The sequence below is a fragment of the Larus michahellis genome, chromosome 7, assembly GCF_964199755.1.
Source record: "Larus michahellis chromosome 7, bLarMic1.1, whole genome shotgun sequence".
Taxonomy (NCBI): Eukaryota; Metazoa; Chordata; class Aves; order Charadriiformes; family Laridae; genus Larus; species Larus michahellis.
Window position 1 is genome coordinate 6327905 of NC_133902.1, and position 269323 is coordinate 6597227.

General features: G+C 40.5%; 8 protein-coding genes across 21 annotated transcripts; 5 read left to right on the forward strand and 3 right to left on the reverse strand.

The window, feature by feature from the left end:
- Nucleotides 1-5266: 5266 nt before the first annotated feature.
- Nucleotides 5267-22785, forward strand: DHX40 (DEAH-box helicase 40). 4 transcript variants are annotated; one of them, XM_074595038.1, is made up of 17 exons: nucleotides 5267-5497; nucleotides 6898-7043; nucleotides 7424-7543; nucleotides 8700-8930; nucleotides 9135-9201; nucleotides 9798-9929; nucleotides 11364-11463; nucleotides 11907-11993; nucleotides 12495-12677; nucleotides 13261-13341; nucleotides 14033-14190; nucleotides 16340-16454; nucleotides 16744-16852; nucleotides 17177-17271; nucleotides 17789-17858; nucleotides 18240-18468; nucleotides 20320-22785. In XM_074595038.1, exons 2-17 carry the CDS (start codon nucleotides 6981-6983, stop codon nucleotides 20457-20459), a joined length of 1980 nt encoding a protein of 659 aa, XP_074451139.1. In that variant the 5' UTR covers nucleotides 5267-5497; nucleotides 6898-6980; the 3' UTR covers nucleotides 20460-22785. The 4 variants fall into 4 exon arrangements, with proteins under 4 accessions (XP_074451139.1, XP_074451136.1, XP_074451137.1 ...); XM_074595035.1 differs by lacking the exon at nucleotides 5267-5497 and adding an exon at nucleotides 6073-6640 and having other exon boundaries at nucleotides 20323-22785; XM_074595036.1 differs by lacking the exon at nucleotides 5267-5497 and adding an exon at nucleotides 6074-6640 and having other exon boundaries at nucleotides 6898-7016.
- A 645-nt stretch (nucleotides 22786-23430) lies between these two features.
- On the forward strand, nucleotides 23431-57500 carry CLTC (clathrin heavy chain). 2 transcript variants are annotated; one of them, XM_074594263.1, is made up of 33 exons: nucleotides 23431-23720; nucleotides 32356-32563; nucleotides 34720-34988; nucleotides 35318-35479; nucleotides 36283-36396; nucleotides 36792-36965; nucleotides 37826-38023; nucleotides 38693-38893; nucleotides 39490-39642; nucleotides 39955-40077; nucleotides 40350-40487; nucleotides 40614-40778; nucleotides 40899-41079; nucleotides 42143-42306; nucleotides 43988-44113; nucleotides 44685-44827; nucleotides 45225-45459; nucleotides 45809-45931; nucleotides 46028-46173; nucleotides 46334-46517; nucleotides 46848-47040; nucleotides 47504-47661; nucleotides 47879-48043; nucleotides 48137-48244; nucleotides 48371-48538; nucleotides 48710-48859; nucleotides 49138-49269; nucleotides 49437-49547; nucleotides 50001-50171; nucleotides 50456-50677; nucleotides 51783-51803; nucleotides 54749-54824; nucleotides 56090-57500. In XM_074594263.1, the coding sequence occupies exons 1-33, from the start codon at nucleotides 23679-23681 to the stop codon at nucleotides 56212-56214; spliced, it is 5049 nt and encodes a 1682-aa protein (XP_074450364.1). In that variant the 5' UTR covers nucleotides 23431-23678; the 3' UTR covers nucleotides 56215-57500. The 2 variants fall into 2 exon arrangements, with proteins under 2 accessions (XP_074450364.1, XP_074450365.1); XM_074594264.1 differs by lacking the exon at nucleotides 51783-51803.
- Nucleotides 57501-58762: 1262 nt separating this feature from the next.
- PTRH2 (peptidyl-tRNA hydrolase 2) lies at nucleotides 58763-60102 on the reverse strand. Its single transcript, XM_074594265.1, has 2 exons — nucleotides 59992-60102; nucleotides 58763-59427 (listed from the first exon to the last, which is right to left on the reverse strand). Exon 2 carries the CDS (start codon nucleotides 59406-59408, stop codon nucleotides 58890-58892), a length of 519 nt encoding a protein of 172 aa, XP_074450366.1. The 5' UTR covers nucleotides 59409-59427; nucleotides 59992-60102; the 3' UTR covers nucleotides 58763-58889.
- A 7-nt stretch (nucleotides 60103-60109) lies between these two features.
- On the forward strand, nucleotides 60110-129301 carry VMP1 (vacuole membrane protein 1). Of its 6 annotated transcripts, none has more exons than XM_074594271.1 (13): nucleotides 60110-60218; nucleotides 64517-64648; nucleotides 68949-69050; nucleotides 71369-71504; nucleotides 73863-73953; nucleotides 76200-76310; nucleotides 89429-89596; nucleotides 94327-94458; nucleotides 109137-109217; nucleotides 113036-113152; nucleotides 115592-115653; nucleotides 127032-127134; nucleotides 128484-129301. In XM_074594271.1, the coding sequence occupies exons 3-13, from the start codon at nucleotides 68975-68977 to the stop codon at nucleotides 128625-128627; spliced, it is 1221 nt and encodes a 406-aa protein (XP_074450372.1). In that variant the 5' UTR covers nucleotides 60110-60218; nucleotides 64517-64648; nucleotides 68949-68974; the 3' UTR covers nucleotides 128628-129301. The 6 variants fall into 6 exon arrangements, with proteins under 6 accessions (XP_074450372.1, XP_074450376.1, XP_074450377.1 ...); XM_074594275.1 differs by having other exon boundaries at nucleotides 60139-60218; nucleotides 64526-64648; XM_074594276.1 differs by having other exon boundaries at nucleotides 60187-60885; nucleotides 64526-64648.
- A 2178-nt stretch (nucleotides 129302-131479) lies between these two features.
- Nucleotides 131480-149601, reverse strand: TUBD1 (tubulin delta 1). 4 transcript variants are annotated; one of them, XM_074594270.1, is made up of 12 exons: nucleotides 149504-149601; nucleotides 148039-148233; nucleotides 147284-147431; nucleotides 146635-146851; nucleotides 145857-146088; nucleotides 144887-145051; nucleotides 144051-144191; nucleotides 143328-143511; nucleotides 142143-142321; nucleotides 140396-140537; nucleotides 134673-134818; nucleotides 131480-132073 (listed from the first exon to the last, which is right to left on the reverse strand). In XM_074594270.1, exons 2-9 carry the CDS (start codon nucleotides 148208-148210, stop codon nucleotides 142219-142221), a joined length of 1362 nt encoding a protein of 453 aa, XP_074450371.1. In that variant the 5' UTR covers nucleotides 148211-148233; nucleotides 149504-149601; the 3' UTR covers nucleotides 131480-132073; nucleotides 134673-134818; nucleotides 140396-140537; nucleotides 142143-142218. The 4 variants fall into 4 exon arrangements, with proteins under 4 accessions (XP_074450371.1, XP_074450369.1, XP_074450367.1 ...); XM_074594268.1 differs by having other exon boundaries at nucleotides 131480-134818; XM_074594266.1 differs by having other exon boundaries at nucleotides 131480-134818; nucleotides 141582-142321.
- Nucleotides 149602-149864: 263 nt separating this feature from the next.
- RPS6KB1 (ribosomal protein S6 kinase B1) lies at nucleotides 149865-164184 on the forward strand. Its single transcript, XM_074593919.1, has 15 exons — nucleotides 149865-150085; nucleotides 153384-153433; nucleotides 154492-154612; nucleotides 154961-155029; nucleotides 155455-155602; nucleotides 156241-156298; nucleotides 157252-157352; nucleotides 158316-158406; nucleotides 158603-158693; nucleotides 158994-159101; nucleotides 159398-159460; nucleotides 160304-160381; nucleotides 161995-162102; nucleotides 162705-162817; nucleotides 163387-164184. The coding sequence occupies exons 1-15, from the start codon at nucleotides 150014-150016 to the stop codon at nucleotides 163622-163624; spliced, it is 1509 nt and encodes a 502-aa protein (XP_074450020.1). The 5' UTR covers nucleotides 149865-150013; the 3' UTR covers nucleotides 163625-164184.
- A 6223-nt stretch (nucleotides 164185-170407) lies between these two features.
- RNFT1 (ring finger protein, transmembrane 1) lies at nucleotides 170408-179091 on the reverse strand. Its single transcript, XM_074593920.1, has 9 exons — nucleotides 178970-179091; nucleotides 176618-177036; nucleotides 176212-176288; nucleotides 175527-175627; nucleotides 174721-174874; nucleotides 173502-173660; nucleotides 172600-172665; nucleotides 171640-171741; nucleotides 170408-171447 (listed from the first exon to the last, which is right to left on the reverse strand). Exons 1-9 carry the CDS (start codon nucleotides 178972-178974, stop codon nucleotides 171313-171315), a joined length of 1218 nt encoding a protein of 405 aa, XP_074450021.1. The 5' UTR covers nucleotides 178975-179091; the 3' UTR covers nucleotides 170408-171312.
- Nucleotides 179092-213068: 33977 nt separating this feature from the next.
- Nucleotides 213069-267472, forward strand: MED13 (mediator complex subunit 13). 2 transcript variants are annotated; one of them, XM_074593921.1, is made up of 31 exons: nucleotides 213069-213280; nucleotides 215242-215476; nucleotides 225337-225505; nucleotides 239904-240049; nucleotides 240494-240541; nucleotides 241127-241324; nucleotides 242240-242434; nucleotides 243398-243560; nucleotides 243864-243974; nucleotides 246011-246694; nucleotides 249155-249371; nucleotides 250274-250358; nucleotides 250723-250844; nucleotides 252044-252134; nucleotides 252306-252520; nucleotides 252974-253170; nucleotides 254386-255302; nucleotides 256726-256893; nucleotides 257975-258198; nucleotides 258770-258959; nucleotides 259470-259935; nucleotides 260604-260823; nucleotides 261512-261703; nucleotides 261853-262076; nucleotides 262516-262658; nucleotides 262889-263047; nucleotides 263143-263328; nucleotides 263518-263666; nucleotides 263912-264085; nucleotides 265252-265352; nucleotides 266064-267472. In XM_074593921.1, the coding sequence occupies exons 1-31, from the start codon at nucleotides 213215-213217 to the stop codon at nucleotides 266194-266196; spliced, it is 6588 nt and encodes a 2195-aa protein (XP_074450022.1). In that variant the 5' UTR covers nucleotides 213069-213214; the 3' UTR covers nucleotides 266197-267472. The 2 variants fall into 2 exon arrangements, with proteins under 2 accessions (XP_074450022.1, XP_074450023.1); XM_074593922.1 differs by lacking the exon at nucleotides 240494-240541.
- Nucleotides 267473-269323: the final 1851 nt, after the last annotated feature.

The following is a 269323-nucleotide window of genomic DNA, read 5'->3' on the forward strand; positions in this document are numbered from 1 at the left end:
CCCACCTGGAAGGTGTGAGAGCATCAGTGGTAAGGAATGGGAGGAGTCCTCAGCACAAGAAGGACATGGACCTGTTAGAACAGGTCCAGCAGAGGGCCACAAAGATGATCCAAGGGCTGGAGCCCCTCTGCTGTGAGGACAGGCTGAGAGAGCTGGGGGGGTTCAGCCTGGAGAGGAGAAGGCTCCGGGGAGACCTTAGAGCCCCTTCCAGTGCCTGAAGGGGGCCTACAGGAAGGATGGGGAGGGACTCTGGATCAGGGAGTGTAAAAGGTGGGTAACAGTTTCAAACTGAAAGAGGGGAGATTTAGATTGGATATCAGGAAGAAATTCTTTGCTGTGAGGGTGGTGAGCTCCTGGCCCAGGTTGCCCAGAGAAGCCGTGGCTGCCCCATCCCTGGAGGTGTTCAAGGCCAGGCTGGTCTGGTGGGAGGTGTCCCTGCCCAGGGCAGGGGGTTGGAACGAGATGATCTTTAAGGTCCTTTCCAACCTGAACCATTCTATGATTCTACCTTCAAGGTCCTTTCTAACCGGAACCATTCTATGATTCTATGATTCATACCTGCTTTTTTCTTCTTAATTAAGCTATGTGAATCTCAAGTCCTTCAAAACAAGGCCATGGAAGGAAACCACCCTGTACTCACAGGCGAGCCTTTAACTGCAGTGCGGGGGGAGGGCTACGGGGAGGGGAGGAAGGTGACAGGTGTCTCCAGTTCACCACCATCTAATTCTGGGAGAGCAGCGAGATCTGGCTTTTCCTGACTTATCCTGAGAAAAGCTCATGCCAGGGGTTAATTCTTCACCCCACATTCCCCTCCGTGAGGACAGAGGCTGGGAAAGCAATCAGCTGCTTTTATTCGATGGTCTTAATATAGAACAAAACAGTAGTATTTCGTCCGAGATTTAACAGTTGGGGAAATAAAACTACTTTGGGTGGTAGGAGGTGCTGTCACATACAAGAGGACAATTCCAGGGCATTTTAGGTTATCTGCTTATTTTACAGTCATAGGAATATGTTTAAATCATAGCCATGGTGTGCTTTAATGGGAATGTAGAGCCTAAGTGAATTATTGATTATTTTGCACATTTGAGAAGGAAGTCAGAAATGATGTCTGATGTACAGAAATAGATTAGAAGCCTCCCATGGGTTGTCACAGAAGTGCAAGCGTGAGAAGGCCTTAAAATAGCCATCGGCTTTCATTACTGCTGGTATAAAAAGCCTTGAATTAGTGAAATACTTCAGGTGGAGACCCAGGGAGATGGGCCTGGTCCGTGCCTGGTGGAGTTTTTGGCCCCATTGCTCTCAGCAGCGTATGTGCTCACTGCCCATAAGTAACTGCCTCCCTTCGTCTTCTTAGGTGAGCGTGGGAAGAAAACGTTCCAATTTAACATGAAAATCTCGGGCAACATTTAAAGATCTAGGTATTCTCCTATCTAGCCTACCCCAGTCTCCGGGGAGACTGTTCCCATGCCATTCAGCATTTATATTTCTGTACGGATAATCACGGATGCAAGGGCTGCTCGGAGGATTGCTGTAAAAGCTTTTTTTAAACCACAGAGAGCGCACATCTTTGGTAGTGGCTTTGTACGAGCGTCACTGAATTGTTTCCCATATTCAGCTCCTCACCTGCCTGGTTGGTGTGTGTGTGTGTGTGCGGGCGGGCGGACGGACGACGGACCGTGCTCTGTGTGAGAATGTGAACAGCTGAGCCAAAGCCCAAACCTCCCCCCAGCCCGTGACCTTTTTATTCATATTTGCACCTGGCAGGAGCAGCAATCATTCGTGTATGTGGCCTCGGAAACAGCTGCAGATCTGACACTGTAGTTATATTTAAAAAGGGTGAGGCAGGCGGATGTGCGAGGGTGGTAAATTAACAAAATCAATTGCTGGCCCGTCACAGACCGACTTTAAAGACAAAAGAAAATAGACTTTTAAGAGCTCAGGCTTGCAGTGAGTAAGCCAGGTCTGCTCTGCTGAATACAATAAGGTTTGTGCAGAAAGGTTGGCAGAACTGGGGCACAGAGCGCCGGGTCTGTCTCTGTGACTCACCGCGGGTCAGACCTGTGGCCGTGGCCACGTGCAGACAGAACTACGGCGCTGTCGGACCAGCTGGCACGGGAAGGGGGGAGGGCACAGGCTCCAGGGCAAGCTGCGCGGGGTTGTCCGTCCGACAGCAAGCAGGCGAGGAATTGCTGTAGCTGTTATCTCAACTTCCACGGCAGCATCGGCTCAGCGAGGTCTGGCTGAGGAGCTTCTCCGGGGGCTGGATGGTGCAGATGGTTACAGCTGAGATGTGCTCTCAGGGTAGATTGACACTGCAAATCCTTTCTCAGTGCAGAAATACCTGTATTTTATTCTGGCAGAGCAATTCCTAGCCTGGATCCGGCCATACGCTGTCCCTTGCCACCTGCTGAAGCGCAGATTGCCGCCAGCGCTGTGTTTCCTGCAGCCTTTTTTAGCAGAAACCTGTGAACGCAGCTATGAGTGACCTGGCTTATCCTGGCAGAAGGCTGCACTGGAGAAACTGTTGTTTTCCATGGAGCTAAACACAAGGAAAATCTAATCATTATGCAGGAGAAAGGCTAAGGCATCTGATTCTGCCTTCAAAAAGAAGCAATTCTTAACAAGCAGAGCAAAATTTGAAATAAAACTTGTCAATTTGTAAATGTTTTGTAGCAAGGCACTGCAAGATAGCAGATGGAGGGGTAAAAGGGGTTTTGGTTTTTTCGCTGTGTCTAACACCTTCTTTCTACAGCGCTCATCCTCTGTTTTAAGAATAACGCCTTTTCAATAATGACTCACAGACAGTGCCACAAAAATCCTGGCTGTCAGAAAAACTGCTGGTCGTCTGACAGGAGCACAGCTCGCAGGGAACATTGGTTTATTCTGTTTGTCTGTAGTGAAATTACAGCTCACGGATCTTCCTTCTAGAAAGTGGCCCTACTTGGAGATTCCAGGCACAAGGCAATTATCTGTCTTCACTCGCTCAATGTAATTAATAAATGTGGTTTTCTTCACACTTACCAAGGGATGCCGTGTCTGCCATGGAACGGGCCACTTTGTCCAGAGCAAGGACAAGAAAATCCCTTGGGAAGTCAGGCCTCTCCTCTGGGAAGACGGATAAACCCGTGGTGTACAGGTAGGGACTGGAATATTCCCCATATCCCACTGTCTCTCTGCTCATTGGAAGAGAAAATATATCCTCTGCTCAGAAAGGAAAAAAAGACACCCTCAGGAATAATTCAGTACGGGAAGCTGGCAGAGCTACAGCCCTCTATCACCTCGCAGAATTTGCATTTACGTGTAAAGCTAAACCTTAGGAAAGGAGCAATTTCAGTCTTCCTGGAAGTAACCACCCTGCCCTGTGCAACGCCGTTACCGACAGAGCAGCTGCACGGGTAGAAACGCCTTTTTACAGAGTTATTGGAGCAGGGAATTGTGGCAGGATTACTGGGTCCTTCCCCCAGCTCTGCCTTTGATTTGTGGTGTGTGCAGACCCCTTAATTTGTCTCTGTTTTCCCCATCTGTGAAACTGAGATAAGATCACAAGGGAACTGTAGTGTGATTCATTAATGTTTATTAGACAGAGGGAAATCCTTAAATGAATGGCACTGTATTCCAGGAGGACAAAGTTCAAGACTGCAAAGAGGTTGATTAAAACCAAATCTGCTATTCCCGGGCTTGGAGGACAAAAAAAGAAAATTGAAAACCCTTACCTACCCCTATGTCTGCCAAAAGCAGTATGCGATTTAAATAAAATCAAGCAGAATGTGCAAGCGTGCATGCATTCATGCATACATTTGTATCTACAAAGACCACTAAATAATTATTAGCAAACGTATACCAAAAAGTGTAACGAGGATGTGTTTGAAGTTTCCACTAAGAAATAACAAAGCAGCGTATATGATCAGCATTAACTGGGTGAGTTACTAGGGGCAACACGGCGTTAGGACATCGTGAGGCAATAAATATGACACACATTCATAAAGGGATGTAACAACATACAGCGTATTGGCAGGTTCCGTTACGTGCCTAAGTGAACAGAGCTACAGATTGGTTATAGCAATCTTACTGCTAGACTGACACGCTTTTCATGCTTGTAGAGGAGCATTTAAATTATTTTAGGCAATTACTGCCAGAGAGCCTCAGAAATGGAAGATTTATACACCTTAGTGTTATTCAAAGTAGGAATCTGCATGTTGTGGAAAAGACCAACATGCAAAAGATTTGTCAGTAGTTGATGGAGAGTTTGTGTATCTTTGGAGGAGGGATTTGTCTTTCTTTTTTTCTTTTTATCAGATTGCTGCAAAAATCTCTCCACATTAAACCCACCTCTCATAGTTGTGGTACTGTAGTGAAACAGTTACTACAATGTTGTCTTCTCTCTGGCTGCATTCGTAAGGAAGGACAGAAAAGCAGCTTATCTGCCATGATTTTACAGTGCCAGTTTGTAGACAGACTAAACAAATATTTAGCGGTTAGTCAGAGCTGAAGTTGGCAACGTTGGGGACTGATGTGACATTTTCCAGGCTCCAGACTGCGGTACAGGCGCTCATGGATCAGCCCTCGCCACAGTGCCCGAGCCGGTGGGTGAATATTCCCCATGTTGTGTCAGAGGCAGAAGTCGAGGCAATCGGTGGTAATGGGAGTCTGCAGCTGGCCTCAATTCGGCCCCGGGGTGACAGCAAATTTACCAGGCTGTTCTTGTCACTGATGGAGGGTGAAACAAACAGGTGGAGGGAGGTCATCCTCCCCCTCTACTCTGCCCTGGTGGGGCCACACCTGGAGTACCTGTTCTGGGCTGCCCAGTTCAAGAAGGACAGGGAACTGCTGGAGAGGGTAGAGCAAAGGGCTACCCAGATGCTGAGGGGACTGGAACACCTCTCTTACGAAGAAAGGATGAGGGATTTGGGTCTTTTTAGTCTGGAAAAAAGACGACTGAGGGGGGATCTCATCAACGCTTATAAATACTTCAAGGGTGGGTGTCAGGAGGATGGGGCCAGGCTCTTTTCAGTGGTGCCCGGGGACAGGACAAGGGGTAACGGGCACAAACTTGAACACAGGAAGTTCCATCTCAACGTGAGGAGGAACTTCTTTCCTGTGAGGGCGGCAGAGCCCTGGCACAGGCTGCCCAGAGAGGTGGTGGAGTCTCCGTCTCTGGAGACATTCCAAACCCGCCTGGACGCGTTCCTGTGCAGCCCGCTCTGGGTGACCCTGCTCCGGCAGGGGGCTGGACGGGGTGATCTCCAGAGGTCCATCCCGCGATTCTGTGAACAGGAACACGCACGGGGAGCAGACGCCACGGCGTGCGGGCACGGCACAGCCCTTGCTTCAGCAGGAGGGGATGCGGCTGCAGCGTGAGGCCCAGGCCGGGCCCGCAGCCGGGCTCCGCGCCGAGCGTGCATCGCTCGCCACCTGCGGGTCGCTCCCGAGCTCACGGCCGCTGCCGAGGGGACTGCGGCCTTCGGCCAGGCCCGGCGGCAGCTCCCAGCGCCCTCCGGTAAATCACAACGGGTTTTACGGAGCTTGTTTCCCCACATGCTGTCCCTCCGGCGGCGAGGGGCTGTTTTACGTGCTCAGGGAGAACCGCTGGTCCCGTCACCCGCGGGCGGCGGGATCGTAGGCCGCGATTTAACCGGGCCAGGCCCGGGGCCGCTGAGGGGCCGGGCCGGCCGGAGGGAGCCCCGAGGGTGGCACAGGGAGGGGCGCCGCGGGCTTTCCCTGTGCTGGCAGCGTCCCTCGGGAAGGAGCAAGCGGCGCTGTGAAGGACCGCAGCGGATTTGGGGAAAAAAATAACGGGTTTGGGCAACCGGGGGGGGGGGAGTGTGCTGAGGGGCGGAAGCTGAGAGGGGGGCGGGGCTATGGGAGGGGCGGGGCCATAGGGGCGTGGCTTAAGGACAACGCCGGGCGGGGAGGGCGTGGCTAAATGAGGAGGCGTGGTTTGGGACGTCACTTAAGAGCGGGGTGTGCTAATTAGGAGGCATGGCTTAAGGATGGTGTGTGCTAATTAGGAGGCGTAGTTTAAGGATGAGGCGTGGCTTAAGGACGTGTCTTAATGAGGAGGCGTGGCTTTATGATGAGGCGTGGCTTAAGGCCGATGTGTCTTAATTAAGAGACGTGGTTTCGGGAGGAGCCGTGGCTTAAGAAAGACGTGTGTTAATTAAGAGGCGTGACCTAAGGAGGAGGCGTGGCTTAAGGGCGGTATGTGTTAATTAGGAGGCGTGGCTTAAGAACATGTGTGTTCATTAGGAGGCGTGACCTAAGGAGGAGCCATGGCTTAAGACACGTGTGTTAAGAGGCGTGGCTTAAGGATGAGGCGTGGCTTAAGGACCACGTGTATGCTAATGAGGAGGCGTGGCTTGCGGAGGAGGCGGTGCGTAGTGGCTCGCGCCTGCCGCTGGCGTGCGTAAACAGCGGACGTCACCATCGCGCCGCTTCCGCGCGGGGTCACGTGAGCGGGGCGCGTGTCGCTGACAGGCCGTCGCCGGGCCCGCCGTCGCTGCCATGGCGGGCGCCGCCCTGCCCATCCGCCGGCACCGCCGCGCCCTGGTGGAGGCCGTGAGCGAGCGGCCCTTCCTCATCGTCACCGGCGAGACGGGCAGCGGCAAGAGCACGCAGCTGCCCAAGTACCTCTTCGAGGCAGGTAACGGCCGGGGAGCGGCGAGATCCCTCAGAGCCGCCCGCGGCCCCGGCATGTGGGAAACAGCACAGCTAAATGTGGATAATCCTCCGGTCCCCACGGCTGCGGGCTGCACTGGGCCTGAGGTGGGCGGAGGTGGCCCGATTAAATCTTTTAACCTAACAAGCTATGACGGTACGTGTATTATGAAGGTACTAAGTGTGTACACGCTGACTGAGCAGCACAACTCGGTGTCCCCTTTCTCCCCGTCTCTCCCGTAGGCCTCGCCAAGCAGGGGGCCATCGGTGTCACCCAGCCCCGGCGCGTTGCCACCATCTCGGTGGCCCAGCGAGTGGCCGAGGAGATGGGCTGTTCCCTGGGGAGCCTCGTCGGGTACCAGGTCCGCTTCGATGACTGCACCAGCGAGGTAGGGCTCAGGGCTGTCCCCGCAGGTGCTGTCATGGCGGAGTGTGGTGGTGTCAGTGGGCTGTGGCTCGGCATTTTGGCTGTGGGCCTCTCCGTGGAGTGGTGCAGCCCTGGGGCTTTGCCTGCAGAAAGTCTCAGAGCCTGGAGATCCCATCTGTCCCAGCAGTGGTGAAGCTGCAGTTCTGTGTATCATGTAACTCATTTGATCAATTTTTTGATCACCTTACAAGCAAAACATAGCCAAGCACCTCTGATGCGGTGCATCAGCACCTGTGATGCAATCTCAGTGTGGGTTCTGGACAAATACGTGATCTATGTAGAAGTGTTTACTTTGAAGTAAAAATCCAGCCTAACAGACGAATGTCTAATTAAACCTTTCAGGATACTGTCATCAAGTATATGACCGATGGCTGCTTATTGAGGCAAATATTGGTAGACCCCCTTCTCAGCAAGTACAGTATCATCATTTTGGATGAAGCCCACGAGCGGAGCCTTAGCACTGTGAGTGTTGCCTTATATCTATCCTTTTGGATCGCTATTTCTCCTTTATTGAGGTCTGCTTATACATTTCTTTCACTTCTGCACAATCCATGAGAATTTTGTCTGACTCTCCATGGATGCACTTTATCCTTTTGCTGTCCTAAGACCATAGAATTGCTGCTTCATTTATTACGTGCTGCATAATCTGAAAATAAAACGCAGCCTGTAATCCTGTTGGAATTGTTGTAGCTGTTGTTGTGTTTGAAAGCAGTTAAAACTTGTCTGGCTGTTGAATACTTTCACAAAATTTCTGGGGGTTTGAAGCTGGCACAGTGAACACAAACTTTCTAGAATCCTAATTTAAAAAAGAACACACACAAACTAGCAAAACCCTGAAACATCTTTCTCACTCTAAGGCCCAATGTTTCTTAGGGTGTGGATGTGACTGTGCTGAGAGATTACAACTTTTGGGATCATGGAAGTCTCTAAACTGACCTAAGTACCAAAAGCTATCAAATGTCACTCTGACCCTTCTGTGTCAAACAAAGTGAGACTGAAGTCACTCAGTCCTCAAGAGATTGTGTTGTGTGTCAAACAACCTACCAGTCCAGCTGGGGAAAAGGGAACATGCTTTCTGAATCCCAGTCTGCCCTCAAGCATCTCGGCATATTGCAAGTAATTGAGCTAGGAAGTAAGAAGCTACTGCTCTGTCACCTGCGTCTAACTAAAAGGAGCAAATTTTTAATCCAGAGCAATGCAGAGTACATTAAACTTGCTGAAGTCATAACAATAAGTGGTACAAGAAAGGAGGGTGCGCACTCAGTCAGGTAACCTACACTGGGCAAAGGTGATGACTTTTTAAAATGGGTCTGAGGTAACTGCTTGCAAATGACTTGACCATGAGAGTATAAAAACTAAAACCAAAGGATTTTAAGTTACACTGATTCAGTTTACAAGCTGTGAGAAGAGTTAATAAAAATTTAATTAAATTCTAGAAACCAATTGGTGTGCTTACAAGATGACCAGGGTAAGTGTATGTATTCTTCTGAGTGCTTAGGCCCTGAAGGTGTGATTTTCGGTCTTCACTAAATTCATGGGATAAAATCAGTCCCTTCCAAGTTCGTCAGGCACTTCTAAGAAAACTGGAGTACTAATATAAGTTGCTTCTGTTTGTTAGGATATTTTATTTGGTTTGCTGAAGAAGCTATTTCTACAGAAGAAACCACCGGACAGGAAGACAGCCATGAAAGTGGTGGTGATGTCAGCCACCCTGGAGGTAGACAAGCTCTCGGAGTTCTTTGGACACTGTTCAGTGCTGCATATTCCAGGAAGAAGTTATCCTGTCAAGGAGATATTCTGCAACCTGCTCAGCCCGAGGGATGTAGGCAGCTCTGCATATGTTACAGAGGTCCGACCTGTTTTACTCTGTTCCTGCATTGCGTTCTCTGTTCTTGGTGTGATTATCATCTGTGAAAGACCGCAAGAATTAGTTGCTGTATTGCTGTGGTTTCAGCATCTCTGCAGGATATAGGGAAGAATTAGTTTGTACCAGGAGTTTAGAAAGAGGAAATGGGATTCCAGCTGTTATTGGCTTGTTTGTTGTTTGTTTCAGGCTGTAAAAGTGACATTGGATATCCACTTAAATGAACCAGAAGGCGACATCTTGGTTTTCCTGACAGGTGAGAATTTTTGTTTCAACAACTAATGGTATTCCAGGTGAAGCATGGCATTGCCAGCAAAACAGTATGTCCGTCCGATGACTGTCCAGTTTGTCCCAGAGCAGTAAGTAGAGAAGGGAAAGTTTCAGGTTGACACACGCAGTCCTGTGAAGTGGTAGTTTTCAGAGCATGTTTAGGTATATCCCTTTTATGAGATCAGATAAGAAAAATATTAACTTAAAATTTTTTATGTGCTCTTTTCTTCTTGTGCCCAATTTACTCTTGTTTGTATTGTCTGTCTGTTTTATTTTGTTGTTAATTCAGGAAGGGAAAATTTCTTGAACTGCAAAAATCTACATCAATGTATGGGCCAGGCGCTCAAAGTAACATACCACACTTCTATGCAGTTATCTTTTAAGGAAAAGCCTTGGTGAGAGGCACAGTGGAAAGACGGGATGTCACCTTCTAAACTAATTCTCATAAATATTACTTCCTTCTTGTAAAGGTGTTGATGACACTGTAATATTGGCAAAACGATCTTGTTTAAAAATGTTACAAACTAGGAAGGCAGAGTTGTAGCTACATAGGTTGCTTAAAGGCACTTGTATGTTTTTTAGGTCAAATCGAGATAGAAAGAGCTTGTGACTTACTTTTCAAGAAAGCAGAATCTATTGATTACCGGTATGAAGTACATGATCGGTCTGTTGAAGGCCTGCTTATCTTACCATTGTATGGGTCAATGTCAACAGGTAAGAGCATATAATGTTATATCAAACTTAATTCACATAAATGTTAACTGCAAGAGTTGTTATAAACGGTGTCCTAATTAAATATTTCTATTGTGATTGGAAAAAATGGCATTCATTAACCCATTTGTTACAATACCATAGCACTATTCTGTTGGGTTTTTTGTGGTGTTCATAAACTAATCAAACTTCAGCCTTTTCTGTATGTGCACAGAAAGCTCCTGTTAAAATTCATATCCACTGGAAGTGGCTTCACATGGCACCCAGGCCTCCAGCTTAGGAAGGGAATATTGTCTAACTGAAAGCTGAGATGTCTTCTTTAGGCCCTCACATTTTATTTCATATGGAAAAGATATTGCCAGTAGGTTTTTGGTGATAAGAGTAGACCTGTAAGGGTAGATAGAAGTAGTTCATTGTTACACAATATAGAAAAGTACAGGTTATCAGAATGAGTCAGTCTGTTTCATTTGGCAGCAATACTGCAGCTAGTTTCAAAGAGTGAAAAACAAAGGCCCTTCGACCTTTACTGAACACAGACACTGTATTTTCAGATGAACTCAAGTGTGATGTTTAAATGTGTGGGTGTGGTATGTACAACGCCAAGAGGCTGAGTAAGTGTTCAGAAGAGCAGGACAAACAGCAATTTCCATCTGGAAGCGCTGCTGAGAGGGAAAATCTGGTAATGATCTGCAGAGAGGGGGCAAAATTTTTACCGTCTTGAAAGAGCAAAATGAAAAGAAAGGTGTAGCTTCTTCCTTGCTCTGTGATAGGTGTTAGATTCCTGAGTGAGAGTGATGTTTTATTTATTTTTTTTTTCTTTTGTGGCAGTTTCTTGGAGACCATTGTATTTGAATATTTTTAAATACACCAGAGAGAATTTTCCTTGAAGAGATCTTGATATTTTTCAAGTATAATAACTTAAAAGGGAAAATTTCTGGGAAGAGTTGAATTTCCCTGTCCCTTTTTTTGTTCCTTGGAAAGCCAAGCGAATGAATGGAAACTGCATGTGCTGCTTTGTTACATATTAAAAGAAGATTTGCTGGAAGCATGGGGGGTTTAACTGAATCTTTTCATAGTTGCCTTCACTTGCTCTGATTGTTAAAACCCTTCAAATCCTTCATGAAGATTCTACTAAGACCAGACCTCTTGGGGTTTTTTTTCCTAGCTCTGGGTTAGGAAACATCCAGCAGAGTTGACCTTTCTTGATCTCAAAATCTTCTTGAATATGCAAGCGATAAAGAAGATATTCTCTGATTTCTGTCGTATGTTAAAATAGTACCGAATCTGTATTTTAGACTGCTATGTGACTCACTTTCTAATGTCATTCAAATTACTTTCACTAAGCGTGTCAGTAAGTTTGCACAGTGCTAGAGACGCGGTTTGAGATCAGAGCATTGTAATGTAACAGATTGTTTGTCTGACTACCTGTCATTTTAGATCAACAGAAAAGCATATTCTTGCCAGCTCCCAGGGGCATTAGAAAATGTGTGGTATCCACAAACATTGCTGCAACGTCTCTGACGATTGAAGGAGTCAGGTATCGTTTCCTATCTTTCATAAAAACTGTAACAGAGGGAATAATTTAGAAAGTTCTTCTAGATTTGGAAAAACACATCCAGCTTCCTTCTACTGCTATACCTGCCCAGTAATTACCAGTTGCCTTTTTTTTGGTCGTGAATAAAAACCCCTTTGATACCATTATATAGTTTTACAGATGACTAATATTGCTGGGCCCCAATTTGTAATCAAATCTCAGCTCCATTAAATCAACATAATCTCCTTGGGTGCTGAGAGATGTTATCAGTAACATCCCGTAGACTGAACCAGGGGCTGCAGGTGACCAGCAAAGCACAAGTACCCGTTCGCAGCAATTGTAGGGTAAACGTGTTCTTGCTCTGATCATATGTGTGTGGCAGCTACCTGTCTGTCTACTGAGACCTCTGCTGTTTTCTTCTCTGACAGAGTATGAATCTTTTTCAGGTACGTAGTAGATAGTGGATTTGTGAAGCAGTTGAATCATAACCCCCGAGTTGGCTTGGACATACTGGAGGTGGTTCCCATTTCGAAGTAAGTTTTAAAAAGGTCATTTGTTTGGTGTTTCTGGGAGTTGCTCTGACAATACAGTATATTGGTTGATCTTTATTTAAAAAAAAAAAAAAAAAAGGGTGGGGTTGGGAAGCTTTGAGGCTCCCTACTTTAAAGCCATTTTGTTTGCTGCTAAATAGAAAGTGGTTCAGGACATATAATTTCCTATACAGGCATTAAGAAGGAATTGACAATGCATTGTCTGTAGTCTGAACAGTGGCTCACATGTCATCTTGTATTTGCTGAATACAACAGCCTGATTCAGAGGAGTTTAAAAAAAAGTCTTCCCTTGCACAGAAACGCTTCTTCATTCTGTTCTTGTATGGCTGGATTTCTCAGTTGCTGCACAGTATAATATCTCTTCCATCTACAAGCATAGAAATCGCTGTTATTTCTCATAATTACAGTGTGCTTCTTTGGATAATAACAGAAGGGCTTGAGAGTTTGGATTATCTTTTTTTCCCTGCCATTCTGTTTTGGCAGGAGTGAAGCAAGGCAACGAGCTGGCCGAGCTGGCAGGACATCGTCCGGAAAAAGCTATCGGCTATACAGCAAAGAATTCTGGGAGCAATGCATGCCCGATCACACAGTCCCGGAGATCAAGAGAACCAGTCTGACATCTGTGATCCTGACCTTGAAGTGCCTTTCCGTGCATGATGTCATAAGGTAACCTCCATGGAGGAGGGGAATTATCATTTTCTTCCTCAGTCTCAGCAGCGATGCAGCACAGGCACCAGCAGCCTGGTGGCAGGAGGCAGGATTTAGGTCCCTGGCCAATTGTGGCACTCCGATACAATCAGCTTGTCAGCTTTTCTGCTGTTCTCCTCAGTCTCTAATGCCAGATTGGATCTTGAGCTCAAGTTCAGTTTGAGGTTCTGCCAAAACTAACTCCTTATCTCCAAATTAAATAGTTAATAGTGATATTTTTTGGTACTTTAAATACTTTAAAATACTGATGTTTATATCCCAAAAGGGGTTATACCTCTGCGGAGTCGTCTCAGTTTTCAGATCGTACATGTGCAGAAAACACAGTTTGTCTTTGCATGTGGCACACCGGGATCTGTCATGGTAATTCTTCAGCATGAGGCTGTATATGTAGTAACACACCCTTACACTGAAGATGCTTATGTGCACTCTGGTCAGAAACCTGTACTTGGAAGGTTACAAAAGTATTTTAGTAAATATGAAGACTAACGAAGTTATACTGAGCCTGAACAGTGAGAATTTTTTACTTCATTTTTTACTATAGATTTCCCTATTTGGACCGCCCTGAAGAAAGGCATATTTTAGAAGCTCTCAAGGAACTGTACCAGTGCGATGCTATCGACAGGTAAAAAATAAAGGGGTGTAGTCACTACAAGAATTTAAAATCTAATGGTTTAACTGGTGTTAATGAGTTGTTTGTGTGGACTGAAGGACTTCCCCCAGCAGTAGAATATGTTTCCTCATTAGACCAGGAAGTTATCTGCTGGGTTTTAATACACTCCCTCTAAAATTAGGGTCAGAGCACGGCTTAGGACTTGAGACATACAGATTAATTCTCCACATTGTTCTGGAGTTCCTGAGTGACCTCAGACAAATTACCCCAACTCTCTGCTGTAGTTCCAGATAGCAGATCCCAGACTGTTGTGACGAAGGTGCTTGGGCACCAGCTGTGAGGCCCATCCAAGAACTCAAGACAGGAAGTCAGATCTTATCCTAAACTTCCAGGAATTCTTCTTACAAAAAAAAAAAAATATCTTAAGCATCTGATACACTTAAAAAGCTGGCTTTGCCTGCCATAAAGCAGGCATAAGCGAACTGGAGAAAGGTGAAATGTTCTTCTGCTAGTGACGCTTGCTGCATGTCTCCAGCACCTGTCTGGGCACACGGAGACTGCAGTGTTACAACAGTCCAGAGGGAAATGCTTCTTTCATGCACTTTGTCAGTGTGTGGTCGTCGACATTGTGTGTGTGTGTTTCAATTTACATTTAAGCATAGTTTTGTTGAATCTGGTCTTTGGATCTTTTTCTTGGGATAAGGAGAGGCCACGTGACAAGACTGGGTGAATTCCTGGTGCAATTTCCCCTCCCTCCCAACCTGTCCTGTGCTGTCATAAAAGCTGCTTCTCTTGACTGTGAAGATCTGCTGCTTCCCATAGCAGCCATGTTGTCTGTGGAAAATGTCTTCATTCGTCCAGGTAGGAAGCCTCTTATCCCAAAGCAGCCTTGGGTGGGTGGGGAATTCTGCTTGGACAGGGACATCTCAGGCAATGCTTAGGCAGCACACTCTGCTTCACCCGGAGACCTTCTCTACAGCTTCCCTGTAGTTTTTGGTCTCAGTAATTTTCTACACTGATAATTTGTGAGGCCGCAGTATCTCACGGTTGTATCTCAAGGTTATGAAGTGAGAAGTGATTCTGTATTTTGAATAATGGTAGCACAAGCCATTACTTGCCCCGCTGGGGAGGAAGCTGGTCTCCTTAGTTGGGCCCAACACTGGTGGGAGACAAGTGTTTACCTTAAACTAAAGCTTTCAATAACCCTTATGTTGCAGTGTGAGGAAGATTCCTCAAGTGCAATGCCTTGTCTCCCAGAGTACACCGTAGGAGATTGGTAGGGAGGAATGTTAGGATTAGGCCAAACATACAATGGCACTTTGCCCATATGCTTTTACAGCTTTCTGAGGTCTCGGAGTCAGGGCACATCGCATGCTAGGAATTGGAAAACAGCTATTTCAAAGACTTCAAAATAGCATGGAATTGGCTTGCGTTTGTCCCAAGGCTGTGAGCTGTGAAGCAACATATGGGTAAGCGAATGGACTGCTGAGAAGTCATTAGAGAGAAAACTGTTACAGGAGGGAAAAGAAAAAAAAAAAAAAAAACAAACCCAAAACAACAAAAGACCCCACACAAAACCAAACCACCAGAAAACCAAAATGCACCACAGCAGACGTTTTGCTGTTGTTCGAAGTACAGACAACAGCAGGGACTGATTAATTTGTTTTTAAGGAACGGAGTCACCCCTGGATTGGCTTTTCTGTTCAATAACTCTGTTTAACAAAATAGACCTTTTAAGTTACTGTGAGAAGCTCAATTTATCACTGCCTCCATTTCCAGTGTTTTTGTAAATGGAAGGTGTAATTTTGCTGTGGTTCCAAGCACCGCTCACTAGTGCTAAACTCAGTTTCCCATGTCCTCCTTCCTATCTCCTTTCCCCCCCCGAGTCTGCCCCCGACCCATCCCCCCCAGCTGCTCGATGTACAGTCTTTATGTGTAGGTCTTTGTGGGAGACCTTTGTCCTTCCTAGTCACTCCTTGGCTCCTGTCCAGTTATCTCTGTAGTCTATTAACCGTGCCTGTTAGTGCAACAGCTAAAGACATGTCCGACAGTACTGATAGCCTGGATTCTGCTCTGGTCTATCCCATTCCCACAACTGTGCTTTTGCTTTCCCGTCTTCCATCTGGCAACGTGCCTGTGTTATCTGTTCCACTAGCTAATGCACACATGTTCGTTACTCTCCAGCAACCCCGTACATTAGGACACAAACACAGAGACTCCCGTTGTGAAGGCACTTGCTCATGGGCAATATGTGTACGAAGAGGCCTCCTGACTTCGTCGGTGTTACTTGTAATGCCCACAAACTTCTGGCATCGTTTGCAGCACAGCAGCAATGCAATGCATTGGCCTTTGCAACCGTATCGCTCCCTACGAAGGGCAATAGGTTGTGCTGGGGAAGAAATTATTTGGGTATTTAAAACTTGAAATAACACTGGGGAAATGTTGCTTTTGCCTAGTACATTCCTAGCATTTAGTGAAGGCAAATTCCCACTAAACTCACAGATCACATTTTTTTCTAGACCCTTATTTTTTTAAGACCTCTATTACTATGGCACTTGAGTACTAGGACAAAAGCTGAGTTAAATAGATTTGATGGTGCTATGGTGGGGTGGTTTCAACAGTCTTGGTTTTTTCCCCAGAGCAAAACTTTCGCATGATCCCTGTGAGCTGTTTGTTTAAGGTCGCTGTTCCTTTATCTTCCCACGTTGACATCTGAATTGATTGTGAGAGCGCACTACATAGAACCGTTCTTTCTAAGAGACTAGAAGCCTCATCTCTAGTGCTGACTGATGAGATTAATCACAGATTTAATAGCATCTACGTGTTCTCATTCAGCAGTAGTGAAAGGGGGAAGAACTGTAAGTGCAGTGGAGGAGAGACAAATCTAAAAATAATATGAATAAAGAGCCGAGACTGTCAAACACACTTTAGAGAGATACTAATAGAAAATTAAGTAGGAGTGATAAATAAAAATGACTTTGTTGAAGTGAGTTATAACTTACTTCCTCAGGTGATCCTCAGAAGCAAAAGGAGGCAGAACTTCAACACCAGGAACTTTCCTCACAAGTGGGAGGATGCAATGACTTTGCAACCCTCTTAAATATTTTTGAGCAGTGCAAAGCAAGGTATAAAACGATTCCCTACAGTAAGTGGTTTTGCATTGCTCACAACTCCCAGATGCTGACGTTTTTTAAATATATTGTGTGTGTGCACATGTATGTACTCATACCTAATTGCAGATTTATTCCTTATTATTATGATCTGACATTTCTATCAAGACACCTATTATTTAAACTAACAAAGTATCTGGCTGTGTAGGTTGCCTTCTTTGTACACTATAACAAAAAGTAGAGGCAACTTTCTGCCTCCAGCTTACAAAGGGCTTCTTTATAATACAAGTATTTCTGTTCTCAGCAAGTCTCCTTCAGCTTGGTGCCAGAAGCACTGGATCCATTGGAGAGCTTTAAAATCTGCTTTTAGTGTGGAAAAACAGCTTCGGGAAATAATCACTAAACTGAAACAGGTAAAAATATAATTTTTATATATGATCGAGTTATGTAAGTTTGTATTTAAGACGTGTACTGGACTGCGGAGCCTTTGCCAGGTGGCTGCTGCCTTTCTCCAGTACAAACTAATCCACTTACATGTTTATAAGGCATCCTTGCTGTAGCTTGTGTTAACCAACAGGTGTGATGGTGGTCACAAGCAAGAAGGGGAGGGTTTTTCTTCTTTCCTCATAGTTTCTGTACAGTGAGAAACCCAGAGTTTAAACTCCATGGGATGAAGGGGGTATAGCTACTTTTTCTTTAGGAAAGATCCTGATTTATATTGTTTTTTCTTTGTGTAGCTGTCGGACTTCCCTAAAGAGACCTTTGAAGGCTCCAGAACTGAAATACTGAGAAGATGTCTATGTGCAGGATACTTTATCAACGTAGCCAGGAGGTAAGTAATAAAGTTTGGAGAATTGAATGGAAAAAATATTATGCGTATTCTTTAAAGGTGTAGGTGCATATTGGAGCAGAATAGTAAGGCTGCATAGTGTTAAAAGTAGCAAAGTAGCGATTGCAGCTGAAGGTGGTGTTTCTGCACAGGGCTGGACGCCTGGTGGGTTCTCTACTTTTGACTCTTATTACTTTCCTGGGGAAGTTCCTTACGTCCTTGGAATAGTAGTTTTTTTATCTGTGTAATGAGCCGCAAGCTGGTGAGTAGTTCCAGATATTAAACTAAAGGGCTTGGAAATGTCCAATCGCAAACACAGTTTATTATTGCGCTGTTATATCTGCAGTGTTACTGTGGTAAATTAGGCAGATGTATTTTTATTACAGTTTAATTCTGGAAGGATCTTCCCCTGCTTATATATCTGAGTATTTTCTTCTATGCTGCTGCTGTTCTGCTTAGTGTTGCTGTCTAATCACAGCAAAGTATGTTTCATTATACATATTTTTCACAAACCTTTCAGGTCTGCAGCCAGGACGTTCTGCACAATGGACGGACACGGCAGCATAGTCTATATCCATCCTTCATCTACAGTAAGTTACTAAATTCTCTTAGTAAAGTAGCAAAGGATCTATAAAAGGAATAAAAGGCAGATCCCTGTAAACTCTTCCTCTTCTGTTTGATTTGTGCTAACTTACGGCCAGGAGAAGCACTGTTACAGTGTTCATTTTGAGAGTGGGGAAGAGCCTCACTTCTTCAAATTTGGTAAATGTTTGGCGTATGAAACGAGTGTGATGTAGACTGAGCTTTCTCTCTGGCTCTTTGGATTTCCTGGGCAGCTCTAAGCAAGTCATTACGCCTCATTCAAATTTAGGGTAATGTCAGCTTGATCTCATTCTTGCATCCACCAATGGAGGGTGCTCTAGAAATAATTTTTTTTATAAGAGTTTTGAAATAATATTTTAATTTTTCAGCTGTATAACCAGGAGACTCGCCTCGAGTGGATCATATTCCATGATGTTACAGTGACATCCAAAATCTATGTCCGGACAGTGTGTCCTGTTCGCTATGAATGGGTCAAAGACTTGCTGCCCAGATTGCATCAAATTGATGCCTACGAGCTGAGCAGTGTGGCACGGGAAGAAGTAACTGAAGAGGAAATAACCAGATGGAAACATAAGGAGGAGCTTAAAAGGCAGTATGGTAAGCACATCACTAGTCCATGTCTATGGCACATGTATTTTTCTTGGTTGTTGTGGATGTGTGCGTATATTATGTCACTGAATGCGTTCTGGACTAGTAGGTGTGAATCTGGGTGTGCTTAACGTATTTGATGTGTAGCTGTAGTTGTTTTCTTGTCTTACTACAGCTCTGCAATCCTCACTTTCCTGCCTCAGCAGTGCGTGTGCTGCTGTTTGTCTACTGGTTCTTGCAACACTCCCCTCTTCTTTAGGTTCACTATAGCTGTCAGGAGCAGAACTTTAACACAGGGTTGAATAAAAGTGTTTTGAGTCTGATCATTATTTAAGTTTGCAAAGGGTATCTAGCCATAGATACCCAAAATAATACTGTCCTGAAAGAGAGAAGTCCTAAGGGCTATAAGAAAAAGAAAAAAAAAAAACAAAACCTAAAACCAAACAAAAAATCACAGAGGAAAAAGTATCACATTTTGGTGAATGTCTCATTCTGACAATGAATTCAATGCCATGTATTTAAATAAATTGTCAGTTTTAATTAAAACTGGTGCCTGCTGACTGATCTGGCTGCTTGACATTCTTTGAATTCTTCTGTCAGCAGGTTTCATAAAGCAGCCAAGGATTCAAAGGGCCCCTTTACTCCTGAGCTGACCCTTCCAGAACATTAATTTAATATACAGTACAGGCAGTGGCAATATAGATTCTCTTCAGTTTTCTTAACAATCGAAAAAATGTAGACTCTTGTGCTCAGACCAGCATCTCTTTCTGTCCTGCATCATTGTATAAAACAACCATTTCAAATGATAAAAGCAAATTGGATTTGGTTATAAATTTGCTGGAGAGGATATTTGCGTTATTGGATAATGCAGAGGAGCCTCATTTATTTGGCTGAAGTCCAAGGAGCTGAGGCTTATTCTCTTTGTCCCCCTCAAGTTTTTGACTTCACTAGGCAATTGTAAATTAATTTGAGATTAATACTGACCTTACAGATACTGTATTTCTGAGAGCTTCATAAAAATAGGTGGCTGAATAGCTGACAAAGGCTTAATTAGTGCCTGATGGAAGGAAAGACTGCAGCATGAGCTGAATTTCTATTTGACTCCTAGACAGAATAATTACAAATATTCCAAGAGTGAATGCTGATTAAAGCTCCTTCCTCATATCAAAGAATCTGGTGCCCAGCCCCAGAGCCCTAGGAACAGGCTGCAGTAGCTGCTTTATTCACACAATACTTAGGCTCTCAGAGTCCTTGAATTATTTTTTTTAATTATTATTATTTTACATTTTATTTTAAACTGAAAATACTCCTGCTTGTCTCTCCTTCTGGGAGAAACACTCCCAAGGTCTCAGCTCAGTGGGAAAATGTGCATTTCTAATGGTATCTGACTTTTCCCACTCCTTTTATCTGTATGTTATCCTCCTCCTTCCTCCTACCTGTGTAAATTTATAAAGATTGTTTATTCTAAGCTTTTTGTTTTTCCTGCTCCCAGTGCTGTCCCTCTCCAGCCTGAGTTTGAGAAGTGTAACTTAGAGAAGAAATGGTTGCATAGATTACAAGACGCACAGTTTCTGTTACAATAAAAAGCAAAATACATATTTGGGGACGAGATGAGCCCAGCTGCAAATATTAACATGAGAATTAAGACATTATTATTATTTTTTTTAATTTTTTTTTTCTCTCCCTGCTATGGTACAGTCTGTCCTCTCTGGAAGTCATTCAAATGACTGACTGGGACTTTGAGATTCTGTTGAGGCTTTTTGGGTATTTTTACAAATAGGAGGAATTATAACACTGTGTTGGGTTGTTTTGGGTTTTTTTACGCAGAAGAGTATATTTCTCTCTCTTCTCTCCCCCCAGAAGGAGTCGCAGACAACTCTGCAAAGAAGATGGAGAAAAGGAATGATGATAAATCAATACTGGATGCCCGAGCTCGCTATCTTGAGAGAAAGCAGCAAAGAGCACAGGGTTTAAGTGGAGCATTGAAAGAAATGGGGTAATACTTGTGTCTGCTCTACTCCCGCTATGAGGGAAGGCAGTTTGGTGCAGTTGTTCTGGGTGTGTTTGCATAACGCAAAATGACTAACTGGAACGAAGGAAAACTTCTGCTTTGTGGTAAGTCTGAGAGTCGAGGCATACAAATGCAATCTGCCTTTGCTGCATCCAGCAAGGAAAATCCACCGAGCCAAACGTTGCTACTGCATGTCACTGGCAACAATTTAGTGGCCTCAAATGTGAAGACATGACACTTACTGTGATGCCAATTCTGTGGCATTTAGTCAACTTAGGAAGATCTCAGTGGTCTCGTTAACCATTATTAATAAAGCTTTCTTAAAGGTTGGGGGTTTTTTAAAGGAGTGGAGCTATCACTTTTTATCCATTTTACTCTGTACGATTGTGGTTATACAATCTTCATGCTCATACGCTACTCAGGAAATTGCGTAGGAAGCGCTCTTTTACTGATGGAACCATCAGGATCGAAATTCAAAAGGACGTTTGCCACCTGCATTCTGTGTTGCAGACAGTGTTGTTCCTACTGTGTATTGTGCTGTACCATGTACAGTGACGGTTCTGTGTGAAGATGTCTTTGTATGCAAAGTATTTTGCAAATGTTTTCGCATTCTTGCTAACAATGCATAATTTTTGTCAGGGATGACTTAGCACTGTGAGTTTTCCATTTGGCAAAAAAAAAAACCAAACCAACCCAGCAGTCAATCCAGTGCTCAGTGAGGTTACATCCTGCAGTCCGTCAGCAGGCCTGCTGCCTAGGGGGCTGTTTTTCTGAGTTTGGTGGCTGTTATTTTTAAAATGTATGGATTTTGGTCTGAAGAATGACTGTTTCAAATATGCAGAAAGAATACAGATGGAAATACTAGCTTTTTTCCTCAAGTATAGAAAAAGCAGAGCTGTGATGCTTTGTCATCATAAATTTTTTTCCTTCTCAATAAAGAGATAATCCCCTTATCTCACCTTAATACTAAAATGTCCTAGTGCTCCAGTGGGGAGCTTGTCTTCTTTGCTGTTTTTTTCACTTTCAGTAAGTAACATTTTGTATCAGACAATTTCCAAAGAACTGGAAGAACCTCCTGTCATCTTTCGTGCCCCCGTTTTGTGCAGCTGTGTGTCACCTTCCGTTGCTTTTCAGGTAACTAGTTAACTCCGTTGAAGTCAAGTTGTAAGTAAGCCTTAGCACTTGGCGTGAAACATTAAGCATTCCACCTCTGAACTGCACAGGCTCTTGCTTGACCATAAGTTTTCAAAAGCCTTGGGATTCTGTTACGGGGAATATGATAATATTACTCTTCATGAAGAAGGTAGTAGATCTGATCATTGTCCCTCTTTCTGTGATTGTACCAATTAAAATGAAAAAGCTGAGTCTGGTCGGCGTTCTTGCCAAACCTGGGGAAGAAGGTGTGATTCCTGTCTCTGGGAGGGGGAGTGGCTGCCCTGCAGGGCCGAGTGCCACCTCGCTGGGCTGTAAGAGGCTTAACTCGAGCAACACTGCGTTTGTCAATGGCAATAGTAGTAGCGATGCTCGGTCTCAGAGTTCCCGACTGCAGGAGAATTGCTGCCACCTGCCCCTTTTCTGCGCGTACAGAGCACAGAAATGACAGCGAGACTAACGCCTTTTTAGTTCCTAAGGGAATGTGTGAATGAAACAATTGCTGGTTGTGATCAATCTTTGTAGGAAGTCGCATGTTTACGATTCCTCTTTCATTGGGCCCTTTATCCTGGGTTCAGAGGCAAAAGGGCTTTGTTCTTTCACGCTGTTGCTCAGGCTCTACTTTTGAGAAGCCAGCACTTCTTGACTAAACCTATAGTCTGAATTTTGCAAAAGCCCACAAATTATTGGTGTTTAATTTGATTTATATTTGCAATGTCATATAGCCACTTGCATGTCAAATGCCATCTGCGCTACACATTAGGTCTGCGATCAGTAGCTAGAACACCCACTCTTGCTTGGGGCTATGTATCTGCTGGCACATCCGAATGCTTTATTATTTTATTCATTACTTCTTTTTGCTCAGTAGCAAGAAAGGAGGTTTTTCCCCCCACTGCGCTCCAGGGCTACTCCGAGGTTTTGAAATTGTGAATTTAATACAAAGCAAAAATGCGATGAGGAAATAACCGTGAGATTGCAAAATAAGGAAAGCTGTAAGAAAAGTGGTGGTTGGGTCTGCCAGGGTGCCCGTGCCTTACACCACCCGCAGCCCTTTGGTAAAGCACTTGGCATGCTGCAGTCCTCAAGCGAAGAGAGCGAAGTTTTACCTGCTGCTGTGGGCGGGGGTTACAGTGTAAGTTAATAAACATAGAAGGAAATTTGAAGTTTCATTATGTTACTGTACTTATTAACAGTGTTAGGTGGGAAGAGTCCTTTGGACCGTCCCTGGAGTCTCAGGGACGCGATGTTCACTGACGTCCCGTGATTTTGGGGAAGGAAGAAGGTCGGTACCAGCTTATGGCCCTTCCCTGCTTTGTCTTCTTGTTTTAATTAGGGTTTGTTAGTGCAGGGCAAGGACAAACACATCCTCTATCGATTACGGCGCTTGCCGTGCAGGGCGGCAGCAGCCCAGCGAGGCTGGCACCCGGGATGGCTCCTCACATGGGGGAAAAACGCGGGGCTGGGCCTGAGGGGCACGGGCAGGGCCCGCAGCGGGGGCGGGAGGGGGAAATCGATCACGGCCCTGACCGGGGGGAGCCCCGGGCCCTTGGGGCGCTCTCGGGTCCCTCAGGGGGCCCGGGCCGGGCCCGCCCCCGCCCGTTTCCACGGCAACCGCCGCCCCCGGCCGAGTCACCTTGCCCGGCCGCTCTTCCCCCGGCACGTGACCCGCCGGGGCGACGAGCGCGGAACGGAAGTGACGCAGCCGCACCTCGGTCGCATGATGTGGCAAAAAAAAAGGCCGGGGAGGGAGGGGTGGTGAGACACGAAATAGTCCCTTCCGGTGAGCGGATCCCTCCGCCCCTCCCATTGGACCCGCGGCGTGTGAGTCACTACGCTCGGCGGGATCCTTCCGCCCGGCCGGCGCAGTTAAGGCCGGTCCCGGCAGGTGAGGGCAGTCCCTTCCTTCCGCGACGGTATCCTTCCGCCGGCGGGGGCAGCTTCCGGATCGCCGCGGCTCCCCGCTCGCTGGCCTGTTCCGCCATTGCGGTCCCGCTTCCCCGCTGAGGTGCGACTCCGGTCCGGCCTCGGACTGGAGCCCCAGCCAGCTGCCGCCGCCATGGCCCAGATCCTGCCGATTCGCTTCCAGGAGCATCTCCAGGTGGGCGCGGAGGGGCCGGGGGAGGCCGGGAAGGGCGGGCCGCTCCTTCAGGCGGAGGAGCCGTCCCGGGGACGGTGCCTGGGTGAGAGGCCTCGGGCCTGTCCGCGGTCCCTCCTTGGGGACGGCGGGGCGGCCCAGGCCTCGCTGGCGGCGGGGCGGCCGCGCTCCCGCAGGCCTTGCCGGCGTCGGGCTCGGACAGCGCCGCCCCGAAGGGCACCTTCCAGCGGGGTCGGGTGTGAGGGGAAGGGCCGAGGCGGCGGGGTGCGGGCCCCGGTGGCGGCGGCCATCCAGCCCCTGCCTTTGCTTGGTCCCCACCTGCTTTTCCCCGCTCGGGGCGCTCGCTGGGGGCGAGGCTGGCGCCGTGCCCAGGCCGGCGGCACCTGCGGGGCGGCGGGAGGGGAGCGCGGTGGTTCCTCTCCGCTTCCCAGCCAGTGAGAGTGTCCGTCGCCTCCCGCGCAGAGCGACCGGGAAATCCCGCTTCAGCTCGGGATCTGCAAGGGAGGGGGGAAAATTGATGAGGAGGCCAAGTTGTCTCTGTGTGTCGCTTAACTTGTTTATTTTTTTTTAATGCGGCTAAGAATCCTTACAATCGTAAGGACGTATTGAATTGTTTTATTGATGTCCTGACTTGTAACGTTGTTCCGTGAAAGGAAAACCACATATTGCAGTGAAACCTGAAAGCTGCTGCGGGCTTCCCTGCAGTACAGCTGTGGCAGTGCAGGCGCTGAAGTGCCAGGTCTACACTTTCTGCCTGGTATCTGCTGGCCTCTGACAAATTCTAGGTTTGCGTGTCATTAAACCATAACCACATGCTAATAGCTTGTTTCCAACTGATGATTTTTAATTTATTTAACGTGACCTTCTAAAGGCACTGGTGACAAATTCTAAAATCGCTCTATTGCAGGACTGCAAGGTTACCTTCCCAAATAAACATGCACCTTTAATGTCTGTGGGTGAAGCTGGAGTGCAGGGAGGGGTCTGGAGTGGTAGCGCAGTTGTGCAATGTGTACTTCCTATCCGACAAGTCTATGGGGCGAAGTACTACAAGCTATGCTTCTCCTGAGTTGCTGTAGCTGTGATTGTATTAAGCTTGGCTACACCGCCGAGGAGTACTTTTTGAGGAGAACTTGTGTAATAAAAGTTAGATCACCATACCCAGGCAGGATCTTCTGGCTTCTAGCAACCTGTCTGTAGCCCTGCTTCCCTGTGATGTCTATGTGTGGTTTGTGATGGATTTGCATGGTTTGTAGTGACTTTTTCCAACCCAAATTGAAAGAATTTAATTTCTAGACACCTTGTTAAAAGAATACTTGCAAAATGCTTATTTTGCTGTGTAAATTAGCACTGTCCATAGTGTTATTTTAAATTTTTAAAAATGCTGCCGTGATTTGTTTTTTATCTAGCTAGTTAACTGTTGAGAATTGGATAACTTTACTTCAATATCAGTTTAAAACTAGGCCAGAATTCAGAGCTTAGGTGTAGCCCTGGACTCATCTTGGGCGAGCAGCACTGACAGGAGAATCTCATCAGTTGGCCGGAGCTTCAGCTCTGAGCAAGTGTTCTTGGCTGCTGGTGGCATAGCCTAGAACTAGGTATTGACAAGGTTCTGTATACTCAGGTGAAACTCATCCCTCTGGGTAGCCCAGCTTTTAATAACGTATCGTAGACATGCATCTGTGATACATTATTTAAGATACAAACCTTGCATGTGACCCACTACAACGTCTCTAATGACATGAGTACTATTACATAAGGAAACTCATCTGCTTCACTCCCCAAGTGATGATAGGTTTCAGGCCAACACTGTTGTGGAACATGACTGTTCTGACTACAGACTGATTTATCTGTTTATTTCTATTTTTTCCCCTGTTGCTATTTAACATAGAGCGCAGACTTAATCAGTATCTCTTACAACTGCATATATGAGCTGGTCTTTTGTAAGTCTGGGTGTCCAGCCTTCTGGGCCTGCGTGCACGTGGCTCTTGCCCATAACGCTTCAGTTTGCCGTACCTACTGAACTTCCTCATTTTATTTCATTGAAAAAATTCAGAGGAACTTGAATTCTCGGAGGTACTCTTTTCATGTTGAAACTTTTGACTTGCTGTTGGAGTAAATTTTGAGAGCAGAAATACTAATATTGGTACACTTCTGTCCAGAACTGCTTTAGTGTATTCCAGGCTGTTTATAGGAGGTCCTCATGGATTCAGTAATACAATTTCTTGAACTGTGCCTGACCTACATTGTCTAGGAAACTTGTTGTGCAGGTATTGCACAACACTTGCAAATTTGTAGCTGATGCATAACCAAAGACAAGGTACCCAAGTGGAGCTTTATCCGTAACAAGGCAGGTGATGGATGTGAATGGGAAAGTTCTTGAGAGGCTATTATTGAAAGTTGCTTGTAATTAATCTAAAAGACTGACAGTCGGCACTATGTGTAGTACGATACAGTTCTCCATGAATCCACTACTGCAGATCAGAAAATGGTCAAGTGACTGTGTGTACAAAGCTTGTCTTACTCTTCAGCTTCAGCCCAGTTGTGCTCCATGTTGCACCGCTCAAGGCACACTGTCCTTGTCTGTCATTGTCAGTATTTTGGCTAGGTGATACGGGAAGGAAGGGTTAAAGGCTGCAGAAGCCCTGCGCTGTTGCGCTCCCAAGTGCCTTGTCTCTGGGGTACACAGTACAGCATGCTGTGTACCCACACGTGGAGCTAGAGATCTAGTCTGGGCAAGTAAGATGTGGCAGGTAGTTGGCTTACTAGGGCTAGGCAAGCTTTCTGTGTATTTCCCAAGGGAAGTCTGAAAACAAAATGTGTAGTCAGGCTTCAGGTCTTGTTTGTTTGGGTCCCATCACATACCTCTGAAATCTCAGTAGTCGCAAATAAGTAGGGTGTTATCTGTGTATTGTCTGTTGTAGATGCCTGCCTTGCCACAAAAGAACATCAACAACGCATTATGAAGAAATTTTTTCCTTGGGAGTTTCTACAAGGACAAACTTGATTCCTGTGCTATTAAAGCTACCGCACTTGTGTTATAAACCTTTATAGTGCTACTTTTTTTTTTTTTTAAAGTAGCCATGAGGAAACAGTTCAGTGGGCATGTAGTGGGAGGTCAGAGTTCAGTATGCCGAATGATTGCAAATCTGGCTGCTCATATCCAGGTTTTAGGGATTCCATAAGTTGATGCCTGTGCGTATGTGAGGGTGAAAGTAAAACGCACCTGTTTACTTAATGTGGTAGGTGCATGGACATTTTGTAAGACTGCAAGTTCCTGATGAGTGAGAGGTTAGCGGGTGATGAACTGTGAGTGCCAATTAATTTAGCCACACTACCCTGAAATATATAAAAATTGAACTTGGACCAGGCACACTGCTGTACTGGTGTGACTTAAGGCATTAATAAATACTCTTCATAACCTAAATATAGCTTAAAAAAATTATTATTCTGTAGACTTGTCTAGACAGTACAGAAAACTGTCAGTTCAGACTATGCATTTGATACTGAGACAGAACTACTCTTTTAAACTAGGAAAAGGGTTCTTGTATCTGTTGGTCATTGATAGAGCAAACCTGAATGGTGGCTATGCTGTTCCAGTGTGGTGGTACTTGGATGGCTCTCAGAATCATAGCTCGCTATGCCGAAGAGCTAACTGAGTAAAACTGGGTGGCCGAGGCATCATATAATAAAATTTATAAATTTACTACTTCATTCTAACAATGACAAACAGCAAAATGCTTCCATGTATCGTGTTGGCAGTGAGACAGTTTAGTATATCCTAAATGACTAAATCTCTGCTATCACAGCATTAGCTTGAAGCAGAAGTTTTGAAGTCTTTTATTGGTATCTTAAGTCAGGAATTAGACAGGGCTCCTGTGCCTAACATTGTCTTAGTCGATCTGAATTCCTAAAACCAGTGAGCTTGGAGTATTCTTACAGAAGGAAAATCTCTAACAAAGAATGCTGTGAAGAATCTAAGCAACTTGAGTGTGTGTGTGTCTGTGTGTGTCAACTAATTGGATAGGAACAATTAGTTAAGTAGTTTATAAGCTATTCCTTTTGCTGTATCTCTTGCAGCAGGTACTGAAGTCAACAGGCCTGTCTGTCTTGGTGGCACTACTCATGCTCAGACTGTGGTGACAACCAAAGATAAGTAATGGCAGCCGGTGGTTCTGAACCCCAGCTTCAGCAGATAGTCTTAGCTGTGGCTTGTAACTGAAGTAGTCACACAGGATGCCTGTGGCTGCTGAGGCCAGATGGCTACCTCAGCCTACTGAGAGTGAGGCAGAAAATAGGAAGGATATAGAAACAGAAGAGCTCTTGAATATTATAGAGGTCTCATATCTGTTGAAAACATAACTTCCTAGCCTGTCACAAACTGTAACTCTCACCTTGCACTGGTAAATGTGAAGTACTTCGGAGCCACTGACTGGCTGTGGGACTCCCATGTTACAGAGGTGCGGTCAGTAACTTTAACACATCAGCACAGATTTAAATCTTTTGTGTGACTTCAGTGTGCTTTGCTAGTTTTCATGAATGGAACTAAATGAGCGCCTGAAATGTAGTGTGGTGTCTGCCTTGTTCAATCAAAGCCTAGTAAAGCACAGCCTTGCAATAGAGCTAATGTGATTCTACTGCATGTCAAGGAGTGCTGTGCTGCTCAAAAGACTGGGAATATTTCTGTCAACTGGCATTTCCCAGCTACGTGATTTCTAGCAGCACGTAGATGAGGAGTCTCTGGGCAGAGACTGAGCAGCTGCTTGTGGCCACAAGAACAGTGGTTATATCCTGTTGAGTGTGAGACTCGAGGTGAAATGCATACTCAGCAGTTCCGCACCCTTCCTTGTAGGCAAGGAGAAATTATTTGACAGCTAAGCAAACTGTCACAAGAAAGCGAATGTTCCAGGAAGGGGTCAACAAAGAGACTCTTGTCAGCAGTTTTACCATTCAGTTTGATGTCAAACATGCATGTAATATGACAACTTCGCTGAGTAAATTACCAAGAATGTACTTGAATTTTCTTCTAGTGAAGAAAAAAAAAATCTTACTGATCAGACTTTCACCTACCATATTGTTACAGTTCACCTCTCAACATTGTTAGGGTAAATGTTGTCATAGAATTTGATGGTTTAGTACAGCCTGCAATTGACTGAAGTATCCAGCCTCCAGTTAGATGAGTCCTTCAAGGCGACATCTCTGCTGAACAGAAGAGTTGCTGCTGTCTCTGGCAACTTGTTTCATGGTTCCACCCTAATAGAGCAGCTACTTCACTTTCTTCTCAGCGTGCCTTCAGGGGACTGGTATAACTGAACTTACCAACAAACATTGGTGTAAAATAACTTGAACTGTCAGTTGGTTGCCCAAGCATAGTTAACAAGTTCTGCTTTCATATCTGGTTGAAAGCCAAGGAAGTGTTTTTCATAGTATAATGCAGGAATATCTTACGATTCCTGCTTTTCCCCCCCCCCAGTCTTTTAAAGTTACTTCTGAATTAGTGAAAGGTAGTGGACCTAAATGTGTAATGTTAAGTGTTTTGGTGTGTTCCTCTATGTAGAAGAATCTGCCATAAACCCCTATACTCTTTTATTTGTAAACTCAGGAGTTTGTAGGTAGAATAGTATTGACACTTTTATAATAAAAGCTTTCAAAGAAATACCTGCTGTTACATTCCTTAATAATCTGAGTCTCTGTTTACTTTGCTTAGCTTTATAAACACTCCTGCCTCACTCACCTGAACTTTAGCCTGGTTGGGGAGGAAAATAACAGATACTCCACGGGACGATGTATACTCTCAAGAGTTCTGTGCATTAGGTCTGAATGCAGCCGAGAAAAGTTATCATCAGTCTTACCAGCTGAGCAAAGCAAGTGCCACTCTTGGCTGGTGACCCTCCTGTGTAATCAAACGCAGAGATTGTCACAGTTAGAGTCAGCTTCCTGTCCTGCTTGGAGCAGACTTGGTTTGTCTACTGGGATCTGTTGAAATTAAAAGATGAAATCTTAGCAGAAAGAGCTTTTGTACTTGAAGACCTCACTAATGGTCTCACCTCCATCAGAAAGCTTCTCCAAGCTTTCTTCAGAGCTCCAGTGCCAATCTAAATCTTTTCAAAGCAATATCTAGCCTTTGGAAATGGTCTTACATTTAAAAAGGACCATGTATTCCAATACTAACTAGGGTTGGGTACCTCAGACATGACACCTAGCAGATGGCAGTTTGATTATGATTAAGATAAATCTGTCTTGCATTGTCTAAGCAACTTTGTTACAGTGGCTAAGTCTAGATCTCCCTAAAAGGTCTGCCATCTGCTAGGACTTGCTTCTTCGATTTGTTCTGTCAGTGGTGGCCGCTTGGGTATAGTGCTGTCAGTTATTGCCAGGCAGAGTACTTGGCACTCTGCAACTACCCTGTTCTGCCAAATTAACAAGGAAATGGAGTGCTTGATAAGTGATTTTGCACAGGTTAAGGTTGCAGCCCTAACAAAAGGAAATGTGACATCCTGGTAAGTCTCTCCAGCGCTATCAAATGAAACTTCTATGTCTTCAGATTTTCTCTGCCTGCAGGGGTGTGACCAGGTTGCAAATTGCCCTGCCTAGCTGAATTACAAATATCAGTCTCAGGCCTAGAGAACACTAACCAAATAAAGGTGTGAAAGGGACAATTGAACTTAAATCTGAAATCTAAGTGAATCCATGTAGCTGAAGAATGTGTGGTCAGTTTCTGTGATGCTGGACCTCAAACACTGACTTGAATCTGGGTAACAGAGTTCTGACCTGTCCAGGAGGTCAGGTTTGATTTTTGTAGCCGTAGAGCATTAAGGCAGTTTTCTCTGGGGAGAGCTGATAAAACACCTGTCTTCCACCTGAAGGTTTCCTGGCTTTATTGGCAGGTGGATGGATGTAAAGGGAGCTGTCTTTGAATTAAGCTGTTAACTGTGTTAGGTTGCAGGAAGCGTAGATCATCTGCCTTGGAAGAATGACTTAAGCTTGATGCCTGGCTTCAAGAACAAATTTAAAATCTGTTCTGCTTCTAGTCTTGTATCTCTTAAAATCTTTCAAAGTAGAAAAGCTGTGTAGACCTTAAATGTTCCAAAAAATCAGTGTTAACTCTCTGTAAACGAGTTGTGAAATGAGCTCTTAAACATCAAGGAGCCTGAACATCTTTTTGGTACAGCATTGAGATCTTGTTCTTTGAACCCGACTGAAGAGCTTTGAATGGTGAAGGCCTCTCCTGAAAGAGCAAGGTAATTTCAATGAAATAGTGGCCTTTAAGACAAAGGACTTAAATGCAGAGTGACCAGAGAACCATATACAAAGGCTGAATCATCTTCTAGAAATTCACTCCTTCAGGAGACCCAGGGAGCTAAAACTGACTTGCTTTTGAGTCTCAACCGTAAACTGTACCAAGATCTGGGTGCCTTGGTTCACTGGGTGATGCAGATCATCCATTGAAGTGCCTTTTGTGAAGCTTGTTCTGTTAAATTGATGTGCCATAGCTTAGGTATTACTTGTGCCTCGTGTGTGCTGCCTGAAAGCCGGGGCAAAGGGGAAGTGGAGTAAAACACCCTCTTTATCAGAAGCTGCAAGAAGGCAGGAACAGAGCAGCTGAGGCGTGGTCATCTTGGAGCTTGTACAGACAACAGCTGATAAGAGCTTAGTGTTTTGCTTCAAACTAGTACAATAATACTAAAATGGCTTTGAAGGTCTAGCCCTTCCTGGGAGACCTTGGTCTTGAAGTTCAAACAGTTTCCCAGAAAGAAAAATACTGAAGTATTAGAAGTGATAATTCTAACGGTAGAAAACTGATCTAGAGGTTTTTAAGGTGTATCCACCCAGAAGCTGGGTATCAGTAAGTGAGGTGAACAAACCATTCTGCATTTCCACTGTTAAAAATGGAATAAACTTTGATTCACTACTGACATCTTAATACACTAGTCTGTTGCAAACACAATGAAATGATGTTAACTGAACTGTGTTTTGTTGCAAGCTGTACAAGAAACAGAAATTAAAGTTAGGCATTTAAAGGTTTACAGAAGCATGCTGTGGCTCAGCAGAAGAGGAAGTGGTTTATTCGTATCTTCTGTGTTAACTATGGCTGCGGATGAGCCATTTCTCATTTCAGTGTTGTCCATCTCCTGTGTGTTAGCTCTGCCTCCTGGGTGGCATACAGCCTGGCTGCTAGACAGGTAGCTTTTTTTAACTCTACAAGGATAAAGATAAAGCTCAGACACTTCACATGTGATGTTAAGCTTGAAATAGTGATAGCTGCCAAGCTCAATGGAGTAAGTAAGGGCTCTGGAAGCAAAGCCGGCGCGAGTGAGTCCTGAAGCAGGCAAATTTAATGTGTCTTAAACTGTATGAGGGGTTCAAAAGTTAAGTTCTCAAAACAGTAATTTGTAAATGGACCTTGAAGATGAGGTACCAAGCACTTGAATGGTGCAAGGTTTTTTCAGGAAGCCTGCTGAGTTTAATTGAAAACAGGCAAGAATTTGTGTGCCGTGCCATTTTTGTGTAGCATGGTTGTATTGTCACAATGGTACGTGAAGCCTAGTATCTCTTATGACTTTCAGAAAAACTGTTCATGGCTATATCAAGGTGGTAACTTAATGCTAAACTTTTTTTTTTTTCCTCCCCCCTCTTCCAGCTCCAAAATCTGGGCATCAACCCAGCAAACATCGGGTTCAGCACTCTGACAATGGAGTCTGACAAATTCATCTGCATAAGAGAGAAAGTAGGGGAACAGGCTCAAGTGGTGATCATTGACATGAACGACCCCAGCAACCCTATCCGAAGACCGATTTCAGCAGACAGTGCAATCATGAACCCTGCCAGTAAAGTCATTGCATTAAAAGGTATGGAAGTCCCGATAAAGAAATGTCTGAAGTGGATGGAGAGCTTTCTGTAAGACTAGTTTATGACTGACTTAAGTCTCATGTAACTTATGTGGGAAGATCCCTTACCAGTTTTCCACAGCGTAATGGGAACTTAAGTTTGATGCATTTTCAGTTCTTCTGAAGGTAGCTGGGCAGTAAGTTTCAGTTGAGGCTTCCTGCTATTTGCTGATCATTAGGATGAGTTTTGCTTCAGTCAGAATGCTTACAGCTTCTGAGTGGAGAGAGCTGGAAGGGAAGTTCAGGCTTTAAGATACTTCTGGAATCTTTTGTCTGGAATCATGTTAGAGGGAAGTGAGACCTAATCTCCTAAGCATATAAGGTCTATTAACTAAGCCTTTCTTTACACAGAGGAAAAGTAAGACTGAGTAGTAGAGAAGATATTCCTGAAGGCTTTGTCTGGCCTTGCTGGAAGAGGCAGGTGCACCAATTTGTGCATATTTATTATATCAGTTAGGGATAAGATGAGTAAAACTATGCAGAGAAGACTTGTGTAGTGAATAAAGCACAAGGTCAGCTAACATGGTATCTCTAGTGATGCAGAGAACAAGCATTCCTCTGGAGTCTCCAGAAATGTTGATCTCTTTCCCCAAGAGGCCCAAGAAGCTCAAATACTGTCACTCCAGAAATGCACATATTGCTAATGGAAAGATTTATATGTACTCAGTGTTATTTAAGTTTGACTTTAACACTATGCTCCTGTTTTGTCACACCTTTAATGCTTTCTTGTGTGTGCAGATGGTGAGTTATTTCAATTGACTGTACTAGCTCCTGTCCTGTCTTATGAAAAGAGAAAGCAGAATCAAATGGCTCGATCTATGGTGCACGTGGCTGAACAGTGTCATTAAGCAACTGAAAGCCTAAAATTGAGAGGTTTTTTTCATGCCCTCCCAAACAAGGGAATCCTTGAGATTCAGAAAATTATTCCACTCAAGAACTCGAAGTGTACTTAAACTGTTGCCATCTTGATATAAAACTTTTTATAAACAGGACTTCGACTTAAGTCTAGATTTTGCCTCCTAATATGCCTTGCATAGCATGTAGGGTACGTGTTACCTGAACGTAATGTCCCTTGACTCTAAAGCTCCAGCTGCACTAGCTATAGAAAGAAACTGCTAGCCTGTAGCCTGAGTAACATTGTATTAGACAGTCATCTCTCAGCTCTGGAGAAACTCCTGACTCTGCATCTGGTGTCAGTAGCTGAACTAGTGGTGGCTTCTAACTAAGCAAATCCTTGGTGAGTAAAGGCATGTGCCCATATGGCATAGTGACTTTATCAAGCTGAGTTACAGTTAGTAACTGTAGCATATACTCTCACCTGCACCTAGTTTCACGTGATTGTTTAATATTCCTCTTGGGCTACACTAGCATGTGCTTAAATAGCGGTCTCCTAAAACTAGTAGAAGTTGGCCAGAACGTTCCTTATATTCTCAACAGGAAGAAATAATTTCTTATATGCCACTATGTTGTAAAAACTGGTAGAAATTACTGCAGGTGGCTGTTTGGGAAGTATGTGTGCACCATTCTATGTAGTTTGGAGAACTTTTCCTCTTGCCTTCTAGAGCTTGTGTTGGTCAGTAGATTCCTTTCCTTGCACAGTTTTTGTTAGTCTAGTTTGCAGCCAATAGCTGTGTATCCCATTAGCGCAACCTAAGGGTTTTGGTTAACGAATCTGAATTACAAAAACCCTCTGCCAACTTGACCGTTCCATGTTGTGTGCTTTTCTTTTTTACTTAAAACAGATGTGGACATAGTTTTTAATGACAGTGGCATAGCTCTCCTCACGGCTTTCAAGAGACTCAGCATTATTGTGACCTAGTTTTGATGTATGCGAAGTATAATATAACTAGCTTGTGTAGCTGAAGCTCTTGTCTTCTACCAAGTTGTCTTCCACATCTGTTTGATCGCTTGGTAGTGGCAAATTGGTAAAATTATCCGAGGAATGTGGTCTGGTTAAAAGTAATAGCTGGTTACTGAAGATACTGACAGTATATAACAGCGTTTTCTTGAAGGAAGTCACAAGGGTTTAATGCCACAGTGCAGCTCTTCTACTTTTAACCAGGGCTTGAAGTAACAAGTGTAAACTGTAACCTGGCTAATGATGTTGTGTTTTCTAGCTGGGAAAACGCTTCAAATATTTAACATCGAAATGAAGAGCAAAATGAAGGCTCATACAATGACAGATGATGTCACCTTTTGGAAGTGGATCTCTCTGAATACTGTTGCCCTTGTAACGGATAATGCAGTCTACCATTGGAGTATGGAGGGGGAGTCTCAGCCTGTGAAAATGTTTGATCGCCATTCTAGTCTTGCAGGCTGCCAGATCATCAACTACCGTACTGATGCTAAGCAGAAATGGCTGCTGCTAACTGGAATATCTGCACAGGTACTTTACCACTAGAGAGGCCTGCCATGGAAGGCTCAGAGCTTGGCTCTATAAGAGCAGGACTCATACGTTTGTTTTCTTTCCTGAAACATTGTTGGGAATGTAAATGCTTGTCTTCATCTTCAAATAGCAAGCTTAAGTGTAACTGAAAATCTTACAGTAATGGTATAAACACTAGTACAAGCTTAAGAGTCTTAAGTTATGCCTTTGTAAGAAAAAGCATGGCATGATACTTCAGCTTGATATGACAGCATATTTACCAACACTAACTTGAATGAAATTACTGTCTGAGTGCATGTTATTCCTGACTCTTGTTCTGTTTTGTCTAGCAAAATCGTGTTGTGGGAGCAATGCAGCTGTATTCTGTGGATAGAAAAGTGTCACAGCCAATTGAGGGACATGCAGCTAGCTTTGCGCAGTTCAAGATGGAAGGAAATGCTGAAGAATCCACTCTTTTCTGTTTTGCAGTAAGAGGGCAAGCTGGGGGTAAGGTAAGACTTGGTTCTGAATATGCTGTGATCTTTAATGACTTGCCGTGGTTATCTGTTTCCAGGAAAACAGGTGGGTTAATGCACAAAGTTGCCTTTGGGAAAAAAGTGAAGGACTCTGTGTCAGTCTGGATGCTATATATCTAATGTACATGGAAAACTGGTGCATACAGAGCTTCACAGTAGGGACTAGCTGAAGTAGCAGGAGTCCGCTTCAAGTCATGAAGCGAGGTGGCATGTCATGACCAGCATAATTAGCTGCTTGAAACACGTGACTCTCAGCTTCACAGGCTAAGCTTAAGGGAAAAGCTGTTGTAATCTTTCTTTGATGCTGATCCCCAGTATCAGACTTAACTTATTTCAGAATTATTGGATGAAAAAAATTAAACACTAGCGTTGCAAGGCTAACTAGTGGTCTAATACTAACCCCGGAATTATGTGAGCTAGTTTGTGACAGCTAAGACAAAGTAAAACCAAAGTTAGATTCAGAGAAACATCTTCAGAACTGTCTCTGTAGAACGTTAACCAAGTTGAAAGAGTGCATGTAAAGTGACCTAACTGAATCCTTAAACTTCTAAGTAGCTAGGGGTAAATAAAGATCATGCTTAACTCTTTCCCTCGATATGGTACCTGAATACACTATGCCACACCTTTAGCCAGTGAAAATGTTTAGGAGGACTGACTTAGTTTATCTTTATATAAATTTGTGATTAAGGCTCAGCAGCAAAAGAATTGCCCTATCTTCGTTGTTCATGTATTGTTACAGAAATACAAGAACTAACAGACAAATCTTATCTGTTGCACAGTTGCATATCATTGAAGTTGGCACACCACCTACTGGGAATCAGCCTTTTCCAAAGAAAGCAGTGGATGTCTTCTTTCCTCCTGAAGCACAAAATGACTTCCCTGTTGCCATGCAGGTATGACAGAGCACAAGGACAAGTCTGTAGCTTCTCTTGGTAGATGTGACGCTGTAACAGGTCGCGGGAAGCCAGGTGGTCAATATATTGACCTGAGGCTTGGCGCGAAACTGGTGTGACTTCTGCTCTGGCTTCAGTAGTGTTACAGTAAAGGCGGAGGTTGAAGCAACATTCAAAGGCAGGATGTTCTTGTTTATGGAAGAAATATCCATGTATATTTAACTGTCGTTCAAGTTCTTAGAACATCATTCTACTGTGATAGTACTCAAGTATTAAGTAAAAATTTAACAGTGCTTCTAGCTGTCCTGAAATGGCACAGCTATCTGCTGATTTTTAAAAGTACTTAACTTGTTTTATCCAATACCAAATTTGATTAATCTGTTTCTGTTTTGCAGATCAGTGACAAGCATGATGTAGTGTTTCTCATAACAAAATATGGCTATATCCACTTGTATGACCTGGAAACTGGCACCTGTATCTACATGAACAGAATCAGTGGAGAGACCATATTTGTTACTGCGCAGCATGAAGCAACAGCTGGAATTATTGGAGTAAACAGAAAGGGACAAGTAAGGAAGCTTGGCCTGGAAACCACTTCTTTAACTAATCCTGCTGGCTCTTAGTGGTACACTGTAGGGTTCATATCAATGTCTAAAGGTTTCCAGAAATTAACAAGACAGAATAATGGAATCGGGAATATGGCAGTATTGGCTAGTTGAACAGAAGTGCAGCTTGTCTGACTTGTAGTTTCTTCTACACTTCAGGTTCTGGTTGCGTAATTTTGGGGGTTTTGTAACAGCAGTCAGTGTATCTAAACACTGTCCTACTGTTGAGGATGAAACTAGAATAAGCCTCTCTGGGGGCAGACTGTATCCCCTTGCAGAGCAAGGAAGAGAAAGGTCTTAAATACATTAGCTTTGAAAACTGCTCAGAACATCTGATGTATAACAGTGTTCTGGGCCCCAAAGGAAATTTGCTACTGTATCTCCATGCACATCAAACTTAAACCAATCTACCAACACTGTACAGCTGTGCCTTTAGACTGAATTGATTTCAAATGTTGTTGCTTGTTGAGCAGGGGTAACACAGAGCAGAAGATTTGTTCCTAGTTTATCCTCTAGGATTGGTTACTTAAGACATTGAGTACAGGTTATAGAAAGATAGTACTTACATCTCTGTATTTCTGACCTCTGTAAATACCTCAGTTTAAACTGGGTGTTAATCAGCTGCCTTGTTGCAGTAATTGAATGGTAGAGATTCTTTCTAACTGGAGGTCTGTTTCTTAAATAAAATGGCAAGACTCTGCAGTTATCAAGGGATGAAAAAGCTTTCCATTTATGCCATAGCTTTCCTTTTAGCGGTTAGCTTAGGCCTTGGCTCACTACTTATAGTTGGACTAACTGGAGGTTTTCCTTGATGATTTATTCAGGTGCTCTCAGTGTGTGTGGAAGAAGAGAATATTATTCCCTATATCACAAATGTGCTGCAGAATCCTGACCTAGCTTTACGAATGGCTGTCCGCAACAATCTGGCAGGTGCTGAGGAACTCTTTGCCAGAAAATTCAATGCACTGTTTGCACAAGGGAACTATTCGGAGGCAGCAAAAGTGGCAGCTAATGCCCCAAAGGTAATAGACTGGTATTCTGTACTGAATCTATTGGCTTAAGCTTCTTGCTTCAGGAAAGCTCGCTGAATTTTATAAGTGGCAAGACCAGAGTCTTGTTCCTCCTCCTGTCCTAATGATGTAGTACTTGACATACCTGTGAGGAACTTGTATGCTAGGTGTTGAGAGTACTGACTGCGTGCTGGAAGATCTTAAAGCTTCTATGAAACCCACAGAAGGGGAGAGGGGTAATGGCTATGTGACTTAATGTTTCTGGTCCTTATCTTTACTGCTCCAATGATTAAAAACGTCTTTGTGAAAAGACAGCCTCCAGCTGAGGCTGCACCTGGAAACAGTACAAAAAGGACAGACTAAGAGCAAATAGAGTAAATTCAGATGAGATGAACTTGCTTGCAAGGACAAGGTGTGTCTTAATTCTGTAGGACAGTCCTCTGAACTTAAATCTGCACTGCTACTGAAACAGGTCTAATAGGCTACTATTGCGCATCTTCTGTCAAAACATCTCAACAATGATGTCTGAGCTGGTGTTCAGCCATACTGCTTCTGACTTATTCTGGGCTGGCAAAACACAATTTGCTGCAACAAGCATTTCTAACTTCAGCTTTCTGGAGAAACTCTTGCCAAGCCACAATAGCAGAACAGAAAACTAAAGTGCATCTCTATTTCTGGCAGGGAATCCTGCGTACTCCAGACACCATACGCCGGTTCCAGAGTGTTCCAGCTCAGCCGGGACAGACTTCCCCTCTACTCCAGTACTTCGGCATTCTGCTTGACCAAGGGCAGCTGAATAAGTACGAGTCGCTGGAACTCTGCAGACCAGTGCTTCAACAGGGACGCAAACAGCTCTTGGAAAAATGGTTAAAAGAAGATAAGGTAAATCTGCGGTAGATACCTTTAGGGCCCTAGAGGGACGTAACTGCTTGTCAGCCTCTCCCCTCCCCAGGAAAACTCAACTGGGCAACTCATCAAGGTGCTAGTGTGGTCAAAATTTGAGCAATAGGTGTTCAGTCTACCTGTAACTATAACCCATGTGTCTGCCAGAGAATTGATCAAATACTCTTAAGAGCTTCACTCATTCCACTTAAAATTACAGCAGGGTGAACTAAGTAGGAAAGCTCCTGAGCTGCTGCTGTTCTCTCCCAAACCCCTTCAGGCTTCTTTGGATATTGACTTGCATGTATTTTGATTTGGTGGTTACATTTCTGTAAATAGCTGAAGAAACATGCTGATACAATGTATCACCTAATTCTTTTTAGCTCTATAAATGCATTTCTGGCTCCTGTGGAAGAGCATGAGGAACTGAGCCCACTAGATTGCTGCTGAAAGACTCAGATAATGCTATCAAGCTGGGCCTAACTTTTTTTTTTTTTAAGAGAAGTCCAAAAGGAAGACAAATGAGGAAGAAGACAGTAATGCATCTCAGCATGGCACTGTCAGGGTGGACTGACTGTCTTTATATCTTTACACAGCTGGAGTGCTCAGAGGAGCTGGGAGACCTTGTGAAATCTGTAGATCCTACGCTAGCGCTTAGTGTCTATCTGAGAGCCAACGTTCCAAACAAAGTCATCCAGTGTTTTGCTGAAACAGGACAAGTCCAGAAGATTGTTTTGTATGCTAAGAAGGTGAGAGGAAATTAAATTGCCATATCTGTCCTGTGTTTAAGAGTAACTAGTCTATGTTCCAAAGTAGCTACAAGTAATTGTGGGGGAATCTGAGAGCCTGTGTAGTACCTACTTTGGCCTAAGTTTTTTTTTTATGAATAATTACTGCTTGACTTCACACATGGATCCTTTCATACTTCCCTATGTGTAGCCCCTTACAAATGAGGAAATCCTGACTGGGTTGTGTAAGCTACTGAAAATACCTTTTACTGAGATCTGTATTTAACAAGGGTTGTGCTCTTGCTGAGTTACTCATTTTCATTATCTCTTCAGGTTGGGTATACTCCAGACTGGATTTTTCTGCTGAGGAATGTAATGAGAATCAGCCCTGATCAAGGACAGCAGTTTGCACAAATGCTTGTTCAAGATGAAGAGCCTCTTGCAGACATAACACAAGTAAATAATTTTATTGCTATGAAACGTTAACTTCAAGGCCTTAAGTTGATAAGAGGATCTGTACTCTTCCCATCAGAGAAAGATTTTGAACTATGAGTTTGGGTTTACCTTGCCAGGATAATGTTGTTTCTTGCCTAGCTTTAAAAACAGTAAAGGGCAGCTTAGTGCAGTACCAAGATAAACAGTTTTAGCTTTGGAAGCTGCACTTGATGTTACTTTGTTTAAATATGCTTTAGTTCTTCCTAATCAAAAGCCTAAATTTCTTTTTGCAGATTGTGGATGTCTTTATGGAATATAATTTAATTCAGCAATGTACAGCCTTCTTGCTGGATGCACTGAAGAATAATCGTCCCTCAGAAGGTCCCCTGCAAACACGTTTACTTGAGATGAACCTCATGCATGCACCTCAGGTACGCTTTCAGGGTTATATTGGGTTGGGCTTGTCTGTAGCTAGATGAGACGCTGCACTGTGGGTCATATCAAATACTAGTGATAGTGTTTGGGAACTAAATGAAACTTTTCAATATTCCTTCTAGGTTGCAGATGCTATCCTGGGAAACCAAATGTTTACTCATTATGACCGGGCTCACATAGCTCAGCTGTGTGAAAAAGCTGGCTTGCTACAGAGAGCACTTGAACACTTCACAGACTTGTATGACATCAAGCGTGCCGTAGTTCATACTCATCTTCTCAATCCTGAGGTATGAGATCAAATATCCTCGATCTAGCAAAAGCCAGGCAATTAATAATTGCTTTCAACATTTGACTTCAGAGTGTGGAGTGTTCTGCTTGGGTCTAAAATAGCTTACGTATTTTTGCAGTGGTTAGTGAATTATTTTGGTTCCTTATCGGTAGAAGACTCTCTGGAGTGTCTGCGTGCTATGTTGTCTGCTAACATTCGTCAGAACCTGCAGATCTGTGTCCAGGTAGCTTCAAAATACCACGAACAGCTGTCAACGCAGTCACTTATTGAGCTGTTTGAATCTTTCAAGAGCTTTGAAGGTAAGTTCATGCTCTTGCCTCTAGCAAAAGGAGCTAGTGCTCACCTCATCATACGTGTGTGTATGAATTGTCTATCTGCTTAAGTACGTAGCTGTCCCAAAACCTAACCTAAACCTTAAAGTTCCCCCATTAAGGAGGATACCAACGTTGTGTTGCATATATTGATTTTCTGAAATGCTGCCAAAACACTTGGAGCTGTAGCCAACTTAAAAAGTTAACTGAAGAAGCTGCTGGCCTTTTCCCTTTGTCCAAAATGCTCATCTTATTTGTGTAACCATTGGGTTTGGGGCTTTTGTACTGCTCAATAAGACTAGCTGTGTATGATCTAGTCAGCGTGGTGGTAGGTCAGTGGTCAAATCTCTGCAGATACGTGGCTGAACAGCATCTTGTTAAACTTTAAAGAAAACCTACTTAAAGACTGAGACCACAACATGATCATGGACTCTTGAAATTTGGAGAATGGTTAGTGGAATAAGATGCTATTGCAGACAGGTTTCTTGCACAGGCAGCCTACACGTGTGTGTTCCAAAAAAACACATGAATCTTTCTTGATTAAGTGACTTGGCAGTCACTTGTCTAAAGTAGTCGAGGATTATGTGGCATCAGCTTTAAGTGACCTTTAACTGTGGGTCATGGCAAGCATCGCTTGCTCTGTGTGCTTGTTTTCGTGAAAGGTGTGATAGTAGCTTTTGAGCACAACTAGTTTTGGTTTTCTAAACTCTTCCTTCCCCCCTGTTTAGGGGATGTATGGAAAGCACATGCTGGATGTTTTAACACAGCTGACCTGTGGCAATTGCTGATGGCCGATCAGTATTGATGAAAGTTGCGTGTAACACACTGGTCTGTGTAACACATGGGGGAAGAATAACAGGCACAACTCAGCTAGGACAATCTGATCTCTCTAAAATGGTTACAATGCTTGAATCTTTTCTTGGTTCTTTGTAAGCTTCAGTAGTCAAATGCAAATTTTCGTGTATTTGTAACTTGGAAGGCTTGCTTAAAAGCTAATATTGATCCAACTCAAGTGCTTTAGCATAATAACATGTTGACTGTTTCCCTTGAGGTCTGTTTTATTTCCTGGGCTCCATTGTAAACTTCAGCCAGGATCCAGATGTGCACTTCAAGTATATTCAAGCTGCATGCAAGACAGGACAAATTAAAGAAGTTGAAAGAATCTGCAGGGAAAGTAACTGCTATGATCCAGAACGTGTTAAAAATTTCCTTAAGGTAATGTTTGAGTAGCTCTGGTCTAATAAAACATGGTTTGTGTCACCAGTGAAATGAGGCAGCTCTGAAAATACAGATGAGCCTTAATCGTTGCACTTAAGGATCCAACTGTCTTCTTAAACCAGAGGTATCTAGCATGTTGGCAGTACCTCCTAATAGAGCCTGGAACAATATCTAAAAAATAGAGAATCTGTTAGATCAGTTCCTCGCTGCCCTGTAAGGTTAGCCTGGCTTGAACTCTTAAACTGTAATAATGGCACCACTTCATCTAGAACTTGTTACAGACATCTGCTATAAAGTGGGAAACAGGTAACTTTATGGTTGTTCTCAACCTTCATGCCAAATGAGTCCATAACTTAATGCCCATTTACAGTTTAAACGGCTTCAATTGAGCAAGTGCAGAAACAACAAATGAATAGTGTCAGTTAATTCCATAAATGCTTTCAGTGCTCAAGGTTGATCTATGCCGCTCATCTTGCTCTCCTACAGACTTAGTGAAACTTCACTCAGGTGAACTGCAGGTTAGCTCTGCTGGGATATGCCAGTCAGTGTAAATACATGCTAACTTGACTGTTGTCGCTAGGATTCAGAGCGTTGCCGAAATGTTTCTGAAGTGGAAAAAAGGTAGCATGCTCCAAGTTCAGATTCTGTAGCCTGTTGTTAGTGCTGAGCTTATTGACAAACGTAACACTGCTAAAAACATCTGAGAAACAGTGTGGGAGGGAAAAACTTTATCTGGGAACACTTCCTGCCTTCGTGTTTGTCAGTTATATAGCATAGCCTTAGACTTTGCTGATCATATCTGAAGATGGCAAAACTCCTCAAATGAGAAATCTATAAAAAATAACCTGACGTCACCGAGGTGTAAGGTATGTAAATTGATCAAGCCACCTAAGTAAATTATCAAGCTGTCAAATTCCTGATGAAAGCTATTGTTTTTTGTGCTGTTCCATGTCTGGAATGTGCAGGACATGTACCAGGTAAATCTCCCAGTACAGGCCTCCCTGTGTAAAGTCTTTAAGTGTAATTTGTACGTAGGATTATATTCTGGGATGTGCATGTTCAAATAAGTGATCAGAAATATGCATCCGGAATACTGTCTGCCACATAGACTAAGCTTCCATACTGTAACCTTTGTAATCTTATGCTGAAAGTTGGAATGCTTTTAGAGAACTAATCTGATTAGCAATTTAAGTAGTACTGCTACTAGCTTGATTCTTACTGTTGTCTAAATCCATAGTTGGAAGGTATCACATGGCGCTTGCGGTCCATTATGTTTGTAAGCTTTATGTCATGATCCACAACCTAATCTAGTGTTGGTTAAATTCCTTTTTGAAATCCCAGAGTGCTAATCCTGCACACCAAACACCACTGGCAACTAAAAACGCTATCTCTAGTTTAGGCTTGTAATAGTTGTACTGTGTTGTAAAACTTTAGGCTCTGCCGTGCAAAGGAGCAGGGTTAAACTTCAGAAAGCTTCTTGCTGTAGGCCCTGCAGTGGGTGTGAATACTCCTACTTGCTACATATTGCAGACAATTAGTTGAACAATACGCTGTCATTATTTGGTCAACTGTTGAATTTTGGCTTTCCAAATTCAGTTGCTTGAACAGTTTAAGTGACTATATTTGTCTGCTTAAGCCAGAGAACAAAACCAAATTACTGAAGCTCTTCTCTTTATAGGAAGCTAAACTCACTGACCAGTTGCCACTCATCATTGTATGCGATCGCTTTGACTTTGTCCACGACTTGGTGCTGTACTTATATAGAAATAACCTCCAAAAATATATTGAGATTTATGTGCAGAAGGTAAGTTACAATTTGTCACTTGGCTTTAATGAGTCAAATGGGTCGATCTTTCTAGTATTGTATGCAACTGTAGGCATTATGTTTGTAAGTATTCTGTAAGCAGCCTCATACTTGAGACATGCTTAAGTATTCATTAGTGGCCTCCTGTAAGTTAGCCCTGGTGTGAGTCAAATCTCTTACTTGTTCTTCAGTCAAGCTGAGCAGTAACCTCCACCGATGTGCTTCTTGAAGGAGGAAGACTTTTAGAATAACTTTGGAATTCTTAGGGTAATTCTAACTTCCAGCATTTTAGGGAAGAAATTTTGCCTTTTATACTTCTCCAGGGACAAATCAGCTCGTTCAGGAGCTCTTCCTATGGGGACTGAGCATTAGTGAGCCACTGAACTGTGGTGCGAACCCCTGCTGACAGAATAATTGGCTTTCAAGCTTGTCTAGAACATCAGGAAGCTGGGAGTAAAAGCAGGAAGATGAGGTTAATCTTAACAAGCAGCGTTCATGTGTACTTCTAGGGATAAGTTATTGACTGTCTATACTGTGTGAAAACACACTGACTTCAAATTATCCTGTTTAGGTGAATCCAAGCCGTCTGCCTGTTGTTATTGGGGGACTGCTTGATGTGGATTGCTCTGAAGATGTGATAAAGAACCTCATCCTTGTAGTGAGAGGTCAATTTTCGACTGATGAGCTTGTTGCAGAGGTTGAGAAAAGAAACAGGTATTAAGCTTCTACAAGTCTCTTCACACTGCCAGACTGTTAATGGTTATACTGCTCATCCATCAATACGTGTCTTCGTTGCATAGCTAAAGCTGGTACTGATGTAACAAGAAGCTGCCACTGGGTGAGCAAGCAGTAAAAGTCTGTTTTACTTCTTGGCTGATGTGGGCACCTCTCTTAAGCAGCCTCCAGAGCATCTTTGGCATGTGATGTTCTTCATAGTGTCAGAAAGTTACACCATTATAGTAATGAACTACAGCGCAGGTCAAAATGGAGTACTGTGACTCTGGTTTAGTTACTGACTCTATCCTACAGTGATTCTATAGTGAAGAAACTGTGCAAGTGGATATTTGCTTATTCACTCAACCTTTCTAACGTGAAAACCGCCTCCTTCTAGGCTGAAACTGCTTCTGCCCTGGCTGGAAGCAAGAATTCACGAGGGTTGTGAGGAGCCTGCAACTCACAATGCACTGGCCAAAATATACATCGATAGCAACAACAACCCAGAAAGATTCCTGCGTGAGAATCCTTATTATGATAGTCGCGTTGTTGGCAAGTACTGTGAGAAGAGGGACCCTCACCTGGCCTGCGTGGCTTATGAGCGTGGACAGTGCGATTTGGAACTTATTAATGTATGTATGCCAAGGCAGCTGACTCATGGGTTAAGTTCTAACCTGAGTATCGTGGGATAGGTATTCAGGTTTATAACTGACAAAAGCACTTATTTCCTAAAAAATATTAAGCTAGGAACTGCTTGCTTGTAATAGAAGTAGGTAGCTATTTAATCTCTCCCTGCAACTTAATGAGAAATGGGAGACTCCCCTGGACATCCTAGAATGGGAGGCTGATGGAAGTATTAAAGCCTGAGACTTCTAGTCTGCATCTCAGGCAGGCTTATTTGACGTTGCAATACAATTAGCTCAACCACTGTAGGCTCAGTAGCTGTGACTTCACTCTGAATAAACTTATGCCTTTCACTAGGTGTGCAATGAGAACTCCCTCTTCAAAAGTCTTTCCCGCTACTTGGTTCGCCGTAAAGACCCTGAACTGTGGGCCAGCGTACTACTGGAAAGCAACCCTTACAGAAGACCGCTGATTGACCAGGTATAGCTGACAAAACATTAAAAGCCTATGCTGTCCTAACTTGACTTGCTAGTATGCGACTTAACTGATTTGCCAATGGCATGACTCTGCCTGCAGGTTGTACAGACTGCACTGTCAGAGACACAGGACCCTGAAGAAGTCTCTGTTACTGTGAAGGCCTTCATGACTGCAGATCTTCCTAATGAGCTTATTGAACTGCTGGAGAAAATAGTTCTTGATAACTCAGTGTTCAGTGAGCACAGGTGTGTAAAGTCAAAACTAAGTCACAGGAAACTTGGAATTATACTTGGTGCAGGTGTTAAAATGCTGTAACATGGAACAGCAAATACGTTAATACCTTCTCCAGAGGGGAGGGTGAATTTCTTTATTCTTACTTGATATGTACTTATTTTCTCTATTTAGGAATCTGCAGAACCTTCTCATTCTTACAGCTATTAAGGCTGACCGTACCCGTGTCATGGAGTACATCAATCGCCTAGATAATTATGATGCTCCAGACATAGCCAATATAGCTATTAGCAATGAGCTTTTCGAGGAGGCATTTGCTATCTTCAGGAAGTTTGATGTCAACACGTCAGCTGTACAGGTATCTTAAAAATCTCAGTCTGTAATAACTCCTTGTGACTTGTGCATCCTCACACGAGGACTTTGCTGTTAATTTGTGGCTTCAGTACTTGATACCAATTCACAAAGTGACCAAAGCTGCTCAGTGTCTTAAGAAGTAGAACAAACATTGTGTATGGAACCCTGTAGTAAAGTAACTTTGTAAGCATGAAGTAGCTCATGCTGCATGGGTTGTATAGAGTAGTTCATATTTTAAAAGTAACTGTGGACCCACTGAAGAACTAATGTAAAACAGTGTCTTGTAAAACTGACCTTTATAGATAGTGGCTGATTGTGGTAACACTTTCTTTAGGTATTAATAGAGCACATTGGAAACCTGGATCGTGCGTATGAATTTGCTGAACGCTGCAATGAGCCTGCTGTGTGGAGTCAGCTGGCTAAAGCACAGCTTCAGAAGGGGATGGTAAAAGAAGCAATTGACTCGTATATTAAAGCAGATGATCCTTCCTCGTACATGGAAGTTGTTCAAGCTGCCAATGCCAGTGGTATGATTAAGTTTTATTTAATTCTTTGCTGTTGGTGTTGCTCAGGTCTCTTGTGTGATCTGTTGCTCAAACTGTAGTTCTGTCAAACCTGTATCTTGATGCAAGCAGAGGAATCTGGTCCTTCAAAGACTACCCTAAATGAGAATGGGAAAAGACAGCGTATTCCATTTGCAGATAATCAGTGGTTTTGTAACTACCTTCCTTAGCCAGCTGGAGACTTCTGTCAGAGCAGTTGCTACTAAGGAGGTCTTTGCATGAAATTAAATACCAGGATTTATTTAACTAGGCTGATGATAAGGTGACCTTATTAATCTAATGTAGAATGTGTGGTATGAAGGCTAGTCTTGATTCTTGGGGAACAGCTGTAGGAATACTTATGTCAAACTATGTTGAGCTGGTAGTATAGCTTAAGCACAAGTATCCTCAATGGTGGGAAGTAAGCATTCTGAACTCTGTTTCATAGGAAACTGGGAAGAACTGGTGAAGTATCTCCAGATGGCACGCAAGAAGGCCCGGGAGTCGTATGTGGAAACAGAATTAATCTTTGCTCTTGCTAAAACAAATCGTCTAGCAGAGCTAGAGGAGTTTATCAATGGACCTAACAATGCACATATTCAGCAAGTGAGTGAGACTGAGTTTCAGTTTTGCTGAACCACAGCAGCAGGTTCCTTAGGCCTTGCTAATCAGAGGGGTGTTGGGACTTCTGTCTCTTTGGCTATGCAGATAGATCTTGGACTTCAAAGGCATTTCTAAATTGATAATGGCTTGGACGCTCCATACTGTATGTAAGCCCTTGACTGAAAAGCTGCGAGAATAACCTGGTTGTCCTTTCCTGTAGGTTGGTGATCGCTGTTATGATGAAAAGATGTATGAAGCAGCTAAGCTGTTGTATAACAATGTGTCCAACTTTGGCCGTTTAGCCTCGACTTTAGTTCACCTGGGTGAATACCAGGCAGCTGTGGATGGTGCTCGGAAAGCAAACAGTACTCGCACATGGAAAGAGGTAAACTTACTGATTGAATATGTTAAGGGGCTTCAAAGCTGTAGCCGCTTCAGAAGCTTTGATTGTAAGCAATAATGTAATTGTCAATTCCAGGTCTGCTTCGCTTGTGTTGACGGAAAAGAGTTCCGCTTGGCCCAGATGTGTGGACTTCATATTGTTGTGCATGCAGATGAGTTGGAAGAGCTAATCAACTATTACCAGGTAATTAAGCTGACTTCTGTTATACGATCAAAGTCTAAATTCTTTTATGGTAACTCTGTACAAAGCTGGAAACTTAGTCAGGTTGGTTCCTAATGTGAAACATCTCTAACTGTCTGTATCTCTTAGGATCGTGGCTACTTTGAAGAGCTGATAACTATGTTGGAAGCAGCACTTGGACTTGAGCGAGCACACATGGGGATGTTTACAGAGCTAGCAATTCTCTACTCCAAATTCAAGCCACAGAAGATGAGGGAGCATTTGGAACTGTTCTGGTCCAGAGTCAACATCCCCAAGGTGAAAGTCTGAGGCCTTAAATTTAAGTTAAAATGCATCTGTCGGGATTGTCTGTACCCTAGCTGTTGCAATAGCAGCTCTTGAGATTATTGGTAGCACTAAAGCCTGAGCACTGATGGACACTGATAGCAATATATGTTAACTGGAATTTCTAATATCCCTTTTGCTTAGGTTCTGAGAGCTGCAGAACAAGCCCATCTCTGGGCTGAACTGGTGTTCTTGTATGATAAGTATGAAGAATATGATAATGCCATAATCACAATGATGAATCACCCAACAGATGCTTGGAAAGAAGGCCAGTTCAAAGATATCATCACTAAGGTATTACTTTCCTAGTGAAAGGAGGCACGTTTGCTGTGTGCACTTCAGATCCCTTCCCTCACTAGTAAGGAGCCTGTTTAAAATTTGGAGTTCTTGATATTGCCACATCAATTCAAAGCAAGTCAACTACAGTAACTGAAGAGATTTCTAAAGACAAGAATGAGTCTTGGATGGGTGGCTCAGTTGTGCTGGAATATCTAAGGTTATGTCTGTCTTTCATTTGTATTCCTCTATAATCAAAACTTCTGCTCTGAACGTGTGTCCTTACTCACCTCTAGGTGGCCAACGTGGAGCTGTATTACAAGGCAGTTCAGTTCTATTTGGAATTTAAACCTCTCTTGCTCAATGATCTGCTGATGGTGTTGTCCCCTCGGCTTGACCACACTCGTGCTGTCACCTTCTTTACAAAGGTAAATTTCCTACTATCCAGATCAAAGAAAAAGTTGCAGTTGGAGTAGTAGTTAGCTGTAGTAGCGTTTTAAAATGCTTAGCTACTTCACTGCCTCACAGGGAAGATGCTAGGATACCTCTACAAAACGTTATCTTGACTTAAATTTATCTACCTGATTCCTTCAAGGTTAAACAGCTGCCACTGGTTAAGCCTTACTTGCGCTCTGTTCAAAATCACAACAACAAATCAGTGAATGAGTCCCTGAACAACCTCTTCATTATTGAAGAAGACTACCAGGTATGGCTTGTCTTGAAATGGTAATGTCTGGAACGGGTATCGACTTGCGTGCTGTATATGCTTCATAATAGAAGGAGCTATTCCTGAATTTCAAAGCTTTATTCACGCTGGCTTCTGTGTCAGTTTTAATCTAATATTCTGTGTGCGTTTAATGTCTAGAAACACAAGTTTCTCTCATTTTCAGTAGATTTTACCTTCTTGCTGTTAACTTGCATCCCTTAAGTATGTGTTCTTTGCCACTTCAAACTGAACCTGGTGGTGACTAGCCAAGGATTAAGGGGAGAAGTGTTAGTGGGTTTGTGGGAGCTTTTTGGGCCATTCCGCCTGGGGATAGACTGGCTACTTTGTTATGAGTGTGACAGCTCAGCAAGATGTAAGGAAAATGTTTGTGTCTTTGTGGATGCAGTTGTACATCTGAGGTGTAAATAACTTTTTTTTTTCTACTTAACTCAGGCTCTTAGGACTTCTATAGATGCTTATGACAACTTTGACAACATCTCTCTTGCTCAACGTTTGGAGAAACATGAACTAATAGAGTTCCGGAGAATTGCTGCGTATCTCTTCAAAGGAAACAATCGCTGGAAACAAAGTGTAGAACTCTGTAAGAAAGACAGGCTGTACAAGGTAAGACCACTACACAGGTTTAGTTTAGCATACTTGGATTGTTTGGAGGCCTGTGACCTTGTAATAAAGCTGCATCTTCTTGGATGCCACTAGGTGGTGCCTGTTGCTAATCTGGCAAATCTTGCTTCAGAGTGGCAGTAGGTGGGCAGATTTCTTGGAAACAAGTTGTCGAATGCCTTCTTTGTGCTAATGTCAGTAATAGATTGCAGCTTAGTACAATCACTGACATAGATGTGGTATTTAACTATGGCACCTGAGGCTAAACAGACTCTCTCCTGTTGTAGGATGCAATGCAGTATGCTTCAGAATCCAAAGATACTGAGTTGGCAGAAGAGTTGTTGCAGTGGTTCTTGCAGGAGAACAAGAGAGAATGCTTTGGTGCTTGTCTCTTCACCTGCTATGATCTCCTAAGGCCAGATGTTGTCTTGGAAACAGCATGGAGACACAACATCATGGACTTTGCCATGCCATACTTCATTCAGGTCATGAAGGAGTACTTGACCAAGGTAAGAGCAGGTGCTTCTCCAACACTGAAAGCTCATTAGTCACTGTGGTGTATGCCTTGAGACTGTCTGCTTGCTACTAACATTAATTTGGGCTTTGTCAAATGTCTGTCTGTCCATGTCCACACTTATTTTTCAGTCCATCTGGGGAGAGACTTCGCCCTCTAAGAGACTGAAACACTTGCAGGCTCCACCCTATCTACCAATTACAGAACCTACATCAGTAGTATTTGCCTGACCGTGGGCAGTGTCTTAAAGTAGTTCCAGCATTCGGGCTTTCCATATGCTGTGTCAGTCAGGAATCCCAGCTGGGATCAAGCTCTAACTAAATTCTAGACTGTATACTAAAAAAACTTTATAGCTAGATCTTGAGTTAACTTGGTCTGCTGTGCATTTAACTCTAAAATGTGGCTCTGATACTTAATGGCACTAATTATGACTTACCTTGTCGTTGAAGTGACTTAGGATGGGGAAAGTACTTGGTAATGCTCTGACAGGCTCGAACCAGATTTGAGTTAAATACCAACTGTCACTAGCAAGATTTGCCCAGATGAAGCTTTTAGAGTATCTTCCAGTGAAATGGTGTAAATTAATGATTAAGACTCCTTCTGTGAGAAGTAAAAGTTTAACTCAAGCATGAGTCAATGCAGACTGGAGTGTCTGTTTGTCTAGATGATTTGCCTGGCTGTTACTTCTAAAGGCAGGACTACTCCGTAGTCCTGTAGCAATCTGCTATCTTTAAATGCTGTATTTTTGGGGGGGTGGGGAGCTATCTAAGCAATAGCATTGCTTGTCAGATTTGCCTGGTGTACCAAGCTAATACTAGACCTCTCCTGAGAAGTAATAGTCTTGGACTAGGATTCTTAAAAATTAAAATTTCATGATCTGGTAAAGGATTAGGATATAACTGTAGTGTAGCTAATGAAATAAATGCAGTGAGATCTAGCAACAAGCAGAGCTGCCTTTCTAAAGCAGATACTTCTGGTGTATCTTTGTTTTATTCGCCTGTACCTTAATTATTTCTTCCCTGACGCTTTTGTTTCTACCTTTTATATGCTAAATATGGAATTTGATTTTTCTAAGCTGCACCTTCTGAATTCCTTTGCAGGTTGATGCAATAAAGGAAAAGGTGAAAGTTGATTCTTGTTTTCCATCTTTAAGTCTGGAGGACTAAGTCTAAGGATTCTGCATGAGTTTTTTTTCTTTCCTATGTTTACTACACTGCTGCTACTGCTTTTCCCCCAAACAAAATATCACTAAGCATATGCAAATTGTTTAACTTTACAAGTAGCTAGTGCTGTAGGAGAAAACTAGATTCATTTGCTACTAATAAGCTAATAGATCCTCAGGAAGGGCATACAGGTGGTCAGTTGGATCACAGTCAACCTGGTACTGAAAGGGTACACAAGTGCTACTATTTGACAGACAATCTTACTGGAAGAACCTCCTACAATAAGAAATAAGTCTTGGACCACTGTCTCTGAACCATAAATCAATATGGCGTTTGCTAGTTGAAGGACTGTGATCCAGTTTCTGATCTCTTGACCATTACTAATGTGTGCTGACAGTAGGCAGAGTAGATACTAGCTGCTTCAGAAGAGACTCTTCCTCATTCAGGTGTCCAGTTCTTATGGTGCTAGTCTAATCCACATGGTGCTCTAGTTCACATAGCAACTTAAAACTTCAGCTGTTAGACAAAGTCTGTGGTTCTCTTCCCTGTAGCAGATTTCTTGTAGTTGTGCAAAAAAAGATTGCCTTCCAAGCTCATCGGCTTCATTAAACTTCTCTTGCTACCTCATTTAAAAAAAAAAAGTAATGCTTATTGCTCTTCTGGGGCTTGCCTTTTGCTGTGCAATTTTGCTCTTCTGAAGGGCAATCTCTAAGGTTTCTGTCCATCTGCTTCTGTACAACTACCACTCTGATTCTCCTTAGACCAGAGGTCACCCCTAGTGTGAGTTTTCCATTAATGTGGTTGAGCAAAGGGGGAACAAACTGACAAATGGCTTGAAGATGGACTAAATGCAGACTGCTTCTTGGTGACAAGATGTCTGTAATTACACCACTGGAACTCAAGGCTAACCTGACTAAAATGCGTAGCGTAAGGTCCTTCAGCAGCTAGTAAGTGAGGCAGTAAGAAAGCGTGTGTGTGAAAAAAGGTAATTGAACTGCAGTGTTTGCATAGACTACGCATGTGTAGCGGTCATTGCGATTACATCCCACTGTTCCTTAAGCTACAAGGCATTGCTGTGGGCTGCGTGTGGTTTTTTGGGGGGAGCCTGTATGGCAGTCATCTTCAGACCTCACTCTTGCTTCAGTACTTTTGCCTCTTTTTCATGCACACATAACACAATAACATCGAATGCATGTTACTTTTCCTCTGCAGCTTATTGCAGTCCCTGTGGAAAAGCCTTTAAAACAATCTTGCTACAAGTCTGTAGGGTACTGAACCTGGTGATGCTCAAGCAAGTGGTGTAAGAACCATCCTGCAGGCTGATTTCAAACTCGTGCTTGTTATTGTAAATATTTGTTTAGTTTTGAGGGGGGGGCATCAAAACTGGGTCAAAAACGCAGTAAGTGTCCTGGGCTGGAGGCTTTCCAAGTGTGCGTAAGCCAAATGCCTCTGTTCAGTAGCAAACTCTGCACATTCTCCTTGGATTTGCATCTCTAAACTTGTGTTTCTGTGTTCAGTGTGTTGTTATTTGAGTTAAAAAAGAGTGCAGTTCTCAGCACAGTGTCTGGAAATGAGTCTTGAAGCATTGGCATACACTCCTGTGCACTTTGACAGCAGCAAGCCAGATACTGGTGTGAGGTAACAAAAAAGGCTTGGCGCGAAAGCCCAGTCAATGAATGAACTCATAAAGCTCGGGACTTATGCCATTTCCTGGATTTATGCCTCTAATTGAGGTTACAAATTAACAGATTTATGGAACACATGTTGTAATTCACAACTAAATGGAAGAAGGCCGTTAGTTTCCTGCAAATATTTGCTAATGTAGCACAGTTAAGCTGAAAACTGTTTGACTCCTGGATGTTGATGTAGCTGAATAAGTAATGCCAACCCTGTGTAAATACAGGAAACCTGTCTTCAAACTCCTTTAAGGACACAAATGAAATGAAAGACTAATCTGGTTTGTGAGTTGTCTTACTGTCTTAAAAAGTAATTGGCATGATTGTCTCTGACTTCATTCTAAATCTTATCTCCCCGGTAAAATGTCAATACCTAATTTTTGTGGTTTTAGTTTCAGGGCCTGCCTTAGACTGTAGTAATGCTGAGTTTCCTTGGATCTGTTTTAGTAACTAGCTGTTCACTACAGAACAAGTTTCTTCTCTTGCCTTTCTGTAGGGGTGGGCTAACAGCACAATTGCACTTGCTGTGCCGCAGGGTGAAGCTGGCTAGTCTTGTCTTGTTGCTGTGTGTTAAGCTCAAACAAGTTGAGTATTGGTGGGTTTAGGCTGACTGCCACACAGTTCTAGAGTGGAAAAAAGCAAGTCTTATACACATGCATTCTCTGCATTTGAACTTAAATTGCATGAGTGAATGGGTTTGGAAAGTGAAATCTTGAGGCTCAAGTGACATGTCGGATGCTATTGCAGTCTGCTGTATACAAATACCAACTTCACAATACTTCGCCTCAATGGTATATTCAGGGAGACTTCTCCAGGTCTGGGCACTATTGTAGCAATTGCTCCAACACCAAAGGTCTCCAACTGACGTTGTGCTAAAATCTGAGTTTGTGCCCTAAGGCTGTTTGGTTTGAAGCAGTTGGAGCAACAGTGACTGAGCTTATTGATGTCAAAGTAGCTCTAGTCCAGTGTGGGACCTGTCATACAAAGCTTCAGCCTGGAGTGAGCTTTCAAAGAAGTTCCACAAATCCCTCAATTAGGGATTTTTTTTCAGGAAACGGACAATCTTGACTGCACCAGTACCAACATTGCTACTTGAATTGATCTTAACTTGTAAATGGTCTCCTTTTCTTGATGGGTGTTAACATACCACTAAGGCTTTTCCACTTCTCTGCCATGAGTAAGTACCTCTTTTAGAGGAGTTGTTTTAACTGTTGGTCTCGATTTCAGGTGGATAAACTGGACGCATCAGAATCGTTGAGAAAGGAAGAGGAGCAAGCTACAGAAACACAACCTATTGTTTATGGTAATACTTTAGTTCATGTGTTGTCAGTAACACAGTTTGCTTTTAAAATAACACATCTCTAATCATGTTTTTCCCCAAGGATGTCCTTGGGAATGGTAATGTTCTTCATGTGAAATCAAATTTTAAAGGAATATGTTCCAAAATATTAGATAAAGCACTGCTCTAATGCTGCTGCTCCTAAGATTGGATATGGACTACAAGGTTTAAGATTGTCCTAGCTCAGTAAGGAAACACTTTCTGAAGAAAAGGAGTGCAGGAGCGGTGCTATGCCAGACTTCCAGCAAGTGCATTATTTGGGTCTTGCTCAACGTCCTTTGCTTCTGTGTTGGGTATTTCCTTTGTATCTAGGTTATTCCACCAGTTCTATTAAGAGTTACAAATACAAATTCCATCCAGTGATAAAGGAACCTCCAGTGTATAGCTGACGTCTCTAGTCACCGCACCCTGAAGCAGTAGAGGAACTGTAGACTGCTAGCCGTAAAGCCACTGGGTGTGAGTTTCAAGACCTAGCTCTGAGTATTTATGTGACAAGTAATCCAATCTACGCTGTCTCCAAAGCAAAACGTCTTGTAACAGTTGTCTTTATGCACTTAATATTTCTAATGAGTTTGAATTGCTACTGTTAAGGCTGAACTAGTCTGGAAACCGTGTCCTGGCCTAACATGCTGTTATAACTGCATGCTATTGGGCTGTCTTACTAAATTGGTATTGTAAGTAGCTAAAAATCAGGCACTTATCAAAGATACAGTTCTCCACAGTGAACTATTTTGTTGTAATGAATGTGGCCTGTGAGGATGTTTCAGAAGGTGTTTCTGTATGTGGTGAAGGCTTGACCCCTGCAGTCCTGTCAGGCTCGCTGTAGCATAGGACTCTGGCCTTAAATGAAGCAGAGTTACTAACACAATTGGAACAGGAAATACTATTCAAAAGTCAAACGGATTCTGGGACTGGGTGAGCTCAATGCCTAAGGAATAAGAAGCTGTTCCCTTCTCTCTCCTCATCAGATTTGTGAGAACTTAAACTACTTGTCCCAGATCTCAAGAACGTGTCAGTGTACACCTACTTCATAGTGTAGCATTTCTAGCCAGGTACTCTGTCATCCTGAGGTTTTGTGGGGAAATGCCCGTTCCGGCTGCTGAGGACCCTAAACCAGGTCAATAGGGGCTTATTGTTAAACGTACAAATGTCTACAGGGAAGTTGCAGGAATTCTGCTGACTGAACTTTCAGTATTGAGGAATGAAGATGAAACTGTTCTGTCTTCCAGGTCAGCCCCAGCTAATGTTGACAGCAGGACCCAGTGTCGCAGTTCCACCACAAGCACCTTTTGGCTATGGCTACACTGCACCTCCCTACGGGCAACCGCAGCCTGGCTTTGGGTACAGCATGTAAGATGCAGCACAAGTCAGTTTGGAGCTAGCGTATTTTCTTACTGAAACTCCACCGTCCCTCCCCGCTTTAACTCATAACAGGGAAAAGCAAGAGTTCTGCCTCGTGTTCTTGTAACCTTTATTTCATGAAGGACTGTTTTTTCTAGCGCAAACTATTTGAATCACTTATGTTAAATCTTTTTCACATTCCATGTCATTTAGACTTTACTTTAAAAGGGGAATAGTTTAAACAACTTTGTTCAAGTGGGCTTTTGCAGGACTGCTTATTACCATTAAGTCTATTGTGAAGATTCTGATTTGCACTCTATAGTGTTAAACTCTAATATTGAATCTTAAGTTCATTGTATGTGAGCAGCTTACAGTATGTACTGTCTATTCTAAATGCATTTAAGTCTCACTGTATATTCGGAGAAAGCTAAAGCGAAGATACTTGTATTTGACCTTGCAAGACTGCTGACAAGAGACAACACTAATCAGCATATCCTACCCTGGTTGGATTGCATAGCTCTAAAAAGAATTTAAAATGCGTACAGACAACCTTGCCTGACTTAAAATGAGTAAAAGTTTTTGTTTTTTTTTTTCCTTAACCTATGCAGGTTTTTCCAGTTATGCATATAGAAAATGCTAGTGTCTTTTTGCTCACTCCATATGTAACAGATGACCTTATGTTGTGCTGTATCCTGTGCTTTTGTGGGACATTCCATTCAGGAACAGAGCACCATGATTCCAATCTGTGTATTTACTAACCCTGCCCTGAGGTTTGTGTATGTTGGATATTGTGGTGTTTTAGATCACTGTTTTGAGTGTACAGAAGAGAGAATTCAAGCATATTGCTGTTCAGTTTTGTTTGTGCAATTTGAAATTACTCAATTTAAAAATAAATTACTGGACTGTGGACATGCTGCATAGTGGTAGCTTCACTTTACTGTCTTCAAAAAGGACCTTCGAACTCGAACCAAGTATTACAGTGCTAGTAGTGTGGGGGTGCCGGGGTCTGAGGGGCCATTAGGAGAGCAGCGATGGAGACCATTAGTGGTGTCTTGCACTGAGGGGGCAATACAAGAAAATATGTAATGCTTTTTCTATAGAAAGATTATGCCAGAGAGAAGAAAATAGCACTTTTTCAATAGTTGGCTGCATTGTGGTCAACTACAGCATATTTGATCAGATGATACGTTAGGATTGTAGTAGGGTGTGTTAGTTAAATTGAGATCATGTTCTAGGTATGTAAGTTGCCTTAAATATATTTAGCTTCAAATAAAATTGACTTAAATGTTTCTCTATGAATACTGTCATATTTGAATGTAATGAGCATTACAGCACTGGCTGTATTTGCGATAGCTGGAGAAGCTTTTGTCCCTTAACCAGGAGTCATCCCCAGTGTCAGGTTCCAGCTCTGAAGCTGAATCCCCTTTCCATTTGCTCCTCCGTCTCTGCTCTTCCATGGGTAATGGTGGGTGTAGGCACCTGAGGGGGCTTTACCTACCACAGGCTCTAGGTCTTTGTTCAAGAGTGTGTTGGAATAAAAGTCTGCAGTGAGTAACATTGTCTTTGTAAAAGTCTTATGCCGAAATAAGAGGTGCAGTATAAAACCTTCTCATTCGTTGTGTTTATTACAGCTGCTTACGCTTGCATTTCAACCCCTGACACTCCCTCTGGGTCTGTAACTTTGACTGATAGAGACAAACCCAGCTGAGTTCCTATGAAATATGTCGTGTAAGAGAAAACAGAAGGAAGACATGGCTGAGAGGCTGCAAGATGTGTGCTCATCAGCACTGTTCTTGCAAAACAGCTGTTATAAAACTGACTTGTGGAAAGAAAGTCCGTCTACTTAGAAGTGCAGTGTTTTACAGCTACAAAGAGCTACAAGGGTAGAATTCACACAAGCCATGATCAGTATGATCTGAACTCTGTCCAGTAACATCCTTAAACCCCAGAAGACTTCTTAATTCCAAGTAAAACAGGATTTAAGCTAGCTGCTGTATGAAAAGCTGTTTATATGTAGGTAACTCCCTCTACGTGCTGACCTGCTTGTGGATTCCTGCAAGTGCAATAGGAACAGCGACACCTCTGGAGAGCAGCACGGCTTTCAGCTGCTCCCCACAACTGTTTACTGGCTCTTAAGGTCTGGGCTGCAAAGCCTGTTTAACCTGGTCAGTCTCATGCCAGTCACAAGCTATTGCATCAGTTACACTTAGAAACTGTTTGTGCAGGAAGCTGGCTACAGCTACCCCAGCTGCAGGGGGCAATCCTTAACTGCTTCAGCAGCTAGTCTTTTCTGAATTAAAGAACGTATCTCTTCAAAAACCGGAGAAGGGGGAACCTGTCACTTTTAGCACATGGGACAAATTCACTTAAATTTCACTCACACTTCTCTTCAGCCAGTAAACCAGAAAAGCGCAAAATTCTCAAGCCATTGCACGAGTCTTAAATACACTGGGGTCTTTCTTATGGTAGTACAATTCTGCCAGCTCTACTTTCCTCAGCTCCACTGAGCCCAGCAGTAAACACAATATAGGAGCCTGAGAAACTCATGATTTGCAAATAAATCTCTTAAAAAAACTCAGTGATTTTATTTATACTGAGATATAGCATACAGAAAAATCCCCAAACTTGGATTTTTATCCCTTCAGTACTGCTATACACCAATGCATTCACATTTCGTTGGTCCCCAGTTTAGAAGAGTTTTAGGTGACCAGAAACTTTATCTACTACATCAGCTGGTCCCGGTCCAATACCGAGGACCGTCTGGGAGCCTGGAGCTATCTGAGTACGACCCGCGTCTTGTATTAAGCTCACAGTCAGTCCAAGGTGTTTAGCATCAGCCAGGAGCTGGATCAGAGTCTCTTCATCAGGAGCTTTGAGGACGACTTTAGGTTGTCCGCAGTACTCCCACTGCTTCAGGAGTTCGGGATTTCTCCTCTGAACTTGCTTGTAGGCGGAAACAGCAGCATGGGAACACTGCGCTGCTACTTTGCCCTTTCCCATCTTCAGATCATTGCGGACGATCAGCACCATCTTGAACTCCCCAGACTCTCCCATGACGCTGGCTTCGCTCCCCAGGCTGTTCGCGGGCGCAGACATTCCGGCTTTGGGCCGCCGCAGGAATCTCCCACGGATGCCCCATCCCAGGCACACTCCACAGGCGACTCCAGCAATGACACTGAGCAACCCAGGTTTGGAGAGGTAATCCATGGTGGATTTTGGAGACTGGCTATGAAAGAGCAGGAGGAGAAATAAATTACTTAAGCACTTCTCAGCTTGTGAGAGTGCACCTGGTTATTTGGAGATAAACACTTTTTTTTTAAAAAAAAAAAAAGAATCGCATTTTCATGCATTGGGAAAGGATGTTCAGAGACACCTTTGGTGTGGGGTTTTCTCCTTTCCCAGCGACAGCTTTCTCGTCGCAAACACGTCACTGGTGACAGTGCACAACCCGCCGGTGATGGGCTTCACCGCGGGAAGCAGAACTCAGAAAAAATCCCCCAAATTATGCGACAGTTACACCTAAAAACGGTGAGAGAAACGGTAAAATGGCGGGGTTTTAAAGTCAATACCCAAAATTCCCTGTAGGGCCACTGTCCGGAGCCACCTCCAGCCCCCCCGGGCGCTCGGGCAGCCGCGGCCTCGCCAGGCCCGCGCACCGTCGGCCCCCGGGGGAAGCGGCTGCACCGGGCAGGCCGACGGCGGGTGCGAGTGAACCTGAGGGATGAGGGAGGCAAAACCCGAGGGGGACGCGAGCTGGGATGGGGAGGCCCCGTGTCCCGCTGCCGCTTACCCGCCGCTCGCCGCCAGGCCGCCGCCGCCCCGCTGTCGCCCGGAAGTGACGCCACCGGCGCGTGTCAGCGCGGGGCGGGAGGGAGCGCTGAGCGCCGGCCACGGGAGGGGTAGGGAGTGCGGCGCGCGGGAAGTGACGTACCCCGGTGGGCGGGAAGCGGAGGAGTCGGCCCCGCCCCTACTTCCGGGTTGGCCCGGGCCCAGCGGGAGCAGCCGGCGCGGAGCGGGGTGAGTGCGGGGCGCCGGGATGAGCCCGGCCGGATCGGATGAGGTGAGGCCTCGGCGGCCACAGGGTCTTCCCCGGCGGGCGGGGGTCCGTGCCGCCGTCCCCTCAGCGGCATCTGCCCGCCTTCCCCCATCTCGCCCCCTCAGCGCTGGCCGCGGCGCCGCTCCCCTCACGGCCGCCTGAGGGGTCGCGCGCCGCTCCCCTCCCCGCCCGCCCTTCCCCGATCTCCGTGGTGAGGCCGCAGCGGCCGCGCTGGTGGCGGGGGTCGGGAGAGCCTCCAGTGACCTGGGGCACCGTGACCCAGCGACGGCCCCGGGCGGTGTTGGGCGAGTGTGGGGCCGGGAGGGGCCCGGCGCGGGGAGGCGAGCTGTCTGTGAGGTAACCGTGAGGCGACCGCAGGCTGAGCGTTGCGAGCGTGAGGGAGGGAAGGAGCCGTCCCCACGCCGCTGGAGGGGCGGGAGGGGAGCTGTGCTGCTGCAAATCCACCCCCCGTCGCACTGGAGACCGGCTCTGCTCGGGACGCTTCACGTCCCGCTGGACGAAACCCTGGAAACTGCACGGTCGACTCACCCTGCTTTGGCTCAAGGGACGGTGCCTGATGATACAGTGAGAAATTCATCCTTCCAGTGGCAAAGAGTAGGATGCCGATGGTCTTTGTCTGCTTCCCCAGTAAGACTGTGTTGTGTTTTCCCAGCTGGGTTGCTGACTGCCTCCCCTGCGTCACACCCACTGTCCTTCTTCCTCGAGACTGTGGCTTGTCTTACGGACTTGGGTAGTTAGGCCCAAATCCACGAAGCCTCTTAATGTCTCATTTCTGTTGACTGAAGTTGAGCACCTAGATGTGTTTGGCTGGTTTTTAGTTCTCTGCCAACATCATCTAGTCATTACAGAAGGTAATAAAGCAGTAAGATTCCCATTTTGTTCCAGTTTTTTTGAGTTCCATGTTAGCTTCTGAGATGTTTGGCCAGTCGTTTAGGTGACCTGAGGGAAGGGGTAGTAAGTTTCTTTAATAGTGGCTGTTTATCTATAAAGTGCTGTGAATCCAGGTTATCCCTTTGAACTGCTCGTATGACATTTCGTCAGGGTTCTCTCCTGTCCTTGTTTTCTCTGCTCTGTGCGGTGGTGCTTACCAACAAGTGGGTATCCTGGTTTAGTTAATGTTAACAATATGGGTTGAGCACTCTGAGGTGGAGAGAGTGTGGTAATACTCTTTTATGCCTTGGAGTGTGTGAATTTTGTTTGAGCAGTGGCTTTTACTACTGTTCTGCTGTTAGGACTACTGCTCTTCAAAGGCTGTTTCACCCCAGTTCCTGCCAGATAGCTCTATTGGGGGTTCTCGTGCTTTATACCATCTTACCTTATGATAGCGTATATAAGCTCTTCTTAAGGCATTATTTTGCCTATTGAAATGGGCTTCGTTATGATAGTCCTTTTTTCTTTCAGTCCATTATTTCTGCCACATGGAATGGACTTTTCATTATTCCTTATTGGTCATAAGTGACAGTTGTAATGATTGCTTCACGCCGTGTTTTCAGATGACAGTTTGAAAAAACATGTTTCCAGTTGTGCAATGGGAGGTAAGCACTAGTTATTAATTTGAGCTAGGCTTCTTGTCCTACTTAGCAGCTGAAATCAATAGTACTTGTAACTTCTGTGGAAAGGATAGGAGGAGACTTGGTAGCTTTTAAGTGGGTAGTAGCTTTGAGGAAGCCGAGCGTACTGTAGGCAAGCCTCTTAACTGGAAAGTCTGCACTATTTCCAACTTAAAGCTTTTTTTTCCTGTGGTTGTCTTTGAATATCTTTTGAATGTCATAACTCTTTCTGACTACATCTTGTGAATGCCTCTCCTTAGAATGCTCTGTGTAATTAGTGCATATTTTGAGATCTCCTCGTATTTCTTAACAAGCTTTGGTTTTAAAATAAAAAAATATTACCCCTGATGTATAGCAGGAGTAGGCCAGTTTTTCCAGTATGATGGTGGTGGGAAGCATATTATTATCTGAAGGTTAGAATTTTAACTTCTGTTACTTGTGGAGAAGTGTGAGTTGGATGGACTTTGCTATTCCATGAGAACAAAGGGCACAGCCTTGACGCTGTTGCAACATTAAGCTTTTTGTATTCCTGTAGCAGGTTGTAACCGTAGTCATGGGGCAGCGCTTGCTGGTTTTGGTGCTGCGCTGACCAGATGGACCCAGGCAACAGTACAATGTTATTAGTGAGGCAAGCAGTTGTTCAGTGTATTGCAAACTTGTTAAAAGAATATTCTTCTTCTCTTACAAGGCTCAGAATTAGCCTGTGTGATTCTCATTGAATGGCCAAGGCAGCCATAGTGTAACCTGAACTGATTCCAGTTAGAGGCTATTAACGTCTACGAAAAGCAGAAATCGTTGTCTCAGGAGTATGTTTCAGCTACTGTTTTCCATGGGGTTTGTTAGGTACTTCTGTTCATGCCCTTTCATCTCTGCTGTACCTCCCTTTAGAGAAGAAGCTCTCTGGATTTAATGGCTGGGCAGGTTCAAGCATCTTCTTATGGGGAAACAGTCTCCCAGCACTTACAAGATAGGATAAAGGCAAAGTTCCTACCAAATCTGCACTCTCCACCAGCTGCTGGAGGAGCTAGAGGTGGCAATTCTTAAGGCTGCATTTATACTCTTATTTCTCTAACTCTTTATTCTTTCCTAGTTAAATTTTAGCAGGCCTTTTTTTGTGCAGGATGTGTTATCTTGTGACAATTCCTGTGACCTTTGTTTCCTTGGTCCCTTTTGGAAGCATAGGGAGGCTGACAGTGGAGAACTTGACTGCCACCTTCTGAATGCAGAATGCAGTTTGAGGGCTGAGAGACAAACATCTTGGCAGATAGGATGTGCATGGATTTCTGTTTAGCCCTCTGGAACTGAGGGTGTGAAAGATACTGTGTCTATTTAGTCACCTGAGTATTAAGCTATGGTCTTTTTTCCAATGTTGTGTGGCCCCTCTCTCCAAAGCTTTTATCTCTGCTCTTATCAGTCTTTCCAAGTTATGCGTTCTGGTGAAAGGGCTGCTTGGACATAGGTGGTGTGACCTCCCCAAGAGGTACCTTATTGTGGCACTGATCAGTGCTGTGCCAGTACTTGTCACTGAGTCCTGTGACAAGGGATCATTGTCACAGGGGTGTTTGAGAGGCGGCTCGAAGCACAGTGTGTTATAATGCTGTCTTGTTCAAAATCTGGATACAGTTGAGCTGGGCACTTGGGAAACTGAAGTTAGCGTAACAGCACAGAAGTAACACCAAGGAGGTCTGCTGTGATTTCCTCAGGTCATTGTCTCGGCAGCGTATTTTACCCCCTCTGATAACCTTGAAGTGGTTTTCTCAGCAGCTGGTCGAGCATTGTCCCGGTCAGCAGAGGAGCAGTCTCATTCTGTAAGCTGTGATCTGCACCCCAGGCTTGCTGCCTCCTGCCAGCGTAGGGAGCACAGAACTGATCTGTTATCCGCACTATAGCACGAGATGCTATGCTGATAATGTTCACGCTCCCAGTTATTTCAATTCCCTTTCTTTTATTTAAAGGATTTAAAGGTGATCACTGCAAACACCTGAACAATGTGGATTTTGTCTTTCCTACCATCTTCCATGCCTTTTCATCTATATTTTCTGTAATGACTACTGTATTGTTATAGCACCTAATTCTACTGCTGGATCTACACACAGACAACCATCAATAGTTGTGTTTCACCTGAGGAAATCCACCAGGGAGAACAGTTTAATATATGTGACTGTAACGGCAGGGACAGAACTTTTCATAGTCTCAGAAGAAAATGAGTAGCATCCCTGAAACTCGTGTTACAACAATATTAAATCATTTGTTCCTAAAAGGTGTCCCAAAGTCTTTTTGGACAAGGGGAAATTTTAACTCTGAATTGTAAGATGACTTCTTTGAAATGGTATTTGGCTAGAAATTGGAAAATAGGTCTGGTGTACAGAGGCATAACCCACAAAGTGGAAACCTGTGGTCTTTAACTGAATTACTTTTCCTTTGAGGGATTAAACTATTTTAGTTAGAAAAACATTTTTAGTATGGGAATAAATGCACTCATATCAAAGTAACCCATTATAGCTAAATCTATGGAGATTTTGAATGTCTTTCAGATGTGTCCTAATTTATTTTAATTGAATGCTTCCCACGGGTGTTAAAGGACTGGAAAAAAAATCAAGCAGTTACTTTTTCTATTTTCTGTCGTCTTTAGGAAAGTTATTAACCTTCACGTTAGGGACTGTGTCAGTTTTGTGTCACGTGATGAACAGTATTATCTTACTCTGTAGGGACGGAAGGTTTGGAAGAGCAGTTGCTTTGGTCTTGAATGTCTACAGAGCTGAGGACATAGTTGTCTGTTCCGCTGGCTTCAAATACAGAAGAAGTAGTGAAGAGTGACGTAGTTGCACGGAGCTGAAAGGGTATGTAACGTTTCACTTCAAGACCGATCTTATCCTTTACCTAAATGTGTTTGTGTGTCAGGCAGTCTTTGACTTTTGAGGAAAAGTGCTCTCCAAACGGTTACTTTGCCAAGAAACTGTAAACTTATTCCCTGTGTAAATTGTTGCCTATGTAGAACATTTGATGACTGAAACAAAACTGTATTACAGATGTGTAACGCTGTCTAGTTTAGTCCGATTACTTACCCACCTGTGAAAGTCTAGTTTTTAATCTTTTGTTCTCTTTATTGTAATTGAAGAACAGTGATGTAGATAAAGGAGGAATGGGTATCAGAGAAGTTGAGGAGAAAGAAGGAGCAGGATACTGGCAGGGTTGGTGCATATGGGTTAAAATACAAGAAATGACAAAAGATTGAAAATGGTGTGTTGCTAAGGTGGCTGGGAGAAAACATCAGCAAAACGGTCTAAGCTATAAATCTGGTTCTAGCAGCTGTGTGACAAGTAACTTTGATGGAGATGAGAGTCAGGGTTCCAGAGTCTCATTAAGTAAAAGTAAGAATTAGTGATTCAAACAATGTCTGGGAAAGCAGTGAGATCATTAAAATAGTTTAACAGCTCCCTTGTTGTTCCAGCACGTTGGAAAGGAGTCCTCAAAAAATCCTTAGTACAGAAGGTGACTCCACATTCTCCTCCTCCAAGCGAGCGTGTAAGCACCCAACTGCCTTGTCTTAAACAGTTTCCTTTTACGTAAGAACACCCAACGCTTGGGTGCTGCAGCAGCCTCCCCAGAGCTTCAGAAATAAGAGACTTTTGTCCTTTTCTCTGATTACAGAATGTAGAGATTACAGTGCCTAATTTTATGATGTTCTCATGCTCTGATAGCTTGTTTTGCTTTGTCTCACTTATGCTGTGAAGTGCCAGTCACAGTTACCATAAGCCCTTTTTGCTGACCAATTTACATTTTGACTAGCAATAATTGTCTTTTTATGCTCAATGTTATGGATTTCCCTAAAGCTGAATAGTGTATTGTGGGCCATTTGTTCAGCCCTACAAAGAGGTTCTTGTATAAGCACAGCTCTAACAAATGATCTAAGCGACTGATACAAAAACTGTTCATAGTTGTTTTTCTCACTCTTTTAAATAGTTTATTTTTATGCTTGCTGGTAACTACTCAATGTATTAGGCAAATTTATTTTTAGATGTGGACTCTTGTCTTTTTTAGCATTCATAAGAAGTGTCTTTTTCAGTGTTCGTAAGAAGTGAAGTTCTGTTTAGCAGATGGAATTTAATTTGCTGTGGTGAGCTCTCACGCATTTGGTGTAGAGGATGCGGACTCAGTTAATGAAGGGTAACTCCATTTTGGGTCAGGCTCACACTCCAATTAATCTCCATGGGGAGACATTAGTGCAGGACTAGTGATTCTAATAGGCCTCAAACAGAGCAACAGATCAGAGCTGAGCTTTCTGGATGCACATTCTCCGGGTCCATATGCTTAGATGCTTTAAGTATAATTAGACTTTGGTAAACCAAGGAACTTTTTCTGAAAATGGTAAGGGTTTGGTTTCTGAACTGCAGCCGGTTTGGGCTTGCCATGTAATAGGTATCAAATCTCCTAGTCAACTCTATTCTTAATACAAGTTTTTGGAGCTTTTCTGCAGAATGGTTGAACTTTAAGACCTTCTTAACAAGTATTTGCGCCACAGAAGTGTGCAAGGGGACTATTTATCTGCTTTGCTGTAAACGTTGACTTTGTGCACTTGAGGTAGCGTTATGCAAAGCTAATCCCAGATTAGTGCCTTTCCAAGCAGGCGGGGTAAAACTGGCTCTGTTGGTTGAGCTTGTGAAAGCTGTAATGTGTATCTAACGCTGCACCTGAGATCCCTCGAGATTGGTGATTTTTTTATGTGCCAGTAAGATGTTTAAGGGATTGCAGTGGAATTCAGTTCATGGAGAGGGAGTGTTGTGCACAGCCTGGATTTTAGCATCAAACATGGCGAGCAGTTTGTGTTACAGTAAATTAACTTTCTTGAAATGTAATTAAGCTGAGCGGAGACCAAACCGATTGAGACTTCAATTTTGAAGGCTGGATTTGCACAAGGAAAAAAGATGAATTTCAAAATGAGGAACATGTGGTTTCTACTTAAGTGTTTTTTGTTTTGTTTTAATGTTTGTTATATCTAAGCCAACAAAATGTGACTGACATTCCCTAAACCAGAACGTGTTTTTTTTAGCATGGCTGTGTGCAGAATGCCTCTGATGGCTTTTGCTTCCTCAGCAGCTTTCTGTGAACATTGGGTTTTCTAACTGTGGATGCCCAATTTAAATATTCCCCTCTGCAGTTTGAGCTTTAAATGTGTATGTAATATACATATGTATGTGTGTATATAAGCTTATATTATATGTGTATATAAATAAGTATTTATATATATAAAAAATAAGAGCACCACGAGCAAGTGCAGTCAGTAGAAACAAAACACTCCATCTCCAGGGACTTACTGTCCTAATGAAATTAGGAGATGGCTAAACATTTGATCCTTGTATCACTGTAGCAACTGGCTGGTTATCCTGAACTGGTGTAACTCCCCTGACTTCCAGAGTGTCAGGCTGCTACAAAACTGATCTGAGGAGAGAAACAGGTTCACATTCCTCTGGTGTTTGACTAATGGTTCAGAGCGAACCTTTGATTGCAAGTGACCGCAGAATGATGCTGTAGAGCTCTTACTGCAGCAGGTCAGTCCTCTGTTGTCCTTGGCTGACCGTGGAGCCCTTCAGCATTGTGCAGAAGCAAACTTTTTGCAAGGCTGTTTTATTAATTTTTTTGGTGGTTTGGGTATTCTTGGGGCCCAAGTTTCAATGAATAAAAATTGTAACATGCAAGAGATTAGTTTCTGCTAGCTTGTTTAACTAGATAGATTTCTATTTCTGTGCATTTCATTTCAGGAAGGACTCATTCCTGAGACCTTGATGCTTTTGACTATTGGGTTTTAAGTAAAACCCCTTTAATAATCACATTCTAGCTAGCAATTTTATCTGTATTAGTAGCAATGCACAAGGCTTGTACCTGTTTAGAAGAACACCTGTCTAAAACTGACCCGTGAAACCCTGGAAATATTAAAAAAATACAGTATCTGAAATATTTTAACATTTTATTAAAAAAATTGACAGAATTACTGCAGTCTGAATCACAGGGGTGATCTCAATTCTATTTACCAAACCCGAGTTGCTGCTTGGCGCTTGAGCCTAACATAAATCAAAGGGGAAGTATTTTTTCTGTAAAACTTTAATTTCCTCCACTAGACAGTTTTATGTAACCCGTCATTTTGGTGCTGCACTACTTTTCTTTCCAACAAAAGCAGCATCTCAAAAACTGTAAATCATGTTTGCTTACAAGGAGAAATGCAATGCAAAGAAGATGCTTTAGCTTTGTGGGACTCTTTTTCCAAAATAAAATTCCAGAAACTGTTTTAAGATTCAAGAGAGGATTTTTTAACGCAAGGAGTCTGACTGGCTACTTTCTTTGTGTTTGATTGTGTAAGAATTGTCAGCTGTTCAGGTTTGTGTGTTGGTTGTTGGTTTTTTTAAGGAAAATTAAAAAAGGAGCTCTTGCAACATTCTGATTTGTGCTGGCTTCCAATTATTGCACTATTTACTCTCCTGGATAAGGAAAACCGCAGCTGTTCTTTTGGACTGTTTAAGGCTGATCTCGCTAGAGAGATGCTAAATTAGCAGACAGAATGTACACTTTTCAAAAAAGCTTTCCATCAGAGAGCTCTTTTCCACTGAAGAGTTTACTTTTCTGGTTTAGAGATATTAGACTGTCTAAAACATGAGATGCAGTTCTGTATCTTAGTTACTATACCTTTTTTTTTTTAGGCTGTGAGGTTTTTGGGGTCTGCTTGCATACTAACTACCTGGAAGCTTAGTGCCAGAATAGATGCTTTCTAATATGAAAATCAAATCGTAAGCACCCTTCTCTCAGGATTGAACTGAGGTTTGGATGAAGCTCTGCTGCTCCTGGAGCCCAAACAGTGGGCTGATTAGCAGAAGGGATTGTTTAACAAGCTTTTGTTCAGCTGCTAGAGGTGAGAAGAGTTTTGTCATGTAAGTGAAAAATTTAGATTTATGTAGGTGGAAATGTTTTAATCCTTGTCATTGTGGGAATTGAATCACGTTCTCCTTTTTAATGATGTAGTGCACGATAACTGTGATTTGGATTTGGAGAACCGCTGGATGTTTGCCTGAATTGTTGACTATGGAGTAAAAGGAATCTCTGTAACCAGAAATGGAGACATTATGCTTTTCGATTTTGTTCTGCTATTAGATCCCCATACGTGACTGATCTATGAAATGGCAGAAAATGGAACAGATTGTGACCAGAGACGCATAGGAATGATCAAAGAACAGCACAATGGAAACTTTACAGGTAGGTAGAAATGACTTAATGTTCTCAGCAGGTCAGCTTGGTGTGTAAAATGGCCAGTACAATACTCAAAAGGAATTTACGTTGGTGCGCTTTATGCCTACATAATGCAAAGGGCCTCAATGCCTGAATCGATTTTGGAAAGTTCAGTCATCTCTAAATCTGAAGTCTAGAGGATTTATGTATTGTAAAGCCACAGAATAGTTTTATGCTGTGTATTTCCATTCAGTTTTCTTTTAAACTCTTTTCTTCCGCTCAAGTTCTTATTCTGTAGCTCATATGCATGTGAGCCCTGTAAAGCTGACGTGGGTACCAACAGGGGCTGCAACAGGACTGAGCTAAAAAACTAAACTATGTTGGCAAACATGTGGCTGGAGAAGTCAGGCTATACAGCCCCGCCCTTTGGCATTGGAAAGTTAGTACTTGGTAATAAAAATCTGTTTTACTCTGGGAGAAATCCAGTTATTAGTCTCCCAATTTCTAGCTTTTCTCTTGACATTTAGCTTCACTATAATTTATCAGTTTCAATGATAAATTACTAACAAAACACTTAACTACTTCATCTCCTGCCTCACCTCTGTTTTTCCTAGTGGTATGTCTGAAATAGGCTTGGGTTAATATTTAGCATTCATGAAAAATAACCTGAGAACGTTTCTTGAAGAGCCTTGTGTCACTGAATTATCTGTGCTGTGGAGTATAGCATAGAAATGGTAATCATTTTAGTTTGCTTCCTGTCAGCTTTGCATGTGCCAGTTCCATATTTAATTAAGTTTTGTAACCAAGTGATTTCTCAAGTTGTATGAAGTCTTACACCATTGTCTCTTATGACCTTTACTAAAAAGAAAGTTATAAAAAACAAGGTTGAAGCATCTTTATTAGACACATTAAGTGAAAAAATAGAAAACAGAAATTCTTAACGCAATGAATGCAGCAAGATTTAAAGAGGACCTGTATGCGTGTATGTATGGAACAGATCAAAGCCTTTTACATAAAGGCTTAAATCATTCTGTAACTCTGAGGGAATGTGGAAGTTATCCAGTATTTGCCGATGTAGGATTTCTGTTAGTTCGTCTAAAGCCAACTGATGCTTACAGCTAAGGAATACAAAATTACATGGCCTATGTGACTAACGAGGTATGCAATTTCTATGTAAATATTAGCATCTGATAAGGCAGCATTTTGCAGTGACTGGAATAAGACTGAAATAATACATCTTGAGTTACAATATGCTGGGGATTCAGATTAGATTAATATTTTAAATGTAACAGCTTTTTACAAATCTAAAATTTATGAGTATTATTGCAGTGCTTTAAATGTATACAAAACAGAATAGGTTTTGATTAGGTGATGTTTAAACAAGTTTGATGTCTGTTTGGATACAAGAATTATTTTTGTTTATTTTTTCCATTGTTTTGCGATCTTATTTTTTTCTTTTATTTCAGAATTCATTTTCTTTAAAAGTTTAAAAATTATTACTGCTCATTAGCTTGATGACCTTTGAACAAGCCATTCTCATCCGAAAAATAGCTAGGGTTCTTATTAACCTTGACGGTATTGTAAGTGCAAAGTAACACATTTACTAGAAGAACCTTTTTTTCTGTACTTGTAAGGTAGCGTGCAGTGAGTGGTGTTACAGTAGTGTTGAGCTCTGCATCATAACCAAATCACTGCAGTTAAAAGCAACCAGATGTATAGTGTCAGTCCAGAGGAAGACTGTGGTATGGAAGCAGGGCCTTTTCATGGGAGCATTTCCTGTTGTCTGGGCTCGTTTTGGAGAAGCTGAACAGCGTGGCAAGGCTTACCGTAGCCTGAGGATCCTGACTGGGACGGTAGATGCTATTATCCGGTTACACAGTGACTGGAGTGTATAGAGAGCACATGTAATTCAATCTAGTTCGATTGGAGAAGTCTGAGAATAGCTTTTGGAAGAGAACCAGATTCAAAAGTTCAAAGTGAAACGTGGTGTCTGTAGTGGGTGAGAGAGTCACGTTTGACCTAATGTATTAGCTGATTTGTAACTAGTAGTACAGTACCTTGTGTAAAGGCTAATAGATATGCCAGACTTTTTGCACCCTGGGACAATTATATTCTTCAATGGTTGTCAGCTACATGGAGGGAAAAAGCCACCTTATTTCCTTTGCTGGAGGTCACCTGATTTCTGATGCACTTGGAGCAAACACTTAGTGATGAGTAGAAAAGATGGCTGGGAGCTCACATTAGCTTCCTAACAAAGAAAAAAAAAAAGTCAGTATATTTTTGGGTGGGACAGAATCTGAACTGTCAGCCTGTGCTTTTACATTTCTGTTGCTTTTCATTTTCAGATTCCACTTTGTTGAGTGAACGGAAGCGAAGGGACCGAGAAGAGAGGTTGAATATTGTCCTCTGGAAACAACCGCTTGTTACCTTGCAGTATTTTTTCCTGGAAACTCTAATAAACTTGAAGGAATGGACCATAAAGTAAAAATCCTTTCTTTAACTTCTACTAAGCATTCTGGGGAAACCCATGCTTTGATTCAGTAGGTCATTCTGACATCTCACTTTCCCTGATGATTCACAACTTTAAAGTTCTTCTTTCAGAAATCATATTTGTTTTTGTATTTAAAGGTGGCTACTGGAACATACCACGCTTCTAGCTGTGTACCCAGACCTTCTGTCTAAATTACATGTGTGTAAATGCAGTAAGGTGTCAATGGAAGAAAGTTGCAAAATTCTTTTCTGAAGAGTTGAATATTCCCATTTGAGATTTCCCTTGCCTTAAGGAACCCTAAACACGTGTTTAGGGTTCCTTAAGGCAAGAGATACTGTACTTATGACTGCAGTGTTAAGTACTATCTATTAATGTCTGTGTTAGTATCGCTAAATGATCTTCCAGTAGCTCAGCGAGGGCAGGGTTCAGGATTACGTGGAACTTGGAGTGATGTTTATGATGCTGCAAAGAGGACTTTGCTTCTAAGCTATGTGGTCCCTTTCATAACAGGAAATGATTTATTAAAGCACTTTCCCTAAGCATCATTTACACACTGGATAAAATGGGCTTTTATTCCAGTTAGAAAATTTGCAAGTGGCAGTCCTAACATCCCCTGCTAATGCTGAAAAGCATAGCTGTTTCCTAATGCACTAGGCTTGAGGGGGTTTGGAGTGCCAAAAGGCAAACACGAGTAAAATTGGCAACTGAAAAATCCAAGAGTAGCAGCCATCCTAGTGCTTGTGTTGGTAACTGGAATCTCTTGTGTTTGGGATTGAGTTTAGCGTCATTTTCCCAGTGAGAAGACAGGATCTAATATCACCTCGGGTGATCCTAGCTCACTGCAGAGTGAGCCAGCGTTGGTGATAACGGGCTGTGTTCATTGACCCTTCCAGGCTAGGTTCAAGGTGCTGACACGAAAGATCCATTGAAAGAAACTTCTGGTTTCCATTTTGATCTTCTGAAATGATTTGTATGAAAAATACCAGGTTTATGTAGTGTAGTCTTAATTCCCCTTTACACCCCCAAAAAAAGAAAAAAAACCCTAAACCTACTTATCTTGCTATGTGCCTTTGTTCAGCTATCCTTGGGAATTATTTCTTTGAGAACTGTTTTATTGGGTCTTACGTTAGCCATTTCTGACAACCTCCAAGCATTTATTTAAACTCAGCAGAAATATCATTTGAGGTCTTATTTTAAGCCGTTACCTGGCTTCCTAGACACCAAATTCTGTTACAGATAGCACTCACATCCTCTGTTGCGCAGTGCATTTATGTTGTCTAGCACTAGCATGACAATCTCTTTACAGAAAATAACACTGACTATTATAAGCTATTAAGTTGAGACCTTGGATTTACTCTTAATGATCTCCTGTGTTCCACTTGAGTAAATTGTGATTTAAATGATGATGATCACTTGAAAATCCAATTATCGTACTAATATAAGCAGCACAGATGATTTTAAAATTAATGGAAAGTTAGAGTTACTTTTTTTAGCCTGCTTAATATGAAGCATTTGTGACTTTTCCTCTATTATGTCTCATATTTCTATCTTTTTCTGTCTGTCTAAATAAATAAGTTACATTCATAGTTTGTCTGAAATTAAGTGATGCTAGCACTTGCTTTTTTATATCATTAGGTGACAGTATAATAGTGTTTTCTAGAAAATAATAAATGTATTTGCTACTGTACTGTGTGTGGCCACATACACATCAAACAGAATGCGTATGTAAAACTAAACAGCCTCAAAAGTAATCGGGTAACAAATTACATAGGAAAACACTTTTCTCCCCTTACTGTAGTACCTTCCCAACACTTCATAATTACTAAAATGTATTTATTAAATTTTGAGCTGTTAAGAGAGAGGTTAATTTCAATAGGTCAGGGGAAACAAAATAGTGTAAAGATTTGTTCCTCTTACTGTCTCTGTGGTTTGAAATTAGCACTTCTGTATTTCATCCACAGCTCATCCCTTGCCCAGGGCCAGCGCCTGCTTTGCACTTTGCTTACCTATGGATGTTGTTGATGGCCCCGTCTTTGAGACTGTCTTGGCTGCAGAAGCCAAATATTTGTTTTCAGACGGTTACTCTGTTTTTCTTTATTTTTTTAAAAAAAAACAAACGCATGGCTGAACTTTGATCTCATTTGACAGTGAAGCTGAGATTTTTCCATAAAGAGTAAAGGCTCCCCAGATATTTTCTTTCACGGTTTGTGTTTTTGTAATAGCAAACTTTTCAGCTGCCATTGTCCCTGCTGACTACACCCACGCAGGCCCAGTCTATAGGGATAAGTAAGTTACTTTGAAATGCATGCTAAATTATGAAAAACCCTAATTGCGATTTGTCTTTTAAGATTGTGGCATCGACGAAGTATCTTGGTGTCTTTATTACTGACGCTTGCAGTGCTTACAGCTACGTATTACATTGAAGGAACACATCAACAGGTACGAGGTTTTCAAGTTGCTTTCCATAGTGACTAATACTTCCTGTCCCTGTGCTAAAGTAGATGTATTGGGAATTGAATGGGATCTTCATGAAATTGTAATGTATCTTTTGAACTCCTACTCGCTAAGGATATTTGTTTCTCGTGTCATGACTCCTCTCTGTTGTGTGTGGATGAGTCGCGTTTTAGAGATGCAGAATGATCAGCTGTATCGTTTGATCTATTCTTTTGCATCTGTAGGTGTTCCACTTCTCATCCGTCCCTGAATAAGCACACCTCTGATGCTGCAGCACTCCTTCACATCTGCTGCTAACGAGCTTTTAATAGTGGTGCGAGCTCTTGAGATATAATGATAAACTGAGTCATGATAGAACTTTGTGGTTCCCAAGAAATGTTTCTTCTGCTTCTGCAGACCCATCTGTATGGAAGGGTCTCCTGACCAGCTAGGATAGGCATATATCTAGATATAAAATGGTTTCATGGTTCAGATGTGGTTCTGCGATGCTTCTCATAGCCCCATTGTTTTCAAATGGTTGTTTAAAAATTTTTTTGTGCTTTGGTGTACGTGAAGACTGATGCTTTTGCATCACTTGAAATGTAAGCCGTTGCTTAACCATAAGGTGATGGTGTTGTCTATACCTTTCCCCTCCCCATTTCTCTTAGAGTTTCAGATTTTCCCTGGGTACAGACCAGGGAAATGGTAGAAATTTTAGACCCTGCAGAACATTTCCTTGTGCAACTGAATCATCTTACCTTACCGCTCTGACTCTGAAATCGGCAGGTTCCCAGTTTCAGAGAACTTGCTTACATCCATACTGTTATGATGTGTCTGGCTGCCTGAGGGACGTACGGGTCTGGAACAGGAGTCCTGGCTTCCCGGGATGGATCTTGAAAAGCAATGAAATGAGTTGTTTCAGCTCATCGCATTCTTGCTCACACAATCCTATGCTTGAGACCTAAGCACTTAAACGTACAGCAAGTTGGTAGGTGGTAAATCGGTGACCTGTTCCTCATGGACAAATTACCTGTTTCATTTAAAAACTGCCCTGGTTGGTGGCCAGCGTGAAGGCCAGCGCTTAATGCAGTCAACATTTGCCACTAGATGGCTCTTGCAAACTGGTGTTGGGGCTCATGGTCCCTGAGCAGGCTGCTGGGCCTCCACTGCACCAAGGCTTGGCAGGGCAGAGCTGCTCAAGAGGTTTCCTTGAGCCTGCTGGGATCCAACCTCTGCCTCTGGGGCTGGCGAGGGGAGTGTGACCTGCAGGCTCCAGCCAGAGCTCTCCGTCCTGAGTGTCTCAGTGTTGTGTGCCAGCAGGTATCTGTCCATCCCACTTCCTCCAGAGCTCCTTCCCTATAGTCCATGTCCTGCCAGTGCCTCTGCCTGTCTCTGTGTACCATCAGTGTATACTTGAATATGAACCACTTTCTTCCAAAACCATACAAAAAATAATGAAGTATATTTGTGGTTATTTGGCATTTTCAGGACCTTTTTACACTCTGGCAGGCCTGGTTAAGACTAGAAGACTTCATCTTGGTGCTGTTGGTCCATGGATAGTATGAAATGGCACCTCTTCTTGGGGCTGGGGTACAGACAAGTTGATGGCCTGGCTCATCCTTAGTATTGCTGTCATGGCAGTGAGAGGGAGATGCTGCTTCCTGTTTCTCCAGCGTACCCACCTGGACTTTTTATGTCCAGAATTTGCGGTTACTTTCCCGTATCCCCTCACTTGCGTGTACAACACATAACCAACATTTTAATCATTTCTTAAAAGTAACAAACCTGGTTACTTACTGGTCCAAGATAAAACATTCAACAGAGTCACTGAAAGTGCAGTTAATGATATTCCTTTATTTAACCTGTTCAGGCAATTCCCTCAGTTTTCTGCTTGTTGCTTGGGCTCCAGCAGACACTGTCTGGGGCTTACTGCTCGCTCTCACACCTACTACGTCTCTTCTGGATTTCATCCCCCTAGTATTGAACCTGAATTTTTCATCTATCTCCTTGGAAACTTGCTTATTCTAAAGCATGTGGGCTTTTCTTTTCAAAGCTGCTGTTTTCTGTACATGTCTGTGCTGTAATTGTAATAAATTGCAAATAGAAGTATCTGAGATTCTGTTGCAGTTATTGTAATCCAGGTGACTATTTGCGTTAGTCTGTAGCTTTAACTTTAGCCCCTAAGAGATACCACCATTCTTGATTTTTTTTTTTTTATGTTTTTTTTCTCTTTTGTGACTTTTCTTTTTCAGTATGTGCGGTACATGGAGAAAAAGTTCTTCTGGTGTGCCTACTGGGTAGGATTAGGCATTCTGTCCTCTGTTGGACTTGGAACAGGTCTCCACACCTTTCTGCTCTATTTGGTAAGGATATTTCCATACCGTGTTCTTTCTGAGTGGAGTATTTTAATTGTTGCATATTTTTAAAGCTGTGAATAAAGATTACATAAGTCCTAGACGTTAAGTACTTTTGAAAGAAAATAAATACTTAGTATAATGCTTCTGTCCCCTAGTGAATGCTATTCATATTCTATACTGTGTGACCTTGTTTTGTAGTTTGCATGCTATGTTTGTTGAGCTGTAGATGTTAGCCTGCTGTAATCCTCACTTTGAAACAATGAGTCAAAAATCTGTTCTCTAATTTCCTAATTTAAATGCAACATTTTCTAGCGTGTGCAGCTCAAGTGTTTCCATTTAAAGTTTTTCAGCATACTTTTTCGTTTAGTAGCTTAAAATGTTCGTTTTTCTAGATGAAACCAGTGAAGTAGGCAGCTATTTTAAAGTTCAGTCTGTATTAATTTTGCTTCGAAAATAATAGCAAGAAAAAAATTGTCTACAAAGATAATATGATATCTGTTGTTCTGAAAATTTGTATAATGTTGTTTATCTCAACTTTTAGCTAGGAAAGTTAGGGAAATGTTTGGGTGTGTTTTGCTTTTGGCCATTGGATTAGTTCCTTGTTTATGAAACCACTATCCTGGATTTAAGAAAAGGATCCATGGCCACAAAATAATTAAAACCAGTTTATGCAACAAATGTCATCTTGTATCTGGAACAATTACAGATGTTTACTTTCAGAACTGCTTTAATCATTAACAATAACACAGAAAACACTACAAGAAACAAGAAACTCGTGCTTTTCCACACAGCAGGGCAATGCCTGTTGGATCGAATGGCATCTCTGTGGGCTGCGGTTGCAGAAGCCTTGGACTCACTCGTAATGTAGCTTCTCTCCTAAAGACTACAGAGGCAGAAAGTACAGGAGAAAGGAAACTATTGCCAAACAGAAACAAGTTTATGCATGCATAGCCTTCTAGACAAAAGTATTGCTGTCACTCTAACAGACTGGAAATGGAAATTCAGTAAAGCTGACGAACAAGAGTGTCTAAACATTTTTACAAAACACTGGATAGGGCTTCGACAACAGGGAATTGACAGTGTTACAGATCTTTCTGACTTGCAGAGATAAGGGATGTTTAGGGACAGAAGAACATGGGCTGGACCGAGGGAGAATCAATCAAAATCATCAGGAAGGGAAAGGAAAGCACTTCAGGTTTGCTGCAGAAATCAGTTGATCATGACTTAAATCAGCAAGAAGGAAACAGTTTAAATGATAGATTTACATCATCTTCTGCATTTTTTTTATGTTTTCTTAGGCTATCACCCAGTGAGAGTCAACTTAAGATTTCTCCTGACAAAAGATTTCATGTATTTCGACATCCTCTTTGAAGCAGTTTGGAGAGCTTATACAGTTCCTAGTCTTAATTCTTACACGTGCTGGGTCAGAAATCTAGTAAATAAGAAATGTTGTCCATCACTTCTAAACTATATTTGAAAGTGGGTAGGAAGAGTGCTGTCGTTTTATACCCTAGTCCACTCCAAGATGATTTTGTCACATAAAGGAGTGACAAAGACAGCACCGCTTCTTTTTACCTAAAAGAAGGCGGACCAAAATGATCTTTCTTTTACTCTGTATTTAAAAATTCAGATGTTTAAATAGTTCTAAATTACTTTAATAGAAAATAAATTATATTTCATAACATCACTTCAGTTTTCCTGTGGAGTATACGAGCCTAGTGGATCTATTTAGGCCGTGACCTGAGCTGACGTTAAAGTACCACAAAATGTAACTTATCTATTGGTTTATCAATATAATTTGTGGGGGCTGTACAGGAGATTAACAGCCTTCCAAAGATTATAAGGAGATGTGTTGTGGAGGAAAAGAAATTTAGTTTAATATTGTTAGCGAAGGTATTTATTTGGAATGTAAGAGGCAAGGTTTCACATAACTTTTCTAGGGGAAAAAAAACAGACAAAATAGACTGCACTGAATAATGAGAAGGTGATTACAGAATAAAACGTAATAAAACGATACCATCAACATCCACTGTGTAACAATACAGGAGAAATACTTGTTTGCTCTAAGTATGTAAGGCAGATAAGCATGTTTCTATTACATTGAGGGAATTCCGTAAAGGCAGTGAGTGTAGGAAGAGAGAGAAACAAGGATTCGTTATCCTCTTTTCTCCTGTGCAAGGTTCTGTGATCAGCATGGACCGTAAATTCAGGTCAGTTAATGCTTTTAGGGCACTGAAGGCTTGTCTGAACCCTGAATAGTGAACTTGGTGGAATGTATTTGGCTTTGTAGCCACTAGATGGCGGTGGGAGTGTAAAAACACAACTTTATTGCCTTTAACGGTGTGTTGCCATTTTAAGTACCTGAACTATTAATACCTCTGTCAATACAGCTATATCAGCAATATCTATATGCAATATGCTATCAGTGTAGAAATAGGCTTCTTAATATCTTCTCAGTTTGAGCCTACGCCTTGTGTGAAAGGGAACACGGAGTACTAACTTAAGACTGTTGGTGCAACTTTTAGGGGTAAAACCCATCTGGAAACAATGCAATTAGGAGCTCCAGCTTTCAAATGAGGAGTTTAAAACTATTTTGCTTTGTTAATTGTGCAGCAGTTTCCTCTAAAAGTAGAAATACAAAAGGTTAAGTGTGGAACTTGCTATATTAACTTTTACATTAACTGTATATCTACTTTTCATATTCCACATACTTTAATTACCTTTCTTCATTATGGTAAAACTTATTCTTCAGTTGATTCAAAGAAACAAAAAGTTACAAAGCAGTAAATCCCCTTCTGCTTTAGTGCCTGGATTTGCTGGCAATAGAGAATAGACTCAGTAAGTGTTTTAAAATTGCTTTTAATTAATTGCTCATTTTGAATCTGTATGTACAGGGAGATTGTTGGGAATGCAATTACATGCTTAGAGAACAATGCTCTTGGGCCCACCCATGTGCTGCTGAGCTCCTGTTGATGCTTGCGTATTGTCTCTGCCATTAAGGGCCGAGGGGTAGGAATTGATGGCATGTAGGCACCTGCTCAGACGCTGTGCCTGAACTTCTTCAGCTGTGACACAGGTGCATCTTTTTTAAGTATAGCCTTCCTTTTACTGCATATGACTGTTTTCATATCAAACTGTTCATAAGCACGGCCTGTTAGCTGGGCAAACCATCGAAAGAGTTATGCAATAGAGGCAGTATCTGAATGCCTCCAGAGGGTTGCTTTCCCTGACATGGTTAGCTGTTTTTCCAGTGTTGAAAACTGTCATTTGTCTGGGTTCTTCAGAGCATCTCTCACCAGCTGCTTTTTGGAACGGCATGAATTCAAGTGCCAGGAGAGATCCTGGGGTTAGCCGAGAAGAGAGTACTTGGAAACGGTTTGCTTAAAGTAGATTTTACGGTCTAAAGCAGTCTCGGGCAGGGGGGATGTTACCCTCTGGGTAATATCACTTCACGTCTGATTTGGATGTTGTTGGTCACCAGAACATTCTTGCTGCATGCATCTCGGTGGAGGAGGGAGGTCAATTTTGTCAGTTTGATAATAGGCTTTTTATTGCTATTTCTGTGATTCAAGAACTTTCTATGTGTTATAAAGGATCCGAACATTGTCTGCTGTAATGGCTTCTACTTTAATGCGGCTTCCTTAGTTGTAGTCAGCTCTAAATATAAGATTTGACATGGCTTTTTGGGAAACAATTCTCGTGCTGTAAATTGGCACTGGGCTGAGGGCTGGCACGGAGCAGATCTTCCTCGCAGAAATAGGGAAGCAGGCCACTCTTCCAAGAATCCTTTTAATTCTGACACTTTCAAAACAAGTCTGCTGGCTTATTTTCCCAAAGTCCATTAAAGGTTTTTCACAATTCTTTAAAAACAACACTTTAAAAATAGTAATCATGAAGTGGTCCTGTAGGAAATAAAACTATTATGATTAATGACTTTAAATATTGTTTTTAGCAGCACACAGCTTTTTTGTTCTTAGTCCTGAGATGTTTTCTCTTCTATTGGTGATATATTAAAATATATATGGCATGAATCACCTAATTACCAAAAGAAGGTGACTGAGGGTAACTCGTCAGGAATCTCTTGCATTTGTACAGCTTGGAGAGATCTGTTTGCTGCCGTGAAATGCAATGAATGAGCTGCTGGGGGGACACGGGGGACGCTAGATGGAGTGCTGGCTTGGGACCACACCGCCACCGCCATACTCACGCCACGCTCTGCCTCGTGATTTGGTTTCAGTTCAGCTCTGGCAAACGGATTGCAAAAGATGCGGCCGAGGCAAACAAAATCAGCTTAGAATTAAAGCCTTGCGCGAGAAGCAGATGATAAATGTCCCTTCTGTGTATGGTCCGTTACAATCTGTAACGGTGGGGAATGAATGGAAGCGAATTCCTCACAGGTCAAAAGTGCAGAGTGAGCTTTGGCTGTTTGTATTTGTTTGTGTTTTTGTTTCTTAAATATGGCTCTGCTGGCTTGCTGATAGAGCCAAGTGGAGCAACTGCTGCAAAGGTGGCCGGGCTGAGGACTAGCACAAACAGGAAACCTGAGGCACAATAGGGATGGTTCGTATGTGGAGGTCACACAACCGTTTGAATTTTTTCAGAACTTAGTATGTGGGTTTGTCGCTTAATTCTTACTGGGGTGCTCTGGCGCAGAGTGGAAGAGAGCACGGCAGTAATTTCAGGCCATGAAAAAGAACAGAAAACTGCCTTTAAAGAGAAGTGAGTTGAAAAGACAGTGTCCTTATTGACAGTGCTGGCTTTAGAGAGCCAGATTGAGTTTATCTGGGCTTGAGGGTTCAATGTCTCGCTTTTGTTCTGAATTGGTTCCAGGGTCTGGCTTTCGTGAGGGGTTACATTCTGGCCTCCCGAAAGTGTGGTAGTTTGGGTAGTTTGCAGCTGAAATGAGTGGCGTTTTGGCTCTATCTGAACTGGTTGAGGTTAGAATCTGAAGATTTCAAATCCAGACACCTTGTGCAATAATAAGGCCATTAGTTTTTAAAAAGAAAAAAAATAAATTGTTGGAGTAAATAATAAATAAAATTTTAAAACCCCCAAACAAATAAAACCACAAATAATTAAAAGAAAAAAAAAAAACAAACAAAAAACAAAACAAACCAAAAACATGTTCCTGCCAGGACTACTGAAAACTTCTTAAAATCAAACCTGATTCCTTTTAGTTATCTGGTTCCAGGAGCTGACCTTGTAAGGAGACTCATGATAAAATTACTGAAGTGCTTCTAAAAAAAAAAAAGCTCACAGGGCTTGCTGCACTTTATGAAGTAAACAGAATAATTTAGAAATCCACAGAACTTACTCCAATTTTTTTTTCTCCATTTATTTACTTGTGACTTTAATACAGGAGTATTTTAACAGCGATTGTCAGCTTGAGGAGAAGTTTTGCTCTTTCCATTTAGATGGAAAGACTAGTGTGAGTTACCACACAGAAGAGTGTTAAGTAACTAGCGAGTTGCTAGTGTGAGTAACCCACAGAAAACTATGGGTTCTGTGTGTGGAGGAAAAAGAGAAACAAAAGCTAAGCTGCCTCAGCCAGGTGGGAGGGCGCAGCAGTGCTCCCCTCCCCAGCGCCGAATTATTTTTGTGAAGTGAGGTGTTCATTTTCAGTCCATACTTTTCTTCAATTCACATGTCAACTTGCAAGCCTAAAACAAATGAAATAAAAAATGGTTCTGTCTAATATCTGTGCTCAGATTACTGCTCTTGACTTGTTAAGGTTAATTGAAAGGAAAATACATGGTGGGTGCAGAAGACAGAAATTAATGCTAAAGTAAGGTGAAACAGATCCTGTTTGTGTGAGGGTTGTTTGTGACTCTTACTCTCTCATTTGTTTCCTTCATGCCTTTAAACCTACTTCCTCCAGCTGTCCTAAGCTTTTTACAATGGATTGAAACATCCTGGACTACTTGAATCAACATGTAACTTTAAAAAAATCACTTTTGCTGACCATCTCTTGACAGGAACTCCTGCTTACAGCTGACATGGTCTCCGTTCTGCTTGAAACTGCAGCCTAGATATTAATAATGCACTGATGAACTAACTGATGCACTGATGAAGGATCCGATGGATTAATCTGGACACTGCTGCCAGATTAGTTGTGTAACCTCGGAGTTTCTTAAATCTTCTGGTGGCTTGCTTGCATTTAAAAAAATCTGAGATGAAATAGGGTATTTTCAAGGAGAAAAATGTTTGTTTGGAGCCTTAGTTCCCTCTAAGCGCACCCGTTGTTGTTGTGTCAGATACCGATAGATACCTGCAGAGAATTAAACCAGCATCTCTGGTTTAGATTATGCTGTAGGAGAACAATCCCTTCAACTGCTGCAGCTCAGTGGGGGAGACTGTGAGCTGAGCTGAGCCCCAAGCCCCCGGACTGGTGTGTTAACATGAGTTGAAATCAATGGTGGTTTTAAGTTCTGCTGGGTGCAAGCCTGGCAACTGCTGGGTGGATGCTGCTGGTCCCACTGCCCTGCTCCGAGGGTGGTAGCCTCTGGCGTGGGGGCCGGTGGAACAGCTGGAAGCAATAACCTCCCGTATTGCCCCACCGTGGATTGCTGGACCTCGTGAGTCAGAGCCCGAAATGGTGTGACTGCGAGTTCCATATACGGCCTCCCGTGCTGCTGAAAGCGGTGCTATGTCAGAGTCTGGATGGTTTATCTAAAGCTGGAGCTGTGGCAATAAACAGCTAATGTGAAGCGCCTCCATCTGTGTGGGATTAGCTACTTCGACTTTTCAGAAATCTGCAAAATACTGATGTCATATTAATATTTAAGCTATATTGAGCATCGTGGCCAGCCATAGGGATTTGAACTTGCAGCAAGCTGAGGAGTTAGTAAGGTGCTCGGTATGCCCTTTTCTTCCTTTTGAGAGTTGATGGACTTTACCTTGTAGATGCTGACGCCTTGTTTTCATTATCTGCTCTCGACTTCCTCATCACTGGTTCTGTGTCTCATAACTCTCCTGGGAGGTCACATTACGCTTTCTCCTCATTTGCTCCCTTGGAGTTTCTGCTCTTTTTTTTTTTTCTTTTTTTTTCTTTTTTTTTTTTTCCTGCACAGCCTGAACTTTATACTTTTCATGTCACTGCTTCCTTGAACGGCCTGGAAATAATGATAACAGTGCAAGACGATCTCTAATTGGAGACGTTAAAGCCAATCATCACTACTAGTGTCAATTTGAATAGACGCTGTGATTTATTCTTCAGAAATAATAAGTGGGTGGCTAGGGAAGGGCAAGGAGAAAATGCTGACAGATTATTTTTGTCTTCTGTCAGCACCAGAGTATAAACTTGGATTCTTCCAATTGTGCCTTTCCCTGACACAAGTCTCTCTGCTCCTATAGAAAGTCGCGTGGGCACAGCCTTACAAAACGTCTGCTTTTTGTGTTACTCCTCAAAGTAGCAACGTGGCCCTGTTATGCATGCAGGGGTACCACGTGCCTGCTCCCTCGGTGGTTCTTGTTCAGTCATATTCAGAGCTTGTGGCTCATCGTTTGGAATTTCCATCAGCTCTGTGCTGTGGGGCAAGGCTTGACTGAAGTGGGAATAGAAACTTGCTAACAGACACATGATTGTGTAAAATTAATACATCGCTTGAAATGCCGTGACGGCCTGCTAAAACTAGCTCTGACCACTTGATGGATGTTTGTGTCACTTGGGGATGCTCTAGGTACGGGATCCTCCTTCTTTCTGGGCCCTGTTTTACAGCCGTGACTGCATACCAGACATTATAGAAAATCATGAGACATTTTAATCTTGTAACACAGACAGACAAACTAGATTGACATATTTACTAGCCACCTCCCGATCAAGCTTGTCCCTCTGAATCACAGAACGGTTTTCTTTGTGGGTAGTTGTCCGCTGCCCTTGAAGCTAAAAAGGATGCTGTAACGTGGTGTTACTTTCTGGAGAGGTGTAATGACTTCATAGATAAGTATGAGATGAGTCGCAGCCTGGGGCAACGCTTGCAGGATGTTTCCCATGAGAAGCGAGCTTTTGTTTTTCCAATTTATCTTAATCAAATATAGCATGACATGTTTCCCCCCTGTGGAAGGGCTGAATCTTGAACCCAGTATGAAAAGCAGCGTATCCATGGAGGAAAACAGATTTTTATTTTTTTTAGTGCGTTAAGTTCAGCAGTGAGTTCAGTGTAATGTTTTTCTTGCTGGCAGACATATCACTTTTCTTTGTGAAATGTTTCTAAATTAGAGCCAGTCTAAAATTATGTCTTCCCCAAAAAGAAGAGGTTAAAATTAGATGTAGTTGTTCTTGTGCTCGTATCACTTCGGCGGGATGGCTCTTCTGTGAAGGGGCATGTGAGAAACCAACACTTCATGCGGAGTTTGTTTAAAGCTTTGTATTCACAGAAAGGTCCACAGAATGATTAATAATGTGAAAATACGATTCATTTTTAATTGGATATTCAGTCATTTTTCCTTATGGTAAAGACTTTTCTGTTGTAAGAATTATATCAGCATGTTTTTAAGGATTTTAACTTGATTTTTTTTTACATGTGCCTGCTGTCTCTTTCTACTTGCACCAATGAATTTCCAAGCATAATTTATAGATAAAAAGATTATACTTTCTAGAAATTTCATAACACAGCATTTAAAGTAACTTATTTCTAAGGATTAGCAGTGTCTGTTCTAACTGGGTGCCTTCAATCACTGAACTAAGACTCCTCTGAAGGCCTGTGAGTTCAAGAGTTCGAGGTTACCTTCTATGAGATGTTAGCGTTGTGCAGATAGGGATTTCCAAACTCCCCTAAATTACTATTGCTAAAAAATAGATTTATGATGAGTTGATCTTGATGACCAGATCTTGTCTTGTTTGATTTGTAAATTGTACGGATATTTCTAACAAATCGCATTCCATCCTAACCACAGGCTCCTTCTGGTCGTCAGTAGTGGCAAGCAAATGTTTCTCACCCGAGTCAGCAGAATGTTTCTCAATTTCTTTTCTGCTAGCCCTTGTTAGTGCCTCCTGCAATTTAAAAGAAAAAAAAAAAATCACTGGAAGAGGGTGAGGGAAAGACAGTTGGTGTTCAGGATCTTACATGCCTTGGATTTCAGCACTCTTCCTGGTTTGGCAAGCAGCGCGTCTACTAAATCGCCTGGGTTTAGTGTTTGTTGTCTGGTACGACAGGGTTTGAAGCAGTTTTGCAAATGCCCTTTTCAAAGGTAGAGCTGCAGTTGGAGTCCAAGAGGGGGTATCTTAGAGGTTTTCCTGAAGTGTTGAAATAAACTGAGCTATTGCAGAGAGGCAAAGCACCCTGAGTATTTGCTGCAGCCCCATGCGGAGAAGGAGGAGGAGAGGGTGGAGGAGGTGAGGAGGATTATTTGTGAAGAGGATTAAAAAATTGTATGACAATTAATCTTTCTGGCACAGGGAGGAGTACAGAGAAAACATCTGAGCGTATATTGAGGGGGATTTTCCAAAGGTGGCACCTAAAGCCCGTTTGAAGTTGGTTCCCTGTTCCATTCAGAGTTAAACCATCACTATTGCTAAATAGAAAGCAAAATGGCACCTCTCTTACGAAACACCCAGCGACCCTCCCACTCTTCCCCCCACCCCCCATCGCAACCATGGCCCTGTTTAGCCAACCATTGTTTTTGATGTGCTTGGTAACCAGGGCTTTGTGAAAGTATAATGCTGTGTGTGAGCGCTGAGAGCTGAGCTGGAACAAAAGCAGATGTGCGAGATGCTGCCTGGAGCCTGCCGAGCTGGGAGAGGTTGTCCATTCGACTCGCAGGACAGCTGGGCTCCGCTGCCAGGGGAGGACACGGGATTGTTCTGCTTTCCTTTGGCTTGCTCTCAGTTCCAGTACTCCACACTTCATCACTCTAAATGAACCGTTTATGCTTTATTTCTTATTCCAGTTAAAATGTGGCTTCTGTGGGTTCCATAATTCCCAACTTTTTTCCATTATAGAATTGTTTACATTACAGTGGAAGAATTATGTTCAATTGGCGTAGTCTTCAGGTGGCTCATTGGCCGTTTACAGCTGCTTTGTGAAATGCCATTTTTTCCATTGGCTACTTGTAAAGTTTTTCCTTTTGCAGACATTTGCTGAGACTGGGAGAGCTGTCTTAACAGGAGGCGATGTTTTGAGACTGTTGAGCCATTTCAAGGATGGCAACTGTGTTGAGAGAAGCTGCTTGTGGCAAGAAGCTCCTGCAGCAGCCTCCCGTTAGGCATTTTGTCATTGCTTGCTCTCCTGAGACAGCACGCTGTTTTTTACACACCTTGTGTGCAGTTTGGGAATCACAGAATGGTAGGGGTTGGAAGGGACCTCTGGAGATCATCCAGTCCAACCCCCTGCCAGAGCAGGGTCACCCAGAGCGGGCTGCACAGGAACGTGTCCAGGTGGGTTTGGAATGTCTCCAGAGACGGAGACTCCACCACCTCTCTGGGCAGCCTGTGCCAGGGCTCTGCCACCCTCAACGGAAAGAAGTTCCTCCTCACGTTGAGATGGAACTTCCTATGTTCAAGTTTGTGCCTGTTACCCCTTGTCCTGTCCCCGGGCACCACTGAAAAGAGCCTGGCCCCATCCTCCTGACACCCACCCTTGAAGTATTTATAAGCGTTGATGAGATCCCCCCTCAGTTATCTTTTTTCCAGACTAAAAAGACCCAAATCCCTCAGCCTTTCTTCATGAGAGATGTTCCAGTCCCCTCATTACCTGGATAGCCCTTTGCTGTACGCTCTCCGTCAGGGGAGAAATGCTGGTAGTGCCGTCACTGAAACCTCGCAAGAGCTTGGGGGCCTCGCGATAGTATCGATTAAATTTGTCTCTTACTATTATAAAACTGAAACTAACAGTCTCCCATCACAGCTGGCTGTAGTTATACTCTAGTGTGGCATGTCTTCCAAATTTTGTGGAACTGAAAATCGTACTTCTTGATTCACACACCGTAGCTCACCGCCTTGGCAGCCACCTTACCCTTACTCTCAAGGGAACGTAGGAAATGGTCATTTACAACTCAAGTGTGTGGGGATTTCCGCCATGCAAATTTGCTCTTCAAGAGAATTTTATTGCAAATTTCTGCAGGTGAAAGCCATTGATTTAAGGAAGATGGCTTGAGCCCTTTCTTGTCCCAAGGTAGCTGTCAGACTGGGGAGGGGCAAGCAGGGCATGGGATTAAATTCCCTGAGTTTCAGAGTACGGTGGAAAAAGAGGTTCCCAGGTTTGCCATAAACTTACTTTACAATTTTAGGAAAGTTTCAACTCTTTCTTTGCATCTGTCCTCAGCAAGTAAATAGAGATAAGTTATTTGTTTAGATATGAAGCTGCTGGGGACAGGGATGATCTTGCAACAAGTGCTAAAAAGGGGTTCCTTGCCATTGGCACCTATAGAAATGTCGATAGTATACAATTATTAATCATTGGTTCATCCATCCATTCTTTGTTCTCCCTTCCATATCAAAATCACTCTTGTGTATCAATTTCTGGATCCTCTCTTTTGCAGTTTTACTTCAATGAACTTTCTTTTTTTTTTTTTTTTGAGGGAGAGACTGTGCCTCCTTTATCATCTCAGCAGGCTGCATCTGTGCATTCATATAATCCAAAGTATGCCAAAGCACTTTGAATTCCTCTCCTGAAAAGTAACAAGGAATAAATAAAAGAATTTGCTTGGTATCAGAGCAGCTTGTCTTTTACCAATTGCATGCCAGAAGAATGGCTTTATTTTGAATTGTTTACGTATGACAACAGTAGTCACAGCTGTCATACGGAAAAATATAACTGGTATTTTTTTCACCGTTCTTATTTCGCTGCCATTAAAAAAATGACAGTATCAATGTAATTGTGTAAGTCCAGTGCTCTGGTCTCTTCAGTGGGACCTGAAATGTCGGTGTGAGTGAACCCAACTAAAATCTTCTTCCCAGTGAGTCCAGAAAAAGCACTGGAGCTTCACTTTTTCTGCGAGACCTGCTGCAGAATTTCACTCTTTAATGTGCAAATGGAGCCTGCAGGGTCCTGTGGATGTATCTCTGCTCCTGCATTTCAAAGGGAGCTGGGGAAGCCTAGTGCTGGGGTCTAGCACGCTTTCCCTCCTTATTCTGTGTTAAATTTAGCTTTGGTTTAGGTTGGGGGGTGTCGGGCTCCCTTACTGCTCTAATAAAACATGACTCATTTAAAGAAAAACACGTAGAAGAAAATTGCTGTTAATATGTTCCTCAACGTGGTGTCAAAACACATCAAATAGTTACTAGCAGAAGTTAATGTTTGTGTACTTTGTTCTGCATGTAAAGAAAACTTTAAAATTTATTTAAATCTGTGATTTTATGAAAAGACCTTAGTTTAACTCAGTACTTTTTCTTCTTCCCCAGGCAATGTTTCCCTGACCTTTTGCTAAGTGATTTCTTTTTTAGCTACAACGTCTAGTGTTCAGGCCACAGAGTATTTGAATTGCTTCTCACTTCTTTTGTATTAAAATAATGGCAATTCTTTCAAGTTTTTTTAAGTATGTAGCAGTTCAGCTCTTGAATAGATTTTTATGCTAGTTTTATTTGGAGGTCTGTCCAAAAAAGTCTTTTAATGTAAGGTGGAGTTCTCTTAGCAAACAGCAGTAAGGTCACTTTCTTGTATACACAGAAAAACCGACACAAATCAAGCAACTGGTTTTTGGAGAAAGACACAAAAGTCAAGAAGGTCTGCTGTGAGATGTTGTAAAGTCCCAGTTGTTTAAAAAAAAAAAAATTAACATAGAATTTAAATGCTTCCATCCTTTAAAAGCAACAGTAGGGAAAGCACCTGCTCTAATAAAGCTGTAGGCCATAAATACCGTAAGGACAACATTTTAAAGTTTTGAAAATTTTCCTGTTTTATATCAGTAAGGATTCTTATTTCTCCTTGGCAACTTCGTACTAGTGTATGATGGCATGGCAAAAGCTGAAAGGCTCCTTAATTAATAGCTCAACATCGCGCTTCAGATGGTCTGAAAAAAAACACAAACCAACAAACGTTTTACATGTATAACATTATTAATGGCTAAAGTGAGAAAAAAGAAATTGTAGCCTGAACTCCTTGCATCAGGGACAAATGTGGGTTTTTAATTTTAATTTGTATTATAACTAACATAAAATGCATTTGAAATTACTCGTGTTTTTTCAGGGTCCACACATAGCATCAGTTACTCTTGCTGCATATGAATGTAACTCAGTTAATTTCCCTGAGCCTCCTTACCCGGATCAAATTATCTGCCCTGATGAGGGGACGACTGAAGGATCCATCTCTCTATGGGCTATCATCTCAAAAGTCAGGCTGGAGGCCTGCATGTGGGTAAGGTTCGCTTTATAAAACTTACACAATTTTAATTTATGCCCTTCATTTCTGTGTCGAGCAATACACAAAAATTCCTGAATTAGCAAAATAATGATGGCTTCCACGGCCAACGGTAGCATGTATATCTGCAGCGTGAATAGATGCTTTCCTGATCAACCTTCTAGTCTTGGATAATTTTAATGTCCTTTAAAGAGAAATAATAGGATATTACTGGGCTATCTTTTATCAACTACTGTTGTCTACTTTTTTAAATGCTAGCAGAAAACACTCATGTACTTCAAAGCGGTTGATGTAAAAGGTAAGTTTTAGAAAGGGCATCTGCACCCCAAATGATCTTGCAGCTGTCAGGTCTTACACTGCGTGCAATTAAGCAATAAATAATTTCAAAAATTTAGAGCCCGTAACTTGGGTGAAGTTGCAGTTACTCATATGGAAGACTTGGTCCCTAATATCATAGCTAAGGTGTTTTTCTGGGTTGCATCAGTAGATTGGATTAAATAAGAAAAGTGTTACGTTGCACGCTTTTGTGCATTTTATTTCTGTTTCTCTGCCTGTTTCCATCATGGCGAACTTTTCACTTAAAGGCTAACCTGCTTTTCCTGTCTGAAGTGAACCAGGGTCTTAGGAAACGCTGTCATTGGAACTTCCTTTCCGTTTTCCTTTTTTTTTTTTTTTTTCTTCTTCTTCCCCCCCCTGCTGCTTTTTATAGAAGTTTGGAGGATTTTGGTCAGCTAAGATGTTTTTTTCATTATGTGTCAATTTTGAATTGCAGTTTACACAGATGCATCTGCTGTGAACGGCATGCCAAATTAACTTTATTTTACTACTGACTTCCTGTTCTAGCGGGTGATTTACTTATTAAATTCTTGGTTGTCCAATTCAGAGGTAGAGAGAGGAAATTCTGAAAATACATGGTATCTGTTGTCTGCCCTTGCGTTCCTTCTAATGAATATGAAAAGATATATTAAGGCAACTTTGGTCACTAGAACTTTTAAAATTATCAGCAGCTGCGTTACTTATAAAAATTCCAGTTAGTTGTATGCATGACAGACTAAAGTAATGTGTAGCAGTACCAAAGTCAAAACACTAACAGAGAAAGTGGACTTAAAGCCCTCTCAAGAAGCAAAGTACGTCTTAAATTTCACTCTTTCCAATGAGAGGACAGAATTGCCCAAATACTTGATAAATAGCTAAACGTGCAAGTACTTATAAGACCATAAATATAAGATTTCTTTTTATTTTCTTCCTCATCCCCCTCTGTTTAAGTTTGTTTAATGGAGACTAGAGTAATAAAAATGGCATTTACAACTGCGTTTCTAGGGTTGCAAAATAGAAATGTAGCTCAGGGTAAACACGCGTTGCTTAATCTTCAGCATGTAAAAAAGCTGAACTATGATGAGAATTAAGTAGTTTAGAAATTAGTTAATAGGATTGCAAGCACTGAAAGCCTGTATCCATCTGAGCAGCCACCAGGGAGAACAAATGGTACCTTCAGGCTCCCATTTGAGCTGCGTTTCTTGGTTCAGGCTGGGGAAAGGATGAGGGAACAGGATGGAGCCGGAACGTTTGTATCCCACTCTTCCCCCCCACCTTCTTTCTTCTCGCCTTCAAATTCACTGTCAGCTACCTTTTCACTGAACTCTGTCTCCACTGGATTTCCCCTTGGGAGCATCCTCTGTCTACCAGTGGTGTCTAGTGCAATGTTATGCTTTCTTGGAATGTTTCATGAGTACATAAACATTGCTTGCTAATTTCCTGTAAGCCAAATCAAGTTGGCAATTGCTGCTGCTTCTTCCAGTATGTTTCTTTTGTCCTAATTCCAGTTCACTTTTTATGGAAGCTGTTGAAGAAACTTATTTTTGAATCTGTCACTCTTAGACCAAATGTCCATTTAACAGGAAAGTAACGGTGACTTTCAGAAAGTGAAAAGGCTGATTTTTGCAAAGCAAAACCTTAATAAAAAAAAATATTGAATTTAATTAATTTTCTGCTTTTAAACTGAAATCAGGAATACTAAGTTTAATTCCTAATGTGGGTATGATTGAATGAGCTCACCAAACGTGTTGTTTTTTTTTAAAATGGAACCATCAACTTCTAATTACATCCAAAACCTGAAGTTATGCTAAATACCAAATAAATGTAAAAGAAAAGGAATTACTGGATGTATACAGATGTGCTCCTAATGCAGCACATGGAGCCCTGTGAAGAATACGTATAACACCACCAGCAGCCTGTTTCCTCTAGACTTGTAAAGTGAAATTATGTTGAAAGGCTCCAAAGTGAAACCTGGCCAATCTCCTTGATTGTTTGGAGGGAGACAGGAGGGTGGTAGCAATATAAGTTTTCATGTGAAATGTTGAAAGCAGGTCGGTCCCAGTGGGGACTTTGCAGACCTCCAACTATAAAGCTTCCCAGACTAAGTATCCTGCAAGGTTTGAATGCGGGAATTTATCTGCACAAGGGATTTGATTCAGATCACAAAAACATCAGCGGCTGTTCCAGCCAACTTAAACCAGGTACAGGTTTTTCCAGAGATTAAAATCATTACTAGTCCCCTGCATGTCAGTGATAGCCATTTTTGCTGATAATGAGTGTTACGAGGATTAAATATCACCGTATCTAAGGAATTATTAGGTGAAACGAAAATTATGCTTTTTTTTCAATTGCTGTAAAAGTTGGCTCCGCCAGTCCTGGCCTGCAGAAGGACTCTCAAAAACAATCTGCTAGGTGTATGCCAGTTTTCACAGCCTTCCATCCCACAGGGACAAGGAATTCAATAGTGCCCTACATTTTTAATGTGCTGCAGCTTTTTTTTGGTTTGTGTGGGTTTTTTGGTTTTTTTTTGTTTTTTTTTTTTTTACAAGAAATAAGGGGAAAGAATAAAAAAGTTTAATTGCTCAGGATTAGCAGAACAGGCGGCCTGTGTCCTGACCAGGATAAAATCTGTTTAAAGGACTCTTTCTAGTGGAGTAATTTCCCAGTTTCCTTTTCTGAATGTATTGGTGTAAAAGAATTTTGATTAGCATTTGCCTTTCCAATTTGTTGTTAGTCCAAGTAATCTCCATGCAAAACTGACATTCAAAGTTAAATGGTGAAAATGGACAGCTAATGTTACAAAAAGCAGTTAAATAGTTACTGGTTTGGATCCCTTAATTGCTGCTTTTTTTTTTTTTTAATGCACTTAAGGAACCTATCTCCAGCAAACATGAAATCATATGATTTTTATTGCACTTCTGAAATGTTTTGTAATAATGAGCATGTGACTTAGCCAATTTAAAAGAAAGTTCATGTCCAGTACACGCATGCGAACCTCTTCCTCAGTTAACAAAATGAAGCCAAAGCAAATTGGCAGAGCCTGGAGGAGCAATGTGACTTTTTGTTCTTGCATCACCCTGAGAACATAACCTCAAGTTAATTTTTCTGAAACGTTGCTGCTACTGTTTTCAGGCTTATCTTCCCTTGTGCCAGAAATAGGCAGTTTAATGAAGTTCAGCTTGTTGCGCTCGTTTGAATTTTTCTTCTGTGGAAAATAAGGGCATAAACATATGAGGCTGTGCACTTTATGTGCTTAAACCGAGAATTTAACAGTTTGGGTAACTGCGGAGAGCAGAGGTATTTAAAACCACGACCTGTTGATTTGGAATATCCACAGCAGCTGGAATTCTCCCTTGCTTGCAGCTGCGTATAGAGCAGGAACAAAGGAAATTGAAAAGCTTTCACATTGCTTCAAAGGAATAGAGAAGCATTTGTTGCTCACTACTGACCCTAAGAGAGAAAAGCCATCTGTGTGTAGCTAAGTTTTAGCACTTTTCCAGTGTGGTGCCCGACTATTGTGCTATTACCTGTCCTATATTTAAACCATTCTGAGTTTAGTCAAGTTCCTGTTTCGTTAGCCTCTGTTTATCCCTATGTTCAATCCTAGCTGTCTCTCTTTTCTTTTCTTTTTTTTCCTTGGTTAAACTAAAGTTGCATTTACCCACAAGATTGAAATGAGTCATTTGATGTCCTGAGAAAACGAATATAATTTTCCTGTGGTGAGAATTCATCTCGAGTTCTCTTGGCTTTTGTTCATTCCATCTGAAAGAGGGAGAAAACTCGAGATCAGGCTTTGCTTAACCTTATTTTCCTTGCTGGTAGCTGTAGTAAAACTCGAGCCGGTTTTCTAATAAACACTTGCACAAAGTCTCATGACTGAAGAAGTAAACTGCGTGACGGCACCGGGGAGGAGTTCCCAGATTATTTTGAAGGCCTCTCAAGAGCAAGGGCTGTCACATGCCGGCAAATGTGTCTGGCATCATGCGGTGGGGTGAGATGGCAGCTCTGTGCTGAGTCAGGGATGGTGTTGGAGTGCAGCCCCCCCCCCCGCGGCTGCCTCTATGGCAGCTGGCCACCGGCTGCGGAGCTCTGCTGGGGCTGGGCAGTGTGCCCCAGAGATACACAGATCATGTCGTTTTGACCTTGGGGACCACAGCTTGGGAGCCGCTGACTTGCAGTGTGATAGTCTGCACTGGGAGAAGCTGAATTTTGCTAAAGGGGGAAAGCAGGGTTTCAAAGGAACAGCAGTATGTTATAGCAGGAGAAATTTGACCTGGTGGTTAAAAGCAAACTTCTCAAAGCAGCTGGTCTCATCAGTTCTAATCATTTGAAATGTCCACGGGACTGTGCATATCACGTGTTTCCTATTTAAGAATAAACATGAAAATAAATCAGAATTATTCTTTTCCCAGGGTGCTGGCACAGCCATTGGAGAGCTACCTCCATATTTTATGGCAAGGGCGGCCCGACTCTCTGGTGCTGAACCTGATGATGAAGAGTACCAGGAATTTGAGGAGATGCTGGAACATGCAGAGACTGCACAAGTAAGAACAGTGTAAAACAACAGAATTAATAAAACACAGAACAACTAGATGGAGTAAATAACCATTCCGATGAAATGGGAATGGGCCAAAAATCAGTTGGTGTGAGTTCACAAGGGACTTCCCAGGGATGGAAAAAGATCCTCCACTGGGTAGAGATACCTCTGGTGATGGGAGGACAAGAATGCAGCTTGTTGGAGCATATACAATAGTGCAGCTGAAGTATTTGCTACAAATACTGCATTTATTTAGACGTCCAAGAAGAGCACAATAAAGGCGTGCGGCAGAGGAGTGTGCTGTTCCATAGTCATGGTTGTTAGAGCTCCATTTAAAGACTCCCTGGGCCAGGAGGTGATTATCAGTTAGCTCATCCCCTTCAGATGACATTTGTCTGCCTTGCCACTAACACCCCGAGGGGCCAGTGCGTGACCCATTCATCAGCCTGAGGAAACATATTTTTCCTGATGTGAAAATGCAGCCAAACTGCTCTGAATCCCTTTTTGTTGCTCTTGTCATTTATTTTCTTGATGGATTAAATACTGCTTGTGTTACAGCATAGTTTGCAACTCATGCTGTACATCAGTCAGATATTATAGTAGATAATTTTTCATTCAGGTCAGGAGTTTGCATCCTGTTCACAAGTTATTGGTAGTGTTTTAGAAGAAACTGAACATTTTTTCCTCGAACTACTTGCCACTGAATTTCTCTTCTGTATTTTTCCTTCTTATCCTGTTTTGACTGCCACTAAGTTGAAATGGGTCATGAGACAGCTATTAAAAACCAGCAGATGCTATTTACCATGCACTGCTGTCTTTAAACTGTTCTGCCAGAGTATTTTCTTGATATAAATATATACTTTTACTTTTTTCTTCTCTTTAAAAATGAATGAATCTTTTCCATGAAAGAAAGTGGTTTGTCTGGAAATACTGAGTGCAATCTAGTAATTCTAACAGTAAACCCTGTGTTTCCTGAGAGCCTTCCCCTACTAGAAAGTTTTTGTGCTGTTGAAAGGGTTTTTGTGCTGTTGTAAATAGTTAATTCTTCTATTTCTTTAAAGATACAGCGGGGGAAAAAATAAAAATCTGCTTTGTTCCTTACTCTATCATCGGTCTTTGCTTTGCAAACTAATCCCTAACTGTATAAAAATCAAGTTGGGGTAAAAAAAAAACAAAAAAAAAACCCCAACAAAAGAAACACGAACGAAACCAGTTGAATACATGACTCGAGAGCTGAAATGCTATCTGTGTTTACTGAAACTCTCCCAGCAAATTATATGCGCGTACAGTTGTGGGAGCAGCCAGGGTTGGTTTCCAGAACGCACAGTAAGATTCTTGGGAAGAAAATTTTTGCTAGAGAGCATTTTGTCAGGACAGGCCAAAATACAGCTAGCTGTATTGACTGCCCTTAGTAAACGAATGGTGTTGTGTAATTAATTAAGAAAAATGATGGTGTTATTTACCAGTACTTTTGATTTTATTTTCTTGGCAATTGAATTTGGATTGAGACATGTTGTTTTGTGGATGGATGGCCAGGAAAAAAAAAAAATCTTTTTAAACTCCATTTGTGGTTTGGTTTCTGCAAAACTCTTTTAACATGAGGCTTTGACAATCTGATTAAATTGTATTGCACTCATAAAACTGACAGTTCAGTTTTTTCCATTTGCTAATATGACTTCCTTTTTGCTTTTGGCTTCAATCATGTTTTTGCTAGATGTCTGTGGGAGACAGGCCTGCCTTTTCCTATGACCTTGAGTAAATCCCAACCTTCAGCACAGCTTATCGCTATTTGTTCTGTAATTGCTATTCATGAACGGTTACGATGCCTATTTTTAAATTGCTCAATAACAATTTTTATTACCTACATCAGCTTCTCCCACTCTCCCAAGCTGAAGCCTTGTGCTTAAGAAAACACGGGGGATGTGACAAGTGTCTTATGCCACGGAGACTACTACAGATGCTTGACATCAACTGGCAGGAGCCTCCTTTCAGCGTAAAGGTCTCGCTTCACCCTGCCTTTTTTGAAAGGCATGAAAATGGGTGTGTTAAGATTTGGAAGAATAGCTTCCCCCTCTACTTCTGCTGAGCTGCTATATGCCTACGAGGCACAGCCAAATGGCTTGACGTTTTTGCCTGCGTGCGTTTTGTTTAGAAAGCTGGTCGCTGCTATTTCTCAAAAACAATGGTAATTTTGAGAACCAGATGAGGATCTTCTATGGTGAGAACAGACCATGAATATAACATCCAGCCTGAAGGATCTGTGAGGGGGAATGTGCTTGCTAGCTTGGCGCTTTAAAAAACAACCAAAAAAAAAAATGGACCTAAAAGGATTAAACAGCGTAAAGGTTTAGTGCCCGGTTCAAAGTTACCCAGAGTGAAATACTATTTACTTTAAAGAGTCTATTGATGGATTTTCTGTCATAAATCTCAGATCTAAGTGACCTGTCTCCTTGAGCTAGGTTTTGAGAAAACTCATAGCCTGCAGATGATGTGTAAGTCTGCCTTGTACTTTCCATTAGCGTACTTCAGAAAAAGCCCCTCATTTTAAAGGAACACTCACTTCTCCTGTGTGTCTGCGCACGCCAGCGAGTTAGTCCCAGTTACACAAAGGGAGCGTCAGAGCTGCTCTTGTTCAAATGGAGCGACTTTGCCCTGGAGAAGGAGTGTGGTTTACAAGCAGAGCTCTTTTTTTTTTTTTTTTTCTTTTTTTTTTTTTTCCAGAGCTCCACACAATGCAGAGCCCAGCATGCTATAGGAACAGAGCGACCCGCTCTGATTTGTTAACACTTAAGGCAGTATTTTAAAATTGCGAATATGTGAAGTCGCACCTCAGTTGCTGTTGACTCTCTTCCAGTTGAATTCCAGAGCAAAGGAGTTTTTTTTTATCAGAGCTCCCCTTTTAGCCACGGGGAGTATCTCCAGTGCAGCCCTTCAAACCAACCTCGCAATTAGGGGAAGTGAATCTACTCCTTAGTGCTGGGGCAGCACATTGCTCGCGCTGTGTTATTACCATACTTTTGTTTGGTTTCATGGCTACACACACGTGTGCAGGGACTCTCTTTTCCCAGTTTAATAGTTGCTGATTGTTAAGTATTCTCATCTTTTCTCTGTCGTGCTGAAACGCTTAAAGCTGAGGGAGGGTTTCTGGTGAAAATGAAGCTTTTAATGCCAGCTTCCCTCAAGGTACTGGGCAATAATGCGTGGGCCCTTGCTGTATCATGGTACTCCTTGCTAAGAGGAGAAAGTACTAATATCTTTGCTGTATATCTAATCCTTAATTGACTGTAAGTGTTTGGATTCATTAAGTAGCATATTTTTAAGAACTAATGATTTACACATCGGGCTTTGCTTCTGTGCAGCGCTGCTACAGCCAAATTTCCATGTGAAAATATTTTCTAGTTGCCCGTGTTACTATCAGCCACGGCTGTTTGTTTACTTTCCAAATTGTGCCCTGCCTCTGGACGAATACGAACTCGAAAAAGGGTTAAATCCATAGACATGCTGAGATGCAGCAGGACTGGTTTGTAAATGATTGAGTGCCATCTGCGCACTGAGTGTCAGTTGTTGCTGGGACCTGTTTTTGACTCCACTGAACCTTTACTGGTTGTGGTTTGTCTGGCCATCACATGACTTCTCTGAAAATTCCCCCTCCCCTCCATTTCCAGTAAACTGTTTGAACAGGAGTGACTCAGACTGAAACCAGCTTCCCTGTAACCACAGGGCTTGTTAAAGAATTTGTCAACGTGGACTCAAGAGGGTTTGTATTAAACTGAGCTGCAACTGCTCGGGTTTGCATTGCGTCAGGAGTTCCACCGAACAACTTCCTGCTCGGAGAGCCGACTTCTTGTCTGCAAGGAGTTAAACTGATGAACTTTGGCGATAGCAACAGCTAGGCGCAAGTTAAATCCATCTTTCCAGCGTTTCTGAGAGGTCTGGTGCCTCCAGCCCGGTTGCTTTTCCCCATCTTCATGTGGGGTTTCTCTTTGCAGAAGCAGAACAAAGTGCTCTACCACACCCAGCCATGGTTACTGGGAGAACCCAGCACTGTGTTCTGACATGACACTGTGACTTAATTCAAATGGAATGATTGGGTTCAACTAATAAGCTGAATGTTACTTAATTAGCAGTGTAAAAGAAGATGGCCAAATTAAAAATGGATCTCTCCCGTGATTAAACTAACGGCTAGTATCTGATAAGTTCCTGCATGAAAAGGATTCCCTGGCTGCTGGCTTGCTTAATGAAAAGGTTTTACAGGTATTTGGTACAAGAAAAAAGAAGTTAAAGCAGACCGCAAGCAGGTTTTTATAAAGCAGTTGTTACAAAAATGGAAGTGGTAGAGTCACATACAATAACTGGAAAACCTTGACTTCTTTTTTTTTTTGCCTTTTTTTTTTTTTTGCTTTCCCAGAAATAACTTGTTTAAACCCAACGTCAGATTCCGTTCATAATTTCTCTTGCTCAGTCTTCCAGTCGCTCCTTTCCTCATCGGCTCCCTCTCTTTATTAATTGTGCCGTACGAGAGAGAGATCGCTGGGGTTCGGTCTAGGCTGCCTGACGGGTGGCCAGCAGGAGGCTTGTCTTCACACACTGCATTCCTGAAGTTTGATGCCTGCATTTGTTAATATGTGTAGGGGAGGTATCTTCTTTTATCTTGGCCCATAATTAAATGGAAACTCAAGCCTAATCAAACCTTGAAGCTTCACTTAAAAAACTCGGTATGAGTGCTATAGCTTGAGAGTGAGATAGCAAACTGATAGCGAACTAATACTAAAGCCTGGTGATTTTTTTTTTTTTTCACAGACAATATAATAAGCAGTGAATATACTAAGTATCAGCTTGGTTTTCAATTGTTCTCCCAAATTAGTGAGTTGGAATAAGCTTTGGAATGACTCAATGAAAGCTTTAAATACGGGAACTCATTATGGAGGGCTTCCTGAGAAAGGAGGTAGCAAAGAGTTAACAGAGGCAGAGGGCAGACAATAGGAGTTCTGAGTAACAAACGTGTGAGCCACCTCCTCGCTGGGTTTCTTTGGACACTGGCAGGAGAATAGGGCAGTCTTGTGCCTGCATTGTTCTATTCATTTGCACACCTGCTTACAGATAAGGAAAAAACAGCAAGGAGCATTACGTTACCTTTGCTAATGGTAATCTAGAGATGACTTTCACATTCTTCTTTGAACGGCTCATTGTGATAAAGTCCCTAAAACTTGTTTTCCCAGTCCTCTCTTATTTTAATGTTTAGTGTGTAAGTACATAAATCAGAAATTATCAAGCCACCAAAGAAATCTGGATTAGTTTGCAATATTTTCACTCAATATCGGGATATTCGCTCAGAGGAGTTTTTTCAGTAACAAATTTCTCACTTTACAACAGAAATGAATCTTTTCAGAAGGAATGTCACCAAGTTTACTGGAAATCTTGCAAGCTGCGTTTGCGCTGTAGTTGTGGAGACGCGGATAGTTGAACTCTGCATGCTCTGTTCTGCGTGCATGGGGATGCTCGACACAAGTTTCTAAAGGAACGGTTTGGTCCTAAATATTTAATATTTCCCTCCCCAGTATTCTGAGAAAGACCGATAAATGATCAAAAGTTTGGGTCAGATAAGCTGCTTCAAAAATATTTTTTCAGGGAGAGCCTTCAATAACTGATAGAAATTACTTACGGTATCACAGTCATGAAAATGGCTACTTTTTTTTCCCCCCTTGCTCCAGACACTGTTTAAATATCTGTGTTGTACAAGAGTCTGGTATGCAGACCACTTCTCTAAGCTGTCTGGGAACCTCTGCGACTTCCCAGGGAGAAGAAGCGAGAGGTCTGCTCAGCATTGCACATCTGCTGGCTGGGCTGAGCAGGAGGACTGGTGTGTGCAAAAAGATTTGTCAGCTGTGTTAGAAATTGCTCACTTTTATTCTACAAGCGGTTTTTCCTGTGCCTGGTTTTCCTCCTTAACTTATTTCAAAGTTCTCTGTGGAGGAACAGTGTATTATTTGCAGTGCTGGTGACTTGGGCTCTGTGTTGTCAGGGATTGAAAAGGTCAGTCTATTTGTCTGGTTATCAAAAAGTGCTTCCGTTCTTGATGATGGTGGCTAAAGCAAACAATAACTTGTTTCATTCCAGTGATCATGAGCCCTTCCTTACAGTGTCTGAATCTTAAACCACCCAAAAAATAGGGCTTAATAATTTGTAATGGATAAAAAAAATCTGACACCATGCATTTGATTGCTCATCCCACCACTATAACTAGATTGGCAGACCTGTGGCCGCAGTAACTAATTGCAGTTGTAGTTTTGAGATAAATGAGCACTGACTGTGCAGCTGCAATGGAATTTTAGGCAGTCAGCATGTTGGTGGAGGCAATGCCAGTGTACACTTTCAACAGCAGAAGCAAAGGCTGCAGCGGTCAACGGCTGATGTGTGGGAACCAGAGCGATAGGATATTCTTTTGCTTCATTCTTCTTTCTGTAGGTGGCTGCTAGTATCTCATTAGGGAATCGCAGAAAAATTCACCTTGAAAAGGGACCTGAGGCAGTTTCTAGTCCAACATTTTGCTCAGAGCAGTGTCATCTGTGAGATCAGCTTAGGTTCCTCAGGGCATTGTCAAGTCTGGTCTTGAAGCCCTCCAAGACCGGAGAGAGCACAACCTCTTCTGGGTAGTATTGTCCATTGCTGGACTCTTCTAACAGCCTTACTCCTTCTCTGACATGCCAAACTGACAGCTCTCTTCCGTGAAGTAGACTGCTGGATCAACTCACTGCCACATCTCCTACAAGAAATGAATAGAAAGGAGTTCTTTAGCAAGCAAAGAAATCATAAATTTTATTTCACGCTTTCGTGCGCCACTATAAAATTGCCAAGTGTCAAAGGGCACGTGTTGCTTCATTTTACTGCACAGACCTGAATGGAGGAGTAGAGCACAGAGGTGGCAGGGGATGTGGCTAAAAGGGCTACAGCTCTATAGGACAGATCTGTTATCAGACTGAAAGGACATGCTCCTTCCTCTTCCTTCAGACTGTTTCCTTTAATTGTGTCTTATTCTTTAGAAAATTTCTTTATTCTTGCAGCGTGAAGCAGAAGGACTTTTTATGCAGAAGTCTGAGAGCTTCAGTTCTAGCTGTGGAAAATGCTGGCGTTAACTTTGAGAATGACGTCTACAATACGTGTTCATTTTGGTGTATCACTTCCAAGCTTGAGCACGGTGTTGGATTGTAACAGTCTAAAATCTTTAAACTAAAGCTCCTGAGATGGAGTTTATTATGAAAAAGCATTTGCTGGTTCTTCCCCCAGGGTCTAGGGGAGAGGGAGAAGTGAGGGAAAGAAAATGTTCTTACCATGGTACAGTTGGTTAATGAAATGAAGAAAATACCTATAAGTTCCTAACGCTCATATTCTCTTTAATCCAGAGCCGGTTGACTTCCTTCCCACTCATGTTAGTGGGAGGTCTTATTTACCATGTAATGGATCCATTACTTGCAAGTATGATATTTATACTCCAAAACAGGTTAAAGTTAAATAAGCAGGATGAGCAAAGATTGCTGTTGGAGTGAACACTTTGCTCTGTTACACTCTGCTCCGATATGACTTGCAAAGGATTCCACTCTGCGCACAGCTCTGGCCATGGCTGCTTACGTCTTTCTTTTCTAACAGCAGTTTTAAAATCTGAGTATAAGGACAATAGGTTTAACTGTATTTTCTATGGGAAAACTTCAATTTTTCTGGCACACGTACTAATTGTAGTTACTTGTATGTCTGAGTTTACAAAGTCCCAAAGATGAGCATCTTTCCGATTATCTTTGTGGATTGCAGCATCACCCCTCAACACGCAACCAACCTCAAGAATTTGAACACAAACAGATGTGGAAATGAATCTGTGCATTTCCCTCCACAATCTGTACTCAGTGTTCTTGTCCCGGGGAAGGCTGGCAGAAGAATTACCTGTATATTTGATTTCTTGTTGACTTGGGATCTGTATGTAGTACCTACTGTATGTTCATCCTTGCCAACAAATATTGTGAACAATGGTTTGAAATCTTACTAGCTTTAAGTCCTCAGATCTCTGACAGAGTGTATTCAATGAGGTTTTGTAGGTACTGCTCACTTGTTTTTCCACAGTTCTTTGGTAAAGCCTGTGAAGTCAAGGGCCCTGTTTAATTGCTTCTCAGTCGTCTTCATATTGTACTTTCTAAAACCATGTTTTCATTTTCAACATGGATGTATTTTTCTCTTGTAATTTTCCCATATGATTACCCTATTCCTTTTCCAGAATTTAATGTCTCAGAAACTCCAGACTTCTTGCGATATGAAATTTATTTCCTTCCCAGGCTTAAAATTTGATCCAGTCCTCATAATCTGGAATGTCTGTCCTATGCCTGTCGTATGTAAATACCTTTCTTTCATCAATCTTCAGTGCTTGCTTAGATCTGCCACCTTCCCTTCACTGCTTTCAGTAATCCTTGAAAACCTTTTCTCACTTTGTCTCTTTACAGTCGAGTTTCCAAGACAGGCTTGCTCTTTCACAGAATTTCAAGTGAGAAGTTTAAACCTTACCTCTCACACCCTCTTCTTTCCAGGCATCAAGATGGAAATATCCCCTTTTAGTTTATTTGCAATAAGCTGGAGGTATTTTTGAGAAATAGAACAGAGATCCAGGGCCACAGCCCTTTCCATACGTGTGTAGATGCTGAGAGTCATTGCAGCTGACGGAGTGGGAGATCGGTAATGCCATGAGCCGCTACCAAAATATTCCTGCTGGCAACTTACTCATGAGATCTGTTACCTTTGATGTCTTGCAGGAGAGGTATGAAACGGTTTCTTTGGTCACTGAGTAATGAACTATTTGCAGCGATAAGCAATGACTGTCAACGGTATCTTGATCTCTGTTCTCTTCATCTTAACTCCGGGTTGCTGTGTTGATCATTAAACGTCGTTGCTGATCTACGGCTTTCTTAGCATGGATGTATGTTGTAACCTCTCAGCCTGTAGGTAGCTCTCCGACTTCTTTAAAACTGCTCTTCTGCACTTAATATGTTATTTCAATGAGTTAATAATTCTTCCCAGTCCTCTGAAATTCTAGAATTCATTGCCTAACCACAAATGGTCATTCTCCCATAAGTTGTGTTTGATTCCATTGTGTTGTAATAGAAAGCCAGAAGAAACAAAATATTGTGCAGCTCATTTTTAACATAACTCAGATTTTTACATAAAAAGGAGCACTGTCTTTGTAGGCAGCTTTTTAAACGTTAAGGAATTTATAATTTTAATAATCTGAGACGGTAGCTTCATACATCATCTTCAACCTTTGGAAAAAAATGTTCTCCTCTTCAGATAATTATTTGGATAATTAAACTTTGTTCTTAGTAAGTAAATATTACAACCATAATATAAATTGTGCTCGGATCTTGAAGGATTGTCCGCTTCTTCCTCACATGCCAGTTACACGTTGGCCTCGGGGGAGTCTGCTGGCACAAGGGTGAATGCCTGTCTCTGCAGCAACTGTCGTGTTCTGCGTGTTTGTGAAGGACCCCTCCCGTCAAGGTGCAACACGTTCACTTCAGATCTCTATTTATGTCTCTGTATTTTTTTTTTTAATGTTCATACACGATTATGTTTTTTGATTAGAGTAAGAAATCCTGCATAACGCCTCCCAAGCCTTCCAGAAATATATTTTGACCTTCTTAAGGCTACCATCTGCTAGGTAATTAATATCCTGCTTGAGCGATTGCATTAATACTCGAATCACTGACTTCCTCCTGGGCCTGTGTTAAGTCCTGTCTGCTCTTAGTGGTAGAGAACACGGGCACCATTAACTCCTGATTGAATTTAATCTCAGTATTCCTTCCCTTCTTTACTGGCTGCCTTCTTTGTGCTATACTCACCAATATACCAATGTTACCAATATATTTGTAAAGTGCTCGACGTATTTACAGCAGAAGAAAAAATTGTTATAGAAGAAAAGTTTGTTTTCTTGGCCTAAACTCATTCAAACTCTGGATCGTATCCTTAAGAGATTGACAACTGTCATCATTGCTGCATGCAAGGAAGAGCTGGTTTGTGGTAGGGAGTCAGAGCTTTCTTGATGCTCCTAAAAACTGATTGCAACTTCGTGTTAGAAAATAAACCGTTATATTACATAATTGTTATAGGCCCATCTGTGCAGTCGATCAGGAAAATATCTTCTGTCCAAGTCTGCTGGGTTGTTTCTGTAAGGGCCATGGATTCAGTCCAATGCTGATTATTCAAAGCTCCTTGGTAACCATCAACTAGTTACTTGCTACGGATCCATCAACAATCTCTGTTCTTAGACATTAAGGAAAAAGACGCTTCATCCTTTCACTGTGAACAATAAATTGTGAGCATTCTGTTTTCTGATAATAAATCAGTGTTACAGAGAGAAAAGAGTAAAGATTAATTTTTTAAAATTATTTTTTTCCCCTCAAGCTTGTTAACTAAATCTAGTGAGATGTCCTTCACTCAAACGCAGGAGAGCTTCTGCAACTTACTGTATAGTGAAGGGAGAAAGAGGAAATAGAGATTTAAATTATAAATGGAAGCAAAATAAAACAGAGGGATAGGACGAAGCCTTGTAGTTAAGACAAGATTGTCCATTCACTCTTCAAGAAGGAGGGCTTTTTTATGGGGATAAAATATTAAGTTATACTCAAAGCTGTACCGTAATGCATCTTTAAAGGAGGAACGTTGTGGTAAATCTTACTTAGCAGCAAAACATGGAATTTCTCTTTGCTATCCCTTTAGGTTTGGAAGGGGTTTTTTGCTTTTGCAACACATAGTAATGAAATGCTGGTATCAATAAAATGTGCCATTTTACTGAAGGCAGATACGAAGCAAAAGTTCCTCAAGCCGCCAGCTGAGACTTGTGAATCAGTATTTCAGTACTGACCTTTTTATGCCTCTTATTTCCATTCCAGTTCTTGAGATCTGATGATTAACCCAATGAAGTAATGTTTAATCATTTAACCTTCCTTTGCCTGTATTGTAGCAGTCACAGGAAATCTATTTCCAAACCAAAAAGACAAATCATCTTTGAAAGGGACACAGTGTGCTAAAGTATCCCGAAATGTTGTAGCGAATGAATCATATTAGCTGAGAGTCGAGTCCAGTCTAGATACTTTAGTTTTGGGGGAAAATGTTTTGCCTGTAAGTAGCTGAACTCTTTTGTCTTTTTTAATTATATTTTTTTTTTAAAGCAGTAAGTTATGAAAGTTGTTTGGCTTTTATTTCAAATGCTTAAAAAAAAGTAGAGAAAAGATTGTTCCCTGCGCAGGCTTTATAACAGAGAAATTATATTGTGAAATAGGTAAAAGTTGTGAAACTGATGATTGTATTCTCTGAGAAATGAAACTTTTAAGGGTTTGGGGTTTTTTTTATTATTGCAGATGTCGCAAAGATTTGACAAACTAAATTTAAGGAAGCAACCAAACAGAAGTATTTCTGAACTTGTTTTTATTAAAGTAACTCTTCAGACTGCAAATACATGGCTTTGGGGCAGCCCTGATGTGTGTGTTACCATGCAAATTATTTGTAGTTGTGATTACGTTAGATCATAGAAAAATGGGAAAAAAAAGTCTTAAATTTATGTCTTTTGGCTTATTTAGAAAGTTCGAAAAAGGAAGACAAATTATATTGTGACCTTAAATATTTAGAACTCTAGCTGTGTTTGCCATCAAGTATTTTGTAATAGACAATTAATGTTAAAAATAATTAAGAAGGAACAATCTGAGTAATAACTTTAATAAAAGAAAGTTATGAATTTATAAGGTGAGAAAAATGTCCCCAACTTTTTTTTTTTTTTGCGTGACAGACTTGTTATACTTTTTTCAACACTTTTATCATTGGTTTTATAACAAAAATTGTATATTTTTAACTGGAGGGAAAAAATTAGTTTTAAGGCAGCCTCGAATTTTGCAGCATTCTAGAAATGTGGGTGAGTGAAGCTATTTATTTTTAAGAAATTTCATGAAAAATGGTGCACTGTGCTTACACTAAGTTAATACAGCCAGTGTATATATAATTATAATATATATTTTATTAAACCAGCTGTGCTGCAAGCATTAGTTTATAGATCACTTGCTAGAGAGTTTGTTTCTAGTTTCAGCTTCTGAAAATTAATACAACAGTGTATTAGCAATACAGTCTAAGAAAATGGGTAAATAAGTTAAAATTAGAATAGAAAGAAATTAAATTGAAATCTATCATGGACTTATTTGAATAATTGGATTGTAGTGCTTTATTTTAAAGATACTTTACAATGAGATTTATGGAGCTGTGAAAAAAACCTTTATTGGCTTATAAAAGTGAAAATATTGTTCAAACCCCATGAGCATTGTGAAATGGTGAACAAAATAGGAACTGAAAATCTCACGGTCACATTCAGCTTTGTTACAGAGTACAAAGGGAGACATCTTACAAAATTCCTCCACACGGCACTACTTTTTCAGTTCACCTTTGCAAAGAGCAAAATCCCTGGTTGAAAGGGCGATGTTACTGTCAGGCTTCAACACACACTTTTATTTGAAATTAATTTGTAGAGAAATTCTGAAGACATACTTCTCCTTTTGCATTTGCTTAAGGGATTGGAATACCTGTTGTCTCCTCAGTCGGCTGCATTTTATTTCCTTTATTGGTCACACTCTGCAGAAGTGTCTTGCTTCCTTTGCACTTCATCCCTTAACCCCTCCCTGGGACTGAAGGTATTCCTGCTGACCATACATCAGTGATCAGACGTTACCTTGTTTCGGTTTTGTTTGCTAACTTGGAAATAGCAAAGAGGGCATTTTAGTTTGAGAGGGAGCTGCCCTTGATGTTGCAAGGTTTTTGGGCTTGGTTCACTGGTAAATCATCATATTTTGGTTTTTTACAACAATTGGTATCAAAATGCAGTCTCTGAACTGAAAAGCATGAGAAACTTTACTTTACTCATTATGTAGGCGTGTTCTAGACCTGTTTCTGCTAACGTAAATTCAAGTGTCTGGTACCAGCCTCACTGGGAATAGATTTTAATCACTCAGGCATACGGTATGGATCCTAGAAGTCAAATAGAAAAAATGTCAGGGGTAAGTTTTCAACAAAGAGTGAATATTTCACCTATTCCATTTTGCAATAAGACATTCCTGATCCCAAGGTGTTACTCCTGGTTAAAGTTAGCAAATTCACCCCTTATAAAAATCCTTTCAGAATATTCTATATTCTGCTGTGGTTAAAAATGCCCCGCTAAGATGTAGGAAATCTCATTTATTTGGCATTTTACTTTAGGTTGAAATATTTTTTTTAGTTTGGGTTACTTTTTTCCAATATAAAGTATAATAAATAGAATTCTTCTGTTTTGTTCAGTGAGAATTTGGTTTTTTATTTGAGAATTTGTTAGCTGTTTTTAAAGCACTGTAATGGAGAAAAGTTACTACTTGAAAAAGGGATGTAAAAAGATAGCAAATGGCCTTCTCAGAGTTTTTATTTTTGTTTTTTAATCTGTCATAGAAAGTTATGTCAGTTCTATAGTTCATAATTTAAATAATATACAAGAACATTGTCAAGTAACTGTAATTTACTTGCATTGGTATATAGTATTAAAACTTTCAGCGGAATTGTAACAAAGTTAAAATTGCATAGATTTAATTTTTGCTGGATTGTCTAGTAGTTATCTTGAAGTGTAGAATTTAGAATATCATTAATATTGATTAAAGTAATTTCCTTGTGAAATTTATCTGACAGTTTTCTACAAAATGCAAATCAGTGAATACTGCATTGCTACCGGAAAATCTTTTTAGTGCTTATTCATATAAGTTTTTAAAAAATAATTAATAATTACTTCTTAAAGTTTGCTATTACCAAATATATACTCAGCTTTCTATAGCTACTGTTGCCAAGCCTGAATAGATAATACTGACCCTGTTTTTAACTTTCTGACAGTTTGGCTTCAAAAGAATTTTACTCTCCTGTAACTTCACTTCTCACATTCAAATAAACTGCTTGTGAGGAGCTTTATTTTTACTTTTTAAAATGTTTACTGGGTATTTGGTAAACTCTGAGACTCTTGAGTTTCTCATGAGTTTGTGTGAGTTGTGATCACAAAATAAAAGCAGGCAGCATGTTCTTAGCTCAAACGTTTTGTGGTCTGCCACCCCTGCTTTTAAGGTATTTTAGAGTCAGCTCTCTGGATTTACTGAACTTTACAAGTCTGTTGTAGAGAGTACCTGGAATTAGCTATTTTGATTAAGATCCTGGGTTTGAGAGCAAAGATCTGGGGATAATAATGGGATTATTATATTCTGGCTTTGTGTTCTGAGAAAGTACCTTTTTAACATTGTAAATGGTATCGAAGGAATTTATTCCCTTTGCTTGTTTAAGGAATAAGGTATAAGCGGCACTGGCAGTTCAAAGATACAGGGAAATAAATACTAGAAAACCTGTTTCCACAGCAGTGTGAACTTGGTGCCACTTGCAGGGTTTTGAAAACCAGAACTCCACACGTGTGGGTGGTCAGACTGGCACACTGACCACTGAGAATTTCTCTCTTTTCCCTCTAAACCCAGAGTTCCAAATTGGCCTTTTTGTTTTAAAAATTCTCCCAAATGCTCATTAGGAAATCCCATAGCAGGGAGGATACTGAAATCCGTTTTGAGGTATGTTCATTTTGGGGTTTGCCTCATTAACGCTTGGTTTTCTTCTTTGCAGGACTTTGCTTCCCGGGCGAAACTGGCTGTCCAGAACCTGGTGCAGAAGGTTGGGTTCTTTGGCATTTTGGCCTGCGCTTCGGTAAGTTCATTTCCGTAACGGAGGGGTTTGTAATCACAAATTGCAGATTGAATGTATTGCAGTGAAATGAATGCTGTGAACCGGTTTTATTTGCGTCCGTATGGATCTTTGTGCCTTGTTTGCTGTTTCTGTGCTCTCTGTGGTGCTGAGGGAAACGGGATGGTTGTGGTACTGGCGAGTACAATAGCATGGAGAAACTCCAGTCCCAGATTAGTACCAAACGCAGCCAATTCTGCATAAAAGCACAGCTAACACTTATTGTCCCTGCCTTCAACCTCACCTTTGGGCTTCTTGACACCGGTTCTCCTTGGGAGATAATGAGTTTGGGAATAGCTCTATTTCCTTTTTAATTAATCAGAGAAGAGTGGTGCAGCAAGGGATCCCTTTTTTCAAAAGATAAAGGAATTCATTCTATAGTTCAGCATGCTGTGGTGAAACCTGATCAAAACAGGTCTGTTCACTCAAGATGCAAAAGCCTTGAGCCTTGTCGCGTTAATGAAGACATACAAGAGACTGAACTAAGACATTCTTATAATTGAAGAAGTTTCCGGGTTTCTGTTTCAGACCGGGGATGCTCCCTGTGTTTGGTGTTGAGGCCACACCTTCTCGATCAGAGACATGGATTCTGCTGCTCACTGCTCTGTGCTAGTGGGTGCTGGGCAGGTCAGATCGTATGCCCGCTGGCAGTTCTCCTGTTGGGACTTTCCTAGCCCAGGTTATTAGCTGGCAAGATACAGCAAGAGCTCTGTTATTACCTATAGATTCTGCTGGCACCATATTATTTTTGCTTGAGGTGTTTATGTGCTGTAGCTTTCAGTGCTTGACATCTTCATAGCCAAAGATGTACAGAGATTGAAGGGTGGCAGACTGCCTGTATAAATCCTGATTAGGATATTCATCCACGGTAATTCTCCTAAGTCTACTCAGCAGATATCTTTGGGTCATTAGGAACAGAATGAGGAAGCCAGTTTCAGTGTCATGGCTAGATGAACTACTAACTACTCGTAGCTTTTTTCTCGTTAAGCAGGAGGGGATTAAGAGCATCTCCACTGTTGCTATTTTAGTGTTTTTTTACGTAGGGTAATACTGTTCTGTTGGAGTAGAAAAATATTGAACCATTTGAGGTTTAAATATCTCTCTCTGTAAGCTTAATGAAAAGTGGTAGGAAAGGTGTGCCTTATTCTTCCATCCCACACACAAAATGCGGGCTGCAATGCACAGAAATGGGATTACAGTGAGGGGGGAAGCGTAGGTCCCCTCTGATCCCCTTCTGCTGGAATAACCCCAGCCATTAGCCGGCTGCTCACCTGATGAGGCATTAATTCCACCCTTGTCTAGCATCTCTCTTAGTTTCCTAAATTGTAGAGATGACAATCCTAACTATTTGCTCAAATGTAAGTAACCTGTCTTAGCTGGAAAGAATTAATGTGATTACAGTTGCTGGCATACAACTTCTATTTACTAATCTTTTGAACTGTCTTAATGTTTAGAGTGGAGACATAGGTTACAAGCTGTTCTTCAAATCTTTCCACCGAGTAAGCTCTTAGGCTGCTCCTTCTCTGACTCATGACCCTCTAGTCACCATCTTGTGAGACATCTCTGGTCGGTCGGTCTGTCTGGTGTAAGCAGAGCAGCAGCTTGTAGGTGGCAGGGATGAGTTCCTGGGGTGGCTGGAGAAGGTGAAATGCAGATAAACGCAGAGCAGGAGGAAGGAGTTGGTAAACACGAGAGGTGATGTGTAAACTCCTCGTAGTTCCTGCTTAGTAATACTTAAACATTTGCTTAACTTCTTACCTACTTGCTGCTTCTTCACCGCACCCTGAGCTCCGGCTTCCTCTTGCCTATAGAGGCTGCCCTGGGCTGGGGGGGGACGAGGGATCGGCAACCCACCACAGCACACTTGAGGGTTTGTAAATGTGTTTGCAGAATAACTGCAGAGCAGAAAAGGGTGAGGTTAAACGTAGCAGAGGCAATGAAAAAGCAGAGGGCTTCAAAACTAAAGGTTTTTGTTGCATCCGTAGGTGAGGAAGGCAGCCCCCCACGTGCATCCTTGCGTTCCTGGGTTCCCCCATGAGCTTCAGGGCTTGTGTCAGGGTTTCTCGTGCTTGTTGCTGCTTCTCCCCAGGCTAGAAGGTGTCTCCTTTGCTTGCCCCCCCTTATAATCTCAATCTTACTTTTAGATTTTTAACAGTATTTTAGTTGGGTGTATTGTTAACGTTTAGAAAACTTGCTTGTGAGGTGGCAACGACTGCCCCAGCTGCAGGTTCTCATCTGTCAAGCAGTGGCTTCTAAATGCTACAGAAAAACACGCTCAAATTAAATTTTAAACTTTGCAAGTTTATCCAGTGAAGTCAACTGACTGTAATGTTGTTTAGTGGCAATAAGAAAGCCATATTATTGTCTGGAGCTTAATTTCCATGTAAAGGCAGCTCTGGGGAAGGAACAAAGCAAGAATTAGCCCTGGAAGATCCTTGCTGTGACTTGCGAGAATTTGCCCTCCTGCCTTTGTGGGCTTTTTTTGGCAACTCGCAGTACTGCATGTGTGTGTGTTAAAAAACAAAGAGAAAACCTCGCTGGCCTGCCAGTATACCCTCATGTGGACTTGCTGAGTAGCTTTTTACTGTGATACGTTTAACGTGCTGGTGATATTCACGGTTAGCCGTACCTAAAGCATGCTGCTCCCTCTATGGTGATAGTAAGGCAGTAATTAAATCCTGTGAGCTTACAAAAAAACCTCAAACCAGCCAACAAAGAAGATACCTGAGACCTAGAGCAGACTTGGCTCAGAAGAGCAAAATTATCTGTCTGTGGAATAAGTAAATAATTTACTAGCCTCCTATGCCTGAGACAGCTGTCAGAGGTAAAGAAGCGTTTTAGTTCAAGTGGAGCATGTTTAGAGACCGTTTCGGGGCATGATTAGAGACCGTTTCAGATTTCTTCCTCTGCAGGTGGTGTTGTGGGTGCTCATAAATTTGAATTGCTGGTCTATAACATCTAAGTATAACCCTCATAAGCTTTCTCACAGATTTCAGATTTCCATTTGGTCTGTTGCAAAGTGACTGTCTCTCATGGTCTTTAACAATCTACACTCATTATTTATTTGTTTGTGTAACAAAACAACACAAATCCTGCAGGATATTAGCCCAGCGATACGCTGCTACTGTGGGCTAAACATACCCCATGCCTTTACACAGACAGTCTGCCCTTGTACTGCATGCTAAGTGTGAAAGGTTGGAATTTGGATACTTTCTTGGTTTAATTTCAAAAATATTTTACAGATAGAATCACAATACCAAACGTCAAGCCAACAGCTTAACAATAAAAAAAAAAATCTTTTAATTTTAAATGAAATGCATATGCTTAATAAAATCTAATCAGTGCTTTTAAACTGGATACATATGACTATAAATGCCAGGTTTTAATGCACTTTCTCAGATGGAAATCACTGGGGAACGTTTTGAACACTAGCTTCCAAGAGTGATGTGCTTGTCAGGGAGAAAATTTGATAAATCACTCAAACTGGCTTTACTGTGGTTTCTGTGCATTTCACATGGAAAACTTTTTGTTAGCTTTTTCAAAATCCAGGGGTAAGGAGGGACCATGAGAATGGAATTGTCTGGGACATTGTCTAGCTGAATCCCAGAGACTTAAGTTATGTGGTGCGACATTAACATTTTTGTAAGTATCAAGACACAAGAGTTTGGACCAAGTTGAATAAGGGGAAAATGTTCATTTTTCAAAGTTTCAAAGTCTGACATGTTCCTGTTCATCTAAGTAAGTGCTGCAATTCATGAACTTCTTTCCCCTGTGCTTCATAGATTCCAAACCCGCTGTTTGACCTGGCCGGGATAACATGTGGACACTTCCTGGTTCCCTTCTGGACCTTCTTTGGTGCAACCCTGATTGGGAAAGCAGTAATTAAAATGCACATCCAGGCAAGTAGATGCCACACCTCCCTCAGGGCTCTGGGGTGAACAGTTTGGGGGGTTTTTTTGACTGTTACACTGCGTTACTTCGTAATGAACTCTGGAGTCTCCCTTCCTGACCTGAAGTAATGGAAATTAATTTAGTGCAAAGGATTTACAATAAAGGATCTGCTAGGCTTCTTATGCTCAAAACTTAGGCAATTGAATAATTTATAGCTACAAACTAATGAGCTCGCTGCCTACACCGCTCAGGAAATTGGTGGTTAGCCAAGTTATTTACCTACGGTTTTTACCAGACTGAAAGGACTTCGTACTCATAATGAACTTGCCTTTTTGGTAACGAATACTCATTTCAAAGAGTGCTGCAACTAGCCTTTACTGGTTAAGCGGCACTTTTAAATGCTCTTTTTTATCTCAGTTGAGTGTGTAGAGAAAACCTCGCTCCTTTCAGGCCCTGCAGGTAGCAGTCTGAGGGTTGTCTCAGGGCACGTTGTTCATCGCTTTCAAGCCTGGTTAGCAATTTTTGGTGTCCCCAGCCTTTATTATTTTGTAAAGGCCTGATTTCAGAGCGTGGCCAGGTTTTTTTGCTAACTCAGAGCCTTACCGGATGTTCTGAATTTGGCAACCAGAATCTCCGGTTGCTTTCAAAAATGTTGAGTCTCGCTTTTAAGACACATCACCATTTTGTCCATTGAAAGATGAAGTATTGATTCCCTGGCGATTCTTCACTGGTGGCGATGTGGTTAGTGCCGTATCAGGAACTATGTCGCTCTCTTTGTAGTGATTAAAACCAACATTTTCATCTGGGCCCTGTTTTTTTAGGCATCTCCATAGGACTGGTGCAGTGCCTGTAGCTGTTTTGCTTGGAAGTCTTTGCTGTCACTATATTAAAATAGCAGAAGCTATTAGTAATATAAAGTTACTCGTCTAGTACCCTCATCAAGCTGCTTAAAAAACCCAAAATCTTTCTTTTGCCCTGAACAGAAGATTTCAATCTTCAAACATTTTTTTCTTCCCATCTTCTCGTAAATGATTATTTTACTTTCCCCAGTCCTTAGACAGAAAATAAGAGATCTGAAAATTCTTTCATTTACTGTGATAGAACAACTGTTTCTCCACACTTATTTTTGTATTATTTGAATTTTTCTGCTTTTAAATCTGTGTACCGTTAGAATTTTTTCTGGCAAGATAGAAAAGGTAAATAGTATTTGTGAAATATTCCTTTTATTATTTCATTTGCCTTGTTTAGCTAGCAGAATGTTCGCTATGCAATTTATACTGCTCTATACTCAGATCAAATTTGAGTGAAAAAAATGCTTCCCAGTGTCTTGCACAGTCGGTAAATCGTCTTATTTTGTAATACGTTTAGCTATTAGAATTCTCTTTTCTGTGACGCTTGATTTCAAGCGTACTCTTGTGCAATAGCCTGTTTTTAGTGATCTTGCTGCAATTTGGAATTTAGGAAATGTAAGAGTCATGGAAAAGGCTTTTAATGAAATCTTTCTGCAGACAGGAAGACAGTGACTCTGCTGCAGTGGCCATCCCGGAGCTGCTTCTAACTGGCCTCTTCCTCCGGACCACAAAATCATTTTGTGTAGTTCTAGTCACATCCCTTCTTTCCAGACTAGCGAACGCAGTTCTCGTTAGATCACGTTTAAATTGGTTTAAGGAGACTGTGGGAACTGTTTGTGTGTGTATAAGCATCTGCACAGAGTCTTGCTCACTCTTTGCAAAGAACAAGCTGTCAGATAGGACAGAAGTGGAATTAGTAAAGGCTGTTTTACCAAATTTGAACTTCAGAAGAGTGTTAGAAGGAAGTACTAATATTGTGGACATTTGGGTTTTCTGCAAAATAAGCTGTGTGTTAAAGAAGTTTCTTCTATTGAAACGACTCTTTTCCAAATGTCTGTTCCATTAGAGATAGTAACAATCAGGTTTTTTGAACAGGCAGGTACCCAATGGCTCTTACTTTGTTCTTCACTAGCTATTTTTTGTTACGTTTCTGTCTGAAGCAGGGGACTAAAAGACATTATTTTTTTCACTTCTGTGATCTTTAAGTCCATGTGTTTGTGTAAGGGGATGTGAATTTTTCTGCACGGTGATGACTGTTTTTCCATTAAAATATTGTTGATGGAGTAAAATGACCTTGAGCTTCTGGGAGTTTGAGTTTCGGGACGGTGCAAATGGTAAGTAACACAGCCTGCAAAAACACTGCGAGAAATTAAATGTATGAGGAAATAGAATAATAAAGTAAACAGCTTTTCTCTCAAATGCCTCTTTTTGAAGAGGGTATTGAAAATTAAAGATCTTGAAAGAAAAACGAAGGGAAAACTATGTGTGAGTGCTGGAGAAGCTGCTGGTTGGAAAGGAACATAAATTGTCGCAGCCCATTGTCTCTGCTTCCCTTTGGATCAAATGTTTCTCTAACTGATGTTTTCCTTCCTACAGAAACTTTTCGTTATTATAACATTCAGCAAACATATAGTGGAGCAGATGGTGTCCCTAATCGGGTGAGTAATTCTTTAACACAGTAATACCTTCACTTACTAAGTGGAAAAATACTGAAGGAGTTAAATTAGATGTGCTGAAAATTGTGCTTTGCTTCAAAGTGGAAGCTTCGGCCAACACGTTAATTTAAGTCTTATTTGCAACTTCATTCCTCACCTCAAAGGCTTCAAGTACTGCAAGAAGCATAACAGCATCGAAGGTCAGATGGCCTGAGTATGTGGTACCAACAGTTAACTTTCACCCAGAAATGTGATACGGCTCTTCCAGTTATAGGTTGCTACCCTTTTAGCTGCAAATAGACTGGGTTTTATGGACTTTCGTCAATGTTGTCGTGTGGTCCTATGACAAAAAGCATGAAAGAGCTGTTGTGATTTCTGCAGTGTCCCGAGATGGCAATAAACATCTTCCATAATTTGAACTACCTTCCACACTTAAAACATTAAATCTCTTCTAAAACGTCAGAATGAGAAATTCGGTATGTAGAGTTATATCCCCTTCTATTAAACTTGGTTTTTCATAGGAGAAACGACAGTTTTTCATGGATAAACTGTTCCTATTTTGAGAAAGTTTGTCTTTTACTTTTTTAGACTGAGTTCTTTAGCAATTGATTACTATTTTATTTTTAAGTGAAAATTTCAGTTTAAAAGAAGAAAACTAAGCAAAAACCCAGGTAACAACAAGGGCGGGGGCGGGGGGAGAAGACAATTAAAACAAATTACATGGTGCCTCAGTGGCTTTGAAGATTGGACACTGATGATGAAGTGCTAGATTTTTGCCTCATATCTACCTGTTCAGTCATGAAATTCTGTGTCGTTTTAAAATCCATCGTTGATGTTAACATTTCCTGCCTGGTAATCCAGCAAATAGCATCGCAACAGTCCCTCTCTAACCATGCAGAAGATTCCTAAACTGCTTGAATACAAACAAAGCATGCAACTTAATTAATTTAAACGTAGGCCACTAAATCAAATCATACGGATTTCATCAAAAATTCATGCTTAATTGTTCAAAGGAACAACTGTGTTCTTGGAAGGGATAAGCTGCTGCCTGTTTTCAGTACACTGACCACATTAATGTCAGGGATGCAGGTTTAAAGTTTTAAATGTGAGTCCCTAACATTTAAATAGAAAACTTTATTTTTCCATTTAATAATAGAAAAATTGGGGGGGTTGTTTTGGTTTCTTTATTTGTTTGTTTTGTGGTTTGTTTTTTTTAAACTAGATACCTAATATGGATCCATAAAATAAATGCTAAGGTGTTGCTAGTTTTCTGAGGTCTTTCGCTTGTTATATGGGGCAAACTGATTGACACCTTGCAATCCAAACTGTAGTAACGATTTTCACATAAAATCCCAAAAGCCACACTGCTCAAGAACAGTTTCAGGGGAGGGCTGTCTGGAAATCATTCCTTTTAAAATATGTAAACTTCAAGTAGTTAATGCTACACAAAGAACAAGGAGTGTCGGAAGAAACATTCTTAGAGCATTTCACTAATAAAACAAATCCTGACTTTATTACTTCCTGATCTTCTGATTGGGTGTCTGGGTTGTAACAAACTTCAAAATTAATTTGTTGCTTTGAACATTTTTTTTTTTTTTAAAAGAGAGAAATGTGGCTACTTTTAACCGTCATTAGTTACCTTTTCTTAGTATCAGTCACAGCAGACCATTTACTACTAGCTTTTGTTCAGCACGGCGACTAGGGCAGGTATATTTCCAAAGATTCACTCTCCTGCAAATCTTTCAGCCAAAACTAGTAGGTTTTTTCCTACTTCATCTGTCTTGGCGATAATTTTGCATTGAATTACTTCAAATCCATTCACAAGACCTCTGCTGGATTCAGATTTTATTAGACGGTTGATGTCAGAGTTAAAAAATGTTCTCGGGAGACAGTAAGATTTTTGGAATGTCCCGGTATCCTTGACTTCTCTCAAGCTGTCTGCTAGCATTACCTCATCAATTTCTTTTAGAGTGGAGTATAAAACATGTTAAACAAAAGCTCGCATTAAATCCCTTATTATTAAATTAAAATATAGTTCTATTTAATGGTCGGTAACTTTATTTTAATCGAATTCTAGCTGGCAAAATGACTTAAGACTTTTTTTTTGTCTGGGATATTGCTCTTAAACAATAGGAAATGTCTAAGCACAATACTTTAGAATAATGAACATATTAATATACAGGAGAACTCAAAGCTAGACAGAAGATTAAGTTATGAGATACAGTCTGAGAATATTTGATTTTATGAGCCAGAGAGAATTTCTGGAGAACTACATGAGCCTTAGTTAGAAAGCACAAATGATTCACCTGCAGAGCTTGCCCACAGTCGGGACTTGTTTACTTCTGGTGCTGGGTGCTGCTGGCATCCCACGCTCGCCCTGCCCTAACCGGGCTTTTTTAATATCATTTAGGGTAATTCGATTTTACAGTTTTGTCTAAGTCTCCGTTACAAAAGGATCATGAAATGCTCCTTATATTAATTAGAGAAAGAAAGGAAAATAAAACGTGGCAGGAAATCCAGAAGTTCTTTAGAAAAGATTTGTGGAAGCATTGGTGGTATCTAGTGTAGAAAACACAAAAAGGTAAGGAGGGTGGGTGGCAGTGGCGGCTGTGGTAGAAGGGACGAGGAGACATGGCTGGATTTAGGAACCTGAAGGCAGCGCGAGCCTTGGAAAGCAAAGCTGAGGAGGATTACAGAGATACTGGTAATTATCGACCTGTTCTACCAGCTAGTAGTTTGAAGTTGTATTGTTGCTGTCTAAAATGCTGGAAGCGGATAATGTTTTCTCTCAGCTTATATTTCATTCACAAGCTTTTGTGAGGAAAGGTGGTGTGTAAGAGTTTTTGTTGTATCCTGACACTTAAAGAAGAGTTTAACTTGCTGGTCGTCTGTGTAAAATACTTCCATGCTGGTTTTAGGCCAAACCTAGCCCACTTAAAATGTTTAATTATCATGGGTGTTGTGGGTTTTCTTTTGGCTCTTAAATCTTTCCATTTAATTTATTTTTTTTTTTTACCTACAGCTGCAGGATTGTTTATGAAGTCACACTGAGCATACTGCTTTTAAACACGATCATATTTTCTTTGAAGTGGCAGTTTCAAATGGGGATTAAGAATTCCCAGAAAACTACTAAAGAAATAATTCTCAAAGTACACACCATCCACAAAACTGCCATCAATTCTGGGTAAATGTTCAGAAAGAAAAAAAAAAAAATCTGATTTTTTTTATTTTTTAGTTCAGCATACTCTATTCTTATTTTGTGAAAATGAGCTAATAACTTTAGAACTTGAAGAGACATCTAAAAAATTCATAAACAGGTTTTATATAGCGTTAGACAGCACGTGGCCTTCACCTCAAGCGTCTGAACTCCAGAGGCACGTGGTGGCTGCGTCCCTTTTGGACAAATCCCACCCTTCCGGGAGGGAGATTCCCTCTGGCTGTCGTTAAGTTAATGATGAACTGCAGAAGGTCTTAATTACAGAGGCTGTGATAGCTACTCAGAGGGGAGGCGAGGGGAACTAGAAACTAATCTATTCAATTAACAAACTGAGTCAATAAACTAATTTGAAGTTTAAATAGAAGGCAGTGAAATGCATGTAAAAAAAAAATGGCATGCTTCCACAGATTTAAAAAAAAAAAAAAAAAATTTTTTTTTTTTTTTAAAGTTCATTTGTTAGTGCTACATCCGGTGGGTGAGGCGTGGTAACGCTGTGAGGTGTCATTCACCAAACTCTGAAAATCTGTCCCCAAATGTCAGTGCTTCTGAAGGGGTTTCTCAGCCTGGTGGTTTCTGTGGAGCACATTTTCATGCTTTCCAGCTCTGCAGGCCCGTTTGAACGGTTGCATGTCTTAAAGGAAAAACAGGTTTTGGGTAGCAGGTACTTGAAGCATTGCCTTGACAAACCAGTTTGCTGCTCTGTATTGTGCCATAATTTGCTTCACAACATAATCTCAGTTCATTCTCGTAAGGAGCGTGATGTTCCTTTCACCAGAAAAGTACAGATGAAATCATGGTGACTGATGTAACTGGAAACTTTGCTTAAAGATTGTCTATTTTTTTCCAAAAGTATTTTACAATATAGGTTTAGGTTATTTCTTTAGAGTGTAAGTCAAGAAGCTACAGTGATAGAAAGGGCTGCACCAGAAATCAGTTGTCCTGCGGTGGAAGAGCCCTGTTTTGATGGACATTGTGCCATGTGACTGGGTTTTTTGGGTGTGTTCACCAAGGTTTGAGGCCACAGCGTGGCCTCTGCTGGTGCCTCTCCCCGGCGTCCCATCACTCTGCCTGGGCAGAGCAGAAGCAAAGGAGCCAGCGCAGCCTCCCAGCCGCATCTTCTGACCTGCTGGACCTTTGTTTTGTGCGAGAAAGTCCATCTCCTGTTGAACTGGCGTCTTCCTTAAAGGATATTTGGAAAAATAGGTTCCAATCAATATTTAAAATAAAACCCGTGTGGTAGAGTTCAACCGAAAATAACCTGGAGTGGCTGAGAACATGGGTAACTGAGCAGTGACTTCAAAATCTCCTGAAATAAATCCTCCTGGAAGGTTATACCAATACACCTGACACTTCTTGGTACAGTAAATCAACGGCTCTCCTCCCACAGGCGTATCAGAAACCTGTGGGACTGTGCCCTCATCACACACCCTGCACACAATGGAGCAGCGCTGCACAAAACAAGGCTTTAGCGGCTTGAAAGGGACACAGATGTGGGTGAAATTTGAGTAGCTTTGGTGTTGAAAACCTTCCAGTGGATCACAACAGAATTATAAAAGTTTATTTGCAAAGGGCCTGTAGGATTTAACTCCGAGCAAGCAAGCTTTTTTAATAAATTCTGTACAGAAATAGTGCTCTATCTTTAAAATACAAGAAGTTTCCTTACAAAGAGCGATGCTGAGCAGAGTTAGGAACCAGAAGTACAGAGATGTTACAATTCCTATTTTTGAAAGCATTGATTTTAACGTAACAGAATGTCACGAGAAAAAAATGTTTTGCAGGCAGCTTGGTTAACGTGGCTACTGGAGCGTAGCTCTAGGTATAAATGACGTCAAACGTGTAACGATTTTAGCTTAGTAATCTTCAAATAAGATATTTTCTTCCTTCATCCCGTAAAGCCAGGGGAATCTGCCAAGTAGCCTTTTAACCCCCCAAAATGTTTTGGTTGATCCTGACCATAAACCAGATTTATTTTCTGCCGTTTTAGAGACGCTGAACGCAGATAACATCTGAGTTTGATGGAATGTTCTGGGGCCGAGGTGGCGATGCTGGAGGCTGAGGGCTGCCGTTAGTGCCGGGTTGTGTCAGGGATGCTCCCGGGAGCCGGGGACCGGGTTTGTGGCAGCATCATCTCCTGGGGAGCCCGGAGCTCCACTGAGTCACTGCGGGTCCTGTATGGCCCAGCCTCGGGAAAAGGATGGTTTAAATACTGTGAGAATCTTTATCAGCACAGGAAATGACAGCTCATTAAAATACTAACCGTTAAGCCTGTTTAGATCACTGTCTGGAAAAAAATTAACCGTTGAAGGTTCAGATAACTTGCAGGAAGAAAGGTGCTCTGTTTTAGACAGTGAACAACGCAGAACCCAAGTTAATCAGCTTTGCTAATTGCCCAGTGGCATCAAAGTATTTCCGTTGGGATCTATTTTTCAGTGGTTTATAAAATGTCTAATTTTCAAAGAAGCTGATGCCATCCTGGAGCAAAACTTGCAGTTTCTTTTGAGGGAGGGATGGCTAAAATAACCAATACACCAATGCCTTATTGCTTTTGAGCTGCTGGATGGATTTTTCTTGTGTTCTTACAAGGGAATGGAGGAATTGTGAATCTAGTAGAGAGGAGCTCTGTGTGGGAGGAATGGCTGTCGGGTGTGATGATTTAACGATGTTTTGCATAATTGCTCTGAAGGTGAAAGCTTTGGCCCTGTGGCCTAGCTGTCAATAGCTAATCTGGTTTAAAGAAATTCTTTTAAAAAAGAAGCGTTGGGGGTAGCGGGAGGGAAGCCCCCGTCCCAGCACGCTCCCTCCTGCCTGTGTGACATTCCGCGGTGCCCCTGAGCTCCCTTTTTTGTGGCAGGGGATAATCCCCGGCCTTGGGCGGGCGAGATGCCGCCTGTGCGCGGGGCTGGCGCCGGCAAAACGAACCCACAGTGATATTTTCCTCTTAGTTTGGTTTTCTGTTGTTTCAAAATTTCTTTGGCTGTTGTCTTCAGTTTGAATCGTGGTGCTGGCGTTTCCTAAAAGACTGGTTTTTCTCCAGCTGGACTAGCCCAAATAGCCGAATCCGAGCAAAATGTCTATGGCACTGTTTGTCCCCAGACCCCGAGAGGGTCCGGGCAAGGACAGAGTGTGCGTGCCAGGGATGACCAAACCGGTCCCCCACTTCACACTTCAATGGTTTTTCCAAATTAACAGCTGTGGATATTAGAGAGATCATCCATAAACCGGGGTTGTGACTCAATATTGCATCACCTTGCCGAGCTGGCGGGCTCCAGCCTGGGAGCCCGGTGACCTCTTCGCACCGTCCATTCAATTCCTGTGGTTCTTGCTGCCCTTCAGATTATTATTTCCATGATAAAATGGACTTCTGGGGGTTTAAACCTGCCGCGCTTAGTGTTTCTTGATCATCCCAACCGAGGTCCTGATTCCAGTTGTTCATGTGAGCTGCTGCATTGGGTATAAAATTCAGAACTGAGTGCCACTGAACTTTGTGTTTAATTTCAGTCTCCGTCAGAATAAATGGAGTTTAAGGACTGCTTAGAGTTAATCATCTGCTTAATCATCACTGGCTCTTAGAGGCCTCTTACAAATGAGAAAGTTTCATTAGCGGTAAAACCCCACCGTATTAATGTTCCCAAAGTGTGGGCCTGAAGTGACAGCTTCAGTGTTTCTTGAAAATACTTGCTAATTCTGACACTTCTCTCTGGAAAAATAGATGAATATGCTCATCTGCAGAAGTTTTTTATAAGATGGGAACTTCTCATCGTAAATATGTCCTGGACTGATAAACTTTTTTTTTTTTTTTTGTGAAATGTTAGTGCAATGATACTAAAATGCAGCATTTGGCCCAGCTTATAATTAGGGGAGTGTTCACAACCTCTAAAAGCATAGGTCGGGAAATTTCAATAACTCCAGGGTAACCCATACTCTTAAAGATCCGGTAAGATGAAAAATCTGCCTTTCAAAAGTGCAAATATAATGATTACATGGTTTTAAAGAAATATTTTTAATACTAGTAAAAATGCAGCTGACTGAAGTGCTGAATCACTTTCTACTTTCTGTTAAGCTGGCGCAGGGAAAATACCTTTATTTTTTTCTCCTCTCGCTTTGGTGCTTTATCCATTGAGAAAACACTTCCCTGTTCTTCCAAAGATCCTGTTAAAAATATCAGTTTCCCCAAAATCCTCCCTGCCACTTCATGACTAGTGACAGGCGTTTGAGGGTCAAATACTGATAGCCGTTCTTTAAAAAGCAAACTAATAAGCTGTACAGTGTATTTTAATAAATACAGTTTTGCTGTAACTGGAATAGAAGTTTTCGGGCTCAGACTGGCAGAATCTGTACTTTGTTGGTGTCATTTTGAAACTAATCCTAGAAGAACTTTGCTGAATCTCGGTAGTGCGGTGCTTCAGATAGATGTGAAGTTGTTTTATTTGTTGGGGGAAAAAAAAAACTATATAATTTTTCATTTGGATAGAAATCGTGGCTCTTAGGTTAAAAAAGGAAAAATCAAAAATGCATCTTTTTAATTACAAATACTAGGTAATACTTCTGAAAACAGGCTCCAACAGTGGTTTTTTTCAGTGAAGCAAAATTCTTAATGGGTGTTTATGTTGTATTAGAATGCAGGTAATGTTTTTTACTAAAATGTTATGATTTTAATGAATTTAGGCTGTGCCAAAAGCTAGTGCAATTTTTTGGAAGTCTGTTTTCAGTTTCAATTCCTTCTGAAACATTCCATTTTAGCAGATGATCAGAACGAATTAAAACAAAAATTGGTGTTTAATGTTAACTGTTCTCTAAAATTTCTTCTGAATCAAAATTTCTTCAGAGGTTTTTTTTCCTCAAAAAAAAAAAAATCCAAAGCATTTTTTTTCTCAATCTTCTGGTAAAACCGTGGCTGGTCTCTTTGGTTTTCTAACGAATTTTGTTGAAAGGACGGAATACACGAGAGCGGCACCTTTATTCCTAACAGAGCACCCTTGTTGCTGATGAACTGCAAAATTCATTAATAATAATAGCAACTAGTGAAATGTATTTCAGTGCTTATTTTGACAGATAACTCATAGGGATTTTTTTATTTATTTATTTTTTTAAATTGAAGTCCTAAAGCAGCTCACTAAGAGCTACCTTTTAAGCTTTCAAGGTTGTGTGTTTGGGGGTTTTTTAATGTGTTTTGGTTTGGCAGACAGAGACTACAAAGTGCGGAGCAGCTAAATTCTGTTGCACACTGAGTCCTTTTATTTTCCTATCTGTTCATATTCTTTGTTTGAAAGACAATCGGTTTGATGCTCAAAGGAAAATGCCAGGAATTGGGTTTATTCTACGAGCGGGGTTATCTTCCAGCATCTTCCCTGGTTGGGTGGGAGGTGCAAACAGGCCTGTGGTTGGCATCAGCGGGGTTCGAAGGTGCATCTCAAAGTCATTGGGACGTGGCACAGAATTATGATGCAAAACCGGTCCCTTTGCCCCTGTACCTGCGCCCAGTGCCAGTGTCACCCTCCAAAAGTCACAGCGAAGCTGTCCCCCTCCGCCTTTGATGAGAACAGGGTTAGTCAGCTCAACCCCACTAGGTCTGGGGGGGTACCACTCATTTTTTGTAATTAAATAAAATGAAAACTGATTTTTTTTTTTTAAGACTTAGACCTACGGTGATGTCTGCAGTTTGTATATTAGGTGACACGTAGGTTACCTGGTTGATTAAATGATTGAATTTTGTTGAGAGGGTACAAGTAACTAATATTGTCCCACTGGAATGGGATTTCAAAAATTTGAGTCCTAGTGCTGTGGGTTCGTGATTTTCTAGATGTTACTGTGTTTTATTTTGCTCCTTATTTAAATTTATGCACATTTTTTCGGTATTAAAGTCTCTGCGAATGTGCAAAACATGGCAGACTTTTAGAAACCAAGGTCCTTGCATTCAGGATCTCACAGTTCTTCAGAATGGCTGTACTAAAATGAATGTTGTGCACTTGGTTCTCAGCCATGCTGACACAAGAAAAAAAAATAGAAAAAAATAGGAAAATAGAATACAAAAGAAAAAAAAAAAGAATACTTTTAATGAAAAAAAATTTGAAATACAGCGTTGATGCACCAGGATCTCCTCAAGCCACCTGAACTTGGGTTTTGTGTTTGTTGTGTTGGTTAGTGCTAATTGGACACTGACTTTGTTCGGTTTTCAGAAAAAAAATGGAGGCATTAGAAGAACCATTCTGTTAATCATTCATCTCTCATCATTTAAATATTCCTCGTTTCATAATGATGCAGAAGTTTAAACTATTGCCTTTCCGTAGCTTTTTCCGGGCTTCCAAGTGTGGTTTGACAAAGAAACCTTGAAAACGTAACTCATTTTTAAAACTGTGACTCGTCCTGATCAGCGAGTCATTAGGAGAATTTTTACCACGAGGAAAGTCAGCTTCGGAAGGGACGGCTCTGAAAAGCTGGAAACCTTTTGTAAAGGTTGACACACTCTTGTGTAAAATGTGTAATAGTCTGTAGAGTCTGTAACAGGGCTTTAGTCTCGCCTCTTTTTTTTTTTTTTTTCCTCTTTTTTTTTGCTGAAATTTTACCAGTCCAGGCACAGAATTTACTCACCCGTTTGTATCATCGTGATGGTGAATCATAAGGGAAGCAATCTTTTTCTTGTAAATATGTTAAAAAAAAATATTTGCCCCTGGCTATTGAAGGAAATAGATTTAGCAGAGGAGAACGAGCTCCTTAGTTTCTTCGGTCATAAATTCTTAAGATTAGAAAGGTGTTATTTTATAATTGGGCCTTATCCTGGAAAAGGGAATATTGTGTCAAATCAGGAGGAAAATAATTTTAGAGATCCAGCCCTCCGGTAGCAATTGTGGTCATTCGGAGAGGAGACAGTCAGTTTGTAAAACTGTCTGTGTGTATCGTGGTGTATTAAGTGTGTTTTTACCAAATCCTCCCTGGAGTAGGAGTGTGAAGAATCAAAACTGCAGGGCTCAAATTCAGGTGACTTGTTTTAATGTAGAAGACTGTGTTAGTTTCTTTAAAATTACCAAAAAAAATAAAATTTCTGTTCTCTTTGAAATTAAAACGGGGTTTGTCGCCAATGGGAAGCCTCCCGTGGACAGGGTGGGGGGCGGTGGATGGAACTTGGGGAGCCCTCGGACCCCGCGTGTCCTCCCACCGCACAGCTCAGCTGGTGGCGTCGCCAGGGGGAATTCCTCCTCTATAGGATTTATTTATTATTTAAGTGTCATGGCAATTATTAAAGCTCCTTGGACCTCCTGCTAAATAGCACAGTGCGTAGATTTGATGAAAAATTACCCCCGTTGGTTTTGATTAAAGTCTGGCGGGGCTGGGGTGTTCGGAGGTTGGAGCTGTGGGGGTCTGACACCCTCCTGCCCCAGAGGTGGGAGAGGAGCCGCATCCGTCGTCTTTGTGAGGTTAACGTAAGAACAAGGTGTTCAGTAACGTATTGTAGCTTTTGTGCAAGTCATCTGCCATAAACCATGGCATGATTCAGAGCAGGGTTCATAGTTCCTTCTTTGTTCCTTTGTTAATCACTGACTCGGGGGAGGCGCCTGCAGAATTTGCTAATGCATTCTTTTTGGGGAAGGATGACGCACAGATTGTCCTAATAAGGACTTAGTTTGAGAAAGGGGCCGTCTTCTTTGAGAAGACAGGGGCAAGTCATAGGGCGAGCAGTTTCTTTTTTAACTGGGGGATGACACAAGCACAAGTCATTTCCTTATTAATCGGTTCAAACCAGTTCTTACAGGAACTGCTGGTGATAAATGTGGGACTTCTCAGAAGTCATTCATTTTCTTCCCCGCGCTGCCCCGGTGCACAGCCCCAGCTGCCTTCTCCCTGCCCCGAAGGAACTGCTCCAGCTCACAGCAGCGCGTTCACACTGCTTTCCTCGCAAAGATATTTTTTTTTCTTTTTAAGCACTTTTTGAGGATCTGGGGAACTATGTCCCTTTCAGAAGTGTCAGCTAAAAAGATGAAATACACTTTATGTCATGGTTATCTGCTGTCTCTAGCAGCGATGCCCCCCTGAGCTGTAGCTCAAGCTGAACTTTGTTCTGATTGGGTCAAAGTGGTAAGTTTCGGGGAAAAAAAAAAATATCTTTTTTTTGTTTTTTTTTTTTTTCTCCCCTATTTTGTCATGTTCTCTGGGATGAACTTTGCATCAGTGCTATTCCAAGTGTAGGTCCTTCTCTTCAGAAGCCATTTCAAGAATATTTGGAAGCTCAGAGGATAAAACTCCACCACAGAGCTGACAGCGGCGTGCCGCAGGTAAGAGCCTCTCTGCCTCCCTCCCCAGGTAATTGTTCCCTTCTCTAGCTGTCTTTCGACTCCCCAGGTTTCCCGATGTAACCTGTTTTTCAAAGATTTGCAGTAGGCCAGGGCATAGGTAAAAATCTCACTTTAAAAGCAACCTGGGAATTAAAAATAATGCTGTAATTGTATGCAACTGGGCTTAAACCTCTTGGAGAATAAAGCAAACAAGAAGGCAAGACCGATGGCACGTTTGCCTCTGTATCAGCTGCCTAATTTGAAAGAGAAGTTTAAGCAGAAAAAAGTTGCGCTTACATGTGAAAGGGTAACAGCCCCTGTACAGCATCAGCACTTCAGGAGCCAGTCGGGTCTGTGGCGTAATGGCCAGTAAGAGAACCAAAATCCCGAAGCCTTTAGCCTTTGAAAGGAAAAGAAAAACACGGTGTTTAGAAGCCGGTACAAAGGGGCAGAAGTGTCCTCTCATACAAAAAAAAAAAAAAAGTATTTTAAGAAACAAAGGTATTTTAAAAAACATACCCTGAATTTTCAGTGGGGACAAAGCAACTTTGCCATGGAATTCCTTAGAATAGTAAGGCATTTTTAGATAAAATCCGTTAATCTACCTCACATTTCACATGTAATACTTGTAGCTCCTTATAAATGTTTCTTTGCCCATTTCTTACCACGAAAGAGACTAAATTAGGGAGGACCAGGCTGGAAGAACGAAATATGCAGATTCCATTTATGCACATTAAAGTCGGTTTTGTGCAGTGCGTTGCTGCCCTCCTTTGACAAAAACCTACAAGTTAAGCTTGATGTGACAGAAAAGGCTGGAAGTGGGACCGGCAGGGTCACGGCAGTAACTTCTAGTGACACCAGAAGAATCGGCTGCTAATTGGAAGATAACGCAGTATATGCAGTTTAGGGGAAAAAAAACCATCGTTAACCAATGACCATATTGTTTTCTTTGCAAGGAACATGACAGGGAATGACAGTCAGGGGTTGCTAATCCCGAACTTTTATGAATTGTTAGCAGACACAAAACAATACGAGGAGTAATAAATCACTTCACGCGCACACTAGTAACGATCAAGGATCCCTCGGCTGCCCTGCGGCGTATTTGGCAAGACCTCCTGCATTGTCTTCCAAGGGACTAAACTCAGCTTTACAGAGGGACCTGCAGGAATCCTGTCAGCTCGCACTTGGTTCCTGTTTTTAATTTGATAAATTACATAACAATAATAATAATACTATAAAAAAAAAAAAAGGGCTAGGCTTTTCCCTCTCACCCAGAAAATGGAGAATTCTCCGTCGTGCTGTCCACTAATCTTCATTTCCCTCCTTCTGTTTTGTCTTTGTCTCTTCAGGGGGAAAACTGGCTATCATGGATGTTCGAAAAATTGGTGATTGTCATGGTTTGTTATTTTATCTTATCTATAATCAACTCCATGGCCCAAAGCTATGCCAAACGGCTGCAACAGAAGATGTACTCGGAAGAAAAAACCAAATGAGCCTGGAAAAAAAAAACCTTGGAATGGGTTTTAGCAGACACAAAAAAATGACACATCTTTCCATATGTTTAAAAATCAGCATTATTCAAAACGTGGGAAAACTTTTTAACATCAATTTTCAACTATTACAAGTTTCTATCTAATTTTGAAAGTAATTTGGATATTAGAGCAGACGTTTCATTGACAAACTTATAAATGTTAAGGTAAGGTATAAATGCCTTCCAAGTCTGAGTTGTATTATACAGGATGGACAACGTGATGTTAAATGCCGTTTAACACGAATGTTGTCCATCCAAATTACTTCCAAAACCGATGATTTAACGCTCTCCATTTCCTGATTTAACTTCAGACCGACCCAAGGGTAACTTTTTCTTTTGAAGGGTGGCTGTTTTGCTTTTTTCCATAACTTTCAAGACCATGAAAATGTATATAAATGAGTACAGATCGGATAGAAACTGTTGCATGTCCCTCCTGGTAAGGCTGTTCCATCTGAACTCTCCAGTGTCCCGCTGCGTTGCACGTGCTCTCGGTTGGAAACGCCACCCTCTTAAACATCATGATGTTAGCAGAGATGGTTGATGTCAAAATGCCGAAGCTGACATTTTTTTTTATTCTGTATATTTAGAATGAAGTTAAGATAAAACTTTATAAAGTCATCTTTGATCATTCCAGAATTTCTTGTGTCAGTCTTTTTAAGCTGTTCCTTTTCCTCTCCACTTTTGTATGCTCAGTTACTTTAGTTTCTTTATTAAGCCTTAATCCCACAAATCGCATGCTTTACTCATCCTTCCTGCACAAACGGTGCTGAAGCCCTTTGTTCTTTTTTTTTTTTTTTTTTTATCTTTTTTCTTAAGAACTTCTTACTTAGCAGAAGGAAGTAGAAAGCAGATCACTTGCTTGAAGTGTGGCTCACTGCTTAAAATAGGCAAGTTAAATAGCTGGTGATATTTCTTATCAAATCCTTCTCAGATGTTTGCCGCTGGTCACGGCACCGTGGGCAGTGAAGAGAGGGGGAGGGAGGAGTAAAGATTTCAGCTGAAAACAGATTTGATGTCAGAGAACCTTAACCGTGGACTTTTGGAGTCAGATAGTTTTAAAGCATTGTTATGAATCGGTGTGTTCCAGTTGTTAATGTACAGGACCAGAACTAATAGTCAAGTGGATCTTTTCCCTCTTTAGTAAGTAGATATCCATTCCACTGCTGCTCTACATTTATTACTACTCTCATAATTTTTGGACTATTACTTTTTATCCTAGGGGTAAGTAACAGGAATTAATTTGGCTTTCAATTAGTGTTATCAAAAGGTGGCAGAGAGTAGGTTAGATGTTGCTCAGGTTGGATTTCTCCGGCATTAGGGCAGGTCTCGAGCCAGGTGTGACAACATGTATTTTGTTCAATCCTGCCTGAGTGTCCTCTTGTGTTGCCAACCGTCGTGACATCTCCATGGCTGTACCATCCTGTCGGATAGCTTATCAGACTGATGTTGACTGTTGGATCTCATGGCAACAACAGTCGGTAGGCTGTCTGACATTTTGGTATCTTTCATCTGACCGTTCCCTCATCCATCTCCAGCTGTTTCCATTGAACATCAGTAGCACCTGAATGTTTTGGGGTTTAGATGGAAGCGAGCGCAGCAGTCGGGCAGTGCCGCAGGCTGCATAAGAAGCATCTTTTTAAAGTTTCGTCTCAGTCATGTGTGAGGTTTGTAATGTTGCTCTTGTAATGCTTCATATATAGCTTTAAGCAACGTTCGGAGGCTTTTTAACAGGCGCTTCTCCCACCAGAGCTGCTGACTAGGTTAAATAGCTGAAAGTCCCTGTGCTGGGAGGCGGTACAGGACAGTTGAAAGCACAAAGGCCATTCAGTTGGATTTTTAAAAGATTAACAGTATTTCTTAAATCCTGGCCCTAACAGCTTGTTCACTTTTTGGCTTAAACACGGTCTTACAATACACATTCAAAAAATCATAGCTCTATTTGATACTTCGCTTGTTTCAGTCTACTAAAACTTTAATCTTGCACCCGTCAGCAGTTCGTAGCTGTTTGTTTCGCTTTTCTCCAGGATACTTGGATTAGTGAAAGCGCTGGTTGCTGCCCTCCCTAGTTCTGGCGGCAGCTGTTTGTCCTCAAATCCACCATTCGCCCGAGGGCCACTGGTATTTACTTCACACAGTTCTGGTCGTGTCGTAAAGCCTTTCATGACAGTAAATGACAGTTATGCCGTGTTGGGGTCCCTGTATGCTGTCAGATTGAAATGAGGAGACTGTAACAATAATTAAAAGGACAAACCCCCTCTTCCTACAGCTTGAGGAAATAAACTACACCTTTCTGAATGCTTTAGTGGCCTCCTCATAATGATGCCTCCTCGCCTACTGAAAAATCACTAGACAAATTGGAAGCTTTCTCCCACTTTTATTTCAATATATGTTTACATACATATTGTGCAAAATAGATCTATCTCTTGTTCTGCAACTCATGTTTGTATGTGTCCGTGGTTCCAATAAGCTGTGCTGCTCTTCTGGAGCTTTCTAACACCATTTAAAGAAGGGACCGGTCATTCCACTTGCTTCAACCTGTTCAGCCGCTGGGAGATTATAAAACTTGGTAAAAGGTAAAATATAATAGAAAAAGTTATGCAAACCTAGTGAGATTTGCAAATGGACAGTTCTGTGTTTGCTTAAATAAACAAACAAATAACAGTTTCCTGGTGTCTATTTCAGCTGGATTGTTTCAATTTCTGTATATTGAGCGTGGTTGTTACGCTGTGAAACATTCTGCCATGAGTGTGAATCCAGAAGGTACATCTGCAGTTGCATTTTGTGGCTTCAAAGAACGACCCAGAGCCTTTAGCATTTCATCTGAAAACGTGTATTTTGCTTCCTTAATCCAGAGTTTCCTTTTGTCATACGTGTTTTCAGTTACACGCTGGAAGCAGTCCATCACCCAGTTTAAAGTGTGTTAGAGAAAAAGCCAAAGTGAGCTCTGCTGCAAGAGGAACAATCTTAGCACAGATCACTGTATTTTTAGCTGATTCTTCTTGTGGTTTAGACACTGAATAAAGTATCTTGCTTTTTTTCTTGGAATTACTGAAAAGCACACGGAAGTAACAGTCCTGGTAACAGCAACTAATGTTTGGTTAAACATCAAAGGTGACTTAGAGGTGGTAGAGATTATTTTTGTTTTAGTCTTGTCATCTGTGGAACACGGCTAAATCTCTGCTCTCACAAGGGCCCTGGAAATAGGAAGCCAAGCAGAAAGTTGGCTGTCTGGGCAGCAATTTGGAGCTGAGGTGGGGTAGGACCACAGCTCATCCTCCTCCGCATTCTCTGCTTGGTTCCTGCCTGACCTGCGCGTTGTCCCTCGCACACGATGTACTCGGAAGGCGGCGTGAGATGTAAGCGCACTGGCTGCCCCTCTCTCCAGGCTGTGCCCCAGCAGGGCAAGAACTGTGTTGATGTGAGCAAAGATTGAAACGGTCACACTGGTCTGTGCCAGGCCGAGCCATGGGACCGGCACAGGCCATGTCGGATCAAATCGTCCAGGTCACACTTCCCTCAGCCCCATCAAAGCCACCAGGACACCTCCTGCTCCCTCTCTCTACTTGTAGTTCCTTACCTCCATCCCAGTGTCACACTGTGTTTCTCGTTAAAGCAGCTCCCTCTGAAATCACCCAGCTGCCTGATCATGCTAAAAGATGCTTGTCATTAATACTTAAAGATGGCTTAATGCTGTTCCAGAAAGTCCTTCCCTGCTGTGCTTTTGGGTTTCATTCCTTAATTTGTGAGAATCAGCCTCCCTCTCACTGCAGGCAGTGCTAATTGCAAGCGCAAATACTGTGGATGTTTCCCTGATTATCAAGGACAAATATAAATATTAGTGAGCAAAATTGATTGCAGGTGTAAAAGTAAGTGGTGGTTGGGTGTGTTCCTTGGAGGTAAAAGCAATGCAGTTTTCTTTGAAGCACATGGTTAAAAAAATACTTTGTAATCAGCGGGTAAAAGGTTGAACGTAATTATATATATAAGGTAATTGAAAATGCTCTTCTGAGATTTAGAATTGAGGGGCTTTTCCTGTAAATGTATGTATTTTATTTTTTGGAGGGGAAGAAGTAAAACCAGTAAGCACTTTGCCCAGCCTTCTCCAGATTGCAGCACGAAGTGGGGTGTGAAGGGGGGAGCTGTGGCCCGGGAGGGCTTCCCGCGGGGCTGGCACCAGGCCTGGGCGCAGGCGGGCTCAGGTGAGGGTTTAATTGGTGGAGCCCATTGCTGTAACCTCTTCAGGAAACCGGGAGTGAAGCAATCGCCTTCCCTGCGAAACACCCTGCTGATGCATTCAGAACTAGGTTGAGGGTAAATATTTGCATATGCTCTTGCAAACTCATTTTTAAAAGGATTATACTGAAAAACTCTTTGAGCCTGCTGTGACTTTCCTAATTCAAGTGTCTGGCTGAGGGCACGAAATGCTAGCATTTATTTCTTTATCCGTTTCATTTTGCTTATTGATGCATCCACTCGGCTTTCATAAAAGGCAGCAAAACACCGTTTTGATAGTGGCGTGAATGGGAGAGGCTGTAACAGCCTGGGTCGGCTGTCAAAAGAGTGAAAGGAGCTGAAATGCAGAAACTGTCATCAAACGTCCAAAAGACGTCTGGCTGTATTGTCTCCCAGGTAAAAGAAAATGGGAAGAGCCCAGCAGTCTGTCATGGGCTTCTTGGTATGTGTCAGGAATTCAGCAAAATGGTATTTTGGTCAAAAAAACCTGATTCTTACTCTGTGCTGAATTTCAAGTGAAGCGGCTGTGGAGCTGTGAAGTCATCCAGCCCGTTCGCCGCCTGGGATGGTCAGTCGTGGTAAAACAAGTTTTGCAAATGTGAACCTGTTAAATGGGCCGAGCTTTGTTTTACTTTGCCTTTAACACTGCCCTTTATTGTGCTAGAAGGTTTCTTTTTATTATTCTTACTTGCTCATGGAATGATTCAAAGAGCATGGACTAGATTAGCATTAAATCAAAGGTCATCTTTCTTTAAACCTCATTTGACTGGTCAGATACGGGTAAGTGTGCTGCATCTTCCGTGTTTCAAGGGAGTTACTCCCAGCTTAATTGTTCTTCTGGTTTCCCAAGAAGCTTAAATGAGTTGCCCAGGCAGCTGGTAATAAGGAAACTCGCTGCTATTTCCTGATGAAAGGCGAGAGATAGGACTTGTCAGCTCGGTGTATTGTTCCCTGCTCTGATAACAGCCGCACCCTGCTCCTGCGGCCTCAGAGACTGCGCTCTCTCCTTGTAAGAAGTGCGAGCTGCTGTCCTGTCTGGTGACTGCTGCGCTCTTCCTGCTTTGGGGGTCCTGCAAGGGAACGGCTGTGTGTTTTAGGACACGTGATTTAAGGCATAATCCACCAGGTTTGGGGTTTTTGTTTTTTTTTAATGCTAGTGTGACAGAGCAGGTCACACGGGTCTGGTTCTGCCTCCCCATAAGAGATGGCTGGAACTTTTTGTTTCCTTGTGGCTTTGGTAGCGTGTCATTTAGCAGATTTTTGCTATATGGAGTGTTGCACTTATCTCAAAAGGTATCTCAGATCTAGGCAAATTCTATGAACTACACCAGAGTGTTCGTTAGCCTGGCTTTAAGCAAGATTGAGACCACAGTTGTGATTGACGGCATCAGTCTGTGGGGAGTCACCTATTACCTCACGTGGGTACCAGTTGATCTGCGTGACATTTCTAAGGTCTAAAGCCTTTTCACTGGCACCGATTTGGCGGAAAATGTCATCGATCTAGCGGAAGGTATCAGCCAGAGCTCTAGGCTACTGAAGCACAGGCACCACCAGAGCCCGGTGCCTGGGGAGGTTAAACTCTGCCTCGAACCATTTGACAGTGTAAAAGATTCTTCAAGAGATTAGATGCATTTCCCAAAGCTTGTTCTATCCGCACGCAGTGACCTTGTAGTACCTCTGTTTTCCTTCCGTGTTGTCAGGAAAGAAACTGGCAGTTCTCTTGCAGAAGCTGCCCCTCAACCACACACATGCTTTGTTCAAGGCTGACACTTACATGCAGAAGTCATGAGTTTTACGGGATTGTGTTTGTCTTTCCTGAGACTGCACGTTTCTTTGGCTCTCTCCATCTGTTGAAAAGGCTTGAAAAACCAGGTTTCTGTGCTCAACATTTCCTTTCTGTCTCTCTGAAAGAAACTGGACCTGCACAAAGAGAAAATACATATTCAGATTTACAACATCATACAAATCTAGCCACGTTCACAAAATCTCTCTGGTCTGTTTAGAAACCAGGCTTCTCTCAGTGCCTCGGTTGCTGCAGCTGTTTTCTGGAGAGCTGTGATATTTAGGATATTTTCATAACAACAGATTTTGTTTCTCCGATTCCTTGATTTTTATGTCTCACCTCAGACCAGGTGAACTCTCGTGACACGGTCACGTGCATCCATGTGTGTTGCGTAAGACTCTAGGTGGGAGCACTAGGAAGAGAGAGACTTTTAAGATGCCTGAAGCTGGTATTTAGTTAAGCTCAAAGTAACGGACGCCAAAAAAAATTTCCAAGCAGTATTTCTGCTAGAGCTGCGCTAATGCAGTTGGTGATTTCATTTCTGTTGCCTCCCTTAACTTCTATATAAACCTGTGGTAAACACTTCTGCATACGCACAGCCACCACATGGCAAATCCCTGCAGCTTTGTGCGTGAACTGAAACGGTTACGGCTGCCCGGGAGGAGCCGGGTGGGTTTAAGTGAGGTTTGGGAATGTGCTGTGCCATCCTTTGGCAAAACACTTCAGGATCACCCTGATTAAGTGAGTGAAGAAAGTGTTTAAGTGTTCTTTGACAGACCTGATCCTGAGAGTCCTGGCTTAAAAGCGTCACTGGTGTCTCTTCTCTCAGTCCTCCTTGTAGCCCTGTCTGGCCTTGGTGTGATTTTTGGCCAAGCTCAGGCCCGCTGACTGGAGTTTTGTTCGGCTCGAACAGGACCTCTGTGTAGTAAAGCAAGTTCAGGTTTCTTTTATAATGTCATTGAAGAATAAGCTCCCCTTTCACAGCATGCGTTAGGTTTGTATCTATTTTTTACATACTACTTCACTGTGAAAACTCTGGCTTTGTGGAGAAGCCTGACTGAATCTTTGTAGAGGAAAATAATGTGAAAACCTGAGTTAATGTCTGCTAGAGAGGGAACGGAAGCTTTCTTCTTGGGAGAAGAGTAGGTAATCGGATTTATGTTCATCAGCTGCCAAATTTATGGTTTTAACTGTTTTATCAGTTACATTAGGTTTCTTCACCAAAATCTGTCCTAGGAAGGAGAAATTGCTAGTTCACAACGTCAAGGAACTACATCAATACAGTCGCTGAGCAGATGAGTGGGAATCAGGTAGTGACACAGGCTGAAGCTGCCCAAAAGTGGAGTGGGGGGGAAATTTCACAGCGTTTTCTTTGCAAGTGGCAGAAATGCCTGAGAGCCAGCGGCGAGCAGTCGCACGTGGAAATATGTATTCTTGAACTCGGTATTGTTCTGAGCCATCTGGAGAGCAGTAGCTCTGAACTATTGCCCAGCTCTCACCATACTTATTGAGGATATTATAATGAACTGCTACAGCCGCCCTTGCCAACCCAGTACAGAGTCAGTATTTTATTACACCTTCAGTGCGTGGGATAAGGCTGCTTTCCATTTGGCTCCTTCGGCGGTGTTCTGCTTACATGCTCCTGTAAATGATCTATTACATATTGGAGGCTGCTGGGCAAAAGTTCAAATTAAATCATGCCATCTGACCACAATTACACCAGTCTCAGGCGACTGAAGTGTATTTTTGTGAGCCTTTAAATAAACATTACGTTGTACATGTAACCAAATATGTACAATAATCATTTTTGCAGAACGCACCCATTTAAATGCAAATACACCATAGAAGATGGTATTTATTTCTCATCACGTATAACTAGTGAGACAAGAGCTGGTAGCTTACTGAAGCTCAAGCAGTGTTTACTCTGTCTTTTTTTGGTATTAACCAGTGGCTTGGCTTAGTTAGTTTCTCTACTTACTGCTCTTACTTTTAAAAGAGGAATCCTGGCCTAGAGAGCGTCCTCATTTTAATTATTTTTCTATCTTATGGTGTGACATTCCGTATTTTAGAAATGTTGCTTTTAAGGCCAGCAGACAAGAAGGTTTCTGCAAGCTGATTCGCACAGATAAGCGGAGGCCTGTGCCTTTGCTTTATACCACTAGACTCTCTTAGAAGTCCCTGTTTAGAATCTCTCAGGCTTGTATGAACCTTGGGATTAAGGCTTAGACTTCTTCCATGGTCTTTATCATGGAACATATTTATACCTCTAAAAATTGCCTTTAAATTTCCTAACGAGCAGGAGCAGCCACTCTAATCTTTTATCTCAGGCTCCCTTCACCTTTGCCAGCGTGCTCCCTCTGGTTGGCAAGAGCATTTGCCTGACCCACCCCGCTCTGTGCAGCTGTTGGCGCTTCTGGGAAAGGGTTAAGCAGGTTCTGCTGATTCACGGAGGTGGGTGACTCATTACCCCACCCGCAGCAGGGGAAGCGGCTGTCTAGAGGGAGAGGATTCATACAATGTGAAATCAGAAGGGACCATTGTGAACTTGGAGTCTGTCTGAAAGAGCCGGAAAGGCTCTACAGTTAAAATGCAGGATTATCAGCTCTACGTCCAGGCGAGTTAAAAGCTGTCTGAGTGTCCAGGCTGTGCTTCTGGAGCGTGGGCAGAGGTGGGGTAGGAAGCCCGAGGCAGGAGGCTTGAGGAGGAAGCCTACGCTGGAATTTGCTGGGTCTGGGCTGCCCTTGAAACCAGTGGAGGAAAGGCAGCAGCTCAGTTCCTTTTGGAAGTTTTTTGTACTATATCAGATCCACAAATCACTCTTCTGTTGACTCTTGTGCAGTTTTTAAAGTGGGGTCCAGCAAAATGCAGACTTCTTTAAAGTACGCTTTGACATCTGAGAGTATTTCCTTTGGGATGTTTGCTCCCTCATTTCATAATATTTATCTACACTAAATTTATTAACAAATGCAGAAGGAAATGAATTATTCATTCAATATCCTTTCGTACCTTAGTGTTTCCCAGTGGTATATCAGCTGGTAATTTGAACGTTACTTCCTTCTTTCTTAGCGATAAAATCCTAGTTGTTGTGGAAACCACAGATTTTTGCCCTTAATCTTGAGCCGTTTCACTTCGGTAAATCTGTGCAGGTAATCCTCTTAAAAACCCCTTCTATTTTTACATTAAGATTCTATCCTTTCTGTACCGGTAGTCAGTCTAACCTTATAAGCAGCAATACGTACCTAAGTCCAAATAAATTGTATCTGTAACTACATTAGTGCCCTGTCACTTGCCAAACAGTTCCTATGTTTAAAGAATTTGTAACAAGTTAATTTTTGTTCCTGGGTTTGTTGTTTGGTTGTTTGGGGGTTTCTGTGGCCAAATAAAAGTTACCCTATTCATTAAGTAAATCTGCTATAGCTGGAGTCCTTGAATCAACTTCCAAGTGAGCTGCACCTGTCTGTTACAAAAAACAATAGCGAGATTCGATGCATTGTTCCCTGGTTTATGGACATCCTGTGGGTAGTTTGCTTATAAAACTGGGTAGGTCAAGGCCACGGATGCTGTTGTCCCTGCCTCGGTGAGCGATTGGCTTGTGCTGACCTTTGATCTACCTCATTCATTTTAATTTCTAATGCAATCAAGGCCCTCTGCCAGGCTCAGACTATTTACAGAATTAATTTTCTCAATAAAATAGAAAACGACTACTCCGCCTTCTAATATAATTGTAGATGATGAAAATGTGGTAATAGCTATTCACTTCCTGCCACTTTGACCTTCTCCTCTCCACATCCTGGGGAAAAAATAGAGGAATCCAGCCATAGATCAAAAAAAATGAAGGCTTAGTTTGGGAAAGGGTGTGAGAATTTCAGAACTGAGGTCAGCCGTGAAAAACACTAACAGGAAGAAAGCTAGAGATGGCTAAAACAATTCCTGTCAATCTCTTCTCCAGAGCAACGAAAGGGATTACAACAGGTAATACAACAGTTACACTTTTGGTTTCACCTCCGGTTTTGGGGTTTTTTTTGCAGTTTTGAGGAATCTGTGTTGTCAAAATTGGGCTGATGGGCGTGATCCTCTATTGCTGCTTTGAAAAACTTTGTTTTCCCATGGAAGTAGGAGTGTTTCCCTGAATCCTAACTGTGAACAAGTTCTTGTAGAAGTAGCCTTGTTTAAGCATAATGCGCCCGTTGGCCTAGCTCTGTCTTTGAGCTGCAGAATCTTTCCTCTCTGTTTTCGTATGTTATAACTAGAGATTAAATAAGGACACTTTTATTTTTTGCTTTGGGGTTATACATGTTAGCTGTGTGCTGTGTTTCCTGACGTGGCCCAAATTCTGCCATCAAATGTAAACAAACAAACCCCCCAAATATCCTGCTCCATTAACTAAAAGTGACACAAGCCATAAATAATAAATGTACTTATGAAGAATGGATAAATGGGTCTATGTCATTCGTAGGTGCAATAAGCGCCTGCTGTACTTGCTTCCTGATCAGAATTTTAAATACATAGAGATAACATAAGGTTATTTCTGCAATAAAGTTACTTATTGATGTAGCAGTACAATAACCCATTGCTTTCTTCCTTGTTTCTGAGAGGGCTTACCTGTCCTTAGCTTTTTAAAAATCTCTTTTACCTGTCCTGTGGAACAATGAGGAAGAGTATGCATTCCTGGGACTTGGTCATTTTTTCAGGCAAGGAGTTACGTATTCTCATTTCTGATACTGGAAATTCTGAGTCTGATATCTGTTGAAAACACTAGGGAAAATTATTTATATGTTGCTAAACATCCTGTGCCTTTTTGAGGAGGGAGAACCTCACCATACTGTCTCCTCTCCTGACCCTTTGTTCCTTGCAAACTTGAATTGCCTGGGCTGTTTATCTTAATTTCTTGTGCAATCTTTCCTCCAGTTTCTGCTGTGAAAATACCCAAGTTAAAGACAATGGTCGAAACTGAGAAAAACACACCACCAGAAAAGCCCTTTTGATCAGAACAGTCCCCCAGCTCTGAGCTGCCAGGAAGTGATTTCGTGAAAAAAAGATTAAATACCACAAATAATATTCTATAACAAAAGTTACGTGTAGTTTTGAACTTCCAAACAACTCCAGTTTTGCTGAGCAGTATTGAAGTATGTCTGGATAGTTGCACTATGATTATTGTGTCTTCTCCTTTTGAGAGCGAGTTCCTAAAACAGGAATTAGAGCAGCTGAGTAAAATCAGAAAGCAAACCAGAGCGAGCTGTTGGATTATGTACTGTGGTTTGCAAGAAGAATATTGTCAAAATGTTTTGTCGTAAATGTCAAGTGATTTTTTTATATGAAAAGTTATTGGGTATATTTATCCTATCTGCTTTTTCCTCTTTGCCTTCCTTCTTGTGTTTTCCCCACCCACCCTACAAATGAGTCGCGTTCCCCTCTATATTTAATTATTTAGCTATTGAATTGAGGCACTAATATAGCTCTTAATTTACACAAGTAATTTTTCTGTGTGAACTAGGACCAGACTCGACTCTAAAGTGTGCTGAAGGTTGTCCTACTACTAATGGGCACTTGAAACTTATTTTTGTTTGTTTGGAAGACATGAGAGACTAACATTGCTGCCCCATAAGCTACCGTGACATTTATCAGAAGCCACTGTGCACGGACACAACCGTGCCGGAGAACAGCTATTACTGTAAGTGGATTTGATCAATTGTGAACTGAGCCCAACTACTTACTTATTTTCTTCAGATTCAATTGTACAGTTACTTGAATCTTGTCAAGAAGTCTGTCTGCTATTCCAGGTGTCGTGTGCCAGAGCTGCTTTGAGAACAGGCTCTCGGGGAGGTGGGGGAGGATTTTAGTTCTTCTGTACCAGACCTGAAGAAAAGCGAGGAGGTAAATGAAACCAGGAAAGGAAATAAAAGTAATACAGAGTGTCTGCTGTGCTCTACCTGAAGCCTGGCAGAATTACAAGGTCACTTCTGCATCTACCACTGTGTTAATTCATTAAAGATTCAAAATCTAAATCAGAATTTCTAACAGGGCAAGATTTCTATGTCGGCATCGTTAGCCATATTGCAAACCTCTTTAACAGACTCGGCATCTTCCTATGCGTGCGCTCATCTTTTAGTTAAAAGCTCAGAAGCCTGGCATGAAACAGCACTAAAACCTAAAGGGAAGCTGTGAGATTTGCTCACTTGTCAAGGGAAAAGTCCTCGAGACGGATTTTTTTAAACTTTTATGCCTATATAATAGTAAGTGGGATTATTTCTGTAAGAGAACAGTGTCGCATGGTTGGCGGGGGGGAGAATGGGAAGAATTCCAAAAGCTCTCCCTACCATTAAGTGAAAAGCTAACAGAGGCAGAAGAAAGCTCGGTGTTACAACATACTCCTTAATCCTGCTGTACTCTTACTTTGTAAGCACCCAGCCTGTGCCCCCACAGCCATGGCGATCGCCGCCTCCTGTCAGGCTGGTGCAGCTGGGTGCTTGCAGGCTGCAGCTTCACAGGGGCACCACCTTGTGGTCGTGGTAAAATTTGTGCCAAAAAGAGCCCATTTCTTAAATCAGCTTTTGAAATTATAGTCTAACAGATTGACATTATATTACATTACGGGCTCTTACACCTGAAATCTACCCCCAGTTCTCCTCCCAAATATGCTTAAATAAATTAAAAGTTAATTAAAAAAACCTACATGCTTCTAACTTACAGGAAGAAGAGCAAGAGTTGCAGCTTTGCTTAAACCCATAGTTTGCCTCTAACAAATAGCCGAGAGCTCTGATGTGCTAAGGGGGTGTTTCTTTTCAAGTGGTAGGTAACACCACTTGAAAACATGGCATGGGGAAATGGCCAGAAGAGCATTCATTCATTATAATCTCTCGTATAACTTGAGGGTGACAGGAAAATTAAGAACTCTCATACCTTTTTTTTTAAAAGATGGTTCAAAACTTCCCCTATTTTGTCAAGGTTAAGGTCCTTAAAATAGAATTTAAGTCTTACTTTGCTTTAAAGGAAGAGGTGACACACTATTGTATCTTGAAGGATACCCAAACGGAGTTTGGATTAATAATTCTGATACTGTGCATTTTTATCAATATTGAAGCATTCTTAGGACGAAGAGTTATCATGAAAAATTGAAATTGGAGGATCGTGAATGCCTTACTACTGTAGTCAAGCACATGTTTCATTTTTATCAGACATTAGCTCATGATAGTTTAGAAGCGGAGAGTTTAGCCTGGAGAAAAAAATCCTTCTGTGTAGACATTCTTCATGAAAAATACCGAAGTGCCAAAAATGTTCAAAGACTTTGCTACAGTACATAGCAGAAGTATTGGAAAATAGCTATTTATTAGATATAATAAAGACAAGTAATACCTGCTCATATGAATATATTCAGTTCTGATTCAGTTCTTACTATTCTAACACAGGCAGACACACTGCTTACAAGACTGAAAAATAGCTACAGTCCAGTAATTCATATACTTTGGGAAGTCGATGGATGGTTTTCCAGTGCTGGCTTCTTTCGGGGAAGCTCTATTTCAGACCATTTCAAAAAAAATCAAAGGACGGTGTAACTGGAGATAACTTGTTCCAGAGCTGTGAAGCTGTCCAGGAAATCTTCCTCTTCGATCCCGAATTTGGTGTACTGGTGAATATAGGCTCTGTGTGTTGAAGTCACAGTAGGAATACGGGGAAGACATTAGAAATCAGTGAAGAATCTGACACTTGAAATCAGATTGTACAGCTATTGCAAAAACTTAAAATGAAGATTGATTTCCACCCGATAATCGTGCTGGTTAGTTTCTACTGTACCCTCTCAAACTCATTTTGTAATTAATACTTATTGGTAAGTCTTGACTTGTTTCTAATAGCTTTTATAACTTTGCGTATTGTTTAAGGAAACAAAATTGCAGCTAACAAAATTGGGCTGACCAGGAAATGGAAGGAGAAGTGAATATTAAATGAGAAAAGTAATGCAAGGCCTAAACCTGTGTGTGCAGGACAGGTTGCTTCTCATCACTGGTGTTTTTGTAACAGCTGGTAAAACCAGGAGCACAGCTAGTGGCAGCAGTTTTCCTCTTTTGGCTTTTAATTGCAGAATTCCTGTGCCAGAAACTCGTGTGTAGCAGACATCTGCTGTGACACGCAGTACCCTTGGCTTCACGATGATCAAAGTAAAAAGGCAATTCTTTTCTAGATTTCTTGGTTCTACTGAAAAATGGAACTAATAGCATGGGAGCCTTAGTAAACACACAGATCCCGTAAACCCTTTTGAACTGAGTAAGGAACTTGTTTCCTGGACTGTGCAGCATGTCTGTACACAATTTAGAAACTACATGATCAGTAAAAGAGTTTCTATGTGTTATTTTTAGAATGGTCACATCGGAATGCACTGAATTTGTGGAGTTTTAGTACAGAGAAAATAGTCAAACTGACAGCACTAGAATATGTGGTCTCACTTATCCACAGAACATAAGCACTGCTCTGTGTTCCTCACCCTGTCATCATGTTCCAAGCATAAGAATGTTTCCACTAAAGTGTGGGAACACTCTGATGCTTATTCACCGTTGCATTGCTGAAAGAGCGGGCTGTATTTACAATGATTTTGCTACCGCTGAAGATAACGGCAGTTATTAGTGAAGCATCAGCATAATTATTTTCACTTACTTGGATGCAAACATATTCCAAGCTTTTCCTACAACATTATCAAGAGGTTTCAGCAGGAACTGGCTGTTGCTGACCAAAGTAGCAGACTTTTCGTACTTGTTAAATGCTCTTGGTGTTTTCCACGCCTTAAAAGCGTCCTGAGGGCTTAGCCATGATGTGTATAATGAGGGATCTCGGAAACTTCCTGTAGCAGAAATAAGACAGCCCTTTTGACAAATGTAAAGGTACAAGCTCCTACATCTTGATCTCAGTAGTCCTGTGTGACCTAATAAATGCTTGGCAGGTCAATTCAGGCCTTGAAAAAAGTCTGCAGAGTGGTCAGCCTGTTTAAAATATAACTGTTTTAAACAGATTCACTAGATTACCTAGAAGCATGCCCTTCTATCAGTACTTTGTCCGTAAGCTATGCTCGTCATTCCAGAGGCGGCTAAATATACTTTCAGACAATATAGCCAAGAATCCTATCTTATCTGCGGACTTCAGTCTCTTCCTCCTTCTCTGAAGTGCTTCAGGAAACACAGAAGTCTGGGTTGTAAATATAGCAGCCCTAAGCAATTAGACAACGTGGCCTCGGACATTAAAATGTTTCTAGAGGGAATATTGACTTTAGTAGTCAAATATACAGCCTTGTGGGGTTTTTCCCACTTTCATCAGATATGGTTGCAAAGAAATCAGTGAGATGTGAAACAAGACTCACTGAGGCTCTGTGGTTTTCCTTCTTACCTAAGTCTACGCTATGCGTATCTTTTCCTCGCAGGATAACCAGGTTGGCAATGGAAGTATTGAAATGCGGCGGCTTGTCTGTGGAATGACTGGAGGGGATGGAGGAGCCCAGACGTGGTGGTCTTACTTGCCAATCAATACCTACGAGATTTTGGCAAAAAAAAGATATAAAAGAAAGTTAGTGTTTCATGAAATACAGATTCAGACTAGCTGAAGAGTCAGATGGTAATTAAGCCTAAACTGAGATTATATTAGGGTTTGCAGCTTCTGCCCATTAGTTAAGCAGCAATTACACAGTTCTTAGAGAAAAACAGTGCTAATCCAGTAGTATTTGCCTGGTAGTCACTAGTCTTACCAGAGAAAATGGGTACTCGTTTCTATTCTTAGTAATCTGCCAGCCCATTCTTTGCATAACTGGAAGCTATACTGAATTCCCCATGTAAATGATACGGGAGAGCTAAGCATGCTTTCAATTAGTAGAAGGCATATAAAGAAAAAACATAGCACAACTAACTATTCAAGGAATGTTCCAAATAAATCATGTAAATTAAGTGCATGGACAAAACCTGTTTGTTTTGCGTATTTTTCAATAGTTATAATTAACTGAGATGTCTGGGAGCAAAAACGGGAGCAAGCCAGGAGCTGCTGTGGCAGCTGAGTGAATAGTTCAAGGAGCAGCTGGGTATGTAGAGGCAAATTCCTGCTGTCTGAGGGCAGCAGCTCATTTATGGGCTAAAGCTAATCAGTGAGCTCCACAAAACAGTGAGCTTTATTTCATCTGTAAAAAGAAATGCTTAAATAGCGATGGATGCTGAAGATGAGTGAATGCTTTTTACCTTCCTCCATTTTAGCATTAGCAATGAGCATCTGCCTTAAATGTTTGATGAGTCCAGGCCAACTGAATGTGCTGTAAGCGAGGGAGTTTTCAGGCATCTGAGGTATGTTACGAAGACCCAGCATCTTGAATTCTGGATGTGGAACTAACGTCTCCATTAAGTCTCCTGAAAGAAGAAACGAACAGCTGCTCATGTTTGACAAAAATATCGCATAGGCTAGCTAAACTAGGAGGAGAGAGTGAGGAATTTTACCAAGATCTAGCAATTTAAGGTAATAAACAAAGCAGGATATATAAAGTTTTAATCTGACAAATACATGGACGCATATCAGACAAAGCAGTTCAAACTTGCTAGGTACTACTAAGTTTTACAGAAGCACGTTAGCAGCTCTTGTTTTACAGTTCAGACTCATCTTGGTTTACAGCCTGGCTCTGAACCTCAAAGACCCTACACGCTGCCAAAGAGATTGACAGACAGATGTGAAAGTTTAATTTTACCAGCAAAACCCTTGGCAATACGGATCACTTCTCTAATCCCTTAAAGATACAGCCTGTTGCTTGTCTCTACCAAGTTGTATGCTAGCCTGTCTTCTGCCTGAGCAAAACACAGAACTGGCATTTTATACAAACTTCTAAGCCAACGTGAAATGTAAAACTCAGTCCCAAATTACTGTCCTGCACAAATTTCCTCTGAAATGTAAATAGGTATGAGGGTGTCTGTAGGCACTTGAAAAAGGAGAAACCGGGTTCTTTTGGTAAAGAATGAAACTAGAAGCTGGGGAATCTATTTTTGACTCCGCTACAAAATTGGAACTGCAATTCTAATTTAGTCTTTTGCTTCACTCTTCCTATCTTAAAACTTGTGATGTGTCCGAATACTTAAGTAAGGAGACCGAAGAACTTAAATTCACAACATGAAATAATTACAGAAATATGTGTGAGAATGCATTAGGCAGCTTATAGTTTGATACCTAATGGGTTTCTGCTATAGTGTAAGCCACTTTCTGCTGTGTAAGTGGGCTGGAAAACGCTCCCCAGCTGATGTGCAATGACTTGATTTACATCCCTGAAGGAGATCTGTTTAATATTCATCAGCTGAGCGCAGATCTTGTGGATGACATCATTTTCATGAACAAGAAGGGCATCTGATGACTGGTACAGATGTGACAGAGTCAGAACAGAGTTGTAGTTTTGAACAATGACCTGGAAAAAAACAAACAAACAAAAAATACACACAAATGAGAATGAAACAACTTAATGTCTTTCTAGCTTATAATCCTCTGGCAACTGTCATTTCCTCAGTTATGATTTAGAAAGTGATTCATTTTATGTGCCGAAGTGCAGAATGAGGTCAGGAGCTAGCAGAGTTTTTTCGTGGAAAGAGAGAAAGACCTCCGAAAATCACGTTCTTCTTCTCAGTTCATACAAACATGCCAGAATAAAATATCTGGGAACTGATTATAATGCTGAGATACTATCATAACGGGAGATTGCCAGTTACCTAATAGAGCTTCTCATGAAACTGCATTATATTTTAGCACTTCTATTATCCAGAATATTTTTTTTTGTAAAAACAAATACCAAATATTAGGCTAACACTTCATTAACTCTGTTACCTTCTGTCACGTTGAACTTCTGAAAAGTAAAACGTACCTCTTTTCTAGTTTATTTCAGTTGCAGATATTTTATGTTTAAAAGTATACAGTGATTATAAACTTGTAGAGTATCTCTGGGAAATATGACATTCACCTCACCAGTGCCGTAGGGCCAGATAACATGGTTTAGTATAAATGAGGTTGGAAAAGCATCTCTTAAACACTGGGTCACAAATGCTCCCAAGCCAGATCCTGTACCACCAGCCATGCTCATTATTGTGAAAAATCCACCGAGTCGATCACATTTCTCTGCTTCTTTTTGTACCAGATTCATTATTACTTCTTTGTGTCTAGGCCCGTGAACAGAATAACTGTTGAATAAAAGATGAAACAGCGAAACATGGCGGGTTATGTCAAAATAAAAGCGGTAAGGTGAAACTATTCATAAAGGATACTTTCCTTATTATTATTTATATAACCTGGCATTATGTCACCTATTCTATCTACAGTGAATAATCCTCAGCTGTGACAACAGCTGTTTATAAACTGTGCTTACTGTTTTCTATTCTTACATCAAATATATTCACTCTATTCTAAAATGTTATATTCTCACTGTAAATACAAATTTCACCTTGCAGTTGAGAAATTGCACTGCTCTACATATTGCTGTTCTAACTTAAAAATAGAGTTAATGTTACATGCTCTGTACCTCACACAGCTGCAAGAATACTGTTCCTAGAGAGTCTAGACAGCTCATTAGCCTCTACAGTTCACTTAGTGAAGGTTGAAACAATTGTTCATACCCATTTGCCCAGTTGTTCCCAGACCCTTGCTTCTGACAGAAGTGCGACCGATCATCGTATTTCCAGTAGCGAGACCTGGCGGCTATTGATAAGGTTTGGCTGATGACTTTCGGTTCCATGTCAACCAGCACAGCTCGGGCAACAGGTACTGGATAGGAAGAAAAACAAAACTAAGAATAATGTGCCGATATTACAACTTTTTTACGTAAAACGGACAGACTTGCACCATGGCCCAGATTGTATTCCTCCCACCCACACAAGCCAAACTATTAATGGGGCGGTACAGACAGGTACAGAAAGGAGGACTTGGCAATGCCCCGGATTTCTGGAGAACCATCGACTGCTCCAAAGACAAATCTGAACTCGGAGACCACACATCTTTCAGGAAAGAAACCACTTAATATGTTTTGTAACCCCAGATTCACATAGTCTGGGTCCTACTTTGTGGTATGATCTATCTACAGTAGAAAATACAGGTGTTTGGAAGGAAAGATTAGATCTGCATGTGTGCTCAGTTTCCAGCTGCGTTACTGGCAGACTTTGCCCTGTGGTTTTAGATGTGTTACTGCGCTGATTGTGCTTCCACAGTTGTTAGCAATGTTGTGAAGGCAGAGGGTTCTGACAGTTCAAGACTGAAGGTAAAACTCGTTCTTCAACGGAAGGTGAAAAAATTTTATTATTTCTGTACTCTTAACTGCATTAGGGTATTAACTGTGTTAGACCCTCTGTGGGAAACAAACGCTTAAATGCTGTACCTTCAGATTCCTCCTCACTGAAAAAACGTTCTTTGCAAGCATCGTGGTAGGATTCATTCTCCTTCTTGGAACACAACCCATGTGTGCCATGGACATCACTGCAGATAGCATTAAACACCTCATGGCCAATCTGATTGCCACACTGACCAAGCTGGACTGTGACTATTGACATTCTTATTCACTTTGTATTTAAGCCTAAAAAAAAAAAAAAGTATGTCTTTAGTAACTGTGGAAAAGAGAGGGGGGAAAAAAGTTCCGATTAGTAGGTTTCCGAGCAGTTTTGCAATGTTTCTGAACCTCTAGTGAGAAGGAAAAGGCCAGTGGCTTCAACCAGTGGCTATTTCTGGGGAAAAATGCACTTTCAGCACTTTCTCCTGAATGTCAGAAGAATGCAGATGGCAGTTTATAGGAAATCAGTCTGTTTATTGTTGCTATCTGTCTGAACGGGCTGAAACCAACCATACAGCAAGTAAAGTCTTTGCTTTCTTACTTTTGCTTAGTAACACAGGATAGAAATAAGTAACTACAACTCCAAGAAAGTTACAGGATTAGGCTGTAAAAGCCTAACAAGCAAGGACCGTGTGCCTCTAGAAATGTGAAGCCTGTTCAGAAATCTATCTGATTTCCAGTCCTATACTGTGACGAGTCTGATGCTAAAATCTGTTGAGGTTACAAAAGGATTCTCTAGAGTGTTCCCCATGCTTCCACCACAGACGACAAAGGTTTTGACTCAGTACCATGTCAGTTGACGTTTTTCCCCACTCAGCATTTTGCAGTAGCTCTGGTTTCCCACTTTTCTATTCTCCTTTCGTGGAAACAAGGTCGATTTTTTTACCTCACTTCATTATTCTGCTATTTTTCATTATCATCCCGGCTGTGCCGGAGCACTTCTGTACCAGCATTCTTTGGGTAACTGCCAGCGCCTGGAACTTGATCCTGCTGCATTTTGCAGGCAGGTATGTGCTATTTTTGATTCCTGTGCTCAATTTCAGCGCTGCTGCCAGCCTGCGTGTTACAGCAAGGGCCAGTTATTCCTCACAGCAAAAAAAGCAAAAAATAAACCTGTGAATGATTTTCAGAAAAGGCTCGTGTCCAACCCACGCGTGTGACAGTGGCCTTCCCGGTGCGCCCTGCGCCCGTCAGCCGGGGCAGGCCGCTGTCGCTTGCGCCCTCCTCTCTGGAGCCGCCCGCGCGGGGACACCCGCTCGGACTCCACCGTGCTGACAGGTCGCCACCCGGCGACCTCCCGCCCACCCTCGGGGGCCGCCATGTTCCCGAGGGTTGCCCGCCACCCGGCCCTCACGTCCCTCGGCCGCCTCGCCCTCTTCCAGAGCCCTTCTCCTCGCCAGCCCGCTCCCGCCCGGGCCTCCCCGCCTCTCCGGGTGCCCTCCCGGGTGCACTCCCCGCCCGGGCAGCGCCGGCCGCCCACAGCCCCGCTATCCGCCGGCCTCTCCTCAGGGCTGACCTCGGCGGCGCCCGCGGCGCATGCGCAGCCACCCGGCTCCGCGATGGCCTTCCCCGCCGGTCCGGATCCGGACGCGCCTTCGAACGACCCGCTTCGCGCATGCTCAGAGGGACTCCGGGCAGGCCGGGTGCCAGGGTCCGTCCTGCCGGCTTCATGCGGAGTTCTGCGCATGCTCCGCCTCAGCGGCTTCGCTGTGCGCTCCGCGCACGCTCCGTGCCAGGAGCGAGGGGGGCGGGCGCGCACTGCGCAAGCGCGGCCCCAGCCCCGCGCCCGTCCGCCCGGCGCCGTCCCTACTGCGCATGCGCACTGCGGCATCGGCCAATGCCCGAAGGGGTTGTGCGCCTGCGCGGCGCCCAGAGCCGGGGCGGGGGCGCATGCGCGCTGCGGGCCGGGCAGCCGGTGATGGCGGCCGTGGCGGAGTTGGGGGGTGCGGGCCCATGAGGCGGCCCAGGCCTCGCGCACCCAGCACAGCCAGGAAGGGGCGGCGGCGCCGCGGCTCGCACCCGCGCCATGGCGGGCGTCTTCGACATCGATCTGGACCAGCCTGAGGACGCGGGTTCGGACGAGGAGCTGGAGGAGGGGGTGAGAGGGGGGAGCGCGGCGCGGGGAGGGAGCGGGAGGCCGTGGCGGGGAGCGGCGCCGGGGGCCAGGCCTGAGGGGAAGGAGCAGGGAGGTGGCCGGGGGGCATCTCGCCGGCGGCCGAGCCCGGCGGGGCCGCCGCGGAGGCGGGCGGGGGCCGCGCTGAGGCGGAGCGCGGCGCCGGCCGCCGCCCTGGACCGCGCAGGTGAGGCGGCCCCGGCCGCGCCCTGCCCGGGGAGAGCCCGGGGAGGCTCCGCGCCTGGCCCGGCCCCGGGAGGCGGCCGGGGAGTTGCCATCCGGGCGAAGAGAGCGCGGAGCAGGCAGCCGGCGAGCAGGGTTTCCCCGGCGAGGGCGGGCGGCCAGCGGTTGCCCTCCGGCGGGCGGGGGCTGCGCCCGACCTGCCGGAGCTTTTCCCCTTGGAAGTTTTGCGCTGGATTTCCCAGCACAAGTGCCGCAGCGGGGTTGGGTTTGTTGTCTTTTTTCTTTTTTTTTTTTTTCTTTTCTTTTTTCCTTCTCGTCACATGTTTTAACGTCAGTGCGGAAACGCTAATCTTTCTGGAGCTGTATAAAGTCGTTGCTCTAGCGCCAAAATTAAAAGCAGAGCTTTAAAATGCTGCGGCAGACGTCGGTATGGATCAGCGTGCATCTCCATCTCATGCTTCCACCTTGTAATCTGTAGTTTGTCGTTTTGTAACATTTGGATAGATTCTGTGAAGGTTTTGGGGGAAATTTCTTATGAGATCTCTGTTTATATTTTTCTAGTGCCACTGTTGCTTTTTTATATTGCTTTGTATATTAAACATTTGCTATTGCTTAAACTGCTACTGCATTTATTTTTTGCCGTTTAAATACTAATGACGTTGGAGTCTTTGAGATAACCAGATACTCGGTGCCACAGTTGGAATACCCGCACTGCATATCATCTGTAGAGATGTTGTTTGACAGCTGAAGGCTTGAACGCTTCTCAACCTGCAGGAAAAAGCACTGTCTGTCACCTCAATAATCAATAAAGTACTTGGCTTAAAAAACCACGTTGCTTGCATCACGCTGTTAATGTTGCCAAGAACAGGCTCGAAGGGGAGGGTGGCAAGAAAGTTGAATTTGTTCTCGCTCACGTTCCAATAATTCAGCCTTAGAGAATAATTTTTAAAAATTCATTGCTTATTGTAGATTTTTAAAAATTTCTGTGACTGAAATTTTCATGGCAGAACTGTGGACGTGAATGCACGTTGGCAGCCTCATTTGGTTCTCAGGTGCCTTTTGGAAAACAGATAAAGGAGGATTAGAACAGACTTGAAATTAAAACAGAACTGGAAAGCAGGGGATGTAAGAGCACGAAAGGAGGGAAAGCGTCAGGAAAGTGTAAAGGGAAAAATGTTTTGCTGAGAGTGATGTCTGTAGGTGTTGTGCCTGTCTTACAAGGATCAGAAAGACATTGCAGGCAGAGCAGTTGGGATCATTGAACTGGACGTGTGCAGGGTGTAAATCCTGGACTGTCTTGTCTGGTCTCTGTGGTGGTACCTGCTGAAAGCCTGGTTGTAGCAGGAGCAGATCAGCTGGAGTTTTGAAAGGCACAGTCGTTCTAGAAAATCTGAAGGATTGTTTAAATGGAGTGTTTACTCATAAGCCATAGGGTTGTTTGCATTAATTATTATGGAGAAAAAAACCAGCCTTAATTTTTGTGTTTGTAATAAATGAAACAATAAGTATAGGCTGAATGACTGCTAGCCTTCCTGCCAGAATACCGTTGCATTCCTTGGTTTTGTGAAACGAGAAGAAATCCTGAAGGTAGCAGAATGGTGTCTAAAGTGAATTTTGCTCACGTTAATACAGAGAATGAACAACATAGTTCACAGGGGTGAGAATAGCGTGTGTAAACTTTGCCAGAACCATTGAGTAACTTGGGTTGTTGTTCTAGGAACGTGATGGGTGTTTATTCTCTGTGTTTGTTGAATTTTTTTTTAATTCGTTTGTTGGCATCTAAAGGTAGGGTCAAGGGCAGCTTCAGTGGGTTTTATTGTGAAAGAGATGTCAATAAGCAGGATTTCTCTAATAAATGTTATCAAGAGGACACAAGCTAGCAACTCTGTGACCTGGAAACGAACTTTTGGACTCCATAATTGCTTGTGGTGCTAGTAGGTGGAACCAGGAGTTAAATTCCCGTTTAGATCGCCCACCAAAATAAACCAGCCTCTCTAAACTTTTAAGTGGTTTCGAAGCTATTGAAAGTTTCTGTTTTTCTCTGGTTAGTGTTTTCACGTATATAATACTTAAAAATGCGCTCCTTGGCCTCTCTGCTTTTTGCAGGTCTCTGGATATTTATTTTTTTTTCCTTCTGATTCTCTGAATTTCACATGTCACTCGATATATCGGTATTCAGTCTGTAGATTCCAGGCTGTCTCTCACTAACTTGTAGTTATTATTTTACGTACATGTTTTTAAAAATAAAAATGTGAAGGTATAGTCTAAAGCTCATTAGAAGCTTGCCCATTAAATTCTATTTGTATTCATTCCAGCTGTCTGCTTGGTTTGCACTTCTTTTGCCATGTAGAGCCACAGTTATAGGGACGTATTATCTTGCATAAGGGATCAAGTTGAAAATTCTTTGAAGAAAATTCCGCTTTAAAATTGAACTGTGTTCTTTAATGGTGACTCGTTCTGATGTTGAAGTGCTTGAGCTTTCTTTAATAATATTTGCATGCATTAATTTATCTGATTATTGTTCAGAAAAAGTTATTTAACATCAGAGTAAAGCTTAATTCTTTCATTACTACTGCGATTTGATTATTATCAATATAGACTGATGAAACCTCTCAGTGGATTATTTGTTTCTAGTGCATATGAATTTCCGTTCATCTATTCACGTAATTTTTACTATTGTTCTAATTTCCATAATACAGTAATAGGATTTAAAAATTCATATGTAAGAGCAATTGTAAAAAAAAAAGTAGTACCTTAACATTTTTCAAATTCACTTGGTGGTGTGTGTAATCGTTACCTCTAATATTAAAGTGATTAACGATGTGTCAAGTAAAACAGTGGTTCCATGTGTCACTGCTTGAGATATGTGGAAGCACCGCAAATCTTGCACAGAATTTTTTAAGATTTCTTATCTTCTGCGGATAATTATTCCTGACCTTTAGGCTTATTTAATTATATAATATAAATTACAATGATATATATAACTGTATATATATAGATATAAAATTTAGAAATTGTAAAACACATCAGTGCATTTATTTTAACACTGCTTTTTTTCTGTTGTTATAATTAATCTTCCTTTTACCCCTCCCATCCCCAGGGTCAATTAAGTGAGAGCATGGACCATGGAGGAGTTGGCCAATATGACCTGTAAGTTGCTGCTAGAAAATGTTCTGTACCATTCATGCCAACTACATATGACTTCTAATTTTGTCACATTGTTAAGTTAAATAGAAAATTTTGTCATTCTTGTTCAATTTTGAGTTGTTTCTAGTCGTTTCACTATTTCTTCACATTAAAATTTGTGAATTGTATCTTGAAATAAAATAATAATAATAAAATAAATTCTGGCGAAACTTTCTGTTGTCTTTTAATCCTTGTTTCTCCTAACGTTATATATTGTGCTTGAATAATGTCTGTAATAACCGATGTAATGCACTGTCTGCAGAACATTGTATGTTCTGTTCATTTTATAAAGGCTGCGGTTGCAGATTTGCATAGCGGTCTGGAGCAGATAAGAATTCAGAGGTTCTGATTTGAAGTTCCCGAGACAGCTACCTTCAGTGTTACTTCATTTATAGATTTCCAGATTGTTCATCATACCGTGTTGTGAGAAGAAAGCAGGGATAGTTAAAACAGTTCAGTTACATTGACTTTGGCAGGATCAATCTGTTAGCCTTTTGCAGAACTGCTGCATAATTTAGAAGCATCATTAAATTATGGTTCAGTCTTTTGTGGCATGTTCAGAGTTGTGAGACTTACTTTTTTACAATGTTTTCTGCAAGATATATAAAAGTCTTGCCATGACCGTTGGGGCTGCTGAATGTGATCTGAAACTTAAATGCACCTTATGGCCTTGCTTTTGTTTGAGGTCTTGTAGGAATATCTAAGTCAGTTAGAGGCTTTGGTCTTTTAAACTTGATTCTGGTGTAATACAGAGATTTATTATGCATTAAAATGAAGGAATCTGAAGGAAATCTTGATACTATAAATCCCCAAAATGTGAGGTAATCTTTTCTGTGCAACTTACTGCTTTGCACACACCCAAATAAAATTTCTGATGCTGAGAATTCTCCAGATCTCCAGAGCAGTCATTCGGTTATGTCAGATAGAGTGTATGCTTTTCAGGAAGTAATTTGCTTGCTTACTTTCATTTGATCATTTTTGAGTATCAGGTAGTCTTATATTCTTGTTTCGGTTTTATCCAGTGGCATGGAACATTGTGAAAAATTTGAGATTTCAGAAACTAGTGTAAACAGAGGTCCAGAAAAGATCCGACCAGAGTGCTTTGAGTTACTGCGCGTACTTGGCAAAGGTGGCTATGGAAAGGTAAGGAACTCTTTTCTACAGAGGTAAATCCATTACGCTCAAGGCGGTTAAAGTGCTCGCTTGCCGCCTCTTCCCATCCTGTTTTCTGAAAGTTCGTTCTACCAGGAGGGAACCTCAGGGCTGCCGAGGTTGGTGTCGTGGGAGCGAGGTCACTGGCAGAGCCTCGCCAGCTGGTGGCAGTAGAAAATGTCCCAAACTGGTTCTGGTTGAAATCACTAGCCCTTCTCCTTCAGGCAGCCTGGCAGTTTGTAGGTGATCTCATCTCTCTTTCGCAGAACTTTTGTTTTTAACTTAAAACGGCTAACGCGGTCATAAATACCTGATTGCTTTTGTATTGGTGTTGTGTAGGTATTTCAAGTACGAAAAGTAACTGGAGCAAACACCGGGAAAATATTTGCCATGAAAGTTCTTAAAAAGGTAACCTGAATGTTCACGTTTCACTACTGTCTGAATCTGAAAAAAATCTTTCCCGCCCTTTAGCTGTTACAATTATCTAATTACATAATATACCTAAAATTAAACTTTATCTGTGATATATATACCATTGTTATCTGGGTACAGTTGGAATTATAATTAGTCTTTAACTAAATTATTTTGTATGTGTAGTTCTTAGCAGCTAATTTAAATAGCTCAGGAGATGCCTTCCATCCTAAATTATTGTGTGATTCTATGAAATAAATAGATAATTAAATTTCCTCAAGAAGCCTATCGTGTTATGTATATATTGTGGTGAAATTTTCTTTTTCTTTTATTATGTTGCTGAGTCATACGTAGTGTTGTGATTTATAAAAGTCTGCCTTGTTTAGCACGTTCTTGTGCTCACGTATCTCTGCTTTTTGTAGGCAATGATTGTAAGGAATGCAAAGGATACGGCTCACACAAAAGCAGAGCGGAATATACTGGAGGAAGTGAAACATCCCTTCATCGTAGACTTAATTTATGCCTTTCAGACTGGTGGAAAACTCTACCTCATCCTTGAGTATCTCAGTGGTCAGTATATGAAATTCTGTTACCTGCTTCTTGGTATCTTCCGTAACTGACAATTTGATTTCTTTCTCTACTGATAAAAGGCCAGCTAACTATTGGTGTGGTGTCTTAAAAATGTAAAATAGGTTAGTATTAAAAATACGTAGAATAACATAAATAGACCTTCTAATTCAATATAATAAAGATGAATGAAACATAAAATAGTTATTTTTCGTGATAGTACAGGAGAGGAGACTTGTAATTCTTTTGTGTTACACTTAGATCCTGTGCAGTCATACGCAGTACCTGAGGCTTTAGTCCTGGCAGGTTCTTTGCGAAACAAGAAAGCGTTATCTTTATTTCAAGCATAGGGAAACTGACACAGATTAGAAGCAATTTGCTCAAGTTATAACAGTAGGAAAAAGACAGAGACAGAAATGCTGTTATCTTTTTCAGCATGCTGTTGTGATTTCTTTTGGCATTTCTTTAGTTGATAGAATTCTGAGAATAACAGAATAGTAAATTCTTAGTTCTTTTTTATGAAACAACTTTCTGCGGAGCAGGACAAAATACCTGCAGTTTTTCTAGAAAATAGACTTTTGACTGACTAAATATGATAGAGTGTACTTCAATAGAGAATAATCTCATTTTTCTTATGACAGGAGGAGAACTATTTATGCAGTTAGAGAGGGAAGGGATATTTATGGAAGACACGGCTTGGTAAGTGAAACTATTACCGTGAATTAATAGGCTTGGGTTTTGGTTTTTTTTTTTCCAAGTGCTTAAATGGTATATTCTGACTTGAAAAACTGTAACTACTCACTCATTTCATAGTCTAGTGAAAAGAGCAGTTAACTGGTTTTGGGAAGACGTATGTGTTCTGTACTTACCAGTTTGTGCCAGTCCTACTACAGAAGCAGGTCCATTGCTGGTTGCCGAGTGAGGTCGTATTCCACAGGGTTGTGGTGAAGGAGGTGCTTTGGGTGTTGGAGAAAAAAGGCTGTGAAAGACTTGCTGTAAATGCACTTTGTTGTTGTTGTTCTTGATCCGCATGCAGTTTTACCAGCTAGGTACAGAATTTCCAAGTCACTGTAATGGCTGTACTCTAACGATCAGATGTGTGACATGGTAATTCTAATGAAGGAGAAAAAGCCCTTTGAGTAGTGATATTTTACTTATAAACAAGTTGAAATTGTCCCTTATTGATTCGGCTTCGCACAACTGAATACGGTTGTATCTTTCCACAGTGCATGCTGATAATGCCTCAGAAAAGCTTTGATGGGGCTGTAATACCATTCCACAGATGGCACTCTGGCTGTGCCAGTTACCTCCTTACTTTCATTTTTTTTCCTGCAACTTTGCCATCTAGATATGGTAATACAAATTGAAGCATATTTCAACGCTAACTGGTAGATTTCAGATTCCTCCAGATACATGCACGATAAGATAGCTACTGAACAGGTAAACCTAATGCTAATGGCATAATTTCGTAGTTCATCTGTATGCCTTTTAGCAATCCAACCTCAAAGGCATCATTGTTTCTCTCATTTATTCTCTCGTACACTTCTAATGATACTTTCAAGGAACTGTTGCTATGTACGTAATAGTCTTAGTGCTTAAGATGCTTTGCATGATTGAATACATCTAATTTTGTGGCATACATTTCCTTTCAGCTTTTACTTGGCAGAAATCTCAATGGCACTGGGGCACTTGCATCAAAAAGGAATTATCTATCGTGATCTGAAGCCAGAAAATATCATGCTTAATCATCAAGGTAGAAATATAATGACAGTTACGTTGACAGTCATTTGAAAACAATTCTTCAAAGGTCACAACACTTCACTCTTACGTGAATTTCCTTAGAACAATGGCATGTTCATTATCACTCCTGGTATAACTGAGGAATTGCCAAAGTTAATTGCTCGCCCTTAAACACAGCTTCTTCAGATTTAATAGGCCATAGCAAGCTCCCAAGTTTCACGGGTATAGACACAGGCATTTTTTGAATGGTTGACTTGCTATTTCTGCAGCTCTGGAATTTTTTTTTTCTACGGGGTCACTGTAAAGGACATAAAGATCTGTGTCTTCAGTGTAGTATCAGTGACGTTTTGGCCAATGGCGATGACTGAAGATGTTAGTTAGGAAAAGCGATTTAGGTAGGATGCCAAATCTCCTGTAGCTGAAATGACTTGTCTCGCTGTTGACGCTTTACCTGACAGTAGTAGCAATTCCTGAATGCACTGTTACGTTGAGTGTATGACACTGATTAGTCTGGCAGTCCATACCATCTCGTATTTTCGTGTTATCTTAAACCACTTATTTACTTAGTCTAAGGTTTTATACTGAATTGTTCAGGGCACTTCACAATTTCTTGAAGGTTATTCTCTGAACTTTGAAGCAAGCAGTAAAATTCACTAGCCCACTTTCTTATGTGAACGATGCTCTACAATCTTTATGTTTAAATACATTTGTCTATAAGTGAATGAGTTTTGGTTGTTTGTCTTGTTTCTCTTCAAGTGGCAATGCTTTCTGATGCAGGTGTAATGCAGAGGTTTTACCTGTAAGCGTGATTACCTCATTCAGTTTTATAGCTGTATTGCTTTGTCAGACCATTGAAGATACCTGGAAGTAGTTCAGAGTTATTACATATCCGTGTTAAAAACTGCTATTTTTTAATGTTACTTTATACAAATGTCAGAATTCTGGCAAGTCATAAATTTTATATATTTAATTTCAGGTCATGTAAAATTGACTGACTTCGGATTATGTAAAGAATCTATTCACGATGGAACAGTCACACACACGTTCTGTGGAACAATTGAATACATGTGAGCTGCATGATGAAATAGAAAAGTATTACTCTGGTCTGGGGGTAATGGCTAAATTTTGCCTTTTTTAACTGATGGTTCGTATGTTCAGTCACTTAGGGAAATTTTACTTGATAAATGTGGTTTTATTTGAAAACTAGTAGTCAGTATTAAACTTGTTAAAATACTTTCATATTTTCAATTTTTCTGATTATAGGGCCCCTGAAATCTTGATGAGGAGTGGGCATAATCGTGCTGTGGACTGGTGGAGTTTGGGGGCATTAATGTATGACATGCTGACTGGAGCAGTAGGTGCACAGTTATAATTGCATGTATTTCTCTTCATAGCTTTTGTAGTTACCTGTATTCTAATTCAGTTGCGTGTATAAATACATTGTATATATACAGACTGCAAGTAACAAATAACTAAAATACAGCTGCGCTTCTGTTGACTACAGTCGTGAGCTGCTCTCATCCAAAGAGTTATTTGGAAGTCCCATTTGCAGTAATTTTATCTGCTTTATAAATTACTGACGTGCGTTCTGTGTACACAAATAAGAGACCTGAACAAGTCCTATTTTTCCTCCCACTACAATGGCGCTTTTTAGCCTCCTTTCACTGGGGAGAACAGAAAGAAAACAATTGACAAGATTCTCAAGTGTAAACTCAACTTGCCTCCCTACCTCACACAAGAAGCCAGAGATCTGCTTAAAAAGGTAGAATTTTAATGAATGTCAGTACTACGCGTGTATGTAGAAAATAGAAATATAATGATACTACTATGGCTATTGAGTCCAAGCTTGTTTTATTACTAAATAAGTCGGTCTTGGTTTGCGTGGTACAGAAGGTTATTTTCCTTGAAAATACAATTGTTTTCTAACGAATGCAGATTTTTCTGATTGTTCTGTATTCGTTCTGCATGGTATTCATTCAAATGATGATTCGTATCAGAGCTAGTCTAGTCATAACAGCATAACTAACTTCGCTTTTTTGGATGTTATTTCTCATTAAGCTGCTAAAAAGAAATGCTGCCTCACGTCTAGGAGCTGGTCCTGGAGATGCTGGAGAAGTTCAGGTAACTTTCTCTTAATTCAAGAATTCTTAAATTACCTCATTGAAAATAAAGCAGCTTTGAGGGTACATCGAGGAAGGAGAGTATGTCTGTCTTGAACTGTAATGAGCAAAAAGGCAGCCACACGTGACAGCTGATCAAAATTTGAATGCTTTAAAGCTTAACAAAAGCAGCTGTCTATCTATTTGATAATTTGAGATTTGGAAAATAACATTTATTCTTTAGCTCTGTCTTCCAGTAGGTCTGGAACTTTTCTCCTAGTTGCACAATGCTAATAGTACAGTCAGCCATATAAGAGCAATGATACTCCCGCAGTCTGATGAAAAATCTGCCAGCCCTTGCATTTACTGCAGCTGTTCCAAGGGAGAATTGTTGTTAGTTTGCATTCAGCGTTGCGTAGTTAAAAGGTACGGCAGAGGCCTAGTTCCTGCTGCTTCCAGCTTGACTTTACTTGTGGTGAGATTAACAATGTACTAGAGAGTTCTTTTTATTTCACAGTTCTAATAACTTGTTATTAATAGAGTGGGTTTTCATTATTTTTAGAATATCTAACTTTTGAAGTTGAAAAAATGTTGAGGTATTTTGCATGTAAACTGGCTGTTTCTAATACTTTCAAGGAAAACACAGTAGGAACACGTGTTGTCTGACTTGGAGCTATGGTATCACTTTCCAGCTCTTCCAGCCACTCTGCTGTAGCGCTGCAGAATATGTTACACTAGACCCATATGTGATTTTGCAAAGGAAGACACCACAGTGAGGGTCTGAAAAGAACATGCTTAATTCTCAGATTTCTGTGATTTATACCCAGAAGGCGGATTATGACTGTGCTGTTGCTAACTCTTGTAGGCTCACCCGTTCTTCAGACACATTAACTGGGATGAGCTGTTGGCACGAAAGGTGGAACCTCCTTTTAAACCCTTGTTGGTATGTACTCGGAATGCTGTGAGATATTCCTCGTACGCTTTTAGGAAAGGTTTTAAACAATGTGGAATCTAAAACTTTGAAACGCACACTCTTATGAACTGGAGTACCATCGATTTCTAGTACTTTAAATAGTTAAATGCATCAACTTTGGTTACTAGTTCTCAGATTTACTGTTGTCAAATTAAAGAGAGAACCTACCTGATGCAGATTTTTTTTTTCCTGAGAACTGATGCTATAACAGCATTCTAAAAAAAGCTCTTTAACTCTGCACACAGTATGAAATACCGTCTGTCATGAGCGCGCTGTTCTGTCTTATTACTCTGTAGTCATGGTACTCATCCCTCACTAGAATAGGATCTCACTTTTTTTATGTGAGAAGGTGGCAAAAATCAGCTAAAAGCTGATTTAGCCTTCTGTTAATTCTTCTGCGGGAAGAAGGTTCTGCTTCAGTTTTAGTTCCTCCTGCTTTTAATCTGGAGGTTAAACAGACTCACAAGTGCAGTTGTCTCCGAATTTCTGCTTCTAAGCATTGTACAGTAAGTCAATACTTAGTTGAAACTAAGATGATAAATAGTTGCTAAGCAAAAGTAAGTGAAGTCACCTAATTAAGCATGTTTGCTTATTGATATTTACAGTGCATCTTGTGCATTATAGGCAGTAATTAAATTTTATCTCAAACCAGTGATGTGATGAATAAGCCTCTATTATCCTATCTTACATTTTGATGCTGTGGAGTGTGTCTCTTTTTCCCTCTGCGTACAATTAGCTACAGCAGCAACGGGTATTGCCACCCCAGTAGCTCCCAACTGTGAGAAATCTCACTTTAAACTGACTTAGGCATCACTAATGTCGAGCATACTACAGCAGGGGGACCTGGACCTTTTTTCCCCTCACCGTTCTGAAGGATATTCAGAGTGACACAAGACTGATATTTCCAAACAAATGATCTGAAGATAGTTTGGGGTTTTTCTGTTATTGGCAGATATTACGAAAGTTACTTGCACACACCGGATGGTTTTTGAAAATGTGCTTCTGTGACTGCATGAAGGCCTGCACAAATGAATACATACTGCCTTTTCAGTTACACTTAGGAATTACAGAAGGGATCTTGGAATTATGTCCGTTCTTTCAGTGAATTAAACAATATTCTTCATAGTCACTTATTCCAGAGTTGTCCTCTATCCCTCACAGTATAAACACTTTTATATCTGCAAAAATGGGATCAAATTTTCTGGAGAGGCTTCCAAAAACTAATGGTTGCAACGGTTCTATGCTGGTTGTGACGAGGGCTGAACTTGCAAAAAACTGGCATTGTATTTCTAAAAGTTTTTATTTGTAATTTGAGAAATTTTTTTAAGGCATCTTTTTAATTTGTGTTCCTTTTTGATCCATAATTTTTGCCCCTCCCCCTTGCCTTTATTTCTCAGTGTCAGTGCCCATAGTGACCTCCCACTGGCAGCGACAGGATTCCGACACCACTCCAGGGTTTTACTACAGCAGAGCTCTGCCAAAAACCTATGGAATGAACTCCATCCAGAGGCTACACTGATCACCGCTAAGCCATTTGGTTGATATCTGTAATATAAACCCTTAATCATTTTGTTTTTGCAAAGCAATCTGAAGAGGATGTGAGCCAGTTTGACTCAAAGTTTACACGTCAGACACCAGTTGATAGCCCAGATGACTCTACTCTCAGTGAAAGTGCCAACCAGGTCTTTCTGGTAAGTGAGCCAGGGACGAGTCGGGAGCTCTGGGGAGGTTTGTTGTGTTACTTGCAAACAGCAGGGCATTTCAGGTAAATTAATTCTATTGAATCTTAACACCCGATACTTGAAGCAAACTATTGTAATTTTAAACACACATTCCGCAACAGGTTTGAAACGCCTAAGGGCTTTGAAAATACTTAGTTCGATTATTGCTGACGCTTTCTTTATATAGATAAAACACCCAGCAAATGTTGCTTACTTTCTGGAATGTCAGCATTCTGATTCAGAATTGCATTATGAACCCTGAACATGTGATTGCTTTCATAGTCATGCAGAGAGAACAATGGCCATTCTATAGATCAGAATTAATTAAATTGAGCATGCCCGTGGGAATTTGTGATCTGAGTAGAAATATCTGGGGTGTGTAGGCACTCGGCTGAGGAATTCCCTAAAGTCCTGTTGTTTGCTTCAGGAAGTGAGTAGAAGTTCATATGTCTGTATTTTACTCTCCTTTTTTATAATTCTCATTTCCTATTTCATGACAATCAGAACTGCACAAGTGCTCATAAATGTAAATCTTGCCTTTGAGTTACAATACATTCATTCCTGTTTTGCAGGGTTTTACGTATGTGGCTCCATCTGTACTTGAAAGCGTAAAAGAGAAATTTTCTTTTGAACCAAAAATCCGATCACCTCGCAGATTCATAGGTAGCCCTAGGACACCAGTCAGGTATCTTTTTTCTTTTTTTTTTTTTCTTTTTTTTTATAATACACTTTTTTGGCAAGTAGTTGAAATAGATCTGCACTAGAAATAAAAAATGCGGCCTTTCTTCTCAGGAAGCCCATCACTTCCATTAGAAGTGCAGCATCGATCGTATTTTACAAACCACACTATTAGAGACAAATCTATGGTGTTTGGCAGCACAAAAAGTACTAATTTGCTTTTGCTATTCAACGCTGATACAGCCTCACAGTCTGGTGACTTTGGTACACCATTCCACTAGAACTGTTTCAGAACATCCTAAGTACTTATGTGCCGCTAAAGAATCACATTAGTACAGCAAATTCCTTCTGCAGTCACCTAGAAATATATCCTCACTACTCAAATGAGAGAATTTTACTTTACAAGAGACGGTGGTAGAAGCTAGAGACGGAAACTCTCTCAAACTTGTGGAAGTGGAAGGAAGAATTATGAATGCTTCTCAATAGGCGTTTGAGTGCAGCTTCCTGCAGAGTAAAGGACGTACCTTGGTGCTGTGTGTATCTTCATCTCTGATTTTTATATTTCTTGTTTTAAAGCCCTGTAAAGTTTTCCCCTGGGGAATTCTGGGGAAGAGGTGCTTCTGCCAGCGCATCAAATACTCAGACACCTGTGGAATATCCAATGGAGACAAGTGGAATAGAACAAATGGATGTGACAGTCTGTGGAGAGGCCTCAGCACCGCTTCCAATCCGGCAACCAAACTCTGGGCCATATAAAAAACAAGCTTTTCCCATGATTTCCAAACGACCAGAGCACTTGCGCATGAATCTATGACAACACCATTTTTTTTAAGCCTTTGAAGGTGGAAAACAAAGAACGGACATAAGCCCCCTTGAAGTTGAAATACGAGGGCTTGTATGGTTTACTTTTAAAAAGTGACAGTATCAAAGAGTCAGTCATTGCACAGAGCGACTTGGAAAGCAAAGAAAAATGGATTTTTTTTTTTTTCTGTCAATCAATGGTGCATAAAAAACTTTAGAAAATGGTATTGCAGAACTCTAGGCACATCATCTAACTGATTCGCAGTGACATCTTCTCACCTTATCAAGGATTTTTCAGCTCGATAGCTTGAAACTGACAGTATTAAGGGTCAGGATGTTGCTTCGGAATCACTGGTCTAGTCGTGAATGTGTCAAGGAGGGTTAGCCCTTTCACTAGGCAAAGTATGAAATGCCTATATGCTTGCGTCTGAGGAATAATTAGCATGGAAGCTTGGTTAAGCTGTTTCCTACAATGGGGTGGAATCAAAGATGAAAGATAAAATTAATTGGTATTTCACATTCAAAACTTAATGAGTTTTTTATATATATAAAAATATATATTTTTCAAATAGATTTTTTTGATTCAGCTCATTATGGAACGTATCCCAAAATTAAAAATGCAAAGTAATTGGTTGCTGTGAAGAAAGTAAAGGCTCTAGTTCTGATTCTTCTCCTCATGAAACAACAAATCAATAAGCGAATCACTCAATGACCAGCTTGGCAATGTGGGGTGGGAGAGAACTGTTTCACTTGCTTCCCCAGCTGAAATACTTGTTCCTGCAAAGACAAATGGATCTAATCAAACGGCAATGCTGCTATGTTCTAGGCTTAACTGGAAGCCACGGGCTCACATACGTGTCCTGCTTATTTCATCCTTGTCCTCAGCAGACATTTCACTGGGAAACATCACTTCTGTATACGCTAGTCCTTAGATGGAGACAGCCGAATATGTTCAGGTTCTTACCCATAGAAAAGATCAGGAAAAAGTGCATCGGAATTACACGGTCAGTGGAAACATATAGGAAACATCACAGGAAACATATCCAAATTCTACCTAATATAAGGAAATAAACCTTTTTGTAACCAGTGGGTAAGAATTTGAGGATTTCTTTTTTTAAAATAAAATTTTGCTGATGGGAGTTCCCTGCCATTATACATTTCTAAATTTATCAACATTTTTTTCTATGCTGAGGCAATAAATTTGCTGATTGTATGAGAAAAGTGTTAAATGGCCTTTCAGTGAATGTCTTCCACAGTGGGTCAGAACTTTAGCAACTTAATTTAGGAAACATGTTCTAAGGACACTATTTATGTTTTTGAAATTGTCACAATCTGTACAAATGACTTACAGGTACAAAGAATAAAATAAAGGTAACTTTACCTTACTTAAATACTTCCTGCCTTAAAGAAAGCATTTCCATGAACATAGCTGGTGAAAGGGTTAATATCTGCAGAGCTTTACACTAGTTAGAGTGTGTATGGTGTGTGCGTGTGTGTGTATATGATCATGCAACTGCATACAAGTCCTGTCACTTTTTGCCTGCCACGCGTTGCATTATCTTTAGTCAAACTGTGCAAAGTCTACTTCTAGCGTTTCACAACAGTAGGGATTTTTTGATAGATTCTGCTTACTCTGTGTATACTGAATCTTTTTGAGCCATAGGATCCAAGCCATAAAACTCTCTAAGCAAGTTGAATCCAATTAGTGCTGTTTTCTAAAATTCGCAAGGCAGAAGGATTCATCGATACCTTCTTGATGCTAACAAAGAACCAACAAAAAAGATGGTTATGATTGAGCAAAAATGAGTTGGGTTTTTTTTCTTCCTGATAAGCCTTTTCTTGGAAAATATTTTTTTTTTTTTTTATTTAGTTTTAGAAGGAAAATCAAGTTACTTTATAGCGACACAAATTGTACTGGAAGATTGCCATTTTTCATTTGGCAATAGGGCCACTGGTGACATGTTGTGAAACTGAAATCAAAGTGCTCACGCGTGTTTGTATTATGCATATTTGCAAATACGCAACACTTCAAGCAGTGCCTCTCTCTGCCCCTTGTTAACGTCGGTTTCCTAACATGTTTACTGAATATAAAGGAACTTAGTTTAAAAGAAAAAGAATTTTTTTTTTACTTTTGAGGCAGATCTCTCTTGGTCCTAGTTACAGCTAACAGTTGCTTTTTGGTTGGCTGGATATAATTGTCCAGTAGAATTGGTTAAATATGGCTGGCAAGAATGGCAAGAGTTGTTTGTCTGAGTTCACTGATTAATTACAGATACAATTCATCGGTTTTAAAAGCAAATTTCATGTACTGTCAATGTTTCATCCCATAGATAAGTTTAATTCCCTACCATAACTGTGAAACTTCTGGAGTGTGACTCAGACAGCAAGCACACACTATGCAATATGGTTTATCCTGTATTTATTTGTAAAAATATCAGACATAGATCCTCTATATATATATAATAGTGTCAAAATTACTATTCGTGAACGATAAGGGGAGTGGAGTTCTAGCTCCTGTCTGGCTATTTCAGATAAGTGCAGAATGCATTGAATATTGGAGAGCTTAACAAGTGCTTTCTTTTGTTCATTTAAAAATGTCTTAAATTTTTCATTAGAGTATAGAATCTTATTTTTTTTATTTTGTACAAGCTGCGCTTTTTTAATTATAATCACTGAAAAATTCACTATAATTTGATTTTATAGGATTTTTGTAGCATTACAAAAATATAGTAAAACTGAGGTTAATACCTGTTGTGGCTAACCATATAAAAGTATTAAATCTTAAACTTGAACAAAAGTCATATTTTTTTTTACTAGATGTTAAATAGGGGACTATTTTGTTCTGCAGGTCATTATCACAAAAGGTTTATAGGTCAGCTGTGTTACCAGCAGTTTTTCTTTTCCCATTTGATGCAGAAACTATTCTGGTATAAGATATTCAGAATTTCATAATTTTTCTCTGTGGGAGTGATGCATACATTTGATGCCATTCGTGTACTAAATTGTAATTTTGGGAATGCTGGAATAATTCCTACCAAGACTGTCTTAATTGTGCCATCTGACATTTGAATGTCATCCTGGTATTAGCTCATAATAAAAGATAAAAATAAATGAGTCAATTGTTCTTTTGAATATCCCTTTTTTTTTGGGTCTTGCTATCTAAAAGCTGAACTGCTGGAGAACATTTAATACTTGAGTCCACTCTAACTATACAGTGGATGTTTACTTTGGGTCTCTTTTCTTTTTAATATTAACTCCCAACCTGCTCTCACTGTTAAACAAAAAGTGCATCAAACATGGAGGGAGACTATTCTGTTGTTCTTAGGGCAGATGCTTGGGTTTGGGTTGTTTATTTAAAATTCTGTCTCTACAGCAGGGCAGTTGCTGTTTCATTTTCCCAGTTTAGAGGGAAATCCTTTACCCTAAGGGGTAAAGGAGGAGGAGAAGTTACTAAGAACAAGGCAAATTACTTAAATATTCTTCCTGCGGATCCTTGATGATATGATATACTGTATGCAGCTCCTATGTATGAACTTCTACAGATTGTTCTCTTCTAGATTAGCTTGGCTTTGTAGCTGTCTTCAAGAAACAAACTTCAGCTGCCTTAGTAGAAATAAAGGTAATCCCTATTCTGTTTTTCATCTTTCACAGTTTACTGGAACTAAATGCGCTCAACTGCTGAATAAGATGGATGTGAATAGCAATTAAATGCAAATTTAAACATATGCTAATCCAAGTGACCTATTTTTATTTTTTTAAGGAAGTAGGTAGGCCCTAAGTACAACTGTGGATCTAAATCATTGTCTTTCATGACAGCTTTGGAGGGAAAGGGAGGGAGGGAGGAGGAATTCCGCTTAGGACTTAAAAGGACCTGACAGGCGCTAGTTCTGGTCGGTCTGTCTTACCAAGGGCTGGTACCTTCGCCTTGGTTCTTGGTCTCTTAAAAAGTGGCTGTTGGTTGCCATTTGTCATCCTCTTCTCTGTTCTGTCTCCTGCAGAGTCAGACGGGTGCTGGGTGTCTGGGTGTCTGGGTGTGTGGAGAGCAGGGCAGCCACCCTGGCCTGAGTGGGCTTGATAAGGAAGAGTCGCATCTTACTAGCATGATGCTGACAAGCGGATCAGAGGGGATGTCATTCATGGATGTAAGTTACTCACTTTTTTTTCCCCTCTCTGTAACCAAGATAAGAATGATTTGTTTCATTTATGAAGTGTAAATCTAAACTGGTTGATCAAAATCTCTTTTTAGTGCTTTGTTTTTTAATAAACTGTTTGATAATATTACTGGTTTGGATAATTTTCACTGGATCTTAAAGGAAAAAAAAAATCATTAACAGGGAGAGAGAATAAAAGAGAAATTGTTCCCTGGTCTATCTCTACTAATATTTACCCTTATTCTAGTAAGGTGTTGTTACTACTATGTGGTAGACAAAGGCCAAAGGATCAGCAATAATCCAGGGTTGACTTAAAGCATTGACGCCATGTTCTGGTGTGCTCCATAAAATACTCTTGGTGAGCTTTACAGGTCAGGTGACACTGTGTAATACTTCTAAATTAGTTTCATATTTTTTACTAATAATACCAGCCTTGGTGCCTTAATTCCTCCATGTACAGTATCTGTATCAAACTACATATAGAGATAAGTAGTTTATAAATACTTTTGTTCTACAGCAAACGAATATTTAGTTCAGGTTAATTTCTTTCAAATTTCCCTGTGTGCTTTGAATATCTATGTGTAAAGTGGCACATTTCTTGATCTGTAACTACCTTCCTAGATCACCTTAGATCCCTCGGTCCAAGCTCTTGGTCTTGACGGACCACTTTCCCTTTGTGCTGTCATAGATCCATGATTCTGTTCTGTGATTCTCTGAGAGAACGGCAGACGTCCTTCTCGCTGTTTCCTGCTGCGTGAGCAACGGGGCTGTTATTTACTCCTCGTGGGGATAAGGCAGTAAGAAAGTGTCCTTGTTACACTTATTTCTCAGATCTTTTCCCTTAGTCAGCAGGGTAGTGGCTCTGCTTTCAGGACAAGCATTTGTATTAAGCAGCTGGTGCACCTCGGAATCTGTACCTTCCCAGTTAATATTCCAGGAATGCACTAGGTGATTTAGACCTATTGTTCTAAAAGATTTTTGAAAGTCTTGTCACGGAGTAGTGGAATTCTGATGAATGGCTACCCGTTACTGGTAGGCAATGAATTTAATGAATATTCAAGTTTTAGGAAGTGCATTTCCTTGCTCTAACGTCATGTCCAAGTCTAATAAATTTTAGTTTATATTTTCTCTCAGAGGATTTTTGAATTAAAAAGTGATTAAGCTGTTGGTATTAGCATTTCAGGAAAGGCTAATTCGGGATAAGTTACAGTTTTTGTTTTGGACAGTATTTTAGAAAGGGTTGGTTATTACATCTGCCCTTATAAACTGTGTATTTGTCTTAGTCATGCATTTTACTCACATAAGCAAAGCTTTTCTTATAGGTGTGATTTGTTGTCTAAATTAAATAAAGCGCTCACATTCTTTACACAGTACTCACACACCACCCGTATGAAGAAAAAAACCTTAAAATACTTTTTAGGTAAACTGTATGTTCATGATTAATTTTGGGACAGTCTAAATATGATTGTGTAACTAAGTGAGCTGCCAAAGTCTCCATGGGCCCATCAGAGATGTAGAATCCAACCTTAAGCTCCCCCTACTCTTTTTTGTTCCTTGCCTGATTCAGTTCCTGTCCATCGCTCAAGGGTTCTGCTGCAGCAGCAGTCTGAATATCAGCACTGATGAAAAGTAAATAACAAACAGTTCTGATCTTGTATGAACTTCAAATGCAAGCTAAGGCATAGCTAGATCTCTGAGGAAACAAAGAGCAGCTTGTTCTGACCACAGTGGAGGCACAGGCACAAGCCCATTACAGCCCAGCGCTGGCTGTGGCCAAGCTCTGATTCTTCCTTGCCACCCTCAGGACTGCTCTAACACCACTCAGCTGCACAGTCTCCAAACTAAGTACCTCACCTGCTGGGAAAGGCTTCCGTGAGAACCAGTCTCTTCTAGTCCCATGAGTTTCCAATTACAGATTTAGACGCTTTTGCCTGTTTGCTTTAAGCTGGAGTCTTTTCCCTCCAGTCACTCAGATACCATAGTGGAACAATCATAGGGCACGTTTACTCTGAACTGCAGTGAACTTCAAACAAAAATACAATTAGCAAATACACAACATGCTATAGCAAAACCCAGGTTGAACATAAAATGATACCTCTTAGCTTGAATCTTCCATCTCATTAGATTTTTATTCTAAACACGAAATTCTACTGGTGTTACACTTTTAGCTGTACCTTTAAGGGTGCTCTCCCATCATGCCCTGTCAGCCCTATAAATCTGGCTGTGTCAGCTGCAACTTTACAGTCCTCGCTCTGCCTGGCCATTTGACTTGCTACATCATTCATCGAGTAAGTGTTTAAGTTTTTCATTCTGGTTTTTCCCTAATTTAGAAGTTTCCTAAAGGTATTCAGTTAAGACAAGCTCAAGTTAATGGCAACTCAGTTTAACTTTGCTGTAACAGAATAATTTGAGTGGTTTTTTTTTTTTTTAGTCTTATCTGAATAGCAAGGTGAAAAAAGACAAGCAGGAAAAAAAAGTAAGATTGCAATAAGTTAGCTCTATAATTAGCATAAAGACTAGTCATGAATAAGTTGTAGCATTTGGAGGCTTTTTGGTTTTCAGAGACATTAGTTTAACAGGAAAAGTATACCTAGCAGTGAGCTGTTGTTACGTGCTTACGCGTTAAGTTAATACTGAAACAGTAATGAATCTTGTTTCTTTATTCAACATGCACCAAACAAATAGATTTAAATGCATTTATTCTCTCTGATTTTTATGCATACTACAAATTGTAAATATAGTATAAAATAGGTTCTCCCCTGTAAGAAATTCTGGTTCCTGTTATGACAAAAATATAGTATTAAAGATTTGTTTTAAAAATACCAACTTTATAAAATGCTGAGTAAAAAACTAAGTGGTTGGTTTATGTATTAAGCCAAAGATCCGTTAGAAATCTACAAGAACCTAAAGGGGAAACTTCTTATTCATGTGACTGATCTCCAGGTACAGTGAGAAATAGTTGCTGTTATAGGTGCACGAATAAGAAGCTAATTTCTGTCATCTATTGGGCAAGCATTAGAGGACCTTTAATGCCAAGTGTGACAAGTAGCTCTAATTCTCACTGTAGTCAGGTGTCCTGGTTTGAGGTTCTGATTGGCCAATCCGGCCAAAACCATGACATCCAGAGTATAAAATTTGCTTAAAATCTTAATAAAATTGGTAGGTCGACCTTTTGGGTTGAGTCATGTTAGAAGGATAAATACAATTTAGTACAGTCTGGAACTCTACTTCAAGTTTTAAATAAAATGCTGAATTAAGAAGTTACTGCAAGAAGCAATGCAGTATTTGTCAAGGACTTGATTGTTTCCTACAAGAACCACAAGAGAAGCAAGGCTGGCTTTTCTGCGTTCATTCTGAAAACTTACTTTTCTATACTTAAGAAGGTCAAGTTAACATTTTCTGCACTGTTTTAAATACTAGAACATTTCATAGAAGCATGATATCTAGAATTTGGAAACTCGTTCCTTGTGCCACCTACAATTTAACCTGCAGTAAACTGAAAAACCTTAGCTTGAACAAACAAACTGTAAAACAAGTTGTTTGACATGCTTTAGAAAATCTGTAGATGCATAGATGTGGCTCCATCCTTCCACTTGTTAACATGGTCTGAAATAACAGTTCTGCAGAGTGGACACGTTTTTTCTCTATTAAACCATAAAGAGATGCATTCTTCACAAAATGTGTGCTGTAATGAAAAGAATGAGAACTTAGAGCTTCTAAGCTCTTCCATTTATAAGACGGTATATTATTTGCATAGCCTGATTTCTAAAAATAATCAGAAGACATACACTCACTAATCTAACTTTCTGTTGTTTTGTTTACCAGTTTAAAATACTCTTAAGTTTGCAAAAAAAAAATTCTGATTATGTGTTATTACCTGGCAGATAAGCAGAATAGGCTTCTGAAATTCAGCTTGGCAGATGGAACAAATATCATCTGATTCAGAACACTGTCTCTTGCTAGCTGGCACCCCATAGTGCTGTAAAACAAGGTATTTTCAGCCGAAATTAGTTTTGAGGGAAGGGGGAAAGCCAAAACAAAACACAAAAATACCAGGACAGAAAGGAATTGGGAATAAGGGCTGCTGTATCAGGAAAACTATTCGAATCCCTAATCCAACGAAATGTTGCTAAGTTTTTTAATAGTTGTCTTGGGGCCTAAAGCTTATGAGTTCCCACTTATCCTGCTGGCTAGTTAGTATCTTCCCCTGATCACAATTACTGGAAAAATCTGTAGCAGTTTTATTTTAACAGTGACCTCTGAGCAAAACACTGTCTGAAGTTCCAATTTGATCAAGACACCACTTAGAATTAAGTGCTCTATTATACTTCTAGTTCATGACACTGAGTTCCAAAATCTTCTATACGTTTTACTGTGTGAATAGCAGACTCCAAACAATACCTCTTACTACAGAGACAGATTATCTAGAAACTTGCAATTCTAGCAGAAGCTACTTGCATGTCAATTATTTTGGCAAGCATCAATTCTCACTGTGTTTCAGCATAAAGGTTTGCCCACATCCAACCAATACTTATTCCAGTTAAAAAGTAGGAAGCAGGACAAAAAGGGGTCTGTTATTTCACATATGTTTATCTGAAGAGGCATGCGGATTTTTTTTTTTGTGGGGTTTTTTGTTTTGTTTTGTTTAGCTGACACTGTAATCACATAATAAATTCAGACTGGGAAATGGGAGAACAAGTATACAGGGTTCACTTTAAAAAAGCAGTTGTCTATTACTAGAATGATACAAACTATTATAGGAATGAGGTATTTAAAAAAGAAGTCTTTTCATGTAAACTGCGTTTATTGTTTTGTCATAAGAGAATTCAGTACTCACTGGTCGTGTACAGAATATCCGTAGGACCTGTCTGAAGTTTCTCAATTGTCCAAAAAAGCTCAAAAGCTGAAATGGGAAAGAAAACCTGAGTTACACTTAATATTTTTCTCTGTGAACTAAAAAGCTTCCAAGCTTTTGTGTAGATTCCAACACTAGAAGTGTCACTGCTAGTTTGATGTTGGCAGGAGCATAAGCACAGCCATAGTTCCGACTAGCCCTATTTTAGTTGCTTAATATGTAACCAAATTAAGACTCTAGCCTTAAGTTTTTTCCCAGTAGGTGTCTGTTCTTTGAAAGAAAAAGCGTTGAGGTTCCGAAATGAAGCACTCGAATGCAAATATACTAGCATTACTATCACATATGCAATAGTCTTTAGAGGTATAATTAAGATACCTTTGCATTATAAAGTATTTTTTGTTTTCAAAGCCAAACTTGGACTGAGTCTGGTTACATCTGGGGCAGATTAGCTCTCTGGTGAAGTAGACAGCCAGCATGAACACTTGCTTAGCATCACACAGGATACCCTGGTACAGAAGAAATCTAGTTTCCTGGAAAATGCTGATTCTTTTAGCCGTTAAATTTACCTTTATTTTTGCTAGCTTTCTTCCTCAGTATCTGGTAACAGTCTTACCAATGTCTGACATGAGGGGACCTCTACTAACAGTGTTCTCTGCTATACAAACCCAATCCATTCCCAGAACAGGTGCAGGAAAAATAAGATTTAGTGCCCTGAGCCAGTATTCCTATCAGTTTCGGAAGGCTGTGTCAGTTAAACTGAAGCATCAACTTGCAAGTCAGTTCAAACACAGGGGAACAACTGCAAATGTGTTACTTTATGTGCCTCTAACCGTCCAGTGACAATTACTGTAAAATAGTTTGAGAGGAATGTAAAGCTTACGTACTTTTAGGATGAGGTAGAGAAGGCCCAACAATATCCCAAGGGTCAATCCTAGTACACTGTCCAGCTCCCCATAGCCAATAAGATAACGGAACCAAACTGGTATGGGGACAAACATACGGTAATACTGGCAGAGTTCTTCTAACAGCATGTACCAGTAGCCCTAAGCAAGACATGCAAAGGAATCGCTCAAGATTTAAAACACAAAGGATTTTTAAAATATAGAGAAAAGATGCATTGTTATTCTTTTGAGTAACTTCCTCTTGAAACAACTAAATATGAAGCATGAAAAAGAATGAAGACCAGATGCTGAGTCTCACCACAACTGTACAAATAACAATAACACAATTGATTGCTGTACTGCAGAAAATCAAAGTAATACGCTAAAATAGGATTGCTTTGTCAGATGCCTACCTACTTAACAGTGCTATCAGACTTTATTTCATAAGCATTAGAAAATAAAATAAAAGCTACGTGAAAAAGGAAGACAAGACAAATCTGGTCATATAAATCAGCCTGTCATTAGCAGAGTTGTATCCTGCAGGGCCCATTCTTTTATTAAAAAACATAAATTACAGATTGTTTTCCTGTAAATGTTATTTCATGCATGTGTAAGAAGCCTTATCTTGTGATAATTAACTCCTACATAGGATGGGATAAATACCCCACCAACCAGTATAGGCTTCTGTGAAAATTATTGAACTTCACTGGTTTGAGGAATTAAGTTATGAATCAAATTCACTGATCTGACACAAATACTGCTTATGTTTATTAACAAAAGGAAAATTCAGAATTATTTTGTGAAGAGACAGAAAAAAACAGCTGTTTGCATGTGCAGATCTTAAAATCTTCCCATGTCAGTTACTGTTGAGCACGTAAAAAATTTACTGTGCTTCAGTTGCTCTGTGCTAACCGCCTGTATACACGTTCTTACATTGCAGCAAATAGAAGGTTTCTTCATCCCCCCCACTTAGAGACAGAAATAAACCCATTTATCCAATGACATAATACAAGCAATTGTTTCAGATCAGACTGTAAACCTTCCTTAGCACCAAGCAGGGAAAAGCGTGAAATCCACAGGGTTTTCTCACCCATGGTGTAGTGGTAGATTATATACGGATCTTTAATTAAAAAGACTTTTCTCTGGGCAGAATTTAATAATTAGCTCATTTTACGATAAAGGAATCTTCATAAGGAAGCAAAAATATAGCTTGTTTCCTTACCTTGGACTTAAAGGACATCATAAAAGAAGGCACCAAGAGAATAAAGCACTTGAAGCCCATGAAGAGGAATTTCAAAATAAAGTCTGAGACTCCCACAATCCAGAGTACCTCCCAGAAGTTCATAAAATCCACAGTAGGGTTTAAGAAGATTAAGCTACAAAAAGAATTATCAGAAGTTACTGGAGCACCCTATTTAGAGGAAAGCGTAACCAGAGATTATCACGGCAGGTTTAATTAAAAAAGGAAACCTGGTTTACACAGAGGAAAAATATTTGTTAAGAAAGCGAACTCTTTATTGTAAATTGATCACTTATGATCGGTGACAACCTTTCCATTTTTGAACCTTCTTTCCTGTATCTTCACCACAACGCCCATCCTCTAGAGACAGGCCTTCTCTACCGTTTTAGCAAAACAGCCTCTGGCTGATTTACAGCCAAGACAGTAGCTACAGGATGGTAAGGGGAAAAAAAAATAAATTGGAGAGATAAACTCCATAGAGCCCCAGAATGCCATATTCAGTAGTCCGAAGGCAAGGAGGCAGGGTCAAAGCTAGGAATCAAACCCAGGTACGTTCCCCATGGTACAGTAGTGCCATTAAGCTGAGTATGGGGTCTAATCTTGCAAATTCCAACATACTGTTTTTAAGGACAGCACCTGTTCAGTTTGGCAGAAGAAGACGAATGGAGATTAAAATAAAAAGAGAAACCAATGCCACAATTAAAGAAAACCAGCAGCAGCCCAGATAAAATGTTCCCAGTTAATATTTAAGTAATTTATGTTGTGAGTAGAGATGTTCCTCTGCTTACCTGTAATACAGTGACTGAGAATGAAAGGTGTAATACAAGAGGAGAGATGATCCATTTAGGTACACTAGTAGCCAAGCACATTGCAACTTGGAGCACCGTTCCTGTAAGATCATTGTAAAGACGTATTACAGTCCGTATCTCAATGTCCTCAATATACCTCTGAAGCACTAAGTCTGCTGCAGCTGAACAGAGTATGACTACTAGAGGATTTTATCTTGGTGCTTTCAGGCCAAATAAAATAGGAGAACTCAATGGAAAGGTAAAGCAGTAATTTTAATGTTTTCGACATAACAATTTCTATGCGTATCGAGGTTTTTTCTAAAAACGCAACCAAAACCCACCCCACTCTAAAGAAACAACAGATTTTCCTTTGGGACTGCTATTTGATTCCACAAATATAGTTAAGAAGTTCTTCCATAAATGCAAAAAGCTTTTATCAGTTGAAGTGATTTCAATATTCAAAGGCAGAGGGGGGAAAAAACCCTCTTTTTGAATTTTGCAAACCTTACTTATCTGAGCAGCTCTACACTGTACGGAAGCATTGAGACTTTACTTCCATCTTGAAACCATGACACCTAATATTATTAGGTAAATAAACAGTATCTCCATTCACATTTCTTTCAAAAATTGATGGATAGAAGTCTTGGTTAACTTAGAGAAATTTGTTGCATAGGGTGATACTTACTCTTAGAAAAACCTGATTTACTATGCTTTTGTTTGCATACATGTAAGTTGTTAGCAGCCCAATTCCAAGAGAAATGCCTATTAGGAGAAAAGGGTCAGTTATACACAAGAAAATAAAAAAAAAAAATTACCGAACTGGGTTAAAAAACCAGCCATTTCTAATACGTCTTTGTAATTACAATTAATAGCTCAGACTATCAAGCCAGAATAATTAAGCACATTGTACATATGCCAGGAAAGGAAACAGAAGCCACTGAAATGTAGTTTAGTAAATCTCCCTTTCTGATGAATAAAGCAAATAAAAATAAAGCTAAAAATAAATTGAATTATATTTCAGGCACGGTTATTAGTATATCTCTTTGGGGAAAGGGATCTGTTCTCTCAGACCTTATTTTGTTATACTCTACCAATTATATGCTGCATGATCAGTTTGACACACAGAATCAAGATATACGGCAGACTTTTGTGCAGCCACTGGAGGAGGTATCTGAGCTCTGAGAGGGAGCTGCCACCATGTTCCTCCGAGTCTGGGGTGGAATCATCGAGCCCCACTGCTTCGCTGTGGGCATGTCCGTGTGAGCGACTTTGGGAACCTGGCCTGGAATGCCGGGAACTCGCGTTTTCTCTGGCTTCTCCCACAGCAGAGTTTAGCTGTATACGAACATCGCCGCCGTGATGGCACGAGCTCTCTCCTGACAACCTCGCTGCGTGGGCGCTCTGAGAAGATGAAGAGTCATCACCACTCCCTTGGATGTTGTGGAGATGACTGCAATTTTGTTGCATGGTGGGATTTTTTTTCTGGTCCAGATTCTTGCTATTTTGTCTCCTAAAGTAGGATATAAAAAGTTACAGTTGAAGGAAGAGAGAATTAGTTCAGGGTTAAAAAAAAAAAAAAACAAAAAAAAAACAAACAAAAAAATCCCCAAACAAAACCCATAAAAATACTATAGCTTGTACTGAGTGATTGCTTGCATGATTTCTGACAGATACCGTCTGTCTTCAGTCTGAAAACTGGCACGCTGGGTTTGCACCATCTCTCCACGGGGCAACTTACTTTTTGCCATATTAAATGACCTCCTTTCATTCCTGTGCAGATTTTCTAGCCTGCAGTGAACCTGGCTGCCTTAGTAAAATCTAAAGTTGCTCCAGTGTAAATCAGAACAGCAAAAACTGCTGAATAGGAGACCAGCACAAGCTTGTACAGAAGAGATCTCAGAAATGCTGCATAATTTCACAAAAATAGTAACAGTAGTAGGCCAAAGAAGGAGCAAACAATGATGGGAAGGAAGCAAAGAGTGCATTTACATGCATCCATAAAATGGTAAGCATTTGTTCAGACAAGTCTCATCAAAAGCCAGTGCGTGCTCAAAATTGAGGGCCATTATGAGATTAACAAGATTATCCTGTCTGGGTAAGTGAGCAGAACCAGGTTAGTCCATTTTGTAAAAAGCATTTAAAAGAGCCGGGACCATCTGGTCTATAGGTGAAAAAAGAAGTGCAGCCAACAAGCAGTAACCTAACAGTGAGACCACCCAAGCCAGGTCTTATTTATTTGTCCTTTGGCTTCTTTCTGTTGTCTTCCTGGACAGTTTTTCACTTCTGTGTCAGTCTTTACATTGCTCAAATAGCGTTCAATCTACTTCGCTGGACTGGTGTGACATGAAAGTAATGATTTTGGAGAATGCTTTGCATCTGGCACAATACTTGTCACTAGTGAATAGTATTATTGAAACATTAGAAATTTTGTTATAATCCTTTTTCTATAATTCAGACTCTTCCAGATTCCTCTTTGAAATTATTTTTTTTCCAAATCTTAGTGTTTATACCCAGCTAGTTTCATTGGGGATGCAAAAAGGTTAAAGCAAAATTGGTTTTGCACAGCATGAAGTTTTTAATGTATTTGCACAAACCTAGAATTATTTAGCCTTTAAATTTGAGATTATATTAGAAGAGTAAATTGCATCGATTTAAAAAATGAATACAGGAACTTACTACCATTTAGAAGCGCTGCTGCTGCTACTACTATATTTTTGTTGGCCAAAGATTACATCATACTTCAGTCCATCCAAAATTCACGTTCTGTAATTTTATGCCCGTGAATAAAGCAAATAAACTGGAGATACTGTTGATTTGGGTGAACAGCATTACTCCATGTGTCTGCAAGACCCGGCCACGACTCATGTTTTTAAAAGGAGGGGAATAATAATAATAAAGTGATCTCATTAGCGCTCTTCAGCTCGTGGTTTGGGGCCTGCTTCTGCAAAAAACTGACAGTTCGGTGTTGAAAAAAAGTGAGCGATCCCATTGTTCGAGTAAGGCGGCTTCCCCTGGCGCTCTGCCTAACAAACTTTCAAGTAACTAAGTTATTAAACGGGATTTCAAGGCGGCGGACGGCTTCCAGAATGTCTTCCCCCCTCCCTAACGAGATAAAATAAGCCCTTTGATAAAGGCACTTCTCCAACGTTTCCCGTCTCTTCCTGGCCCGCTGCTGGCTCCCGCCGGGCCGCGGCGGCCTCTCCCGGGCTGGGCCGCGCCACCGCCGGAGCCCCCTCAGCGACAGCGGGACGGGCTCTGCCGACGGAGGGGCTCTGCCGACGGAGGGGCCCCGCCGGCCTCCACAGGAGCCCCGGCGCAGGGAGGGGGTGACCCTGGAGGCGCGTCCCCGCTTCCTTCCCCGCCCCGCTGCGGGCTCCGAGGGGGAGCGGCCGGCGGGGAGCCCTATTTCCCGCCCTCCCCTCGCTCCGGCCCGGCGGCAGTACCTCATCAGGCGGCCGGCATCTCCCGCCCGCCGCCGCTGCCCAGGCCGCGGCCGCCCGCCGCCTCCATCGCCGCCGAGGCCGAGTGGGTGGGAGAGGGCGCGGCGGGGGGAGGAAGAGGAGGAGCCGTGAGAGGAGGAGGAGGAGGAAGGCTCCGAGCTCAGGGTTGCTCTGACAACGGGCGGCCGCGGCTCGTCGAGGCCTTCGGCCCGTCAGGGGACTGGAGGACGGCCGGGGGGGCGCCCTGCGGGGCGGTGAGGGGGGCTCGCCTCAGGGCCGGGCCCGCCAAACGCGCGGAGGGGGCGGGCGGGCGGGCAGTGGTTCCTGTTGCTTTTTATTTAGAGCCTCAATTAAAATTAACCTGGGAAGGCAATAATAAAGAAGGAAATTAAGAAATATATAAAAAATATATGTATACATACTGTAGTAGTATTATTTCCCGGTGGCGATTAGCGCTCACCGCAGGGAAGTCCTGCTGTCTGGAAATTGGCTTTGCCTCCTAGGAAACCTGAGGAAAATGCTGCCCTAGTTAATGCTGCTGTAGCTCTTAGGAGAAGCTTGAAATTAAATAGATACAGGGTTTTCTTTCAAAATATGCTCTTGAATAAATTAGTTTGCATCCAGAAATGGCATCTGTTTTCCTTGGCTGAGACATTTCTCTAAAAGTGTTTAGGTATGCAGCTCACACTTAAACCGGTGCCTAATATCTGAAAAGTTTTGAAAGTCAGTTCTGTGTTGTTCTGAACTAAAACAACAGGAATACTGTTTTAATTCAAAGTTTTAAGTACAGAAATGCTGGGGGGTCAGTAACCCTGGGAGAGGGAAAGGATAGGCACTTAGACATCAGATCTCATGAGGTGAAAAACAGCGTTTGGAAGAGCTGAGCGGCCTGGTGTTCAGTAACGCATACCATCTAAGCATAAACCTTCTCTTTTATACTTGAGGAAGAAGCTGAAAACGCTGGAAGCGTCTCTGTTTCTGTTGGAGGTAGGTTTTGAGGAGGCATCTGCAGCAATTTGGTCTACTTTTATGAGGTTTTTGGAACCTGTATCGAGAATTTCTTGACTGGAAACTTCAGACTTCATATCCTCTGCATTTCACTTGGGCTGTGACTGATACATTGGAAGAAACCTGGACTAGTTACTACAGATACACTGAAGTATTGAACAAACCCACAAGCCTCCTCTTCCTGTAGGCCCTCTGAACTCAGAAGACCTAATTTGTACAGTACTTCTGCCTAATTATCACAATACTGATCAATAGCAGCACGAATGCAGGCTTTAGATGCTCGCCTGGAAGCACTCTATGACTTAAATGACTATATCCCTATCCTTCCAAAGATAACACAAAACTGTTGTGTTTGAGTTATGCTATGCCATATTGTTCATTCTCTTACTTTTTGCTCAGTTAGTCGTTCGCATAGTGTTTGGATTATGAAGGACAATGTGAAAAATCTTAATTTGATTCTCAAATCAGGAAAAGCAATTATAATTTTTTTTTATTTTTAAATAGTATTTTATGGTTGCAAATTATGCATGCCTTCTGTACATTACTTGGAAGTGTATAAATATAAAAGTCTCGTTCAGCTGTTTCTTTTTTATAATTATAAAATGCATTAAAGTACAAATGTAGTTTTAAATCAAAGTTGTTCACAAACTGTTTCTCATTGTTACATGCACTGGAAATATGAAATTAATTCGTGGCAGCTTATTAATCAATAATGTTTGCTCATGCAGGTCACTTGCTGATTTATCTCCAATTCACAGCTCATTAGAAGGTACGTAACTCTTCAGTGATGTTGTTATTTAACAGGTATGTTTTCATGGTGCTGTTAATGAACTCTGGATTTAGTAACTCCTGACACAAGAAATATTTCAGAGATTATTAACATAAAATCGGGAATCTGTTCCCATGGGTATTGCATAGATTAGGTCACGTAATACCTAGTAATAAATTTACTAATCTGTATTTTGGACTCTTCTCCTAGGGTGCCCATAAATTTCATAAATTTCATGCAGACAGCTGAATCGGTGTCCTGCTGTGTTTTCAGCTGTGCATATATATATATATATGCTTAGATATAAGTATCCCAGACTTTCTCATCCTCTTAGGTGTAGGTGGTACCTCCTTAATTGAATGCTATCAGCACATTTCATCAGCGTATTCCTGCTTTGCCTGTAGTTGTTAAATGCCTGGGACAATACTGTAACAAACACTGATGCTCATGGAACTCTGCTGGTGATGCCCTGGCAGCGCAATGCTTACCTTTTCAACAGTTACACTGTACTAAAAGTTGCTGAGAGCTGGTTCTATATGTAGAAATATTAGATGAAAATATTTTGTATCCTAGCCCTAATTCCCGAAGGAGCTCTGTAGAAGCCTTCCTGCAAAGAACAATTTAAGGGATTGCAATCTTCATCTTTTTTTCCTCATGATAAACCGTTATATTGCTATTTTTCATCAGAAGGTGTGGGAGAAACTAGTCCTTGAAAATTATATGTATAGCAGACATCTTTGGTGAAATTTAAAGGAACTGATCTCAGATATATGGAAAGGAATTGTAGTTAATGATATGATAAAAAATTGTTTCCTTGCAAGAGTCTGTAAAATAGCAGAATGTCCTGAATATTCAAAGGCTTTATTGGTTGTCTTCATTCTACACAAAATGTTACTTGAGTATGGAAGACTTGCAAAATTAAGGGTGTTTAATTTAAATTGTTTGAAGGATTTGAAAGCCTTGCCAGGAGCCTCAAATGACCTTTAAAATTTGAATGCTTCCTGAGCTTTGAATGCTTAATCTTTTTAAAACCAGCTTTTGCGTTTATACAACCTTTACTTCAGTTTGAATTTTGAGCACAAGAAAACAGCTCCTGTGCTCCCATATTTAAGGCACTGAAGAATAGAGACCAGTTTTGAAAACTCATCACTGGACTGATGGCAGAGGAACCTGAATTTCACTGTGGAAGTCTGATCATGTAAGCTTTGTCCAGCAGACTCACAAAGAATTTGAACTAGATATTTTTATAATGCAATGACATCATCTTGTTCCCTGAGATTTCCAGAAATCTCAGTAGCTCTCTTGTGTACAGCAGTGTGCTCGTTTCTGAACTGAGTCATTTTAAACTGAGAGTAGTTCCACTGAAATGGTGTCATATAATTGCCTTAAAACTGGTGAATTAGATCCCGGAGTCTTGGGTTTTGTGCGTAGATAGAGCCTTGAATGAAAATTAGATAGCAGAGCCACAAAGGGCAGTTGTAATTTTTGCTCGCTGCACAGGAGGGTGCTCAGCCTCTGTCTTTATCCACCAGAAAGAGCGATTCCCATGGTCATTAGAATGAAGTGGAGAAGCTGTTTTCTGAACTGGTCTTTTCTTGTAGTGACATTGAAGGATCTGTTAAATACAATTACTCGAAAAACATTCAGCTGTTAAAGAATTTTAGGAGGTATGTGTTAATTGTTGTTGTAAGACCATTACAAAGGTATTTAGGTCAGAAGATGGACTGTAATGATCATCCACTGTGTGAGACCTTGGTATTCTCTAATGGGTGTGCTTAAAGGTGCCAGAATTTTCAATAGAATCTCTGAAGTTTCTCGAAATTATATTTTTTCCAACCTAATGTGTTAATCTGAATGTGTGAATCCCCGTGTGAATTGTTCTATTGAATGATGACTTCTCATGTGTGTAAAAACCTACTCTGAGTGGATTTACTAGGAAGGGGTAAATAGGTTTGTTAGTTTATATTCGGTCTGTAGTACCTGCTTATAGTTATATCCTTAATTGTTCTTTATTTTCCTTGGTAAATATTAATATATTTTGGTTTCAAAACCCAAACGAACATTTTAACGTTACTCATTAAATGGAAAGGTTTAAAAGTTATATGGGTTTATTAATTTAGGTTAGTTTGTGTTTTATAATGGGAAAGGGGTTTATTGGGGGGGGGACGCTTCTGTGACAGACACATTGTCAATAGGAACAAACCCTGCAGCTGGTTCTGTTGGTACCTCAGGCTGAGGTATTGCTTCCTGTAAGTGCTCACGTAACTGCTCTGTCCGGGGTCTGATAGGGTGGCAGCCTTTAGCTCACAGAAGGAAAAAAGTCTACTTTTTGTCTTTTTTGTAATTATTAAGATTTTCTGCCATTAAAACTTTTATTTTACCGACTATAACCTGAACAAATGGCGCGATAAAGAATCTTCTGGCACTAGTTACCACTATATTGTAAGAAAAATTTTGGTTTATGAGGGGCTGAAAACTGACCAACTTTATGTTTACCTTTTTAGAGACCAGTTAAACAGAGGTCCTGGATGTCGTTGTCTGGTCAGATTTTAGTGAGTGAGTTAACACATTCTGTCTGAAAACAACTTATTAAACCTCTGTCTTGTACAAGGTCAAAAATATTCCAGCCCTCTGAATGCATATCCATTTTAGCTGCTAAGGAAAGTCAATTGTTTTTAAAAAGCATTTCCATTGTAGACGGATTTCCAGATATTTCCTTTCAGAACTTTCAGAATAAATACAAACACAGAAATATAGTAGGCAAAATCTTGTTTGCCGTGTTGTACGGGATTTGTCCCATTAACGTCAGCACATAAATATTTGCTTCACTTCAGTCAATATTTACCTCACTGGTCAATAAAACTTGTTTTGCACTTCACAAAGTTAATATTTACTTACTGTTTTTAGTTTGGTGACAATATATAAAATTCTCTGTTTTAGAGAGGGCTTTTTAAATTATTGTCTGACAAAAAGGTTTTATATTAACAGATGTGTGTTAGTTTATTAGGAAGTCTTATCCACAAGTAAGACCATGTTCATCATGTAATAAGATTATCCAGATTATGGCTATAACATTTTACAAGTATGGAAAGCATAATTAAAAAAAAAAAAAGGGTAAAAGGGTAAAATGACTGCATTTAAATTACTGCATTTAAAAATAATTTTATAAGACTGTAAAATAGGAATTTTACATCGGGTTTTTTTTGTACTTGTTTTGTGTGCCACTCAAGCTCTTTGGTATAGGAAAATATACGATTATTCATTAAATGGTGATTTGGTATTTTGTGTTTTAACTTTTCTTGCATAAGATAAAATAATTAGACTGAAGGAGGACCTTGGAAACAAGATGTAGATTTTTGGCTCATAGAAATGTTATTGGGAGTTAAATTTGCCTAAATCATTGACATGTCTTAAGGAAATGCTTGTCATCTAGATCCAGTGCATAATTTCTTGCATTTCCCAGCTTCCTGTGAAAGAACCATAGAACCCTACTGCGGGTTCTGTTTTTTGAGGGAGTTGTTTTTTTAGCATTGGCATTTTGAAAATTTGTACTTCATGGTCAAATGTGTTTAAAAGAAATAGAAATGGGGGATAAAAAAAAGGAACAGGCTTTACAGTCATCTGTGGTAGTTGTGCAAGATGCTGTTGCTTTCAGCTTTGCTTCTCTTCAGATTTTTAATTTATCTTGAGAAGTGTTTTTGAAGAGTTGCACCTGATAGTAGGTGAGATATCCTGGGCTATGTTCAGATGCTCAGTTAGAGTCCTCGCTCCCCAGTTTAGAGCTGTCACAGAAATGAGCACTGGGTCCTTCTCAAAGCTCAAGAACACACTGGTTTGCTCCCTGTCATAAATGTTCTCCAATATTTTGAAGAAATTACGGTCATCTTTTCTGCACTAGCTCTTGTTGACCATCAATAAATGAAAGTTTCTTCTGTGCTTCCTTCATTTCCCTCCCCACTCATCCCAAGTTTCTGGGGTCTCTTATTAGAGACTGCAAAATTCTTCCTTGTTAAAACATTGGTATTCCATTCATGTTTAGATTAATACATGTTAATATTTTTTCTTACTAATATACTGCACAAGCAATATGTTGCTGTTAAAATTGACTAATACCCTAAGCAGAATTGATTTGGTTTAACTAAAACTCAAAGCTATTTATTGCAACTATATTACAAATCAGTAGAGATGACCGCTGTAATACAAAATGTAATGCTAAAAGATTTTTTTCCAGTCCTGGGAAGCCAACATATTCTGCTAGTTTTGATTTATAATAATGGGAGGCTCAAGCATTAATAACTGTAAAAAATGGCATTAGGAGAAACTTCCCAATGCTCTGAGGACAAGATACTCCTATGTGTTGATGGGAAAAGCTACCGCTGGATTAGAATAAAAGCAGGCATAGCCTGCTGAATAGGATTTTCGTGGGAGACCTACTTACAATGGAGTTGTCTGGCATTAGCGTACTTGAGGAGGCTGCCTGAAAAACAAATGCTGCGTGAAGGTGCTTAACCTAGTCTTGAATAAACAAGCAAATAAATAAAAAAGCTGACAGGCTTTTGATTGAAGTAAGTAATCCATTCAGAAAAGGAGCATATATTAGTGAAGATATTGGACACAGATTTGGAAATGTAAATATTGTGGGGGAAAAAATTCTTTTTATACAACTTTATTGTATTCATTCATGACAGACAGATCTCTAATACAAGTTTCTAGCCATGTCTAACTACTTTCTGTTACAAGGCAATCACCACAGAATCTGTGTTCGTCAGAATTTATAGAAGTGACAGAAACTATGCCCATCACGATTTTCAAGGAGGCTTATGAATCTATAGGCAAAGCTATATAACTTTTCCTTAATTTTATCAGGATCATAGGTAAAATTGAATATGCAAATAACAAGTAAAACATTTTCAGGTATGTTGGCAGCAGTTTCCCCAAGAACTTTACTGTTCTTTCAAGCGGTGCAGTCTACCTCTGCTGCAATTTTTAGGACATAATCCTATGAATGTATGTGATTAGCATACATAAGTGAGTAGTCTCATTAGAATCAAGGAGCTCCTTGTCTATAAAGTTATTTGCATGAGTCTGTAGGATCAAGGCCCCTTTTACCTCAACGTTATATAAAAATAAAAATACTTGCTTTGCCATTACGAAATCCTTCAGCTTATGCCCACATATAGCTCGCTGTTTTCTGATTTAATGAATAAAAATGGTTTAGTTGGAGAGGAGACACTGATGTTTGTGTAATTTATGGAATGATGATCACTGCGAAATTTGGTAGGGTATCTATCCCACAGAAATGTCTGTCTAGGTTTATCATGCTTGCCCCTGTTGAAATCAGCGATAGACTTTCCATTGACCTTAACAGCAATGAGCATGTTTCCAGATGTTCTTGAGGCTAGTAGTGTAGTATGCTATAGTAATGCTGCAAAATTAGTAACTGAATTATGCAAAAATCAGGGTTACTTGTTGCTGATATTATGGATGTCATGTGTCCCTAGTTACTACAAAATCAGGGATAGACTTCAACAGCTTGGTGAAGAGGCAGCACGTTTCTGAACTAAATACCACATATGAAACCGGTATCATTTAAGCAGTTGTTCATTGTACTTCCCCATGCTTAACCACGCAAATGTTTTGGTTATAAAAATTAGGATGCAGATGTTCATTCAGAAGGCAAAGGTTTCTGGAATAAAATTAGAGTACTCCTCCTACTAATTCAAAAATTATTTTTGTTTTGGGAAGCGAACACAAACTTAGCCATTTTTCAATTAAGTCAGAGTAAGTGCAGTTGTCACGCTTGTATGGTTTAGCAGGAAATGCATAGGTGGCCTTTCGTCTTTATAGTTGACTAGTCCACGTTTCCAAATGTGACACTTCAGTTCCATGGAAGAGTTTTTCCCCCATGCATTTAATATGTATGTCATGTTAGCTGTATGCTTATTTTTCAGTGGTTTAGTTATATTATAAGTGGATATATGATAGCACGAGGTGTTCAACTTTCAACCTGCCAGAGGCTTTGTCTGCAGCATATGGTTAAGAGATAGTGCCATCTACTTGGTGTCTGGTCAATGGAGATAGCACTGTTGTTTGTTAAGCAAGACACATTTGTTATCTTGCTGTAATGTATACTTTTCTTGCAGTGGCATACTTAAAACCAGTTCTGAGTAGGCAGAGAAAATTCAGTATGTTTGCACTTATGTCACAAAACAACACTAGTGTCTTTTTTGCAAAGATCTCTAATTCTGTCCCTTAGAGTGATGATTTTATGATTTACACAATTAGAGATGAGGGGAGGGTGAGGCTGCTTAATTCATTTAATCTTATGGTCTGAGTCTTCAGTTGAATTAAAGTCTCTGAACTAAATCACAGCACACCCAGCACACCCATATCCCTCAAACTGTCAAATAAAACATCTCTTTATGATAATGATTATCTTAATTTAAGAGTGAGTTCTGTCTCACTCAGTAGTTTTCTTCATTAATAGAAAGAGTTAATGGAAGGCTACCTAGAAGAGTACTTACCACTTAACTAAGGACTTCTTATGAAGTAAAATACTGGTGGAGGAATATTGTAATTCGTCTTAGGCTCATATAGATAACTTATTTCAGAAATTATAACGATTAAGCATGTGAGCTTGCATGATTTGAAGTATGGTGTTGTCTCCCCTATTTTCAGTAGAAAATGACTGTCTCGTCCATCAGTTTCAGCCAGGTCTCTGACTGCTCACAGGTCAAGAATACAAATATAAAGTTTGCTGAGGGACGTTGAAGTTCCAGCAAGTTAACAGGTTCATTTTTACTGATGTGGCAGCAGAAGTGCTGAAGTTTGTAAGTGAAAATTGAAGAATTGCTTGTCTGAAGTTAGGCAAGAAATCCATAGATAAGTACCTAAATAAAAAGCCTTTTTCGAGTGATGCAGAAAGTTGTAGTAACTGGGAGGTCTGAGCATGTCTGGTGAAAAGCAGGCTTCCTAATATGTGTAAATAAGGATCTGGATGTGTAACTTCAGGCATTCAAATTTGAAAAGTTTGGTCTACTACTCTCTAATTTGGTGCTGAGTTCATCATACCACACTACTAGTGTGTGTTGTTTGTTTATTTGTTTGGTTTTAAATCATTCCAGTTATAATTTTGACAGCAGCTTCCTAGAGAAGACCAAATGGAGATGTCAACTGTGTGAGTAGGGGCTGTGGGTGAGGAACATGCGATTGAGTATACACAGGCCAACAAAAGATTCTCTTTAGCCCTGTGAAAGGGGAGAGAGCTAGAGAACAACAGCATGAGGAGAGGGGGACAGATATAGGTAAATTAACCTATAAATTAAATATATCATAGCACTGTTAGGACTCTAGCTGTAAAGTAATAGATGCCCGAAACTGTTGCATGTGTGTGTGTTGGATGTATGCATGCATACTTTTCCAAACTTCCCAGTCATGCATCCCATCCTGCAGAAATTCTCTGTACGGAGGATATTTCTTTGTGCCTCTTTTCAGAAAGGGCCTGCAGAATGTCTTCCGCACAGTCGTCAGTGAGGCCAACACTGTGTTCGGTGCTTATGGAAAAACAACTAATTCAAGGCTTGCAGAAGAGGTGGCATGTTTATTTAAATTTCTTAAATGCGTCACAGTGATAACAGCAGCTGAACAGCATTTGTCCTGTGTATATTTCTGTGTGCAATAGAACATTTTTTTTTTCTTTTAACGTATAAGAAAATATGAAATACTACAACAAAATAATATCTGTGAGTCCTGCCCAGGGTCACTCAGTTATCCATCTAACATTTTATGGTACATTCGGAGAAAGACATGAGAGCAGATAAAAGACTTTAAGCAATGAAATTTTGGTCAACAGAAATGTTTTCTATTTTTCGCTGTTTGGATCCCAATACAGTAATTGTTCTCTATCACATATAATTGCCACAGTTTTAAAATATAATTGTAAAATACATTACTCTTTGATACATAATTTGAACCTTTATACAGGTCACATAATTGTCTACATACAGATCTATTTGTCTGTGACTATTTAATAGGTACACATAATTCATGTCTGTTCTTTTTTAAGTAAGCTGAACTTACTTCTGTTGAACTTAACCAAGTTAACCATTTTTCAGCCTCCAATGCTGCAGTAAAAATGTACTTCCTTAAATCTGGTTTGCTTGCAGACAGAGTCTGACACAGTAGATTTAATACAGCTGCAGTATTAACATTCAAAACTCCCATGCTGCACTGTTTTCCCACATGCTACATAAAAATCCTGTACGGTTTCTCTCTCCAAGGCTCCTCTATTAGGGCATTAACTGACTGTATGCCTCCAGTTTGGTTAATGTTTTCATTTATATATAATACAGTTTTACGCACTCACTCAAATTGCTATTTATTGCAAAATAAGTATGGTAAAATAATTTTACCCAATATTGGCTTAACATTAATTTTCAAACATGAAAGTAGATGGAAAATGCATCTGGGAAAGAACTGGTGAAATGAAAGATGCAGAATCACAGAATAAATGAATTGCTAGAGAATAACTTGTGCTTATATGTATTCTTAACCAGTTATAAGAAAATATAATGGAGAAAGTATCTGTAATTATAAAGGAAGTAGCATGAATTTATATATACTGTAATAGTGGGGCGTGGGGAAAATGCTCAAGAATCTGGGTCATTGCTTTTATTGTCTCCTGTCACAATGTTGAGTTTTGTTAAATTTCAGAAGGGCAGCTTTCCCATGTTTTGGTGTTTTTTGAGGAAGGTGTAATGGCTTCAGAATGTAACTGAGTTTTTTGAAGGTATGATTGCAGCTTATGTTTCAAAAGGTGACGGAAGGAAATGGGGATTTCTTTGAAGGCCTGAATTGTAGAACCCTGATGATTTGGAAGGGAGACTAGTCCGCTACACCGAACAAAGCATTTAAATTCATCCTTCAAGTTAAACTCTCCGTCTGCAAGGTGTGCATTTTACAGACTGGATTTCATTCATGAAGATTTTTGGAAATGTAAATTATTGATCTTATGGAGTAGGTGGATTTTAGAGCCCCATGACAGGTAAATAACAACAGAATATAGCCTCCTCCATTTCTTTTCATGTCAAGAGAGTTCTATTATTTTTATCTTCTAAAGAAATATTTCCTAACCTATATTTTACCAAGGGTCCTTTTTTGGAGATATATCAGTTTTTCAGTCCAGGTTTGGAAATTGCTTCTACCCTCTTTATTCAGCCTCTAGTGGTCCCTCCCCTCCAGAAAAATCTCAGTTTTGGTTTCTTGTGAGGTCGGCGTGGAGGGTAAGGAGCAGGGCAAAATTCTTGCTGGTGTTGCTGCTACGTCTCCTGATGGGGAGTGCAAAGTCCCACAGCCAGCAGAGCCCTGGAGGAGGAAGTAGCATAAACATTCTTTATAAAGCAGAGAAAATAGGTGCAGGCAAATATTTTAAATTGAACTACAATGAAATTATTGTTTATGGCCCAGCTTCTACCTTACATCCAGAATCTGTCATTTAGGTGATTGGGCCAGCAGGTGGCAAATATAATTGAATTCAAGAAAATAAATAAGGAAGTAGGCTGGGGATTGTTTGCTAAAAAGAAGACATCTAGTTTACTAATTAGGAGGATTTATAGGATGCTGTACTTAAAAATAGATGATTATTGATAGCTCATCTTAATCATGAAAGTTACTTTATAGTCTCAGTTTCCTGGGAGCAGCACTGCTGCTGCAGTCAGATGGGCGATTAGGACGTGCACAGGGAAGCTGCCCTCGTGTTCATCCACCTGACGTCGACAGCAGTGACTCAGAACTGGAGGGCAGGGGTTGCAGGCTGTGCTGCTGGTTTTAAGAGCTGCAGCCTGAGTACCAGTGTGCTTTGGGCTGCACTTCTCACTGCAATGTGGACATAGGTGTAGAAAAGAAAGGATTGTATCCTCTTCTGTGTTAGCAGTAACCAGAAACAAGGGATTCACTGCACCAGACATTGTTATTTTCAGCTGGAAACTTTATGAAAGGCTGCACAGAAACACAGTTATTAATTTAGAGAGGAGGTAGCAAAAGATAAGGTATATTACATCTGTCTTTGAATTAGGTAGAAAGAGAAAAGAAGTTGGAATCCTTTTCAATTAATTAGAAGAGAGTGTAAAAATCATAGGACTATAGAAAACTAAAATGGAGATTGCTTTTGAAATTTGCGTATATCTAAGTAACAATCCAGAAGTATTTTAAGTGGAAATCAGAAGTAGATATTACACTAAAATATTTGTCGGTGGAGACTGCTGAAGTGGAAGTTAAGTCAATCTCATCTTTTTTCTGTGTTTTTTTTTTTTTTTCCAAAGGAAGTAGTGACGATAACTCTGGCATTTAGGTCAATATCATCTCTCATTAGAGTTGTTTTAATGCTTACAGCTGTATCAGTTGCTGTTGAGCTCATCATGGCAGCCATGTATGGATTATATGTTTCCCTATGCCCTTATCTAATTAATGTCTCTGTGCTACACTTTGGAATAATTTGAATATGAAGTATATCAGGAAAACAGAGTTGTTTTGTTCTAAGTGGAGAACTCAAGCAGAACTATTCCTCACAAAAAGTAACAGACATCCAGAGTGAATTACTATGAAAGACATTGCAGCTGAGATTGGAAATATTATTTTGAGGGACTTGGATTTCCTTCTGAAAGGAAAGAGCATTAAGGGATATTTTGAAAATGTAGAAGGGGAATAATAACAAAAAAAGCTCATAAGATAAATTTGTCTCACCAGCCTTTTTTCTATTTCATGTCTAACGTTCATTTTGGAGATACAACAGTTGCATCAAGCTGAGGCTGGTTTAGTTTTATGTGCCTGGCAAAAAGGAGTTGATTCACAAGGATCTGGTCCATTTTCTTCTGTCACCTCATATTTCTGTTACTCTGTCTGTACATTATTTCGACCAACCAAATACATTTTTTAACAGTTTGGAGAAAAAGAAATGAAAGTTTCAAAGTAAATATTTTTATATTCATTCTCATGCATTCCGTATTTCTATAGACCTTCTTTGTTGCATATACCTCCAAGTAATCTGTAGCAATAAGATGCAATGCTGAAGTAAAATAGTTAATTAAAATTTAGATTGGAAAGAGATTTGTTTCATTTGGCATTTCAGAGAATTATGATTTAAGCTTTTCTTATGCCCAGCAACAAATAAATTAATAGACAAATAGTATGAAAGCCATGGACTTCAGTGTTGAGGCAAATGCTCATTAGGAGCTATGGAATAAGGGGGTTCTTTAATACAGATGACTTGCACTCTGCATTTGAGCAGGAGCTTATAATACCCCAGGAGGCTGGATTTTACTTGGTTTGATGGGAACCAATAGGTCTAGAGATGTCTTGATCTATTTGCCATTCCTCAGTTGCCTTGGAAAGTACACCGCTTCATTACTGGGAACTTCGCTCTGGGTGCAGACTTCGCTCCTAAAAGACTCATAGACAAAACAACTTAGTGTAAAAATTATTTTAGTATACTTATGATTTAATTGCAAGATTATTGAGACTTTGTGTACTTTGCACGTGAATAATACAACTTTAGACTTTAGTGTTTGTGCTACCTGTTTTTTGTGTGTTTGTGTTCAATGCAGCTGAAGGTTATTATGTAAAATGGGCTAGTTTGAATCTTTAAAAGGAGCTGCCAAAATACATTTGCCTGAGTTATTTCAGGAGGGAAGAAGACAAGAAGAATTCCAAGCACATCCTCCTGATTTCACAAGTCTGCAGAGATCTCTGAAGTGGACTTACCCATCTGTGTTAGGTAGTAAATAGTGCTCTACTTTCGTTACATACAAATGCCTGCATATGCACACTCCCTCTCTGTACACATGTAATCTGTAGATCCTTATCTGTCTAGACATAAGTGTACATACACTTTCTGGACTTAAGTCACTAGACACTAGGAATAATTGTGTGTAAAATATCTGAGTGTTTATATAAGTATATGAGATACAGAGAAATTTAGTTATTTTTCATTTTGAAATAACGCAAATAGTAAATAATGCTTGAGCAAGTAAACTTGCAGTTTAGTTTTTGTTTCAGTTCACCATGTTATTACATGGCCCTTGAAAACCGTGGAGTAAGAATGCAATGATAAATAGGGAATGTCAATCCATCGTGTTTTCATCAAGTGACCAGTTTCTTACTACAATGATGAATTAGATGTCTTTATTTGCATTCAGATATAAAGATCCCTTATTCTCAAAATTAACGCAGTGAAGTAAGTCAGGGTTGCAATTGTTACTAAAGGTGAGCGCTATTTTCCAGTACTCAGATGTTAATCAATAAGAATTTTGATCTTAACAGCAATTACTATGCTAATTATCAGTATTTAACTTTTTACATTTTTAGCAGCATTTCTTAATGATATTGGTGGGACTGCAAACTCTGCCTTCTTTAAAGTGCCAGTTATTTTTTTCTCTTTTTGAGCGTGTAAGTGTTTAGTAGAGCCTTTCTAGGCCCTGGCTCTGTAGATGAATCACCAGGGTCTCTGTCCTATACTGGTAGCCTTATACCTACAAGTAGCCTCTTCAGGGCAGGCATAGGCTCAAGTCAAGCACGTATGAAGTGACAGAGTGGAGACAATGGGCCATGGCTTACGGTTAATGCAGACAGGCACAGCTGGGAAGATACCTCAAGTTTGAGACATCGTATCCCACCGCTGCTGTATGAAAGACCTTTGCCTGTCTTGCTACAAATTTGACATTTTAGAAGGAAAACTGTGGGAGAGAATCTCGCTTAGAGTCTGCATCCATAACTATGTAAACATACTGATGGACTTCAGCAACTAAAATCTCAGATGAATCTGTTTCCTGAGCTTTTTCCAGCTGTCACAGTTCCTTCCTGTAATTGAACTGTGCAGCGTACCATTCCAGGCAATAGAGCTGAAACTAGACTTTACATTTAATGATGCTTTCATGTTGAGAGCCCAATTAGTAACCAAATGTTGAAGAGCATGGCTTTATATAACTTACCTTTCATTGCACTGGAACTCCATGGTAGAAGTAGCGGTGGCATTCTGTTCCCTAGATAGTATTCATCCACCTTAATAATGAAATTTTCTCTGCTTTCATTTTCCTTTTGTATTCATTACACTTTTTTCTTTTCTTTTTAATTTCTGGAACAAATTAAGGCAGAGTGCTATAAAGAATTGACTTCCTAATTAGATAATCACGATTTAGTTCCCGTGCATAGCTTATATTGTAACATATATGAAACATGGTGGCCAGATACTGGATAGTGCAGTACGGTGTTGGGTTGAGAGTGTTTGTAGGCATAGGCAGATGATGTGTTCCCACCACTGGAAGTCGCGTTATAATGCCTGTATTCTGCATCACAGAAGTTCCTACTACTTTGAACGTTCCTTGCATCGCAAAGTCATAGTTCAGCCCATACCCCTCTATCACCCTTCATCCTTCCTTGGTGGGTGTAACTCTGTAATTGCTTGATCTGGCAAACAGCATTATAAGTTAAAATGAATGACATCTTTGTCTCGCATTTCCTTGGACATACAAGAGTTTTCTGTGTTACAGCAGATAATTATATTTGGTTTTGTATTTTCAGTAGTACCTTGGATCTATTTAAGTAGTGGGAAATGGTTTTGTAATTCTAGTGTCCTGTATGGTTGGTAAAAATTGACAGTTGCAGTTATAATCACCCTACATTCCCTGGTTGTAGTGCAGGTGCAAAACTGACCTTCTCTCTAACTTTTTTTCCAAACCAGAAAAACTATTGCATCTGAACATTACTAATTTACTAAATGTTCAGAGACTGTACTTAGCTCATAATTACAGGCATTCCTCCCAAAAATCTAAATTTTTCTGTGTTCACCCATCCTGAAGTGACAAATGGTAGGGGAGAGAGGAAAATGTAAAGGGAGGCTTTGCTTGTTCAAATCTTGACTTCAAAAACAATGATGAAGAAAGCAAGCCTTGTGTCTGAGTTTCAAAACCAAGGCAGCAGGATAGCCAGCTGGGGATGATTTCTGAGCAACTAACTGTAGTGGATATTGTTCACAGTTCTCTGCTTTGACAGCATTTAAGCTTTGTTGTTCAATTTTGTGTGTGGATCCATCTTCATCGTGGGAGAGCATTTCCCTCTTCTAAAGAATTTCTGTGGAATCTCCTGCAGCACACAGAAATTGTGCTGTACCTTTCAACTGGGTCCTACAAATTAAAGCCTCCTAGTGTAGCAAAAACACATTCCTTCTGTTGTTGTTTTGCATTGTGTACCCATGAAGGGTTCTTCTGGACTTAGTTCCAAAGGAATAATTATACTATTTAAATATTAAACATCAAAGTTCTTCTTTCATTGTTAAACCGATATTAAAGTAGGACAAAACTGATTTACAGTTTATTGCATTGCATTCCAGAATTGCTGGCGTTGCAGCTGATGTCCTGTTTCAGCGATATTGGCACTGCCAGGAGGCTCAGAAATGTAGATTTTAATCAAAAACTTTATTTGAGATACATTTCAGTTAAATTATAAATTAATCCTTCCTTGTGAACTTTCAAGCTGTTAAAAAGGGCAAATGGCTGCAGCTTCCTTTGAAACAATTCAAAAGCCTGCTTTTCGACAGTATATGACTTCAGTATAATGGAATTGAAGGTTGAGTGTCTTTTTCTCACAGATTGTTATTTAATCACTATATATTAGCTTTCATTGCCCTTTTGATATATTTATGCTCATAAACTTCTCATTTAATAGATTGAATTTACCATCATGTTGTTACTTCTTGTGAATAGAATAAATCAATATCAGATACATTGGTTTGCACTGAATTGTTTATTTTAAGGGATGTTTAAACTTTACTGAAAGAAAATGGAATGTCTGATGGATAGTCCTCCACTTTGAAAACTCATTATTTGGTAGCACTTAGACATACAACCAGCCTTGACCAGCAAGTGCTATACATGTTATCCAGAGATACAAGGCTAATAACATTTCCTAACATACTTTGAAATGTAATATATTTGCAGTATTCCAAGTATATAAAATTTAAATACTTGCAAGTTGTTTTGTTACTGTATTAGAAAGCTTTAATTTAATTATTAGGGAAATACTACAAAGTAAGACTAGTATTTTTTTTTTCACTGAAAATATCAACTCTGTGTTGAAAACATCTGTCTGATATCTTCTTTTATATATATATATTTATATATATATATAAAAAAATAAAATCTTACATGGGACGTAGTCCTTCTCATTCAAAAATCAAATGCTAGCAGATTAATGAGAACTGCCATCTAAAATGTATTGCCCAGTTCTTAATATTTATGGTACCCACAAAACTTGAAAACATCTGTTCTGCAGAGAAGATGCTATTAAAATACACTTAAGCAGAAAGAGCTGTCTCTTAATTCTGAGTCAGAAATTTGCTTTGCAGGGGTTAGTTGAGCAGCTGTGATTCCAAAGAGTGATGAGCATTTTTTAGTTTTTTTTTTTTTTTTTATTATGAGGAAATGGTAACTTATTTCATTTTAAGGCTGTAGCCCACAAATAATCTGTATGAAGCAGCTGACTTTTTCTATGAATTTGAAGCACGGTGTTAAGAAATATCATTGGGTTCATTTTATCATTTAATTTTAGGGATGTTGTTTCTTGCTTTTTTTGTTTGTTTAATATGTGTTTATTATTATTAATCAGGTAAAGTTCCACACAGACAATTGCAAAAGTGTGTATAGTGGATCTAAAAACTTGGGAATTCTTACGTGAGTGTAATCATGTAATAACAACCCTGGCTTTGTGCTTGACGGAGGTATTTTGTTTGGATTCAGTGTTGCTTCTGTAGTCTTTTCCTCCCCAATTATGTATGCATCTTTATTATTGTATTAAGTAGCTAATTAAATCTGGTCAGGTTAACCTTTCTTGATGATTAGAAGTAGGCATCTCATCCACTGAAAAAGCTAATCATTTTGGGTGGAACATCTTGTTCTTGTTTGAATAATTATCTTTGTTTACATTCACACAGCATTAATCACTTGAGCCAGACATCTTTTGGAAAAAAAGGGGGAGTGCCCATAGCAGGTTTTCAAATGCTGTATACGTAAGTTATAACGGAGGATGCATTTCCCTTCATTACTCTGGAGCAAAATAGGAAGACATTTTGAATTCGTAATCCAGAATAAAAGCTGTATTTTCAAAGTACACAAAGAACTGTAGTTTGTTTTCAAATAACTTTTAAAAGCAAGTCCTCCGGGCTGATCAGCTGAACTAAGTCTTGTTTTCTTGGTGAAAATTCTTCAGCAGTAGCATTGCAATATTTTCCTGGTAGGGTATTTCTCATTCTTTTCCAATTATTACTTTTATTATTTTATAACTCTATTTGTTGTTGTTCTGTGGTCTATTCTTTTTTTGAATGCTAGTGAAAGCTTCTTGGTCATTTTCCCTCTCATTCCCCTCAGTTTGATATTTTCTGCCAACTTTTCTGCCCTGAAGCCTTTTTTTTTTTTTTTTTTTTTTTCCCTTCTTTTTTCTCCCTCCCCTGCAATGGCTAGATCTTGCCTCAGTACAGCCACTGCCCTTATTGCTCATGGGAGGAGTGTATCCTTAACAAATGCTCCATATGTTGTGGCTTCTGTCATCACGGTTGGAAAGACCAACAGAAGAGACGGCAACGCGACCTCTCTGGCAGTTCTCCTGTGCTCCCTCCACTTTGCATCTGAGGCTCAGAAGCTCTTCTGATTCTTCTTTGGGAAGGACTGCATAGCTCGGTCAAAAGGTTCATGCTGAAGACTATTTTATTTTGATCATGAAATATTGTGATGGTTATAAACTATTGCTCCTCAGGAACAAAATTGTGGGATTATAGGAGATCTGTAAACTCAACGCTCTGTGGTCTAGAGAGCAAGTAGGATACTAGGAATTATTAGAAAAGAAATAGAGAAGAAACACAAGAAACTTTCTGATACCACTATAAAACCGTCGTATATCTGCATTTTGAGTACTGAGTGACTTAAAAAGGATATGTTGAAACAGCAAAAGCTGTAGAGAAGGGCAACAAATGCAATCAAAGATATGGCAGATGTCGTGATTGTGAACTGTATTCCCATGTTCCTTCTACAAAAGGCCTTGAAACCATTTAAAGATATAATTTTTATGCTATTCCTTTTATGACTAAAATAATCTTCTGTAAGTGATTTTATGATATATGTAAATATTATGGTTATCAGTCTTCACAGTTAAAATGAGGTTTTTCTCTTTGGCAAGAGGAAGGCTATACATGCAAATTCAGAGTCCTAATGCATTCCCACTAACTTTGCCCTTATGTTCCAACAGAATTAGGAAAAACTGTCGTTTTCATATCTTCTTATTTATCTGTTTCTTATGTATCTTCTGTTCTTTAATTTTCACTTTATTTCTTGTTTCCTTATCTTTTCTGTTCTCTTTCTTTTTTTTTTTGTGGGTACATTTGTGGCTGATTTTTCTCTTTTATTTGTTTACTTTGCCTTGAACTTTCTTCCAAATCCTTCAGTTTTCCCCTTTTTAGGTAGACCTGAATATACACATTGAACCATCATTTCTCTCTCCTTCCATTTTCACTTCCTTTCCTCTTCTGTACTCCAGTTTTTATATTTTCCCCTTTCCTCCCTAATGTTACCGTTTTTTCCTTAGCGTTTGTCAATGTCTTGCTTTCCCACGTACTTTCCTGTTTTATTCTCGGCATTTTGTACTTTATCTCAGAAGCAGAGACTGAATGGGAATTTGGGCCTTGAATTTTTTCTTGATAGTGCAAAACTGGGCAGAAATTACGTTAAAATCGTGGGGGGCAGGGTATCTCCTAAATGACCTGTGGCATGAGGATGACTGAGAGAAAATAAATTCCTGTTTAGCAAATTTAACTTCTCCTAAAAATTCAAGCTCCATCCTTCCAGCTGGAAACAAGATAATATGATGGGTTGTTACAAGCTGTTAAAATTTGAGACCGAGGAGGGGGAATAAGCTGAAGTTATTCTATGAATTGTTCCGTTCTTTGTGGGAGGCTGTTAAAATAAAGCAACAATATAAAAGATGAATTATATACAATTTAATGTAAAGCTGTTTGATGTCATTATGATATTTCTTCCTTGATTGTCTAACATTTGTGTACTTCTAAAAAGTTTTACATTTTTTGGTTCTTTCTGAACATTATGAAAATTGTACTGAGAGGAGTAAATTCATCTGCATAAAATTGACTGCAAAGAGCAATTAGTCCTTCATTAATATGCAAATTTGGTCCAGTGCAAATTCATCTATATATGAGGCTTAAATATGCAAGTCAGTCTTGCTGTGCGAGAAGCCCAGATGCTTTTATTTACTTTGAAATTGAGGGATTTGGTTAATGATGTTGTTGACAGGAAAACTTGAATAAATTTGATGATCACCATCTTTCATATTAGACGAGGCCCACAGAAAAAAATTACCAAGTAAAATACCAATTTTATTTGGTAATTTCCTATTACCAATCTAGTAATAAAATGCAAGATACAAAGTAATAGAGTTAGATTTCCTAATGTAGTTATCCTGAGACTTAAACTGTTCCCCAAAGATAGAACCGTTTTTCTTAAATTTTGTTTTTTCCAGAGGGTAAAGACATCTACATAAGCTGTATGAATAACATACTGCCTAGAGATTTAATATTGAAAAGTTAGCTCTGTTGCTTCTTTCATTTGGAGAGAGTATATAGGCCTGGGAATTAAAAAGCAGGAGCTTTGGAAATGGCCGTCATCGTCATCTTCCACTAATTATCCGTGTAGTCTTCTCAAGATTTAGTGTTGAGGCCTTTGCCCTGAACCTATGGAGCCAGACTGGAAGCTGTCTGAACCCACGGCCAATTATATTTGGATCACCTAAGCTAATTAATAAACATTTTCTTAAATATCTTTAAATCTTTACAGCTCTCAGTAATGCAACTTCCTTACTGCTATCACTCAGCATGGACTGGTTCAGGGAAGCAGGATTTTTTGTTACCGGTAAATCTAAGATGTGATGTGTCTTGTCCCTTTCCTCCTCTCCTTCCCTGTGCTCCAGTGTGCTGTGGCTCTTGGCACATCCAGGATTTCTCTGGTTTTGCCCGTTAATGCCACAGCAGCCATCACTCAGTCATGTGTTTTGCTTTTGTTAGTCTCATTTCACCTGCAAGGTGAGGGTGCCACACGCTATTCCTCCTACTGTTTCTTCCTTTTTCTTTCTCTCTAGTTCTCTCAGGCCTAAAGTTAGCTTTGGCTTAAGCAACCTGGTCTTTGACTTCAATCATGCGCACTTTTTCCTGGACTAAATTTGGTCTTCCGTCTTGTCTGTGTGGGACATTGGCACTTTCAAAATAACAGAGAAATGTAGTTTAAATGGACTGAACTCTATGGCAATTTATACAGCTGTAGTTGTAACTACCCGAGGACAAGTTAATAGATTATGCCATTTGATTCCTCAGACTTCTTGGCACAGCTGTTTAGGATACAAATTCTCGCAGTGGTGAACAGTGACTTTCCAAATTCTTAATGTGCTGTACTAGGCAAAAAGTTTATAAAGCAATGTTAAGGAAAGAAAAAATTTAATGAGACACTAAAATTGATGTGCTACTATATGGTGTAGTCTTGCAGGTGAATCCAAAAGCAGGAGAATAGAGATAGAATTGAGTATTTGGGGGGAACAGAAGAGGAGCCTGTTAGTCTCGTAAAGGCTCTAGTTATCCTTCACGGGAATCTGTCCTTTCTTACCATCAGAGTAAGGCATTGATAGCTGTCAGAAGTTGTAGTATAGAGGGTATATTTGCAGTACTTAATAGATAAGGAGGTGACAAATTGATTAAAAAGTGAAACTTTAAAAACGCATCATCTTCTGAAACTTAAATAGTCTTTGCCTTTGAGAACACATAGTTGTGGGACAGTTTCTAGTATTGTTCAGTACCACCCACAGCAATCTTGGCTTTCTGATCTAGCTCCCAAAAAGAAGGTAAATATTAATTTTCAAATATAGAAACAATAGGCATCTCAGCGCAACCCGAGGTTGTCTCTTGTCAACTATATAATCTTTATATTCTAGATTAATAAACACTTCAGCCTTGGAGTTTATTATACCAAAATATATTTATTACCTCATAAATTCAAACCCCCTCCAGTTATCATCTAATTAAACTGTGGTACTGTGCATGCTATCTTTGGGGATGTATTAATAATGAAATTATCTTGTGAAACAGTAATTACATGCTTTGTGCATTCTTTTCCATACTTTTTTTTTCCAGAGTCTATGTGATGAGTGGGGCACACAGTGCTCCATTGTTTTCAGCTCCTCCAAACTCTGTAAGTATCCAAGGATAAGCAGATTTTTTTTTTCCTCTTAGTACTAGAGGGAGAAAAGTTTGTCCATTTTTGTACTTGGGAAAAGGAAGGACCAATACTACTAGGCTAGGAACAGTTACAAAACATGATTGTGCAAGTAATTTTAGCTCATGTTTTCTCCTCACTCTTTGAAGAGATTACTCACAGGAATAAAACCTACTTACGGGATCTTTTTTGTAAGGCGGTTCTTACAGAAGTTGCCAAAAAGTGAAGACGACCACTTTATTTGCAAGAGAATATTCATTTATGGGACTTCACTGATGGTGTGGATTTGAAAAAAGGAAAATAGTCTTAAAGCCTTCCTCAGGACAGAGAATTACGTACAATTTTTTTCAGTGGTAAGTGTACTTACTATATTCTAATTTATATATGTATTGGTTTTATCCGTGCTTGTGCTTTATCAAGGTTGTCCTCCCATCTTCTTGTAATACACTAGATGATTGTATATTGACAAGATTTCTTTTGCTCTTTTTTTTTTCACTTACTGCAGAATAAGGTATTCTGAATCCTGGCTAGTGTGCACTTCCCCTACAATGAAAGAGGCACAAGAGGCAAAACAGTTTGCACGTACCTTCCCTGTATTTTTAAGTAGTTTATCTCTCTAGTTCAAGTACATCTGTTGAGCAATAATATGAGCGTGTGATTCTTGTTGACATAGGCTCCTGCTTTACCTGACAGAAGTGGGATTTTATTCTCTGTTGTACTTCCAGATGCTGTAATCCAGAAGTCTGTGTTTTCAGGATCCATATGTCGGTGGAATGTCCTGCTCTATGGCTGCCGTGTTGTCTTGTCATTTGTACGGCCTTCTGGTTGTTTCACTGCAGTTACTGTGGCTATGCAGGTATCTGCACTCAGAGGAAGGGCACTTCCCATCAGTTTCTTCACTGAGTCTTTTAGGTCTTTCCAGCACAAGAAGTGTTCTGCTTTCTCCCTAGTTTTCTGCTCTACAAGGTCTGCAGCCTTATTGTAATTACATTGCAAAGTTACACTTGTGAAACATGCGAATATTCAGACCATATCCAGTACTTAACAAACATCAATCAATCTTCCAGAAAGTTGTTTGTTTAAAGAAGACCTTTCTTTGACTAAGCATGCTAGCACTATTGATATATGGACAAATAGAACCCAGTTTTATACTGATCAGATCATAGAATTCTATATTTATTTTTTTTTATTATGATATTAAGTAGTGGTCATTCACTTCATACAAAGGGGTTTGATTCAACTTCTGGCTAGAACTCCATGTCCACTCCTACATTGCAGTTGCAACTTAATGCTTTACTTGCATTTTGCAGTCATTCTGGGGCCAAGTTTTAAAGTCTTCCACATTTGGACTCTTTTCTATTTCACAGTAGAATTCTGCAAGATTTCTGTGAACAGAAAGCCCCACTGTGTTTGAAAGCAGGTAGCGTTTCTAGTACCTAATGCCTTCTAAACCTGGTTGGTTTTCAGTATCTAAGTAATAAGAGTGACTCAAAGCTTTAGGCTCCTGAGCATATGAAAGCTTAGGACTTCAGAGGAACAATGGACATCTTATTAAGCTATTGTTGCAGTATACTTTCCCTTCTGACCTAGTGATGGGTAGTCAGTCCTTTCTGAGACAAATATGAGTGAATTAGCCAACAAAGACAATAACATAAGCACAGTTATTACTTTCTGGCTTGTTATTATAAAGCTTTACTTTCACACTCAGCTGTATATGTGACTTCCAGGAGATTGTAAAACAAGTCACAAAAGACATTCTATGTTTCCGATACATTCCAATAAGACACTGTTTGCTTTATCCGGTAATTTTCATATGCAAGCAATCACAGTGATTTAAAAGGACTGTTTACATGGATGAGTGTTATTCTCTGAAAATAAAGAATGCATGACAAGCTTCTGTATTTTTGTGAATAGATTTTTGTAAACTACAAAACAAAATGTAATTATTGTATGACACACGTATATTAGAAAATCTCAAATGACTTTATCAGCCTAATGTCAAGGAGTTTACCTTTTGGAGATTGAACAGTCTTGTGCTCATTGTCTTAGTAAAAATGGTGTCTGATACCACTTGTCCAGATGGAACAAAACATTCTTCCGTTTGTATTAAATAGCAAACATTTGCAAAGAATAATTATATTTATGAGATATTGTTCAAATGACTTTTTTTTTTATTTCTCAGGATTTCTTACTGGTTTGTCAAAACATGCTGATTTCAGACCTTTTGGCAGTCTAATGTTTCTTGTGGCTATTGATGAAAAAGGCAGTCTTTTGTGTCCACAAAAAACCAGAATGATTCAAGGTTGTGTCTTGCCTACGCTGTCACACTAAATTGTTTGTCGTTGGTGTCTGACCTGCAAACTGTAAAATTAGACAAATTTCTAATGTTTTTTTTTTTCCTGATGTGAATAAATTCTCTACCGAATACTTGCAGAGAGAGATGCTTGTTGTCAAGCAATTATATCGGATGAAACATACAGTAGCATAATATTATAGTCTGAAAATATTTTAGCTAATTTACAGGCATGAAATTTGAAGATGAATTCTGGGAATTTAGGGAAGGGAAAAGACATGGTTTTTTGTTTTCTTAATTTTTTTTTCGTTCTTGTCCTCTGTAATTTGCAGTAATTGTTTTGAATCTGTAAGTTCTCAGCTTATGAAAAACATTATGGCTGAAGGTATAAAGAAGAAGACATTAAAGCTTTTGCCCACTTACGGCAATTACTCTGGAGACAAACACAACTCAGAAGACAAATGTTATGAGCTACCTGTAAGTTCTGGTTCACAAAACAGATAAAGAGACAGAGATACTTCTAGACTTGCAAATAAAATTTATTCTCAGTATAATGGTTGAGCTCATTATCTGCTGCTCTTTCTAAGTGTAAAGTAAGGTGTGAAATGCCCGTATATTCTATATACAACAGCTTTCTGCATTCCTGTATTTGCCTCAAAAGTCATGGATAATCAACTTAATTTGATGTGCAAAATATAATGCATGGATGAGTTCTGATACATATCCCTTGCTATGTCTGTGCTGTTATGAGAGGCAAAAACTTCCAGAAAAGAAACAGCAATGAAAATATTCCTGATAATTTTCTCATCAGTTTTTCTCCAAGGACATATCTGTAGGTGGATTCTACAAACAGTGTTTGGTTTTTTCCTCTGTGAATGGCTGGTTCCTTATGTGTCAGTTATTTTCTCATGGTCTTTCTTGCAGTATTAGAAATCAAACCTACCTTACCACTTCCAATGTTCAGTCCCTATAATCTGAACTAGGAAAAGATAACCTGAAACATTTACTTTTCAGACTTTTTTATTATTTAAATGTATGTCTAAAATAATTTTTACAAACCCCTACATGTATTTCAAATAACTCCCCATGTTATTACTGTTGTGAAGCAGAACAGGCAGGAACCAGCAGCAGAGACAGATGTGATTGTAACAGAGGTTAGTGTTTATAAGTAATAGCCTGGGTGTAATGAGACTTATGGTCTTAATTAACAACTTTCAGAATGTTTTTAACACAACTGAAGTAAATAAGTTTAAAATCTAATTTACTTGTCCTAACTGTATCAGTTTACTTTTTGCATTGCTTATTTTGGATGATAAAACCCCAATTTTTTCTTATTTTACCGAATTTCTCACAGAATAGAGTATCTATAGTTCCAGCAAAAAGGGAAATTTGTATGGGTAAAAAGGATGAGTGATAATCCTGATTGGGTGGGGGAAAAATCAGTCTGTGAGGTTAGATTTGGGTCTGTATTAGTTTATTCCTTTCTTGCAAATGCGTACTTTTGCCACAATATCTATCATCATTATGTAGCCTGACAAAATTTGGTCATAGTATTTCTGTATAGTTGGTGTATCCTTTTGCTGGACCGAAACAGCTGGATATTTTCTGTCATAATGTGACCAATCCACCTCTGTTGTTGTCATTTTAATTGCTGTGGCTGTTTTTTTAAGTCCTCTACAGAAGGTCTTTGTAGTGACAAGCGAACAGTTTACGCTTCATAAGCAAACATAAAGAATGCTGCTGCTAATTGGAGAGGGAGTAATGCAGTTATGATTCCATCAACATTTAAGTTACATTGTTAAAGGACACATTTTAGTCGTGTTTACATTGCCACATAAAATTTTACTCAGGGTGAATTTGGTGGGGAAGATTTTATAACAGAAAAGACTGATTCTAGGATTAGGGGGAAGGGAAGGAGAGATAGAAGTTAAATTTTTCTAACCCATGTATACTGTATTAAAGACTAGCATTTTATTACTCTCTTTGTTTATTATAGCTCTTAATTGCTGACTTGTGGAATAGCTTGTCTATGAAAATGGAAAAGACTGCCACAGCCTCAAAAAAAGCTCCCTTTACCCTGCCCTGGAGAACTGTGGCCACAATGTTTCATGTTGTAGAGGGCTCTTCAAAAGTCACCAGTTTCCCAAAGGAAGGAGGTTATTATTTAGCAATTTTGTCTTTTGGGTTTTTTTCCTAGATATTCTGCATGTTGCATCTGTTGACCTCCCAGCTTCTAAAAGTCTGAAGGACCTTGTTTTAAACCTTCCTTTTTTCATAAATTACATTTCCACAGAATACTTGACTGTGAATTAATAGTTTTACAGTTACTTGCCCAAAGTTGTTTACTCTTAATGCTATTTTTTTTTCCGCTTACATCTCTCTTCTCAGGTGACAAAATGTCTGGAGCCGCATCTTGAATAGTCTTGGGAGGGCCAAAGGTGCTTCCTTTTTCAGTTCACTGGCTAGCTTATCGGGTTTTAGAAGATACAATTTTTTAGCATCTGAACAGGGAAATCACAGCTATTTACATGAGAAGAATCATAGAGATGACAGGGCTTCCCCCCCCAAAACACTCTCTGTGTAATTGCTGAAGACATTCCAAGCCACTCTAACGAAGTGTACTGTCTGCCAGTCATTATGCTCTTCTTGGAAGACCATCTGTTGCACTTCAAATATGTAAAGGTCTGCTATCATTTATTGCACCAAACAAATCAGTTTCTTTGTCTGACATGCTGTGACTTGTGGATGTGGACTAAAGGTAGTTTCAGTTGCGAAGTGCAGGAGATTCTCTGTTGTTGCACTATAAATGAAAGGTACTCATTCATCTCATCTTTCAGAAGACAAACATACTGATTAAACTGATCTCAGTGCTTTTGAATAACTTCAATTTATTTGGCAACAAATTGCTAACAACAACGAAAATCTGAAATATATGTTCTCTTAACTCAGCCAGAAGCACATTGCAAGATTTTTGCTTCTGGTGAATGAACCTTTTCATTGTAGTGGTATTCATCTTTGATAAATACTGACATTTGAATTAAAATTATCTTATTTTAACTAAATTATTTAGTTAGCTTATTTTTATCTGAAGCTAGTAATTCAAAGAAACTTTCAGTGGTAAAAGATAGAGTCAGACACTAGAAATGCTAGAACCTTTCTTCTGATAAGCGTGTGTCCTTCACAAGGATGTAATACTTGCTTGTACGGGTTTTATTCCTATGAGTTAACTAGGATCCTTTCCATGAGTAAAAGGTGCTAGATCAGGCATTAAACAATGATTTGTTTTGTTTTTCCTGCTGCAGGTTTAAAGAGTGTGTACAGTCATTCATCTCAGATTGGAGAAAATAAGCATTGTATTTTCACAGCAGAGAAGTTCTGTTCAAAGATTTCCAACCAGAGAAATACATAAAAATTTCTGTCTGATTAGGGAGTGGTCCTATCTTTTTCTCTTTCCCTTCTCCTTACTGCATAGCAGCTAACGTTCTGGTCAAAAGTAATAATAAGTTAGATCTTGAATGTCAGTAGCCCCAGAGATTCTGACAAGACTATTCATGTGCATTCATACGTCTTAACCAAAGCTGACACTAAAGAGAGGAAGAATTCTCATATTCCTCTTTTTATTGCCATGCATTAAACTCAAATCTTCTCCTGGAGACCTCTGCTAAAAATGACATATTCACCATTTGAAAAAAAGCATTTTTGCAAAATCTAAACAAAGGAGTCGAACATCAATATGGCACAGAGCAGGGTCTCCTGTGAAAACTCTTAGTGCAAATCTAAATTATGTTTTACACCACAGTTATGGACACCTTACAAATGCTGTAAGATAAATACTAATGGGAAATAAACAGTCCCCCTAATCTTGTCTCCCATGGGGGCTTTGCTATTGTCATTTTTAATTAAAAAGTAAGCAGTCTTCTGATTTCTTGAAACTATATGGCATGCCCTTATAGGAATACTTGGATTCCAGTAACTTGAGCTACTTGTTTTCCGTGTTTACTTACACACTGTGTAAATACTCTGCTGTACTTTTTACTCTGGCCATATTTATATACATACTTATAGTACGCTGTATGGTACACGTCTGGGTAACTTTGCGGTGATCTGATCATATTGTTAAAGCTAGATAGACATTTCCTTACAGCAATGATATTTTTAATCTTCTTTTTAAAATGGTTTGGTAGTAGTGACTAATGCAGACAAGGTGGCTCTGGGCATCTAGCCATTTTTAGGTAGTTTAATTTGTTAAAAATTATCTTTCTTCCCACCCAAATCCCCTTGAAACCATTTGGAGAAGAGAACTGTTGAACAGTTGCCAATAATAAGTCCTGCTGAGACCTCTGTATCCTCCCGATAGAACTGTCGGTGCCAACTGGAGACTGACTGGCATGAGTTTGAACTCTATACTGCTTGATATACTTGCTTCACATGGACCAATTACAGTAATTACCACCTCTGTAGCTGAAGTTTAAGCATTCAGTCTGCACTTCATACCTCAGGTTGTTGGCAATATATTCAATCCCATAATCTCAATTTTCTTTGAACTAATTAAGTAGAAAACAAATACTTTGAAAAATTAGGAGAGAGTCTGAATGGAAATCAAATGTTAAATAATGTCATTGTTTTTCATGTTGCTATTGTTCTTAAGCTGCATTTCTTCCTTTTTAGTCTTTACTTCTAAAAGGTGGCATCTTCTTTTAAGTTCCTCTGCAGAGATTCACTTGGAGATGCTGTAGTCCATTGACTTTTTATGTTCAACAGTGGAGTATCTTTTAATGTGAATGAAAAAGCAATATAAGGTCCTACCTTTTGCTTTGATGCTTTTCAAGATATCATTATTCCTTTGAAAATAAATACTTTTGACTGAAGGGGAAAATCGTCTACCCTTTACTAGTTTTGGCTCAATGTTGCAATGTGAGAGTGTAAGGACGTAATACCAGGACGAGTGACTTGCGTTAACTGCCCAGTTCACAACAATTCCTCTGGTTTAAATCTGATGCAACGGGGATCATCTCACCCCCGCCCCCACTACCGTTGTCTTTCCAAAAGGCTAGTTAATATTTAAATTGGATCGGTAGCATTTTTTTTTTAACTGGTGAAGTTTATATTACACAAAGATGAACCTAAGATTAAGCAGAAACTTATTTGACTGTGTCTTTCCTAATATGAATGCACTGCACAGTGTAGATACTAAAATTTATATTAAAATTTCTTCATGCAGTTTCCCTCCAGGGAGAGGAAGAGGGAAGGAAAAGGCTACATGTGACAGATGCTAATTATGCAGCTTAATGCACTTCTGGAAGTTGCAGAGAACAGAACTATGTAAGAACCTATCTGAAAAATAGAAAGCATATTTTCAACAGCATTTTTTCCATAATGTTTTTTTTTTGGTTTTTTTTTTTTTTTTAAGGAAGCTTTATTTCCCAAACAGCATGGCCAGTATGCAAAGGACAGGCAATGTCTCAGGTCCAAAATTTGCTAACCATGGATATGACTGTTACCCTGTGTGTGTTACTGTCATTTAGTGCTGTACAGGTAACTGGGAAAGCCGGTGGCTTGTAGGTTCTGGAATTCAGATACGGAGTGGGAAGGGAATGACTTTTAAAATAAAATCTCTAGTTTACGTGTTAGTCTTCTCTTTCGTCAGTACTTTATTAATTCTTTATTTGTGTTCACCGGAAAAATTATGTTCTGCACTTGACTGTGCTGGGATCCTACATGAGTATTTATTGTGATTGATATGTAGGTACTAATGAACCAGATCTCAAAATGCATTTTACAAATAAGTAAACAGAGAGATGGAAGCCGGGTTCCTCAGAACTGTGAAGTGAATCAATGCCAAACCCAGCGTTAGACACTGGATTAATCCTCTCTCCCAGACGCTGAGCTCTGCTGTTGCAGGCAAAAGAAATGGAGTCTCAGCTTGTGAAAATTTGGTGTCATCGTGCAATCAATGGGGAAAAGCAAGAGTACGTCAAGCCCACACTGAGTCATCGTACTGGATTTCCGTTCCCTCTACCAAATCCCAGTTTTACCAAAGGATACTTTTTCCTCTTAGAGGGAAAACCATACCTGTTCTTGTCTACCAATGCCGAGTGCCGCTTTCTTTTATTTCCTTCAAAGCATTGCATTTCTCCTTCGGGACTTAATAACATCTCTCTGCGCAGTGAGGTAATCACTCTAACGACCCAAGCAGCGCACTGGACCTTTGGAGGTCCTTGGGGTGCCCCTGGGTGCCCCGGCAGCGTGGAGGAGCGGGTTCCCAGCGCCGGCGCAGAGCAAGTCCCCCTTGCGCCGTGGTCCTCGTCTGCAGCCACCATGGAGAAAACCATCTGTTCCACTTGGAAAGGGGTTTGGTTCCGCACGCCCTCCCCCCGCATCCCGGCACCCTCCCCAGCTGCCGTGTTCCGACGAGCACCGAGGGAATGAATCTCCTGTGTTAAAAATACTCTGCTTCTATTTAGATAAAAAGAAGAATCTTGCTTGCCTACACCGACGTACAAAAATAGTCTTAGTGTGAGTAAATCTTCAAAGTTTCTCTTGGGGAAAATATCTAGCCTCACTTTTTTTTTTTTTTAACTTATCATTTAAATTTATTTATAGAGTGTCCTTCTTTCCTCCTACTCTATCAAGACATTTGCAGAAGGTTGCCACTCGTCTTGTTCCTGACTCCTGAAATAATTTGCAGGGCCTTTGAAACATCATCATGTTGCATAGTTGTGATGCAATGTGCTGCTGTTGCATGAACGGATCATATTTTAATGCGAATGTCATGTTAGCCGAGACATTCAAGTCTTTCTTTTACTTTAGGCACTTTACACTGGTTTGTATTTTCACTTTAACTCTGCAGTCAAAAAATTCTGCATATAGTAACTTAAAATTTTGCATTCTACATGCAAACCATTGCATAGAAAATTAATACGTAATATGAGAGGATTAACAAGGCACATATACTTTCCAAATAACTCTTAAAAATAGCTTGCACTGTCACTCTAGCATCTTAATTCTGAATAATCTCAAAGTAAGTCCTCCTGCAAATCTGTGCATGTAGTAACAGAAACCACCTACTCCATCCTCGCAAACTGCACAATATGTATCTGTGCATGGAAAAAAATGTGATTTTGGAGTACAGTTATGATGTCAGTGGGACTAATTAAATATGAATGCAAGCTTTACCAATACTTGCATATTTTTTAGAAAGGTGAATTTGCTCTACAGCGTGAAGTGCCAGCCCAGTATTTGAGGGCAGATCCTGGGAAACCTCTGCCAATTTGCAGCAGAGGAGTCAGGGCGAGTGTTTTTTTTGCCGGTGGGACAGTCTGTGCCCGGACTTTGGCCCCTCGCTGATGGCACAGCCCCGAGGTGGTGCCCGCCACTGGGTGGGAGCCACGACGGGAGGGACATGAGGACATTGGTGGGGCACAGCCAGCTCCGGAGAGGCGGGACTCGAACACGCGTCCCCGCCGACCTGCTGATTCCCCCAAACCTGCGGCGCAACCCGCTGCGCCACGGCCGCTAGATGGCGGCCTCCCAACGGGGAAGGCGGGGGGCTCTCCAGCGCCGGGGCGGCGCCTGGCGGCCGCGCCGCGCCCCTGCACCCTCCTTCCCCCGGCCGCGACGGCGGCCATCGCGGTGCGGGACCACGTGACGATGCGCCGGCCAATCAGAGAGCGGCAGGGGGGCCCCGACTCTCGTCCCTGCGGCCGCCATTAAAGAAAAAGGGGCTCGGAATTAAACGGGAGAAGAATCCTCCCTCCCCCCCGCCCCGCTCCGGCCGCGACGCGACATGGGGGAGACTCACTGAGGGGGAGCCGGCTGACCAGGATGCCGCGGCCGGGCAGCCGCCGACAGAGGCACCGCTGAGGGGAAGCGAGGAGGAGACCCGCCGGCGGGGGCTTCGAGGCACCGACTCTGCCGCCAGCAGCAGCAGCGGCCGCCGCGTCCCTCTGTGTCGGCGGTGGCGGCGGCGGCGGCGGGGCCGGGAATTGTGGGGGCTCCGATCTCTTCCCCCCCCCCCCCCCCCCGCGGCCCTTCCGGCTGAGGAGAGCCCGGGGCTCGGCCGCCGCCTCCCCGCCCTCCCGAGGAGACCTCGGGGAGGGGGCCCTCCGCCCACCGCCCCCGCGGGGACGCCGCAGCGGGGCGGCGCGGAGCCTTCCCGCGGCCCTGAGGAGACCCCGCACCTGAGGAGAGCGGGGGCCCCCACCCCGCCGGGGGGGTCTCGGGGCTCGCTCCCCTCCCCCCGCAGAAGAAACCGCTCCATTTGAAGACTCATTTTCTATTTTTCTAACCCCCCCTTTTTTATTTTTCTTTTTTTTCTTTTTTTTTTTTTTTTTTTTTTTTTTAAGGGGCCAGCCTCGCAGCTGGGCTGGTCCCTCCCCGCCTCACCTCCCCCCCACCTCCCGCTGGAGGGGGTCTTGCAGGGTTTGGCGCGGTGGAGGGGGCCCTCCCTGCCCCGGATCCCCCCCCTTCCGCCGGCCCTCGGCGGTAACTCGGCAGGGTCCGGGCTCCCCTGAAGAGACCCGCCCAGCCCTGTGGACTTCGTGGGGCTCCCTCGGCCCCGGAGGACAGCTGGGGGGGGGCGAGCCTCCCTGAAGACACTCTGCGATTTTACCCCTTCCTCCTCCCCCGAAAAGACTGGGGATCGGCCTCCGGGAGACTCCTCCATCCTTCCCCGAAGAGACTTCGAGGGTCACCCGCAATTTCCTCCTTCCACCCCTCTCCCCCTCCCTCCTTTACCCACGGAAGGATTTTTACCCAACGGAGGATATTTTGGTTTCGCCCTCTCTGCGAAGAGTATTTCTTTTTGGGGAGGGGGGTTTTCCACCGGGGAATTTAATCCCCCGCTGGGCTGCTAAGGAGACTTTTGCGGCCTTTCTGTCTCAAGGAATACCTTCCCCCTCCCCTGCCCCCGCAGATGTTTTTTTGGGGTACACCCCAGGAAATTTTTCTTGTTCTGCCTTTACGATTTCCTCGGACTCGCCGTGCTTCTGGCCCCTAAAGTTTGTTTTTATGATTTTAAATTTTAATTTATTTGGAATATTTTTGGAGCAGGGGAGAAGAATCTGACCCGACCCCCCACCCCCCCCACCCTGTTGCCCTCGGACTCCGAAGAGACGAGCCTGGATTTTTCTCTCTCTCCCACAGCCAATCCTTCCCAGTCATTCCACAATTTGCCCCTTTCTCATCTGATGACTAAAGAAACAGGAGGAAGAGGAGGGAGGTTTCTGGATTAATTGCCCCCACTGGATTATTTATTTTTCCTACTTCTCGTAGGAATTGCTTGGCATCTGAGAAGAGAGGAAGGAGGGATGTCAACTGATTTTTACCCCTAGCCCCCCTGGATTAATTACCCCATTTTTATTCTCTTGTTGGATCAATTACCCCTTCACCTTACCTCCTCTCCCTCCCCTCCTTATGCGAGTGAGAAGACAAGAGGAACAGGGAGGATTTTGATCTTAATCTCCCCGTCGTTGGATTACTTACCACCTCCCTCTTTCTGTTCTCCCCTTCCACGGTGGCTTTACCCCCCCACACCCCGTGCGATATCCAGAAGAAGAGAAAACGTCTTGAGTTTCTCTTAATTTTTTTTTTTAAATTTTTTAATATATTTTTTTTTTATCCCCCCCCCCTCTTCGATACCACTCTCCTCCTGGCTTATTTATCCTGCCACTGTTTCGCGTGCGTGTGTGTCTGTATGTAAATCCCTTATTTAATTGTATTATTATTTGTGCGTGTGCATAGTCCCCCATCCCCCCTTTCCCTCTCGGTGTCTGTCTCTCCCTCTCCCTCTCTCTCTCTCTCTCTCTGTCTGTCTCTTTCTTTCTTGTCGGAGGCTGTGGGATAATGGCGTGTGGGTTGTGGCTGTGAGGATGAGTTCCTGCTTCGTGCCGAACGGGGCCAGCCTGGAGGATTGCCATTCCAACCTCTTCTGCCTGGTAAGTGCCGGCCGCCGGCACCCGCACGGGGACGGGGAGCGAGGAGGGAGAGGAGGAGGTTCGGGGGAGGGGAGGAAGGGGCAGTGGAAGCAAAGCAGCCATTTTTAGCATAGCTTCTGTTGGATGAGTCCTCGGAGTAGGCCCTGCCTGGAGCCAGCCAACTCTCCCATGCCCCTCTGGTTCCCCCTCCATCGCTGTCTGTCTCGCCTTGCCCCTCCCTCCGCTTTCTTCCTGGGTAGTATCCTCCCTGCCACTCGCCTTTTCCTCCGCTTTCCTCGCCTGCAACTTTTCCTCCTTTTCCCCCCTGTCTTCCCATCTCTGCTTCTGAGCGTGGTGTTTCTCGCAGGAGGTAAGGAGACCTGCGGCTCCTTCTTATTTTCAGCCCCACACCTCGAGGAACTTTCCCTTTTCTCTCCCCACTAATGACATCCCAGGCAAACCAGAGCCCAAACCTCCCTTCTTCCGTGCTTTTAAAGTGCTCTTTTTTGCTGCATGTTTTTTATTCTGGAGGTCTGCTTTTGGTGATGCACTCTCTGTGAAGCGGTGGTATCTTGTATTTTGTTATGCACCATTTTGTGGTCTTTTTAAACCCAAGTGTGAAATCGTTCAAATTGTTGATTTTGGTAGCTCCCAAAGTAAATTTGATTTAACGGGACTGTGATGCAATTTTTGGTGGCTGTGCAGAGCTGTTTCATCTGCGTTTTAATGCAAATCAGCTAATCTTAGCTGACTGCCAAATATTTATTATTCTAGAGATGGTTACAAGTAAAAACCTGTGCCAAGCTGTGGTACTAATGTTTTTTTGGATGGAGGGGAATCTGGACAGCCTGAACATGTCTGCAGCCTGCATCAGGCCTGCAGCTCCATCGTAGCAGTGCATTTTTAAATCTTAAAGTCTTTCTAAAGTATCAACTGTTGCAGACTCCCCACCTTTTGTCTAAATTGCTTCTCCTCCATGGTAAGAAGGCTGCCATGTTAGGTTTAAATATTGCAGTAATCTTATGTCTGTTGTCATATTGGGAAGGAAAAAAAAATATTGACTTCTTAGCAAATGCCAGCCTACCTTATTCTCCCTTCTCAAAGAGAACCCAGGGGCAGAGCCTCCCCTACGTGCCTTAAGGTGACTGTCCTCATGTGAAAAAAAAACTAGCGCTAAAACTTGGTGTGGTATTGCATTGTACATAATCCAGGAATTGTCTGTTTCCCATTACATATAGTAGTAACTCTTTTACTTTTTATAAAGTCAAATGATTTTTTGCCTAGAAGGGGATTTAGTGGATTATATTGTGGACGCTAGTCTGACGTATAATTTAATGATAAAAACAGGATTTAAGTTCTTAAGTTGTGGTGTGAGAAATTAAAAGTGTGATAGCTCTGGGTAAAATAACCGTGCTTGAGAGGCTTCCTGTGTGAGATACAGAGAATATTTTACAATGGAGAAACTTGTGAAATTTTCGGAAGCAGTAGGTGGCTGAAAGAAGGTATGCTTGAGTTAGATTTACTATATTACCTATTTCCTTAGAGTAATCTTGGGTTGAAAAGGTAGTGTATGCATAAGTAAGCAAAAAGAAGGACGTTCTTTGCTAAGGCAAGTGTTTAGTAGATTGGACAGTTGCAGTCTGCAAATAATTATGTTACTCATTTATCTTTCACTTTTTTAAAATTTTAAATCAAATCTGACTTTTCTCTCTGTAATCTTAAAGCTGCAGTGAAAATGAACAGCTCTTGCATTACTGCAGTTATTAAAGGAGATTTTAAAACAGGGTGCCTGATTATTTCCAGTCTATCTTCCAAGGTGCACAAAACTTACAAGTATGGTTTCTGTTAAATTTTGTTGGATTAATCCTTCCTTTCTTCCTTCCACCCACCTCTTCCTGTGCCATCATCTTTTTATAGCAGGATGTTTCTGTTGGGGATGTACCTACACCAGTGTCTGACAGTTGTTCTTTTCCTTCCCTTAGGCTGATCTAACTGGGATTAAATGGAAGCGATATGTATGGCAGGGTCCAACATCTGCCCCAATTCTCTTTCCGGTCACGGAAGAGGACCCTATTTTGAGCAGTTTCAGTCGCTGTCTGAAGGCAGATGTACTCAGTGTTTGGCGCCGAGACCAGAGACCTGGACGCAGGGAGCTATGGATATTTTGGTGGGGTGATGACCCCAACTTTGCCGACCTTATTCATCATGATCTCTCAGGTAGGAGGAAATTTATACCTTCTTTTGGTCAGTGAAAGGATGCTGTTCCTCAGGGCTGTCTTCTGCCAGCCCTTAGAAAATCTGTACTAGATGAACTGTTGTCTATAGATAAAATAAATTTGCTGCTACAATCTACACCAAATTATTATGGCAGCGCAGTGTTCAAACAGCTCCTGTCTATGTTTAGGTGGTCTTGGACGACTAGATTTTCAAGAAGCGAGTTTTTGCTCCCCACTTCTTTCTTTTGAAAAAAAACCAAAACACACAAGCCTATGAATTTTGTCAGCTTCTTCACAAGAAGGCTGTGCCTGTGATTCAGAACTGATGTCTTAAACATGTTTTGATAAGATCCCTTTTGTTGGGCAATTAGAACTTTAAAATTAAAATAGTAAACCCCATTTTATTACGTAATAACAATTGTAGGGATCTGTGCAACTCTTGAACCGTATGGAGTTCTTTTGATTGGAAGTCAAATCATTGGTGAGAAGCCCTCGAAAGAAGGCATCTGAAACTAACTTGCTGTTTTTGTGCAAGGATCTTTAAACCTTGTGTGTTTATGCTCCCCCTTTTCCAGTGCTCTGAACCTGTACCTGCTTTCAAACTTAGGCCTTTGAAAGTCTAACAATATCTATATTTTTCAGTAATGTTGTACTTCAGATTTGGCAGCTTGTTTTGCAAATGTTTGCTTCTTGATCTCCAGTAGATGGTTTTCCAGTTGCGTATCAGTAAGGTGGTGAAGTTAGGTTTTTAAGCCGTCTGTGTAAGTGTAGTGGTAAGACTACACTAATTCTAGAAAAAAACAAAGTCACATCACTCCAATTTCCTTTCAAGTAACGTACAGTATTCAGATTACTGAAGTGTAAAATGAGACCAAGGTTTGGTGACCTGGTAACCAGAAATTGTTAACGCTGGCTTTGGTTTGTGGATAGCTGAAGAACAAATACAAATTTGAAGTGCCGCTGAGGAAGTTGACCTGAAACAACTTAATGTGTAGAAATGTAATGCCATATGATCTGAAAAACAATTGATGCACTAAAATGATGTTTATTTCTTTGAATAATTGAATTCAAAGATTTGGATGTTGCTGGTATTCCTGGCTGTCCTGGAACTAGAAACTTTGTATCTTAAATGGCACTTACATTGTAGGTTGCTTGATATTTTAGTGCATTTATGGCTTCCTTATTTTGCCCTGTGAATAACCTCAGTCTTGACCTGCAGGGAACATCCTTTGTATGACTGAGATGTAACTTAGACTAAATGCTATTTTTGGCCTGGGCCTGCCCTGAGCAAAGACCAACACTTGTGTGAAAGTATCTATGTAAATTTTGTATGTTGTTGGCTGATGAGATTAAATTGAGACAAATAATGTTACATTGTTTTTTGAGTGGAAGATCAAATAAAGGTTAAGCCATTTGGAGAGTGCATTTCTGCACTATCTGGCCATCAAAATTATTTGTTTGAGCAACTTTCTTTGCATTATATCTTGAATCTATCTACTCGTGATATAGTACAGAGGTACCTTTTGAAAATAGTGGTGTTCTGTAGCTGAACTTTTAGATTGGTGTGTATTTATGCTTTTATGGAATTACACTTTTGCGCATGTAGATAAGCATGTATCATCCTAGGTACTTATCAACTCTTAACCTCTCTTAGGGTATAAGGGAGAGATAGTAGAGGATTAGAGTCGCCTAGCCATGTCTTTGCAATTATTTTGGGTATTTTCTTTGTTCAGGTCACCTGTGGATGTCTGCACTTCAGAAGGGAGGCTGTTCTACGCATCTTGCTGTTAGATATTTTTCTAGATAAATGCTCATCACTCATGAGAGTGTTACCTATGTCTGTGTGTAGATGTAGCTGACATTTTGGTTTTTGCAGGCATGTCTTTGTCTCCTTTTTAATTAAAAGGAGACATTATAATCTCTTAGAGTGTGTTAGTCTGCTTGGCTCTTCTGACTAGAAGTTGATAAAGATATTAATCAGCTAGATTGTGGAGGAGATGGCTGAGGAGTGCCTGCACCTGCATTTCTTCTCTTCCCGTTACACAAAATCTTAATGTGAACCTCATACAAGAAAGAATTATGGCTGAACCCAAACAATGTTATCTGACCTTTGTTATAGACCTAATGGATTTTTTTCATCAGTGGACAATTTCTCCTAGTAATTCACGTTGCCCTGTTCTCCCAATGCTTGCTTGTTACATTTTCAATGGGAAAGATAAATGACTTCCTGGCAGAGGCTTGTTACCTGTAAAATTGATTGGCAATTGTTTGCTGCGGACTGTTGAGGTGCTGCCTCATTTAGAACTTTTCTACTCGGTAGGTGAAGAATTGCCCTGAAGGATGGGATGAGGGAGGAGGAGAGGGGCTAAGAGCAGTCTGTTGCTGGTAGCCTATCCTTTATTGCTTACGGACAGACTTCACTTGGGGAAGTGTGCCTTGAATGAGCTGTAGTTAGAAATATGCTAGGGCAATGCTAATAACTTTTGATTTTGTCTTCCTTTGGTATGAAACTATGCCTGTTAAGGAGAGGTTGGTATTTTGACAGTTTTTGACTTTTTTTGGTGATTTGTAGTTTCAGTGAACAATGGACATTAAGTGTCTGGAACACATCTTGGTTATCAACCCCTGGGGATCTGAAATATGGCAGCCTTCAAGAATCCTTTTGTCCCCTACAGAGTGCCTTCCCAAGATCACTTCAAGAGGGAACATACGGTTTTGTGGGTGTACATATCTGCATATCAGATTAAAAAAATAAACTATATCTCTCCCTCTTCAGCCTCTACATTCTAGAAGTTCATTCTTTGCCCTGGAGATATGTTTGAATGCCTGCTACTGGCTATATCTAAATTCTTGTATCAAGCCTTGGATAACTGTCTTGTTGATGGTCAGGGTTTGTTGTTGCCTGGGGGCATGTCAAAAGGAGACTTGTTCAGAGATGCTGATTGATCAGTAATATTGACTTCACTCAATCATTTTTTTTTTCCTTCCCCAGGAAACTACTTACTGTATGTAATACCAAAAAACCCATAAGTCTGTTTCTACCCCAACATAGCTAGAGGCAGACAGAAGTGAGTGAAATGTTATTTTATCCTCTAACAATCTCAAAGGTTATGTTTTTGTTGTGACAGTGAGGCTTGATTATAGTAATTCCTGCAACTCAAACCTTAAAGTAGAACATCTCTTTGAGTTTCAGAAGGCAGTGGTCTCTCACTGGTCTAATCAGCAGTGATTTTTATCAGATTCATTCTTGTTTTAAAGTGGTTACCTGTACACTTGAATTTTTATTTTATTTTTTTTTAAATTGGCAGTAGATGGTTTCAAACCTGAGAACAGTTGGGTATGAATTATGTACAAGACATAGTCCCAAGGAAATAGTTACAATTTGATTAATGCTTGGATGGGGAAATGCTTCTGTATGCCTTTGACCTTCAAATTGCATCTTTTAAATGGTGAGCTCTAAGATGCATCTTTTTTTGTTCCGGTGTCTATTAAATCTCGTTAATTTACTTTAAAAATTAAAGAATTTTCCTTCTACCTGTCATATATCAACTTAATCAGTTTTTGTTTGCGGAACACTATTTCTCATGCTGCTGCGAGGGATAAATGTATAAAAATAACGCTAGTCTTGGCTCTTTGCTGGGCTTGTAGGAAAGCTTGAAAGAGTAAGGAGAAAGGTCTGTGTACTGATGCTGGTCTGTTCATACTGTATGGTAAAAGCAGGAACAGTCATGGCAGCAAAGACTTCTATGTGTTGTGTAGTTCTCAAGATGCGTGTTATAGATCAAATCCTTGTCTCCAAACAAATCTGAATTGGTTGTTTTGTGCTGATGTTAGCATTCAGTGCCTCATTCCTTCTAATACAATGGAAACCAGAGTATGAGCCAGTTACCGTACTGAGGGTTCTGCAAAAAAGCCTGCCAGTTGCAAGGAGTCGGCAAAGCGAGCTTTGAAAATAGTTCAGCTAGTGGCTTGCATTTTTTTTAATAGAATTTGCTTTCTAAAACTGTATAACTCCTACAAAAAAAGTTATGCTTTTATAAAAAGTTTTGCACCTAATGTTAGTATGGTGAGCTTAAGTAACTTGTCTGTGGTGGATACGTGTGTTCCTATGTATGTAATAAGAAGGCATTACAAATACTCCTTGCCGTGTAGTGAGTGCATTGATGCTTTAGCATTTCTTTAGTCTTCCATGTTAGAGATGTGTGCACTTAAGCAAAACTGCTGATAAGCATTATGCAAAAATTACTGAATCAGTCTTTGTATAACTTCTGTGACTTGGTGTGAGCACCAGCTCAAAGCTGGTGTTTAACTTTTTTCCTTTCTTTCTTTTCTCCTGACCAAACATGCATGTAAAATATCTGTGGAGTAAAGGTGAAAAATAGTTTGTCACAGTAAATGAGGATTTTGCATCTTATTGTGTTGGTTGTAGGTACAAAGTCACATGTGTAATATAACTCTATAAATAAGAGCAATGACTCCATGGGCACGAAGGATAGGATTTAACAATATACGTGAAATATATCTGCATATGGAATTACTCAAAGACAGTGTGGAGGAGGATATTGAAACATTTAGCTAGAAAGTTTTTCAGCTTTTCTTTTCCCGTCACTATGCAGTAGGTCTGCTGACCAGCCAAACTGACATCCAACAAATAGTGAAGGAAAGCTGTTATCTTGTTATCCTTATGAACAAGCATAGCTACCTGCATACAAAATGGTCATACTTAAAATTTTTTAATATTTAGAAAAATATTCTGCTGCATAGAGAAAGCATAAAACCTATGTATGTGATCCTGGTAAAGGGCTAGCATTACAAAAACGGACTTGTATTGGTGCTGAATATTTTGAGAATGGTATTTTGGACGGTAGCGCATGTTTTGGCTTGCTTCTCGGTTGATGAAATTTTGCAGCTAGTTTGGATATCTGGAGTCTTCTATCTAGACTCTTGTCCATGAATGTAGGTAACAGATACAGCTCTACTAGAAACAAGCTTAAGTTGTCTTACTAGGATTCTGCAGTTGGTATTTTTTAATTGTAGTCGGTCCCTTTTTCACACAAAATTTGTTGCTTCTCATTTATTTCATAAGGGACATAGGTCCTTAAAATTATTTTTAATAGGTTAACTGGATAACTCTTGATTTGAGCAACTTTATTTAATCTTAAAGTATTTAACTTTAAAAATGTATTTTTTAAATAGGAAACTTTACTTGAAGTGTATCTGTCATATTATTACAATACCGCATACAGCAGCAATTTCATGCCACTTTGCTTATTATACTTCCCTTGTAATCTGAAGCTCATATAGGAAGTTTGATTGTATAAATCAGTTTTGCATCAGTCTGTTTCTATAACAGGCAGGCTGTCAAATGATGACAGAAAGGAAGCCTGTGAAGGTAAGTAGTACTTCTAAAAGATGTGTCTCAGTCGTGATACTAAGGAATAGATTTTTCCTCTGTATAACTGAAGTAATTGTGGGGGGAGAATTGTAGTCCAACGTAGAGGCTTGACTGGTCTGTTTCTTTGCATCATTTATTTTAGAGGTTCATTGAGCATTAGTAAGATATTTTTAATGGTATGGTAAACATATTCAGCCTTTTCAAGAGTTGATGCTTAGTGATGTTTTGCTGATGTGGCCAGCTATATGTTAAAAGGAAGAAGGGGGAAAATCCACATTCTTTAAAAGTGTTCTTGAAAGCGTCATTTTTAGTACTGTATTCAAAATTGGTGTTCTTGCAAAAAAAACAGGCATTAAGCAAAGATCTGTTTATTTGTTAGCAATCCTTGATTAATAAACTTGGCTAAAGATCTGTGGGTAACAAATATGGTTTAAAACACCTGACTTGAATGAAATTAAAAGGTTTTAAGATACTGCTTTTTCAGAATTCAATAAAAATTGCAAGGCTTTTGTATTGTGAATGTGCTTCCACACTTCTGCCTCCCAGTGTGCTTGTCCAAGAGCACCAGAAAGATGGAAGGGCATAATCAGTAAAAATGAACTTAGCTGCTTCAGGTGAACTGTATGAAGAATGTAAAGTAGAACATAAAAGTACTAAAAGCAAATAGCCTCCTACAACTGTTTCGTTAAATTGGATGGTGGTAGTATCAAGGAAGTGTTGATTGAGGAAGTCTGTTCTTTGTGTAGTATGAAAATTGCTTTTTCCTGGCCATTTTTTCCATTAATTATTAATTTCCTGGTAATTTTTAACTTAATTTAAGGAAAATTCTCAGCCCAATATGTGGTGTAAACAGAGAGGGAACTAAATTCATTATACTGGGATGATACGTGTATAAGTTGATCAATGGATTGACCAAAAGTGTGTTGCAGAGAAGTTGAATGGTTTGGGCAGCTAAGAGAAGTAATAAAAAAATAACATATTTGTAACATTCAGGTTGCCAGGACAGTTTTGTGGATAACACTCGTCTGAAGTGAAATTGTGGCTTAACACCTTCTTAAAATGAGTCAGCAACTTATTTTGGTTTATTAACACTATCAGATTGAACATTTGAAGTTATTGTGTTTAAGAAAGCTTAGAAGACAAAAGTGCATCTTCCTCTCCCTCTCTTCTTAAAAATGGTTTACTTTGTACAATTTCTGTTAAGTAGGTGGATTTTTCTCATGTTGAGAAACAATAATTTGAATGAAGAAGAAAAAATAGTTGGGAGATGTGAGCAGATGTCATGTTTCTCTCCTTCCATCCACCACCCTAAAAAAGGGGGAGGGGGGAATGACTAAATAGACTTTGAAAAGACACAGAACACTTACTGCTATTTTTTTTGCGTGAATTTGAATAATGTTCTGAAATGAGGGTATCTTTAACCGTCATCTTATTTCACCTTCCCTTTCTATAGCAAGATGCACTTCAGTTTGAACAGGTGGTCTTATTTTGGGTACCGGACATTCATCCTGATCAGGAGGCATGCTTACAGCATGCTATGTTTTTAAATATTAGGGGTTTAATTGTGACTTCCATCTAATGCCTTACACTTTCTCCACATAATATACTTGCCTAAGAGCTCTCTGTTGCAGCAATAAACTAAGACAGCAAAGAGAGCTCTGAAGAATTACAGTCTTGTGGCAAGTTCTTGCATGTAAACTTTTGTTCGTAACTTGGTTGTCAGCACAACTATTGATGTTAAATGAAATACCTAGCACTTTGGAGTGTCTTCAGAAAATTGAAAGCTCTCCTTTTTGTCCATAGTACAACCATCAAAATACAAGCTTTGAATTACGCTTCTGTATCTTTGCGATTTCAGCATCTTTCTTCTCATTGATGCACTAATATGTCAAAACAAAATTGGGCGTAAAGGCTGGAAATAGCTCTTTCTGTTTCCTCTTATAATGGGTAATTGATGCAGGGGATGGTCTTAGAATGATTCTTTATTTTTTTTTTTTTTTAAATTACGAGAGCCATATAGAAACCAACTATTTAACCTTTGAAATGGCGTGGAGTTTATTGTGCAGTTAAAGTCCAATATCATTAAGCCTTGTAGTTAATGTTTGCTCTATCGAGCCGGTTGTTTGCCACCGGTTGAGCGGCGTGTGCTGAGCAGCAGAACTGCCCGTAGGACGGGGCTGCTCCTTTCTCTGTGTCTGCAAATCGCGGGGCTGGGGAAAAATGCCTCCTCTTGGCACAAACATTTTATACCCTTTGACTTTGGACCTTTGTTGCTTTTTGTTACAAGCTTCTTGTATGATGTTTATTTCTTGAGTTACTGTATTATCTTGTAGCTCTATGGCTTTTAAAAACAAGCTTTTTGCTGAACTTCAAAACTGGATTAGGGTGGTGGGGTGGGAAGCTCGTCGTGAGGCCTTTTATTTAGGAAATGCGGTTCCTTGCTTTTCCTTGTCTTTACCAGAAAATTATTTCATGTAATGATTCATCTGTAATGATGCACACCTCACTTATAAATTATGTGGCAGGTTTGTTTACTCTTATTCTGTCCCTCAGAGAAGGATACTGGGAGTAATTTTCTTTAACTCACAATACTGATCTTGAGTGGAAATTTACTTGTGTGGAATCTTGCAATATACAAATATGGCCACCACATTCTGGTTGCAATAGTATCTTGAAATTCCTTTCTCTGTCATCTTTGCCTGAGGTGTTGTTTATTGTAATAATCTGTAAGGTGTTTGTTGTTTTTTTTTTTTTCCTAAATAAAACTCTTGGGTGTCTGGTTTTCTACATGCTCTCTAATTTAAGGATATTGAGACTTTAGTTAATACTATTGTAACCTTTTAAGCTTGTAAGTGGCTTCCAGATAAAGGTGAAGGGGCTTATTTCAAAGGGAGATTTAAAATGCAAGGACTTGGCTGTATTACTGAGGTTTTCTGACCATCGAGCAAACCAGTGGAAAGCTGTTTGAACCAAAATCCTCTGTGAAGGAGAGGTGAACAGAGAGGTTGCTGTCGCAAGACCTGTTGTATGAAAGTAAATCTAAACCCAGGCCTCGCTTCTCGGAGGTGTGCAGAGAAGGCCTAAGGGGCAATGAATGAATGTGAGAGATGAGCAACTTGCTCTAGCTGTGAGCTCTGAGTGGGGGTTGGAGCAGATGACCTCCACGGGTCCCTTCCAACCTAAATTATTCCATGACTATCCAGAGACTGAAGTAAAAATATGTCTCCTTATCTATGTCAGACAGTCTTCTAGTCTGTTCTGCTGCTACCTGGGGTATAAAAGCAATGGCATTATAACTATGCTAGGTTAGTCCAAGGAGACCAGTAGCGGACCCTTAGGGATATATGTAAAACATGATATACAAGGAATTGGTAGGTGTAAAGATAAGACCTGATTGCCAGTAATTTAAGGACAAGATCTTGAGTTCTCTTATATTATCCTCTGTATTAGCGTGTAGCTGGGAATGAATGATATCACATATATACTGAGAGATACTACAGGAACTTTCAGATGTCCCTCCCTTTACTTGTGGAATTTAGTTGTAATGCCATTGTAATTTTTTTGTACCGGTGCATATACTTCTAGGGCCTGTAAACTATGTTCAAACACTGATTATGGGCCAGAGTGGTTGAAGAGATTACAGCTTCTTGTAATGAATCTTGCTTTCCGATTTGGCAAATCAACTTGGCTTGTGTAAGTTAGATTCTACGACCCTGATTTGTGGGGCACACAAGATCTCAATGTTTCACTTCAGAATCCTATCAATATGAACTGGGCTTTGTCTTTCTGCGTGCTGTTTTCCTCTTCTGTTATATGTATAGATCAGAAAGCAGGACTAGCCTGCTTAAATATCTGTGCTTTTTATTCTGAATTAAAAAGAAAAATTGCAGTTGTGAGAGTCTTCTGGGGAGAATCAAATTGCGCTTACACATTTTCTGGGTATTTGTTTTCCCCTCCTCTGGCAAATTGATAAACATAAATATTGTTGATCAACTGACTCTTAGTGCCCTGCTTTCTTCAGTCAATGGTAGCTAGAGACACTAGGATATATTAAAAGTTTGTCTTTGGGCAATTTATTTTTAAGCATAATTGTCGGCTAAGTCTTCAGGATAAGCAATTCAGACTACCCAAAACACAAGCCATCTTGCAGACAGATATACAGTGATTTTGCAGGCTGAAATACGTAACGTACTGGTGCTCGCTGTTTCCTTTTGTGTACAAATAGCTGTTGAATCTTTTTTTTTTCTTGTGTGAGACGAGATATTTTTATAGCTGATTACTTTTAGCAGTTATAGTGTTATAATGTGAGTAGAGTTATTATCTGAATGTTACAGGCTTTTTTTGGTTGCATGTGATGCTGTGAATGTCTTAAAAGCTTGTGGGAGAGAAAATGATATTGTGATATGTGCATGAAATAATAGGATGGAATTCAGTGCTAATTTATTTTTTTTCCCTTTGCCTTATAGAAGAGGAAGATGGTGTTTGGGAGAATGGACTTTCTTACGAATGTCGCACTCTACTTTTCAAAGCCGTTCACAACCTGCTGGAGAGGTGTTTAATGAATCGGAATTTTGTACGCATTGGGAAATGGTTTGTGAAGCCTTATGAGAAAGATGAAAAACCTATAAACAAAAGGTAGGATGTTTTTTATTGCTTTATTAAAGAAGTTATGCAGTTTATTGAGGCTTTGTGCTGGAAGAAACGTTTAATTAAGAGCACTCTGTTTGTGATTTGTTTGGGAACCCGGATCTCTGATCTTTCTTGTTTTTCTTCCTTTTTGGATTTCTTCAAAACTTCCTTATGATGAAAGGAAGTAACACTAAAGGTAGTAGTCAGTCTTTTCTGTACTGGTACCCGTATACAGACGGTAGATAATAGGGATATTGGAAAAGAGCTAGAGTCTTCTAGAAAGGAATAAAAGGATAACTGTGTGAAGAGATCTGCTGTGGACTTGCCAGTATAGCGACTGGGAAGAATTCTGATTGTAAATACTAGGAAAGGCTCATTCTTTGAACAGGCAGCATCTAGAGTGCTATTTACAGGCACCACGTGAGGTTTGGATAAATTGCATCTTACAGGAGATGTTGAGAAGAGAGTTTGAAATGTCAGCTCCTGATCAGAAAGAAGGTTGTCTGGGAACACTGGTGTTATAAGAATACATGTGGCCTCCACATTGAGGGGGAGGAGGGTGAGAAGAGAATTTTTGATCTAAATTGGAAGGACTTCTTCTCATGGTTCTAACATGGTTTGACACGGTCTATGTTGCCTAGCAATAAATAATGAAATGAATAAAAAGTAGGTTAGCTGGAACAAGTTTAATCGCTGTTCTCAAATCAGCTTTTGAAATACAAAGTAATTTAAAGCTTAGACGATGTTTTTTTTTTGGGGGGGGGGGTTGTGTGTATATGTATGTGTTAAATGTTGCATGCAGGAAATCTTGAGATCAGTGGCTTTGCTTTCTGGGTGTGGAGTTGGCCATTGTTGGTATCTTTTGCGATGAATTTAAAGTTGAAAGAAAATTAGAGCTGTTTGGGAGCAAAAGAAGCAGAAGCACATGTTTGTGTGTGTTTCTGTTAGTAGCTGTGAACTGCTGCTTTTAATTTAGGTATAAGCTTGTCCTTTAGTTCTAGGCATCTCTTTCTTCACTCTGGTCAGGGCAAATGTTTCCTCTCTGGGGTGTCCTTGTCCATCCATTTCTTCTGTGTGTTGTTGCTATAAATCAATAATAAAGAGTTTACTTTTAACTATTTAGACCAATATTGTCTTGGCACAGTCTGGGCTTTCCTCATTTGAGGAACTGGTTTTCCAAATGGCCATTTGAAACTAACATTAGTTATGTCATGGCATCTCTTATAGTCATTCTGTAAAGCTCTCCGCAGCAGCTGGATAAGCTGATGAAAGCTTTTAAAATAAAATAGTGGTGTTTGTTTAATTTGGAGACTCTAATTCTTTTTTCAAGAAGGTCAGAAGATCAGCATGCCTAATGAAAATAACTGAAGGAATTGTGTGCTTACCCACGCAACTACTTCATCATAAGCAGTCCAGAACTACTGGAAAAATATGTAGAAAGATTTACACAGATCCGTGTAAAACAGTCTCTTTGTAGAGAAATCTCAATGTTTCTGCTGGATAGCTCAATACTAGGTGATATTCTTGTGATACTCTGAGTACTGGCTTTTGTGAAGTGAAGCCAGGGGAATGGTTAACATACGTGCATACTCTTGGCATATTTGGCTCATCCCTTCTGGGAATATCTATAATTTGGATAATCTCTCTGGAAAGTTAGGCTGTTCAGAGATACCAGTTCAGGCCTCTGCCGCTCCCAGCAGCTTCCTGTGGGAGAAATCCAAATGATTGAAATGGGTGCTTTATGATACCACCTCTGTAGCTAGAGAGTGTGTCACTCTATGGTTGAGGAGGAGATATCAAGTGGAGTGGATTTTGGTCTCTTGTATAAATTGGAGTACTGTTCTAGTCCAAAGGGACGTTTCTCTTTTAACAAATGTTGAGCATGGCATTGCAGCAAACTCAAAACTCAACACTCAACATAACAGGACTTGCAGCCTGCCTAGAAAACGCTCCGAATGTTCCACCCAGGGTGCTAATATGTTTCTTAACAGGCAGCTGGTATTAAGATTTAGTTTTTGTTTGTTCTAGAAAATTCTTGCATATTTTTCCTTTCTTAGGATCAATTTAATCATCAAGATGTACACTAAGTTTTATCTTTTTTTGTAGTTGTGGCTGACAATTAAAAACCAAAACAAACTACCAGCAACCCCTCCCCAAAGCCATTCTTCTGTTCATGGTTATGGCTGCACATATCTTAAGAATCAGAACAGTTTTGAAGCTATATTTTTGTCTTTTGGGCATTTTTGCTATCTTTCAACTAATAGGAATAGTAATATTCATAATGCTATTCCCAGAAGCACGTCATACTAGCTGCTTGATTTAGGAAGAATAGTCTTTTTCAGAAGACTTTCTGTTTTTTCCTCTGTTGGAAATGTATATATCTCCCCGAAAAGTAGTGCTTCTCCTATGTAGAAGTGGCGACAGATGAATGTGGCAGGTATTGCATCTGTTATAGGGATTAAAGCCTTTCTGTTCAGGAAGGTTGTAATTACTTCTTTATATTGCTTGTGTTGATTAAATGTATATCTCATTCTTAAGGAAAAAAATGTTGCCTGTGATGGTGTTTGATATATTTTTTTATTCATCCTTTCCTCCTTAGAAAACACTGAATAGTGTGAGAAGTACAGGAAGAAACTGTGTGTACCCAAAAATAGGAAGGCTTTGCCCCACTCTGGTATCCCGGCATGAGTGTTGTCTTCATTTCAGACCTTGTCACCGTTATCTTTAGTGCCTACTTCCATCCCGTGTTGCTATGTATGCTTTGCTTTCTTTGGGACTCTTCTTTGCGTTAACATTCAGAAACTCTGCGTATAGAATTCACATGCCTATATAATTTAGAGCCATTTAGTATGCTGGGGATACGAAGTCTGCTACCAGCCTGCTTCAGATCATAATTTATACTACCCTGCATTTTGGGGCTTGCTTGGCCACTATAGAGACTTGTTCTCTGTGTATTACAACTACAGATTTCGATAAGGTTGGTTGTTCTTGCTGGCAGTCTTTAGTTTCAGAGACATTGATTAGAGACTGCGCAGTCAGTGCTCTTGACAATGGAGGCAACTTCTTAACGTGTGCTTTCCGGAGCTGTGGTTGGTCAACGTGCAGGACTTTAGTCCCACTTTTTTGAAGGATGCATGGAGCTATTTCTTTAATTTGAAGCTGATCCCATTTGGATTTTTGAGTTCTGCTTGAAAGCATCTGGTTCCAGAAAATGTGAGATTTTGTTATCTGTTCTCCCAACAATGAAAGTCATCATGTTGCGCTTTTTGCATGTATGTGGTAGTGCAACAGACCTAAGGCTGTGATTTCTGATAGGTGTTTGGCTGGGATGACAGATCCTCAGGCAGCTGTGGCTTCCCGTCTCTTGCTCTGTTATTTTTCCTCCTTGTTAAGGTTATATTAAAAAAAAAAAAAGTAATTTTCATTGTTGTGTTGCATAAATTTTAACTTTAATAGGACAGTCCTTAATGTTCATAAACTGATGCCAGTGTGGCATATGAAAAGGTGACCAAGAAAGTAAGAATTAGATGGTTTTAGGAGTCACATCATTAAACATAATTAAACCCTGAACACTTAAAACAGACAAACAAACTTATTAAACTAACCTCATATTGTTGTTTAATACATCTTAAAAATTTTGCTATGGAAAAAGTAAAAACCTGAAATGTTTGCATTATGCGGTCACATGCTGCATGTTGACAAGGCTGCAAGGTAATAACCATGACCTGCTCTTCCCTCCCTCCCCCTACTTCTCCCCAGTCTAAAACCAGCATTCGAGAAAAGTGAGACAGTCGTGTATTTGGTGATATTTGATCTGTTAGAACAAGTCACGATTGCCATGCCTGAGGAAACTGTCTGAGGTTTCCAAGTATGCCAGTTCCATTTCTGTTTATAGATAGGACAGGAATGGAGCGGCTCACTCCCTAAAGTGGGTGCAGTGGGTTTTTTCTTGTTGCTTGTTTTCAAGTAGGTGATTTTCAGTTTTCAGGAATGGACGATGGGGGTCAGCAGAACAACAGTAGAATAAAAGACTAAAGAGAAGGTTTTGCTAATGGTCTTAGATGTAACCAAACAGGGAAAAAAAAATCATTGCCTTAGTATTTGTCACAACCTTTTTCAATCACTTAAAGCAAGGTAGATTGCAGAAGCTCAATAATGTGGTTTAAATGACTGCATATTAAATTACAGAGTTTGACGAATAGGAATGTCTTTCTCTTTTCTCCTTTCCAACCTATTGTGGTGTTATTGACACGTTCAGAAATATGGTTGTCTATGCTTTATTCAAATATCCACCCTTTAAGTGTATGAGACAGAGATTGTGATCTGCTGCATCCAACTGCCTGTCTACCTTTTCTGGTTAGACTGCTCAAATAACAGCCTTTGGATGAGACTTTCCCTCTTGCCAACTGGATGCTAAAATAGTAGTGTATACCTGGAATAAATATGATTTAGGAAATTTGTTAGATTAAACACTGTTTTAGGTACAATTCCGTAATGAAGATTTAATCTGACACCCTAATGAAAGTATGAAGTGCTTACGTGGAGGATATTTCTGAAGTTTTAGTCATAAGTACAACTTGCTAAACTTTAACGCAATTGAAATACCAGTAAGCAAATAATTGAGTAATGCTGATTTTGTGGGAGGATCTGATAAGATAACTGAAAAATCTAGACTACTAAAAGCTACTATATTATTTGTATAGTTGCTTTCCTCCCCTCCTTATAAATAGGAAATAATATAAGCAATTGCAGTGGGTGGCGAACCAAAACTTGTGTCTGACAAGTTCGCTTAAACAAAATACAAAAAACCACCACACACCCAAAACAAATTAAAAAAAAAAAAAAAAGAAAATAAAAAAAAAGCCAAAACTCCACTTGGAAAATTGTAAGTGATAAGCTTATCATAGCTTACAAAATTAAACTTGCTGCACAGGTTTCACAGGTAATGCTGTTTAACAGTAGTCTGTGTACAGGATTTTATAATGCCAGCCCACCGTTATTTTATTTTTTCATGGAAATACTATTTTGTCTAACTGATGTAAATAATAAGTATATGACTTCATGGACAATGCTGAAAAACATTCTAGATATAAACCCCCCCAAATTTATAAGCCTTTGTACATTTAGTTATCTTGACTTGAAAGGGTGCTTATCATAGTTATGAATAGATGTATTTTTTTTCTCTCTACCTCATCTTGCCAGGAGGGAGGTAAAAACCAGCCACAATGTATGTGATTCCCCGGTTTGGTGCGAGTGTGTAGGCAAACCTGTAGTCTTGGATGGCCGGGACGGGTGGGGCTGGTGTTTTTTGTTGGTTTTTTTTCTTTCATTTGGGTTACTGCAATGGTCTGGCAGCCTACCTCGGAAATGTTTATGTTGATAATGTAAGAGCAGTTACTCTGAAAGAGATCAGCTATTGTCCCTTTGGTCTTCACTGCCCTGAAGACAAAGGGAATGCTCTGCTTTCAGTCCTGAGCACACCTTTCTGCCTTATCCCCCTCTTTGGCTACCTTTTTCCTATTTCCCATGGGCTCCTCTTTCAATAGGAAGGGAGTACTTTGCTTCTTGATCCCTCTGGGATGGTGGTGTGAATAATTAAGGAAGAGAATGAGGAGACTTACAGGTGCTAAACTCAAAAACATCTTCATACTTGAGAGAGTTAACTATACAAGAATAACGTGTACCCACAGGTTTTGCATTTATTTCTATATATTTAATTTGAAACCTTAATAGCTGGAACTGTGTGGGTCTTCCTTGATACTGTTGCAGTATTTTCTGTTAGGTCTGCTGGACTGTTTTTTTGCGGGGTAAATTTCCTCCCTATGTTAATCTTCAAATCAAACAATGTCAACATTTTTTTACAACAGCTCTAATGAGCCTGTTCTGGCATCATGTACCGGCAGGAGAGCAGGTGATGTTTTTCCTTTTACTGTAGACAGCTGGAATTGAGAGCTGCTGTAAGTAGGACAGTGCAGGATAAACAGCAGGAGCTGAGAGCATTGATCACATGATTGTCTCTTTGGAATATTGGGTTGCTACAGAGACTACAAGCAGACAAATTTAGCACTTTACATCACAAAGCAGTTTTTTCTTATTTAGCTTAAGTTACAGTGGTAGTTGGTTCATCAGGAAGAACCAAGAAAAAATGATATGGCCCATAGTTTTTAGCTTTTAACAATAAATCTGTGCTCTTTTTGTTCACTGAACAATAAGATAATACAAAAAACATACAGATACTTCAGATTTTGTTACATGAAAATTTTATAATGTGTTTCAGTTTTGAACTTTGAAAAAAATCTGGTTTAACAAGATGTTTGTAAATGTTTCAGAATAAGCAATGTATTGAAAGCTGTTACACTTTGAAATGGAGTAATGTCTAGCTATTATCTGTTTTCCAAATATGTTCTGGATTCTTATTCTTTATAGCATATGTATATTTCATTGTGAAAGCTCAAGTTCAGATAATTGACATTTGTATCCTCAATAATTAAAGGATGCTAAAATGTAAGACGACAGGTTTATTAGTCTCATTTAAGTTCTGAAATACAGGAACAGGAGCAAACTTTTTGTAGTATTGCTTATAATTGTTTTATCTGGAGAAATAGATACCTTTTTTGTGTGTGTATAGATAAAGTTCTGATTGCATTCCAAAAAAAAATCAGCTTTGTTTCTTTGTAAGATGGCATGCTGTAGTTTTAGTAATGTACAAAAATTGCTCTTTGTTTCAACCTTGTTTTTATTGGGAGGAAGCTAAGCCCATTAATAGTGAAGTTAATTTAAAAATGTGGAAGTTTTTAGGGTGAATGTGACTTATTCTGGAATACAGGTCACTTGCTACATTTGTATTTGTTTTAGTGCACATAACTTGGCTATGGAATAAATAAATATCATTAACTTGCAGGTCTAACTAAAATCAAAACATCCTCAGCTATGTGAAAAATATTTTGGAGAGCCTCTTGACAGTAGTCATTAATGATGTGCTTTGAACTGGAAGGTTTTTTTCCTACTTTGCTATTAGCTATGTTTTTTGCTTTGTGTTATCATCAAAATCAGCTTTCTGCTGTATTTACCTTCATGACCATAGGGAGTTACTCAGAGATGCTTAGAAAAATGTCTGCTGTTCCATCTTTTTGTCAGTAGCTAGAGAAGCATCTGTATTTTGAGACCTTATTACTTCATGTTAAGATACAGAATATGCAACTTGCTAGAAAATGGAGATGTGCATTTGTTTAGATTTCTTTGCGCTTTCACATGAAGGATATTAATGTTGCTGCTTGGAGTGCAGACCTTGTGATGGGGCTGATGCAAACTCTGATGTTATAAGGGAACTTGTAGCCAACGGCAAGAAAGGCATGTTTGTAAATTGATTACTGATGACTCAAACTCTTATCATAGAAAGTAGTGCTGCAATGTAGTAAGTCTGTACGATAGCATGTTCCTCATAGAGAACTAGGAACTAATTTCTCTTATCCTCCATTTCCCTCAGCCTCCAGCACGTAAAAACCAAAAACACACACCACCCCCACCCCAATAACTAAAACAAAATCAAAGAAAGCTCCTGAAGTATTTAATAATTGACACAATTTGTGTACTTGCCTGGTGGTGTGTTTGCCTTTTTCTTTAACTTCTTAAATTAAGAAAACTCAAATGTTTTGCCTGGCAATTATTTTTGGTGCTGTGTTAATATAACAGCCTGATTCTAGTATTTTACTTATTTTATATTTAGCTTATTCCAACCAATGCATACTTAATTTCCCTCTCCTCTCTAGTCTGAATTAAGATTGTGGAGTTTCATAATTCAGGATTATGGATGGTGAGTAGAAGCTGAAGATTTAAAAATAAGAGCGGCTGTTGAAGCAGTATTGGCGTGAAGGCGGCTGCGTGGAAAGCTTCTCTTCGTTAGTGCGCTGCAGTGTTATGGCTGTACCTGGAAGATGTATATAGGCACAGAGAACTATTCTGAACAAGCACTTACAAAGAAAAGGTGGTAGATGGGTTGGCTTGAGGGAGTTGCTTCTGCTTTTCTTCTGTTAGCTCAGAAAGCCTCAAGTGGCTGGCAGCTTCACTCTTTTTCTTCTCGGTGATGAAAAGCCCTAGAGGGTTGCCTGACAAAGAATGTAATGTATCGTAGAATAGAGGACGACATAGTGCATGTTGAGCATGTGGTCAGGTATGTAATTCCTCGAGATTTATTCTTTGGCAGTTAAGTTGTGTTTTCTGTCCTACGCTGGTTGCTATAGTGTGTCTTAACCTGGTTAAAGGAAAAAGAAAAAGCCAACAAATAACTGAATATGAAGGGTCTTGGGCCTTCATGGTATGTGCGTGTGTCACCTTAAAACTTTTTTCCATTTAACTTTTTATTTCTAAAAGAACCTATTTAAATGTAAGACTGTATTCTCCAGCCCAAGAATTTATTATAAAAGGCTACTGTCACCTTTTGAAAAGGAACCTCTTTGATACTTTAAATAAATTTAAAGTGGCATACTGAAGTAGTCTGTAGTGAAGAATAACTATTTGGAGATACTTCTATTGGGGCAGCTCTGATGCATCAGTTGGGAACTCTCAGGTCTGTTGCTGCCGCTAAGTGTTGTCAGCCACTTATGACGTATTGATTCTTGGTCAAAACGCCCTGAAGGATCCTTCGTGCTGGCCAGTGCATACCAGTTTTTGGCAAACATTTTATAACAGTCTGAAAAAATGATGCATATTAATTAAAGACTTAAAACTGCAGTTGATGTGTTTGTGCTCTTAAACAAGGTGTGTTCTATGCCACTGGAAGAGAAATGGTAGAATCTGAATTGTGACAGCCATTAGTTCTGGGACAGTAATTTTACTTTGCAATATCTGTTTTCCTTATCTAGGAAACAGTAGAAAGTATATAGTTTATAAGGCTATGGTAAATATTTTGGTGAGGTTAGCAGTGCTTCAACTTGGTAAGCCTAAGCCACTCTTGTTTCAACTCAGAAGTAATTTACAAAGACAATCTAGGAAAATATGAGATGGTAATTATAAAAAAAAACAAACAAACAAAAAACCCAACAAAAAACCCAAAACCAAACCCCACCATTCAATCTTTCAGCTGAAACACTTGGATGCTTTTTTGAATTGACTGTTAAATGTGCTGTAGGGTTTTTTAGTTGGAGGCTTCCTCGTTGCTTCTGCTGTTGTAGTCTCCGTGCCTTTCAGCCGTGGTGTGGTGCTGATGTGAAGTATGCAATCTAGCGAAGAATGGATTAGTGAGGTTCCAATGCAGCTAGTGTTTGTGAAGCACTTTGAAGATATAAAGCTCTACATAAGTACTGATGTGGAGGAAAAAACAGACCTAATTACCTTTTATCAAGAAGGTATTTTCAGATTTGCTAATGGAGATGTAGAAACTTCATGTATATATAAATTTTAGTGTGCTTTCCCCGCCTACCTTTCATTTTCCCTTACAAAGGTGGAAGTAGAAATTGTATTGAAATTGTCCACATCAGTTTCTGTTTCTTTTCTCATGGAATCATAATCCTTTGTCTCTGAAACAAAAACATCTTTGTTTTGTATCATTAGAGTGAAGAGGGAGCATGGGGGAATCAAAAATATTTTTATATAAATGTATTTTAATGGACTATAGGTAAGGACCGAAAGTTGCTTAAAATGGCATTACTTCCAAAGAGTGTGTCTCTCTCTGTTTTGTTTGTGTGTCTTTGTTGTTTTTTTAAATTATTACTTATTTGATTTTTAGAGTTGCTTTCGTTATTGGAACTCATTCTGACTCGTATACTCTGACCAAAACTCATAAGAATGCTCGTTCTGATGACACTTCACAACATCTGTATTCAGAGATCAATTGGAAACAGGATTATTGGTATTAAAGTTCTGTGATAAGGACTTTATTGAAATTAAGTTAATTAGAAATATTAATGGAGTAACTTCATATTCAGGGTCAGGCAAGAAAATGAGATTTTGGTAGAACTAGGGTTTGACTTTTTTTTTTCTTGGAATTTTCTGTTAAAATTCTGTCTTCTGCTCTTATGTATGCATATGCACCGATACCTGACTGTAATTGTAAAAGTAAAAAAAAAAATAAAAATCAAAAAACCCAAACAACAAAGCCCCCCCCAACCAAACCAAAAACCCAGGAGGGGATATCAATACTAGCTTTAAGAGAAGCTACTATTTTTTTTGCTGTATCTGCACCTCGAGGACTTCTCTGATTGTCTCTGCATGCAGGACAACAGTTCTGAGCATTGAGGTACAGGTATTTTTTTTTTTATATATTTCAGTTGTGAGTTGCTCTGCACAAATTATCTAGTGATCTTCTGAGCTGTTTAAAAACTGTCTGCAAATAAAAGCATAAGATGAACTCTGCATTAGTAGGGAGGAAACCACCAGCTTGCTTTCTGTTATTGTGTCCTTGACTGCATTGTAAAGGTAATTTGCCTATTTCCCCCAAAGTGACAAGTAAGTAAATTTTTGGCTTGATTAGGATTTTTGGCTGTGAGGTGAATTATTGAGGATAGGGGAGAAAGTCTTAGAGAAATGGTGGAGATAGATATATATATATTTTTTTTTTAATAAGTTATGGTAAGGTTTGAGAAGATTCCTCCGAAGCTGAGGTTGAGGCAGCATTGGCTACTAGCAGTCAGTCTCTGGAAACTTTGGAGAATGTACAAATATATTAATTTGTAAAAATAAATAAATAAAATAAAAAGCACGCGTGTTTAGAGAGTTTCTTGCTAAGTCCATAAAATGGTGTATGTAGGGGGATCCAGTAACTTAGAGCTTAACTTAGAGCTCTGGTTCTTTGTTTCTCTTCCTTCTTTTCTCCACTCCCCTGCAAAGAGCTCCAGTATGGTTTGTTCTTTTTTTTTATTTTTTAATTAGCATTTTTCATTGTATTTCTTGTAATCATTGTATGTGCATTGATATTTCCTTAAGTTTCATAACCTAACAGAAATTATGATGTTAAATGTGAAGAAACAGTTTCTGAGCATGACTAGCTGGGAAGAAATTTAATGCTATGTTTGAGTACGTAAAGTGTTGGTTTTGCCTTTCATGTTAACCTTCAGTTTGAAGAAGACTCATGTTTTCAAGAGATGCTGTGCATACCATGTGGAAATATTTTTCCTTTAGCTGGAGTTTAAGGACAGCACTGGTTTTGCTGGGTATTTCTGCTACGAAACAATATTATCCTATGTGAATAAAATGACTTTGCTGCACCTCTGAAAGTACTGAAACAAAAACCTGAGGTGGTGTGCATCGCTTTGCTGTTTAACACTTAAATTTATAACCAGAATTAGTGAAAATTGTGTAATGCTTGGATTTTCTAGACTGAATTGTACCATAGCAGATCTGCTCTCCGTGCCATGTCTGCATGCCAGCGCCGGGCAAATGATGTCAGTGACAACAATGGCTACTCTCTTACGTTATTATTTTGTTGGAAACTTCTCCCCCCCCTGCTGAGTGGAGGGAGAAAAGAGTTCTAATTTTGGGGGGAGGGTTTTGTTTGCTTTTTTTTTGATTTGGCTTTTGCACGATGACCTTGGATTTTCCTTGCTACTTCTTAGGACTAGTTTTGCAGTGTAATGAATTGAAATGCTCCTGTTTTCATGCTGATGCTTCTCTTTGTCTTGGTTTATTTGAATTCCATCAGATTATGCTGCAATTGTCTGCCCTTTATCTGTGTAATAATGTGGTGTTTACAAGAGACATAGCTTAATTGCATTTAAAGTGTATTTAAAAGAATATGTGCTTTTATTTTTAAACTTTGCCTTACTTATACTAAGCTTCTAAATTGTTATCTGTTGCTCAGAACCAAGAACACTATCCACTCTTTCATCTTAAACCATGCAATATGATTTTAAAATAAAATTCAATTTGAAAATCAGTCTTCAACTATTTGCATAAGGATTAAAGTTTAATCAGATTTCCATATAGGAATTTAGTGGTGTTTGCTAACCGTGCGACTTCACTTGAACTTGAAATCACCAACAAGATGCTTAGCTCCATCATTGCTGCCTTTTGGAAACTAACTTTTGCCTTTGGAAACTAACTAACTGGGATTCCTGAGCAGTATGTTATCTCATCTGCAGGGAGCGTTGGGTCCAGAGTTGGATTACTGAAGCGGTTGTGCGATGTAGTTGTCGATGAATAGTGATAATTCACTTAGATGTCTGGACCTGGCTTTTCTTGTTCCTAAACCACAATTAAAGTTGAACAGCGGATGAGCATACCACCGCAGACTTGATGCACCTTGAAAACTGTTATCCCTCAGCCGCTTAGAGCAGTTCCTCATTGAGTTCACTTCATGACCAGCTTTAAGTTACTGTAATAAAAAACATGCTGTGCTTCCTCTTCCTCCTTGAACGGTTTGTGCGTTCTCTCATCCTTGAAGTGTTTTAGGTCCCTAATTTGAAATCTGCTGGTAGGCAAACACTGGCCTTCTTTCTCCTCATTGTGGTGACTACCCCAGTGGCTGCTCTTTCACTTTTTGGGGCAAGAGTCAGTGAACCGATTTGTCTCTGTTTTCATAGATTGAACAGACTCTGACAATTCCAGAAACCTTTTTTTTTATTTGTTCCCCTTACTATTTACTGTCCCACCATCTACCTGCTGGTGGAGGAAAGCAACATCTTGGAAATGACACTGAAGATGTGTCCAGTAACGGTTCCTGTGGAGCTTGTATTTTAATAGTGTTCTCAGATGCTTGGAGTTTGTCAGTTCTTGGTGCTCTGGAGGTCTCTGCGTGTCTTTTTCAGGAACGCAAAACTTGCTTTACATTCTTATGCCGTAGACTGAGAAATGCAAGCATATCATGAGGTCAGAGAGCGTGCACACCATCCTGGGTGTTAGTTGATGGGGTCTAATTTTATTTTTGGGGAAATGGTGTTGCATTTATACAGTAGTTCATGGAGTGTCCTTTCCATTTGACCTTACAAAAAAATGCACTAGTATCTGCTATTTTGACTGACTTAGTCTGTCTCTCTCAACTTGTTTCATTTTTATTTTTTTTATTTTTCCTGAGACTGAGCAGGTTCTTGCTGCTGCCCTCCTTATGGAGAAGGATTTATTTTCTGTTCAGTAGTTTATGAAGTACTTTTAAGGTTCTCCTTGACTTTCATTCTTCTGTTCCTGAGTTGGTGGACCTAATTTAATGTCCAATGTGAATAGCATCTTCTTGCTTTTAAACATCTGTTCTCTTCCTATGGGAGTGCATTAGTCTGGCAGGCACTTGAGATAACTTGTAGCTAATATAACTGAAAATTGCCTGTACAACTTCCTTAAATAGGAAAAAAAAAAAAGAAAAAAAAGTTTTTTCAGATGGAACTGGGTATGAAGATGTAATGCTCCTGTGGTGTCCTGGCAGGCATCTGCTTTTTTTGCCTTCCTGCTCTATTCCTGCTCTTTAATTAAAATTGGTAAAATATATTTTATATAAACCGCTGAATTGATTTGGATGCAGCATAAAACATTGATAGTTGTACTTGCAGGGGTTTATCTATATTTTTGTAACAAAACAACAGCTAATAGAGCTGCAAAAAATGGGAAATCTCTGAAGCATGATCTTGGGAGGTGGAAGATTTCATGGAGTTGGTAACTAGTGACTAGTACAGCACCGTGAAAACAGCACTTAATTCAGAGTTATATGAAGAAGATATGTTTATTGTTGGGGTGTGTGGTTTTTTTTTTTTCCTAAAGCACTCTGGACTGAGAGAAGCTATTAGTGAAGCATCTGATATTAAACATTGTTACTTGCTTTAATTACTTTAATTAACAATGACTTAAGCTTTGGGGTTTTTTAAATTGATTGTATCTTCCCTTTTGTGTGTAGGTATGTGATTTCATTTTTAGTTACTTTATTGGCTTCAGGAGCACGAAGATAAGATTCAATTTAAAAAAAACCAAACCAAACCCAGTGCTTCTCAAAGCTGTTGCCATTCTTCCTGCTTGTTGGCCTATATTAAATGTAAATCTTAAAATATAAATACTGCTTAGTAGACCTGGGACAGGAGAACATAGATATGACCTCATTAAAATTAATATATGTTCAAAAATATTTTATAGATTTAAAATAAATATATAAAGTATAAAAGTATTAAGTTAATTTTCTTTCTCTTGCAAAAACCTGTGCTTTAAATTTCCTCCAGGCTTCAAGATATAAAATGTTAGTCTAAAGAGGTTGAAAACTGAGTGTCCGTTGTTTTCTAACTGATTGATCTTTGGTTTTGTCACTAATGCTGGAATACTTTGTAAATGCTCCAAGGGAACGTGTATTTAGTGTTTTCCAGCTATTTGAATAGAAGGGATTTTTGGTTACTTCCTTAATGAATATTTTGGAGAGGAAATGCCTTCAAACTAGTGAGAAAACCATCAACTTATTTGAAGTTCTATACTTAAGAATTTTTTTTTTTTCTTTCCCCAGCGAGCATTTGTCCTGCTCATTCACCTTCTTCTTACACGGAGACAGCAATGTTTGCACCAGTGTGGAAATCAGCCAGCACCAACCCGTGTACCTGCTCAGTGAAGAGCATCTCACTCTCGCCCAGCAGTCCAACAGCCCTTTTCAAGGTAGGTTTGACCAGTCAGTAGCGAGTATTAAAATAAATCTTTTGAGTTGCTCAGAATGAGGACTTCTGGCAGAGTGGAAGTGGGAGCAGAGGCTTTATCTGTTTTGTATTGATTATGCGTTCTCCCCAAATGTCCCGTCTTGACATAGTCAGAAGCCAGCTGGTGTGTCTCAGCTCTTCTGCAGGTGGATGATTTCCATACTCGTCTCTTGGCACGTAGCTAAATAATTTTTCTTGATGATGCAATAAACTTAATTTCCAAGTACTGTCCTATTGGTGACTTAAATATTTTGCTTTTTCAACATGCTTTATAATGCCCACGTATCTTCATCAAGTCCCCTTTTAGAAATCCATTTCTGACTCAATGTACTTAACCTATTCACTCCCCCTACCCCTTTTTATTTGGCTCTTCCTTGCCTGTAAATTCCTTTGGTTCCACCGGCAGATGCAGGCTATGCTCTTGAAGACAAAGGAGCGATGGGGCCTGAGTCTGGTTAGTGGGCTGTTTGATCTTTCCCTGTCTTAGACACACTTGTCTTGGCTATAGAAATCAGTTCTCCTGCATGACCACACACTGCCCTTGTTTGTTAATGCTCAGTGTCCAAACTTGCTTTTTGAATGCAATTTAACAGCAGCTGCGCTTTCCTAATATGGACAAGACTAAACACGAAACAGATTACTTCCCTGCGTATACATTGTTGTTGTAACTGTACCAAGCAGAATGAAAGGATGAGGAAACATCTTAACTGTCAGAATTTGAAATAGTGTTTCTTTATCCCACCTGTATGTTAGTGACTCCTTGCTAGCCAAGATGAAAACTTGCTTGTTGTCTGTTTAAATAGATTAATTTGTAATTGTTATTGTGGTACTTTGATTCTTACAGTACGTGCACACTTAACAATGTGTACCTATTACCAAAAACTTGTGCAGTATAGTAAAATGTGATTAGGTTTCATTCTGACTTACGATGGTAAATTGTTTATTTGGTGTGGCTGATATAAGCGTAATGCTATTTCAGTGGGGAAGAGTGAATTTTGTTTAGATATAATCTCCAATATATTTTTATTTATCTTTTTAGTTATTCTAAGTCCCTTTGGATTAAATGGCACGCTCACAGGGCAGTCATTCAAGCTTTCTGATTCATCGACAAAAAAGCTTATTGGTGAATGGAAACAATTCTATCCTGTCACATCTAACCTGAAGGAAGGATCTGAGGAAAAACAAGAAGAAATGGATTGGGAGGATGATTCTTTAGCAGCTGTCGAAGTCCTTGTTGGTGAGTGCTCTGATTACCTTTTTAATTACTGAACTGGTTAGGTCTTGCAAAATTCTGAATGCAAAATAGCCCCATTTTATTCTTTTTTGCAACTATTTGCAACTGCTGTCGATCTTTTGTTTCTCTGTTTAATGCTCAGGTGTGTTTAAAATGAGTTGCTGCTTAAAGTGGGTTTTGCAAACCTATTAGTAGGAGGTGTTTTTCTTTGTGCTGTAAGAAGCACGATTATTTTTTAACATAAATAAGAGACGATCAAAAAACCTTAGACTATCACTGTTGACATCTGAGGTGCATCAAAAGCATGTTGTACTGTTTCAGATTCTGTGCAAATTCAAACAGAACAGACGTGCCTTTCAGGGATGTCTTCAAAACCACAATGCTGGAGAACTTAATGTACCCAGGCACCGCATTTATCTGCTGCTCTTCCTAAAATCTAAGCCCCTGGGATGCAGCAGTTTGTTCCTCTGCTGTGGGCTATTGACCTTTGATTTGCCAACTAATGTAATCATTTCTCTGTAATGAGTGTTACAAGCTTGTATTGCAGCGATGGCTGGAGACCCTGATGATGACGGGGAGGGGAATATTGTCAGTTTTACATCAGATACTAAAAAGCATTTTCTTAGTATTCTTTATAAAATAAAATGGTAGAAGCAAGTAGTAGCATGTAGATGCCAGGGCTGTCTCTGCCTGTATACGCAAAGGCCTTTTTATTCATTCACCCAAGTCTTCTGTATAAATCAATCATAAAGTAATGATAAGAGTGACAACAGAGACCTTTTGTCCAAGGATGCTCCCTTAGTAGGTGGAAAGGGTACCTAAACTTATGAGTGACTGGCAAAAATGAGACATTTGTTGGTGATTTTAAGTATAAGTTTTTGGTGTACAACTGTAAAATCGACTCGTTCTTTTTCTCAGCTGGTGTGCGAATGGTATACCCAGCGTGCTTCGTTCTAGTTCCTCAGACAGACATCCCAGCTCCTAGTACTGTAGGGGCATCGCACTGTTCTACCACTTGCTTGGGTGTCCACCAAGTGCCTGCTTCCACAAGAGATCCTGCCATGTCTTCAGTAACTCTGACCCCACCGACATCCCCAGAGGAAGTTCAAACAGGTATAATAAAATTTGCTTGTGTATGTGGGGAATCGTTTTGATGGCTTTTCCTGTTTGAAAGGATTCAGATATTCTCTGGTCAACTGACTTGTTATCAAAAATCCCGTTGCTCTAGTCATAAGTCTGTTGTAGTAAAACCAATTTTTATCGTTCAGTTGTGGGCAAAAGTAACTTGAACACTTTTGTAAGTTGCTGAAATGAGGATTGCGTTTGTAGCTGATGTTGTTATCCAGTACTTCAAATTTCTGTGGTCAAGGATTTTTTTGTTTTGTTTTTCCTCTCTGTGTGTGCTTGTGTGCATTCTGGCACAGCTTTATAAACCTCATTGTGCGCAAGGTAGTGAGCAATTTATAAACCTCATTAGCGAGCAAGGTAATGTTTTCAGCCTTTTTCACAGTCCAAGGAAGATTTCTTGGTAGTTAAGTTTCTAGTAAGGCTGTGTGCCCTCTGAAGGGTGCGCGAGTAGCGGTTATGGTAAGCAGCTTTAAGTCAAAGCGGGTAAGGCTCACTGATAGTTTCAGGTGGATTTACATACAGCTCTTCTTGTGCAGAAGAGGTTTTGTTTATTCCCCCCAGCCCTCCCCCAGTCTTCTGTTACCTTAGTTTCATGCTTTTTTTGAATAATATTGTTAAATTTGCTAACAGGTAGCTTTACTCAAATTTTCCTGATGTATGAGCAATATTATTTTCTTTTTCAGATCTATAGCTTCTTGGAAGATCAAGAGTAGCCAGCCCAATTATAACATAAACATATATGGTACTTTTTTTTTCCTATGAGAGGGAAACATGTTATAATAATCGGCTACTATACCTAAATTTTCTATTTGTTTTTATTTCCTAACATTGAGTTAAGAAGATACTTTTCTTCCTGAGGTGTTCCTGTGGTGGCTGAATTGGAGTCATAGTGGTTGTGAGTGTATTGCCTCATTGCCTAAAACTCTTTCCTCTGGTGCTGCTTTTCAGTTGATGCTCAATCTGCCCAGAAATGGGTGAAGTTTTCTTCAGTTTCTGATGGATTTATCTCTGACAGTACTAGCCATCATGGTGGCAAAATACCTAGAAAGCTAGCCAATCAAGTGGTGGACAGAGTTTGGCAAGAATGCAATATGAACAGAGCACAGAACAAGTACGTACTCATTTTGTGAAGCTAAAAATACCCATGGTATCTTGTGCGTTTGTTGTAGAAAGTAGTTCCGTTAAAGATGCTGTGACTGCCAGTAGGAGGTGCTTTACTCTTAGTAATAAAACACTTTAAAGAAGTTAATTTGTTCCTAACTAGTAGTTTCTTTAGCTCACAGTTTAATATGTTAGTAAAAGGCTATTTATAATTTCTTTGCTGAATCCTGTGCCACAAAATTTGCTCTTGAGGTTTGACAGAAGGAAAGAACATCTATTGATCCCAAATAACTCTCCCGATATTGAATCATAGGAGGAAGTATTCTGCTACATCAAATGGCTTGTGTGATGAAGAGACAGCTGACAAGGTAGCATCCTGGGATTTTGTTGAAGCCACGCAGAGGACGAATTGCAATTGTTCAAGGTACAGTACTTGGCAAACCCTCAGTCCAACAATGTACACTGAGATTGAAGTGCTCAGGAGAGGGCTTGTGATGACTCCTTTAGGAGTAATTAAACAATAGCTGCTTGTAGGAAAGCTGTAACAAAATTTGTATCTCATATCCTAAACGTCATTGTGGGTCTTGAAACTCTGCCCAATAAGATAATGCAGAGTTCTTATTCAAGTGAATCATCTGAGTGAACCTACTGGCAGCTCAGTGACAATTTCTGAGTCTTAAGCTGGAATTCCTTAGGCCTGTACATGGGTAGAAACTATCTCATAGGCAACTTTCTCGGGCTGCAATGGAAAGGGAATGCCTATTTATTTAGGAATGAAGAACCTTTTCTAGAGGGCTGTGGCATTAGCCTTGAAGGGAGAAAGGTGTTTAATCACAGCAAGACGATTGCAGCACTGTGTCTTGATGAATATGAAAAAAACCAAAACAACAAACCAACCCCAAACCTGCTTTACTTTTGGGGAAATATGGCATTCCATGTGTGGTTGTATATGAAACCACTTTTCTGTGAGTTGATTGCCAGTATATATTTTTTATATTAGTGGGGGGGAGGATCAAAATACAAGGGGGAATTCTGAATTAACCTCCGGTTTTTGTTATGACTTCTGTTTTGAAACTCTGCATTGACACAGACTGTTAATACAAGCGTTTAAAATAAACGGAAACATTAATTTCAGTAAATTCTCAGTTTTTGTACTTATGGCAGAATACTAATCTTTAGGTGACTGAAGTGTTGTAAAGGTTTAAATGCTTTCTCTGATTTAAATGTTACATGGATTACCTTGCAATGAATATTGGAATCTTAAAAAAAAAAAAAAAAAAAAAAAATAATGAAAATGTCTGGATGGTGTAGCATTTTGAAAGAAACACATTTTTTCCTCCTTTATTGAAATGGTTGGTTTAGGTTCTGTGGCAATACTTGTGTCTTGAGAAGAGCTGGGAGATGCAGGAAGATTAAATATTCTGTTCAAGCAGAACTTAGATACGATAGCGCTAGTTAAGAGAAAACAATCAATTAACTGTGTGAGATGTGTATTAGAAATATGCAGTTGCCTAAAGAGAAATTGAAAAGGCTTAAAACCCCTTATTTTTCTCCATTTTTTGAATTCAAAGCAACGAAAAACGTGTATGAGAGTTTAAAGTAAAAATCGATTTTGATACCACTCACATTTTATTCCTGCCTAATCCTGTGTTTTTGGTTTTTTTTAATACAAGTTACATGGTTACATCCTTTTTAACTTTCTTAATGGAAGAGTGGCAAAGAATAGCCAGACACTAAGGATGTACATGCAGTTAATCATAAACATTTCATTCTACACTTTAGTATTTCATTCTGTCAGATGATCTAGAAAGTTGGCATCTTGAACTTGAAGATGAAATGTTTAAGCTCAAGTGCATTTATACTGGAAAAAACTAACTGCACTAATGCAGTGGAGACATTAAGGTTTTTCTTTTTTCTGCCCTTGCTAAATTTGTAGGTAAATAGCTACAAAAGCTTCAAAATAATAACTTTTATAGGACTGAGCTTGTCTTCTAGATTCTTGATGTCAATTTTCCACTCCTTATCCCATAGAAACCCGGACAGCACTATTGGTTAGTACAGATGCCTGAATTCAAGAAGTCATTCACTAATTCATATGTTGTTCTACTGAGTCGTCAGTGTTGGCAGAAGTTAAAAGCGTCAACGTGTTCATGTGACTATCTATTTCTGTTAAAAGCAGTTATAAAATACTGTCCTCAGTTATGAGGACTGTGTGTTTGGCTCATAGGACAGCTTTTCCAGTTTTTAAATGGTATTCTGAAATCTTGCAATGCTACTCAAGTCTTTCATATTAAGTTACGGTCAGAAAGAGGCAGCTTCACTTCAGAATGGTATCAGTTTCAGAGTTCTATAATTGGCTGTTTAGTGGCCTAGAAGTGGGTTCTTATCTAGGGAAAAAGAACATGATAGACGTATTTGAAAGATTAATGTGAAATATTTTCCCCTGTATTAATTCTGCAGGCACAAAAATCTCAAACCAAGAAATTCAGGTCAACAGGGGCAGGCACCACCTGTGGGCCAACAACAGCAAGCAGCTCCAAAGCACAAGACAAATGAGAAGCAAGACAAAGGGGATAAGCCACAGAAACGCCCTTTGACTCCTTTTCATCATCGTGTATCTATCAGTGATGATGTTGCCATGGAGGCCGATTCAGCGAGTCAGAGGCTTGTGATGACTGCACCAGACAGTCAAGTGAGATTTTCAAATATCCGAACTAATGATGTAGCAAAGACTCCTCAGATGCATAATGCTGAAATGGCAAATTCACCTCAGCCACCACCACTTAGTCCTCACCCGTGTGACGTAGTTGATGAAGGGGTAGCTAAAGCTCCTTCTACTCCTCAGAGTCAACACTTCTACCAGATGCCAACACCAGACCCCTTGGTTCCCACAAAAACAATGGAAGACAGACTTGATGGCTTGTCTCAGCCTTTTCCAGCTCAATTTCCTGAAGTTATAGAGCCTACGATGTATGTTGGTACTGCAGTGAATTTGGAGGAAGATGAAGCTGATACTACTTGGAAGTATTATAAAGTTCCAAAGAAAAAGGATGTGGAATTCTTACCACCTCAGCTTCCAAATGATAAGTTAAGAGACGATCCAGTAACACCTGCTGGACAGGAAAATGTAACATCAGTTACAGAGTAAGTAGTACCTTATACTGTAGTAATAATGTGAGAAAGTGAGGAAACTGAAAGGCCAAAGGCAGTAGTTTCTTATTATAAACAACCTTGTCACTAAAGCATAATGTTGTCCTCATCAGCTCGAGCAGTAATGCTGAGTGTGTGAGTGTAACTATCTGTGCTGTCCAAGAAGATAATACTTGTGAAATGTGAGCACAAGGCACAGACAAATATGTAGTGAGACTTTCCAGCTTCTTCTCATTAGAACTCTGGTTTAGCAGATGGCAATGAAGTTTGTTTTTCCACTGTAAAATTAATCTGTAGCCAAATTATGCCTATTTGGGACTTAGTGTCCTGTCCCATGTGTCTGAGTCCACACTCCCCCCCACCCGAAAAAAAACCCCAACCACTTCCTTATTTTAATACTTGGTTCATTATTTGAAGAAAGCACGGATGGTCTCAGCTGCAGGCTTACCCTCTGAAAGTTTCTTCTGCCTCAGTTCTGCTCTTGTCTTTATTCAGATGAGCTCTTAGATTTTGAAAGCTGGTGTTTAAATGGCTGATGGGAACAATGAGGAAGCTAATCTGGTTTCCTGGAAGATGTTAACTTTAATGTAGGCTGCAAGTACTTTCTAATATCAGCAATTTCTCTGTGGAACAAGTAACGTAAACTGGTGGTCTTGCACATGGCACGTTCTCTCTGTGTTGCTGTTCAAAAGGCTTAAGGTTTTTGAGGTTATTGAGGTTGTCAAGAAAACAAGTGCCTGGTGTGCCTGCTGTTACTGCTCTTGGACCTTGGATCATATGGGAAACCCTTGTTCATTAACCAAAGCTTAGAATCGTAGAATGTGCCACCCATTGCACTGCTGTCTGGGGACAGTCGTGCTGTGGTGGTCATGCCTAAAACAAGATTTTATTGAGCATGGATGACCAGCTCCGGTGGATGGATTTGAAAATGTTGTTAGCTGTGAGGTGGTTCTCTGGAAAGCTTATTTCTAGGAAGCCTTATGACAAATTAAGAATCTTTCTCTCTTCTTGCTCATACCACGTAGTTGACAGGGATGTACAAGGCAGTGAGGAGGACTCTGAGGAATCGCTGCCTTTTTGTGTGCAGAATTTCAAGGTTGAACTCTTTAAATTGTTCTGTATCAGACTTCCCTTTCTGTCTGGTGTCTCAGAGGAGAAATGTTAAGCCTATTTTATTCTAAACTCCAGATTAGTGTCTGCATCTAGGCTGTCAAAAGCCCCACTAATTGTGAGATGCATTAGTTTCTTCTGGGGTAGCATTTCCTTTTGGATAGAGGCTTGAGAAGGGAAAGAATAGATATGTTGGAACCTGTGTTTGGACTTCAAATATCCCTCTGTCATCTTCATCCTTGCAATGCTCCTTTTTCACTTCATGCGTGACATTGCTGTAAATGCTTCTCACTGGACATTCTGTTGCTGTTTGGGAGGAAGAGGGTCTCGGAGCAAGAAGAAAGTGTGTACCTACATTAGTCTGATACTCCTGAAATACTGGTCTCGTTTGAAGGAATATCTTCCTCACATGGTGCCTTTTGTATACCGGGATACATAAAATACAGCTTGTTTAGTGGCAGAAGGTGGAGGGGCATATGTATAGCTAATAGTTATAGCATAGTTTTCTACTTGCCAGTGTCTCTTTGCTGGTGCAATGTTACATCTGTGAAACTAATAATCCTGACACAAAAACTTAATTTCTGTGTACTTACCAACTCCATTTTTAGTTGCAAATGTTAAGAGAAGAAAAATGCTGACAAAAGCAAATGTGTTTTTGTTATTCTCATCAGTAAATTAGATATTGGTGTGTTGCAGCTTCATTTGTATTGATAGAAGTAATATAAATGACTACTAAACATAGTGGCATTTGTGTGCTTTAGTGGGGGTTATTGCTTGGGCTTTTTGGAGAGCCAGGCTGTGTGTGTACAACAGTGTTGGTCTGTTTGTAGTGTCGGACACAGCAGGTATTGGGAGGGCAGGCATACTTTCTACGTTTAAATGGATTAAATGTTCAGGAATTAGACTCTTAAAACATGGAAAATTCAGGTTTAATAACTTCTTTCTGATCATTTTATGGGACGTGGATGGGGGAATGGCAATGAGTAATTTTTTTAACCTCGTGAGCTTCTCTTAGTGGATATAGATGGTTTAATACATTTGTACTTTATAACAAATGACAGCTATGACCTGGGATACATTACTAATCTTTATCTGAATTGACAGTGCTTGAGGAGAGATGGGCAGAATGAATCACACTGCTGTATCTGACGTGTGTAAGGAGGTTATATTAAGTGACTAATGATTTAATCTTTTTCCCAAAAAGTTTTCTGAAGCTGGGGTGGAAAGGAAGAAAGTGGGAAGGGAAGATGAAGGTGTTCTTGTAAAGGCTGTGTGGTAGCAAAAATATTTCCACATAATAAATGAGAAATAATATTTTGTGATTTTTATTTTTCTTCTGTTCAGATTAATGGTGCAATGTAGGAAACCTTTAAAGGTTTCAGATGAACTGGTGCAACAGTATCAGAGTAAAAACCAATACCTAGCGGCAGTAGCAACGGAAGCTGACCAGGAACCTGAAATCGATCCTTATGCCTTCGTTGATGGTGATGTGGAATTCTTATTTCCTGATAGTAAAAAAGATAGGCAGAATATTGAGAGGGAAGCCGGGAAGAAACACAAGGTGAGTAAAGGAATGAGGATACAAATCAGTGATGAGATTAAAACAAATTGCTGTAGTCACCAAATATACTTTAAATCCTTCTCTATGTATTTAGAAGTATATTTAAAAAAAGAAAAAGTATTTAGCAGAAATTATCAATGAAATTATGCAGCATGCACTACACCTAAAATTCTTTTGGCACACTGGTGGCCCTGTTGCGTTAGGGTTTATGGCTTATACTGGGAGAACACTGCTGGATCATGACAAAAATCAATCTGGCTCAGTAGCCTTTCTGTAGAAACGGGTGATGGCAGGTGCTTGGGGAAGAGAGGAGCAAGGCAAGTGCTTTGTCCGCGTGTGGAAAGGTTTGGGGGTAGGTGAGGTGAACTCTGATGAGTTGCCTGCGCAGTGAATTGAATTATTTTTCTTTTCTTGTGCCTTAGCCAGTACGAGCTATGTGAGGTGGCTTCTTAAAACAAAAGTACACTCTCCAAAAAAGGAGAAAATATAACTGCATTGGGAACTTGTATATGAAATAAATTTGCATATTAGGACTAGTTGTGTCTGTATGCACTTCTGGTATTGAGAGTTTCATTCAATAGTAAGTACAGTTAATGTATAGCATTTGATATCAAGTGTTTTTCAATAACGTGTTGTAGCAACAATCCACAGCTTGCTTTTTAAACTTATCCCCAACACAAAAACTAAAATTCACATCCTTATCTGCGTGTTGCTAGCATGTTGTCTCTATTTCGAGCTCCTTTCTCCCCAAGCAAGTACCACTAAGCAGGCCCCCAGACTACACCTTGGCTAATGAGAACCTGATACTTCTGATATGTACCCTTAGGGAAATAAAATCCCCCCTCACCTCCCCAGTTAATTGAAGTAAACTTTTCTACCTCTTTTTTTTTTTTTTTTAATAGGCTGAGGATGGGACATCTAGTGTTACAGTGTTATCCCATGAAGGAGAGGATGCTATGTCTCTATTTAGTCCTTCCGTCAAGCAAGGTAAAGAGACTCCCCCCCACACCCCCCACCATTCTAATTGTGCTATGTTAATGATCTCTTGAATAGTCAATAGATTCTAATATGCTACTAAGTTTTTACTTTATGGTTTGTATTTCTCTGTCCCTTCAGAATTAGGAATCTGCTAGGAACACATTTTCTTTGTTGCATCTTGCAAATAAATGTTGGCTATAAAATCCAAAGATTATAAAATTAAAGGGAACTCATTTATGTGTAAGACAGTTGAGTGGAACTGAGAATGTACTTCCCCCCTCCCCCCAGCTATGGAAATAGTTCTTAAGATGTCTTTTTTTTTTTAATGAATATATATTGCCAGTGTTTTTGTAACGTTTGTTTTTCTTTATAGATGCCCAACGTATTGCTGCTCATGCTCGCACTGCATCAACTAGCCTGTTCCATGAAACAGACTTAGTGGTCTCTTACACTGACCTTGACAATCTCTTCAATTCTGACGAAGATGAACTAACAGTAAGTGATGTGGAAAAGTAATGGTAGCTGCTAGACAAAAACCTGCAAGGAACAAGTATGTCTTTTGTGGTTTTGGGTTGGGATTTTTTTGGCATTTGTAGGAGAGGTTGCAGAACATGCATGTAAGTGCGTGCTGTGGCTCCTCTATAGCAGATGTACTGTTCTGGTTAACTCATACAATCATATTTTTGATACAAACAAGCTTTTGATCTTATATCCTTACTGTCCACAGACAGCATATGCTTCTTGCCTACACCTTTAGTTATAATTTTACAGATTTGACAGTGGTACTGGTGTTCTTTTCCTATGGTCTAAATTCTGTTGAGCTAGTCATTAAAGGTAATACTGAGACAAAACAAAAACTTATGAAAGAGAACAAGCATTAAAACATGTGGATGTTTTGCCAAATAAGCTGCTTCACTGAAGCAGCTGTTATCTTGCAACAGTTTCTCTTGCAGTCTCTGGTAGCTCTGAATCCATTATCTTTCTAGTTTCTATTTCCATACTGTTTGTAATCAGTTGTCTTTTCCGAACTGTGCTTTGCTCCGTGCTTAATCCCAAATCCCCTTACCCAGACAAAATGCCCATCAACTTTAATGGGAGCTGTAGCTGAGTAAGGGCTGAAGGATCTTAATAGCCATCAAAGGTCATCGTTACATAAAGCAAGTGTATTTGCTCTTAAACATGAAGACTCTTGTTTTCTATAGACTTTAGTACTGTCTAAACATTGTAAAATATCTCTTGTTCTTTTAATTTTAACAGCTTTTCTTCCCTGTACCTCTTGTTCCAGGATTTGTGTTTCTCTATCTTTTCTATTCCTGTTCATGTGGTAACATCAGTAATGTTAGCATGGCTTTGGGAGTGTTGTTTTTTTTCTGATAGATAGTGGGCAGCCCTATCTAGCTTTTTTTAATATCTCTGCTAACAGGCTGAGAGTTATTTTATAACTGGTCTTTCATTTTAATAGCATCATGATTAGATGGGAGAGCATTCTCTGAATTAAAAGTGTTAAGGGAGGACAAGTGTAACCCCAACTGCGTTCTGAAGCCATTGGGCTTCTGATTTATTTTAATTTTTCTAAATATTATACAAAGTCTCAGCTTTGTACGTACACTGCACATGAAATTTCCTGTTAGCAGGAAATATGAGCGCGTGTTCGTGTCTGAAGTGATTGTATTACAATACTTTTTTTTTCTTAGCCTGGATCTAAACGAACAGTGAATGGCGCTGATGACAAATCCAACTGCAAAGAGGCAAAAGCAGGAAACCTAGACCCACTGTCATGCATAAGTAAGCTTTATTTGTTTTTTCCAAATAGAATACTATCTCTAGACATTTGATTGCTAATATGTTGTGGGAATTTGGAAACATACGCTTCGTTTGCTCTACTGAAATTTTAAGACAAAGAAAATACTTCAAAATGCTTTCATGCTCTAAAGCCTACTTCTAATCTGAAATTAGGCACTGCAGATCTCCATAAAATGTATCCAACTCCACCTTCATTGGAACAACATATTATGGGATTTTCTCCAATGAACATGAATAACAAGGAATATGGCAGTATGGACACTACACTTGGAGGAACAGTACTTGAAGGGAATAGCTCTAGTGTGGGAGCTCAGTTCAGAATTGAAGTAGATGAGGGTTTCTGCAGCCCCAAACCTGCTGAAATAAAGGTAGGTAGTGCTGATAGTCCTCATAAATGTTTTTAATTATTACTGTTCCATTTATTACTTAATCCTGAATAGGAACTGTGGGAAACTAAGTACAACTTGTAACTTGTGCCCTGCGTTATACTGGGGTAGGTAATGCACGTTCTAGTAAGTAGTATGTAGTATTTTATCACTTAAACTTCAAGGAAGAGTAATACATAATTAGCCATTAGTAAGCTGAAAAAATGCATTTCAGTAACTGTAGTTCATTGTTTGTTTTGTGCTGGCATATTGCTTTTTGGAGAACCACGGGTACGAATTATGTGTGTATAAATCTAGCTTTCTCTTTTGCAGCTATATCAGGATTTAATGTTAAAGAGCTAATGCTTGAACTTAGTCACATTTTTTTTTGAGAAGCATTTTAATTGCTGAAGTATCTAATTTACATGCTGATGCTTTACCATGTCTAACTTCTAGGATTATTCTTATGTTTATAAACCTGAGAATTGTCAAGCTCTAGTGGGATGTTCCATGTTTGCACCACTGAAGACGCTTCCTAGCCAGTGTCTTCCTCCCATCAAACTGCCAGAAGAATGCATTTATCGCCAGAGTTGGACTGTGGGAAAGTTGGATTTACTTCCTCCGGGACCTGCCATGCCGTTCATCAAAGATGGGTATGACCTGTGCCACAAGTGTTTAAGCTTTGTAAGGTGGTCGGTTATCCACACTATAGGAAGTACCCCTAAATATTTTCTTTGTTGCTAAATCTGTAATGAGAAGTATTTGTAAAGACACGCTGTGGTTATACAGCTGACAAGAGCCTTTAAAAAAATCCTTATGATTAAACCTTACTGTAAGAGACTACCTTCTCAAATAGCTCCTTAACTGTGCATACATTTTATTCGTTGTTTCATCTAAAGGTTTCTTGGGGAAGCTTAATGGTGCAAGTCCAGTTTTAATAAGTAATGAAGATGGTAACAATCAAGATAAATGTAAACTTGGGACTTTGTTTTTGCGGTGGTGTTGTAGGTACTGTAAGGGCTTAGTAGGTGGTGTTTCTGTTTCTTAAATTATTTTCTTAAATAGTAGTAATCTCAGCTGTATTGGCATGAGGAAAACATCTTTGATTGCAAGCTATGCCCGGTGTGACATTGGCTGGTAACAGTAGTATTGCAGTAGGCATTTCTGTAATCTGCATTTGGTAGTGATGATCTTGATGGCAGTTCTTCTTGAAGAAAATATTTATTCTTATTTCTCTTCTGTGTTAGTAGCTGGTGTAAATGGGTTAGGCAACAAGGAGGCTAGGTATTTATTGATAAAATTACATGAATGTTAAATCTTGGAGTAAATACTGATATTGCTTCTATTAGGGTTGTTCATAAGCAATATGTTTCCAGGTCTCGTTAGCCTTATAGGTCTTTGGTGACACTCAGCTGCTTAGGAAAGAAAATGTTAAACGTTTCTAGGTGATACTTTCCTCATGGATCCAGCTGAACCTGAATATTTTCTTAGTGTGTGTCAACACAACGTGTAAATAAAACATGAACGAAAAAACGTGTCCTTTAGACTCCTTGTATCCACAGAATTTATAATTTATTCTGACCACACTTGTTTCCTGGAAGCTTTGTGCAAAGGAAAAGACGAAAGGAGGCGGGGAAAGATTCTTTAACAGTGCTGTCAATGGGAGTCCTGCAAAGTCATTTAGAACAAATGCTCTTGAAGTTCCTTAGGGAATGAAAGTCTTGCTGTGATTATTGTGATTATGAAAGACTAGTTTAAAAAAGCAAATATTAATTAGGAAGGTCCTTCTTTAGAAATTTGAGACTTAAACTTCAAAACCAGTATGTTGTGTACTTAAAGTATTTCCTTTTTCTTGTGGCTGCTGTTAGTGATGGAAGCACTATGGATCAAGAGTATGGCCCTGCGTACACGCCACAAACTCATACTCCGTTTGGGATGCCACCAAGTAGCGCGCCTCCCAGTAACAGTGGAGCTGGAATTCTCCCTTCTCCTTCCACCCCTCGTTTCCCAACTCCTAGAACACCAAGGACTCCTCGAACACCTCGTGGAGCTGGTGGACCTGCAAGTGCACAGGGTTCAGTCAAATATGAGAACTCTGACTTATACTCACCAGCTTCCACGCCATCGACATGTAGACCGCTTAATTCTGTTGAACCTGCAACTGTGCCTTCCATTCCAGAGGCACACAGTCTTTATGTGAATCTCATCCTCTCGGAGTCTGTAATGAATCTCTTCAAAGACTGTAACTTTGACAGCTGCTGCATATGTGTTTGCAATATGAACATCAAAGGTGCTGATGTTGGAGTTTACATTCCTGATCCAACACAAGAGGCCCAGTATAGGTGTACCTGTGGTTTCAGTGCTGTTATGAATAGAAAATTTGGCAACAGTTCCGGACTGTTTCTTGAAGATGAATTGGATATTCTAGGCCGTAATACGGAGTGCGGCAAAGAAGCAGAAAAACGCTTTGAAGCACTCAGAGCTACTTCTATTGAACATGGCAGTGGAGGACTGAAAGAACCTGAGAAACTGCCCGATGAGTTAATACTGTTGCTGCAGGATCAATGCACCAACTTGTTCTCACCGTTTGGAGCAGCAGATCAAGATGCCATTCCCAAAGTTGGTGCAGTTAGCAACCTGGTACGCGTAGAAGAAAGGGATTGTTGCAATGACTGCTACTTAGCCTTGGAACATGGACGGCAGTTCATGGACAATATGTCAGGAGGAAAAGTTGATGAAGCACTTGTGAAAACTACTTGCTTGCACCACTGGTCAAAAAGAAATGGTAAATATCGAAAACAGCTTATTTCCTACTTGTCCACCTATGCATTTTTTTAAGGGTTTGCATTTTTTTGATTTTCCTTCGTGAATATTGGATGCTTAAGAGTGTTTTTCCACCTGCATGCTTGCATAAACTTTTATTTTAACAGTGTTCAGAATAACCATTCCTTTTACATTCTGTGCTTGTACCGCACACCAAGCAGAGTGTAGGCCTTGGCTACTGTCAGTTGTAAATTCCTAACGTAAATTTGAAGTGTAATGTAAGACCACAGTAACTGTTCACAACACTGCACTAGGCTTATTCTTTTAAAGCAGCTTTTGGTGACTGCATCTACGGAGGCTCTGTGGAATGAGTGTACGTAGGAAGTGTAGGTGGCTCAAATGGTGACTGTATTGTCAAGGCTACTGTGGCAGAATTAAACAAGATCTATGATTCAGTTGGTTCCCCCCCTTCTTTAAGGGGGGAGGGCAGTTTATGATGGCATGTGTGGCAAATAAAGCATTACTGTAGCCTTCACTGCATGTTGGATCTGCCAGAGATCCTTCGATTTTTCCTTCTAGGGCCTGACTAATGATATACTGTCTCATAGAATACCCTTTATTCTGTGCATTTGCATACTACTACTTCTCAATAATAGTCTTTTCAAGTAGCAGCTCTAGCAGGGTGAACAGTGAAATATGAAACTTTGATAGCAGTTAGCTGCGATTCATAGTTTTTAATGAGGATGAGGAGGACTAACAGTAAAATGCAGGTAGGTTTCTGTTTATCGGTGGGAGATTAAGTTTAAAAGCCCAGGCTATAGATAAATCAATGTTTTCGGCCACCCAGGAGAAGACTGTGTTACTGTGACCTTGGTATTTAGCATAAAAAGATGTAAAGATACTTCTAAATGGAAGGCTATATAATTATAGCCGTACCAATTTTTGTGTCAGCTTTTTATTCTTAAATGCTGTACGTTACATGGCATAGTGGTGGCAAGCTGATGAAATGGGCTGTGACTGAGGCTTCCCTCAGCTTCTCTGGAATGAGCACTGGGTGACGGTCTGCCCAGCCCTCCTTTATTTGGAGGGAAATACTGTAGTTTAAGGGTTGTGCAACTTGTTTGTATTTTTTTTTAACTTTAGGGTTGTTTTTTTTTCCCTTAGTTTAAATCATAAGTTGGTAAGGCTTTCAAGGGAAAAAACTACAAGAAAAAAACCAACAATCTATCTGTGTTTTTTTGTAAGTAGCTGAGAAGGGATAGAGGGAGACCTCTAAATCTGTGTGCTTAACTTTTTATATCATGGCCTTTGGGTGGCCTGCATGTACATTTCCGGAGCGTGACTCTGTTTAAAAATCAAGGTGGTTTAGGATTCTGGGTTGTTCGTGGAGGGCTTTCTTGTACCCTCTTGTTGCAATAGGCCTTGACAATCTTCTGTCCTTCCAGTTGTGGACGTGAGCATGCAGTGTTCCCAGGACATCCTTCGTATGCTCCTCTCGCTCCAGCCGGTTCTTCAGGATGCAATTCAGAAAAAGCGAACGGTCCGGTCCTGGGGTGTGCAAGGCCCCCTCACGTGGCAACAGTTTCACAAAATGGCTGGCAGAGGCTCCTACGGTAAACTGCTGTGTAGTCTCCTCTCCGTTAATCTCTGCTTGATCCGGCCACCAAACCTCAGGGTCTGGATATGCTGTTCAGCCTATTGGAATTCCGAGCAGCATTTGACCTTTTCTTAAACTAACAAAAGCTATTAGACAGGGGAAAATTCTTCTCTTTAGAAAAAGAGAAAACATTTCCATCTTTAATTCATTTCCTGTTTCAAGGAATATGTGTATTTAAAATTAACAACTTCAGTTGCACTGTTTATATACACCTGATGCTTCTGCAAGTGAGGGACTGAAATTGCAAAGATGGATTTAATGTCAAAACCAGTAATTGCTCTCTTTTTTTTTACGCTCTTTTTAATTACTCCAAAAATAGCATAGTTAAAAATACTAGCTTTGAAATGCTTGAAAAAATGTGCTTTATTGCTCAGTAGTTTCAGAACTGTGTTGAAGATCTGAGGTTATCCATTGTGTTGTCTGTGATAAATATTTGGAGTGGCCAACACGTGATGCATAGTTACAGATACAAGGTAAACTTGGTGCACTCAAGATATAAACTGACTTCATTAGCATATGAGATTGATTTATCACTATATAGAAGAGTGACCTTTCACCAGCAGATCTTTTGTAGCTATACTTAGAACATGGTAATTATACATATAAATGCATGTTCTTCAGTTTTTTTCCTTCTGTGGTCCTTTACATACCTGCTTATATTATTTACCTTTCTTCCCCCTCCTTTATTTGATTGCTGATTGTTTAGACTGTGCGGGGAAAGCTTCCTGAACAGTAAAGATCTGCTCCTGATTGTCTATATACTGATAGAAGTATTAAACAACTATGGAACTTCTTGAGGCCCTGAGAGATTTCAAATAAAAATGCTTGGCTGATGCTTTTTTGCGGAGGGTTGGATCACACATGCAGGTTTTTCATTTGTATCTGTTAAAATGAGAACCGTTCCATTTATCACCAGTGCTACTTCCTGTTCGATGCTGGGAACGCTAGTGTTTTTTCTGTTCGTGTTTCCTAGAAGCAGGGTGTTCATTTTAAGCTTCCTGCTTTAATATATTGGAAAATGTGTCTTGCTTTTCCAGGAACCGATGAGTCCCCGGAACCACTGCCAATCCCAACATTTTTGTTGGGATACGATTACGATTTTCTGGTGCTGTCTCCGTTTGCATTGCCGTACTGGGAAAGGCTGATGTTGGAACCTTACGGATCTCAAAGAGATGTTGCTTATGTTGTGGTGTGCCCTGAGAATGAGGCTCTGCTGAATGGAGCAAAAAGCTTCTTTAGGGATCTGACTGCAATATACGAGGTACATTATTTATGGCAGTTAGCAGTGAAATGGGTTTTTGAAAGACTGTTACTCATAACTACTTATCAGGCTTGTCTCGGATGATATAAACGCTTGCACAGAACGCTGTCTCGGAAAGCTGCTAGAAAGGATTTTAGGAATGGGCACTTGGAAGATAAGGGTTGTTCGTGCTGCTCACCATTCCTTTCAGTAATAGCTGTTTTGAGGGACTTTATCTGATAAATGCCACTCAGTGGTAAAACTCCGTATTACCACTTTAATTGTTTTAGCTACATTTAATTAATTAATTAAATGCATTTATTACTCGGATTGTGATTAAGATTAGAGTAGATAATGTATCAACCTGGTCTTTTTGCATTTGGGAAAACCTGAAAATAAACCATAAAATACACTATTAAATATTTCATACTGGTGTAGTATTCTAGAATGAAATGTTACTTTGGAATATCATAACTAAACTACGAGTTCCCTGTCTTCATATATATATATGTGCTCCTTTGTGTGATATTTAACAGATTTTTAAGGCTTGTAAATTCCTTATCTTGCATCTTCTATTTTACCTTCTTTGCAGTCATGCAGGCTGGGTCAGCACAGACCTATCTGTAAGTTGTTGCCTGATGGGATCATGAGAGTTGGACCTACTGCTTCAAAGAAGCTTTCTGAGAAGCTGGTCACGGAATGGTTCTCACAGACAGCTAATGCCAACAATGAAGCATTTTCCAAACTCAAACTATATGCCCAAGTTTGCAGATATGAGCTGGGTATGAAATTTTTTTGTGTGTTTCTTATTTCGTACGATAACCACTTCCTCCGTTCCAGTAGAGAATAAGAAATCATTGCATGTATTCATTGAGTCTTATTGTTTGTTACAGCTTTTTGCTTTTAAGCTTGGGGGAAAAAAAAAATCCAACCCCCCATATATTTAGACATGCTAAAATGGCTTCTTTATCTAGCAGTATCTTTAGGGAACAGCAGTGTTGCTGTGTGACAGGGACTTCAGTTATCTTTTTGTATTGGTGACTTAAATTCTGAAGCAGTGATTTCTAGCAATTCAACATGTCTGGAAAAAAATATTTTAAAAATAGATTTCTGGATATTTCTGAAAGAGTCTTATGAGAATACTAGAACTTGAAAACTTAATATTTTGAGAGGTAAAATGTGTGCTAAGGGTTTGCTCTCTGTTTTGTTAAAACTATAGACTTACATAGATGAAGTGTGCTTAAGAACAGCTGCAATATAAAACTTATGCTTTTTTTTTTTTCTGGTTTTAGGTCCTTATCTTGCTTCTCAGCCTTTGGACAGTTCTTTACTTTCCCAAACAAACCTGATCCCTCCGGCCAGCCAGCCAGCCTCTGCTCTGCCCCCAGTGACAGCGAATGCTGGAAATCCTAACACTCCGTCGTCTGCTCCTGCAGCTCCCACCAGTAGTACTATGACAGCAACATCAAACAGTGCCATGTCTTCTGCAGCTACTACAGCTAATGCAACGTTGACTACCACTGCCCCATCGTCCTCTTCTGCCAATATAGGCAGTGGGATACCAACAAGCAAGCCTTCTTCGTTTCCAGCTTTTAGCAGTATGAACAATACCACTTCTGCCTCCCTGCCCACTCAGGCTGCAACAGTCCAAAATGGGCAGACAGGAGGACAGCAGCAACAGCCAACACTGCAAACAGCGGGGATGTCTGGAGATCCTACTTCAGCGCCTGCGCAGCCCCATCCGGAGGTTTCTGAAAGGTAATGTACTGCAGTCTCAAACCTGCTTCAGCTAAAAAAAACAACCCCTCAGCTCCACTAGTCTGAACCTATTTATGCCAATCTCATTCCCTCAATAAAAATCTTGTATTTCTTTTCTAGTCACCAGGTTGCTTTTTAGGGAGAATGAAAGTTCATTCATGGTGGAGCTGAACTTTTTTTGGTTCCAGTTTTAGCTGCAGTTCTAATTGCATCTCAGTGTCTGCTGTGGTACAAAAATAAACTTTCTCTTTTTTTCTACTCTCTCTAAAGAGAAAAAAATTCACAGAACTTCTATATTTTAAGGAGGGGGGGAATAGATAACTGGCACCGTCTTAAAGTTCTACTTCCTAGTATCAAAGTTGCAGTAGTAAAGACAGCTCTTACTGAGAGACTGACCTTGTAGATATTCTTTTTCCCCAGTTGAAGCAATAGAACTATGGGCTGTTGAGCTTCTGTAATAAAGAAGGCTAAAGAAAAGGCAAGCAATACTGAGTTGCTGATAAGCTCACATACAAAAATGAAATAAAAAGACTATTTCTTGTTTCTTACACCACAGTTGATTCGAAGGTCTTTTAGATTTATCTTTGACAATTTGATCTTAATTTTAAAGGAAAAATAAATCATTATAAAACAGCTTTTTGTAACTGGTTTCAAAATTTAATTTCCAGCACTATGGATCGTGATAAAGTTGGAGTCCCTACAGATGGAGATTCACATGCTATCACCTATCCGCCTGCAATTGTAGTTTACATAATTGATCCTTTTACATATGAAAAAAAGGATGAGAACAGTAGCTCATCTAGTTTGTGGACGCTTGGACTTCTGCGCTGCTTTTTAGAGATGGTTCAAGTTCTTCCTCCTAACATCAAGAATATAATTTCTGTGCAGGTGAGCCAATAAGTATAGAAAAATGCCAAACAAAATATCTGGTTGGACTTTTCTGATCTGAAAGGTCCCTTCCAATCTAGACAATTCTATGATCTTTGGCTGTGTTTTGGAGGCAATAACGGCCTAAAGGTGAAAGTTTCATTTGCTTTGTAAACATTACTTACAGTTGTACGGCTATTAAATCATTAAGACTCTAGTTTTTTAGGGCAGTTTGGGTGTGATGAACCAAAGCCAAATCCTGTAGTAGATTCCAAACTCATCGGCCTTGTCTCAGAGGAAATGTAGTGGCCCACTCCAATACTGAGTGAAGGATGGGAAAGCTGCTTGTCCCATCACCGGAGTCTGTGCTGCCAGCCTAACCCTGCTGGGCTTTAGACACTGCTCCTACCTGATAGACAGCCAACTGTAATGTCAGTAGCAGCAAAACTAGTTTGAGGGCATCCTTTTGGAGGAATAATCAAGATTCTCTTCTAAACAAATTCTTTTCTTCTCTGAAGAAAATTTCAGTGAGAATAATTGCTTGAAGTCTTCCATAGTTTTGGAAGAAGTGATAGGAGATACCCAAGAACCAGAGAAATTTGGTTGTACAGTAAAACTGGAAAAGCAACATACCAAAATACTGTTAAAGTCAGTTAATCTAATGATGAAACAGTAATTTTTTTTTTTTCCCCTCTGTAATCTGTTCTAGATTGTCCCATGTCAGTACCTTCTCCAACCTGTGAAACATGAAGACCGGCAGATTTACACTCAGCATTTAAAATCTTTAGCATTTTCAGCTTTTACTCAGTGTCGGAGACCTCTTCCAACTTCCACCAACGTGAAAACATTAACTGGCTTTGGCCCAGGTTTAGCCATGGAAACTGCTCTTAAGAGCCCTGATGTGAGTATTGTTAACGTGATTGTGTAAACATGCAGATCAGTGAAATATCCGGGTTTATTAAATCACCAGTGTCTTTCATGTTAACTAACTAGAGTTGTTAGGAGTCATTGCTTTCTGAAACTTCATTGTCTGCTCTGTCACCTTTATAGAGACCTGAGTGTATTCGACTCTACACCCCTCCTTTTATACTGGCTCCTGTAAAGGACAAGCAAACAGAACTAGGAGAAACTTTTGGAGAGGCTGGCCAGAAGTATAACGTGCTTTTTGTAGGCTACTGTTTGTCTCATGATCAGAGATGGCTGCTTGCATCCTGTACAGATCTCTATGGAGAACAGTTAGAAACTTGCATAATTAATATTGATGTACCAAACAGGTAAGAACAAAACTGTTAATTTTTAGCATGTGTATCTTCTTTCCTTCCACTGAAGAATCTGTTTATGATGCTGTAAGAATAACTCTGGCTTCAGTAGACTCACTATATTGCAAAGCTAGCTAAAGCAAATGGATATTTTCCATATTATGTGCATATTGAGTTAAACTTCTAGAAGAATGCTGTTTCGTTTCATGTGATTCTTGAGTGTTTTTCTATGTGTGTTCATACTTCCCACACACATTTGCTGGCTTTTGATGTCAGTGTTAGAATGTGATTAATCAAAAAAAACAAACTAAAGTTGCAATTGATGTACTACAATACTAACGTTCTTGGATCCTGTGAATGTTCAGGTTAATACAAGTAAGAAGTTCCAAACGTGGCAATAAAAACTTGTTGCAGATGAGTTCTACTTTTGTTTTCCATTCTTTCTTAATTCTAGAGCTCGCAGGAAAAAGGGCTCAGCCCGCAGACTTGGTCTTCAGAAGCTCTGGGAATGGTGCTTGGGACTGGTGCAGATGAGCTCTTTGCCATGGAGAGTCGTAATAGGCCGTTTAGGAAGAATAGGACATGGGGAATTAAAAGGTAACATTAGCATTTTTTAGAGTCTAAAACTTGATTTGAAGCTTTCGTTTTTCAGTAATATAAAGCGTCTGTCCCTGTTCCTGGAAGAAAACTTCAATAATTTTAGAGTTCCTTTGTGTATTCAAAACTCAGCAGACGTGAAGTTTGCACCTCACACTGTTATACATAAAATATGTGTTCTGCAGCAAGCACTGGTCTTCTAGACAAACCTGTGTCCTTTATCTCCTCAGACTGGAGTTGTTTGCTGAGTCGCCGAAACCTTCAGTCCCTCAGTAAGAGACTAAAAGACATGTGCAGAATGTGCGGTATCTCTGCTGCGGACTCTCCCAGCATCCTCAGTGCGTGTTTGGTGGCAATGGAACCACAGGGGTCCTTCATTATTATGCCAGGTACTGGAGAAACTCTCTCTGTCTCTCTCTTTGGCAAGGGAACTCATGGCTCGGGTTTAGCAAAACTAAGGAAACATTTGATTTCTCTTCCCAAGATTCTGTATCGACCGGCTCTGTATTTGGACGCAGCACCACTTTGAATATGCAGACATCTCAGCTGAATACCCCACAGGACACATCGTGCACTCATATACTGGTGTTCCCCACATCTGCATCTGTGCAAGTAGCATCGTCAACTTATACCACTGAAAACTTGGATCTGGCCTTTAACACAAACAACGGTTAGTAGATCGGATTTATTCTTTTAAAAACAAACCAACCAAAAAAAGTCCTTGTCACCCTCCCAATAATAAGAATGTTTATTCTAATGAACCACCAGATTTATATGGAAAATCACTTGATGTCAGAAATGCATTGTTGTATCTGTATGTAGGCAAAATAGAAATTCACTGGTCTTGTTCTTTTTCAAGATGGAGCAGATGGAATGGGAATCTTTGACTTGTTAGACACTGGAGATGATCTTGATCCTGATATTATAAATATTCTTCCTGCATCCCCTACTGGATCCCCTGTACATTCTCCAGGGTCCCACTACCCCCATGGAGGTGACATGGGCAAGGTAATTATTAGAGTAAATACACAGTTGTGTGTTGTGTTTTTTTTTTTTTCTCTATCTGCTAATTTCCTTTTGTGGAATGAAAGGTTCCTACGAAATGTTTTAAATCAATTGGATGTGGGATTGTCTTTGCAAGATTCGTGTAATGTTCGGATATTTCAAAGTGCTTTGAGTTTTGAAAGCTACAGATAATTCTTATTAAGTTTGTGCTCTCTCCTAATATTAAACCGTTGCCTGTTGTTTTACAGGGTCAAGGTACAGATCGATTGCTTTCAACAGAATCTCATGATGAAGTAACAAATATACTGCAACAGCCATTGGCCCTCGGTTATTTTGTGTCAACTGCCAAAGCAGGTCCATTGCCTGACTGGTTTTGGTCAGCGTGTCCTCAAGCACAAAATCAGTGTCCCTTGTTTCTTAAGGTACTGTCACTTCAGCAGGCTGTACAGCATCTTCCCGGGCAATCTGTCATAGAAAATTGTGCAGGGATCTGAATTATGAGAACTACTGCGCTTAAAACAAAGTTGGTACATGTCTCTTGGGATATGCCTGCCTTTGTTTCAAGAGAGGTCGGGTTTTAAATTTTTTAAGCTTTGGCTTTTCATGTTCGCTTTTTTTAAGGAAAGGAAAATGATTAATGGAAGTAGCAGATGTTCTGAAGGGCTCTGCTCTTCTGATGTTTTCTTCATGATAGTCTGGACTACTTTTTCTGACTTTGTGCTATGATATTGTTAAGAACAGGTTGAGTTTCTAAACAGATCTCTGGTTAATGCCCAAGTCTCATGGGGACCAGTGGTGGAGAGGGAAGTACATAAGTGTAATGTAATATCTCATTTACAATGAGTAAAAATAAATAAATAAATCACTTTATGTATTGCACAAAGCATAAAAACTAGGTTTTCCGTGTTGGCTGTTGCCAAGTGATAGCCATTGTATCATCTGTCTGGATATTGTTTGATCCCCTTATCTTTTTATGGCACAATCACGACATACCTTGGCACATTTAAGGCTATACATTAATACAGAAAGTTTCTCTGTATGCTAATATTATTCACTTTTGACTTAAATTAGCATCTCTAATACTACGCTTTATTTTCTAATGATATATCTATATCTTCTGCAGCCTTATTTGTGTCTGAATTAGCGGTTCCTCTTGGCCTAAGCTCAGATGTGGCTTTGATAAAAGACTTTTTTTTTTTTTTTAATAGAGGATTTATTATTTACCATAAGCAGCTGTATGGAATATCAATAGCCCAGTCCTATGGAAAGCAACTGAACTTCCAAGTCTGTATGTTACTAGACATCTTGGGCCACTTGAGTTGCTTTTTTTAAGTAATCGCTTAATGTAGCAAAGGGATTAAAAAAAGATATTCCTACTAGCACTGTGCTTTTAGGAGAGATCTGCCTGCATTTCCTTTATATTCTGATAATTCCTGAACTTGTTGATGGCCTAAGGATAAGGTTTGGTTTGGCTTCTGTGTCAGAGAATAGAAGGTGACTGCAAGGTACAGGTCAACAATACAGAGAGAAGAAAACATGGTGTAATTGAATCAGGCAGTAATTTCTAGCATCTTCCTTCTTTTCTTAGGCCTCTTTGCACCTCCACGTGCCTTCAGTGCAATCAGACGAGCTACTCCACAGTAAACACTCCCATCCACTTGATTCTAATCAAACTTCTGATGTGCTCAGGTATTTATGATTGATTATTTGCAAAAAATATTGTGTGTTTCACTTTTAAAACTGCTGCAGTGAAGCTACATATTTGTTTATTTTTCTTGCTGTTAGTTTTTAATTTGTGCTGCTAATATCCGTAGTACATCACAGAGACAATATAAATTTCTGTGCTTTGAGTGATTAAAAGATGACTTTATCACAGAACAGCGCAATTAAAACCAAACATCTCTAAGGCCTTCTTTCGTTAATCAGTGTTGATTACAACTGAAAATATTTGAAAGACAGTGAATTCCTCAAGCTAGAAGAGAGTTTGAGTTGTAACACAGATGATGGCGCATAAATGAGCGGAAGATGTTGCAGTTAAGCCAGAATCTTGCATGGCAATCTTGTAGGAATACTGAAATGCTGAAGTACGAGAGTCTATAGAGACTCATGTAAACGTAGAACACTTGTTGAGAAAGCATCAGACTTTTTTCGTTGTGGCTTTTTTTAATATGTGAACTGCTTGACATTAATTAAGCATAGACAATTAAAATGAGAGTTTTCCTCTGGAAGAAAGTGTAGCTTTGAACTGCTTGTAATAATTCTGAAGGCATGTTATTTCAGAATGTTGGCAAACTTATTTTATGTTTTTAATACCGAAGCAACTGGATTATATTAAATTAGGACTGTAAAATACTGGTGAGAAAAATCTGTTGGCTTGATGGAAGCTTGTTTGCTTTTCAGGTTTGTTCTGGAACAGTACAATGCACTCTCCTGGCTAACCTGTGATCCTGCAACCCAGGACAGACGGTCGTGTCTCCCAATTCATTTTGTGGTGCTGAATCAGTTGTATAACTTTATCATGAATATGCTGTGATCTTCATCTGAATTTTGCAAGACAAAAATGAGGAAAAGGGATATTTCACTGCAGGACTAAGTTATAATTCTTCTCAGTGCAAGTTGTTTGTGATGGGGTATGAATCTTGTTACTTCCAGCAAATATTGTTTTGACTTGTGAGAAGAGGGGCACCTATCGCCCTGCTGTCTTGGAGTCATCGACTATGGGGGACACTTTAGAACGATGATCAGAAAGTGTATTATAACATTTTTAGTAGCAAAATTAACCATTTTTCCCCAACCACAGTATTTGTGAAGAGTAATGAGCCATAGTACCCAGTCATGGTTAATGAATATTAAAAGCATGGAGATGAGAAGAAACGTGAGGAACAATAAGTTTCAACCTATGGCTTCGGAACATCAAGATGTTCTTGTATTGGATTATAGTACCTAGTATTCAAAAATGCCTGCATCTCTTATTTATTGTAAGTTTTTAAATGTATAAATTGTCTTATATTTCTTAACCTCTTTTATAAAAATTTTCCTAGAAGGTTTATACTGCCTTCTTGCTTTAAAGCAATTGGTCTAAAATATATGTAATCGTCTTAATTAAAAGTTGCAGTAGGTTGCTTTTAGAGTATTATTTTTTTGTAAGGGGCGGGTGGGGACAGTAAATTTGTATTGTCTTGATGTACAGTTTAATGGGGATAGAGGGGTTAATGTCCATACCATTGTGTGTGGGGGATTTACAGCTAAGCTGTAGTTGCAGAGTACATGTACAGTAATGAAGTTCACTGTGTTTATATAAATTGAAAAGGTACCGGGTCTTACAGCATTTTATATCACACCTTTACAGAGTAACAATGGCAATATATAAGTGATATTGTAGGTGGTTTAACTTGTAGTGAGAATAAAATGAATAAACTCTTCAATTGAAGTTTGTGTTATGGTTCAGGGCTGTGGCTAGATTCTCAGATCTATTTCCAGTACACAAGTTTTAATATTACAAGAATATCTATCGTGCATTGTTGTTACCTAGATATTCTTGGCACTGTGGGGACTGCGTTGTTTTCTTCAACATTTGCGATAAAACGTGGATCTGAGGCATAACACACAGAAAACTCTGATCTTATCCAAAGTCTCCTGTAAGGCTGAAATTTAGCCCAGCTCTAGCCATTTTACAAATGCAAAAATAGTCAATCTTGACTTTAAGATTGGTGTGTGTTTAACTAAAATGTGGTGTATATAGATGCTCAGTGAATTCTGGTATTCAGATTTTATTCCACTAGTAAAAAAAAAAAAAAAAAAAAAAAAAACAGCACGAAAACCCTGAACATTTTCCTTTTTAATGTATTATTGGCACTGTGGTGAAGGTCCCAAGTATCAGTGTCTGGCCTTCCCCATATCCCCTTTTCAGGCTCTGGCTGGGGCGTGTGCCAAGGAGGCTGAGCCCTCCCTAAGGAAGGGACTGACAAATCGCAAGGCTTTCGTAATCGACTCCTCTATCTACGGTCACCATTTTTTTTCTCCGTAGTTCCCTTCCTTTCTCCTAGCACATGCCAAGTGTCTGATGCTGCTCTAAAATAGCCCCTACGGGTGCTGAAGAGCAACTGCACAGGCTTTTTATGGGTTCCTCATCTGACTGCCAGATTAAAAACGTAACTCCTGCAGTGCTCGCCTGAGCCTGTTGCGATAACCCGTGTCCTGGGTCTCAATGCTGTACGTCTCGCTGGTTCAAACCGTTAAAGGAGCAAGTTTTTAAGATCTGTTTGTGCACCTGCTGTGAATCCTCTACAAGGAAGAACTTGCTTGCGTTTACAAAACTTACTTTGTTAATGAAAATCATGTTTTGTAAATGCAAAATACCTGCCTGAGCTGTTTTCTTTTTCACATGAACAGTCTCCTTGAATCATGTATATACAATATTAGCAACTTTTTTCATTTTGTATAGAGAAGTTGTACAATTGGTGATGAAAACTTTGAGTAATTTCTTCAAAATACCATGAATGCAATCATCAAAAGTTAGCATATTTTGATAAGCAGAGTTAAAAACTGGGTCTGTCCATTACTTTATCTTGATAACAGTAATGTACTGCAGATTACACAGCACGTTATTGTCTTACAGAAGGCTTTTTCTCATTTGGATGAGATTTTTGAAGTGGAAAAGTGCTCCTAAAACTGGAATTTTCAAAGCATATGTCCTATCTAGCTTTTTTCCTTTTTTTAACCTTTGTGGCTAAGTGGTCATTTTTAACCCTGGCTCAGTTAGCCAAGTTCTAAGGGCTGCGTTTTGGTGTGGCTTCCTTTGTGTTAAATCTGACTTGTGTTCGTGAAGGTAAGTGAATGGGCCGCCTGAACACTGGTGTAACTGTGTTCTGTCACCTGCACCACAGCCTTCCCTGTGAAACTCCCAACTGTGAAAGCCGCCAGTTTCCCACTTCTCCCCCCCGAAAGCAGTTAAAGTAAATGATAATATTGTAACCACTAGGAAAGATCAGGAGGCGCCATTTCTGGAGTGATAGTCACAGCCGGCAATGTACATATCAAACCTGCCAGCACCAGGGAGTCGTCTACTACATTGGGCATACTGTTTTGTTTAGCTACTTTCATTTAACTATTTGAAGTCCACATAATAGCTGGTTTGTAAATCAAATTGTCACAATCCAGTAACTTGGGTTCTTCAGCAAGTACAGGCTTAAATGTTTGAAAACTTCAGCTAAAGCTTTTCAAAATGGTCTTGCAAGAAACTGCTATTCCTGGCAGTGCTCTGCTAAGTAGCTGTGGAGGTTCACCTCCTCTTAAGTGTCCGATGAAAGAAGAATCTGAGATTCTTCCATTCCCATTAAAAAAATATGTATTTTAACCTAGCTCTTACTGCATTTAAGACATTTAGTCACCTTTGACTCACTACTACTTGAATTAGATTTCTGAAACCCCCGTCGCTGGACCAGCAGGCCACCAATTGTACTTGCGAACAACCCTTACATTTTAAAGTAGCTGTAACATTTAGATCTTTCTAACATAATTAAACATAAATGAATTTATATTTAAATCCTCAGCTATGTTCTTACTTAGCTGTCCGTTACGGCGCAGATTATTGTATTTCTATATTTACCTCTGAAGGTAATTTTAACTTCATGTGTTGCTATGAAGGCTTACAGATGTCT

Coding starts and splice junctions, on each gene's coding strand:
- RPS6KB1 (XM_074593919.1), top strand. CDS start 150,014: ATGGCGGGCGTCTTCGACATCGATCTGGACCAGCCTGAGGACGCGGGT. Junction 159,461..160,303: donor GAGATGCTGGAGAAGTTCAG/GTAACTTTCTCT, acceptor TAACTCTTGTAG/GCTCACCCGTTCTTCAGACA. Junction 162,103..162,704: donor GTGCCAACCAGGTCTTTCTG/GTAAGTGAGCCA, acceptor CCTGTTTTGCAG/GGTTTTACGTATGTGGCTCC.
- DHX40 (XM_074595034.1), top strand. CDS start 6,502: ATGGCGGGCGCCGCCCTGCCCATCCGCCGGCACCGCCGCGCCCTGGTG. Junction 11,464..11,906: donor CTGACGATTGAAGGAGTCAG/GTATCGTTTCCT, acceptor AATCTTTTTCAG/GTACGTAGTAGATAGTGGAT. Junction 17,859..18,239: donor ATATCCATCCTTCATCTACA/GTAAGTTACTAA, acceptor TTAATTTTTCAG/CTGTATAACCAGGAGACTCG.
- RNFT1 (XM_074593920.1), bottom strand. Junction 171,742..172,599: donor GGATATTCTGTACACGACCA/GTGAGTACTGAA, acceptor CTTGTTTTACAG/CACTATGGGGTGCCAGCTAG. Junction 171,448..171,639: donor CTATTCTGCTTATCTGCCAG/GTAATAACACAT, acceptor TTTTCATTACAG/CACACATTTTGTGAAGAATG.
- CLTC (XM_074594263.1), top strand. CDS start 23,679: ATGGCCCAGATCCTGCCGATTCGCTTCCAGGAGCATCTCCAG. Junction 48,539..48,709: donor CCAGAGTCAACATCCCCAAG/GTGAAAGTCTGA, acceptor CCTTTTGCTTAG/GTTCTGAGAGCTGCAGAACA. Junction 49,270..49,436: donor CTGTCACCTTCTTTACAAAG/GTAAATTTCCTA, acceptor GATTCCTTCAAG/GTTAAACAGCTGCCACTGGT.
- TUBD1 (XM_074594270.1), bottom strand. CDS start 148,210: ATGTCAATAGTCACAGTCCAGCTTGGTCAGTGTGGCAATCAGATTGGC. Junction 145,052..145,856: donor CTATAGCAGAAACCCATTAG/GTATCAAACTAT, acceptor TTCTTCTTTCAG/GAGACTTAATGGAGACGTTA. Junction 144,192..144,886: donor TAATGCTAAAATGGAGGAAG/GTAAAAAGCATT, acceptor AAAATCTCGTAG/GTATTGATTGGCAAGTAAGA.
- VMP1 (XM_074594271.1), top strand. CDS start 68,975: ATGGCAGAAAATGGAACAGATTGTGACCAGAGACGCATAGGAATGATC. Junction 73,954..76,199: donor TTGAAGGAACACATCAACAG/GTACGAGGTTTT, acceptor TTTCTTTTTCAG/TATGTGCGGTACATGGAGAA. Junction 94,459..109,136: donor AACATGCAGAGACTGCACAA/GTAAGAACAGTG, acceptor TCTTCTTTGCAG/GACTTTGCTTCCCGGGCGAA.
- PTRH2 (XM_074594265.1), bottom strand. CDS start 59,408: ATGGATTACCTCTCCAAACCTGGGTTGCTCAGTGTCATTGCTGGAGTC.
- MED13 (XM_074593921.1), top strand. CDS start 213,215: ATGAGTTCCTGCTTCGTGCCGAACGGGGCCAGCCTGGAGGATTGCCAT. Junction 253,171..254,385: donor ATGCCGTTCATCAAAGATGG/GTATGACCTGTG, acceptor GGCTGCTGTTAG/TGATGGAAGCACTATGGATC. Junction 262,659..262,888: donor AGGACATGGGGAATTAAAAG/GTAACATTAGCA, acceptor TTATCTCCTCAG/ACTGGAGTTGTTTGCTGAGT.